Source organism: Eleutherodactylus coqui, chromosome 3 (genome assembly GCF_035609145.1).
Source record: "Eleutherodactylus coqui strain aEleCoq1 chromosome 3, aEleCoq1.hap1, whole genome shotgun sequence".
Classification (NCBI taxonomy): Eukaryota; Metazoa; Chordata; class Amphibia; order Anura; family Eleutherodactylidae; genus Eleutherodactylus; species Eleutherodactylus coqui.
In genome coordinates, this window is record NC_089839.1 from 301,401,785 (window position 1) to 301,690,142 (window position 288,358).

At 44.4% G+C, this 288,358-nt stretch overlaps 5 protein-coding genes across 8 annotated transcripts in view; 2 read left to right on the forward strand and 3 right to left on the reverse strand.

The window, feature by feature from the left end:
* Nucleotides 1-48,452, forward strand: part of LOC136621924 (serine/threonine-protein kinase TNNI3K) — a 328,182-nt gene extending 279,730 nt beyond the window's left edge. Inside the window, exons 26-27 of the mRNA XM_066597788.1 lie at nt 44,229-44,308; nt 47,484-48,452. Coding sequence (XP_066453885.1) covers nt 44,229-44,308; nt 47,484-47,560 — 157 coding nt within the window. The 3' untranslated portion in view covers nt 47,561-48,452. The remainder of the gene's footprint in view (nt 1-44,228; nt 44,309-47,483) is intronic.
* Nucleotides 48,453-107,725: 59,273 nt separating this feature from the next.
* On the reverse strand, nt 107,726-118,843 carry LOC136620319 (mucin-22-like). Its single transcript, XM_066595016.1, has 3 exons — nt 118,675-118,843; nt 111,301-116,246; nt 107,726-108,035 (listed from the first exon to the last, which is right to left on the reverse strand). Exons 1-2 carry the CDS (start codon nt 118,841-118,843, stop codon nt 111,322-111,324), a joined length of 5,094 nt encoding a protein of 1,697 aa, XP_066451113.1. The 3' UTR covers nt 107,726-108,035; nt 111,301-111,321.
* An 8,348-nt stretch (nt 118,844-127,191) lies between these two features.
* Nucleotides 127,192-193,204, reverse strand: ERICH3 (glutamate rich 3). Of its 2 annotated transcripts, none has more exons than XM_066597794.1 (12): nt 192,974-193,204; nt 165,950-166,043; nt 161,192-161,317; nt 155,638-155,709; nt 152,278-152,403; nt 146,937-147,098; nt 144,116-144,319; nt 141,111-141,291; nt 139,269-139,455; nt 137,815-138,032; nt 135,085-135,288; nt 127,192-127,743 (listed from the first exon to the last, which is right to left on the reverse strand). In XM_066597794.1, the coding sequence occupies exons 1-12, from the start codon at nt 192,991-192,993 to the stop codon at nt 127,322-127,324; spliced, it is 2,016 nt and encodes a 671-aa protein (XP_066453891.1). In that variant the 5' UTR covers nt 192,994-193,204; the 3' UTR covers nt 127,192-127,321. The 2 variants fall into 2 exon arrangements, with proteins under 2 accessions (XP_066453891.1, XP_066453890.1); XM_066597793.1 differs by having other exon boundaries at nt 146,937-147,101.
* A 6,295-nt stretch (nt 193,205-199,499) lies between these two features.
* Nucleotides 199,500-209,994, reverse strand: CRYZ (crystallin zeta). Its single transcript, XM_066597789.1, has 9 exons — nt 209,873-209,994; nt 208,179-208,290; nt 205,895-206,047; nt 205,025-205,188; nt 204,832-204,883; nt 202,870-203,019; nt 202,631-202,732; nt 202,190-202,285; nt 199,500-199,717 (listed from the first exon to the last, which is right to left on the reverse strand). Exons 2-9 carry the CDS (start codon nt 208,287-208,289, stop codon nt 199,556-199,558), a joined length of 990 nt encoding a protein of 329 aa, XP_066453886.1. The 5' UTR covers nt 208,290; nt 209,873-209,994; the 3' UTR covers nt 199,500-199,555.
* A 57-nt stretch (nt 209,995-210,051) lies between these two features.
* TYW3 (tRNA-yW synthesizing protein 3 homolog) lies at nt 210,052-221,124 on the forward strand. Of its 3 annotated transcripts, none has more exons than XM_066597791.1 (7): nt 210,052-210,161; nt 210,679-211,177; nt 212,393-212,473; nt 213,911-214,009; nt 214,920-214,991; nt 217,701-217,834; nt 218,421-221,124. In XM_066597791.1, the coding sequence occupies exons 2-7, from the start codon at nt 210,896-210,898 to the stop codon at nt 218,617-218,619; spliced, it is 867 nt and encodes a 288-aa protein (XP_066453888.1). In that variant the 5' UTR covers nt 210,052-210,161; nt 210,679-210,895; the 3' UTR covers nt 218,620-221,124. The 3 variants fall into 3 exon arrangements, with proteins under 3 accessions (XP_066453888.1, XP_066453889.1, XP_066453887.1); XM_066597790.1 differs by having other exon boundaries at nt 210,064-210,260; XM_066597792.1 differs by lacking the exon at nt 214,920-214,991 and having other exon boundaries at nt 210,062-211,177.
* The last annotated feature ends 67,234 nt before the right edge of the window (nt 221,125-288,358 follow it).

Here is a 288,358-nt window from a genome sequence, read left to right on the forward strand (position 1 = left end):
GAAGAGGCACTATAGAACTAATTGTATTATTATATGATGCATACGCTTGACAATACTTTACCTGGGCTTATAAAGAGGCAGAAAAGAGACATTAGCATAGTAATAGCACTCAAGAAGAGAGCTTGAGATAGCCTGGAGGAATGTTAGAGTGCCTTTCATCAACGTCTTTTAAACTTTTCATATTATAAATACCATCTGTAATTTATTGAAACGCTCGGTATTTTTACCGTGAAAGAAAAATATTTAATAGGAGTAGATGTGAAGCATTGTGCCGTCTATTCAAGGCCCTTGCTTCAGTGTTAGTGGTTTGGAAACAAATGTCAAGTGAAGACAGAGGATGGAGGCTACCCTCACTGAATTCTGATCGCTTTGCAGAAGCTTAAAGGGGAACTCCAGCTAAATGTATGTTCTTCTTGGTTGTTCAGCTTCAACGGTATATTAACACTTGGACACCACCCCAGTCAATATTAACTCCAAAGACAAGTACACATTAGCAGAGCCAATACAACAGAGTTGTAGGAGGACCCTGTGAACATAGTCTTAGCCTTGTGTCTAAATACCCTGGACAAGGCTTGTTGGTGCCCCTCTGGCACCCAGCTCCTAGAGCAAATGTATGCTTCTATTCAGTGCCAGCCTTAGGTTAGACGACACCTTGTGAGGAGTTTTTATGGTGCCCCTCCAACTCTCGTGTGTCCTGCTGGGTCTGGATCAACTGCTGTGGAATATAATCCCACTGTCTCTGGTCTCCAGCCAGCATTCCATTCCCTCAACTCAGTGCCCATTGTCCTTTAGGTGTTCCCTATCATCTAGGGTTTTGGTTCCACTTAATTGTTGCAATTTCTCTTTTTTACACAATTTCATATTATTTTGCATTCAGGGTTTATGGCAATCTTTGTTGAGTAATTGATTTTCTATTAAGCATACTGCTCAGCAGGAGTTTAAGAGCAGTATCTCATTGGTTAGTCTATTTTTAAATATTCTTTGCTTCTGCAGTGTGGTGCTGGTTATAGTGCTAGCTGTGTAGGTTTAAATCCAGTATTCCTTATCTTGTACTAGTCTAGCTTGTTCTTGACAGTGCAGTCTTATTCCTATAGTTATGTCTAGCTCAGTCCTTGCTTCATCTGCTTTGTGGTCTTTGTCTGCTCATTTCCTGTTTGTATCTGCCCAGTATTACTTTGTTTGGCTTTTTTTGTCTCTGGGTCTTACAGGTCTCACATTGTTTGTTTTTCAGGGATAGTGTTTCAGATAGGGTTTACAATTAGGTCTATTTGAGGAGTATTCAGGGACAGTAGTGTCTGATGTCAGGGTCAGTGTGATGGATAGATGATAGAGAGACTTAGGGAAGGCTAGAGTTAGGTATTGCCAGGTTTTATTTCTGTTTCTATCAGCCATCTGCTCTGCTCCATTATCTGACTTCATCAACATCTGATTAGCATTACCATTCTGGTCCTGTCATCTATTAGTAAGTGCCTTCTCTTGTCTTTCCTATTTTTGTTGCTAGGTGATTCATACATTTGTTCTTACAACCATCTGACTGTAACACTATTCAGCTCAACCATTAGTCCTGCGGATTTCTGAGTGCTGGAAGACGTTGTTAGCACCCACGTCATGTTCTGCCATTTGTGCCCAGCCAGAATCATTACAGATTATAGGTTAGACCACAAGGTCTGGTCCCTGCCTAAAATCTATTTACAGTAGATCTCCAGCCTCCTGAATACCAGATCTGCTAAATTCTGCCTTTAAATGCAAGAAAGCTAATTCACCGCTTTGGTATCAGAGTGTTATCACTTTTTTAGTTTCATTTTTTTGTCTCCGCCTTCCAAGAGCCAGTTTTTCTATTGACGTAGCCATAAGGGGGCTTGTTTTTTTTTTTGCAGGACAAGTTGTATTTTTTACTGGCACCATTAAATAAACCGTATAATGTATGGAGAAAATAAAGTTTAGTTTTTACAGCATTCACAGTGCAGAAAAATTGTATATGAACTTTGTACGATTACAGGAATACCAAATTTCTATAGTTTTTTAATGTTTTTTAGAGATGAGCGAGCACCGAAATGCTCGGGTGTTCGTTATTCGGCACGAACTTTTCGCGATGCTCGAGGGTTCGTTTCGAGTAACGAACCCCATTGAAGTCAATGGGCGACCCGAGCATTTTTGTATTTCGCCGATGCTCGCTAAGGTTTCCTTGTGTGAAAATCTGGGCAATTCAAGAAAGTGATGGGAACGACACAGCAACGGATAGGGCAGGCGAGGGGCTACATGTTGGGCTGCATCTCAAGTTCACAGGTCCCACTATTAAGCCACAATAGCGGCAAGAGTGGGCCCCCCCCCCTCCCAACAATTTTTACTTCTGAAAAGCCCTCATTAGCATGGCATACCTTTGCTAAGCACCACACTACCTCCAACAAAGCACAATCACTGCCTGCATGACACTCCACTGCCACTTCTCCTGGGTTACATGCTGCCCAACCGCCCCCCCTCCCCCCCACAGCGCACACCAAAGTGTCCCTGCGCAGCCTTCAGCTGCCCTCATGCCACACCACCCTCATGTCTATTTAGAAGTGCGTCTGCCATGACGAGGAACTGCAGGCACACACTGCAGAGGGTTGGCACGGCTAGGCAGCGACCCTCTTTAAAAGGGGCGGGGCGATAGCCCACAATGCTGTACAGAAGCAATGAGAAATAGAATCCTGTGCCACCGCCATCAGGAGCTGCACACGTGGGCATAGCAATGGGGAACCTATGTGCCACACACTATTCATTCTGTCAAGGTGTCTGCATGCCCCAGTCAGACCGCGGTTTTTAATTCATAGACACAGGCAGGTACAACTCCCTATTGTGAAGTCCCTGTGGACCAACAGCAGGGGTGGCTCCCTGGAACCCACCGGCGGTACATAAAAATATCCCATTGCATTGCCCAACACAGCTGAGGTAGTAATGTCGTGCTTAATGCAGGTGGGCTTCGGCCCACACTGCATGCCCCAGTCAGACTGGGGTTCTTTACAAGTGGAAACAGATGCATTTATAATTCCCTGTGGACCCACTGCCTGGGTGGGTGCCAGGAAGCCACCGGCGGTACATAGAAATATCCCATTGCATTGCCCAACACAGCTGAGGTAGTAATGTCGTGCTTAATGCAGGTGGGCTTCGGCCCACACTGCATGCCCCAGTCAGACTGGGGTTCTTTACAAGTGGACAGATGTAGGTTAAACTCCGTGTGCACCTACAGCATGGGTGGCTCCCTGGAACCCACCGGCGATACACAAAAATATCCCATTGCATTGCCCAACACAGCGGATGTAACGTCAGCTGTAATGCAGGTGGGCTAAAAATTTATTTGATTACACTGTAGGCGAGGGCCCCCAAAAATTGCTGTATCAACAGTACTAATGTACATCCAAAAAATTGGCCATGCCCAACCAAGATGGCAGGTGAAACCCATTAATCGCTTTGGTTAATGTGGCTTAAGTGGTAACTAGGCCTGGAGGCAGCCCAGTGTAACGAAAAATTGGTTCAAGTTAAAGTTTCAACGCTTTAATGAGCATTGAAACATATAAAAATTGTTTAGAAAAATTATGAGTGAGCCTTGTGGGCCTAAGAAAAATTGCCCGTTCAGCGTGATTACGTGAGGTTTCAGGAGGAGGAGCAGGAGGAGGAGGAGGAATATTAGACACAGATTGATGAAGCAGAAATGTCCCCGTTTTGGATGGTGAGAGAGAACGTAGCTTCCATCCGCGGGTGCAGCCTACGTATTGCTTACGTATCGCTGCTGTCCGCTGGTGGAGAAGAGAAGTCTGGGGAAATCCAGGCTTTGTTCATCTTGATGAGTGTTAGCCTGTCGGCACTGTCGGTTGACAGGTGGGTACGCTTATCTGTGATGATTCCCCCAGCCACACTAAACACACTCTCTGACAAGACGCTAGCCGCAGGACAAGCAAGCACCTCCAGGGCATACAGCGCGAGTTCAGGCCACGTGTCCAGCTTCGACACCCAGTAGTTGTAGGGGGCAGAGGCGTCACGGAGGACGGTCGTGCGATCGGCTACGTACTCCCTCACCATCCTTTTACAGTGCTCCCGCCGACTCAGCCTTGACTGGGGAGCGGTGACACAGTCTTGCTGGGGAGCCATAAAGCTGGCAAAGGCTTGGAGAATGTTCCCCTGCCTGCGCTGTACATGCTGCCTGATCTCTGCGCCTCCCCTGCTACCTGGCCCTCGGAACTGCGCCTTCTGCCACTAGCGCTGTCGGATGTGAAGTTTACCATCAGTTTGTCCACCAGCGCCCTGTGGTATAGCAACACTCTCGAACCCCTTTCCTCTTCGGGAATGAGAGTGGGAAGGTTCTCCTTATAGCGTGGGTCGAGCAGTGTGTACACCCAGTAATCCGTAGTGGCCAGAATGCGTGTAACGCGAGGGTCACGAGAAAGGCATCCTAACATCAAGTCAGCCATGTGTGCCAGGGTACCTGTACGCAACACATGGCTGTCTTCACTAGGAAGATCACTTTCAGGATCCTCCTCCTCCTCCTCCTCTTCCTCCTCCTCAGGCCATACACGCTGAAAGGATGACAGCCCAGCAGCATGTGTACCCTCACCAGTGGGCCAAGCTGTCTCTTCCCCCTCCTCCTCATCCTCCTCATGCTCCTCCTCCTCCTCAACGCGCTGAGATATAGACAGGCGGGTGCTCTGACTATCCAGCGATATACTGTCTTCCCCCGGCTCTGTTTCCGAGCGCAAAGCGTCTGCCTTTATGCTTTGCAGGGAACTTCTCAAGATGCATAGCAGAGGAATGGTGATGCTAATGATTGCAGCATCGCCGCTCACCACCTGGGTAGACTCCTCAAAGTTTCCAAGGACCTGGCAGATGGCTGCCAACCAGGGCCACTCTTCTGTAAATAATTGAGGAGGCTGACTCCCACTGCGCTGCCCATGTTGGAGTTGGTATTCCACTATAGCTCTACGCTGCTCATAGAGTCTGGCCAACATGTGGAGCGTAGAGTTCCACCGTGTGGGCATGTCGCACAGCAGTCGGTGCACTGGCAGATTAAACCGATGTTGCAGTGTCCGCAGGGTGGCAGCGTGCGTGTGGGATTTGCGGAAATGTGCGCAGAGCTGGCACACCTTTCCGAGCAGGTATGACAAGTGGGGGTAGCTTTTCAGAAAGCGCTGAACCACCAAATTAAAGACATGGGCCAGGCATGGCACATGCGTGAGGCTGCCGAGCTGCAGAGCCGCCACCAGCTTACGGCCGTTGTCACACACGACCATGCCCGGTTGGAGGCTCAGCGGCGCAAGCCAGCGGTCGGTCTGCTCTGTCAGACCCTGCAGCAGTTCGTGGGCCGTGTGCCTCTTCTCTCCTAAGCTGAGTAGTTTCAGCACGGCCTGCTGACGCTTGCCCATCGCTGTGCTGCCACACCGCGCGACACCGACTGCTGGCGACGTGCTGCTGACACATCTTGATTGCGAGACAGAGGTTGCGTTGGAGGAGGAGGAGGCAGGTGCTTTAGTGGAGGAAGAATACACCGCCGCAGATACCACCACCGAGCTGTGGCCCGCAATTCTGGGGGTGGGTAGGACGTGAGCGGTCCCAGGCTCTGACTCTGTCCCAGCCTCCACTAAATTCACCCAATGTGCCGTCAGGGAGATATAGTGGCCCTGCCCGCCTGTGCTTGTCCACGTGTCCGTTGTTAAGTGGACCTTGGCAGTAACCGCGTTGGTGAGGGCGCGTACAATGTTGCGGGAGACGTGGTCGTGCAGGCCTGGGACGGCACATCGGGAAAAGTAGTGGCGACTGGGAACCGAGTAGCGCGGGGCCGCCGCCGCCATCATGCTTTTGAAAGCCTCCGTTTCCACAAGCCTATACGGCAGCATCTCTAGGCTGATCAATTTTGCAATGTGCACGTTTAACGCTTGAGCGTGCGGGTGCGTGGCGGCGTAGTTGCGCTTGCGCTCAAACTGTGGCACTAGCGACGTCTGGACGCTGCGCTGAGAGACATTGCTGGATGGGGCCGAGGACAGCGGAGGTGAGGGTGTGGGTGCAGGCCAGGAGACGGTAGTGCCTGTGTCCTCAGAGGGGGGTTGGATCTCAGTGGCAGGTTGGGGCACAGGGGGAGAGGCAGTGGTGCAAACCGGAGGCGGTGAACGGGCATCGTCCCACCTTGTGGGGTGCTTGGCCATCATATGCCTGCGCATGCTGTTGGTGGTGCCTCCCCAGCTGATCTTGGCGCGACAAAGGTTGCACACCACTGTTCGTCGGTCGTCAGGCGTCTCTGTGAAAAACTGCCACACCGTAGAGCACCTTGACCTCTGCAGGGTGGCATGGCGCGAGGGGGCGCTTTGGGAAACAGTTGGTGGATTATTCGGTCTGGCCCTGCCTCTACCCCTGGCCACCGCACTGGCTCGGCCTGTGCCCACACCCTCACTTGGCCCTCCGCGTCCTCGCCCGCGTCCACGTCCTATAGGCCTACCCCTACCCCTCAGCATGCTGTATTACCAGTGATTTGATTTCCCAGGCAGGAAAGAAATTGGCGCAAGGCTGCACTCAACCGTAGCTGGTTGCGTCTGATTTTTGTACGTTGTACACGCAGCACACACATACCCAGAGCCCTTAGGACTGACACAGGCAGGCCAAATATAATTTTTTTCCTTTTTAGCTTAGGGAGGGCCCCACTGCGGATATTCAATGAACAAGAAGTTTAATATCTGTGGTGTGGCCCTCAAAAAGTGTCACACAACTATAGTGTAGCAGAGTTATTAACTCTAGCAGAGCAGGTATTTGCCAGTCAGGAAAGACAATGGCGCAAGCCTGCAGTAAACCGTAGCTGGTTGCGTCTGATTTTTGTACGTTGTACACGCAGCACACACGTACACGGAGACCTTAGGACTGACACAGGCTGGCCAAATATAATTTTTTTCCTTTTTAGCAAAGGGAAGACCCCACTGCGTGTATTCAATGAATAATAAATGTCTTCTGGCCCTGCCTACACAATTCTATCCCTGTAGTATTAATGCCGGGTGCAATGCTCTGCACAGCCGGTTTTGAGAAAAAAAAAAAATATGCAACACTGCTAACAGCAGCCTGGACAGTACTGCACACGGATAGAAGTGGCCCTAGAAAGGACCGTTGGGGTTCTTGAAGCCTACACTAACTCCTAACACTCTCCCTGCCTAACCCCCACTTCTGTCCCTATTGCTGGGCGCAATGCTCTGCAGATCCAATTTTGGACAAAAAAAAAAATACTGTGCTAACACAGTACTGCACACGGATAGATGTGGCCCTGAGAAGGGCCGTTGGGGTTCTTGAAGCCTACACTAACTCCTAACGCTCTCCCTACAGCAGCACCAGCAGCAGCACTGTCCCTCATCTAACTCACAAGGCATCTGTGGCGAGCCGCGGGAGGGGCCGACTTTTATACTCGGGTGACACCTGATCTCCCCAGCCACTCACAGCAGGGGGGTGGTATAGGGCTTGAACGTCACAGGGGGAAGTTGTAATGCCTTCCCTGTCTTTCAATTGGCCAGAAAAGCGCGCTAACGTCTCAGAGAGGAAACTGAAAGTAACCAGAACACCGCGTGGTGCTCGTTACGAGTAACGAGCATCCCGAACACCCTAATATTCGCATGAATATCAAGCTCGGACGAGTACGTTCGCTCATCTCTAATGTTTTTCTATTTTTAAAAAGTTGATAAAACTTTATTTTAAACAAAAATTGTTTTCCATCACCATATTCTGAGAACCATAACTGTTTTAGTTTTCCATGGATTGTGCCGTATGAGGGCTCATTTTTTGCGTAGTGAGCTGTAGCGTTTAGTATTACCATTTTGGGGTGCACATATCTTTTTGATCGCTTTTTAATCCCATTTTTTGGGAGCCTGTATTCCAAAATATTGCAATTATACCATGATTCAGGTAGCCGGCTCAAGGTTGACTCAGCCTTCCATCCTTCCGAGGTCGGTAAAATGAGAACCCAGCTTGGTGGGGGGAAGTAAATAAAAATTACCTGAAAGTGCTACGGAATACGTTGGCGCTATACAAATACCAAGATTTATTTTGTTTATTCTTTTTACGGCCCTCGGCATGCGGGACAAATATTGTGATATTTTAGCAGGACTTTTACATACACCGTGGCACCAAATAATTTTAATTGATTGATTTTTTTTATAGAAAAAAAAAACGGAAAAAAGGGGGGGGGGGTAAACTTTTGATATTTTCTTGATTCTTTTAATATTAAAAAAAACTTAATCATATATTTTTGTCCCCTCTATTTAGTCCCCACCGAGACTTGAACTTGTGATCATTTGATCACTTGTACTGTAGACTGCAATACTTCAGTATTGCAGTGTATCGCGATTGTTGATGTTGCCTTTCAGGCCATGCTTCGGGCCGGGCATGATAGGCATCTATGCATGGCAGTCAGCCTTCAGTAGGCTCTGCGCTGCCATGCTAGCCCATCAGCACTCTTTAATCACGCTATGGGGGGTGCCAGTGGGTGATTTAGGCACTCAGTCAGCTTTCACTGTGACATTTAAAGAGTAAACTGAGCTAACAGATCTAACTCTGTTGCAGCAGAAATAACTGATAGCCACCGGGTATGGGGAGGACTTGGCTCCGGAGCCCAATCCATATGCACTTCAGGACCACGGGGCTTTTATAGTCATTCGGTGGTCCTGAATAGGTTAAGGAGCCCTCCAGGCAGACTGATGAGCTGAACCTGGGTGCATTTCACAGAGTGATTTCCTCCACACCTATCCTCTTCACATTCCATTGTGAAATCACATTCCGCACAATAGATAGATTCCGTCTATTTGTAAGGATATGAAATTTTCATTACACAGAAAATTAGGCAGAAAATTATGCAGAATAATCGCGCCTCTTCCCATTCTGCACAAACAATTTCTATCAATTTGTCTCATATTATTTCAAATAATCTATTACTTCATGAAAATTCAACTTCTGTCTTGATTGTGATTACACCAGAGGTTTGTCACATTTTAACCATTTCTCTTATTGTTCAGAAATATACCATTAAAGGAGGCTTCTAACCTTTTGGAGGGGCCCAATATTAGCTGCTCCTGCAGAGAAGGAAATAAATGGCCATATACTCACCCCTCAAATACCCCCTGCTTCCGTACCAACACATCTCTGGTCTTGCTGGAGTTTTAATTGGCTATATTGATAATGTGTGCTACTTCACATGTGACTGAGGCCACCAATCGTTGACCACAGGGGTTATGTGAATATGGAGGGCTATGGCCAGTGAATGACTGCTGTGATGTGGAATTGTGGCAGGGAATTGGATAGGTGTGAATGTGGGAATGTGTTATAATAAAAAGATCCAACATGTCCTGGGGATTTCCTAAAGGGGGTGTCCCACTACTAGATGTTTTGCTGCAGGAAGCGGACAGCTCCGTACATTACGCAGTGGCCTGGGCTGGTACTACAGGCTGAGTCCCATTCATTTCAATAGGACAAACCCAACCCAAACCCCTTTAATAAATCTATGACACGAATGGCACATTAGGGACTGCATTACTCCTTTAAAGCATGTCCTCATGTCAGTGATGCTGGCTGTATAGCGTTGCAGCTGTAGCCCCCGCTGACTCCAACTATGTCTTTCTTTTGTTTATACTCACCTCTGTTCCGCCATACGTTCTTACATTTACCTCCTGGTAATGTGAATGTAAGAAGCCGTCCCCACTGTTCATTGGTAATTGGTTATGCAAACCTTCAAAATGACCACCATAACTGGGATGGAGAGCATTCACATAATGCCCACAGGGGCCATGGCAGAGACTGTTATTTGTGTAATGAGGGTATTCACATAATGCCCACAGGGGCCATGGCAGAGACTGTTACTTGTGTAATGAGGGTATTCACATAATGCCCACAGGGGCCATGGCAGAGACTGTTATTTGTGTAATGAGGGTATTCACATAATGCCCACAGGGGCCATGGCAGAGACTGTTACTTGTGTAATGAGGGTATTCACATAATGCCCACAGGGGCCATGGCAGAGACTGTTATTTGTGTAATGAGGGTATTCACATAATGCCCACAGGGGCCATGGCAGAGACTGTTACTTGTGTAATGAGGGTATTCACATAATGCCCACAGGGGCCATGGCAGAGACTGTTATTTGTGTAATGAGGGTATTCACATAATGCCCACAGGGGCCATGGCAGAGACTGTTACTTGTGTAATGAGGGTATTCACATAATGCCCACAGGGGCCATGGCAGAGACTGTTACTTGTGTAATGAGGGTATTCACATAATGCCCACAGGGGCTATGGCAGAGACTGTTACTTGTGTAATGGGGGTATTCACATAATGCCCACAGGGGCCATGGCAGAGACTGTTACCTGTGTATAAGGGGTACATTGGTTGCATTTTATGTTTTAACCTACGTTATTTTAAACATAAACATGTCAGGACACTTTGGAAGAGAGAGGAGTAGTGAGAAACCAGGCGGACGAGCAGAGGAAGCTGCCTCCGTCTCCATCCCCCTTTGTGTGTGAACCAGTGATATCTGCTGGGCACATGTAGTGACGGTATCCTCCGCAGATATCCCGGGTCGAAGCATTGCCCAAGACAAATTGTTCTTGAATCCAACAACAAAGACACACTCTGTTATACAGCGGAGCGCTCCAAGCGGGGGATGAAGAACACAGCTGGAGCGCTGTGTTCTTCATACCCCACCTATGTTCAGAGAGCAAGATACAGCTGAAACAATAGTATCATCTGTATCCCGCTGTGAATTCCTGATAACTGATCGCTGATCTTTCAGCACGCTGAAAGAGAACGATGAGCGACGCCTTAACGAAAACTGCACGATGTCAGTGCAGTTACACGCAACGATTATCGCTCAAAAGACGGCTTTGAGTGATTTTTGAGCGAAAATCGCTGTATCTAAATCAGCCTGAAGTGTTCAATTTCCCTACAGCGCCTCCATAGGGAAAATAAAGTATTACACAGTTCTCATTCAAATCAATAGGTTGAGTATGTAATGAAGGACAGGATGGGCCCTCCAGAGCAAGAGACACTCTTTATAGTCGCTTTCCACTCTGGCCAAGAAATGAGGATCCTGAAGAGGGGCCTCCTCTGTTAATGGGGTCGTTTCACCTCTGAGGGGTCGTTCCACGTTCCTAAGGATAGCAGATTGATGATGGTCTGCTGCCCGGGTTCTATGATGGTCATTTGTTCACCCGGGACAGTGTTTTAGTTTACGGAGATGATTTGCTCTCAGAAGTAGACAGCTCCATACATTGCACAGTGGCTTGTATTGATACTGCAGGCTGAGTCCTACTGAAGTGAATGGGACTCAGCCTGCAAAACCAACTCCGGCCACTAAGCGATGTAAGGAGCTGTTTCCTTCTGGCAGCTCCATACACTGGAATGGCGGTCTGGAGAAAAAGCTGATGGCTGGGAATTCCTGGAGGTGGACCCTACACCGACCTTATATTAATGACATATGCTGAATATAAACACAATGCACAGAGCTGTCCGCTGCCTGCAGCAAAGAAGGGGAGCAACTCAAAATTCTTTATTAGGAGATTTGATAATGAGTAGAGATGAGCGAGCATACTCGTCCGAGCTTGATACTCGTTCGAGTATTAGCGTGTTCAGGATGCTCGTTACTCGTAACGAGTACCACGCGATGTTCGAGTTACTTTCACTTTCATCTCTGAGACATTAGCGCGCTTTTCTGGCCAATAGAAAGACAGGGAAGGCATTACAACTTCCCCCTGCGACGTTCAAGCCCTATACCACCCCCCTGCAGTGAGTGGCTGGCGAGATCAGGTGTCACCCGAGTATAAAAATCGGCCCCTCCCGCGGCTCGCCACAGATGCATTCTGAGATTAGTTCAGGGAAAGTGCTATCGTGTTGGAGCTGCTATAGGGAGAGTGTTAGGAGTATTTTAGGTTTCAAGAACCCCAACGGTCCTTCTTAAGGCCATAAATCTTCTCTATATGCGCTCAATGGGGCCGGCGGCAGCAGCGCCGACCCCATTGAGAACATATAGAAGACAAATCCTTCTTCTCTGCCACAGCTGTAACAGCTGTGGCAGAGAAGAACGATGTTTGCCCATTGAATTCAATGGAGCCGGCAATACAGCAGGTTGCACTGAAAGCAATGGGCTGCCGGCGATCGCGGGATGAATTGTCGGGAAGGGGTTAAATATATAAGCCGTTCCCTGCAATTCATCCAGAAATGTGTTACAATAAAAATATATACCGGCGTATAAGACGACCCCCCAACTGTCACCTTATACGCCGGCAATACAGTGGAGCAAAGAATAAAAATCATTACTTACTTCTTCTGATGTTCTGCGGTGCTCCTGCAGGCTGTCGCTCCCTCCTGGTTCCCGGAAGAGCATTGATTTCTCTACGAAGGGCTTTAAATCCCCGCCTCCAGAAACACACGTGCCTTCAGCCAATCACAGCCAATGACAATGATGTCATTGAATGGCTGTGATTGGCTGTGTTTCTGGAGGCGGGGATTTCAAGCCCTGCGTCCAGAAAGCAATACTCTGCCGTGGACCAGGAGGGAGCAACAGCCTGCAGGAGCGCTGCAGAACACCAGGAGGGAGCTACAGCCTGCAGCAGTACCATGACAGTACCATGCAGCCAGGACGTAAATGTACATCATATGGCATTAAGGTTCAGAATTCTCTGTTAATTAATTACATATCTCTTAAAGGCACTCGGATCTGCTTGACGGTTTTCCTTGAAAGCCATTGACTAGAACAGAAAAAAAAGCAGATATGGAGATTCCGTTAGCATCTTGTCGGGTGGAATGGGGTTGAGGGGGATCCCCGCTTTGCCTGTAGAGCAGACCCCGACCCGTCAGACATTTATGGCGCATGAAAATCCCTTTAAGAGATGTGTAATAATGATCCCGGCACTTTCTGAGCACACGGGATATTTCTTCCTCTGCTTATTGTTGCTTCTCGTTGCTCTTCTACAACAGGTCAGAATGATTTACATTTAGTCAGTGGAAATTAATGAATCTTTAATCTTGTGGAGCAGGAGGGAAGCGGCTTCACACCAAGCCATGGAAGAGCCTGAGAAGGCGAGATAACTACACCGCGTACCTCAGCTGCTTAATAATATACATGCCGGCTTGATTACTGCGTAAACAGAGACCATTAAGGCTTCTTTTAAATTATGTGGGGAAAGCGACAAAGACATTACTCCACCGGACAAAGAAAAATCGGCGCCGTATATTTAGGGCAAAAAAATCAGTAATGACCAAAAGTTGAGCCGGTAATGAAAAAAAAAAACTAGAGAGATGTTTTTTTCTTCTATGTAAGAAAGCAACATATGAACAGTTAACCCCTTATTACATATACACCCTCCAGCGTTGGGATTCGTATGGAGCCAATCCCGCATCATACACGGTGGGTACCGGCTGTCTGACAGCTGACACCCACCGGCAACAAATCAGCGCTCACACTGATCACATGTGTTAACATGTAAAAAAACTGCTGTCAGTCCTGACAGCTGCATTTAAACACCCGATCAGAGTTTGGGGGTCACGAACAGTCCCCCCATGATGGGATTGTGAGGTGCCATTCTGTTGTCATGGCAGACCAGGGCCTTTTTAAAACCCCCAGGGCTGCCATATATTTCTACCTATTAGGACAGGTATATGTCCTGTCCTAATAGAATATCAGCAGAAATAGGATATATTGCAGTACTGAAGTATTGCAGTATATACCCAAAAATAAGACAGTGTCTTATATTAATTTTTTGTTCAAAAAGATTTAACTTTTTTACACGTATAGCTGCCTGGACACTATTTAAATTGACTTTTTAAATTAACTGTTAGCAGGGCTAAATTTTGGAGTAGGGCTTATATTTCAAGCATCCTCAAAAAGCCTGAAAAATCATTTTGCATCCTCAAAAATTCTGGAAAATCATGCTATGTCTTATTTTCAGGGTATGTCTTATTTTCAGGGAAACTGGGTAGCAAAGGCAATCAAGTGATTGCAACTTCAAGTCCCATGTGGAAACTAAAACAAAAAGTAAGAATAAGTGGAAAATAAAGTTTTTTATTATTCTAAAAAAATAAAGAGTACAAAATGTTTAACCCCTTCCCTCCCCTAACATTCCTGTATTCATAATGAAAAACTCGAAATGTATTTGGTACCACCCCAGCCAAGTCCAGGCAATTAAAATATACCAATGAGGGGGCTGGAAACAGCCTGGGACATATTCCCATCTCCTATATAAACCTACCTGGCCATTCTGCAGAGCCGAGAGAGGCGACGTGAGACTCTTCTCCTTAGGGCTACCAACAGGTAAGGCTGGTTTCACACGGCCGAGAAACCCGCGTGAGATTTGTGCGCTGAATGGGGTCATATACACGAGCGATGTTTTCCCGCACCGCCTCGCTTGTGTATATGACTCCATTCAAAAGAAATCTCGGCCCGATATGGCGCTCACCCGTCTGTAGGTAGCCTTAGGGGGTGACTTGCCTACTAGTTCCGTTTTGACAGCGAAAGGTACAGATACACCAAACTGAAGGGAGGAAAACTGCAGCGGTTTGTGTGATCGATGAGGTTAGAGTGTATTCACCCGGATGAGTTTCATGCATGTTAATAACATACTGAAGATCATTTGTCTGTTTATATGAGCCATGTTTTACTCTTAGCAATGCTGCAAGACTGAAAAATCACTGCATGCCCTTTTTTTGGGGTGAATTCTCAAAAGGAATGGCCCATTACGGACTATGGGATCTTTAAGAAAACTGCATTGCCCTCCCATGACACACTATATGCATGTCAGTGCAGTGTTTACCATTGAAATCTATTGGAAGCAATTTTGATCTTTTCCATTATGTGAAAATTGCATCATGCTCTCATCCAGAGTCGTAATATTGGTCCGCGCTCAGCTGCTACGGCAAATGTGGAATGATATGCCACAGCATACAATACGGAAACTGTTTGCCTCCATTCCCCGCTCTAATCAAATCTTGTATCCAATCGAGAGACGATACAACAGGGTGCTAGAGCCTCCATGCCCCCCTTATGATATCTTGCATCACATCTTGCATCCAAACTTGAGGCAGTACAATAGGGTACTAGAGCCTTCATGCTTGCCCGTATCACATCTTGTATCCAAGCTAGAGGTGGTACAACAGGGTACTAGAACCTCCATGCCCCCCATATCACATCTTGTATCCAAGCTAGAGGCGGTACAACAGTGTTCTAGAGTCTCCATAACCACCCGTATCATATTTTGTATTCAACCTAGAGGTGGTACAACAAAGTGCTAGAGCCCCCATGCCCCCCCTATCAAATCTTGTTTTGAAGCTTGAGACAGTACAACAGGGTACTAGAACCTCCATGCCCCCTTATCACATCTTGTATCCAAGCTAGAGGTGGTACAACAGGGTACTAGAGCCTCCATGCCTGCCCGTATCACATCTTGTTTCCAAGCTACAGGCGGTACAACAGGGTACTAGAGCCTTCATGCCTACCTGTATCACATCCTGTATCCAAGCTACAGGTGACCTAACAGAGTACTAGAGCCTCTATGCCCACCAGTATCATATCTTTTATCCAAGCAAAAAGTGGCCCAGAAGGTACTAGAGCCTCCATACTCGCACTTATCACATCTTGTATCCAGGCTAGAGGAGTACAACAGGGTAAAAGAGCCTTCAGGCCTGCCCGTATCACATTTTGTACCCAAGCTAGAGGCGGTACCACAGTGTACTAAAGCCTCCATGCCCACTTGTATCACATCTTGTATCCAAGCTAGAGGCGATACAACAGGGTACTAGAGCCTGCATGTCCACCCATATGACATCTTGCCTCCAAGCTAGAGGTGGTACAACGGGATACTAGAGCCTCCATGCACACCCGTATCACATCTTGTATCCAAGCTAGAGACTGTACTACAGGGTACTAGAGCCTCCATGCCCGCCTGTATCGCATCTTGCGTCCAAGCTAGAGAAGATACAACAGGATACAAGAGCCTCCATGCACCCCATATCACATTGTGTATCCAAGCTAGAGGGAGTATAACAGGGTACTAGAGCCTTCATGCCCTTCCATATCACATCTTGTATCCAAGCTAGAAGCTGTGCAATATGGTACTAGAGCCTCCATCCCCGACTATATCACATCTTTAATCCAAGCTAGAGGCGGTACAACAGGGTACTAGAGCCTCCATGGCCATCTGTATCACATCTTGTATCCAAGCTAGAAGCGATACAACAGGGTACTGGATCCTCCATGGCCATCTGTATCACATCTTGCATCCAAGCTAGAGGCAGTACAACAGGGTACTAGAGCCCCCATGCCCATATCATATCTTGTATTCAAGCTAGAGGCGATACAACAAAGTGCTAGGGCCTCCATGCCCGCCCGTATCACATCTTGCATCCAAGCTAGAGGCGGTACAACAGGGTACTAGAGCCTTCATGCCTACCTGTAACACATGATGCACCCAAGCTAGAGGTGGTACAACAGGGTACTAGAGCCTCAATGCCCGCCCGTATCACATCTTGCATCCAAGCTAGAGGCGGTACAACAGGGTATTAGAGCCTCAATGCCCGCCCGTATCACATCTTGCATCCAAGCTAGAGGTGGTACAACAGGGTACTAGAGCCTCCATGCCTACCTGTAACACATCATGTATTCAAGCTAGAGGAGGTACAACAGGGTACTAGAGCCTCTATGCCTGCCAGTATCATATCTTTTATCCAAGCAATAAGTGGCCCAGAAGGTACTAGAGCCTCCATGCTCGCAATTATCACATCTTGTATCCAGGCTACAGGCAATAAAACAGGGTAATAGAGCTTTCATGCCTGCCCGTATCACATTTTGTACCCAAGGTAGAGATGATACAACAGGGTACTAGAGCCTGCATGTCCACCCGTATGACATCTTGCATCCAAGCTAGAGGCAGTACAACAGGGCACTAGAGCCTCCATGCCCACCCGTATCACATCTTGTATCCAAGCTAGAGGCGGTACAACAGGGCACTAGAGCCTCCATGCCCACCCGTATCACATCTTGTATCCCAGCTAGAGACTGTACTACAGGGTACTAGAGCCTCCATGCCCGCCTGTATCACATCTTGCGTCCAAGTTAGAGGCGGTACAAAAGGATACTAGAGCCTCCATGCCCACCCGTATCACATCTTGCATCCAAGCTAGAGGTGAGACAACAGGGTACCAGAGCCTCCATGCCCACCCATATCACATCTTGCATCCAAGCTAGAGGTGGTACAACAGGGTTCTAGAGCCTCCATGCCCGCCTGTATCACATCTTGCATCCAAGCTAGAGACGATACAACAGGATACAAGAGTCTCCATGCGCCCCATATCACATTGTGTATCCAAGCTAGAGGCAGTATAAGAGGGTACTAGAGCCTTCATGCCCTCCCATATCACATCTTGTATCCAAGCTAGAAGCTGTACAACATGGTACCAGAGCCTCCATGCCCGATTATATCACATCTTGTATCCAAGCTAGAGGCGGTACAACAGGGTACTAGAGCCTCCATGGCCATCTGTATCACATCTTGCATCCAAGCTAGAGGCGGTACAACAGGGTACTAGAGCCTCAATGCCTGCCCATATCACATCTTGTATCCAAGCTAGAGGCGATACAACAGGGTACTACAGCCTCCATGCCCGCCCGTATCACATCTTGTATCCAACCTAGATGCGGTACAACAGGGTACTAGAGCCTCCATGCCCACCCGTATCACATCTTGTATCCAAGCTAGGGCGGTAGAACAGGGTACTAGAGCCTCCATGCCCACCCGTATCACATCTTGTATCCAAGCTACAGGAGGTACAATGGGGTACTAGAGCCTCCCTACAAAGGATCAGCTCTCTACAATAAATAACCCTTTTGCTCTGATATTGTAATCACTTTCTTATATCAACGCTACAATCACACAGAGGAAGTTTCCTTCCATCTTCTTGACAACTTCTAAAGGTGGCGATTGGTGTTGACAACGAGTGTGTGTATACACACACACACATATATAAATACTCCTCGGGAAAGAATGTTACTGACAACGACTGTATATATATATATACAGTCATTGTCAGTAACATACCCACCCTAGAAGTATTCAGATGGAATGATATATATACATATATTGCTTCTAGGGCAGGGATGGCTTTTGACAATGAGTGTAAGCTGTCAGTCTATGGAATGATGAACATATTTGTCCTCCATAGAGTCGCTCTTTGTAGCCGCACTAATATATACCGTGTATACAGTCATTGTCAGTAACATTCTCCCTCTAGAAGTTGTTGGATGGAATGATTATATATATATACACTCCTTCCAGGGCAGGGATGGCTTTTGACAACCAGTGTAAGCAGTGTCTATGGAGTACATGCTGGTCCTCCATAGAGTCGCTCTTCGTAGCCGCACTAATATATACTGTATATACAGTAACATTCTCCCTCTAGAAGTTGTTGGATGGAATGATATATATATATATATACACTATATACACTTCTAGGGCAGGGATGGCGTTTGACAATGAGTGTAAGCAGTGTGTCTGTGGAGTACATGCTGGTCCTCCATGGAGTCGCTCTTCGTATTTGCACCGGTTCCCGGCTTCGCTCATGGAGAGGATCAGTTAATGTATTATTTTATCATGTGGCCATCATTACATCCATTCCCAGAGATCATTGCTTTGCATCCTGCTGTAAATATTAATGTGTCGTCTCGATCGCTGAGCATGGCGTTACTTTGTATAATTTTATTAGAACATCAAGCAGTTTCCCAACTGGCAGATGTGTCATTTTGGATTCTGGCAAAGTCGCGCTTCGGAGCCAGATTGTGCTCTAGATTATTCTAATGTCTCCATGATATCCAGCCAGGCGAAGTTGCCCAGAAGAGGGATGGAGACATTTCTAATACAGACACTTGAATAAATCAACATTTACCGACTGATTATTGAAATAAATGATTGTTTATCACAATGGCCTCGGCTTCTAGGCTGTGCCAGGATGCCGGGATGTATGAGGACGCCGGGCACAATCACTGCCAGAATGTTTTGCAATTCAGCTTCACGTTCATTGCATCATCTTATTCTTTGGCAGAGTGGTAGTGAGATTGTTCCTCACCCAGGGGGTAAAGATTCAGATCGCTGGCCTACAACTAGTGTTTTGGCACCACTTAGCACCTAGGAGGCACATGCCCCACCGGCTCCCCCTAGTGGTGCCATTGCCAGTTTTAGCTTTCTGCCTTTTGTATAATGAAAAGTTCCACAATGTTCTGATATACTTTGTATTTCACTTCCTCACCATATTTAGGATCTCTGTTTGCTTTCAGTGAATGGACAGATTTTAATTTCCATTCAGCGGTCACTTAGGGCAAAAACAGCTGTAGTTTGATGCAAAGTAGCTGTCAAGTCAAAGGAGTTATCAGACAGCAGCTTTAAAGGTGTCGTACAAAGATTGACTTTTAGCAGTTATCCATAGGACAGGTGATAAAAGTTGGATTGGTGGTGCTATTACTGCTGAGACCCCCACCAATCCTGAGAACAGGGGTCCCATGCCTTCCTCTTCTCATCACTGCTTGCTGCAATGAGGAGGAGATTGAGTTGAGTGACGGATGAGCGAGCATGCACGGTGCCGCTTCATTCATTTCAGTAGAAGACCCAGCTATCTCCAGCACTCCCATTGAAGATGAATGAGGCGGTACTATGCATCCGCCACTCCATTCAGTCTTCTTCTCACTGCAAGAGGTACAGTGAGGAGGAGAGGCGGACATGGGACTCCCATTCTTGGGATCAATGGCGGTTGAAGCGGTGGGACCAAAAAGCTGCAGTCAACCAGTCTTGTGACTCTATGCTTTGGTGCCTAGCGAAAGGCTTCCTTTATATATCGGCAGGGGGTATACTGACTGTACAATCCCTTTAAGAGCTATCTACCAGTAATCCAGGGCTGAAGAGAAATTTATGCAACTGCTGTAGATCTTACAGAGCATTGCCAAGATGTTCCTGAGCTTGACGAAGACCAAATTGTAGGTCGAAACGTCGCTGTGCATTTCTTCTTTTGTCATCGGAGAATAAGGTTTGTTTTGGAACTTTCTGCACCTTTTTGATGCGGCCACTTTATTTTCTATTGCTGAAATCTTGGGACCTTGTCCATGTCCCAGTGGCTGCTGCATCACACCTGAGTCCGACCCCTAAGGGGATATTCAAGGTGCTGCTGGCGATACTTTTTGCTGAGCTGTCCGTGTGCAGTCTGATGTCTGCAGACGCCACACGTTACATGGGCTAACCTCATTCATGACAAGAAACAAGAATAAGACGTGCAACGACTTGTGAATAGCCTCACGAACTATTATGTGGCCTTGTGCTATCCGGACAGCATGTGGCCCAAGAATATGGTGGTCTGAATGGGCCCTAAGGCATCATAACCCACCTTGTCCCACAGTTGTCAACATAGGAAGTTGGGCTCCCTGACTTTAGCTGTATGTAAGTAGCTGCCATATATATATATATATTATATATATATACACACAGTATTGTGCTAAAGTTTTGGGCAGATGTGGAAAAGTAAGAACGCTGCTAAAGCAGAAGTGTTAATGGTTTATTTTTGTCAATTAGCAAAATGCAAAGTGACTGAACAAAAGAGAAATGTAAATCACATTAATTTTTGATGTAACCCCCCCCCCCCCCCCCCCCAGCCCCCATTTCGTTTTATAACAGCATCAGTATTTCTGGGGACACTTGCACAATGTCAGGAATTTTGTAGGATTATAGTCAGGTGTATGATTCACCAATTATACCAATCAGGCGATAATGATCAAAATATTCATATGTATCTTGAAATACAGTCATTAACTAAAACAGAAACAGCTGTGTAGGAGGCTTAAGACTGGGTGAGGACCAGACAAACTCTGCTACAAAAGGGAGGTTGTGGAAGACTATCACTCCCAGCAATGCCTCCTGGGATCTGCAGCAGATAAGCGAAGCACCTGACAGTTTCTATGCTGCTCCTTTTCTCATGCAGCAGCGCCTGGCACACAGCTTCACCCCACACTTTGCTGGCTCTCTGTGTCATCTACGGTGTCCTCTGCCCAGCAGCCCACACTCTGCACCGGTCTCCACTGCACAGCAATGCACATTCTGCACCGGTGTCCTCTGCACAGCAGCCCACACTCTGCACTGGTGTCCTCTGCACAGCAGCCCACACTCTGCACCGGTTTCCTCTGCACAGCAGCCCACACTCTGCACCGGTGTCCTCTGCACAGCAGCCCACACTCTGCACCGGTGTCCTCTGCACAGCAGCCCACACTCTGCACCGGTGTCCTCTGCACAGCAGCCCACACTCTGCACCGGTGTCCTCTGCACAGCAGCCCACACTCTGCACCGGTGTCCTCTGCACAGCAGCCCACACTCTGCACCGGTGTCCTCTGCACAGCAGCCCACACTCTGCACCGGTGTCCTCTGCACAGCAGCCCACACTCTGCACCGGTGTCCTCTGCACAGCAGCCCACACTCTGCACCGGTGTCCTCTGCACAGCAGCCCACACTCTGCACCGGTGTCCTCTGCACAGCAGCCCACACTCTCCACCGGTGTCCTCTGCACAGCAGCCCACACTCTGCACCGGTGTCCTCTGCACAGCAGCTCACACTCTGCACCGGTGTCCTCTGCACAGCAGCCCACACTCTGCACCGGTGTCCTCTGCACAGCAGCCCACACTCTGCACCGGTGTCCTCTGCACAGCAGCCCACACTCTGCACCGGTGTCCTCTGCACAGCAGCCCACACTCTGCACCGGTGTCCTCTGCACAGCAGCCCACACTCTGCACCGGTGTCCTCTGCACAGCAGCCCACACTCTGCACCGGTGTCCTCTGCACAGCAGCCCACACTCTGCACCGTTGTCCTCTGCACAGCAGCCCACACTCTGCACCGGTGTCCTCTGCACAGCAGCCCACACTCTGCACTGCATTCCTCTGATGTGAGGGCCCTGTGAGGTGCTTTCGCTCTGCCCAAGACTGCACTGCCCATGTCCTGTGTTGCTGCAATAATCCTCCCTCTCAGTCTGGGGACTAGTCAATCACATCAATGTAAGGCAGTCCATGCGAACATTCATGTGCTCATGCAAATTTGCATGAGTGAACATTTTAGCTTGAATGAAGCCCCGCCCCTCTGACAGTATTTGCTGATCGAACCGCCACCCATCATGAGCTTGTGGCGCATCCCACTGTAGCAATTACAATAGAAACAATCATCAAACAATGATCATTAAAATATGTGACCCCCTCCCCGTGAACATTGCCTTGCTTTAGTTTCCGTAGAGCGAGTGGCAGCAGGTAATGCTCTTCCAGGAACAGCGCCTATAATGTCCTGCAGGCTCGGTATTGCCCTCCCCGGACGAGCCCGCAGTACGGCGCGGTATTTGTCTGCTGGCTCGCTATTGTGCAGTTACGTCCTGAAAACTTATGTTGATTATCCCGGCTTTTTTATTAAAATCTGCAATGAGCGTTAGACAGTAAAACCATGACTAATGCCGCGCCATTCTAAAGCTCCGCAAGGTTAATGTAAGCATTATCGGAAAAGGCAGACGTGAGAAGGAGCTTCATGAGCACAATATTCACATCAGCTTTATGGAGCATTTAAAGTCAATAGCCCTCGCTATCTATCCGTATACGGCCTGATGAATGAGCGAACTGCAGGCTTCTTACGCCGCTTCTTTTACCCCCTAATAAAATCAACTTTCTCGTTTATCGCACTTTTTTTCCCTCTTTTTTGACATTGTGGAAACATTGTGTTTGCAAAAGTATCGAGAGCTTCCGAGTAAAGTGTCCCCCGATGAGCAATCTGCATTAACATAGCGGAACTGTAAATGGGAAAATGCTAATTCCTAGCTGAACGCAAACAATGGCATCGCTCTTCAGTAATGGGAGGCGACGGCGAGGAATGCGGTGTAGAACAAGTGCTCTACACAACAAGCGGAAGGGGTTAAACAGATGAATGGGTTTCTGGAGGTTTTTGCGCATGTAATATGGGACGAAGCATAGCCATTGATTTCAATGGTTTCGTTCTCACAAACGCGTTTCTCACGCACAAATTCTGCGTGCAAGAAAAGATAGGCCTTGCCCTTTCTTAGTCCGTATTACGCAGAAAGCTGCCATAGAAGTCTACGGTAGCTTAACAAAAAGGGAGGGGGAGGGAGTTACCCTGAGTGAAACGGAGGGTAAAGAAGATAGCTTGCCCTAATATGCGTTAAATAGCCATTCAATTTCACGGAAAGGGAGTAACACGGGCGCGTGAACTGGCGCTACAAGCGCGACGATTACAGTAATATGTGCTGGCACGTATCCGTCTGTTTAGGGCCATCTCCAAACCTTCTTCATGCTAACACGTTCCGTTGCGGTGAACATATTTACATGTACGTCTGTCTAATGAAGCCATAACGGCGGCTTCACACGGTTATATGTGCAAAAACGCTCACAATAGCGCAACTTTTTGAGTTATGACGTTCGCGTTGTCGCGTGCGTTTTAGCGCATTTTACTGTACTTTTTGCTCTGCCAGGTATCGTTCGCAGCCTAATTAGTCCCTGGAGTTTTCGATTTTGCTGTCAAATTGCGTAGTTAATTGTGCAATTTCACGGGGATCATGTTCGTAAATTTTCGCACAAATGCACAGAAAAATAGAGCATGGTGCGTTTTGGGTTTTTTTTGCACGTGCACAAAAGCGAAAGTGTGAATGAACGTATTAAAAATGTGAATGTGCATATTTTGCGCATTTAAATATGTGAAGCCGCCCTTAGACAAGGTGTAATACATTAATACGCAGAGTATAGTTCCCATTGATTTCAATGGCTTCATTCACGTTTCCATATTTTGCGCAATATGATGTCCATCTACTCATACACATGAGCGATTTTTTTTCCAGCATCGCATCGTCGATTATCATCCCTGATGGCGCCATATCCTGTGTTTACATGGCGAGGCACGCTGCCGACATTTGTGATTTTTGTTAAGTTGTAGGACCTGTGAGTGTGGGCGGTGCTACAAGTTCTATGCATGTTGAAAGTTGTAGGACCTGTGAGTGTGGGCGGAGCTACAAGTTTTATGCATGTTGGAAGTTGTAGGACCTGTGAGTGTGGGTGGAGCTACAAGTTCTATGCATGTTAGAAGTTGTAGGACCTGTGAGTGTGGGCGGAGCTACAAGTTTTATACATGTTGGAAGTTGTAGGTAATAGTTTGTTGTTGTTTACTGCAGAAGTGATGCATTTAAACACAGCGGCAGACCAGGGGCTGCACCGGATGAAGAAGAGGGTCCAGAGCGGCAGATAAAAGTTGCACGTTGGTGCTACTTGGCTGTACCTTTTAGATTTCAGTATTTTAAGAATTTCCATTTTGTGTCCGGAAAATCCCTTTAGGCTGGGATCACACGAGGCAGATTTGCCACGGAAATTCCACACGCGGCTTCTAATCCAGGGATTAGCCAGCAAAGTGGACACGATTTAGCAAAAATCTCGTCCACACGCTGCGGCCAATCCGTTGTGGACAAATAGTATGGAAACGGACATGCGGCGCAGAAATTAAATACACAGCTTGGCAATTCTTTTTTTTTTCCGGCTGCGGCCTCTCTTCTCTCTATGGGGAGAGATGGCCGCAGCGAAAATGCAGGCGGCGAAGCTGCTCCAAAACCCGCAGCTGCGGTTTTCCAGCGGATTTTTGGTGCGGCCAATCTGCAAGAATTCCGCTGGAAATCCGTCCCACGTGACCCCAGCCTAAGGTGTGAGCACACAGTACAGCCTAAGGCCTCTTTCACACAAACGTCATTTTGATGCAGATTAGGCGTCTCAACAAATCCCATCTAAGAGAATCAATGGTTTCCTATAGGGGTTGTTTGAAGGCACAACACAGGAGCCTCCATAGACTCCTATGGAAGTCTATGGGTGCCGGGCAAAAAAGGGAAGGGGAGGGAATTCAGCAGCAGTGAGCGCTGCTAAACAATGACAGGTACCTCTAGTGAGGCATTTACATTGTTCTGGTGACTGATGGATTTTGGCGCTGCGGCGTCAGTGCACTGCAAGATGCTGCAGCCAGCCATGAAAAATCGCGAAGAATAGCTGCGGCTTGGTCGCGGTTATTCTTTGTTCACGTCACTTTAAGCTCCGATAGTCGCAGCTATCGGAGCGTTAATATAACGTTCGGATGAAAAAGGCCTAAATCATGGAACTTTTACATTATACAGGAAAAATGAAAGGAATTAAAAGTAAGAAGAAAACATTTTCTCATATTTATTAACCCCTTAATGCTACATGATGTACAGTTACATCATAGAGTTTTGAGGTTTGTAGGACGGGGGATCGGGGGATCGATCCCACTCAATACAATTCAGATGCTGACTGTTTCTTAGAGCTGATACCCGCCCGCAACAGCTGTGACCAGCAGTTCCGCTGATCGCAGCTGTTAACTCTTTAAATGCCACCGTCAATTCTGACAGTGGCATTTAAATGCCCCAATTGGGGATCGCCCATCAAGCCATGCCTGTGGGGTGGCTTGATAGATTGCCTGTCGGATTGTGGTATAATGTAATACTATGGTACTACATCATACTGCAGGAGCGATCAAACCATCACAAGTTCATGTTCCCTATGGGGACTAAAAAAATATAAAAATAATATAAAAATCAGTAAAAATAAAAAAGTTATGATTTAAAAAAAACAAATAAGTAAATGGTAATAGAAGTTTTTAAAAAAAACCTTTCCCCATATTTAAAATAAAAGTTACGATTTTCTGAAAGTGGGGAGGAAAACAGAAAAATGAAAAAAAAAGGGGTTTAATGTAAATCCTGCTGATTAATTGAGCCCCATATTAAAATGTCTACAGATAACACAACTGGTGCAAGCAGAATAAACAGGTCTCACCTGCCATGTGCTAGAGGGTTACAGCGGGCATGTTCCCAAAAGTGAGGCAGGAAAAGTAAGCTAACTTATAAGGACGACTTGTGCCGCAGACGTCAGCGGGAGCGCTGCAGGATGCGATGTGCGGCTGCTGTCCCAGCGCCGCTCCTTATGGGGCGAAGCTCCGCTATCTGAGAGGAGATAGGAAGAATCAAGATGAAGGTTTGTCTTACCTGGAAAAAGCTGATAAACTTTCCAGGAGAGCGAGAGAGACGCTTGTGCACCCTCAGGCCGCCCGCCGCACGGGATCTACCTGAGACCTGATAGCCGAGCAGATAATCAAACATTTATAGGAGAGGGACAAAGGCTACACGTGTCTCGGCGCTCATACATATTAAGCAGGACCTACGTGGAAACCCAACGTGTACATCCACACCGTCCAAGGAGAGCCGCTCAGCGGGGACATGCTTCAAGGTCTGCCACGTTCTACCAAAAGTTCTACTTAGTTCTGTTCTATCCGTTCCTGGGAAACAGGGGTGCGGAAATTCTAGGGCCCAACCTGAGAGTGCCGCAAAACTGTACTGCCATTAGTTTGCTTCCAGACCTGAAATTCTGTACTGATTAACCCCTTACAGTCCTTACACACAAAACGCAATATACCGCAATAGCGTTGAGGGATATACCCTTCTGTAAAATATTCGGCCCCAAGAGCCGGACTGCTGCATGCAGATTTCGGTGCGGAATAAAAAATAAATTAATCCTACCAACACTTCGGCGGTTAGCAGTGCGGATTTTGTTGCGGAATTCAGGGATGGCATATTCCGTAACGCTGTTGTGCAATATTACGGCCCGTAAGGATCCTTCCGGATTCGGCTTTTTTAAACCTTATAGAGATCGTCTGATTTTTTTATAACAATGTTATAAAGTTCTAAGGACTTGTATAAAGTGTCAGACATTGACTTGCAGGGATGCTGCCATCCAATAGGTGGCGCTGCAGAGGTAGTGTTCCCTCTCCCTTATTTGCATATATTTCCCAGAGGAGCATGCATGGCCTTATAAGTCTCCTCACACACTTAGGTGCTCTCCTTAAGGAGAGAATATACTGCAGTGTCCGAGGAGCGGCCCACAGCCAACGAGATAGCGGAATAGATTGGGGCCTTGTCACAGGCTCTACCATCTCCTCCCCTGGGGGTAACATGGGACCTGTCCAAGTTACCGCTGGGGAAGTTTCACAGGGTAACCCAAGATGCGGTTTACCATTGGTCATTGTTGTCACTCCTGACGCCACTGTTCAATCTTCTGTGGTGAATCTACACATTGCTAATATACAGTCCACACACAGGAATAACGTTCCAGAGCAGAACCAGGAACGGTCAGTTGAGCTTGTTTACTTGTACCAATGGGTAACAGTCCAAACAATTTACATAAGCCGTCAGGATACTGGTGCAAACAAATTAGTGGTGTGACAGGGAGGAGTGGCAGGATGACAGAGGAGTCCACAGTCCAAGTTATCTGTGGGGCTCTGTTCCCGGCCACTCTCCTTCTCTTTAGCTCTCTACCGGTCAACACTCACATTTAGGGAAGGTCACTCAGCGGTGCATGGCGGCTCCTCTCACTCTCCCAGTCCTCCAGGTCAATAGCAGGAAGGCCTAGGTGAATTGGGCCCAGGGCACACACATGGCAATCGCTCAGCCTCTTCCATCCTGGGGCTCCTCTACAGAGAAGGCACAGTCTCTCCCTCTGAATAAAAGTTCCTAGCCAAGCTAGAATCCTACTGTACACTGGTGAGGGGGAAAACCCCCCAAAACAGCTGTCTGTGTATGGATTCGGGCTTCAATACCCAATCATTTCTCTACAGACCTGTGTAATGGGTCTGACATTGACTTGCAGGAGTGCTGCCATCCAATAGGTGGCGCTGCAGAGGTATTGTTCCATTTTCTTTTTTTGAAAATGACACTTGCCTTTCTTCTTCCCCGCAGGAAACACTACAGCGGGTCGCACGATAATATCAGTCTCTGCTGACAGCGGAAGTCACATCACCGCTGCAGCCAATCACGCTGCAATAGCCGTTCATGGACATACTGTACTAAGTGATTCTCCCGTGTCCATGAGCGGAAATCAGCTGCGATTCTCCACTCGTGGGGGAAAATCGCACCATGTTCTATTTTGCGTGCGGACGGCTTTCATTGCAATCAATGGAATCTGTACGTCCCGCGATTCTTCCGCTGTGAGCACAGTGGAAGTATCACGGGAATACGCATCAGCCCCGGCACGTCATACGCTGCACTGCACATTCGTGCCAGCTTGTCGGGCGGGACTCTTGCGGCGGATCCAGAGAGGTGAGTATGGGGTTTATGGGGCGGCGCCGTGTCGGACTCCATTGTGATATTCCGCTGGCAGAACCCGACACGGCCGTGGGCATGAGGCCTTAAGGAAGTAGTGATTTTTAAAAAAAGTTTTTTCATCTTCGCCCTCTGAAAGCTGTAACACTTAACTCTTCGGTTGAGGTAGTTGTACGAGGACTTCTGTTGTATGCAGGATGAGTTGTAACTAGAGATGAGCGAGCATACTCGCTAAGAACAATTGCTCAATTGAGCATTCTCCTTAGCGAGTACCTGCCCGTTTGGGAGCAAAGATGCGGCTGTCGGCGGGGAGCGGCGGGGCAGAGCGGGGAGGAACGGAGGGGAGATCTCTCTCTCCCCCTCTCCCCCCGCTCCCCCCTGCTCATGGCCACAACTCACCTGTCACCCGCACCGGCAGGCCAACCTTTTCTTCCGAGCGGGCTGGTACTCGCTAAGGGCAATGCTCGCTCATCTCTAGTTGTAACTAATGCCACCACTTTGGGGTACAGATAACTGGATTAACTTCTGCTGTTGTCTGTGTTAATATTTTATTGTAAATCCGTGTTCATCATGTATAAAGATAATTAACAATATTATACTCACATGCTCATATCATTACGGGATGTCGCAGGCTGCTGCAGCCAATCACACAGCTCAGCGCTCAAATGTTGAGGTGTTTTTAAACCACATTATTAAGTGCCTAATGGGGGGGGCTAACTTTTTTCGCTAACATTACGGGTTCTGAAAAGGAGTAAACAGCTAGTTTTTTTCTGCGATTACTTCCTACATACCTGATTATATAGAGGTTAGTACATACAATAGACACTTTATTAGACCCCGTTCCTCTCATGTTCGGCGCTTAACTATATGGAAATTCTCCCCGTGACCCCGGAGTGCGGCATAAAATCACATGACCAGCTTTTCGTAGGTTAGTTTCAGTGTGAATCCACATTAGAAGGGAAAATTAGCTAACTGAGCGACTTCCAATGAGGCCCGGTCTTCGGAGCTCGACTAGCCGGGCCGGGATTTTACGGCCTATCTTGTGGGGATTTCATGTATAATGATGTGGAGAGTATACTGAGAATGGCATGGTCGAGGAAAAACATCCAGTGAAAGGGAATTCTGTGGACAGAATCAACTCGTCACTGAAAGGGGTCGGAAGAGGATGTCAGGAATCATTCTGATGAACAGGTGCTGCACAGTCAAGAGTAGTCAAATTCAATGCTGGTGCCCCAACTAACATTTCCAAACACACAACTTGTCATTTCTGGTCTATAACAGCAGACGACCAGTTCCAGAAACATTGTGTCTAAGAAAAACAGGAAGGCGAGACGCCAGCGGGCAAAAGAGCGCAAAACTTGTATCACTGAGCAACGGAAAACCACCTTCTGGGCAGATGGATCCAGATTTCTGCTGCACTGTGCTTATGGGAGGTCAGAATTTGGCGCAAGCAGCATGAATCGATGACCCCTTCCTATCAGCAGGACAGAACATGTCAGCACCGCCATCTAATCTGTGGCAACTACAAGAAGCTTCCTGTCCGCAGGGGCCGATATTCCTGCAGAACGATTTCATCACCGAGTGGAATCGACCCCACGAGGAACTGCTGCGCTTCTGAAGGCCAAAGAAGGTCCAACGCCCTACTAGATGGGGCTCTAATAAAGTCAGTGTATATCAATGAGCAATGCCCTCCTATACACAGATTGGACCACAGTCGCTAGCGGGGTGCCACAGGGTTCAGTTTTAGGCCCCACTCTGTTCAACATATTTATCAATGACCCGATAGAGGGGCTGCACAGTAAAATATCAATATTTGCCGATGACACAAAATTATACAAGGTAATTAATACAACGGAGGACAATGTGCGGCTACAAACGGACCTGGATAAGCTGGGGGCTTGGGCAGAAAAATGGCAAATGAAGTTCAATGTGGATAAATGTAAGACTATGCACATGGGCAGGAGGAACGGATGTCACCAATATACACTAAATGGGGTACTGCTAGGGAAAAGTGATATGGAAAAAGACCTGGGGGTATTAGTGGACTGTAGACTAAACTGGAGTAACCAATGCCAGTCAGCTGCTGCAAAAGCTAATACAGTCTTGGGGTGCATTAAAAGAGGTATAGGGGCGAGGGACGAGAACATTATCCTCCCACTATATAAGGCACTTGTCAGGCCCCACATGGAATACTGCGTACAATTCTGGTCACCGGTGCTCAGGAAAGATGTCACAGTGCTTGAGGGGGTTCAAAGAAGAGCGACTAAACTAATACATGGAATGAAGGGACTGGAATACCCAGAGAGGCACCAAAACTGGGATTATTAACCCTGGGAAAAAGACGGCTAAGGGGCGATCAAATAACTGTATAAATACATGAGGGGACGATACAAGGATCTCCCCCAGGATCTGTTTATACCCAGGACTGCGACGGTAACAAGAGGACATCCGCTACGTCTAGAAGAAAGCAGGTTTCATCACCAACATAGAAGGGGAGTCTTTACTGTAAGAGCAGTGAGAATGTGGAACTCTCTGCCTGAGGACGTGGTGATGGCAAAATCCATAGAGGAGTTTAAAAGGGGACTTGATGTCTTTCTGGGGGTGAAGGATATTACAGGATATAAATCTTAGGTTAAGTGTCAATCCGGGTTTACAGGCAGGTAGGAAATATTAGGGGTTGATCCAGGGAACAGTCTGATTGCCATAAGGGAGTCGGGAAGGAATTTTTTCCCCAAAAGGGCTAATTGGCTTCTGGCCTTGGGGTTTTTTGCCTTCCTCTGGATCAACAACATAGGAGGATAAGCAGGCTGGACTAGATGGACATTGTCTTCATTCGGCCTTACATACTATGTTACTATGTTACAGATACACACTCAGGCTTCTTTCCCATGAGCGTATATCAGCCGGCTGTGTGAACGGCGGTGGATATATGCTCATGTGAAAGAGACCTAACAATGCTGAAGTGAGGCCTCAATACCCATACCTATATCCATCGCTGTAAAGGGGAATACATCAAGCACCAGCCCTATCGCCGGTGGGAAGGTATCACCGACTAGACCAAATCACCGATCAAAGTAGAACGCGGCGCAGAGAACATGTTTAGATTTGTGAGTGTTTTTTGTAACCTGATTGCAACCAATTAAATCCCCTTGACTGTTTTCTATGATGTGTTCCTTATTATTAGCTCTATGCTCATTATTACAAGTGACTTAGGTTCCTGAGCCTGATTAATTAATCACTAAAGATATTTTAAGACACTCATGTTAATATACTTTCCCTTTGATTTGCAAATAATAAAAACATTTTCCCTTCTGCTGACAGATCCTCGCAGGTTACAGTAATTAGCTCTGCCTTTTATATCTGTGATTGGGACACCAATTATACATTTTCATGAAATGAAAAAAAAGCAAAGTTCAAAGAATAAAGTGAAATCAGAAAGTTAATTCCAACTTTAAAGGGGTTTTCTGGGACTAAGATACTAAGGCCCTGTCCTCAGCATTAGCTCAGGTCATCAATATCAAATCTGAGGGGTCTCAGGGCCCCCAACAATTAGTTGTTTGAAGAGTCCATGGAGCTCAGGTGAGTGCTGCGGCCTCTTCTGAGGCCTGGGATGTCACATGGCCGTCTTCAGTTCAGTTTTGGTGAAGTGCTCTTGCACTGCTATACCGGGCACCGCAGCTATAGAATGTACGGCGCTGTGCCTGGTATGCAGGCGGCTGATCAGCTGGGTTCTGAGCGGTGGACTCCCACCGATTAGATATTGATGACCTTTCCTGAGGAGAGGTCATCAATAACTTAGTTGTGGAAGACCGCTTTAGGCCTTGTTCATACATAGAGGGCCCAATAGAGGCTCGTTATTTGGTGGATTGTGTTGAGTGGACTGAAGTAGTAGAACCCTGTTTCATATCAAAATTTGCTAAAAGTTCAGTTCCGTGAGCACCCAGACCTAAGGTGGTTCGTCCCGATCAAAGCTGCTAAGAAAAGATGATGAAGAAAAAGAAAGAAGTAAGAAAAAGGAACAAGAAGGAAAAAGACGAAAGGCAGAAGAAGAAAGAAAAAGAAGAAAATATTTTTTCTTCTTTTTCCTTCTTTTTTCTTCTTATCCTTCTTTTTTCTCCTACTTCTGCTTCTTCTTTCCCTTCTCTCCATTCCTCTTCTTTTTTCCTCCTTCTCCTAATTTTTCAGCTTCTTCTTTCCTCCTTCTTAGGCCCCCTGCACAGGAGCGGAAATTCTGCGGTGGGATTTTGAAACCGAAATCCTAGGCAGACGGCCGCGATTTGTCCGCGCGAAATAACGTGCAGGAAACATCACGGCACGCTCTATTTCTGTGTTGGGCTCGCAGAGGCCTGCACAGAAATGTCACTCCCCAGCCGCTGGCTCCGCTCTGCGCATGCGCCGGCTGGCCGGCAGCCGGCACATCAAAGAGCCAGAGCCGCGGAAGAAGTGAGTGCCACGCTGGTCCCCGCAGGAGCTCGGGCCGGGTCCCGCTGGAGAATTCTCGCAGCGGGATGGAAACTGCCTGTCTGCAGGCGGCCTTATTCTTTTCTGTTCTTCTTTTTCTTTATTCTATTCTTTTCCCTTCTTGGCCGAATCTGCTAAAAGAAGAAGGAAAAACAAGAAGAAAGAAAAAAAAAGCAAAGGATACTTTTTCCTTTTTCTTCTTTCTTCTCCTTTTCCCTTCTTTTCCTCTTTTATTTTTCTTCTTTTACATTCATTAACTTTGCCTGAAAAACAGCTCAAAGATTATTATAAAAGGCTTTTATAGTGCTGAGACAGTATAATACACCGGTTGTAGGGGGATCGGTGAGGGTTCGGTTCTGTTTTATTTGGTCTGAAATATAATATGCATTGATTGTACCGCACATACACAGCTTGTATCATATAACTCAGGATCAGTACAGGATAAGTAATGTATGTACACAGTGACTCCACCAGCAGAATAGTGAGTGCAGCTCTGGAGTATAATACTGGATGTAACTCTGCATCAGTACAGGATAAGTAATGTATGTACACATTGACTCCACCAGCAGAATAGTGAGTGCAGCTCTGGAGTATAATACAGGATGTAACTCAGGATCAGTACAGGATAAGTAATGTATGTACACAGTGACTCTACCAGCAGAATAGTGAGTGCAGCTCTGGAGTATAATACAGGATGTAACTCAGGGTCAGTACAGGATAAGTAATGTATGTACACAGTGACTCCACCAGCAGAATAGTGAGTGCAGCTCTGCAGTATAATACAGGATATAACTCAGGATCAGTACAGGATAAGTAATGTATGTACACAGTCAAGAAATTTGATAGGTGGCGCTCACTTATTCGGATATCCAAAAGACGTCATATAAGGCTCGTGGTGAGAAGGTGGATGTATACTTCTTTTGGTCTGGCAGATGGTGTTTGTGGCCAAATTAATACAGGCCACTAGTGCACTGCAGAGCAGCTTGAGGAAGCTCCAATCATAGGTATGGTGGAGTAAATGCACAAGAAGAAAAAAGGAAAAAAAGTCCTCAGTGCTCAGAATATGGGTACAATATTGATAGAAGATGGTAAAGAGAAATGGACTTACTTCACGGAGGCGTCCTTGTATAGACGCCCCCAGTCCCAGCAAGCGTAGCAAATTACCGTCGGCAGCAGGATTGGTGGTTCCAATATTTATTAGGAAGTAGACGCATTTCGGCCTTCATCAAGTACATACATAATATACAAAACATACAGTATTTATATAGTAGTAATTACTCTAACACTACTATATAAATACTGTATGTTTTGTATATTATGTATGTACTTGATGAAGGCCGAAATGCGTCTACTTCCTAATAAATATTGGAACCACCAATCCTGCTTCCGACGGTAATTTGCTACGCTTGCTGGGACTGGGGGCGTCTATACAAGGACGCCTCCGTGAAGTAAGTCCATTTCTCGTTACCATCTTCTATCAATATTGTACCCATATTCTGAGCGCTGAGGACTTTTTTCCTTTTTTCTTCTAATGTATGTACACAGTGACTCCACCAGCAGAATAGGGAGTGCAGCTCTGGAGTATCATACAGGATATAACTCAGGATCAGTACAGGATAAGTAATGTATGTACACTGTGACTCCACCAGCAGAATAGTGAGTGCAGCTCTGAAGAATAATACAGGATGTAACTCAGGAGCAGTACAGGATAAGTAATGTATGTACACAGTGACTCCACCAGCAGAATAGTGAGTGCAGCTCTGGAGTATAATACAGGATGTAACTCAGGAGCAGTACAGGATAAGTAATGTATGTATACAGTGACTCCACCAGTAGAATAGTGAGTGCAGCCCTGGAGTATAATACAGGATGTAACTCAGGACCAGTACAGGATAAGTAATGTATGTACACAGTGACTCCACTAGCAGAATAGTGAGTGCAGCTCTGGAGTATAATACAGGATGTAACTCAGGAGCAGTACAGGATAAGTAATGTATGTATACAGTGACTCCACCAGTAGAATAGTGAGTGCAGCCCTGGAGTATAATACAGGATGTAACTCAGGATCAGTACAGGATAAGTAATGTATGTATACAGTGACTCCACCAGCAGAATAGTGAGTGCAGCTCTGGAGTATAATACAGGATGTAACTCAGGATCAGTACAGGATAAGTAATGTATGTATACAGTGACTCCACCAGCAGAATAGTGAGTGCAGCTCTGGAGTATAATACAGGATGTAACTCAGGAGCAGTACAGGATAAGTAATGTTTGTACACAGTGACTCCACCAGCAGAATAGTGAGTGCATCTCTGGAGTAAGGTGTGGTTTGTTGGAGCTCCTCAGAGAACCAGGGTGTGGTTGCAGTCCCAGCTGGAAGTTTGTTTTGGATCCCAGGATCAGTGCACGTAGCTGGGCTTCCTTTTCTATGGAGTCCTGCAACTCCCACCCCCCCCCCCCCCCGGCTTCGGTCGGAGGGGGGAAGTTCTGAGAAGGCAGCATCAACACCATCAGCGACGCTGGCGGCATACGTGGTTTCAGCGGCAACAACCAGGGAAGCCGGAGCAGCTAGTAAAGCTGCAAAGAGAGAGGGTTCGGGTCGCAGGCGCAGTGACATGGCCCAGCAGGTTGGTGCAGCCGCATCTGACAGCGCCAGAAGCGAGATGATGACCCGCAGTCAAACTCGCAGCCAAATGCTCGGCAAAGGAGGTAAGCCGCAGTGGAGTGATCGTCGGAAAGGGGAATCTGTGGTAGAGCTGGCCTCCCATCTGGCCACTAGCATGGCAGACTATGAGCGTGCGGGGAGAGAAATCCTCCTGCAGAAGGAGAAGCTGCGGTCAGCCAGGTCACTGAAGGACCAGACCGCTGCTAAAGAAAAAAGAGATGCAATCAGCAAGTCCATACAGGACTGTAAAAGCTGCATACAAAGGTGCAAGGAAGAGAGGGACAGGATTCTAGAGCAAAGTGGTCCCTTTAAGGAAAAATTACTTAAAGGGGTTGTCCCGCGGCAGCAAGTGGGTCTATACACTTCTGTATGGCCATATTAATGCACTTTGTAATGTACATTGTGCATTAATTATGAGCCATACAGAAGTTATAAGAAGTTTTTCACTTACCTGCTCCATTGCTAGCGTCCTCGTTTTCATGGAGCCGACTAATTTTCGCCGTCTAATGGCCAAATTAGACGCGCTTGCGCAGTCCGGGTCTTCTTCTTTTCTCAATGGGGCCGCTCGTGCAGGATGCCGGCTCCGTGTAGCTCCGCCCCGTCACGTGCCGATTCCATCCAATCAGGAGGCTGGAATCGGCAATGGACCGCACAGAAGCCCTGCGGTCCACCGAGGGAGAGGATCCCGGCGGCCATCTTCAGCAGGTAAGTAAGAAGTCACCGGAGCGCGGGGATTCAGGTAAGCACTCTCCGGTGTTCTTTTTTAACCCCTGCATCGGGGCTGTCTCGCGCCGAACGGGGGGGGGGGGGGGGTTGAAAAAAAAAAAAAAATCGTTTCGGGACAACCCCTTTAATAGTGATAGATTTTCCAAAATGGCATCAGGACACAGCGGTCACAAGGAGGCTGATCACTCCAGCGATGGAGACAGCGGTGGTGACAGTACTGACGAGGATGCCTATGAGGATAGCCTGAGGGAGCAGCTTGTCTGCTCAGGAGAGCAGACCCAGAGTGGCACTAGACCACCAGCAGCCTCCGGCCGGAGCAGGTAGCGCTGCCTGCAACCTCCGGGGATTCGGATCCAGAGGAAGATAAAAGCGATGGGGGCGCTTTGATAATGCAGCAGATACGGCTGTTGGAATCCCCCCCTAATATGAGCGGCCTTCATTTTGGTGGTGATTTACCAGAAGAGGATGTGAAAATCAAGGCGAAAAAAGGAAAAAAAAAAGGATTTGGTGCAGGAAAAGTATGTGTATGTGACGGGGGGCGCTGGTTTGGCTGCAAAGTCGGATCAGGGCACCCCCACCCTGAGAACCCCGGTTTCTGACTCTGCAGTGGGTTTTGAACATGGGAACAGGGATAAAGGAGTTAAACTGGCCAGGTCCTCTGTCCCTGTTTCAGTTAGTGTAGTGACAGAAACAGCCAGCAGGGCGGCCAGCACAGGACAAGGCAAGGTGGCAAAAGAGTTTGGCAGTGGCGGAACTGCCAGCGCCAGTAAGGCCAGTGATGCAGAGGGTGCTGTGGGGTCGGGATCGGGGGTCCCCCGTGCGACAGGTCGGTCTGCAGGGGTCCCTCAGTCTAGGTCCCAGTCTAGGTCCCAGGCACCCAGTGATGTGGAGGCTACTGGCAAAAGTAAAGGAAAAAGCAAAAAAAAAAAATGCTAATAGTGCCGGAATGCAGAGTGCTGACCATGGGGGGGTCATTACGGTGGTTGCAGCTGCGCAAGAGGGGGCAGCAGTGCCACCCCCTAGGTCTACCAAGGCCCAAAATAAAAAAGCTGCTTGTAACCCCAAGTCTGGTCCAGAGGGTCTTGGTATGAAAGGTCTTGGTATGAAAGGGGTGGATGTGTCTGGTGCGGCCCGCGTGTCTGATGCTCCGACGCACTCGGAGGTACGGGCTGAAGCTTCTGTTCCCAGCACAGGGGCACCTACTGTAAATATATAGGCACAGGTTCTGGGGATAGTCAGGGCGTATCACAGGTTCCAGTCGCCCCTCCGGCGGCGACCACAGCTGGTAGGAGTTATGCCAGTGTCGCTGCTGGAGGGGAGGGGTCCTCCTTGTCTCCAGGCTCTAGAGAGGGCGTATTGCAACAGCGCCTCCGGGGGGCTCTACGGAAGGGGGAGAGTTCAATCACAGTTGGAGGAAGAGAGGTGAACCTATCTCTTTGGACAGAGAGACACGGTTTAGGAGCCTTCCGAGAGCAAAGGGGGAAGACCGTATGGTCCCTACCAACACCCGGGCAGGACGCAGGTCGTAGGAATGTGGTCCGTCTTCGTTGGAGGGGCAATGATACATGCCCCCCGTGGGCGAGGGTAGTGGAGCTCCTACTGAAGATGGGCTTTAGGGCGGTTGACAGCTTTGCCCTGATCCATCCCTTCGGCACGTCTGAGTTTGACATCAGTTTCGTTCGCCCAGAGGGTCTAGAACTCTTCTGGGGGAATTACGAGCTGATGAAAAGCGAGCCCGGCTGGCGAGACTTTGCCGTCCAGGTGGTGTCTCGCCAGAACGAAGTCAAGAAGGTGACCGTTTTGACTCGTAACGAGTCGCTTTCTTGTTTTGATATAATGACGTGGCTCGGTCGATATGGAGAGGTGACAGACATGCCCAGAAAGAACAGGGACGAGCACGGCATCTGGTCCGGGGCCTGGACATTCATGGTCAAGCTGAAGCGTTCAGGAAACTCAGTGGCACACATACCATCTGCAGCCTTCCTCGGCAGGGATCGTATCCTGGCCTTTTACCAGGGGCAGCCGAAGCTCTGCCACAGGTGCGGCGACCCCTCACACTTGAGCGCCGCTTGTAAGACCTTGAAGTGCGCTCTGTGTGGGGGTCTGGGTCATCTAGCCACCTCCTGTGCGGAGATTAGGTGTAACCTGTGTGGTGATCTCGGTCACCCATTCAGTCGCTGTCCGCGCTCCTTTGCCAATGTGGTGTCAGCCCCTACGGATGGGGGCCATGGTGTGGCCTCCGGGGGTGAGGGGACTAGCAGAGGTGGAGGAGCTCAGGAGCCAGGGAACAACCAGCAAAAAAAGGCACCTGCTGAGCAGAGGCATCAGGACAAACGCAGACGGAGCAGGGAGCTGACAGGAGCGCCCACAGCAGGTGGGTCAATGGTGGCCCCTGTTCCTGAAGCAAATTTTGCGGCTAAGGGCCTTGAGGGACAGCGAAGTAGATGAAGAGGACAGGAGGATCCAGAGGGAGGAGACCAACTCTGCAGATTCCTCCCACTGTGAAAGTGTGGATGAGGAAGGAAAGAGGTGGTTAGAGAAACGGCGTAAGCTAGGTGCCACTAGGAGAAAGCGAAGGGGGGATTCAAGATCTTCTCCCACCCCGGGCCAAGTACTGGAAGGAGAAGCCTGCTCACCTCCAGTTGGACTTTCCAATAGGTACCGGGCCCTTCAAGACATCTCTTCCTCCTCTGAGGGGAAAGCAAAGGGCAAGGTGCCTGGGGCAAAGAAAGGGTCAACGGGGGCGCTGAGTCGCCTCCTCGTGGAGGCATAGTTCCTTCCGGGGAGGGGGCTACTCTGGAGCCTGGAAACAAGGACGATGGGGTCGGGGGACCCCCTGCTATGGACACATCTGTGTCCAAAAAAAGAAGCAAGGGGCTTTCCTCCGACCCCGAAGAAGCGGGTGTGAGGAAGAAAGCCATCTAATTTAATCACTCATGATGGCGGCACCCACTCCGCTGACTCTGGCATCAATTAACGTTGCCAGCATTAAGTCAGATACGGCTAGATTTGCGGCCTTTGATTTTCTCGGCCGCGTTGAAGCCGACATTTTATTTTTGCAGGAGACCAGGCTGTCTGATTTAGCAGCCGTACATAAGGCAAAAAGGGAGTGGAGGTCAGGCCCTTCCTACTGGTCTCTTGCGGCCGAGCCGTATAGCGGAGTGGCGGTACTTTTTACCGCAGCGGTCGAATGCCGACGAGTAATTGAATTAGAAATGGGAAGGTGTCTGACCTTAGATGTCCTCATGAAGGGACAAGATTTAAGACTTGTCAACATCTACGGTCCCCAGTCAAAAAAGGACAGGAAGAGTCTCTTTATGAGGATCAAGCCCTACCTTTTTACCAGCCGCCAAGTTGTCTTTGGAGGTGACTTTAATACAGTCACAAGAGCCCGCGATAGGGGAGGCTCTGAAGACAGGCGGTTGGCTTTTGATGGCGTCGCACTTAATAGTGTAGCTAGCGAGGCTCGCCTGGTGGATGTCCTCATCAGGCACACCCCAGGCCACGAGGGATTCACCTTTTATAGGGGTCAGAGCAGGTCTAGAATATACAGGTTTTATTAGAAGGAGGAAGCCATCTCTTCACCAGTGTCCGTTGTTGAGGTGGAATTCTCCGTCCACTGTCTGATTTTGTTTTCTCTGAATGTTGTAGAGACCCCCCGGATGGGCAGAGGTTTGTGGAGACTGAATTCATCACTCCTGGAGGAAGCAGAGATAAGACAGTCCTTTGAGGATTTTCTGCAGAGCCAGGTACCATTACTGGATCTCTGTAGCAGTAAGTCAGAGTGGTGGGAGATGTTCAAGAGGAGGGGGGCGAGGTTCTTCTGTTAGCTCTCCAACCTCAGATGCCTGGACAGGTACCGCCTGTACAACGGCCTGAGGAGGAAACTCGAACATCTCGTTTTGACTGGAGGTAGCCGCGAGGAGATCTCCAGAGTGAAATCTTTACTCAAGATGTGCCAGTATGACAGACACGCATCCTTGGTTTTTGAGAGGGATTTCGGGAAGTACCGCTCGCCCGACCCTTACAGAAACTGTAGGATGTCAGTGAATAGTAAAGTGGTCACTGGACTGATTGACAGTACGGGGTCCCTGAATCGATCCAGATCAGGGATTCTGGAGGTCGTCAGATCCTACAACTCGCAACTCTTGGGAAAGAGGGATCTAGATTCGGAAGTGATGTCGGCTTTCCTGGCTGAAACTGTCCCTGAGCTGGGGGTAAACACCTCTCTTGGCGTTTTGACAGAAGAGATCAGAGAAGAGGAAGTTAGACTGGCGATTGATGGGCTCCGGCTCAAAAAGTCGCCAGGTCCGGATGGATTAACATCTGAGTATTATAAGACCTTCAAGGACCTCTTGAGTCCCCTCTTGACGGAGGTATTTAATGAGTGTCTTTCCTCGGGCACTCTGCCAAAGTCAATGAGGAGGTCGGCCTTGATACTTCTGTCAAAGCGTAAAGACTCGAGCCGTATTGAGAACTGGCGTCCCATAGCGCTTCTCAATACGGACAGGAAGGTTCAGGCAAAAGTGCTGTTTAATCGGCTGGTGAAGTTTGCACCCCGGCTCCTCACGGGGGCCCAGCATTGCTCTGTTCCAGGCCGTAGCAGCTTTAGCGCTGTTCTCGGTGTCCGGGAGGCAGTGGAGCAGGGTAGGGCTGGTCACTGGGAGGGGTACTTGCTGTCCTTGGATCAGGCCAAAGCGTTTGATCGGGTTAACCACGAGTACCTCTGGTCTGTTCTTCTGAGGTATGGCCTGCCAGTGGGGTTTGTTGATTGGCTGCGAACATTGTATGCAGGGGCTGAGACTTTCCCGCTGGTGAACGGTTGGCCCGGCCGCCCTTTTGAGGTGGGGTCCGGCGTCCGTCAGGGCTGTCCTCTAAGGCCCCTGTTGTATGCGTTTGCGATAGATCCCTTCCTTAGGAGGGTTGATTGTGGACCTATAGCAGGGGTTGGGATGGACCAGGCAATGCCGGAGGCTACTCTGAGGGCAGTGGTATATGCCGATGATGTGACGCTCTTCGTGTCCTCGAGAGAGAGGAGGTGGAGTTTGTGGTGTCGGAGATGGACCGCTACTCGGAAGCTTCCGGGTCTATGGTCAACTGGGATAAGTGCGAAAGTCTCTGGTTAGGAAGGGGGGATCCTACGTTTGATCTCCCGGACACCCTTTCGGTGCCCCAAACTTCAGCAAAAGTACTTGGCATCAAATTCGGCCAGGGGGATTACCCCATGCAAAATTGGGTGGACAGGCTAGATGGTGCAACTCACAAGGTTAATCAGTGGAAGGGTTGGTCTTTGACCCTTCGGGAAAGAATTAGCCTGATCAAAACTTACCTGCTCCCGTTATTCATCTACCTGGGCAGCGTGTGCATTTTCCAGAGCCTCTCTGGACCCGGGTCTACAACCTGTTCTTCCTAATGTTGTGGGGGAACAGGTTGAACCTGATCAGGAGAGATGTTACATACCGCACGAGGAGACTAGGGGGGTTATCTATGGTCAACCCCGTGGTGTTTCTTGGAAACACCTTTTTTAAGATCAACATAGGCAACTTCTGGCAAGAGAGGGCTCCTCCGTGGGTCTACTGTTGCCGGGGATGGCTTCAGCCTTTCTTCCAGGAATGGGAGACAGGAGGGCGAGTGAAGGACCTTCGCACGCAGCACGGACATCTCCCGGCTTACGCTACCTTGTTTCTGAAGGTGATACGCCGGTGGGGTCTGGGGATGTGGGAGATCAGGACTCTGACGAGGAGGCTCCTCGACAAAAGAGTCCTATTGACCCATTTCCAGAAGCCCCTGGCGCTCAAGGACTGCCCAAGTCGGGACCTGGAGGGAGGGTTACGTTTACTGAATTCAACCTGGGTCCCCTTGAAGTTTTGGGACTTGGCTTGACGCTGCTTTTTACGGGAGACTGTATGTAAGGGGTAACTTGAAGAGCAGGCCTCTGATTGACAGGGGTTGCCCCCGTCAGGAGTGCAGCGACGTGCTGGAAAGCATGGAGCATTTCCTGCTTCAGTGCCCCTTTAATACAGAGGTATACCAACGGGTAGGGGTCTCCATAGGCTGGCGTCAGCTGGCACACCTCTCCTATGCGGAGTGGGCTTATGGAGCCTTCAGAGGTCTTGGTGGCAGGGACCGCTGCACTTTATTTCTAGTTAGCCTAGTGGTCAGGTTCCACATCTGGAGTGCACGGTGTTTAATCTCGACGGAGCTGAAAGTCCTCCCCGTGGATACGGTATGTAGGAACATCCTTGGTGACCTGGTGAAGGTACGTTCTGTGGAGTATGAGAGGCTGGGCACATCTAAGGCTTCTCTCCTATGGAGAGGGCTTGTATTTCGTTAGGGACAGTCTTTTCTTAATTTTCTAGGGGCAGAGTAGGGAGAGAGGAGGGACAGGATAGGGAGAGAGGAGGGATAGGGCAGGGACAGGTTTCCATGAAGGGTCAGACTGAGGGTCAGACTAAGGACAGTCTAGGGCAAATTAGGGAGAGAATAGGGAGACCTTTTTTTAAATTCAAGAGATAGAACATTGTGATGTCTGTGCCCGGCTTATCACCTCCAATCCTGGTGGGGGGCTGTGAGTGCACCATGAAGTTTTTTGTTTTGATTTGGGCAAAATGGAATGAAGTAGGGCTGTAGGAGAGCCGACCTTAGGCTTTCGGGTTATGTATATAGTATATATTAGGTATGTTGGTATTGGAGTGTATTATGGTTTTGTATATATTGTATATTGTATATATTCACATTTTGGGTGGTAGGTAGGTTGGGTGGGGAGTTGGTGGGAGTGGGATTCACGCCTTGAGCCGTAGTCTGGCACGTCCCTAACATTGAACTCTGGGCACGGACTGGTGGAGCGGGCTTGGCCCCCAAGCTGCACTGGGGACCCAAAAAAAAAATATATATATAAAAAAAATAAAGCATATTTTTAGTTAGTTTTTTATGCCAGTTTGGCTCGGTCTTTCTGTTTGAATTTTGTTATTTATGTTGCTATTTCAGTTATTTATGCTGTTTATGTTATTGCTTCCATTTGTTCTGTGTGGGTGCAGTGCGGTACGGCTGGACCTGGAGTTATAGTTTACAGGGTTTTATGTAGTTATAGTTTACACAGTTTTGTATTTTAGGTATATACTTGTATATTGTGTTATATGCTGAGTGTGTATGTGTGTGGGTGTGTACGGCGGGGAGGAAACCCGGATATGGACATTTACTTTGTTTATGGATCATGGACTGTGGGGGAAGGGCCTTATATTGCTTTATATGGTTATTATTGTTACAGTTTGTCTTTGTTGTGTTTTTTTACTTTTATAATAAAAGATCTACAGGATGTAACTCAGGATCAGTACAGGATAAGTAATGTATGTACACAGTGACTCCACCAGCAGAATAGTGAGTGCAGCTCTGGAGTATCATACAGGATATAACTCAGGATCAGTACAGGATAAGTAATGTATGTACACTGTGACTCCACCAGCAGAATAGTGAGTGCAGCTCTGAAGAATAATACAGGATGTAACTCAGGAGCAGTACAGGATAAGTAATGTATGTACACAGTGACTCCACCAGCAGAATAGTGAGTGCAGCTCTGGAGTATAATACAGGATGTAACTCAGGAGCAGTACAGGATAAGTAATGTATGTACACAGTGACTCCACCAGCAGAATAGTGAATGCAGCTCTGAAGTATAATACAGGATGTAACTCTGCATCAGTACAGGATAAGTAATGTATGTACACAGTGACTCCACCAGCAGAATAGTGAGTGCAGCTCTGGAGTATAATACAGGATGTAACTCAGGATCAGTAAAGGATAAGTAATGTATGTACACAGTGACTCTACTAGCAGAATAGTGAGTGCAGCTCTGGAGTATAATACAGGATGTAACTCCGGATCAGTCCAGGATAAGTCATGTATGTAAACAGTGACTCCACCAGCAGAATAGTGAGTACAGCTCTGCAGTATAATACAGGATGTAACTCAGGATCAGTACAGGATAAGTAATAAATGTACGCAGTGACTTTACCAGCAAAATAGTGAGTGCAGCTCAGGTGTATAATGCAGGTTATAATTCAAGATCAGTGCAAGATATATAGTACAATTCGACATTTTATGTACATTATGAGGTTTAAAGATGAACAATTGCTTAAATGAAAATAGTGTTTTAGCTGCTCTTATTTACACTTGGTATTTTGCAGTACGGACGCCGCCCCCGGACACGGTCTCACCTTAGAAGAAATGAGAAAAAGTTTTCAGTACCCACCAATAGACAAGAATGGTAAGTGCCGCGGTCCCTGAACTGTAATAACATAATCACCATGTTGTTCTGCATTGCGAGAGACTGAGAATCTGTACATTTATTTTAAGACAAGTGCAGCGTGTTATTTCTGGCGACGCTTGGACTCTTACCTCCTCAGTTAACCGATTGAAGCAGTCATCCGGAAATTCTGTTTTTAAGACTTAAGAAAGAAGAAATAGATCTACAGTTCATAGCGGTGGAGTCAACGTGGTGAAACTGTTCTCCGCTTCGGATAATAGTCCCTCAAAAAATAATTGTCTGACGAGGCATTTCTCTGCTGAGACCCCGGCAATCACCTAAAATCAGTGGGGATAACACAGCAATAAGTGTTTAGTTGTAATGACCGCACTGGCAGGCGGGGGTGGTGAATCCTGTAGCGGGGATATTCTACTGGTTCGCAAGGTAACGGGACACGGTCCCCTGTACTAGATGATGGGGCAGGAGACATAGGCCTTGGGGGCAGAGGTGCAGGCTCTGAAAGCAGTACCAAAAGTGTCTGCAACCGTGGGCAGGAGAACGGTGAGAAAGCCTTGGCCTGGACAGCTTGAATATCTACCTTCTGAGTAGGAGCACCGGAAACATTACTGGTGGACACCGGTCCGCTCCAAAGTAACTTCTAATTCCCAACGGTGTTCAGCTGGTCATTTCCGGGATACCGAGGGCACGTGGCACGACCAACGCTTTAAACAATGTTAAATACAGACAGTTCCATGAGTGGCTTTCTTCAAGCTTATCTGGTGCAAAATTAGGCTTTAGCAGAATTCACCCCTTAACCGGGGCAAATGTGGCACACAGGTTGTACCTCCTAGTGCAGCAAAGGCAGTCGGACTGGAAGCACACATGTTAGGAAATACCTTACTTGCAGTTGCCAGCACTTGGTTTGCAGAAAAGTCCCAAGATTGGCATTGCAATAGAATGTAGTTCCAGTCACTCGCTGAATGGCCAGAGTCTTCACACCAAAGCCAAATTTCCTTGAGAAGAGGCTATCACATCTTTCTTGCTTGGTACACTAACTTACTTTGAGGATGGAAGCACGTAACACTCCCGGTTGGCCTCCGCAGCTCCACACCTCTGACCAATAGTCAAGATAACAAGATCATGTCTTCGCAGCAGAGACACAGGTTAAAGCATATATTGGGTGAATAGGCAAGAGGAAGTATTTCAAACATTCGACCCACCTTACATAATTTCCTTAGAGTGCCCCCACAGGGAAAATGAAGCATTCCCCAGTTCTCTTTAGAGTCAATGGACCTGCTTCTTCAGATGCTCTTCAGTAAGCTACTCTCTATTGTGGTTGATTGAATAGGGTCCTGAAAGGGGTCACTCCTCTATTAACGCTGAACGACCTGATATGTTATCTTATAAGCCGGATTTATACACCAGACCAAGCCTTCAAAGACATTTTCCTTACAAGAAATGGAAAAACTAAGATATCAATAGGAAAACTGGCTGAGAAAACAGGTTCTTCAGCTATTAGTCTTCCCCATCTTTGATTGAAATGTCTAAAGAGGGGTTCCTACCAGAGATCGACCACATGACGACTATGGAGCCCATGGTGGGAGGGAGCGCAGGACAGAGCTGCACCTCCTGAAACACGGTAATACAATATACTGACTCGCCAAAAGTCCTGGGATAGCAGTATGTAAATAGATGATGACGTGGTGCTACCTCAGGGGACGGCTTGGGAACGCCCACACCTGTATAAGTTGTGAGATGTTATCTTATGAGGTTGAACACTGGCCGGCGCGCTCATGGCAAGGCAACATGAATTACAGGAGTCTGAATTAGACATGACAGTGGGGGACAAACGGATGGGATATGCCATTTCTGAGGTGGTGAGGACATTTAACATTCCCTCATCCACTGTGTCACGTGTGCATCGGGAATACATCATGGAAGGCATTACCACTAACAGCGTAAAGCGCAGTGGCCACCCATGAGGGGTTAATGATCACAGTTGACCACGTCTAGTTAGAATTGTCCGTGAAAAACAGACGAGCAACTCCATATTCAGTGTAGGAGACTCCACACACATATCCCGCAGATCAGTGCAGCGTTGTTTAGCTTCCATGGGATATGGGGGGAAAAAACCCAGGAGAGCACCTGTTATCACCACAGCAAACTCACTTGGGCTCATGAGATAGCTAACTGGAGCCTAGAGGAGTAGCAGCATGTGGTGGTTCAGTGAGTTACGGTACCAGTAGTTTTGGGCTGATGGTAGGTGCCAGTGTGGTGAAGACTCAATGAAACCTTGAACCCCAGTTGCCAACAAGGCACTGTGCAGGTTGGTGGTGGCACCATACTGATGTGGGGTGTTCTGATGGCATGGGTTGGGTCTACTGGTCCGCCTTAACTTGAAATTGACCGATGCCTACTACGTTTCATTGTTGGTGACCATTTGCAGCCCTTCATGGACTTCATGTGGCCCCACAATGATGGGATATTCCAGCTGGATAATGCACCGTGCCATCTGGCCTAAAGTGTCCAGAATTAGTTTAAAGAACATCCTGCAGAGTTCCTATGAATACTGCAGCCTGCACATTCGCCCAACATGAGCCCAAGTGAGCATTCATGGGATGTGGTGGAGAAGTCCACTGAGCTGTGGGCGGCTATGTGGACGGCATGGCTCAACATCCCTCCTGATGTCTTCTGTCCACCTATCGAATGGATGCCATGTTTCAATTTCTGCACTTCGTTGCACTAGAGGGTATCCTGGTCCTACACAATATTAGTTCCTGTCCCATGACTTGTGGCATATCAGTGTATTCACAAACCTATATATATATGACGAAATCCAACTACTGGTTTCACTTTGGACACTGTATTGGTCTGTATGTGCAGTCATGCAACTTATCAATAGTGACACCAATCCAAATCCAATCGGGCAACAGTGTCTTACCTCTTGTCCGCAACCTGGTGCTCAAGCAGGAGGGGAAGGAGAGGAGGGAGATCAATGGAATGTAATTGTTTTTCTTGTAATTTGTTAGAATGCAAACAATTACATTTCCAGTGTTAGTTGATGTTTAATGGCGGTTACGGCTACGCGACTAATCCTCCTTCATGGGAGATCAAGGCTGTCTAACAGAGGACACGTGTCTTGAACGTGACCCATCTCAAAGACAATGCATTTACTTTATTTCTGCTCATTTACCAGGTTATGTGTCTGATCCCATGAGCACCATGAGATTTCATTCTTGCTGCAGGAGCAGCAGTTTCGAAGACAGTAACTGACAGATGGAGCTGTTACTGGCTGTGACGATATCCCGGTAAAAGGGCGAGCACGCCGCCACCTGACAGCCCGGAGGGAAGTGTTTACACGCGACACTCATCTTTTTTTCATTTATGTTGGATAATTCATCTTTTATGGTTTTGTTTTGCTCCTGTTTCATTACAGGATATGGCTGTAAGCTTTTATCAAATGTAACCTGGCAAAAACACTCAAATCTTTTGTATTGTTATCTACCGTGAGCCTGGCGGACTTCCCGCTGAGTTGCTGTTTTCTTAAAGGGAACCTGTCACCAATTATAAGAACCATGAACTAGGCTATGGTGCTTATCGTTTAGCTGATGTGGAGTCCGGGAAGCCTGTTTTCATACTCACCCGGTCCCCCATTCTTGCGGTGTTTCCCGGTCAAGTCAACAGCTTGACTCTATGGAAGGCTGTGCAGGCAGACTGCCATTCATCTCTATGAGGGTGCGCACTACCTTCTGAAAAGAGTCAAGCTTGTTGTGCGCACGCTGACTTCGCAGGAGGACACCGCAGGAACGGGGGGACCGGGTGAGTATGAAAAGAGGCTCCGTGAACTCCATGTTACCTAACTTGGTCTTTATAATTGGTGAGAGATTCCCTTTAAAGTGTAACTATAGCCTAAATTTATTTAAAGCGCCCCTCCGATTTTGGAACAAAATTCTTTCCTTGGATTGGAAAGGGCTATAGTACCTGCAGCTGTTGTTCTCTGCTGTCCCTCCAATCTGCGGGTTCGCAGACCCGTTGTTGGTTGCCCAAGTGCTCGATTCAGTCTTTGGACTGCGTAATCCCCACAATGCATTGGCAGTGTTAGACTACTAATGCACGTTATCTGGTGTCTGATTGGCCAGAGCTACTCATGTGATCAGCACTGGCTAATCAGAGAGCAGTGCACATAAATCTGTTTATGGGAAAGCTGGTGCCAGCCAATATGGCGCCACTTCCACAGAGGTTGTTCCTCTGCTGTCTTAGAGGTGATGGAAACGAGCAGAGGCTCTGGCGCGAACTGGTGGAAGGTGTTGACTTGAAGGAGAGTAAAGTCGATGGTATGGATTAAACGTGTACTTTATTTTGAACCAGCAGGTAACACGTTTCGAGGTTCATAGAGCTCTTCATCAGCTGATACATATATGATTAAATGTCATTTCCTTATGGCATAGGCAGATGTAAACATTGGTGGCCTGCAGGGAGTTTGTGGCCAAGGTAGCAGTGCAAGATTTTACTGTGGACCATGAGGAATTGATGTATAGTATCCAACTGTCTGGTGAAGAGATCTGGGAACCTCGAAATGTGTTACCTACCGGTTCAAAATAAAGTAACCTCTTAATGCATGCCTTCAACTTTACTCTCCTTCAAGTCAACAATAGGTCAAATCAGATCCTCAACTCTTTTCTACCACCTCTAATAACAGCACCCAACGCTCACATGACCTTTGGTTGACCAGCGTACTTGGCTAGAAGCACCTATTCTACATTGCTCTGACATGGTCATCTCGAACACAGTGCATCAATGTGTTCTTCTCACCTTGGGTCTCCCTAAGGCATTGAAAGGCATGCATTTTCGATTTTTCCTTCACACTCGTGAATACGAATTGCGTATTCCGCGAGCAGAAGAAAAATCGCAGCATGCTCTATTTTGGCCCAAAATTCGTGTGAATTCAATGGAGATGTCCGAACCACAACCCATACACGGGTACCACATCATGATTAAGCGACGGTTCCAAAAATACAAAAAAAAAACCGTATTGTGCGTGACCACCTGCAAGCCTCTGCGATCATCCGCACTACAGTTAATGGAGGTATGCAGGAGCACCAGCCGGAATCCACTGCGGAACTATCGCATGTGGAATCCGACTCATTCGTGTGAGCCTGGCCTAAGTGTATGTTTACACATAGTGCATCCAAAACTGAGTCAACATCCGCACCATCAGCACCACTATGGTCTTTCATTCTTATGAATTAGCGCCATGTAATACCACATTCCTCCAGCAGTGGCCACTGCAGTCATTAATAGCTTTCTCTAAGCATAACTACTGTCATTACTGCAATGATCAGCGAATCTCCAACAGATCCTCATTTCCAGGAGACATCCAGAAGTAACAAACTAAAATAAGCCGAATCGAATAAAGTAATAGCCTACTTATGAGTGCAGTTCCTCTTTATACCCAATGAAACCTAAAGGGGTACTTTTTTTCAGTATTTCTGTTCATTAAACTTTTTCAAGTTAAAGTTATACTGTGACTGATAATAATCATTTGTGAGCCGGATACAAATACATTGAATTTAGACCGCCAGCCGACACTTTTAGATGCCAGTGGAGAGCCGTATACATAAATTTCTGTATAAACCAGTATCAAATGCTTGCATGTGATAAATGATGCACCTGCCGGATTTTTCCCTCCATCAGATCAGGTTCTTCCATAGACACTATATTGATGTTACCATAGAGGAATAGACTTACTTTGTTCTAAACATGAAATCCAGTACAAATCATTATGTACTTACTCAACTTCGGGTCGGGACGGCTATGTAAAATAAAAGCAGAACAAGTCTGAAATAAAGAAAAGTAATGATACCATAAACCCTGCCTGGCATCTACATAAAACCATTCCCCAGCCGACGGCGGCCTGATACAAATTATCTCACAGACAATAACACACACTTCAAAGGATTCCTACTTGGTCATGTTAGACACTTTATATTTTACTATGAGAAGAGATAGGAGCGGGCTGACTGCTATCTGATTGTAGGATCTGGAGCTATAAGAAAAAAGTGCCGAAAAGTTGAGCCTCATAGGAACGTGCAAAATGGATCATTCACATATATGGATGAGTGTTGTGGGCATGCTCTGTGACACGCATAAAGGTCCTGGAATGGGAGCTATCATCAATAATTAGTGCATAATTAGGCTTTCTGTTCTGTAGGCTGAAGATTGCTTGCTGCGGTCTCCTGTGTCTTTATACCTTGGCTTAAATGCATTGAAATATTAACAACCCCAGGCACTCAGAGCCAACCCCAGGCCTCACATGCCCCGCCAGCTCTCCCGCAGCTACATCCCTGCCTTGTGTTGAGTCCCCTGGAATCTGCAAAATGGATCACTGACTTATATGGTAGAGTGTTGTGGGCATGCTCTGTGACATCTGCAGAGATCTCAGAGGACGAGCTGAGCGATTGCCATTAGTTAATGCATAACTAGACTATATTTTCCCAAAGCTAAAGATTGTTTGCTGCACTAACCTGTATCTAAATACCTTGGCTTAGATACATTAAAATATTAACAACCCCAGGCACTCAGAGCACATGCCCCGCCAGCTCTCCCGTAGCTACATCACTGCCTATTGTTGAGTTTCCTGGGAACCTGAAAAATACATCACTGACCTATATGGTAGAGTGTTGTGGGCATGCTCTGTGACATCTGCCGAGATCTCAGAGGAGGAGCTGAGCCATCGCCATTAAAGGAGATGTCTCGAGGAAGCAGTGATTTTTTTTTTTGCCCAATCCCCCTAATTAAACATACATTACTAATTACCCCTGTAAATGACTTTCCTAGCTGGTTTGTACTTACCGTTCCAGCGTTTCAGCAACTTATAAAAGTTTCCCCAAGATGGCCGCCGGCTCTTTCCCCGTCGCTCGCTGCAGCCCGACGTGCGCGCTCCCGAGACGCTGCCAGCTGTGTCTCCATGGCAACCGGACGCCCTGCAGCCGCCGACCAGACGCCGCGCAGCCGCCGACCAGACGCCCCGCAGCCGCCGACCAGTCACCCACCGCCAGGCAGCAGGTAACCGGCGCTAGCCCCCGGCTCCCCAGCGCTACGCTCCCGGCTCCCCAGCGCTAGACCCTCAGCCCAGGTGAAGGCCCCGGAGCCCAGCGCTGGGCTCCGGGGCCTTCACCTGTCAGTGAACATCACCCCCGACCCATCACTTACCCCCCTGGCCCAGCGCTAGTTCCCCCCGGCCTAGCGACAGACCCCCCATCGCAGCGACAGACCCCCCATCGCAGCGACAGCCCCCCCCCCCCCGGCCTAGCGACAGCCCCCCCATCGCAGCGACAGCCCCCCCGGCCTAGCGACAGCCCCCCCATCGCAGCGACAGCCCCCCCCGGCCTAGCGACAGACCCCCCATCGCAGCGGCAGCCCCCCTCCGGCGCAGCGGCAGCCCCCCCCTGGCCCATCACTTACCTGGACGGCAGGACAGCTGGACGGCAGGACAGCTGGGCGGCTTCTCCGGACGGCAGCTCCAGTTTCTGCACCTTCCTCTAACAGAGGAAGGTACAGAATGGCCGCTCCAGCGCGCTCCCGAGCAGTGACAGCTCATCTGCGCATGCGCAGAAGAGCTGTAGCGGGGAGCACACTGAAGCGGCTCGTGCTGAAAGGAGAAGACCGGACTGCGCAAGCGCGTCTAAAAAAGCAAGCTGCCAGCGAATTTAGACGGAACCATGGAGACGAGGACGCTAGCAACGGAGCAGGTAAGTGAATAACTTCTGTATGGCTCATATTTAATGCACGATGTACATTACAAAGTGCATTAATATGGCCATACGGAAGTGTATACCCCCACTTGGTTTCGCGAGACCACCCCTTTAATTAGTGCCAAACTAGACTTTCTTTTCCCAGGCTAGAAATTGTTTGCTGCCCTAGACCTGTATTTAAATACCTTGGTTACAATACATTGACTTGTTAACAACCCCAGGCACTCAGAGCACATGCCCCGCCAGCTCTCCCATAGCTTCATCCCTGCCTTTTGTTGAGTCTCCTGGGACCTGCAAAATACATCACTGACTTATATGGTGGAGTCTTGTGGGCATGCTCTGTGACATCTGCAGAGATCTCGGAGGAGGAGCTGAGCTATCGCCATTACTTAAAGGGGTTGTCTCGCGCCGAAACGGGGTTTTTTTTCTTTCCATAGGCCCCGTTTGGCGCAGGACAACCCCAAGGGATGTGTTAAAAAAATATATACATATTACTTACCCGAATCCCCGCTCTGCAACATCTTCCTTCTTCCTACTTCTTCCTTCACCAAGATGGCCGCCGGGATCTTCACCCACGATGCACCGCAGGTCTTCTCCCGTGGTGCACCGTGGGCTCTGTGCGGTCCATTGCCGATTCCAGCCTACTGATTGGCTGGAATCGGCACACGTGACGGGGCGGAGCTACGATGACCAGCTCTCCGGCACGAGTGGCCCCATTCACCAGGAAGAAGACCACACAGTGCAAGTGCGTCTAAAAAAGCAAGAAGACATCAGAATTAGACGGATCCATGGCGACGGGGACGCTAGCAACGGAGCAGGTAAGTGAATAACTTCTGTATGGCTCATATTTAATGCACGATGTATATTACAAAGTTCATTAATATGGCCATACAGAAGTGTATAACCCCACTTGCTGCCGCGAGACAACCCCTTTAATGCATAAGTAGACTTTCTTTTCTCTGGGCTAAAGATTGTTTGCTGCACTAACCTGTATCTAAATACTTTGGCTTAGATACATTAAAATATTAACAACTCCAGGCACTCAGAGCACATGCCCCGCCAGCTCTCCCATAGCTTCATCCCTGCCTATTGTTCATTCTCTGGGACCTGCAAAATGTATCACTGACTTATATGGTAGAGTGCTGTGGGCATGCTTTCTGACCTGTACAAAGGTCTCAGAGGAGGAGACCTTTTTACCAATGCTGGACCTGTTCTCCCTGACCCAACCCCAGGTTTATTCCTTGTGCTGAAGTGTGCCGCTCGCTTTAACCCAGATTATCTGACTAAGCTCCTGTTCACACCCTCAGATAATATGCCTATGCTTAAAGCAGTGGCAGCTGCTACATTACTGGGACCACTTCCTGAGTAATGACCTGGAGACCCTGCAGCAAAGCCCACATCCCAAATGGTGGGGTTAAAGGGTGAATATTGGGCTTACTCAGGTGTCGCCTCCAAATTTGGACCAAAGCCAAACCAGTCTATGGCACAGTGGCTCTGCGTACTCCGATCCTGACAGAAACCAAGACCAGACTAGACAGCCAAAGGAACAGGACCACACTGTTTGGAATAAAGTGGACTAGAACAAACTGCTAGAATTTAAACTAACACAACTAGATTAAACACACATTGTTACTGCTATCACCAGCAACCATACTGCAGGAGCCAGGGCTACTTAAAATGATGCTAGCCATAGTGGTAGCTGCAAGTAAACAGAATTGTATAATTTTACTCATTGACGGTGTGAGGGGCGGAAGTGCCGGTTCCTATGGTGTGTGGCACAGGAATGGCAAAAACAGTTCTACAGTTAGAATACCTTGTCAAACAGCTCTTCATATCTCAGCTGCCTGAACCCCTCTGCATGACATGAGCGGTGCTGGATGCTCTTGGGTTTTGCTGTTCAGCTTCTTTATACACAAGTAACATCATTTGTATCCTGTGTTTTATTTGCTTTCAGGAATCCCACGCCACCGCACAGCTATCTACACAAACAGACGCATTTACAGTAAATTGATTGATTTGCCCATCAAAAACAAACCACGCTGAGTAACATGAAAGCCGCCGCACCAGACGCCCTCAGAATTTAGTTTTTTTCTGTCTCTTATTATCTTTCACATTTAATTAACCAAACGGCTAGACATGTCAGGAAGACAGGAAGGAGCTCCAAGTGTCTCCAATGTCAATGGCGCCCCCTAGACTTCTGAAATGGTGATTCATGCACAAAGAATATTCACAACAATTCCTAATTAAACAAAATTCCACCTAAAACTCATCCAAATAGTATTAAAGAGTCAGAAGGCAGAGCAGCAACCAGCGAGCGCTCATTATGTTCTATCTACTTACAGAGATATTGGTATCTTAACAAAAGATACAACTGGAAGTGCAGCCCAGAGGGAGAGACTGCTGGATAACATCAACTGGTTGTCAGCAGAAACAGATCACTGAATATGTGCGTCAGCTGATGTATACTACTGCACAACCGAGTGTAACAAATAAATAAGAAGCATACACAACGCTATGCCCAACCTGCAGCCACACTAACATAATGAGGCGAGACTGCACTTCTCCTACATGGTCTGGCAGTAACTTCTGGGTTTGCAATTTAGGATTTATTAGTAGCAGTATTATAGTAGTTATATTCTTGTATATAGGGGGCAGTATTATAGTAGTTATATTCTTGTACATAGGGGGCAGTATTATAGTAGCTATATTCTTGTACATAGGGGGCAGTATTATAGTAGTTATATTCTTGTACATAGGGGGCAGTATTATAGTAGTTATATTCTTGTACATAGGGGGCAGTGTTATAGTAGTTATATTCTTGTACATTAGAGGCAGTATTATAGTAGTTATAATCTTGTACATAGGAGTAGTATTATAGTAGTTATATTCTTGTACATAGGAGCAGTATTATAGTAGTTATATTCTTGTACATAGGGGGCAGTATTATAGTAGTTATATTCTTGTACATAGGGGGCAGTATTATAGTAGTTATATTCCTGTACATAGGGAGCAGTATTATAGTAGTTATATTCTTGTACATAGGGGGCAGTATTATAGTAGTTATATCCTTGTACATAGGGGACAGTATTATAGTAGTTATATTCTTGTACATAGGAGCAGTATTATATTCTTGTACATTGGAGGCAGTATTATAGTAGTTATATTCTTGTACATAGGAGGCAGTATTATAGTAGTTATATTCTTGTACATAGGGGGCAGTATTATAGTAGTTATATTCTTGTACATGGGGGCAGTATTATAGTAGTTATATTCTTGTACATAGGGGGCAGTATTATAGTAGTTATATTCTTGTACATAAGGGGCAGTATTATAGTAGTTATATTCTTGTACATAGGGGGCAGTATTATAGTAGTTATATTCTTGTACATAGGGGGCAGTATTATAGTAGTTATATTCTTACACATAGGAGGCAGTATTATAGTAGTTATATTCTTGTACATAGGAGCAGTATTATAGTAGTTATATTCTTGTACATAGGGGGCAGTAGTATAGTAGTTATATTCTTGTACATAGCAGCAGTATTATAGTAGTTATATTCTTGTACATAGGGGGCAGTATTATAGTAGTTATATTCTTGTACATAGGAGGCAGTATTATAGTAGTTATATTCTCGTACATAGCAGCAGTATTATAGTAGTTCTTGTACATAGCAGCAGTATTACAGTAGTTATATTCTTGTGCATAGGAGGCAGTATTATAGTGGTTATATTCTTGTACATAGGGGCAGTATTATAGTGGTCATATTCTTGTACATAGGGGGCAGTATTATAGTAGTTATATTCTTGTACATGGAGGTAGTATTATAGTAGTTATATTCTTGTACATAGAGAGCAGTATTATAGTAGTTTTATTCTTGTACATAGCAGCAGTATTATAGTAGTTATATTCTTGTACATAGGGGCAGTATTATAGTGGTTATATTCTTGTACATAGCAGCAGTATTATAGTAGTTATATTCTTGTACATAGAGAGCAGTATTATAGTAGTTATATTCTTGTACATAGCAGCAGTATTATAGTAGTTATATTCTTGCACATAGGAGGCAGTATTATAGTAGTTATATTCTTGTACATATGAGGCAGTATTATAGTAGTTATATTCTGGTACATAGGGGGCAGTATTATAGTAGTTATATTCTTGTACATAGAGAGCAGTATTATAGTGGTTATATTCTTGTACATAGCAGCAGTATTATAGTAGTTATATTCTTGTACATAGAGAGCAGTATTATAGTAGTTATATTCTTGTACATATGAGGCAGTATTATAGTAGTTATATTCTTGTACATAGGGGCAGTATTATAGTAGTTATATTCTTGTACATAGAGGCAGTATTATAGTAGTTATATTCTTGTACATATGAGGCAGTATTATAGTAGTTATTTTCTTGTACATAGGGGGCAGTATTATAGTAGTTATATTCTTGTACATAGAGAGCAGTATTATAGTAGTTATATTCTTGTACATAGGGAGCAGTATTATAGTAGTTATATTCTTGTACATAGGGGGCAGTATTATGGTAGTTATATTCTTGTACATAGGGGGAGGTATTATAGTAGTTATATTCTTGTACATAGGAGCAGTATTATAGTAGTTATATTCTTGCACATAGGAGGCAGTATTATAGTAGTTATATTCTTCTACATAGGGGCAGTATTATAGTGGTTATATTCTTGTACATAGCAGCAGTATTATAGTAGTTATATTCTTGCACATAGGAGGCAGTATTATAGTAGTTATATTCTTGTACATATGAGGCAGTATTATAGTAGTTATATTCTTGTACATAGGGGGCAGTATTATAGTAGTTATTTTCTTGTACATAGGGGCAGTATTATAGTAGTTATATTCTTGTACATAGGGGGCAGTATTATAGTAGTTATATTCTTGTACATAGAGAACAGTATCATAGTAGTTATATTCTTGTACATAGCAGCAGTATTATAGCAGTTATATTCTTGTACATAGGAGCAGTATTATAGTAGTTATATTCTTGTACATAGGGGTAGTATTATAGTAGTTATATTCTTGTACATAGGGGTAGTATTATAGTAGTTATATTCTTGTACATAGGGGGCAGTATTATAGTAGTTATATTCTTGTACATAGGGATAATATTATAGTAGTTATATTCTTGTACATAGGAGCAGTATTATAGTAGTTATATTCTTGTACATAGGGGGCAGTATTATAGTAGTTATATTCTTGTACATAGGGTGCAGTATTATAGTAGTTATATTCTTGTACATAGAGGCAGTATTATAGTGGTTATATTCTTGTACATAGGAGGCAGTATTATAGTAGTTATATTCTTGTACATAGGAGCAGTATTATAGTAGTTATATTCTTGTACATAGGGGGCAGTATTATAGTCATTATATTCTTGTACATAGGGGCAGTATTATAATAGTTATATTCTTGTATATAGGGGGGCAGTATTATAGTAGTTATATTCTTGTACATAGGAGGCAGTAGTTATATTCATAACTTATTACATAGTAATTTCTTGTCTAGGCATCTAGCTTTTTGTTATCCCACCATTACTATAATTACTAGAATTCTTGGGCTTTCACACAAGGTACCTTATTTTTTTCAGTTTAGTTTTTGGAGAAGACTTAGAAGTGCACAAGATAAAGTTGTATAAATGATGAGATTGCTTTCAAAATTAGCCATGATTATTTGACATTTCTACTGAATGCTACAATATGTTCTCCTACGCTCCCTCCTACACACACATGCCAAAATATATCAAGAAAGAGTAATTAATCAGATACCTTCAGGCTGATAATATGCAAAGAAACAAAACTTCTCAAATATATTGTAGAAAAATAATATTTTTGGACACAGAAATGTAAATAGCCAATATGTTCCAAGCAGATTCCCTCCTCCTTATTGTGGCTCATGCACCCCAGTAAATCAACACTATTTGGTAATAATTATGTTGTTTTTATTACTCATGGTTCAGAAATCACATCTACATGCACTGTCTGGTCTGTTTGTAGCAGCCAATCTGAACAAGTAAAGCTGCAGTATAAAGCATGGTGGAGTAACAGAACAGTTCTAGTGAGAAAAAAAGGTAGATTTAAGTACCACCAAGGATATTCTTGTATACTCAATGTAAACAGCATGTTTTTTTCTGGGATTACTTATATACAGACCTGGTGGTACAGGGGTTACAGACATTTACATGGGCCATACACTGACTGGCTACTTTATTAGAGACCTCTGATCCTTTCATAGTTAGAGCTTCTCTATATGGAAATTGGAACCTTGATGCCAGATATCATCATTTGCTGGCATCACTCAGTAGTTTTTGGCCACAGTGTTATTTTATCCAACACAATCATGTGTTATTACGTTACTATGTATGCATTGTTACTAGATAGAACATAGGAGCGGCTGGAGTCATATTACCATCTCTTGTTCTCTCTTATCTACTGCTCTAGTGTCAGTCTTCACTGCAGTTTTGGAATTATATTCCTGAATCTGAATGTGCAGAGAAAATAGGCACATAGATAAAGAAATAGGTAGTTTGTCTTATGCTTATGTAATGGGGTCCGCAGAACCTTAAAAGAATTTGTGCCTGTTAATTTATTATTTTGTATACCTTACATTTATTTTGTTTGTTTTGTTATAAAGTTCTCTTTAAATGGTAATGTGTCTCCAAATGCCAAGTGGATGGGTAGGGAAATGCAAGGAGGAGAGAATATTGCCCAGTTGTGATGTAACACGAAAGAAGATCTGGTGGTAGTACATAAGAAAGTCTGTTGGACAGAAATAGGGTGATCAGTGAGTGGTGACACTGTATAGATTGTTACTGTACGAGCAGAAGAGAGAAGAAAAAGAGGTTCCTCATGAGCAACGTCAGTGTTGCAGTAATCACTTAATTTAACCTATACTTAGGCTGCATTCACACCAACGTATATCAGCTCAGTTTTCACGCCGAGCCGATATACGTTGTCCTCGTGTGCAGGGGGGGGGGAGGATGGAAGAGCCTGGAGCAAGAACTGAGCTCCCGCCCCCTCTCTGCCTCCTCTCCACCCCTCTGCACTATTTGCAATGGGGAGAGGTGGGACAGGGGTGGGGCTAATTCTCAGAACGTAGCCCCGCCCCCGCCTCACCTCCTTTCATTGCAAATAGTGCAGAGGGGCGGAGAGGAGGCAGGGAGGGGGCGGGAGCTCAGTTCCTGCTCCTGGCTCTTCCATCCTCCTCCCCTGCACACGAGGACAACGTATATTGGCTCGGCGTAAAAACCGAGCCGATATACGTTCGTGTGAATTCACCCTTAAGGGGTATCATAGTAGCCTTATCAATCAGGTATGCCATTATTATATATACAATGCATCGGAGAAGAAAACAATGAGAAACACATAAGTGATGTTTCCAAGCTCTTCTGTTTTTTTGTTCCAATGCAACAGGTTATTGTGTTGCATCCCCCACAAAGTCAACAATTCAAAGTCCATAGCATGTGTAATACTTCTCTCTTAGTAAAACATTACAAAGGTTAATTTTGACAAAGCTGCATGCTCAGCATCTGAGACCCTGTTATTAAAATGTCATCTAGGAGGCGTGTCTTTTGCACATGTACTTTTTGATATGCACATGACCCTACTGCATAAAATATAAATCAAAGCATTCGCACCAATCTATAGTCAGTGGTCGGAAAGAAGAGTGTTCGCCTTCGGGGGAATAACTGGGTGCCAGCGGCATCTGTCTAGAAAAAATTGATGGTGTTGTCCGAGAAGTGAGTCCGAGAAAAAGAATAAAAATCTGGTAATCTAGAGACTGATTTATTTCTGTTTCAGTGTAATAAAAAAGTTTTGTTGGTGAATATGAAAAGAAAATGTCACCCTTTTGGCCCACGATGCATCTGTGCTGCAGAGTACCTGGTAAGACCTGTCATAGGAGACCACAAGGGAGAATCTGTCAGTGCTGCTAAGAGAGGAATGCTAGGACCACAAGATATCGAAGGCGTACTTTACTGGCAACTTATTTCTGAGTCCTACTGACCCCACAACTATATGGGCTTAAAAAAGGAGTCAGTATGACTCAGAAATATGTTGCCAGTAGAGTTCACCTTCCAATATCTTGCAGTCCTATATCAGCTTCACCAACCGATTCTCCACTGTAGTCTACCTGGATTATCTTTCACAACTCATATCTGCCGGTACTCATGTGTAGAATGCTGCAGCCCTGGTTATGAGCACCGCTGACTGTTCTGTGACCAGCGCAACACCAACAGGCGAGTATAATTCTTTACTTATTATATTTACCCCTCACAGGGATTCTGCACATTGGAGTGTTTCTTTTCTTACATTGGTAACGCCTGTGACAGGGCATTTGCTCAGAGGTACACTCTCCCGGCGATGCCACGTCCAGCTGTCCCAGAGGGTTCTGTGGTCTTCCCTGCGGTAGGTTGATACTAAGACTTGTGTGTGGCTTCCTCTTTAGTAGGACCTCACACTTATGGTTTCTTAAAGGGGTTGTCTAAGTTGTATTTTTTCAGCTTAACCCTGTTCCCTATACTATAACATAGCTAACTGGCTTATACCCACCTCTCCCTGTTTCTCGCTGTGTCCCACAGTACTGCAAGGACTCCTTTGTATGCTTACAGACTGCAATGCTGCCCGGTTGACGGGAAGTTGCGGGTGCTACAGTCAATGGCAGAGCTCAGCCATTGAGCGTTAGCTCGAAAGGTTGCAGCACCTATCACGTCCCATAAATGCGCTAAGGCAGCCTGTAAAGGGGAGACCTGGAGTGGCGTCGTGGGACACAGTGGAGAATGGACAGAGGTGAGTATATGCCACTTAGTTATGTTATAGCATGGGCAACAAGATTCTACTGATGAAATACAACTCAAACAGCTCCTCTAATTTCACTCTTCATTTCGACCAACGTCAAGGGGCCTCCACCTTCTTCTTCAGAACATTAGTGGAGTTCTGTATGGTGGCATTATTTGTGCTCTGTATGGTACTGATGTTTTTGAAAGATTATTATAGTGATTGTGCTACTATATTATGTAAGGACCTCCCACATGTTTTGCCCAAGGACTATCAAAGATCTTAATATGACTCTGGTCAAAAATGACCAGGCGCTTAATCCAAATTATGGTGAAGTAATGTCTAGGAGTTTGGGTTATTTAAAAAGTTTGGTGTCTTAAAGGGACATACAGTGCATCTGTAAACCGTCCCTTCAGGCATAATCTCCCTTCAATTGACAGACTCAACTTCACACTGTGCACTAAGGCACTCAGAAGACCCCCAGTGAGTATTGTGCATAGGGCCTATTATTTACAATTTGACTGCTCCACAAATACTTGTCCAGGCTGGGGAGAAGCCGACTAAAGTAAGCTAATTGTGTGGAAGTCAAAATCATCTCTAAGTCCTCACCACTATGCTATCTCCCACATGTTCACTTAAAAGAGCCGTCAAGTCCATTTTCATACATCAGAGGGAATGACATGAGCTGCTAATCTTACAAACGGCAGTTTTCTAGGCTACCAATTCTGATGTACTGTCCCTTTAAGAACTTCATGTACAGATTTTGTTTTCTGCTTATATCTTGTTTTTATTCACTCAGATAGAAAACAATTTGCTGCTTAATAAGTTCTGAAGTATTTTTTGAGCTTTGGATAAAGTAACGGACAGAAGATTGGCCCCAATCCAAGATATATAACAGTGACAGCTGCTAATGAATATGCCGGGGATGGATATCACTTTATATTATTGTATATGTAGTGACAGGACGGCAATTCTAGCAAATGCCTGTTTAATATAATTAAGAAATAAACCATAAGTGTCAAAAGTGTCTTATGTGCTCACAGCACTTGTGTAAAGTCAACCAAGGTCAGCACTGAACTACACACAAGCATCAAATGTCTCATTAAAGAACCGACAGAATGAAACTTCACCGACCAGGGAAGTATGACTGTATAGCAGTTATATTCTTGTATATAGGGGGCAGTATTATAGTAGTTATATTCGTGTATATAGGGGGCAGTATTATAGTAGTTATATTCTTGTATATAGGGGGCAGTATTATAGCAGTTATATTCTTGTACATAGGGAGCAGTATTATAGTAGTTATATTCTTGTACATAGGGGGCAGTATTATAGTAGTTATATTCTTGTACATAGGGGGCAGTATTATAGTAGTTATATTCTTGTATATAGGGGGCAGTATTATAGTAGTTATATTCTTGTATATAGGGGGCAGTATTATAGTAGTTATATTCTTGTATATAGGGGGCAGTATTATAGCAGTTATATTCTTGTACATAGGGAGCAGTATTATAGTAGTTATATTCTTGTACATAGGGGGCAGTATTATAGTAGTTATATTCTTGTATATAGGGGGCAGTATTATAGTAGTTATATTCTTGTATATAGGGGGCAGTATTATAGCAGTTATATTCTTGTACATAGGGAGCAGTATTATAGTAGTTATATTCTTGTACATAGGGGGCAGTATTACAGTAGTTATATTCTTGTACATAGGGGGCAGTATTATAGTAGTTATATTCTTGTACATAGGGGCAGTATTATAGTAGTTATATTCTTGTACATAGGAGCAGTATTATAGTAGTTATATTCTTGAACATAGGGGCAGTGTTATAGTATTCATATTCTTGTACATAAGGAGCAGTATTATAGTAGTTATATTCTTGTACATAGGGGCAGTATTATAGTAGTTATATTCTTGTACATAGGGGGCAGTATTATAGTAGTAATGTTATTGTACATAGGGGGCAGTATTATAGTAGTTATAGTCTTGTACATAGGAGCAGTATTATAGTAGTTATATTCTTGCACATAGGGGGCAGTATTATAGTAGTTATATTCTTGTACATAGGAGGCAGTATTATAGTAGTTATATTCTTGTACATAAGGAGCAGTATTTTAGTAGTTATATTCTTGTACATAGGGGACAGTATTATAGTAGTTATATTCTTGTACATAGGGGGCAGTATTATAGTAGTTATATTCCTGTACATAGGAGGCAGTATTATAGTAGTTATATTCTTGTACATAGGGGGCAGTATTATAGTAGTTATATTCTTGTACATAGGGGGCAGTATTATAGTAGTTATATTCTTGTACATAGGGGGCAGTATTATAGTAGTTATATTCTTGTACATAGGGGGCAGTATTATAGTAGTTATATTCCTGTACATAGGGGGCAGTATTATAGTAGTTATATTCTTGTACGTAGGGGTCAGTATTATAGTAGTTATATTCTTGTACACAGGAGCAGTATTATAGTAGTTATATTCTTGTACATAGGAGGCAGTATTATAGTAGTTATATTCTTGTACATGTGGAGGCAGTATTGTAGTAGTTATATTCTTGTACATAGGAGCAGTATTATAGTGGTTATATTCTTGGACATAGGGGGCAGTATTATAGTAGTTATATTCTTGTACATAGGAGCAGTATTATAGTGGTTATATTCTTGGACATAGGGGGCAGTATTATAGTAGTTATATTCTTGTACATAGGGAGTAGTATTATAGTAGTTATATTCTTGTACACAGGAGCAGTATTATAGTAGTTATATTCTTGTACATAGGGGCAGTATTATAGTAGTTATATTCTTGGACATAGGGGGCAGTATTATAGTAGTTATATTCTTGTACATAAGGGGGCAGTATTATAGTAGTTATATTCTTGTACATAGGGGGCAGTATTATAGTAGTTATATTCTTGTACATAGGGGGCAGTATTATAGTAGTTATATTCTTGTACATAAGGAGCAGTATTATAGTAGTTATATTCTTGTACATAGGGGCAGTATTATAGTAGTTATATTCTTGTACATAGGGGGCAGTATTATAGTAGTAATGTTATTGTACATAGGGGGCAGTATTATAGTAGTTATAGTCTTGTACATAGGAGCAGTATTATAGTAGTTATATTCTTGCACATAGGGGGCAGTATTATAGTAGTTATATTCTTGTACATAGGAGGCAGTATTATAGTAGTTATATTCTTGTACATAAGGAGCAGTATTTTAGTAGTTATATTCTTGTACATAGGGGACAGTATTATAGTAGTTATATTCTTGTACATGGGGGGCAGTATTATAGTAGTTATATTCCTGTACATAGGAGGCAGTATTATAGTAGTTATATTCTTGTACATAGGGGGCAGTATTATAGTAGTTATATTCTTGTACATAGGGGGCAGTATTATAGTAGTTATATTCTTGTACATAGGGGGCAGTATTATAGTAGTTATATTCTTGTACATAGGGGGCAGTATTATAGTAGTTATATTCCTGTACATAGGGGGCAGTATTATAGTAGTTATATTCTTGTACGTAGGGGTCAGTATTATAGTAGTTATATTCTTGTACACAGGAGCAATATTATAGTAGTTATATTCTTGTACATAGGAGGCAGTATTATAGTAGTTATATTCTTGTACATGTGGAGGCAGTATTGTAGTAGTTATATTCTTGTACATAGGAGCAGTATTATAGTGGTTATATTCTTGGACATAGGGGGCAGTATTATAGTAGTTATATTCTTGTACATAGGGAGTAGTATTATAGTAGTTATATTCTTGTACACAGGAGCAGTATTATAGTAGTTATATTCTTGTACATAGGGGCAGTATTATAGTAGTTATATTCTTGGACATAGGGGGCAGTATTATAGTAGTTATATTCTTGTACATAAGGGGGCAGTATTATAGTAGTTATATTCTTGTACATAGGGGGCAGTATTATAGTAGTTATATTCTTGTACATAGGAGGCAGTATTATAGTAGTTATATTCTTGTACATAGGAGCAGTATTATAGTAGTTATATTCTTGTACATAGGGGGCAGTATTATAGTAGTTATATTCTTGTACATAGGGGTAGTATTATAGTAGTTATATTCTTGTACATAGGAGGCAGTATTATAGTAGTTATATTCTTGTACATAGGGGGCAGTATTATAGTAGTTATATTCTTGTACATAGGAGGCAGTATTATAGTAGTTATATTCTTGTACATAGGGGGCAGTATTATAGTAGTTATATTCTTGTACATAGGGGGCAGTATTATAGTAGTTACATACTTGTACATAGAGGACAGTATTATAGCAGTTATATTCTTGTGCATAGGGGGCAGTATTATAGTAGTTGTATTCTTGTACATAGGGGGCAGTATTACAGTAGTTATATTCTTGTACATAGGGAGCAGTATTATAGTAGTTATATTCCTGTACATAGGAGAAGTATTATAGCAGTTATATTCTTGTACATAGGGGGCAGTATTATAGTAGTTATATTCTTGTACATAGGGGGCAGTATTATAGTAGTTACATACTTGTACATAGAGGACAGTATTATAGCAGTTATATTCTTGTGCATAGGGGGCAGTATTATAGTAGTTGTATTCTTGTACATAGGGGGCAGTATTACAGTAGTTATATTCTTGTACATAATGAGCAGTATTATAGTAGTTATATTCTTGTACATAGGGGGCAGTATTATAGTGGTTATATTCTTGTACATAGGGGGCAGTATTGTAGTAGTTATATTCTTGTACATAGGGAGCAGTATAATAGTAGTTATATTCTTGTACATAAGGGGCATTATTATAGTAGTTATATTCTTGTACATAGGGGGCAGTATTATAGTAGTTATATTCTTGTACATAGGGGGCAGTATTATAGTAGTTATATTATTGTACATAGGAGGCAGTATTATAGTAGTTATATTCTTGTACATAGGAGGCAGTATTATAGTAGTTATATTCTTGTACATAGGGGACAGTATTATCGTAGTTACATAGTTGTACATAGAGGACAGTATTATAGCAGTTATATTCTTGTACATTGGGGGGCAGAATTATAGTACTTACATACTTGTACATAGAGGACAGTATTATAGCAGTTATATTCTTGTGCATAGGGGGCAGTATTATAGTAGTTATATTCTTGTACATTGGAGGCAGTATTATAATAGTTATATTCTTCTACATAGGGGGCAGTATTATAGTAGTTATATTCTTTTACATAGGAGGCAGTATTATAGTAGTTATATTCTTGTACATAGGGAGCAGTATTATAGTAGTTATATTCTTCTACATAGGAGGCAGGATTATAGTACTTATATTCTTGTACATAGGGGGCAGTATTATAGTAGTTATATTCTTGTACATAGGAGGCAGTATTATAGTAGTTATATTCTTGTACATAGGAGGCAGTATTATAGTAGTTATATTCTTGTACGTAGGGGGCAGTATTATAGTAGTTATATTCTTGTACATAGGAGGCAGTATTATAGTAGTTATATTCTTGTACATAGGAGGCAGTATTATAGTAGTTATATTCTTGTACGTAGGGGGGCAGTATTATAGTAGTTATATTCTTGTACATAGGGAGCAGTATTATAGTACTTATATTCGTCTACATAGGAGGCAGTATTATACTAGTTATATTCTTGTACATAGGGGCAGTATTATAGTACTTATATTCGTCTACATAGGGGGCAGTAATATAGTAGTTATATAGCCTGTTGGGCTGCTTCTATCTTGGATGCCAGATGTGACACGGGCGGGATTGGAGGCATACAGGTTCCATTTGGTATCCTGCAACAAATCGCTCTACATTTGCTGTAACTGAGCCTCTAGAACCTGCAAACAGGTAGGTTGTGTAATTTGGGGTCATAGATGGTCCCATCCATGTTGTATGGGCAATAATTCTGGTGACCGGGCAGGCCATGGACAGTCTGACAATGTGGTGAAGGCATTCCTATGACCCCCTTGTGTATGCATAACCATGCATGCTGAACATATCGCTGAGCTGTCATTATCCCTCATACCACTACTAGGGGTGACCAACTGCCACATGCGATGGCACCGCAAACCATCACTCCAGCAGGGGGCAGTGTGCCACTCCAGAGCAAAAACAGGATTGAGGTGCTCACCCCTAGTTCTCCAAACACGAACTCGGCTGGCGTCAGTGCCCAAACCAAACCTAGATTCATTGCTGAAGACAACCCGGTTACACTCCGTAGCGTCCAGTTTCGATGTACATTACACCACTACTAACGGGCGCAACGTTGTTTGGGTGTCAAAGGCAGTTCATGTAATGGGAGTCTGGAGACCAAATGTACTTCAGCCAAGCCTCTGAAAATTGTTCCGACAGACAGCGGGGTGTAACGATGGTGCCACCTGTTTCTAGATGGCGGACAACAAAACAGAGCTGCTCATGCTTGTTGGACAATCCGATGAGCCTCTTTACTGGTGGTTAGTCGAGGGCAACCTGAGCCCGGTCACCTTGTGTGCCCTCACACATCCACTGGTCCCAACACCTCCTAACATCCTGGTCAGACGCTCCTCTCTGGTGGTCTGTAGGGGGCGTCCTGAGCCCAGTCACCTTGTGTACCCTCACGCATCTACTGGTCCCAACACCTCCAGTCTAGTCAGAACGGCCCTGATGGAGGGCAATTCATTTAAACGGCCATCCAGATTCTCACATTCCTACAATGCGCCCCTCTCAGACTCTGGTAATGTGGTGAAATCTCTTCTCTGTGTTGTAGAGGCGTCTAGTGGTCAACAAGCTCTACACAAGCGGAAGAAGAGGTCACTACACACAAGGAGCCTTCGATAGCCTCTTCTAGGCTAAGGGGGAACCACTTTTAGGGTCTCTGGTGACAAGATGTTCATCTAATCACCACAACTCTCATTATCTACAGATCTGCCGGAGATGGAACTGCAGCAAAATGACAACTGGATTTTTTTTGACAGTATAAATTAATTAAATATATTTTTTGTTTATATCAATTTAGTAAAAATAAATTCTTCTAACAATAACCATAATATCCATTTAAAGGCTATGCTCACTATTACACTCTTTTTTTCTTTTAATCATTGTTTTTGTAAATGAAGACGTTTTGTAATTGGTTTTCACAAAAAATGTCTGATGGCTTGATTTCTATGCTTGTATTGTTTTCCAAGGCACTGCAGACTGTGGGACTGAAATCTTCGTGAATTCTATTAGAGTAAATATACAGCTCCTCCACTAGCCTGTTCCCCCTATGTACATAAAGATGTATAACAGCCGGGCGCTCCGAGCAGGGAACAGCTGACTGCAAAAGAAAAGCGGGGACAGCTCACTTGTCTTCTGCATCCTCCGCTCCCAGCGCTTGGCTGTATAACAGTCGGGAGCTCCGAGCGGAGAACAGCTCGATGCAGAAGACAAGCGGCCCTGCTTGTCTTCTGCATCCTCCACTCGGAGCGCCGTTCGAGCGATCATCTTACCCTATAAATGACACAACGATTATCACTCAAAAGTCGTTGTGTTAGTGATAATCGTTGTGTCTAAATGGGACTATGAATTGACAGCGGCATTTGAAGGCTCAACAGCTGCGATCAGCGACAGTGATGATCACAACTGTTGCGGACGGTATAAGCTGTAAGGAAGCAGCCGTCACCCGCATTGTATGGAGCAGGATCTACCCCCGATCCCTCTCCATACAAACCCCCAACCGCCATGACATAACTGTACATCATGGAGTGTTAAGGGGTTAAATGCTCAAGAGACAGCAGATCTCCAGAAATCTCTCAAGTAATGTTTTTGTAATTTTTTTGTTTTTGCTTTCAATCCACAAAAACTTGTTTTGTATCAATCCTCTTTGCATCGCTAATAAACAAAAGGCAGCAGAACACGGAATGTGTAATCGGAGAAAACTAATGGCAAGAAAATGGCACGGCACTCAATAATTTATTCTGTACATGCTGTACTAATTGACGCACGCTGAAAGAACGATAACACATGAAAGAGAAAGACGGGGAGAAGCGTTACAATGCAGCAACAACCTTACCGTGAATCCGTAACGACAACACAAAGCCGCTGATTACATAACACTCGAATAGCAATTTATAAACTGTGACAGCGATTTAACCCCGAATATGCCAGTAAGTGACAAATCCTATGCAGCTAAGTAAAGTTGGATATTGACTCAAAGAGTAGCTACCTTTCACTAGATGGCGCTGTGGAGGATTATTCCAACACTCGTTTGCATAGCTTTTTCCCAGAGAGCATTGCATGGCCTTTAGGGCTTTCTGCACCATGCTGTGCACTCTCCTTTCATTCTCTCCATGAGAAGAAACATTGTGGCAATAACATACAACAGTAATATTTAGATACAATGCAAACAGTTTACTAATATTTAACTAATGCTATAACTCGGCCTGTACCCTACACATAGGGTGTACTTAATACTGGGGACACAATAGAGAATTATCAATACTTGGTCGGGGGTAAATAACTTCACAGACGCTGGCTGAAAATAGGAGTCCCCTCTGATGTAACTTCATCTTGCAGGAACTTTGCCTAACCAAATGACTAAATCCGCAAGCTGAAATCTATAGTCACTGCCCTTTGACCAAATTATTAGCAGAGAACCTTTAGGGGGACTGTACAGTGATATAGTCAAAATAATCTGGTCTACTGGTGATGAGTTTAGGTGGTCATACTTACCATTACACACCATCGAAACTAGAATATCCGGATACTGGCTATTGGCCTAGCTGCCATCGCTGGTGCTCTCAGTCCTGTTGATGGTTCAACACTTGCAGTCGGTATTTACAGCTGATATTTTCTTGGATGAATGGCAGATCTCCTTCTGGCACCCGCATTGCAACAGCTGGGTAGCACCAATCCAGAAAACTGAGTTGTTCTCTCTCTCTTTCTCATACAGCAAAACCCAGATCTCTAGTAGCACTGGGGCAACTCACTCCCCACAAGACTCTATGCTCCCTGCAAAAACTGCATAGCCATGGAACAGGACCTGCCTTTCAATCCCAGCCCATCAGAGCTATTTCTATCCTGTGTGACATGAATTTCGCTCAGTGTGCGTGCAGTAGAGATCATACCAGCATTAATTCTCATAGTCATTTCTCGTATGCCATTTCCAGCTATGATCAGAAATTTAATTAACTAGATAATTAAAATAAAGCAAAGCTTAATCACAGAGAAATGCTGATTGTGCAACGTGCAGATTTAGTCGTTGTACATTTGAAATGTAAGAAATGAGGAGACCGGCCCGCAAATTCCAGGTCAATTAGTGAACGCAATCAAAGGTAGATTCTTCCCCCCGGATGTTCTGATCTCAAACCTTTCTTCCTCTGACGGTTCGTCTGTCCTACTCTATGTTCTCTATAGGCAGTCTGGATTTTTTGTGCAGCGGAGTTCATTTCCTCGTCAGCTACGCTATGTTTTCCTATTCAGTATGGAAAATACAATATCAAAGGGAGCTGCCGAATTCAAAGGAAAGAGAATTTATGTAAGGAAAGAAAACTGAACAGTCTGTGAACCCTTCATCATTAGATGTGTCAATACCGAGCCTGGAGAATAGCAATAAATATGATAAAGAGATGCAAATAAGAAAACACAGATATTATACAAATACTAAAGGGATGCTGGGTAGTTTATCACATGATAATGGTCATGGAAATTACCACTATGTTGTATAACCCATCTTCTACCATTCAGTGTATGGTTCCATTCATATAGTCCCAGCATGCTTTACCTTTTTTTCCCATTATCTTGGGCTTGATTTTCCATGGATCGGTTTCAGTGTGAATCCCCATTAGATGGGAAAATCCAGTGATCTGAGTGACTTCCAATGAGGCCGGTCATTGGTGCTAGACTAGCCGGTGCCAAGATTTTACTGCCAACTGCATGGGGTTTTCTCATGTAAGGGTGTGTAGAGTATACCAAGAATGGTGTGATCAAGAAAAAACATCTAGGGAAAGGTGATCCTTTGGAAAAAAACAGCTCGTCACTGAAATGGGTCAGAGGAGGATGTCAGGAATTATAGAATGGTAGAGTTCAAAGGGGCCTTCAGGGTCATCGGGTCCAACCCCCTGCTCAGTGCAGGATTCACTAAATCATCCCAGACAGATATTTGTCCAGCCTTTGTTTGAACACTTCCATTGAAGTAGAACTCACCACTAGAGATGAGCGAGTATACTCGCTAAGGCACATTACTCGAGCGAGTAGTGCCTTAGCCGAGTATCTCCCCGCTCGTCTCTAAAGATTCGGGGGCTGGCGCGGGTGACAGGTGAGTTGCGGCGGGGAGCGGGGGGGGGGGGGGGGGGGGAGAGGGAGAGAGAGATCTTCCCTCCGTTCCCCCCCGCTCTCCCCTGCCACTTGCCGGTCCCCGAATCTTTAGAGACGAGCGGGGAGATACTCGGCTAAGGCACTGCTCGCTCGAGTAATGTACCTTAGCGAGTATACTCGCTCATCTCTACTCACCACCTCCCGTGGCAACCTGTTTCACTCATTGATCACCTTCACTGTCTAATATCTAATCAGTGTTTCTTCCTTTTCAAAATGTGATTGTTCTCAGCAAGAGAAACCAAGTAATCTTGTAGATGTGATACGATGATGTTACAGCGAGCTTTCGAACCTACTCAGGGTCCTTCCTCGGGCATAATCACATTTTGCTCTACTGGCTAACATGGTACCACATTTTTTTCTTCCTCCCTTTCAGTTTCATCCCATTGCTTCTAGTCTTTCCTTGTGCAGATGAGAATAGGGCAGATCCCTCTGCACTGTGACGGCCCTTCAGATATTTGTAGACCGCTATTAAGTCTCCTCTCAGCCTTCTCTTCTGCAAGCTGAACATTCCCAGATCCTTTCACTGTTCCTCATAGGACATGATTTGCAGACCGCTCACCATCTTGGTAACTCTTCTCTGAACTTGCTCCAGTTTGTTGATGTCTTTTTTAAATTGGGGTGCCCAGAACTGGACACAGTATTCAATTCCTCCCATTCTGTATGTACTTTTTTCATTTTTCTTGCCCAGATGTAGGATTTTGCATTTCTCCTTGCTTTATACGAATCTGTTAGTCGCTGCCCACTGTTCAAGCATGTCTAAATCTTTTTAAATCCTCTCCCTCTCTTCTCTAGTGTTATCAATCTCTCCTATCTGTGTGTCATCAGCAAATTTTATCAGTTTCCCATCAAATTCCCTCCTCCAGATCATTTATAAAAATGTTAAACAACACTGGGCCTGGGACAGAGCCATGTGGTGCCCCACTTGATACATTCTTCCACTTGGTTGTGCACCCATTTATGACCACTCTGAGTACGATCACTCAGTCAGTAGTGAATCCACCTAAAAGTTGCCTTGTCAATCCCCTATTTGGTCATCTTTTCAATAAGTATAGTATGAGATACGTTGTCAAATGCTTTACGAAAGTCAAGTAATACTATATATAAAATCACATTTCCCTAATCAACCCAGTCAGTGATTCTCTCATAGAAGGAAATTAGATTAGTCTGGCATTACGTGTTTGTTACAAACCCATGCTTTGCTCTGGTTATTTACTCGATTCTAATCCAAGTACTTCCATAAATGTTGTTTAATGGTTTGTTCAAAGAGCTTCCCGATATAGAAGTCAGGCTCACAGGTCTGTAGTTTCCTGGGTCCAATCTTCTGGGACTTCTCCTGTTCTACAGGAATTTTCAAATAATATGGCGAGTGGTTCAGCAATTACCTCTGCTGCTTTCTTTAGGGTATAATTCATCTGCACCTTGAGACTTGAATTCATGTAAGTTAGCTAAGTGTTCCCTCACTATCTCTCTGCTCATAGATAGCCTGCATTCTTTTATTCCTCCAATAGCACAGGGAAGATCAGTTGCGGTTACGTTTACTTTCTGAGAGAAAACAGATACAAAATCGAATTTAAAAGTTCGTCATTCTCAACATCATTTTTATCCAATTCACAATTTTCACCTTGTAAGCATCCAATAGCATGTTTGACGTTTCTTTTGCCTTTGACAAACCCCTAAAATCCTTTTTCATTGCTTTTGGTCTCTCTTGCAAGCCTCAATTCACTATTGATTTAAGCTTTTCTGATACTTGCCCTACAATTTCTGCAGACCGCATTATATTCCCCTTTAGATATTAAATGTTTCCCATTCTTGCTTCCTTTAGGGATTGTTAACGCTTGTGCTTTGAGAATCTCATTTCGCAGTATTTCCCAACCTTCTTGGACATTTCTGTCTATTCTGACTCAATAACATGGCTGCAAGCGTATCGGTTGAGGTAACTGCTCTTGTAGTTATGGACCAGTACTCACACCAGGTATAGGTTGTCAGACAGCATCCAACTCGACTGCAGAGGCATGTGAGAAGATTCCAGGGTTTATTCAGGTAGAAATCTTGTAGAATGCACATTCAGCAGTAGGTAAAAAGAACGATGATGAGCCAAGGCACAGAGTAGAGACCTAGCACATAGGCTATAGACAGGAAACTCCCTAGCAGGAGGAAAGGGAGGGGTTATGCAACACAGGGGGTACAGAGAAACAGAAGGGACAAACTAAAAAGGCAAACACTTGCAGATACAGTACAGCTTATTCATGTCAATGAATAGAGTCAGGTAGTGAGACATATAAAGGAAAATTCTTTTCGGCAGCACTCACCATAACCCATAAGGGGGGGGGGGGGTTTCTTCCACATGTAGTGTCCTGCACGCCTAACTGGGATTGAATCCTAATCCCATAGATTCAAACAGAGTATCATGAAATGAAGCTTGACAAAGACCATCTATGTAACGGTCGAAACGTCGCTGTATTTCATGATGATGTGATGTTCTGATGGAAATATAAGTCTTTATTGCACCTGAAGATCTGGACTCTGCTGCCTATTTTTCTTTTTTACTCAGGTAGTGAGACATGACACTGTCCTTAAGAACATCCAGCCATTTGGATTCTTCCTATCCTCTTTCTGAGTTCATTGAAATCTGCCTTTCTGAAATCCAACCTTGAGGTCTGAGTTTTCTCAGGTTTTCCCCCTCTTTTTATCCAAAATTCAAGGATCACATGACCACTGCCTCCTAAGGTCCCAGCCACCCTTACTTCTTCAACCATTCCCTCCCTGTTGGTAAGAATCAGGTCCAAGATAGCAGATCCCCTTGTTTTATCTTCCACCTTTTGGAAGATAAAGTTGTCAGCAAGAGCGGATAAGAATGTGTTGGATCCATTACTTTTACCTGAGAGAGATTCCCAACAAATGTCTGGAGAGGTAAAATCTCCCATAATCACTATGTTGGGCTTTTTTGAGAGCTTGGCCATCTGATGTAGAAAGGGTTCATCCATATCTTCTGCTTGTCCAGGCGGCCTATAGTAAATGCCCACAATGGTGTCCTTTCTGTTGTTCTCTCCTTGTATTCTTACCCAAACAGTTTCTACAGAACTCCCAGCTCTGAAGCCTGAATCTCTGTGGAGATGAATGTTTTCCTAACATACAATGTAACACCACCTCCCCTTTTATTAGGTCTGTTTCTTATAAATAACTTGTATCCTTCAAGCCTTGTATTCCCATCATGTGTATCATTCCACCAAGTTTCTGTGATGCCTATGACATCATATTTCTCTTCCTGTGTTCGGAGCTCCAATTCTCCTTGTTTGTTTCCCATGCTCCAGGCATTTGTGTAGAAACATGTTAGTTTGTGATCTTTCTGACCAACAATTGCTGCAAAGTCGAGCAGCTGAATACAAGGCTAGTATTCCAACTAACATGTCTAAATACACAACGTTCCTTAGCACAATTGGGCCATAACAGCAGACGACCAGCTTCGGTGCCATTGTGTCTCAGAGAAACAGAAAGACAAAGCTCTAGAGGGCAAACAATGTATCACCGAGCAGCGGACAAACATCACCTGGTTGGATGAATCCAGATTTCTGTTGCACCGTGCTGATGGGAGGGGCTGAATTTCGAGCAAGCAGAATGAATTAATGAATCTTTCCTGCTAGGCTGGTGGAGTAATGGTGTGTGGAAGATACCTGGTCATTAGTACTAGACTAGCCGGGGCCAAGATTTCACTGTCAACCTTGTGAGGTTTTCTCATATAGCTGTATAAAGAATGGTGTGATTGAAAAAAAAACATCCAGCGAAAGGCGATCCTGTGGATCACTGAGCACTGCAGCGGGAAAACATCACCTGATCAGATGAATCAGGGTTTTCTGCTGATTGGAGGGTCAGAATTTTGCACAAGCAGCATGAATTGATGAACCCTCCCTGTCGGCTGATCAGAACATACTTTGCTAAGTATCTGGACCTCTTGAATCTGAAAATTGACACTTCGAAGATATACTAAGAAATGACTCCGTGTAACTTTCCCTTTTTTATGGTGGCATCAATGCGAAGGTGTATCTAGAAAAATCTGTTTTAGTAATGATAAATTAAACTGTAAGTAAATAAGTAACCTTGTTTATCCTCCTCGTAGTCGCTGTCACAACGCCCGTCCTTTTCATCTTTCTTTCTGTCAGAAGCCTCTGGCGCCGCGTTTGATGGTGCGCCAATCCTCCGTTCCTGGTTTAAATCATCTTTTTCATCATCCGAGGGTGACTTTGACTTTTCATTCACTTGATCATCCACCTGTCCTTCTTCATTACGTCTCTCATCAGATTTCTCATCATAGTCTATGGGAAAAACACACAAGCTGCACTCCGAAAAATATCATATAGTGTAGATGACTTCAGGTTCCTTTCAGTTCAGAGCGGAAGATGGCGACAGCTCCTGCAGGACCGGGAAGAAGGACGGACCGATGGATATGATTGTCTATGACAAATAGTTTACCAAAAGACAGCCTTGTTATCATTCACCTTCTATTGGCACAATTTACTGAAAACACACTAGACCTCATTAATCAACATTACCTGGGGGTGGACTGTAGACTTAGCTGGAGCAATCAATGCCAGTCAGCTGCTGCAAAAGCAAATAAAGTGTTGCGGTTCAATTAAAGAGGTATAGGGGTGAGGGACAAGAACATTATTCTCCCACTATATAAGGCACTTGTCAGGTCTCTCATGGAATACTGCGACAGTTCTGGACACCGGAGCTCAGGGAAGATGTTACAGTGCTGGAGGGGTTCAAAGAAGAGCAACTAAACTAATACATGGAATGAGGGGACTGGAATACCCAGAGAGGCACCAAAACTGGGATTATTCACCCCAGAAAAAAGAAGGCTAAGGGGCGACCAAATAACCATGTATAAGTACATGAGGGGACAATACAAGGATCTCTCCCAGGATCTGTTTACACCCAGGACTGCAACGGTAACAAGAGGACATCTGCTAAGTCTAAAAGAAAGCAGGTTTCATCGCCAACACAGAAAAGGGTTCTTTACTGTAAGAGCAGTGAGACTGTGGAACTCTCTGCCTGAGGACGTGGTGATGGCAAAATCCATAGAGGAGTTTAAAAGGGGACTAGTCAGAAAGGAACTTTTCTCTGAAGAGTGTTGATCCAGGGATTACTCTGACTGCCATTATGGAGTCAGGAAGGAATTCCCGACCCCCACCCCCAAAATGGGGTTAATTGGCTTCTGTCTCATTGTTTTTTTTGCCTTCATCTGAATCAACATGGGTGGGAGAGGGGGGGGGGGGACAGGCTATGTTACTATGTTAATATGAGGTTTCTGCTTACCACGTTCAAACAAAACAAAACTTTTTTTTTTGCCATCAATGTAGCTTTCTAAGAGCGTCTTTTTATATGGCACTATTTAACCCCTTAGTGACAAAGCCTGTTTGTGCCTTAGTGACGGGGACCAAATTTTGGAAATCTGACATAATAACTCCGTAAAAGGTTTTGCATATGCCAGTGATTCTAACATTTTCGCCAGATATTGTACTTCATTTAGGTGGTAAAAATAGACCGATAGAACTTGTGTATATTTATTAAAAGCGCCAAAATTGGGAAGATTTTGAAAAAAATTGTCATTTTTTACAATTTTAATTGCAATATCTCAAATATGTGCAAACATACTGTACACATTTTTGATATATATTTCCAGCTGTTTACTTTATTCTGGACGCACATCGGCAAAACTTTAGTTTTTTTTTAACCATTTAGGAGACGTACAAATTTAACATTGATTAACATTTCAAGGAACATTTTGCATTACACCTGTGCAGGACACCGATGAGACAGCCACTCGGTTCGCTCCCTCATTTGGTAGTCAGCTACCTGCATGGTGAGAGGAGGATGCATCTATATGCACTCCTCAGTCAGTAAGTAACGGCCATTTTCTGTGATTGTTTTTAATTCTTGATTTCCCCTTCTGTGATGTATTTATATTAGTGTAGGGACCCACTACAATGCAAGGAACCGTGAAGTGGTTAGTGGGCTCATGTATCTTGGCCAACATCCAACCAATGCCTTGCATTTATTATCTGTCATTCACATGCAGTGTGGCATTAAGACTCCAGGGGGAGCCCAGGGTGGCAGTACCAATGTGGTTCACTGATGGATATGCAGGGCAACCCACCAAATTATCAAGGTGTCATTAATAGGTTGCTGATCTGCATGGTGAACTACATATATCAGAATGGTCTGGCACCCTGTATCCACTATGTGTGGGAGTTTACACCAAGCATCCATCCCCCTCATTATCAGGAGGCAGTGTGAGTGGCTGTCTCATTGGTGTCCTGCACAGGTGTTATTGGCTCCTCCATTTGGTAGTCAGCTACCTGCATGGTGAGAGGAGGATGCATCTATATGCACTCCCCAGTCAGTAAGTAACGGCCATTTTCTGTGATTGCTTTTATGTTTTTTATATTTCCCCTTCTGTGATGTTAAAATAGAGCACGTTGTGTCTGCAAATAAAATCCGCTTGTGTGCGCAGAGAGAGAATCTCCACACACATCTATGGGCAAATTGAGCAGTGGATCGCCCGCGCCGGTGACAAGCGCGGGATCCGCAATTCAATTTGCCCCGTGTGCATGAGGCCTTAAATGCTGTTTGTTCCGGTATAAACATAGAAACAGACTGACAGCAATATTATTTTTAAACCCCATTGAAAGCAACGGAGGATGAAGCAAGAATGTTTCATTCTGTTCTTCTGCTCCAAAAATGGAACAGAGACAGAATTGTGATGGGAAGCCCTAATGGAAGGTGAATGCAGCAGGAAAAATGGTTAAAATGTATAAAGGTTTTAAAAAGCTGAAAAAACCTTAACCCGTTTTTCACAAAAATGTAAAGAATAAAAAGGTATAATTGGTGTTGCCACTTCCGTAAACTCACAACTATTATCATATCGCCCCATTTATCCCACCTCTAAAATAAAATGTAATGAAAAGTGGTAAAGAGATGTACGAACCCCAGAATGGTGCAAATAAAAACTACAAGCCCTCACATAGGCAGAGGGGTCTTTGTTACTTCTGGACCCCGGTGTGACTACAACCGCTGCACCAAGTACAGCCACGCCGCTGCCTACAGAGATGCTTTCCATCTCCATTTCTGATGAATTTCAGTGCCATGTGTACCACTGCACTGGCTAACAGAGGGGGGCATATAGAGCTTCGTAAGGCCCATAGAGGGTGTATATAACTTTGTTTTATATACAGTGAACCCTCTACTAGCACTGACATCTACTAAGGACGATTTCTAGTGAGGCCTTTTTTTAGCCCAAATTTTGTCTCTAGTAACATTGGTCTAATAACACCGGCGTGTGCGGGCCACGAGACTTTGCTGCTGAACCCACGTAATCTCCTGCTCGGCGTCTCCTCCTTCTCCTGCTGCTAATGTAACCCACTCTTCTCCATCATCGGTGACGGGTAATACACTAGTACAATACTGTACTGTACAATTGTACTCCAATGAACCAACACAGAGAACACAGTGATAACGCTGAGGACAGATGATGATGTCACCTGCAGCCCTATGTAACACCACAGAGAGCACAATGGTAACGGTGAGGACAGATGATGTACTGTAGTACAGCAGTTATCACCTACAGTCCTATAAAACAGCACACAGAAGACAGTGGTAATGGTGAGGACAGATGATGATGTCACCTGCAGTCCTATGAAACACCACAGAGAACACAGTCGTAATGGTGAGGACAGATGATGTACTGTAGTACAGCAGTTATCACCTACAGTCCTATAAAACAGCACACAGAAGACAGTGGTAATGGTGAGGACAGATGATGATGTCACCTGCAGTCCTATGTAACAGCACAGAGAACACAATGATAATGCTGAGGACAGATGATGTAGTAGATGCGACCTGCAGTCCTATGTAACACCACAGATAACACACAGCAACATGTTAAAGGTTCATTTATTCTATAGAGTAGTCTTTTATATACATTTATTAGTGTTTTTGATATTAAAGACCATGTTTATTCTCCATTAAATGTTGTTTGGGGTGTTTTGAAATGTCTAGAACGAATTAATTGGATTTACATTGATTCCTAGGGAATTAATTACCTCGAGTAGCAATGGTTTCAGGTAAAGCTGATTGCTTTCAGACGGATTACCAACATTAGTAGAGGTTTTATTGTATTTTTTATTTTATGCTGTCCCTTTAAGAGTTTTGTGAAATGGGTGACGTGGGCACGGCCCACAGCATACCGGTCTCTCTTGCAAGTAGAGTTGAGCGAACATACTCTGCTGAGCTTGATGCTCATTCGAGCATTAGCATACTCGATGGTGCTCGTTACTCGAACAAGCATCAAGCCGTGTTCGACCCCGCCCCAGTTTTTGGCTCCTCCCCACTGTGACATGCCTGTTTTAGCCCCTCCCTGCCGCAGCGTGTGGAGAGAGAGAGAGAATGAACCTAGGAAAAAAAAAAAAAAAAGCTCGGCACCCGGCGTTCCACATACAAAAATGCTCGAGTCTCCCATTGCAGTCAATGGGGTTCGTTACTCGAGTAGAGCTCTCAAATTTTACGAAAAGCTCGACTCGAATAACGCGGACCCGAGCATTTGGGTGCTCGCTCATCTCTACTTGCAAGGTCGTAGGATTTGATAAGGGGGTAGTGTGGGAATCCTTCCCTTGAGTAGTGTCGGGTCGCAATGGGCCTAATGCTCCAGTGGGCTCTGGCATCTCTTGCCTTGGAAGGCCTGCACAACCAGTCAGTACCTCTGTGATGTATCAGGAAAGGCCCGGACAAGTCCGGATTCTAATTTAAGTCCTGTCCCAAATAGAGACTGTTGCAAAAAAAAAACCCTGTGCCATGTGCCCGCACCCATTGTTGGCTACCGAGTTGAAAAGCTATCCAATTCTACATTAAAGAAGCATGCAGCGGTATTCTGATGTCGTAGGCAAACCCATATTGGGAAATGTATGATCGCATGCATTACTTCCGCCAGCCCCAAGCAGTGTCCATGGAAGGCTGGTACTTACAGAACCCCAATCCAACCCACGGCTTGCTATCAGTAAGTGGATCTACGAGCAAGTATTCGCTCCCCCTGTGCCTATGCCTGAACCAGCAGTCCCATGTAAGACAGCTTGCTAGGGCATGGCACATGACAGATAACAGCCTCTTATACCTCAGAAGGCCCTAATAGGCCCCTCTAATGGGTCTGTCTATAGCAGTTGAGGGAGTTTTCTATATTTATATAGTACTACAATGCCCACCCCTCGCTCGGCCATAAAGGCAGACTGAACAGTATCAATTACTCTTCTTGCAGAGTAAAATGATCATTTCCTCTTTCTGGGGAAATTTAACTTCTGATATATTTGTCGCTTTTCAGAGTTTTGCTGATGGCAAATTGTTTCCGCAGACACCGATGCAGCGGGATCTAATTGAGAGAGAAGATTGATCTTAGAGGGGCAATAACTTCAGGGTAAAGCCTCCCCGGATATTAATGGAACATGCAAGGAATGTTCTGTTTTAAGCATAGCTCCTATTTTTTGTTATTCTGACCAAATGTGTAGAGAGTTTCTTGAATCAACATCTGGTAATACACCGCAATAACTGCAAATACTCCCCTTGGCCACAGCAAGCATTTGCTATTATTTACTGAAACAAGTGGCACATTCACAATCAGGTTTGTTTCTACTTCATGTATTGCAGATCACAGAAATGTATATTGTGTTCTGTGAAAGCGAGAAGGACGAGGCTCTGGGTGTTTGTATGACTAGAAGAGAGGGAGGAGGGAGATGCGGCTTCTGTATCTCTTTAGTTTGTGAGGCTGTGCATGCTGTGGGAGGGGAGGTGGAGGAACAGTTTTAGGGTATGTTCAAGAAACTGTATCAAACTCCATGGCTTTCTGCCAACGGAGATGGCTTGATAGGCAGGCCCCCGGCTGCCATGACACATGCACGTTTCCTCCAATCTCACCGCATGGGGGCCTAGCGGACCCCCGAACATCATTTGGGGGATTTAAAGGGTTAATAGCCGCAATCAGCCACACATCCAATTGCAGCTATTGCCCACAGGTGTCAGCTGTAATAAACAGCTGACGCCCGCGCTGTATGAAGAGAGGTCGCCCCGTGACCTCTCTTCATATATACCCCAAGGCTCCAGGATGTAAATATACGTGCTGGAGCGGTAAGGGGTTAAAGGGGTTGTCCCGCGCCGAAACGGGTTTTTTTTTTTTTTTAACCCCCCCCCCCCCGTTCGGCGCGAGACAACCCCGATGCAGGGGTTAAAAAAACAACCCGCACAGCGCTTACCTGAATCCCGGCGGTCCGGCGTCTTCATACTTACCTGCTGAAGATGGCCGGCGGGATCCTCTGTCTCCGTGGACCGCAGGGCTTCTGTGCGGTCCATTGCCGATTCCAGCCTCCTGATTGGCTGGAATCGGCACGTGACGGGGCGGAGCTACACAGAGCCGGCATCCTGCACGAGCGGCCCCATAGAAGACTGCAGAAGACCCGGACTGCGCAAGCGCGGCTAATTTGGCCATCGGAGGGCGAAAATTAGTCGGCTCCATGGGAACGAGGACGCTAGCAACGGAGCAGGTAAGTATAAAACTTTTTATAACTTCTGTATGGCTCATAATTAATGCACAATGTACATTACAAAGTGCATTATTATGGCCATGCAGAAGTGTATAGACCCACTTGCTGCCGCGGGACAACCCCTTTAATAGGCTGCATTACATGGCAGATGTAGATGTGTAGTGGCCGAGAGTTAACGGGGCCCCTCCATTATGTATGAATGTATTTGTCTCCTGCTAACTCTATTGTTGGTGTCTTTTTATGTTGTATGAATAGCTGCAGCACTGAATGGGTTAACTGTCTAGTATGCAAGGATGTCTGAGAGTTGTATCTTGTTGTTTGTCACATGATCGTGCTTTATGTATGTAAATGCAAGGTGTTTGCATAAGGTGAAGTAGTTGTAGTTGTCTTCCTGTCAGAGGGAGAGACACACAGACACCTTCAGATTTGTGTGGCTGGGAATGGAAGCAGCTAAGAGGTAACCTCAGCCTTCCATGGGGCCGCCGTACCCAGGAGTTATCAGTGGTATCCAACACCACTGACGGAGAGAGAGAAGGAGATAGTAGGATTGCCACTGCAGCGTGAAGTGCCTGCCAACGTGAGTGCCGACCGGTAGAGAGTTGGAGAGGTTGAAAGGAGTTTTTGCCAGGATTAGATCCCTACAGATAACTGGGACTGTGGACTCCTCTGGGCACCTGTGATTTCCTCCTTGTCACAGCACCTTGTGATTTCTGCAGTGTTTTTCCAGCTGTTGTGAAGTCTACTTGTCTGGAACTGTAAATACATTTTGCAAGTAAAGTGGCACTGCCGACCGTTCCCGGCTTTGCTAATTAAACATTCCCTGTGAGTGTGGATGCTTTATTCCATCACCCGAATTTACCGCAGAGGAAGGAACGGTGGCGTCACCCGTAACAACCGACTGCCGAGGTAAACCACGTATTGAGTTACCCTCTTTGCAAAGCCTGCCCTTGGTTACTTGGAGGGATCCTGTGCTACCCTCAGGGTGGTAGAGCCCCATGACAAGGCTCAAACTCTACCCTGCTGTCTCCTAGGCTGACTCCTCTCCTCGCTGTCTCCTCGGACGCTACAGAGGCCTTTGTCGGTGAATCCATTTGTACCTTGCGGGGTGCCGATGGGTGACAGGAGGAGTCCCCTTTCCTTTTCATCTGCTTGCATGCTGTAGTTGCTATTGCCTGTAGCATATAAGGGGTTAAACTGAGGTTTCACCATCCCTGGCTATTAGGGCAGGAGTCTGGCAAGCCCAAAAAAAGATGTACAGGTTTAAAGCCCATGAGTGAGGTCGGTAAAAAGGCATATTGTGGTCACTAAGGGGTTAAAGAACATAAAGAGGCCACAGAAAAGAGCCTAGAACATTGCAATCATTCAGACTTAACAACTCCTTGACTTCACATTTTGGGAACCCATCAGCCTCTCGTCTCAGTAAGAGATGGTCTATTTCCCTGGAATATTCACTTTTTCAATACCAGGAAATGTATCTAATTGTCAGAGTTGTGATACATGTGAACCCGCCGGGGTGCCGACACCAGTAATAACTGACCTCAAGGGTTCCGTTAAATGAACACACATTGGTCCAGTTGTTCTTCCAATGTAAATACAACCGCACAGGCCAGCACATATGGCATTCTGCAGGTAATAATAGCTTTAACCCTATCGTTACTAAGGGCTCATAGGCCCTGGTGCAAATGCAGTGACTGAGGAGCGGGTCACGGCCAAGGAGACAGCGGGGTAGAGTTTGGGCCTAGTCACGGTGGCACGTCCAAGGGCCGAGGGCAGGTTAATAAATGCGAAACCCATGCTGGATTACCTTTAGTTCTGTATTGTGTCTTGCGAGGCCAGTTTCTTCCACAGTGGGGGATTCCTGGCTGGTGGAGTAAATCCTCTCTCACGCAGCTTCCGTGGGGGTATTCCTAGGTGAATAAATCCACATACACACGGGTACAGTTTAAGACACGGTCCTCGGAAATGGACGGGCAACGGTTGTTTTACTTAACGTCGAGAACAGAACAGTTCAGCAGCTTCTTGACAAGTGATGTGATAGGGAGGAATCACATCAGGAGAAACCAGAGCCACGGTTATCTGTAGGTCCTGGCCAGGTACCACACATTTCTCTTTCTCAGTCTCTACCGGTTCACACTCACGGACAGAAACACGCTGCAGAACTTCTGGGAGTAGTAGTCCCCAATATTCAATAGGCCATCCTCTCAGCCTCTTCCATTCTGAACCACAGAGCTTGAAGGTACCTGTGTGGATTTCCTGAAGACCCAGACTCAGACCGTGCAACCACATATATAGACTTAGTCATGTGACAAAACAAACAGATACATTTTCCAGACAGTCAGCACACATACCAGACACAACCCTGCTGCAGGTGTGCAATACACTTCACTCACACAACACAAAATATCCTGACAGTGCAATTTTGAGCATCCACACTTTTTAGGAGGGGCCCCGTTGTACTGGGCCACTACACAAAGCTCAGCCTGTCCCTTTATCTCACAATCCACTGCCACGGCCCTCAAAAACATATACATTAGTCAGCATATCTACAAGACAATAAGTCAATTATTATAACACCACAGACTTAGATGCAGCAACTCAGCTCAGTTATCCACAACATCGTTCCCACCACAAAATAATGCCTCTTCTGTGCCTCACAGTAAAATAGTTCATTCCTCTGTAACCCCACAAAGTGATAGCTGTCCTTTTTGTGATTGTACACAGTAAAAATCTCCCCTCTATATCCCCACAAACTAATGATGCCCTCTCTCTTCCCCACAGTAATACTGCCCCTGGTTCTGCCCTCACACTGTAATAATACCCACTTTGTGCACCAAAGTAGTAGGTCCCCTTTGCGCCCGCCAGTAGTGCCCTCCAAAGTAATAGTGCTTACTCTGTGACCTCACAAAATAATAATGGTGCTCCTTATGTTTCCCCCCACGCAAACACAAAGTAATAGTGCCCCTTCTGTTTCTCCCTTCACAAAATAATGGAGGTCCCCTATGTTCCTCTCCTCACAAATAATGCTGGTCCCCTGTGTCCACCCTCCTACAAAGTAATTGTGGCCTCGTGTGTTTTTTTCCTCCCCGAACACAAAATAACATTGGTCCTCTGAACCCTTCCACCCTCCAAACACACACATCCAAAAGAATGGTGGTCCTCTGCATTTTTTATTCCTCACCCAACAAAGCAATGGTTGTCCTTTGTATTCCCCCCAGTGGTGGTACTCTGCATTTCTACTCCCACCAAAGTAATGGTGGTCATCTCTATTCTCTCCCTTCCAAAGTAACGGTGGTCCTCCGCACACCACAAAATAATGGTGGCCCCCTGTGTTTCTCTCTTCCTCCACACAAAATAACAGTGCCCCCTCCTTCCCACACACAAAATAATGGTAGTCCTCTGCATTTCTTACTCTGCACCCAACAAAGCAATGGTGGTACTCTGTATTTCTTCCCCCTCGATCCCACAAGATAATGGTGTTCCTCTGCATTCATTACCCCCAAAGTAATGGTGGTCCTCTGCATCGTCCCCCCTTCCCAGACACACACACAGACACACACACACACACGCAAAGTAAAGGTGTTTCCCTCTGTATTTCTCTTATCCCTTCTCAAGGTAACTGGCTGTATACCCTGGTTTTTGTACCTTCATATCTTTACAGTAGACCTTTAAATGGCACTCATCACCTCAGAAGTATACTAGCGAAACCAAAGAGGATGGGTGAGGTGGGAGGAGTATGCAGGTTGCACACAGAGCCGTGTGCCAGCGGTGAGGACCACTGTGTGGACTAGTGTAAAGATCTGAAGCTTCTGTACCTGGCAGGGTTAGTGTGGTAAGGGGGACCACTAGATGAGACCGCTGCGACCCCTAAAGGTACACCATTGAACCCGAGGTATAATAGCTCCCATTTTTAGAGCACTTGATTTGACCAGTAACTGACAATAGGAGCCGTGTCCACACTTATAGTCCCCTCTATGGATACAATCATCCCGCCCAACCCTTCTCCTCTTCTCAGAAGTCATGCTTCTTACTAAATGATACTTAATATATTGACATGGATGGAATGAAACTATTGGTTTTCTTCCCACGGACATTTAAACTAATGCAAAGCTCCTGCTGGATAATCAGTGGTATCTGTAACTCATCACATGCCCAGAGTCCAGGCAGCAGGAGCCGTATAATACCTGTAACAAGGAGTAGCCCCCTCAATGTTGACGAATCCAAAATATCAATTTTTGCCCCCGAGCCGCACTCGCTTGCATTGCTTATATTCACAGCAAGAGCTTAGCCGGTCCGCCTGGATCCCATTAATGTAAAAAGTGAGGCTGAATGGAAAACCGCGGTGCCGTCTAGAGACCAAACTGAAGAACTCTGCAACAAACACAAAGTCAGTAACTGCAGATCTACTCAGAGGAGAGTGGTGCCACTTACACAATCCAGAGTTACCTACTGTCCAGTATTGCCACACAAGTCATTGAAAGTCACATGCAGCAAAAGCCTCGGCGCAGAACGGAGGAGGGAAATGCTTGAGTAATAACTGTCTGTACCGAATATCATTTCTTGTCTTCCAGCTGGTACGACTGCTCCTTGAGTCATGGGCAGAGGTTATGGCTATATTATGAAGTCCGTCATATAACCTCTGAGTCTGGAGTCTAGCGATAACCATGTCCATGACTCAAGGAGCAGTCGTACCATGCACAGGTGGAGGAAGAGAGATGATCTTCAGCCGACGGGCCTTGAGTTTGACAGTTGGTTGTGGCAGGTTCATCAGTGGGGCATCATTCATACATCGCACCATATATACGGTATGTAAATTTAAATGTATGTATGTGTATTGTATATGACTGGCTTGAGAAAGGTGCTATGGTTTAAGCACCGAAACGCGTTGTCTTCTACATTAAAGCATCGGATTTTACCTCTGTGAACCTGAGCGTATCTCACTTTTATTTTGGAGTCGGCACTTCAAGGAGGGGGCTTCTGAGCATCATACCACCCTCCTGACCAGTAAGTGTTGTTTCTCTATGTTCACCTCACCTCATGGATAGACGTACATTTTGTTACCACAGTACCGTGTAGCGCAGGGACATTGTTTATATGTTACACATTGTGTCAGACAGAGGTGTCCAACTTATTGACCACTTCTAGAGAGCTTTGCATGGTCTACTGGATGTTAAGTTAGACTTCTTTTCTGCTTACCACCCTCAATTCAATGGACAGGTGGAAGTAATAAGCCAAACTCTGGAGATTACTTACCTCATTCTATCTCCTCTTGTCAAGCTGATTGAGTGTCACTCCTTCCTTGGGCAGAATTCTCCTGTAATAACTACATAGGAAGCTTACAGGAGTTTCTGCACTCTTCGCAGTTTACGGGCGGCAGTGACCAAAGCTCTAATGGAGAAGGCAGTGGTGCATCTGCCACACATGACCACATGAGAAGAAGGTCAGGAATGCAACCATCAAGCAACAAAGGTAGCGAATGGAGCAAGTGTGTAGATGTAAGGGACCACAGGTTGCATTCTCTTCACTTTTCTGGTCATCTGAGTCAGTGCCAGCCCAGGTGGTATAAGACTGGCCGGAGTCGGGAATGGGTGGAGCTGAGATGAGCTCAATTAGGGAGGTTAAAGTCCCTTTGGCCTTATACTATAGGAACTGCCTTAGTAAAGAGTTGTAGCCGGGTTCCGGCCTCACAGGTTCAGGTGAAGACCGGGTTTTAAAACAAGTTCAGCAAGTACCAGAAAAAGGTGAAAGTGTAGTGAACCGAGGTGGGACAGCCATTGCCAGAACACAGGAATAGTTTTATTTGCAACAGTAGAGCAGATGACCAGATTCTGGACCTGTTACCACTGTATGCTTCAATGTCCTCTTCCCATTGAATCAGATAAACACAGTCTGAGAGAGTAAGGACAGGTGCATGGTGCCTGCAATTTAGGCATGAAACACTAACCTGTATCCAAGTCCTGGTAGCTTTGTGTATTACCTTCACGCATCCTCATTTGCCCTATCCTGACAATACGTTATCAATAGTATTTCTGCCTGGAAAACACCTTCAACTTTTTTTTTGCTTTTTTAAAATTCTGTATCCATTATTAGAATGCACAAAAAATGCCGAAAACACAAAACTAGTAATTCAGTTAATAAATGATTAACCAGATTCTATTTTACTGACCGCAGGCCAATCCTCCTCTACAGCTGAACTGTTACCCACTTAATTCGGGTCACTTTACAGGCAGAATCCATTGGACAAATAATAAGACCCAAATGGACATACATAGCAAAAGCTGAGGGCCGGCAGCTGAAACAGGTCAAAAAGGATTCCTCGTTGTACTGAATAGATCCCTTTCATATTCTTGGACCTTGACGTTCCTATTTCTTCTATAGGAAGGCTGCATTACCAGTATGTGGCCACATGGTGTCACACTGTCACTCTCTGCCAAAGAATAGTTCCGGAAATCTTATTCGGCTCATACGGCTGCAGAATTTGTATTCGGTAAATATTGACAAAATTGGCTCTGCTACATCTTCAGCTGTACAGAATGGAGGAATTTGTGTCACATGTTCAGGTTCCTGTATGCAAAAATACATTTACGTCCAAATATGGGATGTTTCTGTACTCAGGAGAGATTGCCTAGTAGATTGTGGAGCGCTTTTAATCCTGTTGCCTCTCTTGAAAATTACAAATTTAGGGATAAACCTTTGTATTTATGAAACAATTGTAAGCTTTTAATCCCATAGCTCAAAGTTAATGAATCTCTAGATAAAGCCGCAGAAAGGCTTCACGCGCCGTAAGTTAATTAGCCTCGGAGCGTCCGATGGGCGGTTTACATCTGCCAGCGGTCTCACTCCCTCTTCTGCTTAAAATACCCCTTCAATGTTGAAGTCTTTCTGCAGCTTTATCTAGAGAAGACAGTCACAGTGCACAGAGGTAATGGTGCTCTACCATTCAGTCGCTCATGTGTCGGTATCTTGAGTTTAATAGGCAAAAATTAGCTGACGGACTTCCTTTAACCCATTAAGGACCAAGCACAGTAAATTTACAGCGCTTGGTCCTGGGCTTTAATCCCAGATGATACTAAAAATATGGGGATTAAAGCCCCTGTGTTACGATCGTGTGGACAGACAAAGCACGGAGGCCCACGCGATCGTACCCAAAGGGACACACACACGGGTTTCTTGCAAACTGACCCTGTGCTACCGGGAGGTTGGCAAGGCCCCAATAAGGGCAGCCCAGCCGTCTTCGGATCTAGCTGATCCTAGGAGCCATGCACCGGAACAGGATGCATTCACATGCCACATGACAGACCCAGAATACACCGCATACAAAATGCAACCACTAGTAACAGATAGGAAGCTGAATATAAATACCAGGTATTAGTTGACATGTTGTACAATATGTGGAAGCTAGCAGGCCACTTCACGGCTCCTGGTTATACTGCCAGTCCCTACACTAACCAGGAGTCCAGCAGAACCGGACAGAGTTCACACAGAACGCTGACACAAAACTGACAGAATTTAAACTTACAAACGGACATAAACCAGATCACACTGCAAACCTCACCAGACAAACATTCATGACTGCTCACCTTAGGGGCCATGCAGAGACTGACCAGGAGCTGGATTTATATATGAGCACAGATCCAGGGGATTGGCTAGCAGGAAGTACCACACCCAGCAAGCTCAATCATTAACCCTGAGAGTGCTGTGCTGCTGGAATCACAATAGTATCAACATGTCTCAGCAGCACACGTAACACCCTGATTTTGCAATCAGAAGCAGGTCAGGTTGTCAGCTGTTAGACACAGCTGATAACATGGAGGAGGGGGGATAAGCGATTTTTAATCCTTTCTGCCTTCTCCTTCTACTAGTACACAGTGTTCACTGAGAGCAATGTACTAAGAAGTGAAAGTGGAAGTGTTTGTTCCACCACGTGAGTCAGCAATCACGTGACTGCTGGCGATCACATGACCACCGGGATCCCCTGGTACAGCAGAGCTACAGGGTCCCAGCAAACCCTGATCAGCTCTGCCAGTGACTATTGCCACTATAGAGGGATGTTTCCCCTGTAACTGGGGCTCCTATGGATGCGGCTTCTATGGATGCCTCAGCTACAGTGGGAAAGTGTCAAATAAAAAAAAAATATGAATGTAAATGACCCCTAGAGGTCTTATATGATGTCATGGGGGACAAAGATAGTAAAAAAAGTTATTACATAAATAAGTAAAACAAAATTACAGAATAAAATAAAAGTACAGTATATACATAAGAAAGAAAATAACCCAAAGCCGACACCAACCAAAACCGTCGCTGTATGCGCCCTGTAAACCAAAACCATACATATTATATATCAAAACGTCCGAAACTAAATGAGCCCATTCCAATACTTCATTTTAGCATAAAAATACTAAATTAAAAGGAAAAAAAACTATAAATGTTAAAAAAAATCATTTCTTTTAGCTTTTTACCCTCAATAAAACTAAAAAATGGGAAAAAAGTCAGTGAAAAAGATATTTTAAAAATCGCCCTATATATCACAGAAAAAAACACAGCAACAATAATTTTGGTAGCTGAAGAAAAAAAAATAGGGCAGTTAAACCACCACAGGGGTAAAATCCCTAAAAAGTGTCTGGTCCTTAAAGGGTTAAAATGTGATTTTTTTTTTTTTTTTAATTTTATCCCCAATTCTTGTGAAACTGCCAAAAAGTTAACAAACTACCTTAATGCACTTTTGAATACTTTAACGGGTGCAGTTTTTAAAATGGGGAAATATATAAGGGATTCTAATAATTAGGCCCTCAAAGTCACTTCAAAACTGAAATGGTCCCTTAAAATAGATTTTTGGAAATATTTTTGAAAATGGGAAAAACTGCTTCTAAATTTATAAATCTCGTAAAGTCTTGAAACAAAGAGGATGCTTACAAAATGATGACAATGGAAAGCGGACGCATAAATATAAAACAATATCGCAATAAAAGTATACATAAATTATAACGTTTTTTTTATTGCAAACATTTAGCATTGGTGCACTCTGTAGTTTCTAATGTATTTTCCCTTATGACCACTAGGGGGCACCAGAGAGATTTAAAAAAATGTATATTCTATAAAAAACTGTATACAACAAGCAAATGGTTTACCTAATAAGTCGGTGCAGGGGCGGGGGGGACGACCCCCGCAATACTGGTTGATGCTATCCGACGGCGCAGTTATAGCATCTCATTACGCCATTCTGGTGATTGGATGGGGAAATGAATCTCTTATTCTATAATGGTGTTTAGATAAATGAGTGTATTAATAATACCTGCGGTGTTGACACTGTGCAATTACACTGAATAACCCATTTATTAGAGCCCCCTGGCCCTTTCACAATTGGCGCTTCTCATTTCAGTGTTAGGGCGCCAACCCACTTGCGTTGCCGATTTTCGTGCGTTTTTCGCGCCTTTTTCGCGCCTTTTCCGTTAATTTCCATTGACATTCATGGGTGCATTAAGAGAAAAATAAGGACACATACAACTGACAGTTCCTATGGGAAAAATTGCAACGGACCGAAAAAAAAACGCAAATGGACAGGAACACATTCTATACTAATTGCTCTTCAGAAAAAACGCAAAACGCAAAGGAAAAAAAATCGCAAGTGGGTGGGCGCCCTTAATCTAAATTTGATGGAAAAATCCAGCGATCTGAGTGACTTCCAATGAGGCCGGGTCATCGGTGCTGGACTAGCCAGGGCCGGGATGTCACCACCAACCACGTCTAACGATGTGGAGAGTATACCAAGGATAGTGTGATTGAGGAAAAAACATCCAATAAAAGGGGATCATGTGGACGGAAACAACGCGTCACCGAAAGGGGTCAGAGGAGGATGTCAGGAATCATCTGATGAGCAGATGCTGCACAGTCAGCAGAATATAATGCTGGAGCTCCAATGAGCATGTCTGAATGTATAGCTCGCCATTCCTTAGCACAGATGGGTATAACAGCAGACGACCAGTTCCAGCGCCATTGTGTCCAAGCGAAACAGAAAAACGAGACTCTGGGGGGCAAAAGAGCGCAAAACTTGTATCACTGAGCAACGGGAAAACACCGCCTGCTCAGATGGATCCAGATCTCTGTTGCTCCCGTACTGATTAGAGACCACCTGTCTGAGGGGCCGACAATAAATACATCATCTGGGCAACACTGAGGAAATCCTGAAAACATGACCCGCTGAGGGGTCGTGAGGACTGGAGTTGGGGAACACTGGGCTACATACTGACATTGGATCGGCGGCGTATCATCTGTATCCATACTAATGTCCTAATTTACAGATTAGGAGGAGTCAGAGCTTCCGAATTCCCCAGACGCCACTTACTGCCACTGTTTGCTCTCATAGGAGCGGGGAGAAGCTTGTCTTTTCTTCAGCCCTCTTGGAGTGATCCCCTGTAACAGAAACTCAGCATTGACTAAAGTATGCTAGCAGGAAAATGAATTTCTGTGAAAATTGCAACTTTTTGGTTTGTACGTGACAAGAGTGCCCCCTAGTGGTTGTATGTGAGATTACATGTATGAAATGCAACTGTATTCCACAGACACACAGCGCTGGTTGTATTCATGGTTATTTCTAATATTCTACCACATTGACTAATTCTGCCTCATATGATAAGTGTAAGACAAGAAGACTATTTAGATACAGGTGAATGTGCAGACTGGTTGCCTGAGGTACAAGGAAGGCGACCGCTCTGCATATTACTAGGAGTAAGGAGATAATAGTAATAAACTTTATTTGTATAGCGCCAACATATTCCGCAGTGCTTACATAGACAGGGGGGATACAGAAAGACAAAAGTACAAACATTACAGAACCGCGGTTACATAGTAATCAGTTGATGGAAACAATAGGGGTGAGGGTCCTGCTCCAACGAGCTTACATACTACAAATAATGGGGTGATACAGAAGGTAAAGGGCTGGAGATGTGCACTGTATGGCGAGGTGGAGAGTGAGGGATGCTATACACACAGACAATGGTCAGACATTTAGCCGTGTGACGGCAGAATCAGTATGACTGCAGAAGCGGTTTATGATGGCTAGCAGGGATTGCAGTCAGTAGGTCAGGGAGCATGTTATCAGGCGGAGTACAGAGGGGTTTGTTTAGGGAATGCGGTATGCCTCCCTGAAGAGGTACGTTTTTAGAGCACGCCTGAAGTTCTGCGAGTCCTGGATTGCCCGGGCAGCTTTTGGTAGTGCGTTCCAGAGGACCGGTGCTGCTCTGGAGAAGTCTTGGAGGCGGGAATGAGAAGTTTGAATTAAAGGGGCGCTCAGTCTGGTTTCGTTAGCAGAGCGGAGAGCCCGGGCTGACTCTTCACATTTGGACTCCCTTATCACTAATAGTCCACAATCCCATCGGCCCCTCATACTATGCTGTTCCTGATTACGTAGACCACTGGTGCTGGGCTGCGCCCCAGACTTGGACCCCTCCCCACTGTGGCTCGGCTGCAGCAAGTCCCCTCATTCTGCACTCAATATCCCAGGATGACAAAGTGACAAGAGAATGGGAGAAATCTTCGTCCATTTCTTTAAAAATTAAAACCTAACATTTTGCACGTTTTCTTCTCTGCAGATCGTCTCCAGCTCTGACAGGCTGGTTGGGGGCCATCTGTGGACAGCCATCTTCAGGCCACTCCAGAGATGTTCTATTGGGTTCAAGTAGCAGCTCTGGTTGGGCCACTCAAGCACATTCACAGACTAAGGCCTTTCTTCAACACAGGTGTTCGGCAAAGTGCCGCGTTTCCGATCACGGCGCTTTGCCGCAATTTACTTGCATTTTTAGCCGCCGTGATGCTGCAGTAGATGCCGGCTCTTAGCATTCCCCATCATTGATGAGGTGTGCTAAATGACAAAAAATAGAACAGACTCCGCTCGGAAATCACGGCACTGGAAAGCGCCACGATCGAGGAAAAAAGTGCATGAATGAGGGAGGTCTTACACTTAAGACTTTATTCCCACGAGCGTATATCGGCCGGCGATATACGCTATCATCTGGGGCGTAGAAGCTTATCAACGGGCGCACAAATCTAATATTTCTGCGCCCGTTCACACGGCATGGGCCCCAAAGTCACCATGTCGTTGCCCCTTACCCCTCCCTGCCCATCGCAGGCTCACCTCTGCTCTCCTTCCTGCTCGTTCTTTGCAATGGGAGGGGACGGGGGCAGAGCGGAGCTAAGCGCCATCCCATCCCGCCTTCTCCCATTGATGGCTATGGACAGGGGGCATGGAGAGGGTGGGAGCTTAGCTCCGCCCATATCCTGACCCTTGTTCCACAGCCAGCAATGGAAGGAGGCAGGACTGGGTGGTGTTTAGCTCCGCTCTGCCCCGCCCCCTCCCATTGTAAAGAACAAGGAGGAGGAGAGCAGAGGTGAGCCTGCACGGGGGGGGGGGGGGGGAGCAGAGGGAAGGAGTTTAACAAGCAGGCGGCTAAACTCCCTCCCACCTCCGGCCGCTGCCATGGGCTCCCATAGGAGCCCATGCAGCAGACGACGTATTTCGGCCCAAAAGATAATTCCAGGTCTTGCTATATCGGCCAGCCGGGTGCATCAGACCACAGCATATATCAGCCAGACATGAAAATCGGCAATATATACGCTCGTGGGAAAGAGCCCTAAGCCTTGTGAGTGGTGACACCTTATATAGACAGCGGGGTCTCTTTTAAAATGATGTCCAATCAACTGGATTTCCCACAGGTGACTCCAATCAAGGTGTAGAAACCTCTCAGAGATGACCAAGTGAAATGAGGAGCCCCAGAGCCCAAGTGTCTTACCAAAGGGTGTGAAGACTTACACAAATGCAGAATGTTAGTTTTTGATTTTAAAAAAATGCACAAACATTTCTACCATTTTGTTGTCACTTTGTCTTTATGGGGTACTGAGTGCAGAATGGGGGGAAACTGGATTTTTTTCAAATTTGCACAAGACCACAAGATAGCAAAGTGTAAAAAAGTGAAAAGGCCTGAAGATTTCGCGGCCCCAATATACATCATGCCTACAATCAATACCTCTGCTCTCTGCCGGACCGGACTCATATACTGGCCCTCCTCTCTCCCAGCTCCTTTTCAGGTTCAGGCAGCACCGCAATGAGTCTCTTTGATGGTGTCAGGAATCATTATGGTGGCGCTGGGCCTGAAGAGGAGTCTGGGGGCTAGGAGAGTAACAATTACCAGCCATTATCCAGAAGATTGCTTCAATAATGGCCACGTTGGGCAGTTAGAGACCCGTCACTGCTCTCTGAACTATGCAATCCAAAATAGCAGCAAATACCGTGTTTCCCCGAAAAGAAGCCCTACTCCGATAATAAGCCCTACCTTGATTTGAAGAGGGGCTTGCAATACAAGTCCTTCCCCCAAAATAGGCCCTAGCTACACTAGATAAAAAGAAAAAAACAGCAATACTCACCTAGCTGGAGGCATCCCGGTCCCTCGCGCTGGTCTCCGGCACTGCGGCAGGTTGCTGTGTCCTCCGTGCTGACAACATTCTTCTCTTGGTAACGGGGCTTTGAATACCCCGCCTCCAGCAACCGAATGCTGTGATTGGATCACGAGCACCGCTGTCTCAGCCAATCTGAGCCGGCACTCAATTATTCACAGACATTCAATGAAAGACATCACTGAATGGCTGTGATTGGTTGATCGAGCGCCGGTTCTGATTGGCTAAGCTAGCGGTGCTCATGATCCAATCACAGCACTCGCTTGCTGGAGGCGGGGTATTCAAAACCCTGTTATTACCAGGAAGAGAATGCTGTCAGCGCAGAGGACATGGTAGCCTGTGGCAGCACCAGAGGCCAGCGCAAGGCACTGGGACGCTGCCGGCTAGATAAGTATAAGACACCCCTGAAAATAAGACTTTGTGCCTCTTTTGGGGCAAAAATTAATATAAGACAGTGTCGTATTTGGGGGGAAACACGGTAGCTATGGCCGATCAGCGCCAAATATTTATCTAGAATTAGCAAGGGTAGTTAATTTGGTTATAATAACATCCCTGGGGTCTACGGCAGTTATGGGGTTAATGGTATCATACCTGGTATTGTAGGGCAGAGAAGGGGACTAAAGGGGTCGCTCGGTGTAAATGATTTTTTGAAGAGTATGTTCACACGTAAGCAAATTTGCACCAAAATCTTCACTGAAAGGCGATGATTTTGGCACAGAATATGTTGCTGATTTGCCCGCTGCCGACAAGTCAACCACATGTGAACAGATCCATATAATCACCTAAGCCATACTCACGCTATTAACATCCCTGTAGCCCTGATCCCCTTCATTTACTTCCGAGTAGCTAATCACATTACATTTAAGCTCATGATGGTATAGTCAATCACTTGACTCAGTGGCATAAATGCTGATGCCAATCATTAGCCGCAACAGTCATCCATTTAGATGGCACATAATCAGCAGTTCGGAAGTAAAATGGAGACTGGAGGGAACATTAAAAGGGTTGTCCCAGCTATTTTTTTTCAAAAAGCAGACAGCTCCGTACATTGTGCAGTGGCCCGGATTGGTACTGCAGGCTGAGTCCCATGCACTTCAAAAAGAGGCCGTTTGCAGTACCAACCCAGACCACTGCGGAATGTACGGAGATGTCTGCTTGCTGTCGTAAAACAGCTAGAAGTTAGATAACCTCTTTAAAAGGGGGAGCATATAGGTTAGTTTAACATTTTGTTCCTTTCCAAGCATTTAAAACTTTTTTTTTGCTTGACAGCTACTTTATCATGTTCCTCCTTTAATTAATATTAAGTTAACTATCCTTGGAGGGCTATGGTAGTAAAGGGGACGCCGCAACACCACTTGGGAGTATTTGTTTTCTTCTATATATTGTGAGACAGTGACCGACAAAGTGCTGGAGGGCCGTTACATTTCGCCTAGGATGCTCTCCTATGCTGCTTTGGGGAGCACTTGGGCAGATACGTGCCACCGAGCAGCCTGGGCTCGGTGGAGGAAGCCGGCAGTATGGTGTCAGTAACATTAAGTTACTGACACGTTGTAGTGTGTAAGTGGCTCCAAGCCACATAGTCCGGGCCGGTTTTTCCTGGAGTGGTCAAAGCGAAGGGTGGGATGGCCACTCCCACGTACCAGGTGGGGCTGGTACCAGAACTGATAAAGCAGCTGGTGCAAGTGAACGTGCAGCAACAGCAGATTAACCAGCAGCTGCAAGAGCAAGTCCTGGCGGTGGCGCAAAGTGTGCAGAGGACGTCTGGTTCACTCCCCGCCACCCGTACCGCGGTACAGGCAGCCTTACAGAAGATGACGCCCACCGATGACATTGAGGCCTATCTCGCGGTCTTTGAGAGAGTGGCCGAGAGGGAGAACTTACCGGCGCCTCAGTGGGCTGAGGTAGTAGCGCCTTTTCTGATGGGAGAACCCCAAAAAGCCTATTTTGACCTCGGTGAGCAGGATGCCAAGGACTATGCTAAACTCAAGGGTGAGATCCTGGCACGCTTGGGCGTGAATACCCATGTGCGGGCCCGACGGGTGCACAACTGGACTTTTGCTGACCACCTGCCAGCTCGCTCCCAGATGTACGACCTGTTCCACCTGGTGAGAAAGTGGCTGCAACCAGAGGAGTCGACCCCGGCAGAGATTGTGCAAAAAGTTGTTTTGGACAAATTCATCCGCTCGTTGCCCCCCGCAATCCAGCGCTGGGTGGGACAAGGGGGTCCTCAGGACGTGGACCAACTTGTAAGCCTCGCCGAGAGGTATAAAGCCACGGAGGACTTATTGCAAGCCGTGCCTCCTGAACGTTCCAACCCCGGGAACAGCAAGTCGGCCGGAGCACCTGGTAAGACTGTTCCGTATGTACGGGGTGTCAAAAGTGTCCCAAAGAGCGGCGGCTCAGAGGGGGATCGTTTGGGACAGAAGAGGAGTCCCAACTGGACAGTCCGGTCCCGGGTAGAACCCCAAGGGGACCATACTGTGTTGGCGCTGTCGTGAGCCCGGGCATATTGCCGCCAACTGTCCACTTACTGTGGAACCAATGGACTGTGACTCTGCCCGGCAGAGGTCGATGTTCGCACGGCCAGTATGTTCTGCAGAGACTGCGTCAGAGACTGATCGACCATTATGTCACATAAAGGTGAATGACTTTGCGGTGACAGCTCTACTGGACTCAGGGAGCTTGGTTACGCTGGTGCATTCCAGCTTGGTCGATCCCACAACCGTCACTGGCCGTCGCATGGGGGTTGTGTGTGTGCATGGGGACACCAAGGAGTATCCTATTGCCCTTGTAAGACTTGAGACTCCGTGTGGACTTGCCACCCATGAGGTGGGCGTCGTAAAATCCTTAATGCACACCGTAATCCTCGGGAGAGACTTTCCCCTATTTTGGGACTTGTGGCGACACCGTGGGTCATCTGCAAATAAGGTTCATGATGATGCAAATGTGTATGATGTGTGTCCAGAACCGTTTGACCCTGGGGGTACGGTTCCAGCAGTAGGGGTGACCCAAGAGAATGGGGATAACTTTCCCTTAACAGTACTGGCGGGTGAGACGGAGGTACAGGACGAAGTGGTTGCTATGCCTGACTTAGAGGTCTCGCGTGCCAATTTCGGAACTGAGCAGCTCCGAGACCCCACCTTAGTAAAAGCCAGGGAAAATGTTAAAGTGATAAATGGGAAGCCTCAATTCCCGGGGGCTGATACTGTGTTTCCACACCTGGCAGTCAACCAAGAATTGTTGTATCAGGTTGACAAGGTCCGTGGGGAGGTTGTGGAACAGCTGGTGGTACCTCAGTCCTATCGTAGGATGGTCTTAGACCTGGCGCTCAAGCATGTGCTGGGAGGTTATCTCGGGAGCGAAAAGACTAAGGAACGCATCCTTCAGTGTTTTTTTGGCCGGGGGTACATGGTGATGTAAAACGTTACTGTGAGTCGTGCCCGGAGTGTCAAATAACAGCTCCTATGCCCCATTACCGGAACCCCTTAGTGCCCTTGCCCATCATAGAGGTGCCGTTCGAGCGGATCGCTATGGACCTAGTTGGGCCCTTGGTAAAGTCTGTCCGGGGTCACCAACATATATTGGTGGTTGTAGACTATGCCACCCGTTACCCCGAAGCCGTTCCTTTACACAATACGTCATCCAAGGATATTGCAAAGGAACTACTTCACATGTTCTCCCGCACGGGCATACCAAAAGAGATCCTGACGGACCAAGGAACCCCCTTTATGTCAAAGGTCATGAAGGAATTGTATAAGCTGCTGAATATTAAGCACTTACGGACGTCGGTGTACCACCCACAGACAGATGGTCTGGTTGAGAGATTTAATAAGACCCTAAAAAGCATGCTCAAAAAGGTAGTCAATAAGGATGGGAAGGACTGGGACTGTCTGCTGCCATATTTAATGTGAAGTCCCACAATCCTCCACTGGGTTCTCTCCCTTTGAATTAGTTTATGGTAGACATCCCCGGGGGCTCCTTGATGTAGCCAAGGAGACCTGGGAGCATGAGTCCACCCCCTACAGGAGTGTTACTGAACACATCTCCCTCATCCAAGATCGAATTGCGGCGGTCATGCCCATTGTTAGAGAACATTTACAGCAGGCTCAAGAAGCCCAAAACCGGGTATATAACAGGTCCGCCAAGGTGAGAACCTTCAACCCTGGGGATCGGGTACTAGTGTTGGTGCCCACCCTAGAAAGTAAATTCCTAGCAAAATGGCAAGGGCCCTATGAAATAATCGAAAAAGTCGGAGAGGTAACCTATAAGGTGTACCAGCCGGGTAGGCGGAAGCCAGAACAGTTGTACCATGTAAATCTAATTAAGCCATGGAAGGACATAGAAGTCCTGACTGCAGTGAGCACCCCCCATGGTGGGGTCCCAGAGGTGTGTATATCAGGGTCCCTGTCCAAATCCCAACAGCAAGAGTCTAGGGAATTTATACGACATAATTCAGATGTGTTCTCTGATATACCAGGGCGTACTGGTGTCATAAAACACGACATTATAACTGAACCAGGGGTAAAGGTTCAGTTGAAACCGTACAGGGTTCCAGAAGCCTGCAGACTAGCCATTTCTAAGGAGGTCAAGAAAATGCTAGACCTCGGGATAATTGAAGAGTCGAAAAGCGAATGGTCCAGCCCTATCGTGCTGATACCAAAACCTGATGGCTCTCTGCGCTTCTGTAACGACTTCCGGAAGCTAAATGACGTGTCAAAATTTGACGCATACCCAATGCCGAGAGTGGACGAGTTAATCGAGAGACTGGGTCATGCCAGGTACTTTTCCACTCTCGACCTTACTAAAGGCTACTGGCAGGTTCCCCTTACAGAGAGCGCGAAAGAAAAGACTGCGTTTGTCACACCAGAAGGGTTGTTTCAGTACATCTGCCTACCCTTCGGTTTGCATGGAGCCCCAGCAACCTTCCAAAGATTGATGGATATCATACTCAAACCCCATCGTCAATATGCGTCAGCATATTTAGATGATATCATCATCTTTAGCGAAGACTGGGACAGCCATCTACCCAAGGTACAGGCAGTACTGAACTCCCTTAGAAAAGCAGGGCTCACAGCAAACCCAAAGAAGTGCGCCATAGGCCTCGAAGAAGCACGATACCTGGGGTATGTAATAGGCAGGGGTATTATAAAACCCCAGATCAATAAAGTTGAAGCCGTTCAGGACTGGCCACAACCCACAACTAAAAAGCAGGTGAGAGCCTTTTTAGGCATTGTAGGGTACTATAGGCGGTTCGTGCAAAACTTTGCCAGCATAGCAGCACCCCTAACAGACTTGACCAAGAACAGTAAGTCAGTCATGGTCAAGTGGAACCCTGACGCAGAAAAGGCGTTCCAAGAGTTAAAACGGGCCCTCTGTAGACGTCCAGTGTTGGTCACACCCAATTTTAAAAGAGAATTTGTCGTTCAAACAGACGCGTCCGACGTGGGACTGGGAGCAGTTCCCAAGAAGTAGAGGGAGAGGAACATCCCGTGATTTATCTAAGCAGGAAGCTCACGCCACCTGAGAAAAATTACAGTATAGTTGAGCGGGAGTGCTTAGCCATCAAATGGGCCCTTGAATCCCTAAAATACTACCTTCTAGGTCGGCACTTCAGGCTGATCACAGACCACTCCCCCTTAACCTTGATGTCACAGGCAAAAGAAAGAAATGCCAGAGTCACTAGGTGGTTCCTGACACTTCAAAACTTCAGTTTCTCTGTTGAACACAGGGCAGGAAAGCTACAGGGCAATGCCGATGCCTTGTCAAGGACGAACAGAGGGGGAGGGTATGTGAGACAGTGACCGGCAAAGTGCTGGAGGGCTGTTACATTTCGCCTAGGATGCTCTCCTATGCGGCTTTAGGGAGCACTTGGGCAGATACGTGCCACCGAGCAGCCTGGGCTCGGTGGAGGAAGCCGGCAGTATGGTGTCAGTAACATTAAGCCACATAGTCCGGGCCGGTTTTTCCTGGAGTGGTCAAAGCGAAGGGTGGGATGGCCACTCCCACGTACCAGGTGAGGCTGGTACCAGGCCTTATAAAGCCTGGGCCTACAGGTCCTGGAGGAAGAGAGCTGAGACCCTTGCAGGTCTGAGAGTCCTGGCTAGCTGTGCGCAGGAACCATTTGTTTACAAGGGTGTAGACAGGGACGCTCCATGTTTAGTAAGTGCTCAGATGAGCAGGATATACTTTATGTTGGCCTGAAGTTAAGGCCTGTATTTTGCTTTGTTTGCACTAAAATAAACCCAGGCGAAGCCTGGACTAAAGACTTTATCCCATGTGTCACTGTCTCTGACTGCTTTATGCCCAGGTTGCTACCGATCCTAAACGCTAATCCTTCACAATATATATGATCCTGCTGTTGAAAAAGGCTGATCCAAGACCAAAACGCGTTGCTTTCACCTGTGATTACACTTCTACTGAATAAACTAAACTTCTGGAATACTCTCGGGTCCGGAGAAAAGTTTCCATTTACTGCTGTGACACAAGCAGGGAGGTTCATGGAGGAATCCCCCCAAACCAGTAAGTGATGTTTTTTTTATATGGGACATCTTGTGCAGAGATGTTTTCCTCATTATGAGCTATGTCCATGGTTGCCACTGGGCACAGCCTTTCTTTTTGCATTATATCCTGGATGGCTGCACACGCCTTCCGGTGCCCGGCCTGACTACTCTCCACCTGGCTGTGGATTCTGGTTACATTGGAACAGCTCATCAGCTGAACTGATTTTTTTGGAGCGCTGTCCCTTCATCTTTGTGCCGCGGTATTGATCGAGCCCACAAGGAAGGATGAGGTTAACTCTTCGTTCGCCAATCCTAATGGCCCATTTAGGTTTCCCACCTTTGGGTTTCCATTGGTTGGCAGAAGTTTGCATTCAGGGGAGGAGGCGGCTCCATGTGACACCAAACATTCACACTTTCTCAGGTGTCCATTTGTTTCACTGGCTTGCACATCCTGGACACTTCACTGAAAGAGCTACATTAACCTCTTCATATCTGACCCTTTTCCACCCATTTTTGTTTTTTACTACATTAACCTCTTCATATCTGACCCTTTTCCCCCCATTTTACTTTTTTTTTAAACTAGATATTTTATCCACATGCCGCGATACATTCAAGCTGGGAGAAAATCAGATTTGCGTAATTTGTAAGAGTTTGAACTTCCTGCTACTTATACCCAGCGGGAGCGACGGGCAAGCGGGAAATCGCATGGAAGCTAGACGTCATTTTTTTTCTCTCTCATAGAAAATAATGAGTGATATCGCCCCAAATTAGGGCATGCTGGGGAGAAGAGAAGAATTGCCCATATAAGTTAACCCACATTTTTACACGCCAATTGTTTTTTTTTTTTAACCCTTTAACTACCAATAATTTTTTGGGTTTTGGTTTTCATCCCTGTTCATCCTCCGCGTTCCAAGAGCTGTAACTTTCTTCCCGTTGGTTTTTGCAGGGCGATTCGTATATAGTCATGATACTATTTCACGCACCATATAATGGATTGGAGGTTTTTTTTAAATTTTTAGATGGAGTGAATGTAAATGCGCTAGGTTTCAGCAAGTTTTTCTTTTGCGGCGTTCATGGTGAGGCAGAAAGGACGTTACTTTCCTTCTGAGGGTCAGTACCATTCTGATGAATACGATGCTTATTCTTTTTTTAGGTTTTACTAGTTTAAAAAAACTTAAAACCCTTTTATTTAAAAAAAAAAAAAGCTTTTTGTAGCCGTATTCCAAGCCCCACAAATTTTGCGCACACAAAATGCTGCACAAATACGTTCGTGTGGCACAGGCCTTACGGATTTTTCCTGTAATTCTCTTGCATTTTTGCGGGGTTTTTTTCCCCATACAGTTTATATCAAAATTATATCCGTATTTCACATGCTTAAAAAATAGAAAAAACGACAAAAATGTCAAAAATGCTCAGGGTCTACACTTCCTGGTTCTCTTCGTTTTTTTATGGTAACCATGCTAGCAGGCGTTGAAATGGCTCAAAATCACATCAAATCAGTGCAATACTTTCTTAACACAGCCCTTGAGTTGAATGGGCAATTTTTCATTAGCAGATTGGACCAAATAGGATATTTACTGTCCGGCCGAGTAACATCCGTGTGTTCTATTTCAGTCTGAAAATCGCACAGAAAAACCTCCTTTTTGTTTTTTTGTAACAAAACTGCCATGCATCACTTCGGGGAAGTAGCGATCCTCGCCGTGGCTTATCAGCTGCGATGGAAGATGACAGAACGTCTCCCATTGTTTTCAGTGAGAGACCTCGCAGCGCAGTGTGGACCTGCCACGTGGTGCGATGCCGCCACCGGCCCCGTTGAAAACAATGGGGATGTGATGCGAGGACGCTGTGATACACTCATGTGTATGACCCCATTCAAAAGAATGGGGTTCATATTCGTGTCAGATTTGTGTCTCTCGTAAACGTACAAATTTTTCACGACTTTCTCGCCCGCGTGAAGCCGGCCTCCGAGTATATCTTACCAGGTATATTTATTCATCCAATCTTCAAACCCCCAAAAAAATTCTTACGGAAATAAAGAACAGCATTTAAAATGGTTCTGTTCACATGGGGGGTTCAGACAGGCCTGTGCGAGGAGATGCGGCGGCAATGTGAGACGTTCCGACCGCTGCTCATCCAATTACCTGCACGGGGATGAGCTACGGGCAATGTCAGGCAGGCTGTGCCTCCTCCTGCTGCCCTTCTGTCCCCAGACCAATACTGAGGAAGGGGCGCTCCAGCCCCAAAACGCGTCTGTTTACGCTGGATAATAATAAAACAGAGCAGTTAAGGTAATAATTTCACGTATTCGCGCTTCTCTGAAAAGGTCTCTCCTATATCTAATTCTAATTGCTAATTGGCTTTACTACATAAACATCCTCCTTGTAGGCGGAGACAGTACTTGGGTTGGCTGCACCTGTTAGAAGAACTGTAACACTACCAGGGAAGCAAAGATAGTTCTGGCCAGAGGATTTCCCACCTCTTCTCGGGTTGCTCCACCCCACCTTTTCCCCCGCGGTCCTCTTTTTCCGTGTAAACGCGGATGCGCTGCCAATATTGCTGAGGCTATAAGAGGATGGATCCAACAATAGAGCCTTATGGAGGCCGGGCAGATGGGCGCCGATCTGGTTGGCTGTTTCCTCAAATCACAAGTGGCTAGTCGAGGCTTTAGGGTATATTCACATCTGCATTGGAGGTTCCATTTTTAGCCTGAGGCATGACGTCCCGGTGGAAGTAGTGCATATAGTCAATGGCCGGGTATGTCTAGCACCGTTTGGGTCCGGCGTACTCCGGATGTAGCAGTTACAGTATTTTTGGCGTGGATTCATGGTGGTTTCACCACAGAATTTCCTGTCTTCCCCCACACAGGAGGTGACTCAGATGACGCATGGTTAAATGTTACCACACTACCGACTAATAATGCCATGTTGGCTAAAGAGCATATGCTGCCAACTAATAAGTCAATTAAATTGGCATATTCTTAACATTTAAAAAAAAATATAGGGCCACTCTCGCACCTCCCTCTTATCTCTGGAGGTCTCCTCTGTGTATTGCAGGCACTTTCTGTGCAGTACAGCCCCCTGTCTGTGGCTTATCAGGAACCATTTTGAGTGTTAGGAATTTTAGTTTCACCTTCAAATGTATCCCATGATGCATAAGTGAGGCTATACCATTTCTGCCTGCTGGGAGCACAGTTATCATTACCTTCTATAGTCACTTAAATAATCTACAGACCATAAATATACAGTCAGGAGGATGAGCTGTGATCTCCTCTATTATACCTGTGGGACAGGAGCTGTGACAGGAGAGCCTGTAACTCGCTGTAAGCAGTTACAGTGGTAAATCCATGTAACAGCATCACACAGACTGAGAATGTGACTAGAAAATGAACACATAACCCCAAGTAGATCTGAGATCACATGACCATCAGAGGAGTAAGAGGCCGGGAGATTCAGGCAGAAAGGAATAACTGACTAAGATAAGATCACTAATACACACTGGGGGATAACTACATAACGAGTCAATAAAACAAACCCCCCAGACTCTGGACCCCACGCTTGTGGACTGTGTCATTACAAGTTTCGCACAAAACAATTTTCTGGCAGTGCGTGAATTTGATGAATATAAACACCTGATACGGGATAGAGTAGGAAAGGAAACTTTCATTCATGACTGCGCCACCTGCTGGCTGAGAAGCTGTGTTGCACACTTTTTCAGTGAAAGCATTTCCAAGATCTTCGGGGCCTTTTACATAGGATGGAATTCCACCTCAGGACGCAGCCAAATCCATAGCTGTGGAATTCCACATCAAAAGGTGCATCTGGACTTTGATGTGGAATTGCAGGACGGTTTTAAGCAATTTTGCATTAAAATCTGCAGATAGCTAATGGATTTTGGTGCAGAATTTACTGTGATTTGCAGTGCGTTCTATTCCGTCTAGTGCAAAAGGTCCCATAACCCCTTTAGTGGCACGCCCAGAAAATCTCCGAGGCTTGCTGTACTGACCATGCAGTTAAACCCCGGAAGATTTCCATGGACAGCTCTAGTGCTGAAATGTGCAGAGCACTGAGCTGTCATCTGAAATCTTCTGAGGTTTTTACCTGCATTGTTGACTCATTTACAAAACCTGCTCCGTGAGGCATGAGATGGTAATAATAAACCTGCCACTGAAGGGGTTAAAGGGATTGTCCAGGATGTTTATTATTGATGACATATCCTCAGGATTGGTCAGTATTTCCCAACAGGTCATGATGAGGATATCCTATAGAGAGAACCCCCTTGGAACGTCTGAGGCGCTGTGAGGACTGGAATTTAGGAAACACTGGGTTGATTAGCAGGGATCGCCGCTCGGGATATCTGTCAATCAGCTGATCGCCAGGCCAGCTGTCAGTATGGACAGCGCAGGAAGCAGATAGCGTTATCAACATAGCAGCAGCCCAGTTTGCTACTACAGGTACAGCCACCACTGAATTCAGTGGAAGCTGTGCCTGCAGTACCAAAGCGGACCAATGCAATGTGGACAGCGCTATCTGCTTCCAACGTTGTCTGTACCGACAGATGGCCTGGCGGTCAGCTGATTAGCGTGAATTCCAAGAGGCAGACCCTCGCTGATTAACTATTGATGACCTATTCTGATAGGTTGTAATGGTAATAATCCTGCACTGTCCACTAACTGACTTCCATGAGTGATAGCCTAGGAACAGCTAAGCATGCAAAGCACATCTCCAGACTCCTCTGGACTTATCCTATGACCACCATGGCTTCGTTTTTGGTGCTCATAGTTAAAGGGGTTGTCCCGTGCCGAAACGGGGTTTTTTTTTATTCAATAGGCCCCCCGTTCGGCGCGAGACAAACCCAATGCATGGGTTAAAAAAAAAAATGTTTATTACTTACCAGAATCCCCGCGCTGCGGCGACTTCTTCCTTACCTTACGAAGATGGCCGTCGGGATCTTCACCCACGATGCACCGCGGGTCTTCTCCCATGATGCACCGTGGGCTCTGTGCGGTCCATTGCCGATTCCAGCCTCCTGATTGGCTGGAATCGGCACACGTGACGGGGCGGAGCTACGAGGACCAGCTCTCCGGCACGAGCGGCCCCATTCACCAGGGAGAAGACCGGACTGCGCAAGCGCGTCTAATCGGGCGATTAGACGCTGAAATTAGACGGCACCATGGCGACGGGGACGCCAGCAACGGAGCAGGTAAGTGAATAACTTCTGTATGGCTCATAATTAATGCACGATGTACATTACAAAGTGCATTAATATGGCCATACAGAAGTGTATAACCCCACTTGCTTTCGCGGGACAACCCCTTTAATGACTGGCAGTGTCGAACTGGGTTGCCTAGGGCCCACCAGTAAAATTCCTTCTGGGGGTCCAATGTACAGGTATAGTACATGCAAATATTATCTGATGCCCGGCCCGGTCTCCACCGAAATATATGGAGAATGTGCTGGGCGGGAATTGGTGGATTCCTGTTCACCTGATTGGTGCCGATCCCAGAGGTGGCATTTATGGCATATGCTGTAATGGCCACAACATGGGCAAAAAGTACCCTGCAGGAACCTGAAGACCTGCAGCTGTTGTGGCATGCTGGGAGTTATAGTTCACTATGAGGATGGGGGGCCCCACAGCATTGTTGAGAAGGTTAGGCCCAGGAAGGGAGGATACACCCCGAAGTGCAACTACACTTACATGTCATCTTAGCCGGCTTATGCCTCTATATAAACAGGATGGATACAATACTATAAGCTATCTATATATGTACAGTATATAATATACTCTGTCATATGCCACCCATGGGGAGGTGGGAGCCCAATCCTGGCCAGGGCCCTCGGGGGATCCACCTGTTTCCTCATGGACCGGTCCAAGCCTGATGACAGGTTTCCTTTAAGGTAGGTGATAGGTGGCGGCTGACTGATAAGTCATCTGACGGTGCAGGGATTCTCTAATGGAATGTTCGTCTTCTCCAGTGATACAAGCAGAACATGGATGTAATATATGGATAATATTTATTAAATACTGTTGTCAATTAATTCATTTATTCTTATTTTAATATTTGACCCTGATAAAGACTCAATATAGAAAACCAGAAGGATCTGTAAACATGTAGAAAGGGTTCTCATACAAAGACAGCTGACTGGTAATATATAATCTCTGCTGTTACATTATTACATGTGTCCCCGATAGAAGAGCAATCTAGAAATATATAGGAAAAATAGAGATTTTCTTGATTGTGCTTCCCGCTCTTTCTAGTTTATCCTGTTTCCAATAATAACCCAGAATCCTCTGCTCGCCTCCATTTTCCTCCATTTCGTTTTGCTTTTGAAACTGCAAAGAAAGAAATGAAAAACATTTTTAGGGTGTGCTCACTTGTAGCGCTTTTGTTTTTTGGTGTGGATTTTGATGCAGTTTTTGTCTCGAATCCACAGCAGATTTCACTTGTGAAAGTAGTCAGGTGATTTCTGTGTTACACTTGTTTTCCTGACTGAGCTGTGCTTGTAGTTGGGGTTTGAGTGTTTCCTGAAGACCATATTTAGTCATTGTATTCTTTTCTACAGTAAGCAACACGTGACATTATGTATTCACTCGTCAGAAAGTAGCAATAAAAGAATTAAGAAGTCTAACACTAACACGTTGTCTACTGTGATTGGACGCTATACATTTCTTTGTTCTATTTATGCTATTAATAAAGCTAACACTGGGCTGGTCCCCTCAGAAAGAGCACAGTGGTGACTTCACACAGTTGATGTATCTTGTACTTTCTCCAATGATCATCGTTAATTAATTTGGACACAAGAGAGAACTCAGATCTCGAATTTTAATATAAAGGAGTACGTTCAAATGAAGGGGTGAGTTCTGCTGTGAATTCGGGGCAAAAACCGTGTTAAAATTTGCACCAATGGTGTGGATTTTTGACACTGATTTTGATGTGTTGCAGAATTGGTGCAGGTTTTCCGCAGTACAAAATCTGCAATAATATTGCAACGTGTGGATGCACCCTAAGGCCTCATGTCCACGGGGAAAATCAGGCCCGCTACGGATTCTCCATGTAGAATCCGGAGCGGGTCCCTCCTGCCCCGCGGACATGAGCGCTGAAAATGAGAATAAATAAGAATAAACTCACCACCCATCCGCTCCGTTTCTTCTCTGCGTCGCGGCCGGATCTTCTTTCTTCGGCTCGGCAGATGCGCATGATGACGTCGGTGACGTGCCCCGCGCATGCGCCGTCCCGAAGAAAAAAGATCCGGCCGCGACGGAGAGAAGATGGCGCCGCCGCGAAGAGAAGAAACGGAGCGTGTGAGTAAATTCCTATTTTAGGTCTCCCGCGGATCTGGACGGCTTCCATAGGCTTCAATAGAAGCCCGCGGGAGCCGTCCCCGCGGGAGACCCGCATGAAAATGGAGCATGGTCCAGATTTTTCCATGCTCCATTTTTTTTAAAATCACTTTTATTGACGATCCGCGGGTATTTATCTACCCGCGGGTGGTCAATGCATCCCTATGGGGTGCGGATCCGCGGGCAGGAGAAGAGCTAAAATCCGCTGCGGATTTTAATTCTTATTTTGCCCGTGGACATGAGCCCTAAGGGTATGTTCACACGTAGTGGAAATGCTGTGGAATTTTTGTAGCAAAAAATTTCGCCACAAGTTCCGCATCCAAAACAGAGCCAAAATCTGCACCATTGGTCTAAATGGCATGCACCGAGTTTATTAAAGCCGCGTGACTATTTTTTATTATTTACACCTGGTCACGTTATTATACTTTTAGCCTAAATTTAAGGGGGTAAATTTACTAAGCATTTCCCGTGCCGGGCTTCATAAGATTTCCCCCAGCAAACGCTGCGCTAAATGGATGGAGAGGTGCCCGCCTCTTCATTCATTCAGCGCACCCTGAAGCTCCATGCGCCTTCACAGAATTATACGCTTGGTCCCGACCAGGAATACATTTCCCGCATAGCCTATGCCTGTTTGTAGTGCAAACAGTACATAAATCTCTCGGTCTGTGGCTGTCACGCTGCCCTTCCAACAAGCCTCTCCTACTTCGCAGAAGGCTGAAAAATCTCAAATCGTTTGCTCAAACTGGTCTTGCTCAAAATTGTGTGACTTTTCAACACCAGAAAACTGGCATAAAGTTTCTTAAATGTCCACCTAAGGAAGGTATCACACGGACGTGTTTGCACAGGTATTTGCGCATGCAAAATCTGCATGCACTGAACACAGAGAATTGAGCCCGTTGATTTTAATGGGTTTCTTCCTATAAGCGTGTTTTACGGGCGCACTTCATGCGTACGCAAAATATGAGGTCCTGCTCTATTTTTCTGCATTTTGCACAGCAAAAGTGCCATAAAATGTTTATGGCAGGTGCTGTAATCCGCCTGTCTGCTCTATTTTCGTGTGTTTCCACATTTTTTTAAGACGCCTGATCACCCATTGTTATGATGGGGTGCATTAAAAAACATTGTCAAACACTATTGAACGCGGTTGAAAATGCGTTAAAACACAGCGTTTTAACAGATGCCTGTGTGAGAGCGGCCTTATATATAAAGACTTGCTCTATCTGTACTAGTTATCTGCATCATTTTCTTTAGTCTTCATTTTGTATTACATTTTGGAGCTTCGGAACCAGTTACCAGTTTTCCTTAGAGTTTTGGTTTCATCATACTACACTGTCAGCATTCAGCGGCCATCCTGGAACCGATTACTATTGTATATTGATGATAACATTGTGGCTGTCTGTAGCCGCCCATAGAGGGAACATAAATGTGCAAAACGAATAAAAAAGGCTCGACGCTCAGGCAGGAAAATAACCCGATGTACTACTACAGATCAAAGTTAATGATCTTTAATGTCATAACACACTTCATACAACGCGTTCGGAACATAGGAGTTTACTGCATACTGGGTTATTATGGAATTCATTGTATATAAAGTATGCAGTAAACTCTTAAGCTCCCTCTAGTGGTGGATACAGATAGCAAAGTTTTACCATTTGCCTTTTTTTTGCAGGGTAATAGTTGAATGTCTTTCTTCAGCCTTCCATACTATGGTACTTTGTTGCTTTTTACAGGGGATTTCAACTCTGAAAAAATGGAGCTGCAAACACTATACAGATAATTTAAATAGCTTTTCTGGTTTTCCAGGAAAATAGTATTGATGACCTTATGATAGGCCATCAATAGCTGATCAGTGGGGTCTGCTGCTCAGGACCACTGTTGATGGAGAACCCGCTATAATACGCAGGGGTTGAAGTTGAAGTTGCTGCTCCAACCGCTGTCAGTGGCCAACGCTTGTAATTGCAGGTGCAGCTCTTATTAAAATTAATGACAGCTTTTTCTTCTGTCCAAAAAAATGGAAATGACAGAATGCAGCTTTCCGCTTTTTGTATACATTGTACTTAATGCGGGACGGACTAAAAAACTGAAACGATTCCGTTTGTATCCATTCGGCTTTCGTTTCACAGATCCATTAAATTACAACCTGCTTGTAATAGTTGAAAGGGCTGCATGCAAGCAAGAAACAATGGTCCCCCTAGACAGAACATCCTAACACAAGACTTGATATGGTAAATTCCTAAATACTCACAGTTCTTCTTACCTTGGTGTCTTCTCCAGGCTTTTAGTATCCCTTGGTTTGTTCCAAGTCTTTCATTTCTCCTCCAGCTCTAGCCAGAACTTGAAGCATTTCCATGCCACGAGTCGTAGATTCTTGCACCACATCATCATTACTTTTGTCAGTCTCATTTTTTAATGTCTCGGCTGGCTCCATTGGGATGAGGAGTGGATGTTCCTCAGCTTTATCTATCCTTTCCTGTTGAGGTAGACCATGCATCTTATCATCTTTGGCTTCATCACTAGATGTTCTCAAATCCAGACCTTCAGCAGAGTCTTTCTTAGTTCTGTGTTCTTCAATATCTGTAGATTTTTGACCTGCCTCCTTATTTTTCAGTTCATCTTCAGACCTGTTATTTGATTTTGCATCATCATCTTCATTACTTACAGGTTGCACTAAAGTGGCCGAGCGCTCAACATCTACTGCACTCGGTTTAATATTAGTTTCTGCAGTCTGAACACCAGGCGCATCAGATTCTCTACCTTTAACACTTTTAGAAGTATCTTCATTCTCAGCATTCACTTTAACTGAAGGGCTTGGGTGACCATTCGAAGCGTCTCCTACCTTCATACTTATTACATCAGGTGTTCCATCACCTTCAGGCCTAGTTAGATCTGTATTCCCCATAGCTGTAGAACTTTTATGGTTTAGTCCACCAGGAACATCTTTATTTTCACTATTCATAACATTTGGTGCCTCTTCTTTTGTAACTTCTCCATCAACTTTTGCAACTTCATTCATGTCTATGTGGATCGCATTGTCCTTACTTACAACAGTCAATGCATCTTCATGGGCTTGGATAGACTCATGAAGTTCTTCATTCTTGGCATTTACTTTGAGGAGTTCTTGATTCTCTCCAGTAGAGTTATGATTTACAGCATGTTCCTCAATTGCTTTGTCCGTCAAAGTCACATTTCCAGATGACTCTTCTTTCCCAGCAGTCACATCACCAGTTGGTTCTTCAATCTCAGCAGTCACATCACCAGTTGGTTCTTCAATCTCAGCAGTCACATCACCAGTTGGTTCTTTATTCCCAGCAGTCACATCACCAGTTGGTTCTTTATTCCCAGCAGTCACATCACCAGTTGGTTTTTTATTCCCAGCAGTCACATCACCAGTTGGTTCTTTATTCTCAGCAGTCACATCACCAATTGGTTCTTTATTTCCAGCAGTCACATCAGCAGTTGGTTCTTTATTCCCAGCAGTCACATCACCAGTTGGTTCTTTATTCCCAGCAGTCACATTACCAGTTGGTTCTTTATTCCCAGCAGTCACACGGCCAGTTGGTTCTTTATTCCCAGCAGTCACACGACCAGTTGGTTCTTTATTCCCAGCAGTCACATGACCAATTGGTTCTTTATTCCCAGCAGTCACATCACCAGTTGGTTCTTTATTTCCAGCAGTCACATCACAATGTGGTTCTTTATTCCTAGCAGTCACATCACCAGTTGGCTCTTTATTTTTTTCAGCAGTCACATCAGCAGTTGGTTGCTCATTCCCAGCAGTCACATTACCAGTTGCCTCTCCAGATGTCTCTTTCCAAATCATCGCATGACCAAGTCTATCTCTGTTCTCCACAGAGTCTTCAAAAGGGACATCTTTGTTTTTAACACTTTTAACCCCTGGTGAATCTCCATTTCCAGTGGCCCCATCACCAGATACTTCTCTGTTCTCAGCAGTTCCATCACCATTCTTAGAAGTCATATCAATGGATTCTTTATTCCTAGCATTTTCATCCGCTGGTGCATCTTCATTCTTAGCAGTCACACCACTAGGTAGATCTACATTTTTAGCTTCTGCATCAACAGTCGCATCTTCATTACTCACAGTGACATTGCTAGATGTATCTTCATTTTTGGCAGCCACATTAACTGGTTGATCTTCATTCTTAGCACTTACATGACTAGCTACATCTTCATTCCTAACAGCCCCATCACCAGACACATCTTTGCTCTCAGCAGTCTTATCACCAGATGCATCTTCCATCCCAACAGTCACGTTACCAGACGTACCTTTAACATTCACATTTCCAGTTGTATCTTCACTCTTAGGAGTTCCATCACAAGGTGTATCTTTATTCTCAAGGGTCATGGCACCAGTTCCGTTTTTCTTCTCAGCATTTCCTTCACCAGATTCATCTTCATGATCAGCACTGATCTTAGTGGGTCCATCTTTACACTCTGCTTTATTCTCAAACGTTGTACCAAGACTTACTACTTCATTCTCACCAGTTCCATCACCAGTTACCTCTTCATTCTCAGCAGTCACACCAGCCGGTGGATCCTCATTTACAGCAGTCCCTTCTTTATTCCCAGTGCTCACATCTCCTGGTACAGCTTTATTCTGAACAATCACCTGACCATGAACATCTTCATTCTTAGACACCTCGATTCTCCCATCAACATGTACACCTTCATTTTCATCAGTCCCATCAGCGTTCTCAGCGGTCACCACGATAGTTGCACTTTTATTCTTAGCCGTCACATCACCAGATGCATGTTCATTCTTAGCAGTCACATCAATTGATGCATCTTCATTCTTAGCAGTCACATCACCAGTTGGATCTTCATACTTCTCAGTCTCAACCCCAGGTGCGTGTTCAGTTTCAGCAGTCACCTTACCAGTTACATTTTTGCTCATATCAGTCACATCACTGTTTGCATCTTCATTCTTAGCAGTCACATCACCATGTGCATGTTCATTCTTAGCAGTCACATCACTAGTTGCATCTTCATTCTTAGCAGTCACATCACTGTGTGCATGTTCATTCTTAGCAGTCACATGAGTTGTTACATTTTTCTTAGCAGTCACATCACCAGTTGGATCTTCATTCTTAGCAGTCACATCACTAGTTGCATCTTCATTCTTTGCAGCCACATCACCAGATGCATGCTCATTCTTCTCAGTCACATCCCCACTTGCATCTTCATTCTTAGCAGTCACATTAGCATGTATGGTTTCATTCTTAGCAGTCACATCACCAGGTACATCTTCATTCTTAGCAGTCACATCACCAGGTGCATGTTCATTCTTAGCAGTCACATCACCAGTTGCATGTTCATTCTTCTCAGTCACATCCCCACTTACAACTTCATTCTTAGCAGTCACATCACTTAGTGTGGCTTCATTCTTACCAGTCACATTAGCATGTATGGTTTCATTCTTAGCAGTCACATCACCAGTTGCATGTTCATTCTCAGCAGTCACCTTACCATTTACAATTTTGTTATTATCAGTCACATCACTAATTGCATTTTTCTTAGCAGTCACATCACCAGGTGCATGTTCATTCTTAGTAGTCTCATCGCCAGTTATATCTTCATTCGTAGCAGCCACATCACCCATTGGATCCTTATTCTTAGCGGTCACATCACCAGATGCCTGTTCATTCTTAGCAGTCACATCAGCTTGTGTGGTTTCATTCTTACCAGTTACATCAGCATGTGTGGTTTCATTCTCAGCAGTCACATCACTTACTGTGGTTTCATTCTCAGCAGTCACATCACTTACTGTGGTTTCATTCTCAGCAGTCACATCACTTACTGTGGTTTCATTCTCAGCAGTCACATCACTTACTGTGGTTTCATTCTTAGCAGTCACATCAGCTAGTTTGGTTTCATTCTTAGCAGTCACATCACTTACTGTGTTTTCATTCTTAGCAGTCACATCAGCTAGTGTGGCTTCATTCTCAGCAGTCACATCAGCTTGTGTGGTTTCATTCTTAGCAGTCACATCAGCTAGTGTGGCTTCATTCTCAGCAGTCACATCAGCATGTGTGGTTTCATTCTTAGCAGTCACATCAGCAGGTGCATCTTCATTCTTAGCAGTCACATCAGCTAGTGTGGCTTCATTCTCAGCAGTCACATCAGCTTGTATGGTTTCATTCTTAGCAGTCACATCAGCAGGTGCATCTTCATTCTTAGCAGTCACATCAGCTAGTTTGGTTTCATTCTTAGCAGTCACATTAGCTTGTGTGGTTTCATTCTTAGCAGTCACATCAGCTAGTTTGGTTTCATTCTCAGCAGTCACATTAGCTTGTGTGGTTTCATTCTTAGCAGTCACATCAGCAGGTGCATCTTCATTCTTAGCCGTCACAACAGCTTGTATGGTTTCATTCTTAGCAGTCACATCAGCTTGTATGGTTTCATTCTTTGCAGTCACATCAGCAGGTGCATCTTCATTCTTAGCAGTCACATCAGCTAGTTTGGTTTCATTCTTAGCAGTCACAACAGCTTGTGTGGTTTCATTCTTAGCAGTCACATCACTTACTGTGTTTTCATTCTTAGCAGTCACATCAGCTTGTGTGGTTTCATTCTTAGCAGTCACATCACTTACTGTGGTTTCATTCTTAGCAGTCACATCAGCTAGTTTGGTTTCATTCTTAGCAGTCACATCAGCTAGTTTGGTTTCATTCTTAGCAGTCACATCACCTTGTGTGGTTTCATTCTTAGCAGTCACATCAGCATGTGTGGTTTCATTCTTAGCAGTCACATCAGCAGGTACATCTTCATTCTTAGCAGTCACATGACCTTGAATGGTTTCAATCTTAGCATTCATATCACCGATTACATTTTTCTCCTCAACAGTCACATCAGCATGTTCATTCTTTTTGGTTACCTCACTAGTTGCGTGTTCATTCTCAGCAGCCCCATCAACACATGCACCTTCATTCCCAGCAGCTGTACCGTCATGTTCACACCTCTCCTTAGCAATCACATGAGATGACTCCTCTGAACTCCTAACGTTCTTTTCTTCAGGTGCGGTTTTAGGGTTCACATTTTCCATCCTCTGAGATCCACTAATCTTCAGCATCTCTTCAGGTTTCAGGATAATCCTCTGTTCTGAGTCATCTCCCAGTTTTACTGCTTCATCATGATGACCTTCGGGGAAAGTTCTGCTAGGAGGCTCTTGTAATGGAAAGTTCACCAAGTCTGTGAAATACACATCATATCGTTACTGTAGATATCAGTAAGGAAACTCCGGTCTGCTTCATTTCAGTATAATTATTGCCCTGTAGCACATCAATGCCCCCTTTTTTTGAGGCCCCCAAGAACTAGAGTCCTAGAAGAAATTCGAGGGTCCTTCATTGTGCCATGCCACCACAAACCACTTTATTATTTAACGGTTATGGAGGGCTATTTTCTTTTCAATGAAATGCATGTATTTTGGCCTGACAATCATTTCTTGCAATGAAGTTTCTTTAAAAAAAAAAAATTAAAAAAAAAATAAAATTAAAAAAATTTAAAAAAAAAATATATAAAAAAATAAAAATATTTTAAAAAAATAAAAATAAATATATTGCATTGTTTCACCCTATCTTGGGTCTACTCCCGGAGGAGCGGGCTTGTGGGTGCTTAGTCAGAAGGGGAAAGCTACTGGGTGAGATGGAGAAAAATATAGCTATTACTGACCATATATGAAAGTTCAAGCGGAGGCCCAAGATGGCGCTATCCCACCCTAACACAGATAGACCTCCCTGCTTGTTTTAATAGAGGTTAAGTTGATCAAGTTTATCTGTAATACGGGGACCTCCGATGGTAGAGTTTAGAGATGAGCGAACGTGTTCTTAACGAACACTTACGCACCCAGACACCGGCTTATCCGAGGACTTCAGTGTCCGCGCGTAAGTATTCGGCCGGCGCCGGGCGGCGGGGGGAGGTGCGGCGGCGCGGGCGGCAGCAGCGGGGAACAGGGGGGAGCCCTCTCTCTCTCCCTCTCCCCCCCACTCCCCGCCGCACCCCCCCGCGCTGCCACGGCGACCCCCGAACTTTTTTCGCCCGAGCACGGAATTGCTCGCAAAGTTCGGTGCTCGGGTGAAAAGGGGCGGAGCCGAACACGTTCGCTCATCTCTAGTAGAGTTCTTTCTTCTGAGAGACCGCTAAAATAAAAGACTGCAATGATCGATCTAGAGGATTCCTTGCCTTGTCCCACCTATTTACTACTGTTGAAATAGCCATATTGAGTAAGACTCAAGACTGCCCTTCCCTACCCTCTACCCTGCCCAATCCCCTTCATCTTTGTTAATGCGAACATGTAATGTTGGAAAATGTTTAATAAAACTATTTTTAAACCTAAAAAATTGCTTTGTTTCTCTTCTGCAGCTTCTACATATCACTGTATGCAGAAACTGCAGTCTAAGTCTCCGTAGGAGATCCGTCAGTGAGGCTGAAGCGGTGGCTTAGTTTCCCTCCACTCTCTCCTCTTCTGCACCTTCTTATTAGCTAATTTATGACCGCAGCAAAATCTATCTTCGTTGTGGTCATAAATTAGCTGATAAAAAGGACCGAAGATAAGAGAAAAGGGCTGAAAACCGCGCAGTCAGTCCAGCACACTGATGGATCTCCTATCGAGACAGCAGTACCTTTATACAGTGATATGTGGAAGCTGCAGAGGAAAACGGTGGAAAACTTTAATTCAAACCCTATTGCAAATAATTGTCAACCCAAAATACATGCATGTAAGTGGAAAAGTAAATGGCCCTACAAAGGTGTCCATAAGCTTTTTCATCTTGTATGGGAATATTGAGTGGGAGATATATGGCAGGGTTATATGGACGCTGTATGACATTAAGATGTAGATATTGAATGGAAGTATGGGACCATCTCTCTCTCGCGCGCGCGCGCGCATGGTGCTCACTCGAGTAACGAGTACTTTCGAGTATACTAATTCTCAATCGACCATCAAGCTCGGACGAGCCTGCTCGTTCATCTCTATTTCTCACTTATCTATAGGGTAGATGATAAAATCTAATCGGTGGAGTTCTCACTGCTGAGCCCCCAACCAATCTCAAGAATTGGGTCCCGTGTCCCCTTCCTCCTCCTTGTGGCATTGCTACACCCACCGCAGTGAAGGGGTGATTAAGTGGAGCAGCATTCACACATACACTGTGTCACTCCATTCACCTTCAATGGGGTTAACGGAAAAAAAACAGCACTTATAGTTGGCTACTTACATCACCCCATTGAGATGCGTACAGTACCATCGCGCATGCGCAACTGCCGCTCAATTCAGTCTTGTCTTACTGCGGATTGGTGCAGCGAACCCACAGTGACAAGAAGACTGTGACGGGATTGTGGGGGTGTCGGGGGTAAGATCAGAGTTTTATTACCTATCTTATGGACAGTCTATTTCGGTATAACCCCCGTAGGAAATGATGGGTGGGAAAAAGAGCAGCGGGAGGTAATGGAGGTAAGGCCAAGGCACATAAGAACAAGGACCATCTTCAGGCTCCCATTTCTTGACCTCTGTTGATGTTGGTCATTGAGGACTGGAACCCCATTTAAAGGTTTGCTATTAGGCGTCTTAGTAACTTGTCACCACTGGGTCAAGACTGTTAATGTAATAAACACTTGATCTTACGTTGAAATCTGCCTTTAAAACTGTCCTCTTCATCTGTACTGGAGTCGCTGGGCTCGGGCTCAGAATCCAGACTTGTCTTACTGTCAATGGCCTCTGCTATCTTTTCCTGGACTGATTTGCAGTCTTTAAGAAAAATAGCAAATTTCACAGGAGGTAAAGGATGAGACATGGTTGGTCAAGGTAAACGCACTTACTGCACTCAGCGAGAAGCAGAGAAGCAGCGCTGCGGGTCAATGTTACATCCATGCAGGACAGGAGGCAAAAGCAAAGTCATGCTCAAACCATGCACTGATATCTATGGGGTCATCGCCCCCTCATACGATTGGTTATAAGCATCATAATAGCATTTGGCGTAAAGTTTAGGAATACGCACCTCCTATGGTGTTTTCCTGGAGGGAACTGTAAAGAGGAAGTCAATTTAATAGTCCTTTTATTGAAGGCGTATGCTTGAAGAGGTTGTCTGCATCTTGGCCAGAAAATAAGCTGATGACATGTAAACTGACTCGGAGGACCCCTGTGATCACCTGTGGGGGATCCTGGCAGCAAGCATTCAATTCCCTTACACTGCCCCCATTGAAATCAATGGGCTGCCCATATAATGCACAGAAATGTCAAGTTCTATGTAATCTGTGATTCTGCAAAATGAAGTAGCTTCGTTAGGGTATGTTCACATGGCGGATATTTGCCCCAGAAATTGATGCGGAGTCCATGCCAATTCCTTGTCAAATTCTGCAGAAAATCCGCATCCCATGACACTCAATGGGGAGTGATTGGTGCTGTAGTCTGTAACACGCGGATTTCAAATCCACACGTGGAAAAAAGGAAGTGACATGTCGCCACTTGACGTGGACTCTATGCTGTTTTCATGCGGAACCTGCATCGGGGTTCTATACTTGGATCTGCCCCTTGAAATGGGTAAATCTGCTTGCGTAGCCGAGGCCAATTATTTGCATAGCCACAGCAGAAATCCACGGCTCAGATGCATATTTCTGGAGCGGTTTTGGGAGGTGGAATCCATGCAGAATAATCTGTGTCGGATTCTGCCGGCCAACCCTTAACGGCATTGGTTAAACATCTTGTGCCCATTTGCAGATCTACGCGTTCCACTGGTGATAAACTACAAAGCCAACGTAGTCTGATCCTCCAGTCCCTCTGCCTCAACTTCTTCCTAAACCACAGCTAGATGACACACAACCGTATTATAGGCGCATATTATGGATGAGTGTCCCTACCTGACCGTAGTTCTATTGACCTGAGCTCACTGAATCACAGATCCCTATGATGCCGTGAGTTCAGGTCAGTTGACCCGCGATCAGGCCAGGATGCTCATCCATATACAAAGCCTAAAATGCACCCATAAAATGGTTGTGTGATTGCGGCCTTAAGGTACCTGTACAAGAGACAACTGTCCGGCGCATAAATGCCCAACAGTCTTTCTAACAAATATAACTTCTCTGCTTTCACAGATAGTCGTTCAGTGATTGGATGAGGATCGGCCGGGCATTTCTTCTGGCCGCCCATTCACTATGAACAGGCAGTCGCTCAAGGATTGAATGGCTCCTGTTTACACTGAGCGAGAACTCACTCACTAATCGCTTCATTAAAGTGAGTTGAAGCGACTAATTAGCGATTTCTTGCTCAGTGCCCTCTTGGTGGCTGCGTGAACGTGCCAAAACTAAGGCCAAAAAACGTTGTTTCAAGCAATTTTACGGACAATAATCTCTCCGTGTAAAGGCACCTTAACACATGATTCAGGATCGGATTGCTAACAGGGTTTGTAGTCTATAGCCATGGAGACACATAAGCCTGCATACCCTGTTTCCCTGAAAATAAGACATACCCTGAAAATAAGACATAGCATGATTTTCCAGAAATTTTGAGGATGCAAAATGATTTTTCAGGCTTTTTGAGGATGCTTGAAATATAAGCCCTACTCCAAATTTAAGCCCTGCTAACTGTTAATTTAAAAAGTCAATTTAAATAGTGTCCAGGCAGCTATACGTGTAAAAAAGTTAAACCTTTTTGAACAAGAATTAATATAAGACACGGTCTTATTTTTGGGGAAACACAATAGTAGCTGTAGGCACAAAATGATAAGATTTGTATAGTTCAAATTTTTGCTTTAGATACATTGGATCAATATAAAAATGGTTGCAAAAGTGTTCATACCCTTTACAAGTACATTTCTGTAAAACTGGTGCTGCTAACTGATACTTGGTGCATCTCCCAGCCGTAATATCACAAGAAGCTGGAAACCCTCATTTAAGGTTGTCATTACATTGACCTTTCAGTATTCCGGGGTGCGTGCCGACGATGTCACCAAATTGTTGCTCAGGTTGTACCCACTATCCTTCTCCAACATAAGCGGTTAAGTCGTCTCCTTCGCTAAAGCCTTTCCTGTAAGTTGGGATAAGTCCTTGGCTTTGTGATCTTCATTTGTTTTCACATCAGCAGAAGTCATCATTTGAAAGCTCAATCTTGGAAATGCTATGTGGGCAAGTTTTGGCAATATCCCATATGTTATTCTTATGTTACTCAAGTTTGAAGACAACATGGTGGAGGCTGAAGCAGATTTCACTGTGAAGGAAAGCAGAGCAGTGATGAAGTTCCTGTTTCCGAAAGGGATGTCGGCCAAAGACCTTCATGGTGATATTGGACAAACATCAGGTGAAAAATTGCGCTGCCAAATTTCAAATCTGTCACTTCAAGACCGATGATGAAGACCATTCCGGGAGACCTCCATTGGTCACCGTTCCAGAAATCATAGATGGCATCCATGACCCGCAAATTTCTGCAAAGACGATAGCCAAGACACTGAACATTATGGGTCCATAATTCACAATCATCTGGACACGAGGAAGGTGTTGGCCACGTGGGTCCCAAAATGTTTGTCAGCAGATCAAAAGCATGCCTCCCAAGGAATTCTGCAGGATGTTACTGATTTCCTGTCTCGATTGGCGATGATGGATGAGATGTGGATTTTTATTTATGATCCTGAGTCAAAAGAGCAGTCAAAAGAAAGGAGACACAGTGGTGCCCCATGTCCAAAGACGTTCACAGTGCAGAAGTCATCATCCAAGATGATGGCTTCTGTCTTCTGGGATAAAGATGGGCTACTACTTGTCGACTACCATCCAAAGGGGTCTACTATCATGGCTGTGTATTACAAAACACATCAGGCTAACTTAAAGTAGGCAATTAAGTCAAAAAGATGCAGAAAGTTGACCTAGGGCGCAGTATCCTTGCATGGCCATGCCTCGTCCCACACAGAGCAAACTGGCAGACCTGGGCTTCGAGGGGCTGGATCATCCTCCTTATGTGTCTGATCTGGCATCCTCGGACTATCATCTGTTTTCTACTTTGAAGTAACACTTCAAGGGAACCAACTTTGCCTCCATTTGTGATGCAGTTGCAGCGGCTGATTCCTGCTTTGCCACCAAACGAGAGGTGTTCAGTCTGGATGGGTTGAAGAAGTTTCAACACCGAAGTCAGAACTGCATTGATATCCGAGGAGACCATGTAGAATAACTCCGAATTTCATTATTCTATGTCAATTTTTGTGGTCAAAGTCAAGGACTTATCAGCACTCCCTCAGTGTCAGACCCTACTTATCCATAATCATGCTTATTACATACCAGAAATTGGAAAGAGATAAGCAGCTATCAGGCACCAAGGAAATACTTACCGCTGTTAGAATAAAGTATTCTAATGAAATCAAGTCTGTTGAATGCTTAGCTGCAGATAAAGATATTATAGTATATTTCGGCAGTGTCTGTGCTTAGCGTTACAGATGTAGCAAAGTTTAACTTGACCATGATACAAGTTATCTCATCTTAAGCTAAGCTATTGAAAAGCTCTTATCTCAACACAACGAAAGACATTAAAAAGCTATTTAAAGGGCAAATAAACAGTAGCATAGATAGTTATAATGTGTTGATAGTCAAGTTAAACTTTGCTAGATCTGTGCAAAAGACTGCAGACAAAGCTACTGAGTCAAGAATTGAATACTTGAAAACACACTGCTGGGACCAAAAGAGGGGTTTGCAAATTTGGGGCTGATCTGGGAGACACCCCTGCATTCACATAACACTATAACAGGAAATTGCTAATTAATAGAGATGAGCGAACGTACTCGTTTAGGGCGATTTCGCAATCAAGCACCGCTTTTTTTGAGTAACTGACTACTTGGGCGAAAAGATTTGGGGGGCGCCGGGGGTGAGCGGGGGGTTGCAGAGGGGAGTGGGGGGAGAGAGCTCCCCCCATTCCCCACTGCTACCCCCCGCTCCACCCCGCCGCCCCCTGGCGCCCCCCCGAATCTTTTCGCCCGAGTAGTTAGATGCTCAAAAAAAGTGGTGCTTGATTGCGAAATCGCCCTAAACGAGTACATTTGCTCATCTCTAGTGTGTCAGTTTTTGCAACCAATGTATCTTGGGAAACAGTCTTGGTTGCAAAATGTCCAACTCTTCTGTGTCCCCAGCTCCTATGCAGGTTGATAGTTCTCCATGGTTACAGACTACAAACAAACTTGCATGCAGTCAGATCCTGCAGTCATGTGATCATCACATGACCAAGACAGATTTTCATTCCTCAGGGCTTCTACTAATTAAGCAAGTTTACATTTGTTGGTGTGGCATAAAGCTGGCATCAATAAAATAGAGGCAGTAACAGGACAAATACGGCACACAAAATGTCACTTTGGGGTATTTGTGCTGTAAAAGACAATAAATGTGTAAAAGAAAACTCCACAAAACAATTCAGTACATTTGTAAAAAATGAATATTTTTCTTTTTGTCCTTTTTCAACAATTTTGCAAAACTTTAATCCCTGTAACAAGAGCCATGACAGGTCAACTTTCTTATTCTCTATTGAATCCCACAATTGGTTTACAGGATATTTCAGGCTTCTTCTGTTTGCTGCGTCTTTTCTAGGTTTATTCAGTTGGTTAATTTCACAATTTCTAAGTGTCTTAGGGCGCCCACCCACTGGCGTTTTTTTTTCCCTGCGAAATTCGCAGCATTTTTTTTTCTCCTGGGGTCTATGGGACTTGTAATGTTAAAATCGCGATCGCGCAAAATCACAATTTACCGCGATTCGCGGTAAATTGCGATTTTGCGCATCGCGATCGCGATTTTAACATTACAAGTCCCATAGACCCCAGGAGAAAAAAAAATGCTGCGAATTTCGCAGGGAAAAAAAAACGCCAGTGGGTGGGCGCCCTTAAGGGGAATATTTCACCTGTATATTTAATTAAATCCACATAATGAAACATTTTCCATTTTTTGAATCTGTTTTTATTTTCTGATTTTTTTATCCTCTTGTCTGTACATGACTATGGGGGCAGGGTTGCAGTGAACAGTACTAAGAAATATTCCTTTTTTTCCAGCAGCCTCATGGGCCATAGATACAATGGACAGGAGGGAACCAGTTGACTTCTATGGAGGAGTGTTGTGGGTAATTTCTGTGCCCTGTGCAGGGGGGAGGGGAGGAGGTGAGCTGTGACATAACCTATTGTGATTGGGGGATTCCATGTCATCTGTATATAGGTGACACCCCTCATAGTAATCCTGGCTCTGATGATAATGGGATGATGGATGAGAAGTTTTCTCTACAGAGAAGGAAGTGTCAGACTATTATTAGACTAGGGGCCCCTTTTACACGGGCCAATTAATCATTCAGATTTCCGTTGGATCCTGATTACTGTTCAGTGTAAATGCTGAACTGAATGATGAACGAGAATTCTTTCTCTTCTCGTTCGACATTCAGTTTCTGTATGCAGAAAACTGAACGAGGGATCGGCCCGTGTAAACAGGCAGTCGTTGATTCATGAACGACTGCCTGTTCATTGTGAATACAGGCAGGTCGTAACGATTATCACTGAGACGCCCTATTGGGCATCTGCGCCCGACAGGTCATTCCATGTAAAAGGGCCCATAGTTGTAAGCATGAAAACTGCAGGATTTTAGTTTTTTTTTTAAAAAAAGATCATGACATTGAAGATAAAAAAGTCAAACATTTTTTGAAAAATATATTTAATATTAAATCTTGACTTACACAATAGGTCATTTTCTGTTGACACATTGGAGGAATCAATCACAAGACTTCAGGTTTAACGATGGAGGAGTTAGGTGAAGAATCACTCCGCTTTGTGATGTAACTTACCCTTATGGGTGTTGTCCACTTGAAAACTATTGATGACCATCCATAGTAGATCAGCAGCATCCCCACTGATCAGCTATTCTGTTGGTCAGTTTGCTCGTGCATTCAGCTGATTACTGCAGTAAGCAGACAGCGCCGTTCTTACAGTGGTGGCCAGGCTTGGTATTACACATAAAGCTCCCATTGAAGGGAATAAGACCTTTGCGTGTAATACCAAGCCTGGCCACTATAGTAAGAACTGAGCTGTCCGCTTCCTGTAGAAATCAGCTCAGCGTAAGAATGCATTGGCCCAGTAAACAGATGATCGGTAGGGATTCTGGGCGGCATACCCCCAAGTGATCTACTATTTATTGCCATAAAAACCCCTATAAACATTTTTTATCATATTCACATTTTTTTATACTCAAGGTATAGCGGATCTTCATAAATCCCAGAAGCAATGTTTTCCAATTTTTTGCATCTTTTAAATTTTTTAAATTAAAAAAAAAAACAAAAAAAAACTTTTTAACCCATGAAAACCTTTTTAAAATGTTCTCAGCATAGCTAATAAACAAAGGGAAGGCAGAACCTGGAATGCGTAATCTGAAAAACTGACGGCACGCCACTCAATTTATTCTGTACATGCTGTACTAATTCAAACACGCCGGAAGAACAATAAGACACAAAAGAGCAAAGAAAGCGAAAAGCGTAACAATGCAGCAATGTTATCGTGAATCGGTAACGACAACACAAAGGCGCTGATTACACAGCATTTGCATAGCAATTTATAAGCTGATTTATAAATTTAACCCCTGAATATACTTAGAAGTGACAAACTCTGTTAGGGGAGAAAATAAAAACATTTTTAAAGGGGTTTTATGACAAATTATGGCCAATCATTCCCTGTCCGCAGTGAGGGTGAATAAATGGGGGGATGGTCACACATGCACATCACTGCACTATCTTCAGCAGTCCCTTTTAAATAACTGGAGCTGCAGTGCGCACATGCAACCACTAGGCTATTAATTCGGGGACACTCTGGAGCCTCGGTCTCCGGATCAGTGGAGATCCCAGCAGTCAGACCCCCACGATCAGCAAGTCATCCCCCGTCCTGTGGATAGGGAATAACTTCTTTTCTTGGTAAAACCACTTAATGACGGCCCTACATTTTGCCATATGGACCAATCCATTTGCAAGAGCCATAACTCGTTGACATAGTTGGATATGGGCTTTTTTGGGAAAAGTTCTATTTTTAAATGTTATAATTAGAGATGAGCGAGTATACTCGCTAAGGCACATTACTCGAGTGAGTAGTGCCTTAGCCAAGTATCTCCCCGCTCGTCTCTAAAGATTCGGGGGCCGGCGGGGAGCGGCGGGGGAGAGCCGGCAGCCAAATCTTTACAGACAAGTGGGAGTATACTCGGCTAAGGCACTACCCGCCTAGTAGCCTTATTGAGTATATTTGCTCATCTCTAGTTATAATGCTTTGGGGGGATGAAGATAGAAAAAAAAAAAGAAATTCCAAATTGGTTTTGGGTTTTGTTTTTGTGGCCTTCACCATTCGGTAAAAATAACGTTCAGTTTTTTAACAATTTTTACTGCTTTTTTACAATGAAAACATGTTTTTAAAGAAAATCAATCTGCATTGTTGCATTATAAGACCAATTCAAATTTTATTTTTCAGGGGGCGGAGCTCTGTGAGGGCTTGCTTTTTTACGGGAGGTGTTTGGAGGTGCATGTGACTTTTGGATGGCTTTTTATTGTGTTTTTGGGAGGTAAACAGTAAAATAGTAATTGTGCCATTAGTTTATAAAATTATTTTTACAGCGTTCACCATGCAAGATAAATACTAAATATTTTCATTGTCTGGGTCACTCTGATTGCTATAATATCACCATGCAAGATAAATACTAAATATTTTCATTGTCTGGGTCACTCTGATTGCTATAATATCTATTTTGTGCTGATTTTTCAAAAAATTTTGGGGTATTTTATCAAGTTAAAAAGGGTTTTTGTAATGAAAAATGTGTCTTTATTTAAAATTGATTTTTCCTTTAAATTAAACGTCGTTGAACTTCTTTTGATTCTATTTTTTAGTCACTGAAGGGGACTTGAAGATGCGATCATTCGATTGTTAGGATAGTACACTGCATTACTTAGGTAGTGCATTCTACTAAACCTATGATAACAACCTATTAAACTCTGTGGAGGCGGGGTCTAATAGGCTGAGTTACATGGTAGACATGAAGACCTTTGTCAGACATGCGGCTGCCAGGGAAACCCCTTGCAATCGCACTGTGGGGTGTCCGTGGGTCACAGGAGGAGGCTCTAGTAGGAAAACAGGTTTTCTAAACTAAACATCACCTTGAAGGACAATATATGTTTCCATTTTACAGAGTTTTTCATTTATTGAAAATCAGAGCTTGAATTAAACTGTGCATGCTTCATTGGGTAAACACACTGGTAACACAGCACAGGTGGCATGCAGGAGCTCGGAGGTGCACGCCACAGATCATGGCCTATACTCACCACCCTCCTCATCACTGCTGTGTTTACGCTCTAAGTCCTCTTCTGCATTAGACTTGCCATCCTCATCCATGTGACCCAGAGTTTTACTATCATTTACACACTCTGTTTTCCTGTCCTCTTCCCGCCTGTTGGACAGAGATCCAACTACATTATGATGGTTCTCATTAACAATAATATCACGTTCCTCAAGATGTGTCTTCGTCAACTTTTTGTCTGCTTCTTCTGGTTCTTCCACCTCAAGATCCTTGCCATGGTTGTCCAGTTCTAGACTAGTTTCCGTCTCCTTGTCGCTTTCTGACTCATAGTCACCATCTCTTTCTTTATCGTCATCATGCTCGGAGCCATCGTCATTTGAGGAACTATCTACTGTACTGGTAGATGAAAAGGATTCTCTGCGTTTCCTATCTACAATGGGGGGAAAAAATATGAAATCTTAATGTGCACTCATGACCAAAAAACCAAAGCCTGTCACAGATTTGTACCATGGGACCTCTCAGACTACCATCTACATGATCATTTCCAATGTAGGTCCAAGTTGAATGTCGCCTTAATCCATCAGTGTTTCTTGTCAACCATTTCTATGCCATTTTCTACCTCAAAAGAGATTTTGTCACATCTTATTGGGCCTCATGTATCAAAACTGATCATGAATACAAGAGGTTTCATAAGTCACATCAACCCCTCTGTAGTTTACATTTTGTAAATGGACCTTCAACAAAGAGCACCATGTATATCCCAGCTACTTTTGATACATGAAGCATACTGAAATCTTCAACACGAATGTAATGACTGCATATTGAAGTGACTATTAACCAAAATCATAAATGGAATTGTCCAGTTTGAAGAACTTTTAGTTTTCCTGAAGTAGAACTCACATGCCAGTGCTCATTTATAGCAACCCTCAAGTCTTGGGGCAAAATCCGGTTCCTGGACTGAAGGAGGTAGTTATGCTACCTGTTGTTGGTGATCTGTGTAATGCCTCTCTGATCCATGAGTTCTGGGTCCCATTTTCAGCCATCCAAATATGACTGATGCAATCTTCAGACTACCTGATCCCCACAGGGCATTGGTAGTGATTTAGCAGAGCACAGTGTGCATTAGGTAGCTAGAAATCTGCAGCTGCCATCTTGGACAGCTGAAAAGAGGATCCTACAGCAGCAGATTAGAGGAACATTGGCAGAGAAGAAATACATCAGGCATATACCCTTTAAGAAGTGGAAAAAAAAGCTCGAAACAGGAATCAGTCTTACTTCCTTTTATTTGTAAAAAAAAAAAACAGCAATATGCATGTTATGGGGCATAACGCCTTCCTCGGTGACATGGTTGCACAACCCAGAAGACAGTGTGGGACCAGTAACTGCAGAGGCCGGGAAAAGAGACAGAGAGACAAGCTGTCACTGGGAAAAGTTGTGATGGTGCTCTGGACTGAATAGAGAAGAAAAGGGAAAGTGAACAACCCCAGTCATAAGGGATGTCTCCTGTGATCACTGGAGCAAACTCAAGTCTTCTTGGTGTTGGGGGAGTGTACCCCCCAGTATTACTGAAGAAGCGTGTCTATTGCTGGTTTCCTAAGATTGGGCAGTCCTAATTAGTAAACGTCAATCTGTTACCTCTGATAGGGTGTTTGAAAGGGGAAGATTGATGACAAATCCAACCCTTGTCATGGAAATACTTTAAGAGCTCTCCACTGTAATTTACCTGAAACCATCAATCAGAAACTGATGTCAAGGAAGATTATGGGCATCATCAGAGCCATTTCTATCCCGTGTGACATGAATTTCGCTCAGTGTGCGTGCAGTAGAGATCATACCAGTATTAATTCTCATAGTCATTTCTCGTATGCTATTTCCAGCTATGATCAGAAATTTAATTAACTAGATAATTAAAATAAAGCAAGGCTTAATCACAGAGAAATGCTGATTGTGGAACGTGCAGATTTAGTCATCTTAGATTAGACCGGCCTGCAAATTCCAGGTCAATTAGTGAACGCAATCAAAGGTAGATTCTTCCCCCCGGATGTTCTGATCTCAAACCTTTCTTCCTCTGACGGTTCATCTGTCCTACTCTATGTTCTCTATAGGCAGTCTGGATTTTTTGTGCAGCGGAGTTCATTTCCTCGTCAGCTACGCTATGTTTTCCTATTCAGTATGGAAAATACAATATCAAAGGGAGCTGCCGAGTTCAAAGGAAAGAGAATTTATGTAAGGAAAGAAAACTGAACAGTCTGTGAACCCTTCATCATTAGATGTGTCAATACCGAGCCTGGAGAATAGCAATAAATATGATAAAGAGATGCAAATAAGAAAACACAGATATTATACAAATACTAAAGGGATGCTGGGTAGTTTATCACATGATAATGGACATGGAAATTACCACTATGTTGTATAACCCATCTTCTACCATTCAATGTATGGTTCCATTCATATAGTCCCAGCATGCTTTGGTTTACTTATCTCATTGCTATCTTGAGCTACATCACAGATGGAGCAGCAAGTTGGGCTCTATTTCATGTCTTCCATCAATGGGTTTGGCTAGTTAAGACAATCACTTTTCGTTACCAGTTCTTACTATGCAACCCCTTTAATTTAATTTGAAATTAAAGGGGTTGCCAGGGTTAGAAAAAATGGCTGCATGCTTCCAAAGAAAGTGTCAGAGTTGTAGGGTTGTGTGTGGTATTGTAGCTTAGCTCAATTGAAGGGAATGAGAGCTGAGCTGCAAAACCAGGCAGAACTCATGGACAAGGGTGGAGCTGTGTTTGGAAGAAAGCAGCCATATTTCTTAACCCTGGATAATCCCTTTATTGAGGCATCTGTGTAATGCATCGATACACCTCGTCCTCCAAAATAAGAGCATCTCTTTATAGCAGTATCTCCATACCGGCTATTAAAGGGTTTGCATAATAAAGACTTTCTGGCCTATTTGCACCTTAATGACCAATATCGTTATATATTAAAAGCACCACAACTATAAACATTTTTGTCAACATAGAGATTGTTTTCTGTGGGATGAGTTGTATTCCTTAACCCCTTCCCGCTCCAGGACATACCGGTACGTCCTGGGGATAGCGCGAGATCACATAAGATCCCGCGCTATCCCGCAGCGGGAGCCGGCTCTCAGTCACAGCCGGCGTCCCGCTGCAACAGCGGGGGGACATCGGAGATCTACTAAGATCGCGGCAGGGAAAGAGTTCACAGAGGGATCGCGCTCCCTCTGTGTCTCCGGCCGGCTCTCGCGATGTCATCGCGAGAGCCCGGCCTGTCACCATGGCAACAGGACGCCAGACACTGGCGTCCTGTATTGCCTATGCCTATAATCGCTGTACAAGCCATAAGGCATGGCAGAGCAGTAGCTCTGCCATGCCTTATAACAGCAATCATCGGTACAGTGATGTAAGTCCCTCAGAAGGACTCAAATAGTATAAAAAAAGAAAAGAAAAGTGTAAAAAAAAGAAAAATGTAAAAAAAATGTAAAAAACCCCCTTTTTTATGCTTTTTCTAATATTAGCATAAAAAATGGGGAAAAAATTAAAACTCCACATATTGGGTATTGACGCGTCCGTAACAACGTGTACAAAAAGTTGAACATGCTTTTTATTTTGTACGACAAAAAGCGTAAAAAAACCGCTAAAAAACAGAGGCAAAATGCTAATTTTTAGCATTTTGCCTCCCAAAAAATGCAATAAAAGTGATCAAAAAAGCCGCACATTGCCCAAAATGGTACCAATAAAAATTACAGCTCGTCTCGCAAAAAATAAGCCCTTATAGAGCTCCGTACATAGAAAAATAAAAAAGTTACAGAACTTTGAATGCAGCTATAGAGAAAAAAAAAAGATTTCCAAAAAAAAAAGATTTCCAAAAAAAAGGGGGTTTTATTGCAAAAAAGTGTAAAAACCTAAAAAAAATATAACAATTTTGGTATGGTTGTTACCGTACCAACCCACAGAAAAAATTTAGTGTGTCATTTATGCTGCATGATTAACGCTGTAAAAAAAAGAAAAAAGAAATCTTTGTCAGAATTGATGCGTTTTCTCTCCCTGTTATCATAAAAAAAAAAAATTTTACGATATAGTCTATGTACCCAAAAGTGGCACCGATAAAAACTACAGCTCGCCACGCAAAAAACAAGCCCTTATACGGCCACGTCCATGGAAAAATAAAAAAGTTATGGCTTTTGAAAGATGGAGATGCAAAAATACCAAAAAATCGCTTAGTCCTCAACGCCAAAATAGGCCGAGTCATTAATAGCACCATTTTGAGGTACGTATAATGTCTTGTAAAACTTTATTAAATTCCACCATTGTTTTTTGAGTTTTGTTTTATTAGCATGCGGTGGAAATAAAAAACATGACAAAGTTATTTTCTGAATCAGCACAATAAGGGCTCCCACCCACTAGCGTTTTTTTCTCCACTGCGCTGCGAGAGTAAGTGAAAACTCTCGCAGAGCAGTGCGAGAAAATCGCAGCGATATCGCTGCGACAGTCTTTTCAATGGGGCCAGCGGCAGCAGCACTAGCCCCATTGAAAAGTTATGGAGAATGCAGCGGACTTCTGCCACAGCTATGACAGCTGTCACAGCTGTGGCAGGAGTTTCCTTCCTCCCCGCGGGGACCGCGGGGATGAAGGAACCCTCTGTCACAACTGTGACAGCTGTCACAGCTGTGGCAGAAGTCAGCGGCATGCTATCCCATTGCTTTCAATGGGTTCAGCACTGCTGCTGATCCCATTAAAGCAGTGGTTTCTGACAAGCCCTGCAGAATGATTATCGGAGAAGGGCTTGAAATATAAGCCCTTCCCCGATAATCATAAAAAAGTGGTTAAAAAAAATAATTAAAAAGTTACTCACCTCTCCAGCTGTCAGCCGCATCCTCCGGCTGGCTCCCCGGCACTGCTACTGAGCTCTTTCAGCAGACGGGGATTTAAAAATGAATGAATAGCTAAGAGCTATCTGTCATTGGCTGAGCGCTCAGCCAATAGCTAAGCAGTAGCTGCTATTGGCTGAGCCCTCAGCCAATCTGCACAGCCCTTTGAAGAGGTGAGGATTTTTAAATCCCCGTCTGCTGAAAGAGCTCAGTAGCAGTGCCGGGGAGCCAGCTGGAGGACGTGGCTGACAGCAGGAGAGGTGAGTAACTTTTTTATTATTTTTTTAACCACTTTTTTATGATTATCGGGGAAGGGCTTATATTTCAAGCCCTTCTCCGATAATCATTCTGCGGGGCTTGTCAGAAACCACTGCTTTCAATGGGAGCGGCAGCAGTGCTGATCCCATTGAAAGCAATGGGATAGCATGCCGCTGACTTCTGCCACAGCTGTGACAGCTGTCACAGCTGTGACAGAGGATTCCTTTATCCCCGCGGTCCCTGCGGGGAGGAAACTCCTGCCACAGCTGTCACAGCTGTGACAGAAGTCAGCGGCATTCTCCATATCTTTTCAATGGGGCTAGCGCTGCTGCCGCTGGCCCCATTGAAAAGACTGGCAATGTCGCAGCGATATCCCAGCGATTTTGGGATATCTGCCTGCGTTTTTCTCGCACTGCGATGCGAGACTTTAACTTTAGAATCGCATCGCAGTGGAGAAAAAAACGCCAGTGGGTGGGAGCCCTAAGAGCAATACCGGGTTTATATAATTTTTTTAGTGTTACTACTTTTGCACACTTAAAACATGGAGACTACCGTATTTTCCGGCGTATAAGACGACCTTTTAACCCAGGAGAATCTTCTCCAAAGTCGGGGGTCGTCTTATAGGCCGGGTATAAGCTGTAGAAAAAAAAATAATAATGCTCACCTCCCACGGCATTCTGCGGCGCTGCTGCAGGCTTTCGCTTCCACCTCCTCGCCGACAGAGCATTGCTTTCTGGATGCAGGGCTTGAATGCCCCACCTCCAGAAAGCTAATGCTCTGATTGGCTAACTCAGCGCGGCGTCAGCCAATGAAAGCTGGGACTGCGTTAGCCAATCACAGCCATTCAATGATGTCATTGAATGGCTGTGATTGGCTAACGCAGCGCTGGCGTATTCCCGCCGTATAAGTCAACAGCTGGGGGGGTCGTCTTATACGCCGGAAAATAAGGTAATAGCAAATTGTTTCTCTGTCGCTGCATTACAAGACTCAGAACATGTTTAATTTTTCATCGGAAGAGCCTTATAAGGGTGGATTCACAGGAGCGTGTTTATGTGCGTACAATTGTGTACATTGGTTCCCTATACTGTGTTCACATGTCCCTGTTTTACAGGCATGCAATTACACGTACCTGCAAAACATAGGACATGCGTGCACCATTGGTCAGTGGTGCCCGTCAATATTCCACAGCAGGGAGTTTCCTTGTCATTGAACACTGTGACAGCACTGTCACAGTGATCAGTGCCAAGGGGACTCCCTGCGGGGAGTAAAGAATCCCCTGCCACAGCTGTCACAGCTGTGGCAGAGGATTTCTTTATCTCTGCAGGGAGTAAAGAATCCCCTGACTGGCCAAGAACTGCCTGTGATTGGCTGAGTGCTGTGACCAATCACAGGCAGCACTCAGCTGTTTTTCAATGAACGGCTGAGCGCTTCCTGTGATTGGCTGAGCGCTCAGCCAATCAGATACAGCCCTTTCAGCAGGCGGGGATTTTAAATCCCCACCTGCTGAAAGAGCTTCAGAGCAGTGCAGGGAGAAGACAGGCTAGACGTGCCTGAGCCCCGGCAGCTGAGGAGAGGTGAGTATAATTTTTTAAAATTTTTAACACATTCTAGGGATGATTTTTCAGGGAAGGGCTTATATTTAAAGCTCTTCCCCAAAAATCACTGCAGGGCTTGCCAGCAGCCCATTGCTTTCAATGGGACTGCAGAAGTATCGGTCCCATTGAAAGCAATGGGAGAACATTGCGATCCTCTGCCACAGCTGTGGCAGGGGATTCATTACTCCTCGCAGGGATGAAGAAATCCTCTGCTACAGGTGTGGAAGGGGATTCTTTACTCCCCACTGTGACAGTGTGGTCACAGTGTTCAGTGATAAGGGGACTCCAAATGGTGAATATTTACACGGCAGAGGTGAGTGTGTATGTGTATGTATGTATATATATATATATATATATATATATATATATATATACATACACACACACACATTTTTTTTTTTACACAAACAATGATGATTTTCAGGGAAGATCTTATATTTAAAGTACTACCCTACTACCCCGAAAATTCCTGCAGGACATGCTGGCAGCCCATTGCTTCCAATGGGGCCGCTGGGAGCAACAGCCATGGCCCAAGTGAAGGCAATGGACACGGACCGGCATTCACGTGTGTTTGTGCACGTACGTGGGTGCGCGGTTTTTTGCGCCCCTATGTACGGCACACACTCGTGTGAATGCACCCAAAGGACTTCTATTTTTGTAGGACCGTCTCAACAGCCTAATAAGTCGCCGGTGTTAGTAATTAACACCGCAAAATCGCGCACTTATGCATGTAATTTTGTGCTCCCGGGCGCACATTCGCGCACCCCCATGAGCCTCCATTGCGCAAATGCTCACACAAATAGAGCATGTCACGTATTTTTCCGCCTGACGAAAATGAGGGTACAAGGACGCTCCATGTGAGGGAACCCATTGAAACCCATTAATGGTTGCAGTTTTCGTGGCCGTTTATCTGCGAGTATAACCATGCGCAAAGCCGCCCATCTGCGGAAGCCCGAGTTTCTCGTACCGATATCGCGCCCCCCCCCACCCCCCGTGTGATTGCACCCTTATTAATGATTAACTTAATAGTAACCTCGTTTATCCTCCTCGAAGTCGCTGTCATAACGCCCGTCCTTTCCATCTTTCTTCCCGTCAGAAGCCTCTGGCGCCGCGTTTAATGGTGCGCCAATCCTCCGTTCCTGGTTGAAGTCATCTTTTTCATTATCCGAGGGTGACTTTGACTTTTCGCTCACTTCATCATCCACCTGTCCTTCTTCATTACGTCTCTCATCATAGTCTATAGGAAAAACACACAAGCTGCACTCTAAAAAATATCATATAGTGTATACAAAAGGCGCCGGCAGCTCCTACAGGACCGGGAAGAAGGACCGATGGAGATGGCGCCATTGTTGGGATATCTCCATATTACATGGTCTTTATGGTTTGGCTCCAACCCACTGAAAACACAGTGGGCCTCATGTATCCGGGCTGTCAGTGAGACGGCCTTGTTGCCCATAGCAACCAATCAGAGCTCAGCTTTCATTTTATCTCAGCAGTTTGAGACATAAAAGCTGAGCTATGATTGGTTCTCTCGCGTTAATACTGCAAGCAAGAAAAGATACCTATTGTGGACAGTTTGGGGTATCGGTACTCAAGAAGGACATGTCAGAGCTTGAGTGGGTACAAAAGGAGTAACTAAAGTAATGAATGGAATTAGTGGACTACAATACCCAGAGAGACTTGGGATTGGGATTATTTCATTGTGAAAAAAGAGGGCTGAGGGGCGACCTAATAACTATGTATAATATATCAGGGGTCAATACAGAGATCTCTCCCATCATCTATTATACATCAGGACTGTAACAAGGGGGCGCTCTAATAACTATGTATAATATATCAGGGGTCAGTACAGAGATCTCCCATCATCTATTTACATCCAGGACTGTAACAAGGGGGAGCTCTAATAACTATGTATAGATATATCAGGGGTCAGTACAGAGATCTCTCCCATCATCTATTTATACCCAGGACTGTAACAAGGGGGCGCTCTAATAGCCATGTATAGATATATCAGGGGACAATACAGAGCTCTCCCCCATCATCCATTATATGCAGGACTGTAACAAGGAGGTGCTTAAATAACTATGTCTAGATATATCAGGGGTCAGTACAGAGATCTCTTTCATCTATATATATGCAGGACAGTAACAAGGGGGTGCTCTAATAACTATGCATAGATATATCAGCAGTCAGTACAGAGATCTCTCTCATCATCTATATATATATATGCAGGACTGTAACAAGGTGGCGTATATGTATAGATATACCAGAGTGTCTCGATTCGAACCTGGGACCTGCTGTGCTCAGGATGGTGGCTCTTCCTAGTGAGCTATCCAGCTACCAAATCTGGCCTTGTTCTATGTCCCTGTTAGCCTAGTTCCTGCCTCCCTGTCCTGGCCCCCTCCTGTTTCTGAATGGGACTTCCTTTGTAAGCCTGGCCCTTCTCCCAGCTCCTTGGGAGATTTTTGTGCTTTAGCTGTGATCAAGCGCCTCTACTCCTCCTCCTCCATTGTACTGTGCACCTGAGACCACCTGATACCGACCTCTGGCTTCCACCTGACTACTCTCTGGACCTGCACTGAAACTACACCAATAGCTCCATACATATTCAGTGCCGGTAGATGTTATACAGAGGACAATACAGAGATCTTTCCCATCATCTATTTGTACGCAGGACTGTGACTGTGACTGTAACAAGGGGCCGTTTTCTATGTCTAGTGGAAAGAAGGTTTCATCATCAACACAGAAGGGGGTTCTTTACTGTAAGAGTAGTGAGACTGTAGAACTCTCTGCCAGAGGACATGGTGATGATGAACTCACTAACAGTGTATAAGAGGGGCTGTATACCTTTCTTGAATGTTACAATATTACATGTTATATCACGGATTACTCAGAAGGGTCGGTGAGTCGGGGATTATTCCGATTGCCAGATTGGAGTCAGGAAGGAATTATTTTCCCCCCAAAATGTGGAATAGTGATTTCTACCTCATTGGGGATTTTTTCCTTTCTCTGGATCAACATTGAGGGGTAAGAGGCTGAACTGAATGGACAAATGTTTTTTTTTTCAGCTTTACACACTAGGTTACATATATTAACCCTTTCCAATCCACTGTCTGACGTCTGAAGACATTATGATTTAAGGCTGCACAGCTCTGATGTTGGTAGACGTCCGTCAGGGTTCTCTTACTGTATGTTGCCAGCCTCTCTGCTATCGGAGCCTATCCAACGTGTCATTTCATGCAGTACTGGCTTTAGCCAGCATATAGCGCCATTGTATAACAGCAGAAAAAGAGTAAGCCCCCTAGGAAAACCAGAATACAAATTGGATTGGAAAGGGTTAATAAAAATGTCTTTGGGACACACAAACAACATATAGTAGTTACATGAAATAGACCCATGCGAAGCCGCGTAACTCTGCTAGTTCAATAATATATTCCACGAAGTGTCCACCCCAGGCTGTTTTTGTAGCTCTGGGCCCTAAAAGCATGCTGTAATAGGAGGTCTTGTATCAATGACTTTTCTTACAGATTACAATGGACATTCCCTCATTCTGGAGAATCCTGACTTCTGAGGGAAATTTTGCTGATAACACATCTTTTCCACAGACATCAAATAGAGACAAAATATTGATTTTTAAGGACCGATAACCTAATGTAACCAGCAAGAAGAGACTCACACCATGTTCTGCCCTTACGTAGAGCTGCTATTTTGTGTCATTGCCTTACTAAAGGGATGACAACATTTCATAGGCTGCGGAATTTACCATCTTTTGCTTCGTCATCAGCTTCAGGTTCATCTCTTGTGTCGTCCTTATTCTGACAGTCCATAGGTGATTTATCCTCATCATCATCATCATCATCGGCATTACTAAGTAATTTGCCATTGACTTCACCATTGGAGCTCTTATTATTGTTCCCATCCTTGTCCTTGGTCTTAATCTTTGGTGGAGGAGATGGCTTTTTAGCCGGGCCCATGATGCACCTAAAAAGGGAAACATCATGGCAACATTGTAACTCAATTGTCTATGCATGAGCTTCAGAGGAGCACATGGGTCGTTCTACAAGAAGCAACTAAAGTTTCATTACACTTAGGATGCTGTAATCTCTTTTTTACTTGACTACTTCTGGACACCCACCAGCAGACCAAGCACTACCCCACGCAGTCGGAGGTAGTTATCTGAGGAGTGGTCGTACATGGCTGTCGCAGGAGGAGGAGTTTGCTCTTTATAAAGTCATTGGAGGGGACACTTGGACTCTCGCTGTTATGGGGACCCTGCGGCTGTGCTTATTATGGGCACCCTGGGACTGTGGCGGTAAACAGGGGCTCTTTCTACTGCAGCATTATAGCAGTTGTTATGGGGAACTGTGACTGTCTTATGAGGCAATGTGCTGTGTCTGTCATTATTATGGGGCACTGTAAATGTTATGGGGGCATGTGCCTGTCATTTCGGACAAATGTCTGTGATGTGGGAGCACAGCGGCTGTAAATGTTACGGGGGCACAGCGGATGTAATCGTGCGGCACCAGGACTATAATTGTTTTGAGGTTCACACTGCTTGTAAATATTATGGGGCATACTATTGGAGCTACTATGGAGGGTACTTTTGCTACTGGGGCCACCAATATAGGGAGCACTCACTACTGAGGCCACTATGTGGGGTACAATTATTACTGGGGCCACTATGGAGATCACTATTACTAGGGTCACTCACTAGGGAGGTACTATTACTACTGGGAACACTATGGGTGACACTATTACTACTGGAACCAATATGGAGGTCACTATTACTATTGGACCACTATTACCACTTGGGCCACTATGGAGATCGCTATTACTACTAGGGTCACTATTACTACTAGGGTCACAATTAGGGTCACTATTACTACTTGGGCCACTATGGGGGTCACTATTACTACTGGGGCCACTATTAACACTGCACCACTATGAGGGCCACCATTACTATACAGTCTTACAATTACAATTGGTCCTTTGAAGGCAACCATGAGGCTGATGTGGCTCTCGGTGTAAATAAGTTTGATACCTCATTACCTATAGGATCCTAATCCCAATTGTCAGTGGGGTCTCACAAACAAGATGTAGACAGAGAGGAAAACACGGTCAGTACATTGAAAATAATGCAAAGCTCCTGCTGGATAATCAGTGGTATCTGTAACTCATCACATGCCCAGAGTCCAGGCAGCAGGAGCCGTATAATACCTGTAACAAGGAGAAGCCCCCTCAATGTTGATGAATCCAAAATATCCATTTTTGCCCCCGAGCCGCACTCGCTTGCATTGCTTATATTCACAGCAAGAGCTTAGCCGGTCCGCCTGGATCCCATTAATGTAAAAAGTGAGGCTGAATGGAAAACCGCGGTGCCGTCTAGAGACCAAACTGAAGAACTCTGCAACAAACACAAAGTCAGTAACTGCAGATCTACTCAGAGGAGAGTGGTGCCACTTACACATTTCCAGAGGTACCTACTGTACAGTATTGCCACACAAGTCATTGAAAGTCACAGGCAGCAAAAGCCTCGGCGCAGAACGGAGGAGGGAAATGCTTGAGTAATAATTGTTTAATGTATTGTGCATCGTTCATATGTCACACCAGGAGTGATAAATCCCCCCCAATGTTATCACCAGTTGCACCCTTTAGCTGTGAGGGAGCTGAGATAACTTGCTCTTTACAGGGCTGCAGAGAAACTGCAGGAAATTCTTCTTTTGCCTCTGTTATCCTTTCTGACTGCAGTCTTTGCAGCCAACGCATGTCATTTTTATCATAGGCAATGTGATGGATGAACAGGACACATTGTATCCAGAAGTATAACATGGGTGGCTAGAGTCTAAGATCAGACAAGGATTATGAGGTGACCAGAGATGTAGCAGCACTGCTAACTTCAAATAAAAAATAGGGCGTAACTATAGTAGATGCAGAGGTTAAAGCTGCATGTGAGCCTTGCTGCCTGATGGGGTCTAATATAGTAGGCCTTATCATATGATTAACCCTTTCCAATCCACTGTCTGACGTCTAAAGACATTCTGATTGAAGGCTGTACAGCTCCGATGTCAGAAGACGTCCAGCAGGGTATTCTTTATGTATATTACTAGTCGCTCTGTTGTTGGGGGCCTCTCCAGCATGTCTTATAGCACTGTACTAGCTCTAGCCAGCAGATGGCGCCATTGTATAATGGCAGAAAGAGAAAGCCCCCTAGGAAAAACCCTGAATCCAAAATTGGATTGCAAAGGGTTAATAGGGGTACCACTAAACGTCTTGCAGCAGGGCCAGAATCATTAAAGATGGCGTTATTTTTCCATTAAAAAAACGGAAACCCAGCGAGGCAAAAGCAAACGGTTTGCCTTCCATTTTAAAAACCCCATTTAAATCAATGGCAGTAAAAACAGGTCCGTTCAATTCCGTCGCTCCAAAAACGGCACACAGAGAAGGAACGCCAAAATAGAAATTAATCGCTAGTGTGAACCGGCCCTAAGGCTACTTTCAATTGAAAAGTCGCATCCGAGATTAGACAGCATAAAGACCCCATCCGTGTGCTGTCCGATGTGCGGGACACCGCACATTTATACATGCTATTCCCCTCCGAAAATTAAACAAGAATAGGTAAACTGCAACTTTATACTCCGATTTATAATCCAAGTTAAAAAAACAAACATGTGCACTCATTCAAATACATGGGGTCTTTTTCCATCTGATTTTTGGACCGATTTTTCAGTCCCAAAATTGGATGGAAATATCGTTAGTGTGAAAGCGGCCTAGGGGTACACACACACGAACGCTTCTTCCAACTGCATTTCTGTCCAGAAATTGGAAAAAAAAATAAGACCCATTTATTTGAATGGGTGTATGTACATAGGCTTATTTTTTACTCTGAAGAACATACCAGATTGGACAGCACATGGTTGGGATGTCCAATACGAGTTGTGCAGGTGAAACTTGGTCCCAACCTTTTCAGCATCCATGTGCATGCACCCTACGTTGCATCCTAGTGGAGCAGCCAACGGTGCAGGCAGTAGAGCTGAAGACCACCACTGCCCCTCTGCTTACCTCCTTCCAGGAGTCTTCCCTTATAGACGCAGAGGTTCTCACCCCCGCAGTGTTGCTGGTAGACTTTTATCTCGTCTCGGTAGTCGCTATCATCGTGTGATAAGTGCACGTTTTTCCCCAGGTAGACCATGACAATCTTCACGTTACTCTGCAAGGACGTTTTATGGAATTTTCCGGTGTTCTAGAAAGAACAAGGGACAAATCAGTTTGTTCCAAAAGTAAATCACCGCAGTGGTGGGCAGCGCCGTATAACATGTGATAAGCGGAATTATCAGTGTGTGACGGGATTGGGCTGAGTTCACCAAAACCATCGGGAATCGGGATGGATTCCTACTCCCATAAAAGTCAATTGGAGTAAAAATTGGTTTCACTACTTTGCCCTCCAGAAGGTCGCCAATGCAGCGAATGCCCCCCAAATTGTATGGGAATGCAGTTGTTAACGCAATGGAGCGCTACAGGTATATTCTTGGGCTCCGAATTCAAAAAGGATTGAGTTCGAACTGCTCGAATAATCGTAGACTTATCAGTTGATTACAGAAAGCATTTTGTGTAATCACCTAATGAGCTCTTTAAATCTATAAATTCTCTAATGATTTAAAACAAAGGATGAGGTTAGGCGACGCCTTACTTATGAATATATATAGCTTATTATATAGCCAGCATGGGTTTGTAACAAACAAGTCATGCCAGATGAATCTAATTTCCTCCTATAATGGTATCACCGACTGGGTTGATCAGGGAAATGCGGTGGATATAGTATATCTTGACTTTAGTAAAGCATTTGACAAAGTATCTCATATCATACTTATTGAAAAAATGACCAAATATGGGATTGACAAGGCAACTGTTAGGTGGATTCACAGCTGGCTGAGTGATTGTACTCAAAGAGTGGTCATAAATGGCTGCACATCCAAGTGGAGGAATGTATCAAGTGGGGAACCACAAGGCTCTGTCCTAGGCCCAGTGTTGGTCAACATTTTTATAAATGATCTGGAGGAGGGAATTGATGGGAAACTGATCAAATTTGCAGACGACACAAAGCTAGGAGGGATAGCTAACAGTAGGGAAGAGAGAGAGAGGATTCAAAAAGATCTAGAAAAGCTTACACAGTGGGCAGCGACTAACAGAATGGTATTTAACAAGGAGAAATGCAAAGTCCTGCATCTGGGCAAGAAAAATGAAGAAAGCATATACAGAATGGGAGGAATTGGGCTAAGCAGCAGCACATGTGAAAAAGACTTGGGTATACTAATAGATCATAGACTGAACATGAGTCAACAATGTGATGCAGCAGCCAAAAAGGCAAACACAATTCTGGGATGTATTAAGAGAAGCATAGAGTTTAGATCACGTGAGGTAATTATCAACCTCTACTCTTCCTTAGTCAGACCTCATCTGGAATACTGTGTCCAGTTCTGGGCACCCCACTTTATAAAAGACATCGACAAACTGGAGCAAGTTCAGAGAAGAGTTACCAAGACGGTGAGCGGTCTGCAAATCATGTCCTATGAGGAACGGTTAAAGGATCTGGGAATGTTTAGCTTGCAGAAGAGAAGGCTGAGAGGAGACTTAATAGCGGTCTACAAATATCTGAAGGGCTGTCACAGTGCAGAGGGATCAGCCCTATTCTCATCTGCACAAGGAAAGACTAGAAGCAATGGGAGGAAACTGAAAGGGAGGAGACACAGATTAGATATTAGACAGTGAGGATGATCAAGGAGTGGAACAGGTTACCACGGTAGGTGGGGAGTTCTCCTTCAATGGAAGTGTTCAAACAAAGGCTGGACAGACATTGGATGATTTAGTGATCCTGCACTGAGCAGGGGGTTGGACCCGATGACCCTGGAGTTCCCTTCCAACTCTACCATTCTATGATTCTATTACAATTCACTCATTGGTTATTAAACTCAGCAAGAGCAACACCATCAATCTTTAGGAATTCTTCCTAGGTCACACCCTGTCTGCATCTGTTAGCTAGTGTAAGTATACGTATTTTCTGATTATTTGCAATTTATACATAGTTATTAGAGCGCCCCCTTGTTACAGTCCAGGGTATAAACAGATAATGGGAGAGATCTCTGTACTGACCTCTGATATATTTATACAAAGTTATTAGAGCGCCCCCCTGTTACAGTCCGGGGTATAATAGATGATGGGAGAGATCTCTGTACTGACCTATGATATATTTATACATAGTTATTAGAGCGCCCCCTTGTTGCAGTCCTGGGTATAATAGATGATGGGAGATCTCTGTACTGACCCCTGATATATCTATACATAGTTATTAGAGCGCCCCCTTGTTACAGTCCTGGGTATAATAGATGATGGGAGATCTCTGTACTGACCCCTGATATATCTATACATAGTTATTAGAGCGCCCCCTTGTTACAGTCCTGGGTATAAATAGATGATGGGAGATCTCTGTATTGTCCCCTGATATATTATACATAGTTATTAGGTCGCCCCTCAGCCCTCTTTTTTCTAAACTAAATAATCCCAATTTTGATGAGCTCTCTGGTTATTGTAGTCCGCCCATTCCATATATTACTTTAGTTGCCCATCTTTGTACGCCCTCAAGCTCTGATATGTCCTTCTTGGTACCCCACTAGTAACGGTGATCCAACCGTGGTATTAATAACCCCCTCTGCTTTCTATACCGGATGACCCGCTCCGCTTTGGCTACACCATCCAGGACTGCCATCATCCAGGAGGATAAGGACAAGACGCTGGTTCTTTTCAATGACATAGCCCTTAGCCTGCTCCCTGTTCTATTGAACTGCTCTCTGACCAGCCGCTCCGGTCGCTAGGATCAGACAGCAGATGGAACAGGCGGAGAGACATCCATCTTGTCTATGTGGCTCCATGGGAGACTCAGAGATACATGGCGTCTGAGCAGAGGATACTACGGGCTGCGTCTGTGGACCCCAAACCCTATAATACCCAATGACAAAATCACCTCTGCTACATCTTCATCTGGAATCATCTCTGTGTTCTTTCCTTCTTACCTTTGCAGGGGCATCAGGTTCATTTGTGGCCGTGGTGGGGTGATAGCGCCTCCCTCTGGTCGATGTGCTCACTGTCTGTCTAGGGTGCTTCTGGGGAGGAGGCGGAACGGGCATTACGAAATTGTTAATGATAGGAAGCCGATAAGGTGATATCCCGGCGGAGTGGTGCGCGGTGTGCATGATCCTCAGGATCTCCTTGTCTGTCTGCAAAAATGATGGAAGAAAACAGTCATTTGTGTATTTAGCCAACATATAATGTACGCGGCGGGACAGACCCTCTGAGACCACCAGCAAGCTGCTCTTCTACAATGAGTGCATCTGAAGCATTGCATAGATAAGGTATATCTGCTGCAAGTTGTGTAACAGTCCTCGGTGGTGGACCTGACCAGAGGCGTAGCTACAGGCCCGGATGCAAAACTTCAGTATGGGGGCCTTCCACAACGTTCCTCTGCATTGTTGGGCCTCCTAAGAAGACCATCGATGCAACATTAGCAGACTGGGCATTGCTAGAATGTAGGGGGCCCCAATGCAAAATCTGGGCCCCCAATCATCTATGTGCCATTTATAATACTGTTTTCCTATATGATAGAGGCGTTTTGGGCCCCCTAAGTCTCTAGAGCCCGTTAGCGACTGCTACGGCTGCAGAACGCCCCTAAAGAACGCCCCTGGTTCTGACACTATGGAGACATTGGTCCTTGTTCTCTCCGCTACTTGGCTTGAGCAAGGGCAACCCCAGTCTGAAATGTTACCATGTTCTTGTCAGAACCACCATTGAAGACTATTGCATGATTTGCAGTAAATATACCTTGTGTGTGCGGTCCTCTGGCAACCATATGCAGATCACACGGCCATACACACGCAATAAAATCGGTTCATTTTTCAGCTGTTTTGGGGTTCTCGCCCCTCATCAGTGCACAGTAGGGTTCTGCTTGGCTGGATGAGAAGCCATCAGCGTACGTCTAGGGGAGATACTGTTTCTCCTTGTGGAGAACACCAGAAAGGTATTAGGAGTCTGATAGGCCATGCAATGCTTCCTGGGAAAAAAATATGCAAATCAATGATGGAATAATCCTTTACAGCGCCACCTATTAGAAGGTAGCCCCAAACACTGATATTGAGAGCTTCACACCTACTCAACCAGAACCCTACTGTGCACTAATGAGGGGCAAGAACCCCAAAGACGCTGCCTGTACATGGGTACTCTGGTTTGGCTTGTATCCAGTCATGGTCTGTTAAAGGGAATCTGTCAGCAGCTTTGAGCCCCATAGGCTATGCTATGGGGCTCAAAGGAGAGGGGAGTCCGGAGAGCTGTGTTTGATAATCACTGGGTGTCCCGTTCCTGAACCGTGTCCTTGTGAGGTTGGCGTGCTCCAAATAGCGGGACTCTTTTCAGACGGCTCTGTGTGCAAGCCTGCCCATAGAAATGAATGTCTGAAAAGAGACGCGCTGTTTGCGTTCACCAACCTCACAAGGACACGGTTCAGGAACTGGGCACCCCGTGACTATGAAGCACCGTTCCCGGATTCCCCATTCTCTCACCTTTGAGCCCCATAACATAGTTTAGGTTCCTTTCAAAAGCTTGGATATTTTCTCATAGGGAAGCTACTTTCCTATAGGTGGCGCTGTGGAGAATTATTCCATCCCTCATTTGCATAGCTTTTCCCAGGGAGCATTGCATGACTCATAAGACTCCCTACACACTTGTGGTGCTCTCCATAAGGAGGAACATTCCCCCTGGACTCCAGTAGAAAGCAGGTTAGAGTTACGCCCCCCTACTTTCCAGCGGATGTGTATTTGCATGTACCTGCAATTTGCGCTATGAATATGTCTTTTTTGCACGCGCATCAGTGTATTGCACTATACATTTTGCACCTGTAAGGCATGTTAATTTGCGCACGGCAAACAAAGATGCACCAGTTGAAATGGCTAATTAGTCTAATGAGTTCCAGGTGTTTTCTTCTTCCAGTGCAACTACACGGTGTTTCACGCATCTCCTCGCATTTGCGCCATTGGCTTCTATGGGGACTCTGAGTGCGCAAATGCGCAGGAAAATACAGCACGCTCCTTTTTTTGTACACAACCGAAATGTACAGGCAAAACGCATGCATGTGAACGAAGCCATTGTGATAAATGGGCTCTATTCTCTGCGTACTGGATGCGCAAATTTTGGAAGATCTCTTATTTTGGGACTCCATGATGTCCCATTATGAGCCACTATGCAAATGTTCTCTTCCTCATTACGTCCGTACCGCGGCTTACATGGACGGCTCATTGATTCAGCGGACATACAGCAATAACTAGTCCAATATAATAAAATCCATCGGAAAACTACTGCTTATATCATGTCTGCGCCAAATGACAAACTCAGATCTGCTACATCAATGTTTGTATTTTTTACATTGTGATTTAGTCTACATTCACACAGGAGAGCGCGATATCAGGCCGAGAAGCTCGGGGCAATATATGATTTTTACGGTGATGCGATGCGTTTTTGATTAAAAATCGCATCGCTTCTGTGAAATTGCAGTTTTCACGTGTGACAGGATTGCAAGGTCCCATAGGAAACAATGGGCGGCTCCTCCTGCGGGAACGCCCAAAAATAGAGCATGCTGCGATTTTTCTCCTTGCAGCATCACAGCGATGAAAAGTCGCTCCTGTGAATAATTCAAGGCATCGCGCAAAACTCGTGCGAGTTTCGCATTCGCATGAATAAGCCCTTCCACAGACGCTACAGACCAACCACAGATCTGTCGCACTACACCGCCCAGCAATTCCTGCAGCCTCGCTGGCCGTTACGCCGCATACATCGTATTCCTCTTACCATGCTGGTGAACCGCGGCTCTTCCTCTTCAGCTGACGGTTTCGGTGGGGAAACTGTAGGTATTTTTGGTACATTACCAGATGAGGAAAATACCGGCAGCGGCTGTAGACGGACCGGGCGCTGCATGTTACCGGGGGCCGTGTTGGGGCGAAGCGATGAAGCCTGCTAAATAAACAGAAATACCAATTATATCATTTATTTCCTGCATTAAGTGTAGATACATAAAATAAGATTGTTTTCACATGCACTGTAAGTGCTAAATCTTTTCCATCCAATGTATTTTCCATTATGACCACTAGGGGGCACAAGAGAAAACTGCTTTTTTTTGTAACTTTTTATTCTATAGAAATATGCTCTTTGACTAAATAAAACCATTCGGCCCCAAAGAAGTTGACATTTTGATGTAAACTCATCCTGCAGTTCCATCCCAGGCAGATCTGTAAATGATGAGAGGGCACACAAGGTGACCGGGCTCAGGACGCCCCCTTCAGACCACCAGTAGAGAGGAGCATCTGACCAGACTGTTAGGAGGTGTTGGGACCAGTGGATGTGTGAGGGCACACAAGGTGACCGGGCTCAGGACGCCCCCTACAGACCACCAGTAGAGAGGAGCGTCTGACCAGACTGTTAGGAGGTGTTGGGACCAGTGGATGTGTGAGGGCACACAAGGTGACCGGGCTCAGGACGCCCCCTACAGACCACCAGTAGAGAGGAGCATCTGACCAGACTGTTAGGAGGTGTTGGGACCAGTGGATGTGTGAGGGCACACAAGGTGACCGGGCTCAGGACGCCCCCTACAGACCACCAGTAGAGAGGAGCGTCTGACCAGACTGTTAGGAGGTGTTGGGACCAGTGGATGTGTGAGGGCACACAAGGTGACCAGGCTCAGGATGCCCCCTACAGACCACCAGTATAGAGGAGCGTCTGACTAGACACTAAGGCCTCCCTCACACAGGGCGTTTGCAGAAACACAGCGTTTTTCAACACTACGTTACTGCAGATTCCGCCCCGTTTCAGCATCGCTGGCATACTTTATGCCAGCGTTTTGGCTGCGTTTTCAGCTCGGCTGAAAACGCAGCCAAGAATGCTGAAAAGAAAAAAAAAAAGCAATGCTCACCTAGCCGCTGCAGTCCGGGTCGCGGCCGCTGGTCTCTGCTGCTGATCCGGGCTTCCCCTGCATTCACAAGTCTATTGCCGTAGGCGTTTGAGAACCCCGGCTCCGGCAATACAGTGCTGTGATTGGTTGTCGGTGCTTGCTCGATGCCCAATCACAGCCCTTCATTGACTGTCTCAGCCAATCAGAGCTTGCCGGCGCTGATTGGCTTAGACAGTCAATGAAGGGCTGTGATTGGGCATCGAGCGTGCCGACAACCAATCACAGCACTCTATTGCCGCAGGCGGGGTTCTCAAACCTGGCCTCCGGCAATAGACTTGGGAGCGCAGGGGAAGCCTGGATCAGCGGCAGAGAGCAGCGGCCGCGACCCGGACTGCAGCGGCTAGGTGAGTATTTACTTTCTTTATTTCTACCTAGCCTAGCTGAGACTGTTTTTTGGGGTAGGGCTTCTATTTACAAGCCCTCACCCCGAAAATCGGCGAGCAGTTAACGCTGCCAAAAAAGCGGCACCAAGTGTTGCCGCATTTTCAGCAGTGCTGAGATTGCTGCCCATTAATTTCAATGGGCGACGCAGGGCTGAAAACGCCCCAGAATAGAACATGCATCGCTGTCAAAGTGCAGCGTTGGGAGGCGCTACGTTTTCAGCCCTGTGTGAGCAGCCCCATTGAAATGAATGGCAGTGTTGTACAGCGTTTAGCGCTGGGCTGAAAAGGCAGCGCTAAACGCTGTATAAAACGCCGTGTGTGAGGGAGGCCTAAGGAGGTGTTGGGACCAGTGGATGTGTAAGGACACACAAGCTGACAGGGCTCTGGACGCCCCCGACAGACCACCATCGTCTGATCATCCGACAAGCAACTCCAACTATTTCATTGTCCGCCATCCAGAGAGAGGCAGCGCCATTGTTACATCATTGTGTCTGTCGGACATTTGGTCTCATGGCTCCCATGACATGTTCTGCCTTGGACACCCTCCGACCATCAACTCTTTTTGCAATGAAACTGGGCGCCATGAAGTGGAATCGGGTTGTCTTCAGTGATGGTACTAGAGCCTCCATGCCCACCTGTATCACATCTTGTATCCAAGCTAGAGGCGGTACAACAGGGTACTAGAGCCTCCATGCCTCCCGTATCACATCTTGTATCCAAGCTAGAGGTGGTACAACAGAGTACTAGAGCCTCCATGCCCGCCCATATCACATCTTGTATCCAAGCTAGAGGCGGTACAACAGGGTACTAGAGCCTCCATGCCCGCCCATATCACATCTTGTATCCAAGCTAGAGGCGGTACAACAGGGTACTAGAGCCTCCATGCCTGCCTGTATCACATCTTGTGTCCAAGCTAGAGGCAGTACAACAGGGTACTAGAGCCTCCATGCCCACCTGTATCACATCTTGTATCCAAGCTAGAGGCGGTACAACAGGGTACTAGAGCCTCCATGCCTCCCGTATCACATCTTGTATCCAAGCTAGAGGTGGTACAACAGAGTACTAGAGCCTCCATGCCCGCCCATATCACATCTTGTATCCAAGCTAGAGGCGGTACAACAGGGTACTAGAGCCTCCATGCCCGCCCATATCACATCTTGTATCCAAGCTAGAGGCGGTACAACAGGGTACTAGAGCCTCCATGCCTGCCTGTATCACATCTTGTGTCCAAGCTAGAGGCGGTACAACAGGGTACTAGAGCCTCCATGCCCGCCCATATCACATCTTGTATCCAAGCTAGAGGCGGTACAACAGGGTACTAGAGCCTCCATGCCTGCCTGTATCACATCTTGTGTCCAAGCTAGAGGCGGTACAACAGGGTACTAGAGCCTCCATGCCTGCCTGTATCACATCTTGTATCAAAGCTAGAGGCGGTACAACAGGGTACTAGAGCCTCCATGCCTGCCTGTATCACATCTTGTATCAAAGCTAGAGGCGGTACAACAGGGTACTAGAGCCTCCATGCTCACCTGTATCACATCTTGTGTCCAAGCTAGAGGCGGTACAACAGGGTACTAGAGCCTCCATGCCTGCCTGTATCACATCTTGTATCAAAGCTAGATGCGGTACAACAGGGTACTAGAGCCTCCATGCCTCCCGTATCACATCTTGTATCAAAGCTAGAGGCGGTACAACAGGGTACTAGAGCTTCCCTACAAGGGGTCAGTTCTGCACAATGAATGGTCCTTTTGCTCTGATATTGTAATCACTTATAACAACATTACAATCGCACAGAGAAAGTTTCAATGAATTCTGACAACTTCTAGGGGAGGGATGTTACTGACAGTGAGTGTAATATATATATATATATATATATATATATATACTCCTTCTAGGGGAGGGGTGTTACTGACAATGAGTGTAATATATATATACTCCTTCTAGGGGAGGGGTGTTACTGACAGTGAGTGTAATATATATATATACTCCTTCTAGGGGAGGGGTGTTACTGACAGTGAGTGTAATATATATATATACTCCTTCTAGGGGAGGGATGTTACTGACAATGAGTGTAATATATATATACTCCTTCTAGGGGAGGGGTGTTACTGACAATGAGTGTAATATATATATATACTCCTTCTAGGGGAGGGATGTTACTGACAATGAGTGTAATATATATATACTCCTTCTAGGGGAGGGGTGTTACTGACAATGAGTGTAATATACATATATACTCCTTCTAGGGGAGGGGTGTTACTGACAATGTGTGGAATATATATATATATATATATATATATATATATATATACTCCTTCTAGGGGAGGGGTGTTACTGACAGTGAGTGTAATATATATATATACTCCTTCTAGGGGAGGGGTGTTACTGACAATGAGTGTAATATATATACTCCTTCTAGGGGAGGGGTGTTACTGACAATGAGTGTAATATATATATACTCCTTCTAGGGGAGGGGTGTTACTGACAGTGAGTGTAATATATATATATACTCCTTCTAGGGGAGGGGTGTTACTGACAATGAGTGTAATATATATACTCCTTCTAGGGGAGGGATGTTACTGACAATGAGTGTAATATATATATACTCCTTCTAGGGGTGGGGTGTTACTGACAGTGAGTGTAATATATATATACTCCTTCTAGGGGTGGGGTGTTACTGACAGTGAGTGTAATATATATATATACTCCTTCTAGAGGAGGGGTGTTACTGACAGTGAGTGTAATATATATATATACTCCTTCTAGGGGAGGGGTGTTACTGACAATGAGTGTAATATATATACTCCTTCTAGGGGAGGGATGTTACTGACAATGAGTGTAATATATATATACTCCTTCTAGGGGTGGGGTGTTACTGACAGTGAGTGTAATATATATATACTCCTTCTAGGGGTGGGGTGTTACTGACAGTGAGTGTAATATATATATATACTCCTTCTAGAGGAGGGGTGTTACTGACAGTGAGTGTAATATATATATACTCCTTCTAGGGGAGGGGTGTTACTGACAATGAGTGTAATATATATATACTCCTTCTAGGGGAGGGGTGTTACTGACAGTGAGAGCACACAACATGCCAAGTGTTATCCACCATATCAGTACACGGTGTGCGGGTGGGGATGACCTCTGTAATACCGGATTATGTATCCAACAACACAGTTATCTCATTAGCTCATTATGGCGGTTGGGCAGGGAAGTGAGTATCTGTCATTCTGCAGTATAATGGTGTTTGTATCATTCGGTGGATTTGCAATATCTGTGCTGTTGACATTTTGCAATTATTACTATTATATTGCGGAGACGTCACGGTACGTTCCATTCATAGAGCGGCACAAATATTTGTGTGGTTATTGTTATCAGTGTGGGCAGAGCAAAGCCAGGGGAATTAGAGCAAGGAAGAGGCCACGACACGGGGATTAGCCTGTTTGTAAAGTATTTTAGCACTGAGTAATAAACTGGCGCAGCCTGACTCCATCACCAATGGTGCAAAATTAGTGCAAAGGACATTAAAGGGGTTTTCCAGCACAATATTTCTGATGACCTATTCTTAGGATAGGTCATCAATAGTTGATCAGTGGGGGTTCGCCGCTCGGGATCCCCGACTATCAGCTGATTGAAGTGACGGCGATGCTTGGGTAAGCGCCGCAGCAGCTTCAGACACAGCGCTGTACATTGTATAGTGGCTGTGCCTGGTATGACACTCAAACCCAAGGTGAAGATGTGCTATGTACACACATTGGATCGGCATAACATCTGCATCCATACTAATGTCTGCACTTACAGATTCAGAGGAGTCGGAGCGATCCTGATTCCCAGGACGCCTGTTGCTGCCACTTTTAGGTCCTGTAGGAGGGTGCGGGGACAAGGCTGGAAGGGTTTCATCTTCAGCCCTCTTGGAGGGATCCCCCTGTAACAGAAACCCAGTATTGACTAAAGTATTTGTCAGTAAAACTAAATTCTGTAAAAAAAAATTTTATTTTTTTTGGTTTCCACGTGACAAGAGTGCCCCCTGGTGGTTGTATGTAGTATTACATACCTGTAACGCAATCGCATTTCACAGACACACAATTGAATTTATTAGTGATGAGCAAACTTTGGAAAACTCCGGTTCAACCAGTTTACCAAACTTTTCAAAAAGTTCAGTTTGGTCCGAATTAGTTTGAACGGAAGCAGAAGTTCACTACAACTCCTAAAACTGGTGTATAACGCTGTCTAGGAGATATAAAGGCCCTATATAATACTCTGTTATACAGGGCTTTTATGGCTATTACAGTGTTATGTTTGCTAAATGCTTGGCTTGGGTTCGTGCCTAATTACACTTTTAGTAAAGTTCGACCCAAAACGGGGTTCTACCGCTTTGGTTCACTCAACACTAGTATTTCTTCTCATTCCTATGAAGCCATGTTGACTAATTCTGCCTCATATAAGACTTTTTAAATTAAATTAGTTTATGAAGTTTTGCTAATTTGAGAAAAATAAGAGATTTTGATCATTTGGCCATCAGGTGTCTATATATATGGCCAGGATGTACATTTCCTATTGTCATATGGACTAAATGAGATGACTGTTTTCATATTTGGACTCCCTTATTACTAATAGTTCCAAAATCCCATAAGGTCCTAATAATAAGCGTTTCCTTGTGTGAGTCTGGGAGGATAATGGTTCTCCTTGTGGAAAGCATCGCAAGGTGTAGGGAGTCTTATGCAAAGGTTCTCTGGGAAAAAGCTAAGCAAATGGGTGATGGACTAATTCCTGCACAGCGCCACCTTTTGGAAGGTAGCTACAGTATGAGTCATTATTCACCTTTTTAACAAGTCTTGTCACATGACTTGGGATGTAAGCCAAACCAGAATATTCATGTTCATGCAGCACTTTCATGGTGCTCTTTCCTCATACGGCTCGTCATGGTACCCCAACACCCCATCCTCGGTACCCCCACACCCCATTGATGGCCTCTGCCCACTCCCCCCACCCCCCTGAACCCCTACCATGCATTGATGAAGGGAAGAACCCTGAACCAGCTGTCTATACGCAGTACAGACTCACATCCCCAGTCATCATACAACGCCTGTTAATAGGTTGGGTACTCATGTGCATCCGAGGTTCAATAGGAGACTGTGTGTGCAAAACCACACAGGTAACTGCGCAGTGTTAATTACTAGCACCGGAGATTAATTAGGCTGCTTAGCTGGTTCAAAGCCAACATGGGTGTCTCCCACACCGATCACATTCTTTCTGTATGTATATACTCTCTCCTACCGAAAGTAATTGGACCCCTGAGCGAGAATCACTAGTAGTCATTATTCCCATATATTAATACTTCCTGGGGCCCCTTTGGCCCTAATGACATCGGATGCTCTCCATGGTATACCTTGTACAGGGTGGAGCGCGGTAATTTGCTAATTTGGGAGTGAAATAAAAAAATAATGAACTTGTAAAAACTTTATTTTATATTTTATTTACATTGAACAGCAGTGGAATTTACAAATTATTTGGTTTTAAATATTGTATCTGGCAAATGTTGCCCTTCGCTATCCACACACTGCTGCATACGTTTTCTGAAGTTCTCATGCACTCTTTCAAGCATGTCGACTGGTATTCTGGCAATCTCAGCGTCAATATTGTTCCTTAGGTCTTCCAGGGTGTTGGGACGGTTGCAATACACCTTAGACTTCAGGTAACCCCAAAGGAAAAAATCGCATGGGGCTAAGTCTGGTGAGCGTGCCGGCCAGTTAAGATCACCCCTCAGAGAGATAAGCCGTTCAGGAAACGTTTGCCTCAAAAAATTCCTGGTAATTCTCGCTGTGTGTGCAGTGGCACCATCTTGTTGAAACCATGTATCCTCTAATTGCATTGCCTCATGTGCTGGCTGGAAAAAATCCTGCAGCATAGTTAAGTAACGTTCGGAATTCACAGTTGCCGGAAAAAAGTAAGGCCAATGATGCCTACTGGTGATAAGGCGCAGCACACAGGGACGCGGTCCGAATGCAGAGGTCTCTGGTGAACTTCTCTGGGGTTTGTATCGCTCCAGTACCGCATGTTTTGTTGTTTACACACCCACTGAGGTGAAAATGTGCCTCATCAGAAAAGAACACAATTGCGTCACGAGGTATGGATGCAAGCATGTCTTCACAAGATGTTCGTCGTGTAACATAATCCCGTGCTGACAATTGTTGGACCACGCACATTTTATACGGGTGAAAATTCAGTTCACTATGAAGAATCCGGTGGAGACAACGTCTTGAAATTCCACTACTGTTCAATGTAAATAAAATATAAAATAACGTTTTTACAAGTTCATTATTTTTTTATTTCACTCCCAAATTAGCAAATTACCGCGCTCCACCCTGTACTAACATCTGACACACTTCAGCTGGTATTTCCCTCCATTCATCCTGCAAACATAAGGCAAGTTCTCTCAAAGAATACGGACGCTGTTCATAATTTCTGACCCGATGTTCCAGATATGTTCAGTAGGTTCAGGTCGGGACTCTGTGCAGCCGGTCCAATCATGGAACATCCGTATCTTCAAACGAATGTAAATCAGTGTTGGATTTGTATCAAGGTGCGTCGTCTTGTTGGAAGTATGGCCGACCATTCCCAGAGTATTGCCACATTGTCGGCAGCACATTATTGTCTAGAATTTCAGGGTTCACCTGCATGTTGACGGTTCTTCCACTACAACCAACGGGCCGAGACCATGCCACGTACAAAAACCCCAGACCTTACCTGTTTTACCTGTTGGCACAACACACTCAGGCAAGAGTCGTTTCCCATGATCCTCCCCACCCAGGTACTGCCATCTGATGTGAAGATGGAGTAGCATGATTCTTCACTCTATAGAACGTTCTTCCATTGCTCAACTGTCCAATGACGACGCTCCTTGTAGCATTGTAGACGGGTTGATACATTTGATGCCCTTTGTAAAGGACGGCTCATGTGCAGCGGCATAACCCGTATATCCAAAAGCATGAAGTTCCCGTCACAAACTAAGGTGACACCTCCGAGGGTCTGCAGCTTATGTAGCATGGCTTAGGACACGTGACATGCTAATAAGACACAATCCATACTATTGATGGGTGCCCTAATGCGTTTGGCAGGATGGTGTATACATAGTGTAGGGTACAACGCAGAATATTACCTTAAGTCTCTGCACTCGGGTTTTCCTGGTGAACGTTTCCAGTTCTCTCTTAATGTCAATTTGGTGACGTCGCTGGGAGGAAAAAGAGACATCGATAATGTCAGTATGAGGAGTGTAACTACCGGGCAGGAGGGGTAGTGTCAACCATGGGGGCAGCTGGTGCTCATGTTCACCCACAGTGATAACTAACTACGGATGATGGAAGGCGAGAGTCAGAAGATGAATGCCTATTAGAGATGAGCGAGTAGTGCCTTATCCGAGTATCTCCCCTCTCGTCTCTAAAGATTCGGGGAGCAGCGGGGGGGCGGGGGAGAGCAGGGAGGAACAGAGGGGAGATCTCTCTCTCCCTCGCTCCCCCCCTCGCTCCCCCCTGCACCCCGCCACAACTCACCTGTCACCCACGCCGGCCCCCGAATCTTTAGAGACGAGCGGGGAGATACTCGGCTAAGGCACTACTCGCTCATCTCTAATGTCCATCACCAGGAGGACCAAACGTTGGGAGATTTATTAAGAATGTCTTACATTTAGACAGTGTAAGACTAGATGAATCAGGTAGAAGCTGCGCAGAATTATAGCGGCTCACGCTGTGTGATAGATTTGGCGCATCCTGATAGGCATGTCAGACACTTCTCTCTGCCCAATACCAACTCTCGGTTGTTGTACTTTACACTGCAATAATGGTGCATGCCGCTAATATATTTGGTGCATCTAAGGGCGGTCCAGATAGGGGCGATTTGCCGCAGAATTTCTGTGCGGACCCTCTGCACGGAAATTCCGCTGCATTTACAGTAGCAGCAAAGTGGATAGGACTTTGAAAATATTGTCTGCAGGCTGCAGGAATGATCTGCTTCACTGGCGTAACTATAGAGGGTGCAGGGGATGCGGTTGCACCCGGGCCCGGGAGCCTTGGGGGGGCCATAAGGCCTAACTTCTCCATATAGGGAGCCCAGTACTATGAATAAAGCATTATAGTTGGGGGCTCTGTTACAGGTTTTGCATTTGGGCCCAGGAGCTTTAAGTTACGCCTCTGATCCGCACAAAACCCGCTTAGAAATGGACATGTGGCGCAGAACTTCATTTCGCACCATGTCAATTTTTCATCACCATTTCCGCTGTGTAATTCACCTCTTCTCAGCGAGGGGGTAAATTCTGCACAGAAATACATGAGAAATTCCGCTTTAAATTTTGCACCAAATGGTGCGGGCTTTGAGGTCGGTTTTCCATTGCTGATCTGCAGCAGACCGCCCATTGTTAAAATTCTGCCGCAAATCAGCCCCCCGTGTATACCGCATAGTTCCATTTAGCCACGTCTCCTATTTCTAGCTAGTTTTTCAATCCCCTAATACTACATTTTCCCTGTTATGAGAGCTAGAGAGGAAATTTAAGGCTGATCGTGGCTTACATTACCAGCCTTAGGTCAGACGGCACCCTGTGTGACAATTTTCCTGACTTGTGGAGAAAGTCTGTAGATATAAGCATACTCCCAACATACCAGCTCAGTGAATAAATACTGTCCCAGAACTAAATTCACAACATAAATACAGTACCAGAACCAGTATATAGATACAGCGGCAGAAGCAAGCTCATAGCATAAATACAACAGAAGAACCAAATTCATAAGATAAATACAGCCCCAGAACCAAGCTTGGTACATACATACAGCCCCAGAACCAAGCTTGGTACATAAATGCAGCACTAGAACCAAACTCATTATGTAAATACAACACCAGATCTAAGCTCGCAACATAAATACAGCTACAGAACTGAGTTCATAACATAAATACAACACCAGAATTAAGATCATAACATTGATACAGCACCAGAAACGAGCTCATATCATAAAGACAATGACAGAACTAAGCTCAATGTATAAATACAAAACCATAAATACAATACTAAAACAGACCTTAGTAGGTAAATACAACACCAGAACCCAGTTTATAACATAAATACAGCATTAGAACCAAGCTCAGTATATAAATTCAACACCAGTACTACGTACAGTACATAAATACAGCTCAAACCAAACTTGGTTCATAGATACAATACCAGAACCAAGTTCAAAACATAAATACAGCTACAGAACCAAGCTCATAACAAATACAGAACAAAATAACCTTAGTACATAGATACAATACCAGAACCAAACTCATTACATAAATACAGTAACATAACTAAGCAGTTGTGTTGTGGGGTTGCTGATGGTCTGACAGCTTGGAACATCAGATGGGAGAAGACCTAACCAAGAGGAAAATCATTCATGTAGCTCCACAAGATGCTGCCGCACGTGGGAAGATCATCTGACCAGGCAGACCTAAGGAGGTACAAGGCGCATTTAGCTACAGTCCACCATGACAACTTCTCCTGGCAGAATCAGCTATTTGCCAGGGGTATTCATAGTAGAACTTGGGGCGATCAACTGATTTTGGCAGGACCCCTTTAGGTAAATTATAGATATAGAATTATTTTGAGATGTAAATCAGATATGGCGAGATCATATAGAAGAAGCGGAGTGATGGTTTACACCAATGTATTATTCACTAGAGTCCAATAATAGGCGTCTGTGAGGAAACCGAGATCCCATTCAAGGGAAGAACAAACAGGTGGTGACAGGCCGTGTCAGTGATGCTTCTCTCTGAGCGTTCCATGACAGCGGAGTAAAGTTACGCTTCATTCCTGTCTCACATCACAAGCTGCTATTTCTCCGGCCTGGGGGAGTGAAGCGCGACAAATATACCATGTGGATGAGCGCCCATGTCTATATCTACAGCGTTGTTGTATTTGCATCATTTGTCCCACTCTGGTTTTTACTTGGGCTAGTGTAGAAGTGGCCCATGCGGAGGCACAGGAGAATATTCCCTCATTCATGCAAACACATCCCTGCCCTCTCCCTACCGCTAAGCACGGGAATTTCTGGTACCCTACAAGGGGCATACAGAAGGGCTGGAGCAGCAGTGCGTGTGGGTGGTTCAGCAGAACATGTCTTGTGTGGCAGATGCAACAGTAAAGTAGGGCCGTGGGGTTTGTGGCAGCAGCCAGTGAGTGTGGGGACTCTAGTGCTGCCCCCATGCTAAAGGAAGACAGCGCTCAAGAGATGACCGGAATCACCCTGATGACCTGGGGGCCAAGACAGACCTCATGGAAAGAAAGGGAGTCTCCTGTCCCCCAGGGGACTCGGTCCCTGAAAGCTGCTAACAGCACCGTAGTCCTGAGAAAAGTAGGGCAGTAGAGTGTGTGGCAGTGGCAAGTGAGTGTGAGGCCCCTAGTGCTACCTCCATTTTTGGGGAAGCCAACGCTCAAGAGATGACAGAAATCCCCCTGATGACCCAGGGGCCAAGACAGACCACACGGATGGAGGAGTCTCCTTTCCCGCAGGGAACTCGGTCTCTGCTGACAGCACCGTGGACCTGAGAATAGCGAGAGCTGCAAGAATGACCGGTCCAACGTGACAGTCAGTGGACGCACAGTAAATAGTAGGCAGTACGATGTTGCCGTATTACTACTACGATGTGAGTCACTGAATAGTACAACGTGCCTTGTCCTGCAGAAGAGATCCCTATACATATACTGTGCATGGTGGTGAGAGACACTTATGGAAATGAGAGAGTTGCCTGCCACGGAGCTCTGCGAACGTGGGACGGAGATAACTGTTATTGGTGTGTGACTTCTGGATGCGGTTGGACCCCGGGCCCAGGAGCCTTAGGGGGCCCATAAGGCCTCTCTTCTCCATATAGGGAACCCAGTACTACGAATAAACCATTATAGTTGGTGGCCCCGTTCCAGGTTTTGCATTTGGGCCCAGGAGCTTCAAGTTACGCCTCTGACTGGGGTCCCAGTAGAGTAGGCACCCACTAAAAATAGGTCACCATGAAGTGGCTAGCAATTTGATCAAAATGCAACAAAGAACACGAAATGTTGCAATTTGATCAAAATGTAACAATGTTTATAAACATTGGTGAGATCACTCCTCCGGTGTATAATATGTGAATGTGCGTCCATGTCTGCTTTCTACAACATACTTGACAGTGAAGTAAAGTGAGGCTGCTTTCACATCTGCTTTGGGGGTTCCGTTTTGCAGCTCCGTTCGGGGTGCAGGAAAGGGGAATCCCCTAGCAATGTGGATCCCTCTTATGACAGAACCGAGCAGTTCCGGACGGACCCCATTGACTATAATGAGGTCAGTTTGGTTTTTCCATCAGCTGTCTGGATCCAGCGCAGATGTGAAGGTAGCTTAACGCTTCATTCGTGTCTCACATTACAAGCTGCCGGGGGAGTGAAGTGCAACCAAAAGCACAATGTGGGGCGGCACTCAGAATCCAATAGCAGATCCTTATTTATTATAAATGGATAAAAACACATAAAACAGCAATAACAACAAGAATGCTTCACCGCGAAAATGGAAGAGCCGGCACACAATGAGATCCAGGCTTCAGCGGGAAACTCTGTGCAGCTGATTGCACGGCTCCTACTGGGAATTCACTTCCTAAAATAGAGCGTCCCTCGAAGACTAATAGCAGATACGAGTCAGATGGCTGATAACTCAGAGGCAAATACGAGCAGCATGCTACCATATATATTTTATATTCCACAGAATGCAGATAGTGCAAGAGAATCAGCAGGCCTGGTGTTACTGGAGCATAGGGGGCAGCCGCTTGACCAATCAGATCAGTACGTAGGATCTTAGACTACCGATCCATGCTATACACAGTGTGCATCAGGCAGTCGGAGAAGCAGGGTGGCGATCTCTATTTGTACAGCCCAGAGGGTCACTTTAAATTAGGGATGCACAGCAATTAAGGATGAACGGACAAGTAATGTGTAGCCATGTCCGGGTCCTCTATATATGAGGAGAATAAAGTCTCTTCACCCGTTTGGCCCTCCAGAAATATATATAGTATATATATACTCAGAGTATATGAGTTAGAGGCATCGTATGTGCATGCAGCATTCTCCGATGTAGGTTATAGGACGTATGAAAGGCTATGGCATTACCTCGACATCCATCATCTACAATGGAGGAAGCCACATACATTGTCTCCTGATGTCTGGAGTGCTGATTGGCTGGGAGAAGGTGGCCCCCATTCTCCCAATAGGTAGGAATCCTGGAAGTGGAACTTACTACGATTTATTATGGCATATACTTAGGATCCAACATAAATGTCTCAGATGGGAACACCAATGCGGCCTTTGGAAGTCTTCAGTATGGCAATATGGCCCTCAGACAAGAGAAAGTTGTGCACCTTAAGACACATAAGACACATGAGGCATAAATAGGGTGTCTTATGTGGCTGAAGAGCCTTCCCATCCACCAAGACCGGGGGTGCAACTGCTACCTCTACACCCCCCCATTGCCCCGTCTTTGTGTATAGACAAGTAGGCCCAGCATCATCATAAAGTCAAAGGCAGAACAACCTACTGGCTAATAGACTGTGTAAAGCTGGCCATAAACAAGATGATACAACATTACTGGCTGAGGATACATAATGTACATGGTGAGTCTACTATAAGGTCAGACCCCAAGGCTGCTATGGGACTCATAAGGTGAAGTACTTACCTCCATATCTATGACCTTTTGAAATATTGCCTGGGCCAGACATTCTCTGATGTATTTCTGGTGGTCTCTTCTCATGGCATTGATTCTGTACTCCTTTTCAGTCAGTATTCTCCCACTTCTTGTGATCTGGAATAGAAGTTCAGACTCAAACAACACTAAAGTTATATAGTTTATAGGAAGCGTGTGACTGACATTAGGTGACCCCGCCAAAACAGAAAAGAGCTCCTAAATTCATCTGCAGGCTCATGGAGCGACAGTCCGGCCACCGATCTCTCTTGTGCCCTACATCATTATACTCCCTGGTTCTTCTCCCTTTCCCCCTCTTGTCCAGTGTCAATACCCTGCTGTTGTGGACCACTTCCTGGTTCCTATTGGAGGTGCTATGGTACATTAAGGTCGTATTCACACGCCTGATATTCTCGCACAAGTTCTGTCCGTGTCTTACATAGAGAGCTCGCTGTAACATCATGTATCTTTGTTAGCCATCAAAAGGTCTCATATCTGCAGGATTACTTGGTGTGAGAACAATCACACCCCAAACCAAGGAATACAGGAGATAGCACAGCAGCACATATACATATGGGGATGTATTCCCCTACCACATGCCTTGGACAGGAGATATGAAGAGTTCATTCAAATTTTTAACAAACACTATAAGAAGAGCCTTACAGTAACTCCTCCCCCTTGTCTATTTTTATTGAGCTACTTATTGTAGATGGACCGGTGGCTCTTCTCTGCCGGCGTTATTTTATTCCCTTCTAGTTTGGATGAGATTTTTTCTTGCGCAGGTATTTATGAAGGTGATTTTCTCTCAAGACCTCATTCAGATGAGCATTATTGTGACGCTCAGGCCGGTTTCACACGGCGAGAAAATCAAGCGATTTCCGCACAATGTGAGACTGAGTGAAAACGCAGAATTATGAAAGCAATGATTTTCAATGTTTTCCTTTACATTTGCAATGTTGTTACTCGTGCAATGTTGCGAGAAAAAAAAATTGCGGCATGTTCTATCTTTTTGCGATATTGCCCATTGTTCTCAATGGGGCCAGCGTCAGCAATGGGAGAACTTTACGATCCTCTGCCATGGCTGTGACAGCTGCGGTGGGGAAATCCCTTCAGCAGCAGCTAGGTAAATCCCTTGAGCCATGGCTTGGGGAATCCTTTGAGCCATGGCTGAGGAAATCCCTTGAGCCACAGCCGGGGGAATCCCTTGAGCCACGGCTGGGGGAATCCCTTGAGCCACGGCTGGGGGAATCCTTCGAGCTATGGCTAGGGGAATCCTTTGAGCCGCGGCTGGGGAAATCCTTTGAGCCGCGGCTGGGGAAATCCTTTGAGCCGCGGCTGGGAAAAACTTTGAGCTGCGGCTGGGGAAATCCCTTGAGCCGCGGCTGGGGAAATACCTTCAGCAGCAGCTGGGGTAATTCCTTGCGCTGTGGTTAGGGAAATCTCCACAGTAATGTGAGGCTATTTTCACATGAAAACTCACATCTACAGGGCTTTCACATGAGTAAAGTGCGATATCGAGCCGTGAATCACAGCCTGATATCGCCCTCGCTAGTGTGAAACAAGCCTATGTATTCGCAAAAAAAAAATCACGTCCATTAGAACCAATGGTCTCCTATGGATTACTGCAGACGAATGATTTTTTTGATGCGCCAAAAACAATTGCACCACAATATATAGGACAAAAGTGTGTTATCTCCTTGTGCACTAAAAGATGGTCTTGTCCTATCTTTGGACTGCACAACACAGGAGGCTCCATAGACTCCTATGGAAGTCTATGGAAGTCATCCAAAAACGGGAGGGAGAGGAAGTTCAGCAGCGGCAAGCGTTGCTAAAGACTGACTGGTGCCTCTAGTTGAGGCATTTAAAAGTCATTAAAGGGGTTGTCCCGCGCCGAAACGGTTTTTTTTTTTTTCAATAGCCCCCCCGTTCGGCGCGAGACAAACCCGATGCAGGGGTTTAAAATAAAAACCGGATAGTACTTACCCGAATCCCCGCGCTCCGGTGACTTCTTACTTACCTTGCGAAGATGGCCGCCGGGATCTTCACCCACGGTGGACCGCAGGTCTTCTGTGCGGTCCATTGCCGATTCCAGCCTCCTGATTGGCTGGAATCGGCACACGTGACGGGGCGGAGCTACGAGGAGCCGCTCTCCAGCACGAGCGGCCCCATTCAGAAGGAAGAAGACCGAACTGCGCAAGCGCGTCTAATCGGGCGATTAGACGCTGAAAATTAGACGGCACCATGGAGACGAGGACGCTAGCAACGGAACAGGTAAGTGAATAACTTCTGTATGGCTCATAATTAATGCACAATGTACATTACAAAGTGCATTAATATGGCCATACAGAAGTGTATACCCCCACTTGCTGCCGCGGGACAACCCCTTCCTGTCATCCAGTTTTTACTATCCGATCCATGATAAACCTTCCTGATCACTAATTACTTCTGCACTCCGTTACAATCTGCCTTTGAAGTTTTCCTGCGCCGTATTCTAATGAAGAGAAGTCAGATTATGCAGAAAATAATAAAAAGCTAAGGTAAGTTTCAGGCTAAACAGCCTGTGATGAAGGGGTTCATAATGGCCAATCAGAGACTGCAGACACCTAAAGTCAGCCTTTTCCCAAAATTGGATTTCCCTTTGGTCTTGGTGAAGCTGTGTGAGTACTGCGGCGAACCTTTACAGGAAGCAGACTTGCTATGTACGTCATGGAGGTTCGGGGTTTGCATGGAAAGTGATCGTGCACTGATCCCGCTCCAGACAATGCAGGTGCCGGCGGTCTTGGACAGCTAACACCCGCCTACAACAGCCGTGATCAGAGCTCATGCTGAGCGCAGCTGTTAACCCTTTAAATGCAGTTGTCAATACTGCTGTGTTTAAATCGAACATTGCAGATCGGAGCAATCCATACCTGTGATGGGGCTTAATAAACTGCCTGTCAGATCGTAGTATAATGTACTGCTACATCCCCATGTGTATATGTGCTGCTGTCTAGGACGTAGGGATAATGCTACATCCCCATGTGTATATGTTCTACTATGTAGGGAGTAGGGATAGTACTACACCCCCATGTGTATATGTGCTGCTTGTTTGGGACATAGGGATAGTGCTACATCCCCATGTATATATGAGCTGCTGTCTGGTACATAGGGATAGTGCTACATCCCCATGTGTATATGTGCTGCTTGTCTGGGACATAGGGATAGTGCTACATCCCCATGTGTATATGTTCTACTATGTAGGGAGTAGGGATAGTGCTACACCCCCATGTGTATATGTGCTGCTGTCTGGTACATAGGGATAGTGCGACATCCTCATGTGTATATGTGCCGAAGTGTAGGATGTAGGGATAGTGCTACATCCCCATGTGTATATGTGCTGCTGTGTAGAACATAGGGATAGTGCTACATCCCCATGTGTATATGTTCTACTATGTAGGGAGTAGGGATAGTGCTACATCCCCATGTATATATGTGCTGCTGTCTAGGACCTAGGAATAGTGCTACACCCCCATGTGTATATGTGCTGCTTGTCTGGGACATAGGGATAGTGCGACATCCTCATGTGTATATGTGCCGAAGTGTAGGATGTAGGAATAGTGGGTATTAGTGTATCTTGACGCCACCTGAAGTGTGGGTGGTGTCAAGATACTTGCTGCTTGACAGGGGGTTGACGCCCCCTGTTCCTGATGGGCTGTTATTAGTCACCCTCACAGCAGGTCCTGGAAGTCAGCAATGCACAGTGGTCTCCTCAAGTGGGTATACCGCGTGTGCTGCTGGCCCCGCTGTGACTGTAGGCGGCGGCCGCCTCCAGCCAGCAGAGCTGCATCGGCGGTGTCGGTGGCTTACCCCAGGCGGCGGCTTCTTCCTCTGACTCTTCCTGCCAGCACAGTACCTGGCGTCGCTTGCGGCCTCCCCGGCAGCAGCGGTAAAGTGATAGTGGAATGCGCTGCATCGGGGGTGGCTTCTTCTTAATGTGAGTGTTCCCAGCGGTGTCTGCGGCAGCGGGCTACCGGTTGCAGTGCTACAGTGGCTGTGGCCAGTGCTGCACTGGCGGCACTGTGCCCCCGGTGGCTTCCCTCTGTTACTCTTCCCGCTGTGACTGTCCCCTGCGTCGGCACCATGGCTCTCTACAGCACGGCTGCACTGACCTCTGCCCTCCCCTTACCGGGGCCCGTGGGAGTGTCCCCGTCGGCTCCAGTTTTAACATAATGGGTGAACAGCGGCGGTGGATGCAGGTATTACTGTATCTTGTACGCCTAGCATGGACTAAACATTGTGCTGCTAGGACCTTTGACAACTAGCCAATCGGGAAGTTGGGGTGTGACAGGGGCTTGCCTGCATCCAAGTCCTCTCAAACCCCTAACTTCCTGGTGGCGTCAAGATACTCTAATACCGGGATAGTGCTACATCCCCATGTGTATATGTGCCACTATGTAGGATGTAGGGATGTGCCACTATGTAGGATGTAGGCATGTGCCACTATGTAGGATGCAGTAAGAACTGCACATCCCAAATGTCCCATGTGACAGTGGTCAGACATTTATCCTCTATTCTGTTAATATAGAATAATATCATTAGAGGGAAAACTGTGTTAACTATATTGGAACAATTTCTTAGGATAACATGCTAATAACTTCTATAAGCCTCAAAAGCCTCTTGGAACAGAGATCCCTGCAGGCTATCAGCAATACATCTGCTTCTACTTGCTCTGTCAGAATGCTTTTAGAAGTAGCGTTTCTCCAGGTCTCTTACCAGTCCTGCTCTCTGCAGATGTTTCCTTATCCTCGTGTTGTTGAAATATCCTGTTAGGTGTTTATCTGTGAGGCTGTTATAAGCCGACAGCGGTCTGTAATACAAAAACAGAGAAAACCTATATACACAACACAAAACATCAAGAACATCACAAATCCCTAGATCGTGTACATAGGGGGCAGTATTATAGTAGTTATATTCTTGTACATAGGAGGCAGTATTATAGTAGTTATATTCTTGTACATAGGGGGCAGTATTATAGTAGTTATATGCTTGTACATAGGGGGCAGTATTATAGTAGTTATATTCTTGTACATAGGAGGCAGTATTCTAGTAGTTATATTCTTGTACATAGGAGGCAGTATTCTAGTAGTTATATTCTTGTATATAGGGGACAGTATTATAGTAGTTATATTCTTGTACATAGGGGGCAGTATTATAGTAGTTATATTCTTGTACATAGGAGGCAGTATTATAGTAGTTATATTGTGTTAAATATGTGGTAGTATTATAGTAGCTGCTTTCTCTTACATATCAAAATACGGATGCAGATATATTGTATCTCACATTTCCAACAAATATACTCTTTTCCTCTGTCAAAGAAGCAACATAGAGGCTTCACCTTTCTGTAAGGATTTCATCCCCATGGGTATCCCTCCTGTGTTTTGCACTTATGCACGCCGCCTCCTTATTAAATTGTTCTGTACACAGGCATTCTTCCTCGTTAGTATTCTTAGAATATTATTTTTTTTCATGATAAAAGTCATCATCTCCATCAGAGAATCGTGAGTGAGGAGTGTGGAGGTGGGATATTATCTGCCTTGTTATCATCTCTACCACTTACTGACGTAATAAAGTTATTTTAGGAAGTCACGATTTCTGGAAAGGTAGAGGACTTGAGATTTGCTGATAATGAATGAGATGAATATTAAAAATTCAAGCTACAGCATGACGGATAACAATATGTCTCAGATACATGCGCCCTCTGTGCACTCGGATCGCTCCGCTCTGTATACTGGTGTCAGTACAACATGACATTTCCACAGAGACTCAATTATTTTCTTCTCTTGCTGTGACAGTGACCTCCTAGGATGGATCCTGGCTGGGGTTGGCACCCCGAGTGCCGGTGACCTTACACTGCCCTATAATAATGCGCAGTGTTTGCTCTGCATTGTTTGCACATTGCTCAGACACTATAGCAACAGCATGGAGTCTCCTTGGTGCCTGCTTGCAGGTTGCCAGGAATTGTCCGCTGTTTATAATGTATCTGATTGAGCAGGACACAATTCTAGGAATGTATGGCTTTAAACCTCTATATGGAGATTTAGGGATAAGAGTGCATAGATAATCCCGTCATTGATGGCACATCATCGCCCTTTGTGCTAAGAGTGGTTAGGACTTAGAAATCGCCAAGTGCTTGACCTTTACAACTTATGAGTAAATGTACTGTGGAAGTAGAAACTAAAACACTGTATTATGTACTAGGCTAAAAATATTTTGTATCATGCGGTAGTAGTCATATTGTTTTACTTAGGGGTCAGTATTATAGTAGTTATATTCTTGTACACAGGGGGCAGTATTATAGTAGTTATATTCTTGTACATAGGGGCAGTATTACAGAAGTTATATTCTTGTACATAGGGATAGTATTATAGTAGTTATATTCTTGTACATAGGGATAGTATTATAGTAGTTATATTCTTGAACATAGGGGGCAGTATTATAGTAGTTATATTCTTGTACATAGGGGGCAGTATTATAGTAGATATATTCTTGTACATAGGGAGCAGTATTATAGTAGTTATATTCTTGTACATAGGGAGCAGTATTATAGTAGTTATATTCTTGTACATAGGGATAGTATTATAGTAGTTATATTCTTGAACATAGGGGGCAGTATTATAGTAGTTATATTCTTGTACATAGGGGGCAGTATTATAGTAGTTATATTCTTGTACATAGGGGGAGTATTATAGTAGTTATATTCTTGTACATAGGAGCAGTATTATAGTAGATATATTCTTGTACATAGGGGACAGTATTATAGTAGTTATATTCCTGTACATAGGGGGGCAGTATTATAGTAGTTATATGCTTGTACATAGGGGGCAGTAATATAGTATTTATATTCTTGTACAGAGGGACAGTATTATAGTAGTTATATTCTTGTACATAGGGGGCAGTATTATAGTATTTATATTCTTGTACAGAGGGACAGTATTATAGTAGTTATATTCTTGTACATAGGGGGCAGTATTATAGTAGTTATATTCTTGTACATAGGGGGCAGTATTATAGTAGTTATATTCTTGTACATAGGGGGCAGTATTATAGTAGTTATATTCTTGTACATAGGGGGCAGTATTATAGTAATTATATTCTTGTACATAGGGTGCAGTATTATAGTAGTTATATTCTTGTACATAGGAGCAGTATTATAGTAGTTATATTCTTGTACATAGGGGGCAGTATTATAGTAGTTATATTCTTGTACATAGGAGCAGTATTATAGTAGTTATATTCTTGTACATAGGAGCAGTATTATAGTAGTTATATTTTTGTACGTAGGGAAAAGTATTATAGTAGTTATATTCTTGTACATAGGAGCAGTATTATAGTAGTTATATTTTTGTACGTAGGGAAAAGTATTATAGTAGTTATATTCTTGTACATAGGGGGCAGTATTATAGTAGTTATATTCTTGTACATAGGGGGCAGTATTATAGTAGTTATATTCTTGTACATAGGAGGCAGTAATATAGTAGTTATATTCTTGTACATAGGAGCAGTATTATAGTAGTTATATTCTTGTACATAGGGGGCAGTATTATAGTAGTTATATTCTTGTACATAGGGGCAGTATTATAGTAGTTATATTCTTGTACATAGAGGCAGTATTTTAGTAGTTATATTCTTGTACATAGGAGCAGTTTTATAGTAGATATATTCTTGTACATAGGGAGCAGTATTATAGTAGTTATATTCTTGTACATAGGAGCAGTTTTATAGTAGATATATTCTTGTACATAGGGAGCAGTATTATAGTAGTTATATTCTTGTACATAGGAGGCAGTATTATAGTAGTTATATTCTTGTACACAGGGGTCAGTATTATAGTAGTTATATTCTTGTACATAAGGGGCAGTATTATAGTAGTTATATTCTTGTACAGAGGGGGCAGTATTATAGTAGTTATAGTCTGGTACATAGGGGGCAGTATTATAGTAGTTATATTCTTGTACATAGGAGCAGTTTTATAGTAGATATATTCTTGTACATAGGAGGAGTATTATAGTAGTTATATACTTGTACAGAGGGGGCAGTATTATAGTAGTTATAGTCTAGTACATAGGGGCAGTATTATAGTAGTTATATTCTTGTACATAGGAGCAGTATTATAGTAGTTATATTCTTGTACAGAGGGGGCAGTATTATAGTAGTTATATTCTTGTACATAGGGGGCAGTATTATAGCAGTTATATTCTTGTACATAGGGGGCAGTATTACAGTAGTTATATTCTTGTACGAAGGGGCAGTATTATAGTAGTTATATTCTTGTACATAGGGGGCAGTATTATAGTAGTTATATTTTTGTACATAGGGAAAAGTATTATAGTAGTCATATTGTTTTACTTAGGGGTCAGTATTATAGTAGTTATATTCTTGTACATAGGGGCAGTATTATAGTAGTTATATTCTTATACATAGGGGGCAGTATTATAGTAGTTATATTCTTATACATAGGGGGCAGTATTATAGTAGTTATATTCTTGTACATAGGGGCAGTATTATAGTAGTTATATTCTTGTACATAGGGAGCAGTATTATAGTAGTTATATTCTTGTACATAAAAGAAAGTATTATAGTAGTTATATTCGTGTACATAGGGAACAGTATTATAATAGTTATATTCTTGTACATAGGAGCAGTATTATAGTAGTTATATTATTGTACACAGGGGGCAGTATTATAGTAGTTATATTTTTGTATATAGGGAACAGTATTTTAGTAGTTATATTCTTGTACATAGGAGGCAGTATTATAGTAGTTATATTCTTGTACATAGGGGGCAGTATTATAGTAGTTATATTTTTGTACATAGGGAACAGTATTATAGTAGTTATATTCTTGTACATAGGAGCAGTATTATAGGAGTTATATTCTTGTACATAGGGGGTAGTATTATAGTAGTTATATTCTTGTACAGAGGAGCCAGTATTATAGTAGTTATATTCTTGTACATAGGGGGCAGTATTACAGTAGTTATATTCTTGTACATAGGGGGCAGTATTATAATAGTTATATTCTTGTACATAGGGGGCAGTATTATAGTAGTTATATTCTTGTACATAGGGGCAGTATTATAGTAGTTATATTCTTGTACATAGGAGACAGTATTATAGTAGTTATATTCTTGTACATAGGAGGCAGTATTATAGTAGTTATATTCTTGTACATAGGAGGCAGTATTATAGTAGTTATATTCTTGTACATAGGAGGCAGTATTATAGTAGTTATATTCTTGTACATAGGGGCAGTATTATAGTAGTTATATTCTTGTACATAGGAGGCAGTATTATAGTCGTTATATTCTTGTACATAGGGGACAGTATTATAGTAGTTATATTCTTGTACTTAGGGGGCAATATTATAGTAGTTATATTCTTGTACATAGGGGCAGTATTATAGTTGTAATATTCTTATACATAGGAGGCAGTATTATAGTAGTTATATTCTTGTACATAGGGGGCAATATTATAGTAGTTATATTCTTGTACATAGGGGCAGTATTATAGTAATTATATTCTTGTACATAGGAGGCAGTATTATAGTAGTTATATTCTTGTACATAGGGGGCAGTATTATAGTAATTATATTCTTGTACATAGGAGGCAGTATTATAGTAGTTATATTCTTGTACAGAGGTATGCAGTATTAATTTTGTCATATGCTTGTACATAGGAGGTTGTGTCTGTAATACCAACCCAGACCACTGGACTCTGATCATCTTTTTTTCCTTTCCTTTGCTAACTGCAGTGAAAGGGACCCCTGGGAATCAGCTGATTGGCAGGCATCTGAAGGCCCATTTACACGCAATAATTATCACTAATAATTCGTTCAAGTGGGTGAAAGTGAGCAATAATCGTTACATGTAAATGCGCGGCCATCATGCACTCTTCCTTCACTTGTTATTTATAATTTAGTTTCAGCCTGCATAAAATTAGTTGTTAGATGGTTCGCTTCTCGTTTAGTTTAAACGGCATTCATTAGCCACTCGAAAGACTGAAATAATTGACAGGAGGGCTGATTATTTGCTCTGCTAAGCACAATGACTGCTCATGTACTCATGCCTGCAGAAGACAATGGCTTTTATTAACACTAATTAAAATGCTGCTGGCCAGAGTTTTCCTAGCATAAACACACGCCCGCCTGAGCAAACAACATAGACAGTGTTTGCTTTAGCTAATGAGGAAAATGGAGACGATTATCTGTACATTTAAATGTTCAGCATTTTATGCAAAAAAAGTCATTAATTCACTTAGTCGTTCAAAGGATCGTTGCATGTAAAAGGGCCTGGAGTGGCAGCTTCCCTCTGATCATCTATTGATGGTCTGTTGGTCATCAACAAAAACGATTTAAATACTGCCCTGGAATACCTCTTTAAGCTCTTTTTATGTATGCGTTTTCCTACATGAATGTAAGTACTATTATAATGCCTCCATGTAGAAAATCATCAGCTAATGCAGTGGCTGAACAACTCTAAGAAATAGTAGCAACTAATAAAAATAATTACCGCTAACCACTTCCCTGCAGAACATATAATAAATAATACGTATTGAGTTACGGAACAGTTGCACCTACCACAGTATACATGGTAAATGACCCATCAAGCCGTTTTTGAGTATGTTCCAGGCATCAATGCAATCATTGTTCTATAGTATATAAGGCAGACGGCCTCCTTGGAGGTTTCGGTGACTTAGCAGGAGGCAATTTTTATATATAATATTAATCAAGAATACAATAGAACAATAGAGGCACTGGCCATCCATTCACGCAATACCTCTGCGGTTACGGGAGTGAGCTGGAGGGGTAGAGAGAGTAAAGTTGGTCTATATGCAGATGATATGGTTCTTTTCCTCCCTAACCCAGAGCATTCCTTCTCACAAGGCCTTTAGATAATAAACTCTTTTACTCAACATTCTGGACTCTATATAAACTGGTCCAAATCGGCAATAATGTATACAGCCCAAAACGCGACCACAATTTCTGATGTGTCAGCCTGTGGTCTATTGGAAGTAACCAAATTCAAGTATTTGGGAATTAATATAGTGCAAGACCATAAAAATACTAAAGCTGAAACTATAAGCCCGCTGTAAAACCTAATACAAACCAAACTAAAGGCCTGGTCGAAATTACCTCTATCCGTGGCAGGCCGTATAAACCTTATTAAGATGGTATTCCAACCCAAATGTTTCTATTCGTTACAACATATGTCGGGTTAAGTTCCAGAAAGTTTCTTCCAAACCCTAAACTCTCTTGTTATTAGATTTGTTTGGGACCCGTCTCGCTCCAAACTTAAAGGGGTTGTCCCGCGAATCAAAGTTGGGGTATACACTCTGTATGGCCATATTAATGCACTTTGTAATGTACATTGTGCATTAATTATGAGCCATACAGAAGTTATTCACTTACCTGCTCCGTTGCTAGCGTCCTCGTCTCCATGGTGCCGTCTAATTTTCAGCGTCTAATCGCCCGATTAGACGCGCTTGCGCACTCCGGTCTTCTTTCTTCTGAATGGGGCCGCTCGTGCCGGAGAGCGGCTCCTCGTAGCTCCGCCCTGTCACGTGTGCCGATTCCAGCCAATCAGGAGGCTGGAATCGGCAATGGACCGCACAGAAGACCTGCGGTCCACCGAGGGTGAAGATCCCGGCGGCCATCTTCGCAAGGTAAGTAAGAAGTCACCGGAGCGCGGGGATTCAGGTAAGTACTATCCGTTTGTTTTTTTTAAACCCCTGCATCGGGTTTGTCTCGCGCTGAACGGGGGGGCTATTGAAAAAAAAAAAACCCGTTTCGGCGCGGGACAACCCCTTTAAACTCACTACACTACGACGACCTAAAAACCAAGCTGAAATGGCATTATCCGACTTTAAAGTGTATTACATAGCGGGGCACTTAGGGATTGGTTCACTGGGGAAGAGATGCCAATCACAGATCATTACCTAGCCGATGGGGTAGAGAGGCGGAATCTAATTGAGGTTTTGGAACATCCAGAGTTTACAAAATCATCAAGACTCATACCCATGCATAAAATAGGCTTGTCTGTGTGGCGCGCAGCAAAGCGTATCCAACAATACGCAGATACAATGACTGACACTCCTTTATGGAATAACCCTACTCTGCCCTAACTAAAGATGATGCAGGATGTTGGATACTGGGTTAAACTAGGGATACATGCTCTAGGAGATATATACAAGGATTATAGACTGACGTCCTATATACAATTACGAGAGAATCTAAAAGTACCTAGACTTCAGCTTTTCAGGTACTTTCAGTTGAGACATGCTTTAATTGCAGAGTTTCCACCGAATTCTACCAAAATCTCCAAATACCAAAAAATAGGTATTCCTAAATCACAGGGACCAGAGGCGTAACTTGAAGCTTCAGGGCCCCAATGCAAAACCTGTAACAGGGCCCCCAACTATAATGCTTTATTCATAGGATTGGGCTTCCTATATGGAGAAGAAAGCCCTTATGGGCCCCCGAAGGCTCCTGGGCCCGGGTGCAACCGCATCCCCTGCATCGCTTATAGCTACACCTATGACAGGGACCTAGAGGACTAATATCAGCACTTTACACACACTTGCTGTCGGCCAAGATAAGCCGTGACCCATTCTCTATTTATGATATGTGGAAAACAAGCATACCCACATTAACATTAGAAGACTGGCAGGAGATAATGGAATCACACCTATGGGTGTCACCAGCAATTAATAACAAACTTATAGAATTGTATATCATACACCAGGCATATCTCACGCCAGTCTGACTGCAAAAGATGGGTAAAACTGACACCTCCACATGTCACAGATGTTACCAGCTGGATGCCGATTTTTGGCATCTGATCTGGGGTTGCCCCTATGTTGGAGAATTTTGGAATGAGGTGTTTATCTTCCTGTCCCCACTTTTACCGGTCCCTCTAGCCCTAGACCCTAAAGTGGCATTATTTGGACTGTTGGATGAGGAGGCGTGGACGCATCATGACAAAATATTTATTAGACAGGTACTATTCCTGGCCAGAAAAACTCTAGCCATGAGGTGGATGGCAGCGAGATCGCCTTCCATTTCATATTGGATAAGATTAGTCGACACAATCATTCCCTACGAAAAAGCAGTATATCCGCATCGTGGGCGTCCCGATAACTTCACAAAAGTTTGGGGCCTATGGATAAACTCGCACTCCACAATTAAGGCAATATAAACATAGCAAGAAAGAAATGAAAATAAACACATAGCAAACCAAGCATGTTAGAAAAAAAAATGGAGGGAAAAAAAGTCTTTAATTTCTTTTAATTTTTTTTTTTATTACCTTATTTTTAATTGTTTATTGTATATTAAAAAATATTACTGTATTGACGGAAATTTGCTTATATTGCTTCGTGATTTTTCTAATAAAACGAAGTTAAAAAAAAAGAATACAATAGAACAATAGCAAAGTCCCATGTATTAGGATTGACGTCAGGACTAAAATCCACTAGACGGCCACACTGTATTGTAAGTGAAGACTAATTAAAATTAGTCAAAATTAGAGATGAGTGAGCGTACTCGGAAAAGCACTACTCGCTCGAGTAATGTGCTTTATCCGAGTATCGCTGTGCTCGTCCCTGAAGATTCGGGTGCCGCTGCGGCTGACAGGTGAGTCGCAGCGGGGAGCAGGGGAGAGCGGGCGGGAGAGAGGGAGAGAAAGATCTCCCCTCCGTTCCTCCCCGCTCTCCCCTGCAGCTCCCCGCTCCGTGTCGGCACCCGAATCTTCAGGGACGAGCACAGCGATACTCAGATAAAGCAAATTACTCGAGCGAGTAGTGCTTTTCCGAGTACGCTCGCTCATCTCTAGTCAAAATATATGGCTGACCCTACAGACAACATGTGAGCAGTCTAGCTGTATAGCTAGCTCTAACCTAACCAAATATGGCCAATAACTGGGTAATCTGGTGCTAACGGTGCGGTCTGCTCCATCTTCAGGATGCTCCTCTATATACAGCTTACTCTCTCTGGCATGTCTACTTGTTAGTTATTTCCACGCGACGGCCATGTTCAGACAGCGGAATGCAACATGGATTTATCTGTATGGATATTGTCTCTGCAGCAGAAGTCCAAGTCCTTAATTTCTGCATTGTATTTTGCCGCAGATTCAGCTCTGTCAGTGGCCAAAGTCCGCCAGCAAAACCTCCAGTACAGTTCCTTCTGGATCCACGTGAAGAAGTAAAGAGCCTATAGCCAATTCAGGGTGCATTCACCAGCGTGTGCATACGCACACACAAAAACATGCGTCTATTATAACCACTGCATTCCCTATGGTGTGTTCACATGTCCGTGTTTTACAGGCATGTGCCTGTAAAGATGGGACATGCGTGCACCATAGGGAATGCACGCATTGTCTTCAATGGAGCCGCGACTGTTGCCGCCACCCTTTAATTGTTTTTCAGGGAAGAGCTTTAAATATAAACCCTTCCCTGAATAACAACCATTTCAGTGTAAAAAAAAAAGAATTATATATGCTTACCTCTCCGCTGCTGCCGTGTCCCCCGCTGGGATGAAGAACACATCTGCCACATGCGGCAGATGTTTTCTTCATCCTCACTGGGAATAAGGAATTCCCTGCTGCACCTGTCACAGATGACAGCTGTGGTAGAGGATCCAGCTGCCGGCACCCCTTAATTGTTTTTCAGGGAAGGGCTTTAAATATAAGCCCTTCCCTGAAAAACGAGGCAAACTAGTGTAAAAAATTTAAAAAACCACATACTCACCTTTCTTCAGCTGCCGGGGCTCAGCCGTGTGCTCTCTGTGCTGTCCCCGGCTCTGCAAAGAAGTTCTTTTGCCTGCTGAAAGAGCTGCTTCTGATTGGCTGAGGCGCTCGGCCAATCACAGGCAGCTCTCGCCTGTTATACAGCCTCTCCATTGAATATAATGTGCAGCTGCATACACGTGTGTTTTTGCACGTACAGGGGTGCGCACATATGAACGCACCTATGTTCGCACAAGCCACCCTCATAGGCGGACTCTATTCAGTCATGTAATAGGAGTTAGGCCTCCGGCACACTTGCGTTTTTTTCATCCATGTGGAGTCCTTTAAAAAAACGGACTAGATATAGACAGAATATGGACGCATATTACCCAATATGGCAACCCCCGCTAGCAGGCTTTTTCACACAGACACGGGCTGCGTGAATAAACTCATCACATGCGCTAATCTGATCTGTTTGAGGCCTTAGGCCTTAGTCAGACGGGCGTTTTTTCGCGCGATTTGCGGATCGCATGACGGATGCGCATCCGCAAATCGCGTGACCGGTGCGCGCAAGTCGCCCGCAAATCGCCCGAAAATCTGCTCCTAGCCGCGTTTCATTAGAAACGGGCCGGAGCTGTCCAGCGCATTGCATTCAATGGAGACGGCAATACAGCCGTCTCCATTGAAAGCAATGCGCTGCGGGCGAGCCCGGGATGAATTGTCGGTAAGGGCTTAAATATATAAGCCCTTCCCTGCAATTCATCCTAAAATGTGTAAAAATAAAAAATATATATGTAGTTACCTTCTCCCGGCAGCTGGAGCTCCCGTCCTGCAGTGGGTGTGAAGGGGGTGTGAGTCAGACCTGCCCCCTGATTGGCTCAGCGCTGAGCCAATCAGAGGCATGCCTCACTCACACCCATTCATGAATTCATGAATGGATGTGAGTCAGACCTGCCCCTGATTGGCTCAGCGCTGAGAGGCAGCAGTCACTCACCCATTCATAAATTCATGAATGGGTGTGTGAGTGAAACTGGCCTCTGATTGGTCAGGCTGTGACCAATCAGAGGCAGATCATTCAGCAGGCGGGGATTTTAAAGCCCCGCCGGCTGAATAGTGCCGAGAAGCAGTTCAGGAGAACTGACAGCGGCCGCGGCTGGACTCCGGCTGCAGCGGAAAGGTTAGTATAGAATTTTTTTTTATTTTAACACATTTTAGGATGAATTGCAGGGAAGGGTTTATATATTTAACCCCTTCCCGACAATTCATCCCGCGCACGCCGGCAGCCCATTGCTTTCAATGGAGTGGCTGTATTGCCGCTCCATTGAATTCAATGGGCAAACATCGTTCTTCTCTGCCACAGCTGTTACAGCTGTGGCAGAGAAGAATGATTTGTCTTCTATATGTTCTCAATGGGGTCGGCGCTGCTGCCGCCGGCCCCATTGAGCGCATATACAGAAGAGAACAGGAATCGCAGATCGCAGATAAGTGCCATCTGCGATTTTTTGTTCTATAATTTATCGGACGAGCGCATAAAAAGCGCTCATGTGTCCGATACCATTGCAAAGCAATGGTTTTAAAAAAATCGCCGGACGCATGCGCATGCGCAAATCGCGGCAATAAACGCCCGTGTGACTGAGCCCTTACGGACGAGACTTACCCTTTCAAGTCAATTGGCAGAGAGAAAAAAAAAACAGTACTCCGATGGCATCCGTTACGTATTTTTTAACAGAAGCATAATAACTGAATTTGGCTTGTTTCACGTTATTTTTGATTTGGGTCATACACCAAATGTTTCAATGTTCTACCGTATCCCATCGCACAGCGATGCAATGCGGGAAGCAAATCGCAGCACGTCCCATCTTTGGGCATGCCCTCACATCGCCCATTGTTTTTAATGAGCCCGGTGGCAGCATCGCATGACGTGTAAGGTGCACGTGGTGCGATGTGAGATCATTGAATACAATGTGTGACAATCCGCGACCCTCGGCTGTGGCTGTCAGCCATGGCAGAGAATCACTACTTCCCCGAAGTGATGCAAGGCGGCTTTGATTTTTTTTAAAAAACGCCTCGTATCCACTGCAAAATTGCATGCTGGCGAGCGCGATATTTTCTAACGATGACTTTTTTTTCAAGTGGGTACCTAGCCTACCCTGTTTCCCTGAAAATAAGACATACCCTGAAAATAAGACATAGCATGATTTTCCAGAATGTTTGAGGATGCAAAATGATTTTTCAGCCTTTTTGAGGATGCTTGAAATATAAGCCCTACTCCAAAATTAAGCCCTGCTAACAGTTATACATGTAAAAAAGTTAAACCTTTTGGAACAAAAATTAATATAAGACACTGTCTTATTTTCGGGGAAACACTGTAATAAAAGTAACAGGTCCAACAACGGCAACTTGTTGGCGGCTTCCGAGTAACCACTGAAGTTTCTATTTGTGGATACAGAGTTAAAATAAACTAAAGTCGAAACAGCAGAAGAAGTAATGAAGAAATAGTAGAAAATGCCGGATTTTATGGAGCTTGTGTATCTGAGAGCCGGAGCGTCATTACCGGAGCGTCATTACCGGAGCGTCATTACTGGAGCATCATTACCGGAGCGTCATTACCGGAGCGGCGCAGGCACGATTTTTTCCCCATTATCTCTGAATTGCAAATATTTATGTAAATAGGAACCTTTGAGGGAAAAAACTCATCAAAGCGTCCGTCCCCCTTCTATTGTAGCCTTTCTGCTGGATACAATGAGCGCGTCCTTTGTATACTTATATCAGCCGTTGCTTCCTGCGCTAGAACTTTAATGAACCTGCTGGAAGGCATTCAAGAGCCATTTGTGAAAAGAGCGTATAATTAAAATCCCGATGACACCGGCATCGCCTTTCTGTTTAATAGGTTGATCAAGTGTCCCCGGGCGATTGTTCCTCGTCAGCCGAGTGCGGATTTCCAGGTAGTTGTGTTCACGGCTGTGTTACATTCAGTCTAGAGTAACCCTTATGCATGCTCGGACTGGCCCATATGGAAACAGGTGAATCCCCCGGTGGGCCCTCAGCCAAAGTGGCCCCTAGCCCAGCGCCCCCTGCATGGGCTGTGCCACAGGATCTGCACTTATTGGGTATATGGGAGTCCACCAATCTCCGTCTGCTGCATTCTCCATATACTTCAGTGGAAACAGGACCGCATACAAGCGCAGCCACCTTTCTATCGAAGTATATGCAGAATGCAGCGGGAAGGAATCTCTGAATGGGGATATGGTAATATTTGCATATAGCTGTACAGGGGGGCCTTAGAATTAATTTTACTGGTGGGCACTAGGAGCCCCTATTCCGACACCGTCTTTATGTATTATTATAGGACGATAAAGCAGATATCAAGTTGTGGGTCCAATTCCTATATGACGATCTATCTATAGGTGATGCTTACTGTCTTCTTCTCTTCATTGTCCCCTGACTATCCATTGGCGTACAGCTATGACCGGTCACTTTAACGGTACTGACCAATGAGAGTATCATATAGTCTAGCGCCACCGCTATCTCATAGTGACTCGGTGACTTCCGTTATACTGCAGCTCATCGCCGGCCATAGCTATATGTGAGCTGTGTAGGTCACACAGGGCGCCCGTCACCAGCTTGTAGTGGCAGAACCAGGTGGATGTAGACCAGGGGTGATCGACCCTCTTAAGTCACCAGGGCAGATAACCTTCGTTTGTACAGCAATGTCTTGTGGGGCTACATGAATCATCGTCCCCCGGACTCTGATGTTCCAAGGTACCGCTGTTACCCCACTGGTGCCCCCGTTACACATTTCCTTAATTCTACTGTGGTATTTAGGTTATGAATTTAATTCTGGTGCTGTATTTATGTTATGAGCTTTGTTCTGGTATTGTATCTGTGTACTGAGGTTGCTTTGAGATGTACTTATGTTATGGGTTTGATTCTTGTGCTGTATATGTGTACTGAGCTTTATTCTGGTGCTGTATTCATGGTATGAGCATAGTCCTGGTATTGTATTTATGTACTGGTGTTGGTTTGTGCTGTATTTATGTTATAGGTTGGTTCTTGTGCTGTATACATGTTATGGGTTGGTTCTTGTACTGTATCTATGTACTGAGGTTGGTTTGTGCTGTATTTATGTTATAGGTTGGTTCTTGTGCTGTATCTATGTACCGAGGTTGGTTCTGGTGCTGTATACATGTTATGGGTTGGTTCTTGTACTGTATCTATGTACCGAGGTTGGTTCTGGGGCTATATTTATGTTATGAGTTTGATTCTAATGCTGTATTCATGTAATGGATTTGGTTCTTATGCTGTATCTATGTACTGAGGTTGGTTCTGGTGCTGTATACATGTTATGGGTTGGTTCTTGTACTGTATCTATCTACTGAGGTTGGTTCTGGTGCTGTATACATGTTATGGGTTGGTTCTTGCACTGTATCTATGTACTGAGGTTGGTTCTGGTGCTGTATACATGTTATGGGTTGGTTCTTGTTCTGTATCTATGTAATGAGGTTGGTTCTGGTGCTGTATACATGTTATGGGTTGGTTCTTGTACTGTATCTATGTACTGAGGTTGGTTCTGGTGCTGTATACATGTTATGGGTTGGTTCTTGTACTGTATCTGTACTGAGGTTGGTTCTGGTGCTGTATACATGTTATGGGTTGGTTCTTGTACTGTATCTGTACTGAGGTTGGTCCTGGTGCTGCATACATGTTATGGGTTGGTTCTTGTACTGTATCTATGTACTGAGGTTGGTTTGCGCTCTATTTATGTTATAGGTTGTGTGGGAGAATTAGCTCACGTTGCAATGAGAGGGTTGCAATGTGAGCGGCAGTCAGAGGCCACAACAGCATATAAAGTCCATACAGGCTTCCAGCATCTAGTTGCACCCGGCCTCTTCCCTATCTGCATTGCTGCAGACTTTATGGACTGGGTTAACTACCCAGCCTTTACACCTGGGGAGCTTGCCTCCCCCTAATAAGACCTGGAGTGGAGGGGATGGAATGGACAGCCCCACTATCAAGCCTGCCATCCATTCCAAAAAAACAGGCCCAAACATGTTTTAAAACATCTCCAGCAACTACTCTTGCTGGAGATCATATTGCATTCTGGTTTTTCCTCGTGTCCCATACAATGAGACATGGACTCCCTTCATATCCAGTGTGCGTAACATATGAATCGAGGTGGAAAATACTAACTGTCCATTATTAACCCCATCAGTGTCTCACAGTTGGTTCTTGTGCTTTATCTATGTATTGAGCTTGATTCTGGTGCTATGTTTATGTTATGGATTTGGTTCTTATGCTGTATCTATGTACTGAGGTTGGTTCTGGTGCTGTATTTATGTTATGAGTTTGGTTCGGGTGTATTTATGTCATGGATTTGGTTCTTGTGCTGTATCTATGTACTGAGGTTGGTTCTGGTGCTGTATTTATGTTATGAGCTTGATTCTGGTGCTGTGTTCATGTTATGGATTTGGTTCTTGTGCTGTATCTATATACTGAGGTTGGTTCTCAGTAGACTCTGCTGTATTTATGTTATAGGTTGGTTCTTGTGCTGTATCATTATGCACATGTAGATCGTGCGTGTAATACGCAATGGATGGAGTCAATGAAAGTAAATGGCTATGAAGAATTAGTACAGGTCACCATAGACATTTAAATTAAGAGACTCTCACTAAATATTAGATTTATTTTCCAAATGTACAAACCTCCAGCTGTTTACAAAAAACAATCAAACAAGAACAATTTAAATAGCTCAACACAACTAATAGAACGAGCGGTTCCTCTGAATTCCCCACAAAATGCCACTGTAATGGCAGTAATGAGTTTACTGAATAGAATTTCTCATAGGAGCCCACATTTGCAAGTGTTGTTTTAATCACACCTGATGCAACTCATCAAGGGCTTCATTAGTTACATCAGGTGTGCTTAAGATAAAAACACATCAAATACCAGAACTGGTGAGGGCTTTGTTAACTTTGCATGTTAGAAATATGGACAATGGCCCTTATACACGGATGATTATCATTCAGAATCTTTCAAGCTCTAGCGGGAATTGAAGATAAGCGTTGCCTGTAAACACATGCAGCAACTGAATGAGAATTGTCCAGTCCTTCAGAAAAATGAGCGGCATGCTGTTCGGTTTAAATAGCTGTCAGTCACTTCGAAACGCCTGCTTGCTGTGAACGGAGGTGGGTGGTGGAAGAACGCTCCATCGACTGCTCCGTCTCCATGCCAGCAAGGCTGTGAGCGATGCCAACGATACTCGCTTCTGTGTAAAAGCACAGGAGCGAGCATCACTGGGATGAGTGTTGGGCATCGTTTGCCCGTCAGCTTGTCCCGTCTAAGGGGACTTTAAGTCAAGAGATTGGTGCAAAGAGTTACAAGAAGCGCTCATTGCCTTCTACACACCAGGAAAAGGATACAAAAGATGGCAAAGGCCCTGAGAGTTCCTGGAGATGCATTTGGAACAAAATCCTGGAAGTTTCAAAATTACAGGAACACTGGCTAAACAACCTAAACTTGGTAGAAAGAGGGCGCTATCACAGGCTGCCACTAGATTCCTGAGGAGGCAGCTGGTCAGTAACCTTTGAGGGACTGCAAAAGCCCTCTAGCTGGTTCAGAGGTCTCAATTTGTACAGTAAGGTTCATACCAAATGCCCGAATATGTGTGTGCTGTATAAATGAGTAATAACATGATAATTCACCGATCCCTATGTTTCCAGTGTGTTGGTCGGTGCGGATGAACTGGACTGACCTGTCCACCAACAGCTTTTGGGTGAGTTGTAATGTCAGCAGTTAGCAAGGTCTTATCAGCCAACATCAGTGTCCAACCTCAACCCTAGGGGCGCCTTTATACCTCATGGGGCCCTAACCTTTCTAGGCCACCTCATAAGACATCAGTATTATAAATCACACATAATAGGTGAGAACGCAGAGAGTTTGCACTGGGGGTTTATCTTATACCTCTGTATAACGTCAAAAGTAGATTGGAGCTCTAGAACTCCCGTTTATTCAGTATAGCATGCCAATAGGAGATGGAAAAGTAGCTCCACAGCGCCACCTATTGGAAGGTAGCTTCCCCAGCGTCTTAAAACATGACTACGGATATAAACCAAACCAAAGTCTTCAGAATGAAGAGACCCCCATCTACAGACAGGCTGTTCTAGGGCATTTGCCCTTCCTCCGAGCGGGGTGCTGGTGGGCTGGGTGTGAGGTCTTTGATATGGGTCTGGGGGAATAAAGTTCCTCCTTGTGGAGAATGCCAAATTGGCAGAGGGAAACTTATACGGTATAGACCATGCAATGCTCCCTGGAAAAAAGGTATAGGAGAATAGGGGATACTACTTTGCAACAGATGGTGCTGTGAAGGTTCTTTTCCATACCCTATTGGCACACTTTTTTTTACCAGGCAGCATTGCATGGCCTATGCAGTATATGATGCCCTAGGCTAACTTGGCATTCTCTAAAGGAGGACCTTTTATTCCCCCAGACCCATATCAAAGGCCTCACACCCAGCCAACCAGTGCCCTACTTTGCACTGAGTTGGGGCAAATGCCCCAAAACAAACTATTTGTTAATGGGGGTCTTCCCCTTCTGAAGACTCCCCCATTCATCTGCATTGGAGAGCATGCACACAACCGACTGAAGAGTAATGCTGCGTGCCGACTTCACGGCAGTGCAGGAACGGGAAGCCCAGTGAGTATCAAACACCGCTCCCCGGGCTCCCTGTTCTCTCAACTTTGAGCCTGAAAACACAGTTTATGGGGCTCAAAGGTAACATAGTAACATGGTTCGTAAGGCTGAATGAAGACCATGTCCATCTAGTCCAGCCTGTCTATCCTCCTATGTTGATCCAGAGGAAGGCAAAAAACCCCAAGAACAGAAGCCAATTAGCCCTTTTTGGGGAAAAAAATCCTTCCCGACTCCCTAATGGCAATCAGACTAATCCCTGGAACAACCCCTAATAGTTCCTACCTGCCTGTAAACCCGGATTAACAAAAAACCTAAGATTTATAACCTATAATATCCTTCCTCTCCAGAAAGACATCAAGTCCCCTTTTAAACTCCTCTATGGATTTTGCCATCACCACTTCCTTAGGCAGAGAGTTCCACAGTCTCACTGCTCTTACAGTAAAGAACCCTTTTCTATGTTGGTGATAAAACCTGCTTTCCTCTGGTGGTGACAGGTTCCCTTTAAGGACAACTGGATAGTAAATAGCAAAAAATATAATTAAAGAATATGTAATAAAATGTGAATGTTATTGCTCCCATTACAACAAGTTCTAGAAGAAAATTGGCAACGATAATCTCCAGTCCCGTCCTCATCCCACTCAGGTGTCCAGTAAATTTATGTTCTGCAGAGAGACGCCTTATGTAACCCGTCTACACGTCTGTGTCCCCAGCAAGACTCATTATATGGCATGTCACCGCCGCTGCTCTAAGGACATTGTGCAAGCAGCAGAAAATTGATGACTCAGAACAAGCGGGGAGATGCAGGCTTCGATCTCATTCAAAAACATAGAGAAGCGCGGGTGCCAGGACGGTTATATAATAGTGTAGAACAGCAATGATCAGGACCAGGTGGAAGATCCTGGGCCCTGGTGCAAGTGTGGATGTGGTACCCCTCTACCAACCTCACCCGTAATACCCATAAACATACCACTTCATGAGCTGCCATATGTAATGCAGCAAAGTGGTATATGACAGCATCACTCATGGCAGACACATACTACTTGGGTGGAAGCTTTGGCTATGCTTTTGCTGCACCATTAATGGAAGCTCACAGTTCTCTGGAACATCAGGGTGGGCTACAGAATTAAAGGAGTTCTCCAAGATTACAAAAACATGGCTGCTTTCTTCCCAATACAGGGTCAGACTTGTCCTTGGGTTGAGTTTGATATTGCCTTGTGTGGAGCAGAGTGTTAATAATAATAAACTTTATTTGTATAGCGCCAACATATTCCGCAGCGCTTACATAGACGGGGAATACAGAAAGACAAAAGTACACAAATTACAGAACCACGGTTACATAGTAATCAATTGATGGAAACAATAGGGGTGCGGGTCCTGCTCCAATGAGCTTACATACTACGAATAGTGGGGTGATACAGAAGGTAAAGGGGCTGGAGATGTGCACGGTATGGCGGGGTGGAGATGTGCACGGTATGGCGGGGTGGAGATGTGCATGGCATGGTGGGCTGGAGATGTGCACGGTATGGCGAGGTGGAGAGTGAGGGGTGATATACACATAGACAATGGTCAGACATTTAGCCGTGTGACGGCAGAAACAGTATGACTGCAGGAGCGGTTTATGATGGCTAGCAGGGATTGCAGTCAGTAGGTCAGGGAGCATGTTATCAGGCGGAGTACAGAGGGGTTTGTTTAGGGTATGCGGTATGCCTCCCTGAAGAGGTGCGTTTTTAGAGCACGCCTGAAGTTCTGCGAGTCCTGGATTGCTCGGGTAGGCATTGGTAGTTCGTTCCAGAGGACCGGTGCTGCTCTGGAGAAGTCTTGGAGGCGGGAATGAGAAGTTCGAATTAAAGGGGCGCTCAGTCTGGTTTCGTTAGCAGAGCGGAGAGCCCGGGCTGGGTGATGGATTGTGATGAGGGAGGCAATATAGGGGGGCGCTGCACTGTGGAGGGCTTTGTGGATGAAGGTGGCGAGTTTAAATTGAATTCTGTATTTAACGGGCATCCAGTGCAGTGACTGGCACAGGGCAGAGGCGTCCGAGTAGCGGCTGGACAGGAAGATGAGCCTGGCTGCCGCATTCAGGATGGATTGGAGAGGGTAGAGTCTGTTGCAGGGGAGGCCGATCAGCAACGAATTGCAATAATCGAGCCGGGAGTGGATGAGGGCAACAGTGAGCGTTTTTATCGTGTCCACAGTGAGAAAAGAGCGGATTCTTGGGAATGAAGCAGCAGTATGCAGTTCTAAGCTCTTGCTCATGACCCGAAAGTTGTGGGTTCAATTCCTGCATGGTTGAGGTAGCCGGCTCAAGGTTGACTCATCCTTCCGAGGTTGGTAAAATGAGTACCCAGCTTACTGGGAAGGTAATAAATAAATTACCTGAAAGCACTGTGGAATAAGTTGAAGCTATGCAAATAACAAGTCCCTCCCATTTGTACTTAAGCCACATTCACTTCAATGGAGTTGAGCTCCAATACCAGGCACAGGTGTGGTCGCAACAGTTTTTTTGTTTTTTTTTCCAAAGCAATATGACTATTACAGAGCCTGTAAAAGTCAGAAATGGTAGCTCCCATTCCACTAGGTGGCACTGTGAAGAATTATTCCATTATTCCATAGCTTTCTCCCAGGAAGCATTGCATGGCTTGTAAGACTCTACACCCTTGTGGTGCTCTCCATAAGGCAAAATATTACCCCTGGACTTTAGAAGAAAGCAGTCATCGTTTTCTAGTCCTCTATTATCTCTTTAAGGGGTTGTCTGGTTTAGAAAATACTTTTTTTAATATCCTTTTAGGAAACCTTGAGTTAATAGAGGGAAGTTTTGGGACACCATCCATTAAAGGGGTTGAACTAAGATTTCAAGTTATCCCTTATCCTGAGTCCGCCTTTGCTAGTCACTGCAGGGGTAACTTCACTTCCACAATGACCTCAGAATCAATGGAGCGCTAAACAGGCATGCAGGGTCGTCACCCCATGCATTTAAATGGGGCTGATTGAAATCCCATTGAAAGTGACCAGAGCTCCATTTAGTCTTCTCCTTCCTAGGGGTGGGGGGGTGCAGTGATCCCACAGTAAAGAGAACTGGGAACAGGGAACTCCCATTCTCGAGATCGGCAGGGGTCTCAGTGGTGAGACCTCAACCATCAGCAGGTTATCCCCTATCCTATGGATGAGGAATAACTTGAAATTCTTGTACAACTCCTTTAACTGGTGTGCAGAGACACTGTAAAACGTTTCTTTCTATGAGGAACTGATACATCCATACATTCCATGGACAGCTCATCGATTTCAATAGGCACTATGTAATGCTTCATTTCTCCTGTGGGGGTGCTGCAGGAAAGTTGAACACTTACTGGGGAAAATTGGCTTCTACCTCATTGGGGTTTTTATTGGGGAAGGGGGGGGTAATAGGCTGAACTGGATGGACATATGTCTTTTTTCAGCCTTACATACTATGTTACTGCATGTTTCTCCTATTGATTGCTGGGGGAAGTCCTAGTATGAGGACACTCTTTGATTTACTTATTTTTTTAGGTCCCTTCTAATATGGTGAACAGCCTAAGCCAATTATTTCTATTCCTCCAGACTTTACAATTATACTTCACTTATTCAGGCAGGTAGTCTTCTTTTGGCCTGAGGTTGCCTGGACATAGTGCATGGGCCCACATGTTTTGATCAATATATGCACTAAGAAGCGTACACCTTTATATACTTAGTATATCTAACAGTTATGAATTTTATTCAGATATTAAAGGCTGAGGCTCATGTTTCTTGCAGCCATGGCTTACGTGCATCTACGCTGTTAATGTATTTGTTGGAAGTGCTGACTGGATTGGTTTGTTGGCTGTTTCCATTCATCCACATTTAGCCAGGCCAAGAGTAATGGGGGCCCAGAATTAAAGAACGGTGCAGGTCCCATTGGTTGGACCCATGTTTATCAGGCTTTCATGTGGCTAGGCTATGCCTGTCCCAGGTGAGACCCCTTTACCTTTACAATACAGGTGAGATATGTATAGATGTTTCTACCTGTAACTTCTTATCAGTAATCCTCTTCCATTGTTGGAAAGGTTTAATTCTCCCCAGAGCCGGCTATAACAACCATCTCCGGGGATACTAATCCTTCGTAATCCGGAGACACAAAACAATATTTAATCTGGATACACAGATTATTATCTCTGATCTCCTGTTAAATATCAGTAAATCATCTGCACGCCCTGGATATTATCTCGGTAACATTCCTACTCAACCAGTCCAAATAAACATCCAACAAAAGGGTCAACCCTAAAACTGTCCTTATACAAGGTCTAGTTATAACTGGACGGAATCGGTGCACATTTTTTGATTCCAACATTTCTAGTTATTTGCTCCAAGTGTTTTCTAATGCTGCCCCTCCAGCTGCTCCGACCATTGAACTGAATGGAAACCCTACTGGGGGGATATGGGATTATTAGTTCCTAGCAAGCAGGTAGACTCTCATGTGGTTCTTCCTCGCTATTAGTAGAAGTGCCGTCCCTTGGGTACCCACAAGGCCCAAAGGAGTGACTGCAGGAATAATGTACTGTGGTATGAGAGGCAAGGCTTGAGGAGGCAAGGAGGAGAAAGGTGTATGAATTGAAGAGTAGCCAAACTTTAGGCTAACTTTTTACATGTTAAAGTATTGATTAGTGTGGGGGGCGCGCTGTAGAGACCCACGCTGATCGCTAGAACAAGGGGGCTGCAGCCAGCGCTCAGAGATCAGTAGTGGGACCCCCATTGATCAATAGTTTTGAAATGTCTCTATTACATGTAAGGAGTAATCAGAAGGTCCTGTTCCAAAGCTTCCAAGATGGCTGACAATGGTTGAAACAACCATTGAATCTACCAGATTAAGTCTCCCATGGCCCTGAGCTGGATGAAGACTGTGGGCTCCCCGTGAGGCTAAAGTTTTAAGATGATTTGACACTTACAACAGATGTACAGTACCAGAACCAAATACACTGCATAGATACGGTACCAGAACCAAATACACTGTATAGATACGGTACAAGAACCAAAAAGACTGCATAGATACGGTAATAGAACCAGATAGACTGTATAGATACAGTACCAGAACCAAAAAGACTGCATAGATACGGTACTAGAACCAGATAGACTGCATAGATACGGTACCTGAATCAGATAGACTGTATATATATGGTACCAGAACCAAATAGACAACATAGATACGGTACCAGAACCAAATAGACTACATAGATACGGTACCAGAACCAAATAGACTACATAGATACGGTACCAGAACCAAATAGACAACATAGATACGGTACCAGAACCAAATAGACTACATTGATGTAATACTAGAAGCAAGGAAATACGAAAGAAAAATACCATTTATACTAACTACAAATAACATATCCATATACAGTATAATGGTATAGTAGATGCCTGCACAGATCCATTAACACCACGATGAAATAAATACTACCGCAGGCCATGTTTTCTGGGGTTTTTGGTAATATTTACTGTATCCCATACATATTTATTGATAGTTTGGGAGTCTCAGCATGAATTGGTATGTATTTTATGCTGTCCTGTGATTGGCTGCAGTGTTATCACCTCCTAACATACGGACACTACCAGTGGTTTTAGTTACGGTTTTTGTGCGCTCTCTAATAAGACATATTGTCCTTCTTTTCTTTATGTCTGGCGGCTCTTTATGTATTACGTTGTTTTTTTTTCTTTTGTGAGGGCTTATTCACACAGGCAATACTCAATGAATAGAACCCATTGATTTCAGTTGGTTTGTTCACACGAGCGCATTATGGGTGCGCATTTCATTTGTGCAAAAAAAAAAAAACAGCATCTTCTATTTTTGTGCATAAAGTGAACTAATTTAACTTAATTGCCCATTGAAATCAATGCGCATGCAAATTCCCCCCCAAAAACACACGCTCTATCGCAGCAATACGCAGCACAAATGCAGGCGTAAATGCGCTTGCGCCCGTGTGAAGCCGGCTTTAGTATTGACTATCCTATATGACGCATAAAGGGTCCTTTAGACGGGCGTATTTGCATGCGCAATATGCAGAGAATAGAAATGATTGATGTGATTGGGATCATTCTCATTTTCTGTATTTTGCGTGTGCATTTCTTGCGCGTGCAAAAAAAAAATAGGACCTGCTCTGTTTGGTGTGTATTTGCATACAATAGGACCCCATAGAAGTCCATTCAAGTTTCGCACGCAATTTGAATAATTATTCGCAATTCCATGAAAAGAACAATACATCCTGATCTCATTAGGCTAATTAGCCATTTAAATCGGGGCGGGGGTGCATTGCATGCGTGTCTGAACTTGCCCTGTGTGCACAAAAAGTACAGTAAAATGTGCAGATGCGCAAATTCAGCTTGTTCATAGCGCAAATAGGTTGCGCTAAAGCGCGTCCTTTTATCTTTCATACTTTTACATATACACACAGTGACATCTTACAGACATAAGTATACATTTACATGCATAGATCTCACATACACAGACATACTTGTACTCAACTAAGTTCGCACATGACTTGCGCAAAATACGCGTGCAAGAAAATCTGCAGCATGTCCTATCTGGGCGCATATTACACGAGCATACAAGATAATAGATGGCCATGAGCGGCACACAGTATGTACGCAATGCCATTGTATATTGACTGTGCGTCGCACGCGTTTACCCCGCAGCCTGCCCGTTGCGAGATACACCCAGGCTTATACTGTATGGTGAACGCTGTAAAAAAAAGTCTAAGAACAATGCAAAATTGGTGTGATCTCTTCATCTTTTCAAGTTATAGAATACCTTAGAAGTACCCCAAAATGGAGCCGTTAAAAAAATACAACTCTTACTGCAGAAAAGGAGACCTTGTACACCTCTGTAAACGGGAAAATAAAGAAGGTACAGCTTTTGAAATGCGGAGAGAAGAAACCAAAAAATTGCCTAGTCAGCATCTTTAAAAAGGACGAGTTGTGTGCTCAGGCCGGGGTCGGCTGCATAGCTTTGCAAACTTGTTTCCACTGACTCCACTCACATCATCCATTGATATTCAGCGGAGGAGACCAATCACCGCGCCGGGAGCTGAATCTAACGGGACTTGGTACCATGGAGAAGGGGTGGTAAGGAGAAAACAGGGGCCACTATAGAGTTAATGGGGCTGTGGGAGCAAAGAGAACGCACATATGAAAACCCCAAGACTTCTAGACCGCCATCATGTAACTCACCACAGAACTATAATCATAGAGGAATGGATGGGATTTCTCTTACATGACGTACATCGCATAAACCGCCTGTGCTTCCCCCAATCCCGGCTCGCTCCCCTCGGCGGTAGTATGACCCTGGCGTAAACTTTATCTGATACATTTGCAAACTTTTATTTATTTATTAGCCGTCACACAAGGCCGTGTTACACGGGCGATCGATATCCACAAGATATTCGAGACGCCACAAGTGGATCCGTTCAGCTGAAATCCGTTGACTGCAATAGCCCTTCCATTATGAAATAGAAGTCGAGAACGCCCAACGTGCTGAACTGAAACTTTTGGTAAAGTTCGGCCTCAATTACTACTTCTGAAGTCAATGACCTCCACCAATGGCTGGGCAGCATCGGCCATTCCAATCGTCGGCTTGGTCAAAGTTGTATCAGAGAGTCGGAGCTCATGCATAAGGCATTATTACGGCTTCTTTTGGTACGGAGGTGTAATATGGCTGCCACAGAGGTGCCGGGGCCTCTACTGTACCTCCAGATGCCATCTATACAGAGGCATAAAGAGGCTTTTTGTGTTGCCTCCCTTATGAATGTATGTGTGGAGATATAAGGAAGCATTGCTTCTAGGGGAGAACTTCTCTGTAGGAGTCCAATGGAGCCTTTACAGCAGATCATGGCCGCCGCACGGCTCTGTACTAAGGACCCCCTTAAAGGTTATAAAAAGGGGATGCAGGTATTGTGCTACTTGGGGTGCGAGGGTGGTGGGTCCTTGCACAGCTTCTATAGGTCTCCATAGAGATGCATCGGCCCACATGTACTAAGGGCCCCCATACACGTGAGACTTGTGTCATTCGAATCCACCATTGGGCTGGGACAACTCTCTAATGTGTATGGTGGCGATTCAACTGCCCCACGACCAATGAGGTTGGGGCAAAGAATGTTGGATTTCAATGCCCAACTTTTATGCTCCAAGAGATAATTGGGCGGCAGGACTGGCTGTAGCTTACCTTCCTAAATGCAGGAATGGTCAGCCGCACCACATGTTCATGTGTATGGGGCAGCCGGGAAAACAGCTCTCATACGAATGATCGTTCGTCCAACAGTTGTTGAATGTGTACGGGCATCTTAGTTCACACGGGCACATTTCATTCTGTGTCCTGTCCCAGTCTACAATTATAGGCGCAATACTCCGTGAATAGAACCCATTGAGGTCAATGGGTTCGTTCACATTTATGAACTTCGCACGCATATTTCGTGCACGCGCAATAAAATAGAACACGCTTCATTTTCATGCATATTTGCGCATGAAAGGGCCCCATAGAAGTCTACGGGATGTGTGCAGACATGCAATACACTGGGCAGTTTTGTGAAAAAAGAACTCATCTGGACCTCATTGGGCGAAACAGCCTTTTAAATCATGGCGGGGGGGGGGGGGGTTCTGCACCCATGTGAACAGGTCTTGCGTGCGTAAAAAAAATTACAGTAAGATCCGCCAATACACGCACAAAGGAGACTCGTTCACTGCGCAAATTCGTGACGCTGAAACATGCGCATTTGTACATACGCCCCTCTGAACTTGCTTCAGTGCGACGTACATGTACGCCCGTGTACAGCAGCCCTCGGGGTTTGTGCATGCAAATATTTTATTTCCGACTTTTTTACTTTGATGTGGATCCGTTTCTTTCCGACCCTCCCCAAAAAAGGGCAACACAAAAACTTTTTAACCAAAGATGGTAACAACTGGCACAATGCGATACATCTAGTGCTACAAAGTTGCCAACTAGCTGTCGTTTAAAGGAACAGTCCAGTAAAGCCACTTCATGTAAGCTCCCACATATGCTGCCCTTATTCTCCGCAGGTCATCCGTGGGTTCCCTCGCTCGAGCCGCCGTCCAGCACAAACTTTGAGAACAGTTCAGTCTACTTTACTTGCAAACCCCTTTAAATGCAAATCTAGAACTGCATCTTCGCCGCAGGATAGACTATTCTCCAAGGACCTGATGGGTGTTGTAGTTCCTCGAAAGTGTCCTTGGAATAATATTTGCCTGCAGTTAAATGGTTAAATCACACGCAACTTGATAAAGTAGGAGTTTTCGGGAGGATGACCCCCATCTTCTGAAGCCTCACTTACCCTATGTAGGGGTGACTCATGTCCGCAGCGGTCTAGAGCGCAGCAGCCTCCTTGCAGGATTCCCCTCGCACGGCTCCTTCTCTCTGGACGGATGGCACCCTGGTTGCTAGGATGAGGCACATCATGATGCTTTTGCACAAGGTGGGCAGGAGATGGCACAACCAATGGCAGAGTAAACCAGCCTCTCCCTGCAGTCATTGTGTCTGTGCCCAATGAGCAGCCATGTCCCCGGCGCTGGGCTGAGCTGCTGTGTCATTCATCTGTATCCTAGGAGCCGTCACACAACAAGCTGCAACTCTACACCCTACTGCGGGCTGAGGAGCTTGCAATCCAATTCATGCACCCTATTAGGGAATGTGGAGTTGGTAAAGGAGGTCATCAGGGTCCTCGCCTCTTGGCCAGCATGGACGGCGGTTATAAAGGGGGTCTCTCCCGTTCTGCATTACACAGACAACCCATTGATAGGAATGGGCGCTGTATAAGTCCCCCTTCACACGGGAGAACGCGTATTTGCAGACTTCAGATGGACGGATTTGCGCCGCGCATTGCGTATGCAGAATTGGGCGCGCACGATATGCAGAGAGTAGAACCCATTGATGTAAACCGACCGCGAATGTTTATGCAGCCGCCCGCCCTTCAGACTGGCATATACATTTTTGCGCATGCCTCGGCGTGACGGATTTGTATTACGAACGAGACCCTTTTTGCGCACATATCGACGCATTTTACTGTAGGATGCGTTCATTTGCACAAAGCAGATAACATCCTAATTTAAATGGCGCAGCATATTGTGCATTTGTGTATGCATTGGGGACCTTTGGCGCACACCATAGAGCAGGTCCGTTTTATTTTTTGTGCATACGGGAAATGCACGCAAAAAAAACGAAACATAAAATGCGTACAAACCCATTGATATCACTGCGCAAAAACTCTGCACAAATACGCCTAATAACGTCCTCACATCGGCGAATGTGCGTGCGAAATACACTGAAAATATAAACCCTGATTTCAATGGGTTTGTTCGCATTTCCGTATTTTGTATGCGCTTTTCGGTTAGACAAAAAGTTAAAAAATAAAATAAAATTTCGAACATGCCCTGTTTTTCTGTGTACTTGTGTACTTGAGGCCCCATAGAAGTCAACGGTGGGTGTATAAACGCACGCACAGAAAAAGAACACATCCGGAACTAATTAGCCATTTCAATCAGTGCGTCTTGTTTGCGCCAATGAACATGTACTGGTGGCGCAAAAAGTGAAGTAAAATATGCCAAAGCGTGCGCAAAAAAGCATGATTCATTCTTCAAAAATACAGCATTCAGGCGCGCAAACACGCTTACGCCCGTGTGAAGGGAGCCTAAAAAGGCTCGTCATCAGCTGCAGCTCCGCTTCTGTATACGGTGATGTGTAGCTGACCAATTTCATCTGCATGGGAACGAGAGTAGTGACAATCCTTCGTCCGCAGGCGAATGATCATCTGCCCATATAAAACCATGTTAGCGGCACAATTAACGCGCCGTTATGGTCAGTCACAGACAGAATAGCTGCTCGGATAAAACCACCTGTAGCCTCGGTGGTCACATCAGCATTTCTATATGTTATACTGTCCTCAGAGCACCAATAAGGACATCGTATGCAGTTGGCTCCCCCTAGTGGTGGCAGCAAGTGGCCAGTATGTTACCATTTAAATGGGTTGTCTGTGAAGAAAAAATAGCCGAGTAACAAGTGTGATGTTTAAAAGAAAAAAAGATAACCAATGAACCCTTACTTACCTGTTAACCCCCGATGAGGCCGACATAGAGTCGGGTGTAGATTCGACGGTGAATTCTTCATAGATATGTGTTTGCAGATGGGATGCTCTATCTCATGAGAGGATGGTGAGATACGAGACGGGCATCCCATCGGTCATTCACTATCTAGAATATTTCTTGTTTGCGGGCCCGCAAGCTAAGTCGGACTGCACGTTTTTGTTATCTACGTTTTGTAGGTTGATGGGTCTCCTGGGCATCCCGCTATCGGAAGAAAAAAACTGTGGAGCCGGTGACGTGCCTAGTGTTCTTGGGCATCAAAATAGATATGGTCAAAATGGTTTTTCGCCTCCCAGTGGAGAAAGTTGTGCGCCTGCGACAAACGATAGCGGAGGTGGTCACGCTCCACCAGATGCAGGTGTTGCTGGGCTTACTAAACTTTGCGTGCAAGGTAATACCAATGGGTCGGGCTTTCGCTCGCCATCTATCCTTGGCAACGGCGGAGTACAATCAGCACACCATTTTATAAGAATCACGCGGTCCATGCGAGATGACCTCCATATGTGGCAGGTTTTTCTGCATTCCTTCACCAGGCAGGTTATTTGCCCAATGGAGGAAGAGACGATGGAGGCACTCAACCTTTTTTTGGACGCAGCGGGAAAGGTCGGGTTTGGTGTGATTTTTGGGGATTACTGGTGCAGGGCCAACTGGCCGGCAGAGTGGGAGGAGTGAGGATGGATTAAGAACATTAGGTTGCTTGAGTTCTTCCCTATCGCAGTAGCTTTGGAAATACGGGGTGAGGTGTTGGAAAATAGGAGGATTTGCTGGTGGTCAGACAACGAGGCAGTGGTGCATGTGATCAACCGGCAAACCTCCTCTTCTCCCCCGGTTTTGGCGGTGCTTCGGCATGTGATTTTACGATGTTTACAGTTGAACGTGTGTCTGAGAGCAAAGCATATTCCAGGTTTGGAGAATGAAGTTGCTGACGCCTTGTCTCGTTTTCAGATGGAGGTTTTCAGGGAACTTCACCTGACGGCAGACACCAAGGGCGTACGTTGCCCTATTTTCTTATGGAGCGTGGCAGAGGAGACATGTGGAGACTAGTGAGAACGTCGGTGGCTGAGGCCACGTGGAGAAGTTGTAATGGGGTGTGGAAATGGTGGTTGAGATATACGGGAGGAAGTTTGCCTAAAAGAGAAGCTGCAAGGTCGGCAGTGTTGGTGGATCTGCGTAAGAAAGGCGCAGCGGTGGGGGTAGCTAAGAGACACCTAGCTGGGATAGCCTTCCTTCTCAAATTGCACGGCGAGGTCGACATAACAAAAGCCTTTGTTTTTGGACAGATTCTAAAAAGATGGAAAAAGGAGCAGGGGCGAGTAGACAGTCGCCACCCAATCACCTTTTTGGTTTTGGTGTCAATGATAGAAGCGCTGGAAGGGTTTGCATGGATGCGGCAGAGACGCTGCTTTTTAGAACAGGTTTTTCTTTAGCTTTTTTGGCCCTTAGAATCGGCGAGTTAGTCCCAGTGAGCAAGCGTAAGCCGGGCGGCCTGCACAGAGCGGATGTTGTGGTGGAGTCGTCGACGGTTCAAGTATGTATCAGAAGGTCAAAAACAGACCCGAACAGCCGTGGAGACTGGGTCTCCATAAAGGCACTGGGTTCGTGTTGGTGCCCTGCGGCTTTGGTGAAACAATAGGTTTTACAGGCAGTAATAGCAGACCATTTTCTGGCCCATGCATCGGGCTCCCCCTGACGCGTTTCCAATTTGCGTCAGAATTGCGTTCGGCTTTGGGTAGAACGGGCCTCAGGCCAATGGAGTTCGGCACGCACTCGTTCCGCGTTGGTGCGACTATGGCTTAGGACTGCGGGGTTAGTGTAGAAGACATTAAGCAAATGGGGAGATGGAAGTCGGACACATATAAGTCGTACAGTAGGCCGGATTTAAAAGTAGGGGCAAGCGGTATTTAATATGCGACTAGGCAGGGGTAAACCGAAAAAGGGGGTTTTGTTGCACGCAGTTAGAATCTTGCGGCAGTTGCATTTTATTGGTTATTTGTTTCAGCGGAAGAACCTTGGCAAATTTGGATTGTTGGACATTCATATAGACATTGGGCAGAGAGATGGGCACTGATTCGACCAGTCAGGGGAGGACTGGGTCTTAAGGGGGCATCAGTGCACTGGCTTGGTATTCGAGGACTTCGTTGGTATAGCTTGCTTCCAGAGGTAATTCGGATTAGCAGACACGCACAACGCCGGGTCATCCTGCTGATACATACAAGAGGGAACGACTTGGGCCACGTGAAGATGAATGAATTACTGGTAATGGTGAAGCAGGATTTGCTCCGTTTTTGGGAATGCTTCGAAGAAAAGCGGTTCGTGTGGTCGGACATGGTTAAAAGACGGGTATAGAGAGGAGCAAGGCGACCTGAGGCGATAGACAGAGTCTGAAAAGTTGTATACACAAAACTTTCAAAGTTTGTGTAGTAACGTGGCGGGATCGCCTTACGTCACTGAGAGCTGGAAGATTTGGAATGGAGTGCGCTGAGGGAGGACGGCGTCCATTTGGCTGATGTAGGATTGGACATTTTCATTTCCAGGATGGGTTAGAGGCAGCAATAGAGGGGGGTAGTAGGGTGGGATGTGTCATAGGTGGTAGAACGCATCCCTAGTGGCGAAAGAACTTCCCATGTCAGAGGAGCAAGGCGGTTTATAGCCCGACTTATTGGGTACGTGTGGGTACTCAGTGAGAAGGTGCTGAGATACATGGGAAGGGTGTCGTTTCTAGAAGTTAAGTTTTCAAATTGTTCATAACTTTTATTTAATAAAGCTGTGGCCATCCCACTAAAAAGCCAGAAGGAGTTGAGTGTCTTGGGGGAGGGAATATTTCTGCTGTTGGCAACATACATAGCAGGAAAGCAGACAGACCAACTGCACTTTGGTGCGGGGGATACTGCCGTTCTTTTTTTGGCCTTAGACATCATTAAAAGTCATCAGTCCGGCCACTATGAATTATTTGCAAACCTTACACAGCTAGCAGTGGGGCTTGTAAATTCAATTATGCTGAACCCAACAGGGGCCGTCGCCAATATACGGTATACGTCGGTCCATCTGTTCTCAGGTATGGTGCCTCCAGGGATTGCCCCCCATGACAGCTTCCACTGATTACGGCACACGCTGGCGAGGTTTACTCACATCTAACTGAGCATAGCAATATTACAAGGTACTGTTTATTTGCCATGGCACGTTAACATAGTACGCTAGGCCGACTGAAGACAACGTCCATCTAGTGCAGCCTGTATGTTAGGGACTTTTCGAAGCCCCCCAGGTCCGCCGGCGGTACATCTTCGTAGGATGTCTGCAAAAGTTCACTATAATACGGTTGGAGAAGCGACCAAAGAATCTGGCATTTTCATTGTAAGCGCTGCAAAAACATCCCACACCAAAATGGTGAGACTGCGTTTTTCCCACCCCACTTAATTTTTCAAAGGGAATCACTCACTTCCTTTGAGGGAGGGGTTACACAGGCGAGAAAATAGTGCGGGTTCGGGTGTTGCAAGGCACATGGAGAGAATTCATGAATGGGTGTGAGTGAGACCTGCCTCTGATTGGCTCAGACTGAGCCAATCAGGGGCAGCTTTGAGTCGCACCCCCTTCACACCCACTGCAGGCCGGCCGCACTGAACTCCGGCTGCCGGGACAAGGTGAGTATATATATATTTTTTATTTTTACACATTTCTGGATGAATTGCAGGGAAGGGCTTATATATTTAAGCCCTTCCCGACAATTCATCCAGCGCTCGCCCGCAGCGCATTGCTTTCAATGGAGCCGGCTGTATTGCCGGCTCCATTGAATGCAATGCGCTGGACAGCTCCGGCCCGTTTCTAATGAAACGCGGCTAGGAGCAGATTTTCGGGCGATTTTTGGGCATCGGTCACGCGATTTGCGGATGCGCATCAGTCATGCAATCCGCAAATCGCGCGAAAAACCGCCTGTGTGACTAAGGCCTTAGCCCTATAAGAAGGGGTTAATCGTTGAACAACGAAGACTTCCGCAACCCCCTAAGACATTTTGTTGTTTCAAAATTTCACAGTCTTCAAGATCTCCGTTTGCAGTCAGTGAACTGGAACATTCTTGTGTAGAACCAGAGGTGCAAACACTGATGTGTTGTTCTAAGTCATTGTTACAGTGGGCACAGCAATGATAGATGCAGGGATGCCACGTTGGCACAAAGGCCATTTACCCTGGTATGGCATATAGGCAGCATTTATACATTGGGGCAGTGCTAGATGCTCACATTTAATGGCGGCCGCAGATACCTGCACAGCTTCCCCCCAGGGTGCATTTATAAGCACAATATTGGAAAACTGGACTGATATCACATTTATAATATTGGGATTCTGGATGAGAGCAGAATGTGGTTTTGCATCGCAGCTCTGGACTCGCCCAGTTCTTCCAATAGTTTTCAAATGGTAAAAATTGCATCGCACTCGCATGCAGGTCACATGGCATCCAAGTGAGAGGCGATTTTTCACTTTTTTTTTTTAAAGCTCCCATAGGAAGTAATGGTGACTTCTTGCAAGGACTCGCCGTGCCAATTGAAATCAAGGCGTTCTTTTCATGTGCAAATTCCATCCATATCATTACTGGACAGAACTCGCACATGAAATTCGCCCATGTGAATGCCCCCTCATGCCGCCATCAGGATGACGTGAAGTAATCAGCAGCTTCAGGCCATTAGTGCAGCTAAATGCGATCACATACTGATGGATGCCCCGACACAGATGACGAGTTTAGAAGTGACGTTTATTGTTGCAGTGGTCGGGCACACGGGGCTCTAGAATCACAGTACAAAGATCATCTTGCCGGTGGCGCCGCTGTTCTGCAGGATATCTTCGTGAGCCTGCGGCGCCTTCTCCAGTGGATACTCGGGGCCAATCAGTGGTTTTAGCCATCCGCTCTCCATGCCCCCATAGAGGGCCGCTGTGGCCTCCTTCCAATCCTCCTACAACAGAGAAGATGGTCATTATAAATACACACGTGTACGCGGACTCTGATACAAAACGTGACACGGATTGTAGTGCGGCCTGGAAGACCCGAGTTCTCCGCAGTCTCCCTTCCTGTTCCTCAATAGCCTACGGGTCCATTTATGGCAGCTATTTAGTTGGCTGACAGCGGGGTGCAGGAACTAGTTCTTAGACTCCCTCCTGAAGCTAGAGGAGAATGCCAGACCCACTCAATGATTACTTGTCGCTATGCAGTCCTGAGAGCAGGAGGCAGCACTATCTGTGCCGACATAACTTACAAAGACAGCAGGAAGGGAAGGTCTTCTAGAGCACATTCTGACCTCTGTTAGGGCTCGGTCTGTTCAACTTTTGGAGCAGACAAACAGATAGGCGCTTCCATTGATTTCAAGGGCAAAAAAAAAAAAATTTTTTAAAAATCTAACAGAATGCAAGCAAACAAAAATTCAATTTTTTTGAAAACCCACTGAAATCAGTGGAGAGAAGAACTGGAAACATTTATTTCAGTTTTATTTCTGTTTCTATACTCCAAATAAAGAACATGGGCAGAAAGCCCTAACAGAGGTGAACAAGCCCTTCCAGGGAGAGACAGGGAGCCAGTACCAGCTGTACCGCCCTCACTTATGGGAGGAGGCGCCAGTACCAGCTGTACCGCCCTCACTTACGGGAGGAGGCGCCAGTACCAGCTGTACCGCCATCACTTACGGGAGGAGGCGCCAGTACCAGCTGTACCGCCATCACTTACGGGAGGAGGCGCCAGTACCAGCTGTACCGCCATCACTTACGGGAGGAGGCGCCAGTACCAGCTGTACCGCCATCACTTACGGGAGGAGGCGCCAGTACCATCTGTACCGCCATCACTTACAGGAGGCGCCAGTACCAGCTGTACCGCCATCACTTACAGGAGGCGCCAGTACCAGCTGTACCGCCATCACTTACAGGAGGAGCCAGTACCAGCTGTACCGCCATCACTTACAGGAGGAGCCAGTACCAGCTGTACCGCCATCACTTACAGGAGGAGCCAGTACCAGCTGTACCACCATCGTTTACAGGAGGCGCCAGTACCAGCTGTACCGCCATCACTTACAGGAGGCGCCAGTACCAGCTGTACCGCCATCACTTACAGGAGGCGCCAGTACCAGCTGTACCGCCATCACTTACAGGAGGCGCCAGTACCAGCTGTACCGCCATCACTTACAGGAGGCGCCAGTACCAGCTGTACCGCCATCACTTACAGGAGGCGCCAGTACCAGCTGTACCGCCATCACTTACAGGAGGCGCCAGTACCAGCTGTACCGCCATCACTTACAGGAGGCGCCAGTACCAGCTGTACCGCCATCACTTACAGGAGGCGCCAGTACCAGCTGTACCGCCATCACTTACAGGAGGCGCCAGTACCAGCTGTACCGCCATCACTTACAGGAGGCGCCAGTACCAGCTGTACCGCCATCACTTACAGGAGGCGCCAGTACCAGCTGTACCGCCATCACTTACAGGAGGAGCCAGTACCAGCTGTACCGCCATCACTTACAGGAGGAGCCAGTACCAGCTGTACCGCCATCACTTCAAATTCATTGAAGCCATACAAGGTACACAAATCATTTTGCTGGTAACACTGGGGGAAACTCTCCAACCGGGCTCAAAGATGCGCTCTCCAGCAGGATGCGGACCCTTCATCCAGATAATAACTGTAAAGATCCTTTTCAAAGTCGGAGCAGCATATGGGGTGCAGATACAAAACGTCTCCAAAGATACTTTCCTTATTCAAAGCATATTCCTTTATTGTGACTTGACAAAGACCATGGACTGCGGTTGAAACGTTGTCAGTCTCTTATGAAAGATAAAGAAATATGCTTTGAATAAGGAAAGTATCTTTGGAGAAGTTTTGTATCTGCACCCCGTATGCTGCTCCGGCTTTGAAAAGGATCTTTACAGTTATTATCTGGATGAAGGGTCCGCATCCTGCTGGAGAGCGCATCTTTGAGCCCGGTTGGAGAGTTTCCCCCAGCGTTACCAGCTGGGTTGCTTGGAGTGCTGCCATCTCACTTACTTTTGGGATACAAGGCACACAATACTTTTTCAAGGGGTGCTCCACGACTGTTTTTTCTGCACCATATTTATCCAGCACTTACAGGGAGAGACAGGTGGGGGGGTGGGGGAAACTAGCTGTGCCTGCAGCACTTACAGGGAGAGGGGGGGGGGGGGGGGGGGGGAATATTAGCTGTGCCTGCAGCACTTACAGGGAGAGGGGGGGGGGGGGAATATTAGCTGTGTCTGCAGCACTTACAGGGAGAGGGGGGGGGGGGAATATTAGCTGTGTCTGCAGCACTTACAGGGAGAGACAAAAGTGATTTCAAAAGTGAAGGTGGAGCAATACATGTGTGCGATACAAGAACAGACCTGCAGACGGCATTGCATACAACTTTCTGATATGGATTGCTTTTCTCTATTACCTTAGTCGAGCTGAAGAGTGAAACGCCGATGATACTGGACTCCTTGGCCATCGTGTCTCGCGGGTTTATTTCTATAGAACCTCGGCAGCCAATGATCTGGAATAAAAGAACAGAGTCCAGTAATAGAGGAAGCTCAAAATAGAAATATCTGGTTTTCTGGTTTCGTGCCGCTTGCCAACCCTGGTGCATTGCATGGCTGCAGCCCGCGCCCCCAGCAGGTCACACTGCACTCCATTGGAGATCCGGCAGCGCTATGGTCAGTCCTGGCCATTGGACCCATGAATGGCGCTTTTCTTTTCAAGCAGCGATATCTGGCTCAGGACTTTAGGTCTTAATGGTAGTTTTAAAACTAGGAAAATCAGGAGGCTGGGTAACAGAAGAGGGAGTTACGAGGGGTAGGACCGGCACTATAAGAGCGGCCCACCAGAGAAGGCTACTTACAACCACTCGGCCACCAGAGGAGAGCAGTTTCAGGTCATTGCTGAGGTTAACATTGGACAACATCTCCAAGATGACGTTAACGCCTTCTCCTCCTGCAGCCTCCTAGATAACACAAAGCACAACATTCATCATAATATCCTGTTCCCGTATGGGACAATAAGTACAGTATACAGGGAGACCATCACAGAAGTCAGGGAGATGCTGGAGGACTTTGGGATGGATACCGTATGGACACTTACCTGGATCTTCTCGATATAATTCTTCTCCTTGTGGTTGAACACTTTGTGGGCTCCGTTTTTTAACACCAGATTTAACCCCTCGGAGCTGCCAGCAGTTCCATATACCTTGAATCCATAAGCCCTGGCAATCTGGCAAGCCGCTATGCCCACCTATAAGTTAATGAAAAGGAGGTAAGCTGGGCATGCAAACCATGCCAACGTGTGCCACTGTCTACATGTTGAAAGTGCCTCACTGTAGGTGTAATAAACCTGTATACATAGCAGGTAAAGCATATTGGCAAGGACTTGCTCCTTATAGAGTCAGTGCCCCCTCCCCTCCGAAAAGCATGTAGCTTCCCCAGTACTCTAGTTCAGTGTTCCCCAACTCCAGTCCTCAGGGACCACCAGCAGGTCAGGTTTTCAGGATCTCCTCAGTGTTGCACAGGTGATGTAATTATGGTCGGGGCCTCAGACATTGCCACAGGTGTTCTTACCATAGGAAATTCTGAAAACATGACCTGTTGGTGGTCCCTGAGGACTGGAGTTGGGGACCCCTGCTCTAGTTGATCAGGAAAGCATTAAAACAGTTGTCCCATAACACAACCCGTCCATATACCTCCACTCAGGACCCTCTCCTATGAGCCAGAATGGGCAGCTCTTTTGGTGGACTTCACTATTCCATATGTTGCATGAACAGGCATTGGATTGAATAGTCACACTGTAATACTACATTTTACCTGCAGGGGCTGCTAAAAGAGAAATGCCTGGCTAGCTGCAGATTTTCATTGTAAAACCTTGTTGTTTGCTGGAGGTGCAAGGAGCGAGACCTGTGGCACCAACATTTCCACCTCTTGACTACTCTAGATCAGAGATCTAGATCCCCTTCACTACCCCAGACATCAACCCCTACAGTGCAGTAGGCCATCAGTAAGTTAATTACCCCCACTGACCAGCTTTCCTGATGGCCTTCCTAGGATAGTGGAAGTGTTTAGTCCAACTTCATGGTTGGTATAAAGTAGTTAGACTAACAGGACATTTTGTATAATCACGCCCTCTACCCTAGTCCAAGGAAAAGAGTATTAATCCCTCCACTACTCTAGAGAGCCAGGAAAGTTAGTACTATCCTAGATTACTGGGGAAGCGACATTAGTATTAACATCTATACTTCCCTAGACCATTAACCCCTTGAGTGGCATGCCCGGAAATTTTCCGGGACGAGCTCCACTGCTCATAGCCCGGAAGATTTCCGGGCTATGTATCACTATGGGAGCTGCAGAGCACAATGCCACAAGCTGTGACAGTGTGCTCTGCCTGCACCGACCCCCACAGAGCAGTGCAAGGGCTTTGAAAAACCAGCAGAAGATATTGCTGATATGCCGGCAATCTCCTGCTTCTAAGTCCTGCTTTGTTTACAGGTTGCCATAGAGACCATCGGCTTGTCAGAAGCAAGCCGATGGTCTCTGTGGCAGGTAGAGCTTGGTGCTTGGCTGTCAGAGGACAGCTAGGTACTAGCTCTTACAGCAGAGATCAGAGAAAACCTCCGATCTCTGCTGTGTTAACCCTTTACATGCTGCAGTCTATGTGACTGCAGCATGTAAAGGGCTGTCACCGTGGGACCCCCCCCAGAATGTGATCAGGGAGTCCTGATGGGTCTCTGTGGAAGTCCCCTAAAGGGACAAAAATAAAAAAAAAAAAGTAAAAAATTATTTTAAAAAATTAAATGAATAAAATTAAAAAACACTACAATTATCCGCCACCCCTCAATGTCCTCCTCCCTACAATTGGATGTGGCTTATAGTCCATAAAATATGCTAGTCCAAAACCCTAAGAAAGCTGGACCACCCATGCAGGAGCTGCAATCACAGGTTATACTTTTCAAGAACGGAGTGAAAAAAAAAAAAAAAGACACGACAATAAAATATTATGTATCCTGATAGAGACGGCTCGTGTTGACTGGTTAGATGGAGAGATGCCATTACTTACCCCCCCGCTCGCGCCGTGTACGAGGACCACCTCCCCTGCTCTCCCGTGTGCTCTATGGAACAGAGATAAGAGGCGTAATGCTCTGCAGACTGGTTGTCCGATAGATTAGAAAGCTGCAGAACGTTTCATCATCCAATGATTATACGGTATTTGATGAGCATGCGGCCATTCCATATATACCCCCACAGCTTACTTTTGAAATAGCGCCCTGTAGGCGGTGAAGTAAGGGACAGATATGGCCGCTCCTTCCTTGAAGCTCAACTGCTCGGGAAGTTGGCAAACTGTATCCTGAGAGGCGAGCGTATATTCTGCGTATCCCCCTGTGATTGTAGAGGTGGTGAAGACGCGGTCTCCTTTCTGTACAATACATGAAGGAAGAACATATATTAAGACGGCCTCGTTGTGCCCACCACTCTGCCAGCGTATATACCTCAGAGAAGGATGAACGGGACAGAGCTGCAGCAGGCATAGCCGGGGAAGCCCCTTAAAGGGGTGTCCCATGACAGCAAGTTATTCCCTATCCGAAGGATATGAGAACCTGCTGATCGGATCGGGTCTGACTGCTGGGACCCCACTGACCCTGAGAACAGGTGAAAGCAGCACTGGTTGCACATGCACACCACCACCGATCAATGGGACCAAAGAGAGTCAAGTTTAAAGTCCTTCTAGCATATTGCACCAATCATTCACATGGAAAGTATACCAAGTATGACTGATGAATAACAGTGCCACCTAGTGGCCAAACAGCAAAAAAAAAAAAAAAGTTCTTGTTCAGTTTAGAAAAAACATTTTAATGGGCGTAGATGAAAAAGGGTTGTACCCCAGCTGGGGGCACTTTATGGTGAGCCTATTGTTAAAGGGAGTCTGTCACGTTTTATCCCCTTTAGCAGGAACACCGGGGGAACAGGGAAGGCAAGTACAGCATTTACCTCCCTGAACTCCACGGGTCGCTACATAAGCTTGACTCATAAGGCTAAAAGTAGGTGACAGATTCCTTTTAAGGGACCCTTCTAACAAGTAGGGATTGTCCACAACCTCTAGGGAAGTTCTCCAGTTACTGTACCTTAAACGCCGTCACATTTCTGCCAACATCCTCCACGACTCCCGATATGTCGGACCCGGGCGTGTAGGGCAAGCTTGGTTTCCGGGCATAGACCCCAGCTCGGATGTAGGTGTCCACGGGGTTAATCCCACAAGCCAACACTCGGATTAAGACCTTACATGAAATAAAGAGACGAGGCGATCACTGATCCGATCCCGCCAGGGAGGACCGGTGCACCGCCCATGGCTCTCCACCGCATCTGAGGACTGCTGGTCACACATAGTAGCATCGTATGTCAGGCTGAATGAAGACAATGTCCATCCAGTTCAGCCTGCTGTAAGACCCGGATCAACAACCCGCCGTCACCTAAGACTTATATCCTGTAATATCATAGCGCTCTAGACAGACATCAAGTTCCTCTTAAACTCCTCCATGGGTTTTGGCCTCATCACACCGGAGATCACAGGAGCCGGTCTCCATCCAGCTGTAACACAACAAACGGCACTTCTCTTACCAGCAGATGGCGATATGAACTTGTGATGGTTTGATCGCTCCTGAAGATGATGTAGTACCATAGCATTACGGTACATTATAGCGCCATCTGACAGGCAGTCTATTAAGTCACACTACTGGCATGGCTTGATAAGCAATCTGCAATAGCAGCCCTCTGTGCCTGCAGAAGGCCCCCAGCTGCCATGGCAACTGAATGGCACCCTGTGATGTCATCAGAAGGGCCAGTCAGGACCCCAGCACTCCGATCAGGACATTTAAATAACGCTGTCGGAATTGGTAGTGGCTTTTAAATGGTTAACAGCCACGATCAGTGGTGGGGCTGATCAGAGCTGTTGGTGGTGGGTAACAGCTGTAAGAAACAGCCGGCACCCGCATTGTATGGAGTGGGATCGACCCGCGATCTCTGCATACATACCCTGAACCTCCCCGATGTAATTTGGTTAGTGTCCCTTTAAATGCAGAGTGCATGCCCAGATCCCTTCTATTAGGGTAGGTTCACCTATAGCAGAACCTACCTGATGAAGGGCGCTGCCCACGGAACGCTACACCACAGAGCGGCGGGATTTACTGAAGTCCCATTCACAGGGTGTGAATAAATCTGCAGCACAAGTGGCCCCGCAGGGCGGATCCTGGCCCCGCAGCAAGTCAGTTCATGCCGCCCGCCGCGGATGTCATCCACTGAGGTCCCTAACAACGCCGACATCTGCCAGTTGTTTGGAATTTTGCTGCAGATTAACCAAAAATTTGCAGGAAACCCCTCCAAGGGCCGAGGGGCGCATTTGTTCTATAGCTTTAAATGAATTCAAATGGAATCCATTGGGTCCTGAAAAGCATAGCTCCGCCTTCTGGGCGTGTTTACACGAGAGAAGATCGGACGCCGTTTTCACAGCTGGTATTCGCTACCATCTGAGCTGTCTACCGTCTTTCCACCTCTCTATTCCCCTTCATCTGTTTGCAATGGGCGGGCCGGAGCTAAGCTCCACCCCTCCCACTGCTGGCTATGAACAAGGGGTGGGGAGGGAGCTTAGCTCCGCCCCTCCTGCTGTTTGCAAAGGGAGGGGACAGGAGGCACGCCAGTGAGGAAGACTGCTCAGACAGTAGCGTATATCGGCCGGCTGTGAACACGGTGTAAATAAGCTCTATGGGTGTGAAGATTTTTTTTTTTTTTTTTTTGGGGGGGGGGGGGGGGGGGGGGGGCGGATTTTCAGCGACACTTTTCAAAAGCCGTAACGTATTTTTCTGCCCCCGCGGGATGTTTTGGCGCGGCGCGCTGCAGTTTTATCGGTACCATTTTTGGACATATGATGTATTGTAGAACTTTTTTTCTGTCCGCACTCCATAACAATCACCACACGAGTTCTGCAATGTTTTGCGCTTATTTTTACCGCGTTGACCATTCAGCATCAGCAGCGGTACGTTTTTCCTGCTCGTGGGTTCGATTAGGACGATACAAAAAGTAGATATTTAAGGTTTTGGCACAATGAACTTTTAGATTTTATTTTTTTTCTTTGCATCGCCGCATACAACGTCCCAACGAGGGCCGCAGCGCCCCGCCTCCTCGCACGGCATTGACCACCGCAGCCTCTCATTGGCTGCAGCAGTCTGGTGGTAGCCAATCCAAAACAAAGCCGGAGAGAAACGCACGGCGGCGAGAACTGAGAGATTTGTTAGTCTAACCTGCGCAGAGTCACACAGTATCCGGACAAGCGCTTTAAGTGGCGATTTCCTGAGTGGAGTTGCACTCTCCGCTATGCTCTAAACTGCAGCTTCACTTGCCGCACGCCGTCTGTACCTGGTTCTCCGCTGGCGACGGCACCGGGACATCCGTCAGCAGCTTCAGCACCTCAGGCTTCCCGAACTCAGAGACCCGAATGGCTTGCATGAAGCGTCCCACCGAAGCCATCCTAGGAGACAAAGACCGGACATGTGACCGCGCCGACGTATCACAGCAGACGCAGATCGTGCGAACCGCGAGTCAGCCAACCGTCTATACAGCGCCAATCCACGGGAGCCGGCCAGCCGCGGCGAGTTATGTCACATGGAGGACAGCAACGATGTATCCCTTATTACCCGAATGGATGATCCTTGGTCACATGATGAGTTCTGCTACTTTTGAACATACTTTGTGTTTGACCGCCCCCCGCCCCTCCAATTCCGCTATCTCTGCTTGCTTTCAGTAAAGTCCTCTTCGCACAGCTGCCGTTTGTTGCGCCGGCACTCAGGACACGTTCACGCGGCGGATTCTGTTGCAGAATCTTCCAGGAAGCCTCCTGTGAAACCGTGGCAAAACCACTGCTATTTGGCCGCAAATCGCTCTGTGAACCGGCACCGTCTGCGTATAGAAACGCCCGTCCCTCCACGGATCCGCAAGAAAACGCATTGTAAATGTCGCATGCAGATTTTGCGCACAGACAGGGCTGAAGCCGCGTGCAGCGCGGCGGCAGAACAGACGCAGATTTCTACTGCGGTTTTACAGGTGGATTCTGTGTGAAAATAGCGCAAGATGGGGCCGGCAAAGCATAGCGCCGCGTGCGAGGTACACACGAGCGTGATGCGAGGTTTCCCAATTCATAGGATTTTAACGCCGTTTTTTGCCGTGGATTTCGCCTGCTAAACTGAAGGGGTTAAGTCCGTCGCTGCGCCGCGTGTAAACGTACGCGCAAAGGGCCCAGGGACGCAGCGGAATGTTCTGGCGGCCATGACGAGCGGTGGGGATGGGGGAGCAGGCTGACCTCTATGCACCCGTGGGCCTTCAGCTGCACCCCTGATGACATCCGTATAGCGCCCCCTAGTGAGCCGCTGAGGACAATGCGAGGGGAGTGCAGAGCACATGACCAACTCAGCTCTGCTACATCGTAGTCCACACAAGGCAAGTAGTCCAGCAATCAGTAACTCAGCGCTGCGCAGAAACCGCGAGGTATTTGTAGACACAACCTTTGCTCGCCGCCCGCGATGCCGCTTGTGTACCCAGTGAACTATGGTAGACAGGGGCTGCGTTCCAGCGGTGCGCCCAACGGTGGCAGCTCAGATGTACGGCGGGGCTCATTCACATGATGGAGCGCACTCACCCCGGGCAGCCAACCGCGCTTCACACGGTCCGACAATATGGGGTGGGGGGGGGGGGGGGAATGCACATTCTATTCCGGTCCGATTTCTCAGCTTTCGGTCGCCCATTTAACAATTGCGCAAAAAAAACCCCAAAAAACAGTTTTGTATTTTCACACATCGCTGATTCGCTGTGAATCTAATGGCGGCTCTGCAGCTAGCTCCACCCACTACTGAACGCAAACTGAAGCCGCAAAATCCACCGCAGAACCACTGCAAATCAGCGACATGTGAACATCCGTAAACAGCAACCACTGCCTGAGGCACACTGAAACTTGTAGTTCCACAGGTCACCTATAGATGTCTGCAAACAGTTGCATGATTGCACGAGGAGAAACACAAGTCTCAGCCAGCAGCGCTAGCTCAGCAGCCGAGTCTTACTTGTCCCCGCAGCCGCTCTCAGCAGTCCGTCCAGCTGTTAGCAGCCTTTCACCCTTATGTATCAAGGGGGCGTGTCCTCTACTGACACGTGACGAGCAGACCGGTAGCCATTCTTGTTTAGGGAAATCTAGCCTCAGCGTACAGTACTGCGCATGAGCGTCTCTCCTATAGGCTTCCAGCGGCTTGTCAGCGCTGCGCGGAATTCTGATTCTTGTCCCGCCGGGGCTTCCGTACCTGACATGGCGCCCTCCAGAGTGTAATGTAACGGCGTGAGTGCCTGAGAGAGGAGGTGTGACCGGCTGACATCCCGCAGTCCACCCACCACATGACTTACCTGCAGTCTGGAGCCCCCCCCAACACCCAGGAGAAGAGCTCCCATAGACACGGGGTATTATCTGCAGTCTGCTGCCCTCCATAGTCCCAGAGAATTACCTACACCGCAGTGTCCACCAACATCTGGGGCGCCGCCTGCAACCTAGGACCCCCGTCTGACAATTTACCTTAAACCTCCTGCCCCCCAAAGTCTGTGCCATAATCTGGTGCCCCCCAATGTCTTGGAGCGTAATCTGCCATCTGGGGTGTCCCCAACACCACCACCCACCCCAACGCTGGGGACGTACCAAGCCGCCTGGTGCCCCCGACACCCAAACACTCTGGTCGTAATCTGCGGCATGGTGCCCACAGCGTCGGGCATGTAGCCTGGTGCCCACAGCGTTGGGCACGTCTCCTGGTGCCCCTTGAATCCACCACCACCAACATTTAGGAAGTTGCCTTGAACTGATTTGTCTCACTTTGTTGCCCCCCAGATTCAGGACCTCCTAATCTTGATGCCCCCCGTTCTGCTGCCCCCTCAGCCGCTGCTCCCCAACATCCCGGAAGGCTCCCACCGGGGGTGACGCTCTCCGACTACTGATCCATCGCCCCGCTGACCTCCCTCTCCTGTCTGTAGGATCTCCTTCCTCTTGTGAGGGTGAAGCAGTCGGAGGGGCCACGGAGCCGCCATCAGTCTGACCTTCCTGAATCATGGAGACCACCGGTTCTTCTCTCACGGCATCCTGTAATCCGGCGGACCGCGTGGAGGACGCCAACTGTCACGTCGGGCCCTCTGACCGCTGCTTTACGTCCCCCACATCCGAGTCTCTAGGATGCTTTGCGCGCTGGAAGCTCCAGGCCTCCCGCAAGACCGACCTCAGTAAGAAGGGCAGCGTGGACGAGGACATCAAGGGGATCGTGAGGGACATCAACCGGCAGGACGCCTACTTCACCACCAGCTCCTGCTCCGGGAGGGTGGTGCTGCTAGATGAGGTGACCGCTGGGTGCTGGGGTCCATGTAAAGCGATAGGATGGTATACGTTACGCCACATTACCCATCAACGTACCCAGCGCCGTATGTAACTAGGTTGGCACGGTGGGTGTGCCCGGCCTGTTCCAGTCTCCGCAGTCTTCAGTGTTATCCAGCTCCCGTCGCCATTCTCATCGTCTACGTCGTGCAAGGGTTAATGTAGGCGCCAATGTACCGGAAGTCAGAACCGGACCGGCACATCCGCAGAGGAGCCCAGTGAGTCTTGTCCTGCGCCGGTCCCACTTCAACCTTCAGGTCATCGGCGTCTACGCTGGCCTGGGAATGACGTAGGGGACACCATCCACGTCCCTGGGAGGCGGGCGGTCTGGGTGCGCCCACCGGACCGGGCATACTTAATTTGCATATGGTGTGAGATATTTTTCTATGCAGTTGCGGTTCGCGAGAACATCACAGCGCAGAACGTGCGGTTTTTCTTTCACGTGAAAACCGCATGTTTCAATAGGAAAAGTAAAAACCGCGCGTACTTACGAGCGCGGTGGGATCTTTAACTCGTCCGCAGCAAATAATGGGCAGTTTCTGTCAAATCGCAGAAAAATCTCAGCATGTTCTATCTCGTCGCATCGCTGTGAGGGAATACCGCACGTCGGGGGGCTTCTTGAAAACAATGGCGTCTATAACCGTGTGAGTATCGGTCATCTCGCAAAACGGGAAACTCGCCCGGGTAAAACACCCTTACAGTTCACACCCGTCTCCGCCAATCCCAGCTGACTCCGGTAGTCTCACTGCTCGTACTGAAGAGAACCCTTCCAAGCTGAAGATGAAATCTTCTGCCATTTATATGTTTTTGGGCAATAAATCCCCCCACGTGGCGACCGCTCTCCGGTAGGAGGGTCTTTCGCATGACAGTGGCTCTCGCATGCCGTCCGCTCACTGGTGGCAGGGGCTCTCTGATATGGGCAGTGCTCGCTTGCCAGGCGCGCTCTTGTAGGAGTAGATCTTACGTGTCGGCCGCTCGCTGATTGCTGATTCTTGCCTTGTGATTGACCGTTATGTGAGCGCGGATCATATGGTGACAAGATGACCCCCCTTCCTGCCACTGACCCCCCCCCCCCCCCCCGCTGTCACATGCTGAATGAGGTCATATAAATTGGCGCACGCTTCTGGCTTATTATAATCTGTACATTATACTGACCGGATGTCTCTCTGTTTCCCCTCAGAGTCCTGATGTGTCCGCGGTGCAGAAACAGAACTGCTTGTGGCTTTTTGTAACTCATGGACTTTGCACAAAAGATGATGTGGTGAGTATGTGCCGCGGGCCAGGGGGCCGGTGTGTGCGGCGGGCCAGGGGGCCGGTGTGTGCGGCGGGCCAGGGGGCCGGTGTGTGCGGCGGGCCAGGGGGCCGGTGTGTGCGGCGGGCCAGGGGGCCGGTGTGTGCGGCGGGCCAGGGGGCCGGTGTGTGCGGCGGGCCAGGGGGCCGGTGTGTGCGGCGGGCCAGGGGGCCGGTGTGTGCGGCGGGCCTGGGGGCCGGTGTGTGCGGCGGGCCTGGGGGCCGGTGTGTGCGGCGGGCCTGGGGGCCGGTGTGTGCGGCGGGCCTGGGGGCCGGTGTGTGCGGCGGGCCTGGGGGCCGGTGTGTGCGGCGGGCCTGGGGGCCGGTGTGTGCGGCGGGCCAGGGGGCCGGTGTGTGCGGCGGGCCTGGGGGCCGGTGTGTGCGGCGGGCCTGGGGGCCGGTGTGTGCGGCGGGCCTGGGGGCCGGTGTGTGCGGCGGGCCTGGGGGGCCGGTGTGTGCGGCGGGCCTGGGGGCCGGTGTGTGTGCGGCGGGCCAGGGGGCCGGTGTGTGTGCGGCGGGCCAGGGGGCCGGTGTGTGTGCGGCGGGCCAGGGGGCCGGTGTGTGTGCGGCGGGCCAGGGGGCCGGTGTGTGTGCGGCGGGCCAGGGGGCCGGTGTGTGTGCGGCGGGCCAGGGGGCCGGTGTGTGTGCGGCGGGCCAGGGGGCCGGTGTGTGTGCGGCGGGCCAGGGGGCCGGTGTGTGTGCGGCGGGCCAGGGGGCCGGTGTGTGTGCGGCGGGCCAGGGGGCCGGTGTGTGTGCGGCGGGCCAGGGGGCCGGTGTGTGTGCGGCGGGCCAGGGGGCCGGTGTGTGTGCGGCGGGCCAGGGGGCCGGTGTGTGTGCGGCGGGCCAGGGGGCCGGTGTGTGTGCGGCGGGCCAGGGGGCCGGTGTGTGTGCGGCGGGCCAGGGGGCCGGTGTGTGTGCGGCGGGCCAGGGGGCCGGTGTGTGTGCGGCGGGCCAGGGGGCCGGTGTGTGTGCGGCGGGCCAGGGGGCCGGTGTGTGTGCGGCGGGCCTGGGGGCCGGTGTGTGTGCGGCGGGCCTGGGGGATGTTTTCCCTGTAATGGGGGCTCCCATGGATGTCTCAGCTACAGGGGGAAACTATGAAATAATAATGGGGCTCATCTGCATGCAGATCTACAGCATCATATAATTAAAAAAACCCTCAGAAATCTGCGTTGGCGTGCGCGGCGCATACATGAGATGCGCAAAAGTCACACCGGAAAAGAACCCAGGGTTTTAAACAGATGCATTTAGACGTGCAATTTTTTTTTGCGCTCGCAGCGCGGTGTGAAGTGATGATGCGAGAAAAAAATAGCTGAAGATCACTCGCCGCCTGCGGTCACAGACTGTGGAACGCTGCGCCGTTCTCTGCCATCTTTGGCTGTTCTGTATGTTCATCCCCATTTGTCTTCAGTTTTCAGGCCTCCAGAAAGCCTCCGGGGACGCCGTGCTGAAGTTTGAACCCTTCGTCCTCCACGTTCAGTGCCGCACACTGCAGGACGCACAGCTGCTGGTAAGGAGGAACGTCACAATCAGACGGGACGCCAGTCGGGTAACCGACTGCATGAGCGCCGATGTCACCGCTAGGGCCGTTGGCACTCATGCAGAGTGTTTGGACAGGCCTCACCCCTGGATCGGGGGCTTAGATGCTTCTGCATGTCCTGATGCAGCGGAGATGAATTTGTCATGGCACACAGGTCGTTGAGACTCTACCGTGTTTTTGGATTTCCAGCGGTCTTCACGTTGGAACAGGGGTGGAGGGCAACTCCTTTACCCCCAGTGATGTCTAGTATGTAAGAACTGAGGTGTCGGGTTCTACACGGAGCTGGTTCAGGAGCGTCGGGCTAAACGCAAGCATATTCATCATTGCACTGTGAGCATGCTTGGGGTGCACTCTGCCTATTCATCATTGTATCGAGCGTCTCTGGAGCGCATGTTCAGGCCATTCCGCATTGCCGGCTCACACTCGACTATGGAAACTGGGAGGTGTTTACTGCGCTCCAGAGATTTTCAGCTTTGAAGGAAGATCACAAACATGGCCGTCTCCAAGTTATCACTGATGAAGCTACAGAGCTGTGAATGTTGGCGCTGCTCACCTATCCGCTGGAGCGCAGGTCACCCGTCTGACGTCACATGCCTTGCTCACTCATACTTGGGGGTAACTGCAGGGTGCAATGATGAATACACCTAGAGTCTGGGGTGCCGCTGCGCTCTTCCTGCTGCTGCGTTCTACCTGGTTCATTCTAGGGATCATTGAATGGTTCCAGGAGTCGGAGCCGTCACGGATTGTCCTATCAATATGCCATCTGTGAGTTGTGACATACTCGGCTCTGCTGCATCTGTGCGGTAGCTTCATGGAGCATTAGAGCAGCATGATCATGGTGACAGGTTCCCTATAACGCTGTATCTCTTCTACCCTACAGCACGGCGTCGCCATTAGTTCCGGTTTCAGAAATTCTGGAATAACGGTCGGCAAGAAGGGGAAAATTATTATGGTGCGTATCCGAGTCCCTGCAGCAATGTCAACCGGGAAGCAGCAGGTTTCAATTCTATGTATTGCAGTTTTTTTTTTAAGTTATCCTCAGGGCAGATAAGTCATCAATAGTTGATCGTCGGGGTTCTGCTGCCTCGGGCGCCAGCTGACCAGGTATTTGCCAATTGCTGTCATGCCGTATGGAAGCAGTTCGCTCTAGACTTCTGTGCATTCACTTCAGTACAAGCTCTGCCTGCAATACCACACTGAACCACTGCACAGTGTATGGAGCTGTCTGTTTCCTGCTTAGTACAAAACAATAGCAGCCTAGCAAACAGCTGGTTGGCCATTGGCCTGAGCAGCAGACCCTCTGCCGTTGGCCCGAGCGGCGCACCCTCTGCCGTTGGCCCGAGCGGCGCACCCTCTGCCGTTGGCCCGAGCGGCGCACCCTCTGCCGTTGGCCCGAGCGGCGCACCCTCTGCCGTTGGCCCGAGCGGCGCACCCTCTGCCGTTGGCCCGAGCGGCGCACCCTCTGCCGTTGGCCCGAGCGGCGCACCCTCTGCCGTTGGCCCGAGCGGCGCACCCTCTGCCGTTGGCCCGAGCGGCGCACCCTCTGCCGTTGGCCCGAGCGGCGCACCCTCTGCCGTTGGCCCGAGCGGCGGACCCCCTGCCGTTGGCCCGAGCGGCGGACCCCCTGCCATCGGCATTTGATCATGTATCCTGTAGATGACTCATCAGTTTTTATGAGTTGGATAAAAACGTTTAATTTAGTGTTGGATGCATAACCCCCTGGCGGGGTGTGCGTATGCACAGGGTTTGTATGGGGCAGACTTGGGATTCAAGCCTGGTCCGTACACAGCCGATGTTAACTGACTCGGATAGCTGACTGCAGCAGTCTCGATCGGACTTCACTCCAGTCACTGCTGTTAACTATTAAAGTGCCGCTATCAATTAGCTTGTGCTCCGACCCCTGCGTATGGTGGTAGTTGACAGTGGGCCCCCGATCAGCTGGGGTACTGAGCGATGACCCCCACTATTGGGGACTATCCTAAAGAGGAAAGGTAATGAATAGTTTTTGCGTGGGAAACCTCTTTAAAATCGCGCATTATTTATTTCGCACGGTGAATCTTGTCCGAAAAAAATAGAAACGCCAAGAAAAACGTCTCCAAGAAAAAAGTAATTCAAGCAGTCGGATGGACTCTTAAAGGAGATGTCCCGAGGCAGCAAGTGGGTCTATACACTTCTGTATGGCCATATTAATGCACTTTGTAATGTACATTGTGCATTAATTATGAGCCATACAGAAGTTATAAAAAGTTTTATACTTACCTGCTCCGTTGCTAGCGTCCTCGTCTCCATGGTGCCGACTAATTTTTGGCCTCCGATGGCCAAATTAGCCGCGCTTGCGCAGTCCGGGTCTTCAGCTTTCTTCTATGGAGCCGCTCGTGCCAGAGAGCGGCTCCGTGTAGCTCCGCCCCGTCACGTGCCGATTCCAGCCAATCAGGAGGCTGGAATCGGCAATGGACCGCACAGAAGAGCTGCGGTCCACGAAGGTAGAAGATCCCGGCGGCCATCTTCAGCGGTAAGTATTGAAGTCACCGGACCGCCGGGATTCAGGTAAGCGCTGTGCGGGTGGTTTTTTTAACCCCTGCATCGGGGTTGTCTCGCGCCGAACGGGGGGGGGGGGTTAAAAAAAAAAAAACCCGTTTCGGCGCGGGACATCTCCTTTAAATGGTAACAGTAGAGACCGAGGGCCGTCTTCACGCAGGGGCATTGATGGGAAAATGAAAAAGCCATGGCGGCAAAATATTCTTTAAAGATATTTTACTTTTTATAGTGGCACAAAAAAAAGAAAACCTTTGTAGCGCCATAACTGTACTGCTGTAGAGGATGGGCTCAGAGGGACGAACAATGTGCAATCGTCCCGACCCACAGAATAACGGAAGGTCGTTTTTGCCCTGTATGTGCGTTAAAAAGAAGACCTGCAAAAAATGACGCAAGGGTGTTTTTTCTTTTTTTTTCATTTTCATGCCACTTATGTATATAATAGTTTTCCAGTACATTATATTGTGGAACCAATGAAAAATACAACTCGTCCAGCAAAATTATATATATATACAGCGGTGCATTGAAATACGAGTTTAATCCGTTTAATTCGTTCCGAGCCAAAAAGCTCGTATGTCAAAGCACTTTTCCCCATTGAAATGCATTGAAACGCCATTAATGCGTTCCAATGCATTTCAATGGGGAAACTAACTGCAAGTAAAAAAAAATTAATACTCACCTCCCGCTGGCATTCCCCGATGATCTGCAGCGCTGCTGCAGGCTGTCGCTCCCTCCTTCACACCGACAAAGCATTGCTTTCTGGGTGCGGGGCTTGAATGTCCCGCCTCCAGCAAGCTAATGGTCTGATTGGTTAACTCAGTGCCACGTCAGCCAATGAAAGCCGACGCTGGGTTAACCAATCACAGCCATTCAATTATGTCAATGCTCTGTGTCGGCATGGAGAAGGGAGCGACAGCCTACAGTAGCGCCGCAGACCATCACGAGGATGAAACGCTGCCGACAGGTGAGTATAGATCCCCCCTCTTCCCTGAGCCTCACCTTGCGAGGTTTTTGACTTGTACCTCGTATACATACATACACCGGTATATCACCTAGTAGGATATAATACGATTTGACTGTACTAATAAGACGTACGTGCCGGTTCTGAGCTCTCCTTGTGTTGCAGGCAGTACGGAGCACGCATTGTCTGGAGGTGCCGCTGAGCCACAAGGCCAAGTGTCTGGTGAGCGAGGAATATATCGGCTTCTTAGTGCAAACCGCAAATCAGAAGATGGAGGAGAACAAGAGGAGGATCTGCCGGTAGGTGCAGCGGGGGATGGGCTTTATCCATCAGCGATCCGATGATTGCAGCAGCGGGCCGGGGTCTGACTCGCCATGCAGCACTGGCGTCCTGGGATCATATCGGATCATCTGCCCCGTGGTTGCAATAGTGGATCTACCGGTTGGCAGTAAAATCCCGTCCCCGGCTAGTCCAGCCCCGATGACCGGCCTTGTTGGAAGTCGCTCCGATCGCTGGATTTTCCCATCTAATGTGGATTCACATTGAAACTGATCCACCGAAAACGTATCATGTGACCTTATGCCGCCCTCCGGGGTCACGGGGGGAATTACCGTACAGGAAAGCGCCAATCATGTTAGGGCCGTAATATAAGGGCCACTCTTGTAGTCGGTGGTCCCCCAACAAGAACGGCTGATTGCGGGGGGTTGTCCCAGTGCTGCCAGAGTTTCCAATCCTGGAGAGAATATGGGTCCTCAGTACATTTTCTGTGGTCTGGGGGGCTTTGAGTTCTGTTCCAGCTTTAATGCTGATGTCTGGCTACTTGCGCAGTATGATGTAACCCTTTGTAATCCATTAATATCAATGCGCCATCTTGTATCTCTGCAGATTTTACAGTTGCCTTCAGAGTGCTTTACACAAGCAAAACCACATAAAGGACACGGACCGCGAACAGAAGCCCGTGCGGCCAGTATATACCCGCCGGAGGAAGAGGAGGCAAGAAGGGAGAAGAGACGGTGACCAGTGTGAGGACTCTGTGGACCATGACGAGACCAATATCTCATTATTTCATGATATGACCCTATAGTATAAAGAGCGTACATTACAGCAATCTGGGCAAACCCCAGCAGGTGGCGCTGTGCTACAGGATAATGCAAAGCTGAAGTATTGCAGGTATAGAGGACATCACTGCTACGTATATACAGGTATAGCAGAGCTGAACTTGTCTCTGGGGTAGAAGTTATCCCACTATGACTGGTGGGTGCCATGTCCTCTTCTCAGGCAGGTAATATCACATTCATCAGTCACATGGCCATCACAAGTGAATGGGACGGAGCTGCTATGCCAGGCACCGATGCTACGAACCGTACGGCACTGTGCCTGGCATGCAGCGATGTGGCTTTGGTTCTGTGATCACTGCAGTCAGCTGATGGACGAGGGTCCCGAGCGGCGGACTCCCACTGATCGGATATTGCTGACCTATCATGATTATCCAAAGTTCTGGAAAACTCCTAATCTTATCAGACCGTGTCATGAACTACATAGGATGCGACCAGCAGCGGGACTGTATCCCCTTCTGTACAAATAAATATTCTATTTCTATAAACAGTCTGAATATTTTGGTATAAATCCTGTTCATTTCTGTTTTACTTCAGAGATGAGGATTCTAAAGGTGGCTGGTAGCCGCTCATACCCCTTATGCCCATGTAACTGTACTGGAGGCTGGTCAGGTACGGGCATGATCGCACATCGTGGGTAAATCCGCACCAGAACCCTCATGTAGATGTCGGTGCAGAAGTCCCTCCTTGTGTTGCAGTGAATGAAACCCCAATATATTTAGATGGGATTCATTATTCCCACTGATTAGGATTTATGAACATCCAGAGCTGCATTCACAATTCTTCCAGATGATGCACCAATAAGTCCTGGTGCCATCTCTTCCCAGGTAAGTAGCACACATGCATCCGGCCGTCCATGTGATGTAGAACATGATTCATCGGACCAGGTGACCTTCTTTCATCGCTCTATGGTCCAGTTTTGATGCTCACTTGCCCATTGTGGGCATTTTCAATTCTGCACAGTGGTCAGCATGGGTAATCTGCCCAGTCTGCAGTTACGCTGCCCTCTATATAGTGAGCTGCGATGCCCGGGGTGATCTGCCACCTTTCTATCATCACCATCTGTACTTTTTCCTACAGTCACTCCTGTTAGATTGGATAGGCTTCACCCTCCCCACACACATCAGTGAGGCTTGGACGTCCATCACCACCCTGTCCCAGGTTGTCCTTCCTTGGACTACTTTTGGTAGGCACTGATCACTACATACCAGGAACACCCCATACGTCCATCTGTTCGGGAGATGCTCTGACCCAGTGATCTACACATCGCAGTTTGGCCCTGGTCACAGTCGCCCACATCCTTGTGCTTGCTCATGATTCCTGCTTCCAACACATCCCTTTATAGTCGGCTTTGGCGCTTGTTACACGTATATTAAATTACTTTGGTGTTTACCTTGAAAATCCTTTGAACTTGCTCTGTAACTCTTTCCGTACACAAGGGCACCGGCGGGCCTCCTCCTTCTGGCGGGCGTTGAGCGGCGTTGTACTTGGTGGGACGGCAGCGAAGGCCGTATTCTTCATCCTCCTCTACGGTCGCGTCCTTTGTCCCAATCTCCAATGATCTGCTAATCGTATCCGCCTGTTTATGTCCAACTGATGGAAATCTTAATCAAGTTAGAGGATGGTAATGCCAGGGGTGCACTTACTTTTTCTAACCAAGCTAATTGCATTTGAGTTGAATGAATAATTGCAGGATGCATTGTGGGTCACCTTAATCTACTGATTGCACCGAGATGAGGATCAGATCTATACGGTTAAACCCATTAGGAGTGACGAGCTGCTCCTCTCATCACTCCACCAAGAATACAAGAACACAGGATGACATTCACCGACCACCGCAAGTCTTGTCGATAAACCAATACAGTGCAGCCGCTGTCCTTGCCAGTCAATGTATGAGGATGACGTCACTTAAAGGGGTTCTTACTATTGATGATCTCTACGTAGGACAGGTCATCAACAATTCATCAGCGGGGGGCTGCCGTTCAAGATTCCCGTTAATCAGCGGGACCGCTGGAAGGAGATAGCACTGTCCATATTGTAGTAGCCCCGTTTAGTACCACATTGAATCCAATGGCTGCTGTGCCTGTAGTACCAAACCAGGCCACTGCAATGTTGACAGCGCCTTCTGCTTCCGGCTCCAACCACACTGACTGCGGTGCCAGGAACCAGCTGACCCGCAAGGATCCCAACAGATCAACTATTGATGGCCTATCCTGAATTTAAGTTATCAATAGTAAAAGTCTTGGAGAATACTTTTTAACCCCTTAATGACGCGGCACTTTTATTTTTTTAATTTTTGTGTTTTTTGTTTTTTTTCCCCCACCACTTTCAAAGAAAATCTCTTTCATTTAGCCATTCATGTAGCGGTCTGAGGGCTTGTTTGTTGCAGGACAAGTTGTATTTTTCAATGGTACTATGTAATGTACAGTGTAAAATACTGAAAAACGTTAAAAGAAAAAAAAAAAAAATTTTAAGTGGAGTGAAATAATAAAGAAAAAAAAAAGAAATTCCGCCATCTTTGGGCTGGAGGCTTGTTTTTACTGGCATACACACGGCGGCAAATTTGTTCTTTGCGTCCGACCGGTCACAACAATGCCAAATTTATATAGTTTTATTTTCGCTGTACTACTTTTAAAGAGTAAAATCTCTGTGAATTAGTTTCTTCCGGCAGCCAGAACCTTCGTATTTTTCCATTGATATGGTTGTGTGAGGGCTCGGTTTTTGCGGGACGACCTTTGAAGTGCATACAACTTTTTTGATCACCTTTTCTTGGAGACGGGTGACCAATAAGTGCAATTCTGGTGGTGTTGTTTTTTTTATTTTTTATGACGACGTTCACCGTGCGAGGTAAATAATGTTACGTTGTTAGATCGGACTTTTACAAACGCAGCAATACCAAATATATTTTTGTGTTTTTTTTTTTTTTATTATTATAAATCTGGGAAAAGATTTTTAAAAACTTTTTCTAATAATAAAGCTTTTTTTTTTTTTTACTTATTGTTACATTTCTGTTTAGTACCCACAGGGGGCTTGAACTTTTGATAGTTTGCTCACTCATACAGTATAATGCAATACCATAGCATTACATTATACCACGATCTGACAGGCAGTCTATCAAGACATGCCACAGGCCATCTATAAAGGAGGCCGGGGATCTTTTAGAAGGCCCGACGCTGCTATGGCAACCGAACAGCGCCTTACAATTTCATCACAGTGGGGCTGGTCGCAGCTGTTGTGGGTGGGAAACAGCTGTCAAGAACAGCCATCACCTGCCGGAGTGGGGTTGGGATTGACTTCTGATCGGACTCCATACAAGCCCCATGTGCCCAGGACATAAATATACATCCTGGGGCATAAAGGGGTTGTATCAAGAAAGAAGGTTCTCCCTTCTTTTTTTTTTTTTTTCTACACCCCCACCCCCACCCCCATTCCATTGTACGGCACCACCTGCATTCACAGCACCAAGGTGTAAAAAATGGAAATAAAAAATAATTGACATAGTAGTATAAGGGTGCATTCCCACGAACGTATATCGGCTCGGTTTTCACGCCAAGCCGATATACGTTGTCCTCGTGTGCAGGGGGGGGGGGGTGGAAGAGCCAGGAGCAGGAACTGAGCTCCCGCCCCCTCTCTGCCTCCTCTCCGCCCCTCTGCAGTATTTGCAATGGGGAGGGGCGGGGCTAATTCTCAACACTTAGCCCCGTCCCGCCTCTCCCCATTGCAAATAGTGCAGAGGGGCGGAGAGGAGGCAGAGAGGGGGCGGGAGCTCAGTTCCTGCTCCTGGCTCTTCCATCCCCCCCCCCCCCCCCCCCCGCCTGCACACGAGGACAACGTATATCGGCTCGGAGTGAAAACCGAGCCGATATACGTTTGTCTGAATGCAGCCTAAGGGCTTGTTTGTGTTTTGCATTGCAAGCTGTATTTTTTTAATGGTGACATTTTGGGTAATATAATGTATAACTTTTTTTTTGGACCGTATCCATTCTGCCATTCCTTTCTATTTTGAAAAGCGTCATTATGTGGTATAAGTGATAAAACTTTTCTTCTGCGGGTTGGTAACATTACAACAATGCCAAAATTATATTTTTTAGGTTTTTCCACTTTTGCATAACAAAAACCTTTTTTTTGTTTGTTTTGGGTTTTTTTTTAGAAAATGTATAATTTTCTTACCTTGCATTGCTACAATTAAGGACGCATAACCTTTTTTTCAATGGACAGAGCTGTGTCAGAGATTGTTTTCTGCATGACATGCTATAGCTTTTATTGGTACCATTTTGGACTTTTACAATTCCTTTTGATGCATTTTTCTGGGAGGTGAAATGCTAAAAAAATTATATTTTAGCTTTTTTTTTTTTTTGCATGATTTTAATAGTGTTTGCCATACAGAATAAAAAGACAGTTTAATTTATTCTTTACATAGTATCGCATTTGTAACAATCAAAAACACTGTTTTTACATAACTTTTTGGCCTTTTTTTTGCATTTTTTTTTGTGTCCTGTAAGGGACTTGAACCTGCGATCTCGACATCACTCAAATAATATACTGAAGTACTTCTTTACTGCAGTGTGTTATAACTGTTTCCTCTTGTCACAAACCATGGCAAACTCGGACGCCATTGATTGGCATCCATTTGCCATGACAACTCGTTAGCCCTCCACGATTTCCTGGTGGAAGGCCGATGATGTCACAGAGGTAGTGCACTCTGTTAACGGGGTCTTCCTAGTTATTTATTTCATATAGGTTGGGGCTCTATCGTGCCCCAAAACTATATAAAATATACTCCCTACAGCTTGGTGAAAAGGAGTTTAATCAGCAATTAAGGGTGTTTTCCCATTAAAGACCTTTTTACTTTTCCACAAGTTAAGGGATAAATGTCCAATCGTTGGAGGTCTAACCCCCAGCATATTGGAATATGGGGCACATTAATGATCCATGTGAATGAAGCAGTGGTGCGAATGTGTTATCACCGCTCCATTCACTTTAATGGGACAGAAGGAGATTGCTGAGCGCATCGATCTCCATCTATCTCATAGAAGTGATAGGAGCTCCCCAAAAAGCCCAACATAGGGATCATGGGAGATTGTACCTATCAGACATTTGTTGGGAATCTCAGGTAAAAGTAATGGATCCAACAAATTCTTATCCGCTCCTGCTGACAACTTTATCTTCCAAAAGGTACAAGAGTAAACAAGGGGATCTGCTATCTTGGACCTAATTCTTACCAACAGGGAGGCAATGGTTGAGGAAGTAAGGCTGGCTGGGACCTTAGGAGGCAGTGATCATGATATCCTTGGATGTTGGATAACAAGTGGAGGAAGACCTGATAAAACTCAGACCTCAAGGTTGGATTTCAGAAAGGCTGATTTCAATGAACTCAGAAAGAGGATGGGAGGAATCCAATGGCTGGATGTTCGTAAGGACAGAAATGTCCAAGAAGGTTGGGAAATATTGTGAAATGAGATTCTCAAAGCACAATCGTTACCAATCTCTAAGAGAAGGAAGAATGGGAAGCATTTAAAGAGACCAGGATGGATGAACACAGAACTTGTACACATGTTAAACAGGAAGAAAAATATGTTTATCAAATGGAAAGAGGGGGGAATATCTAAAGAAGAATATAATGGGGTCTGCAGAAACTGAAGTGCAAGAGTCAGGAAAGATAAAGCTGATAATGAATTGAGGCTAGCAACAGAGGGGAAAAGCAATAAAAAAAGATTTGGGGGTATGTCAAAACCAAAAGAAAAGCCAAAGATGCTATCGGATGCTTACAAGATGAAAATGGTGAGAATGGAGTAATTATCCAGAGGCAGCATGGGTTTATAATAAACAAGTCATGCCAGACTAATCTAATTTCCTCCTATAATGGTATCACCGACTGGGTTGATCAGGGAAATGCGGCGGATATAGTATATCTTGACTTTAGTAAAGCATTTGACAAAGTATCTCATACCATACTTATTGAAAAAATGACCAAATATGGGATTGGCAAGGCAACTGGCTGAGTGATCGTACTCAAAGAGTGGTCATAAATGGCTGCACATCCAAGTGGAAGAATGTATCAAGTGGGGAACCACAAGGCTCTGTCCTAGGCCCAGTGTTGTTCAACATTTTTATAAATGATCTGGAGGAGGGAATTGATGAGAAACTGATCAAATTTGCAGATGACACAAAGCTAGGAGGGATAGCTAACACTATAGAAGAGAGAGAGGATTCAAAAAGATCTAGAAAAGCTTACACAGTGGGCGGCGGGTAACAGAATGGTATTTAACAAGGAGAAATGCAAAGTCCTACATCTGGGCAAGAAAAATGAAGAAAGCAAATAAAGAATGGGAGGAATTGGGCTAAGCAGCAGCACATGTGAAAAAGACTTGGGTATACTAATAGATCACAGACTGAACATGAGTCAACAATGTGATGCAGCAGCATGAAAGGCAAACACAATTCTGTGATGTATTAAGAGAAGCATAGAGTCTAGATCACGTGAGGTCATTATCTCCTACTCTTCCTTAGTCAGACCTTATCTGGAATAGTGTGTCCAGTTTTGGGCACCCCACTTTAAAAAAGACATAGACAAACTGGAGCAAGTTCAGAGAAGAGTTACCAAGATGGTGAGCGGTCTGCAAATCATGTCCTATGGGGAACGGTTAAAGGATCTGGGAATGTTTAGCAGAAGAGAAGGCTGAGAGGAGACTTAATAACTGTCTACAAATATCTGAAGGGCGGTCACAGTGCAGAGGGATCAGCCCTATTCTCATCTGCACAAGGAAAGACTAGAAGCAATGGGATGAAACTAAAAGGGAGGAAACACAGATTAGATATTAGACAGTGAGGGGGATCAGTAAGTGAAACGGGTTGCCACGGGAGGTGGGGAGTTCTCCTTTAATGGAAGTGTTCAAACAAAGGCTGGACAGGCATCTGTCTGGGATGATTTAGTGAATCCTGCACTGAGCAGGGGGTTGGACCTGATGACCCTGGAGGTCCCTTCCAGCTCTACCATTCTATGGAGTTGCAGTTGAGCATATGCATCTCTGCTTCATTCACATGGGACATTCAGATGTGCCGGTCTTGCTGGGGGTCCCGGTAGTCGGACCTTAAACGATCAGATATTTATCCCCTTTCCTGTGGATAGCAAATTAATGGATTTAAGGATTGAAAGGAAACCTGTTAGTTCCTATGAGTCCCTAAACTAAAGTTTTGTACTCGCGTGTCTCCCTGCTCCCCCATCTGTCTTCCCACAGCGCCACCACTCAAGGACAATGTCTGCATGCTTTCGAGGAGTCCACTGCATGTACCGAGCGGTGGCTTTACAGGTAGATCGTAGAGGAACAAGGAGGCAGGTGAGTATAAAAATCAGACTCCCGGAATCGGCGCCCCTGCCCTACAAACCTGTAACTTTAATTTCTAAGGCTTTTCGGAGCGGACAGGTTCCCTTCGAGCTCACAATGTTTCTTATACCCGACAGTTCACCTGAGTTCAAAAGCAAAAGTAGCCACAGCGATTACAGCCCTCAGCGACAGGTTTTATAGTTGCTTTCTCCACCTACGCTACAACCAAGATGTGAAACCGCTGTGTAATTGCCTGCATGACTCCTGAAGTCTAGTTTCTTAGGGCACTAATATGGCCTTGCTTTAGACTTCATATTGCTTCAGACACGGGCAAGGAGGACGTTGAACATGTGCCGCTGAGGCTCTGGAAATAGCTCTGCTCTAGCCTTATTTGCAGTCAATGAATGGTACAGGCGCATTGCAAAAGAAATCCAGTATCTGGCCACTAGCAATGAGCGAACTTTTTGAAAAGTTTGGTTCATCCGGCTCACCAAATTTTGGGGAAAAAAAGCTGAGTTTGGTCCACATTAGTTCAAACCGAAACAAAACTTCAACATTATGCTTAGAACTGGTGTATAACGCTAAGGCCTCATGTCCACGGGGAAAATAAGAATTAAAATCCGAAGCGTTTTTCCCGCACGCGGATCCGCGCCCCATAGGAATGCATTGATCACCCGCGGGTAGATAAATACCCGCGGATGGTAATTAAAAAGTTTCTGGAGCATGAAAAAAAATGGACATGCTCCATTTAGGTGCGGATCAGGCGTGCGGGAGCTCATAGAGCACATAGCTCAACTGATCTCCCGCATGAAAAATAAAAGACAATTACAGTGCATCCGCAGCCCAAATTCGCGTTACAAATCCGCTGCGGATCTGATTTTCCCCGTGGACATGAGGCCTAAGGCCTCATGTCCACGGGGTTAAAATCCGCAGCATTTTCCCAGCACGCGGATCTGCGCCCCATAGGGAGGCATAGGACACCCGCAGGTAGTTAAATACCTGCGGATATAATTTTTCCTGTCAGGCGCGGATCCGCGTGCGGGAAAAAATTCGGGCATCCTCCATTTTAGTGCAGGTCTCCAGCGAGGACAGCTCCCACAGGCTTCTATTAAAGCCTATGGAAGCCGTCCGGATCCGCGAGAGACCCGTACCAGAATCAAAACTCACCTGCTCCGGACGATGCGGTTCTTCCCTTCTTCACGGCTGGATCTTCTTTCTTCAGCATGCGGCACGCTGCCGGTGTGCCGAGCACATCCACCGGGCCGAAGAAAGAAGATCCGGCCGCGAAGAAGGGAAGATCCGCATCGTCCGGAGCAGGTGAGTTTATTCTTCTTTTTAGGCCTCATGTCCGCGGGGCAGGAGGGACCCGCTACGGATTGTACATGAAGAATCCGCGGCGGGCCTGATTTTCCCCATGGACATGAGGCCTAAGAGTCATAAAAGCCCTGTATAACACCCTTAGGTCACCAAGGAGTATATTGAAGTGTATCCATTTATCCTTCTTTTTCCTTTTCTTATTTCTTCTCCCTTTTTCCCTTCTCCTGCTTTCAGCGGGTTCAACCGTGACGAACCTCTTGAGGTTCGGGTTCTCCCCGAACGTTTAGCAAAGTTCAACCCAAAGCAGGGTTCAACTATTTCAGTTTGCTCAACACTACTAGCTACCATTGCTGTCAACCAAGCCCTAGAGAACCCGCCGGTTGGGGAACCACTGGTCTAATAAAAAAGTTCAAAAACACAATCTGAAGTTCCATAGTCTGCCACTAGGTGGCACAGTATAACATCTTTTCAGCCTCCGGCTGCAATTAACCGTTGCTGTTGTGTTCATTTGCCGCTCGTAATAAACGTTTAATGGGAGTCTTGATTGTATTGTGGCGTGTACTGATGAAATTAAAGATTCGGAATCCATATACAAGCTTGCAGTGTCTAGTTACAGAGGAAAAGTGTTTAACTTTAAATATAGCCAGCCATGTTTTCTGAGGATCTAAGTGATAGCCCAGGAATGCAAGTGCCATATGGACGCATGGACCTAATCATATACATCACGTGTGTTCCTCTATGGATGTCTGCGGAGAGAGGGTCCCGTCCTGACCCTTCTGAAGTGGAACTTATGAAATCTAATAACTCAACATTTGATTAACATGTTCAATTAGCGTTGGCCGTAATCTGCTGTCGGAACACAAAGACTACGGTTACTTTAAGGCCATGTAATAAGTTGCATGTGTGTTTGGATACTCCTGCAGTTGACGTCCCAAAAATATGCATCAGTCGATTTCCTCCTCGGCGGTATCTGGAACCACTAAAGGCAGCCCGTATAGATTGTGTATATATCTATATTTTTCTGTTTAGCAGCCGTTTTCGTACCATAAATTCCCAGAACACTAACATTTATTTAGTGTTTGCAGATTAGTTTCGTGGTCTGTTCAACTTGTTTATTTTGCTTCGTCTTTCTCAGTTTAGCTAAGGGCTCCCTGGTTAACGTAGGGGTTTTTTTTTTTCTTCGCTGGTTGCAACCTCCTCCTGGCTGAAGAATCGGGACCCTGCCAGGTTTGGGAAGCTTAGATAGGTCCATTAAGTAAAAATAATACATAAAAAGGTAACGAAGCAAGAAATACATTAGGAGAAGTGGGAGAGCTGGGCCGGCCGAGGGGGAGGGGCTAGATAGATGTCCATGATTGTTCTTGTTCACTTTTAGGAGGAAACATTTGCTGACAACTTTGTCTGGACGGCGATTTGTCAAATAATTGGGGGTTTAACCCTTTGCAATCCAATTTTGGATTCAGGGTTTCCTAGAGGGCTTTCTCTTTCTGCCATTTTACAATGACGCCATCTGCTGGCTAGAGCCAGTACTGCAGTATGTGACATGCTGGAGAGGCCCTGTCAACAGAGCGGCTGGCAATATACAGTAAGAATACCCTGCCGGACGTCTTCTGACATCGAAACTGTACAGGCTTCAATCAGAATGTTGGAAGATGTCAGGCAGTGGATTGGAAAGGGTTAATACCTCCAAATGACATTTTTGTCATTCTATTATGTGTTAATTGTTGCTAGTCCAGCGTATTCTATATCATGTATCCTCTAGCACACACTCTGGGTATGGCTTTGTAATATTACCCTTATGATGTCGGTCCTCGGGGGCGGTGCTTCAGGAGCTGTTCACTGATTAGAAAGTTGTTATTGGAACTGATCCAATTGACTGCCAGTCTTAGGTTAGATGGCACCCTTTTGTAAAAAAAAGTTTTGCCCCCCCCCCCCCCACAATAAGAAAACAATATATATGGCAGTCTGCTTGTTTATGGCTCGTGCAGAAAACAGCAGGATAGCAACTAGAACAGCTCAGTGAATAAATATTGTACCAGAACCAAGTTCCTACCATAAGTACAATAGTAGAACAGAGCTTACAACATAAATTCAGCACTAGAACCAAGCTCAGTACATAGATGCAATACAGAACCAAGCTCATATCATAAATACAGCCCCAGAACCAGGCTCATACAGAAGCAGGACTAAGCGATTATATGGTGTGGTTGCCGACAGCAGTGCCTCAGAACATCAGAGGATGATTCGTGTAGCTCCACAAGATGCTGCCGCACTGAGGAAGAAGATCATCTGGCTGGGTAGACCTAAGGAGGTGATTGTCCCCATCTTACATCAGCCTGATGTCCCTTTTAGAAGCCGATGGCCAATGCCCAGTGTGACCTCATGAAGGCCGGCCATGATTCCATTACCTGTGGGAGTCCATAATTCCCACAAGGCCACCAGGGAATTTTAAATTTACCTAACTTTCCCTGAGAATACATTGGAGATCCAGCCTATAGATGATCATACAATATAATAACTGCTAACTGGGAGAAGGAAAGTCAAGACGGACCGTAATAGATCTGAAGAATGTTGTCAAAAAGGGAAAGGTTTTTAAAGGGGTTTTCCAAGACTCAATAAAAAAATTTGACTCCAGTTGAAAAAAGGCATTTTTGTCTCCTTCAGCAGCTCCCCATCCAGAGCTGGAGCCCTACTTCCCAGCACTCCAGTCCCTGAAGAAGCTACATTATAACATGCCACTCATTGTGCATATGCCTTCGCAGCCAATCACAGGCCTTAGGGGTGGTTCTATCATGGCCACCGAAGCCTGTGATTGGATGAGTGATTACGTCCACAATGTATCGCATGTGACTGGCTGCCGGCTTCTTCTGGGTTCCAAGCCGCGGGCATTGGGGTTCCATGTGTTGGGTGGGAAGCCTCCAAAATAGGTGCGGATTATTTTTTAAAATTTATTTTACACCCTCTCAAGCTTGTCATTTTTTTTACAGTCCAGAAAAAATCCTTAACCAATTTCTGTTGATAGATTTTTTACTTACTGTGAAAAAATACTGTTTTTATTTTTTTCCGAAAAGTACTTCCAAAGGGGGCTGTACTTCAAACCTGCTCTTTCAAAATTAAAAGCAAAAACAAAAAAATTTAGATTCCCCCCCCCCCCCCCCATCACCTTCAGTTTCCTTCCCAAAATGAAGCCACCCTTGACCCAACAGTACCTTGCAATGTTTCCCCTTTCTAATCTACTGGCACACCGCACCTGTACTGTATCCGTCTCTGATCTATACTTGATTGACTCTTTCATTACTGATACGTTTTGTCATGTACAACAGTTTAAGCATCTACCCTGTTTCCCTAAAAATAAGACATAGCATGATTTTCCAGAATTTTTGAGGATGCAAAATGATTTTTCAGGCTTTTTGAGGATGCTTGAAATATAAGCCCTACTCCAAAATTAAGCCCTGCTAACAGTTAATTAAAAAAGTCAATTTCAATAGTGTCCAGGCAGCTATACATGTAAAAAAGTTAAACCTTTTTGAACAAAAATCAATACAAGACGCTGTCTTATTTTGGGGGAAACATGATACATTAGTTTTGCATGAATCGACTCCATTCTAAGTCTCGCTGCGAGAAAGGACTAAACTGAGCGAATCCATTCATCAGGGCTGAGATTAGAATAAGAACGTATTCAGATGCAGCAGATTGGTTCCGGTTATTTCTGCGACCGTCCCACTCCTGTGAATGTAGCCTGATCCCGGCACATGCTGCAGAAACTTCTGGAACAAATCTGCCACATATGGATACAGATGTAGCCGTCGTTAACATGATTCTTGCATTGTGACAACTCGTTAAATGTCAAGTTAACGTTTGCTACAATGGTATATCCTCGTTGAGTGCCATAGATCATCTACGTCATAAGTGACAGGGATGACTTAAAGGGTTAATAATCACTAATAAGGATATTAAAAGCGATCCTTACAAATGACTCAAATATTTTTACATTGTACTACTCTATAGGAAAATAACTTAACCCCTAAAATACTGAATCAGTCTGGTTCAATTTCTAGAGCTCATTATTCTATATTTTTAATTATTATTTTTCCTGAGCTTTTAGGGGTTAACAGCACGAGGCACCGAGATCTCAAAGTAAGAAAAAAAAATCTGCAAAAAAAAAGTGAAATTGGGTTATCTCTAAGCTGGTCTCCAGCTGAGCGCTGGGATTTTAAGCAGGTCCTTCACAAGTTTCAATTGGGAAGTATCTTAAATATATAGATATATGTATAAGAGAGCGCAAGGAAAGCGATATATATCATCTCCCTGCTGTCCCTGCCGTGCGCTGATCTCCTAGAACAGCCCGGGGGAGAGGCTCTGCCCTACAGCTACCAAAAAAAGGCTCTTCCTTATAATGGCAATGGATGGGCTGCAGCGTTCCATACAATATTTTTAGGTTTTTCTTGTTTTTTTTTTAGACTTTAGCTGAATTTTACAAGCTTTTCGTTTTTGGGACCGACGGCTCCTCAGGTAGGTGGAATCTATTTTATTTTTAAGAATTGATAGCGGTCTTCTATACAGAAACCTAATGCTGCAAATCAGCGGGATAAACATATGCGCCATGTTTGAATTTTTTAATTCAAGATGCTAGAATGCAAATTATGCAAATGTAATTTATGCAAATTAATTGAACTAATTCCTAAAGGTTTTTTTATTTTTTTGTACAAAACACTTGTATTGCAAATTCGTTTCTGCCTGCGTTGAATAATCTAAATGAAATGGAAAATATTATTGTGCAAGAAAACTGACGTTTCTGATTTTTTTTTTTACCTTTTTTTTGCTTTTTTGCTGCTTGTTCTTCTGTAAATCAGTTCGATTTCAGGGTTTAGTCTTAAATGTAACATCTGCCGGAGCGTCCAAACGATTGAAAGTTCGATTTGTATTCAAAACTTTAGCAATATGGACTTAGAATAATCTTTTTATGTAGTCAGAAGAACGATTTAAGCCATGAAATGTGCGATTTATGATTATTATGTACTAGATTATAATTTTATGCAAGTTTTATAATTTAACAAAACTGAAAAATTTAAGATCATTTTCAAAGCATTGCACCAAAACCACCAAAAATGTTAACCTTAGGCACCCCATGGTTTATCGATCAGCGTTAGAACACCACAACATGCTTTATCAGCCTCTTACTGGCTCTGAGCACTCTGCAGGTTTCCCAATATGTCAGACTTAATCAAAATTGCTAAAAATGTTTTTTAGGATGCAATTTATTATACCTAATTACATTTTTAGTTTTTTTTTTTTAACCGTTCCACTATTTATAGTTTTCAATCCAGCCACCGTTTCAGCCCTGCAGTCCCCGGCATATCGCTAGCACATTGGGTTATTACAGACCATTTAAAGCATTTAGGATAAATACTGGGAGTCTGTCTATTCCTGGTCGAGCCGATGAGCTGTCGCTGTTTACACAATTTATTTGTCACCAGCGTTTAACGGCTGCACTTAATTTCAGCCTGGTCTGATTAGTGACAGTCTGCGCTCTCGGCTGCTGCATGTATTTAGTGCGGTTACTTTCTTTGCCTCATCCAATTTACGATTGAGCGTCTAAAACGTGTGATGACAAAACACTGGGGGATAGCGCCGTAAAATAATATAATATAACACAAAAACAAGCATCCCGATACATTCACCCTCTTAGAGTATTGGCTTTGTGTTTCTCGTCAGCGCTGGTAATAAATGTTAGAAAAATGTTTTTGAAAAAAATATTTTTTTTTCTAATTACGGCAAAACGTCCCATTTTGAAATTCATCTTATTGGAGTGGATTGAGGTTTGTTGAAACTTTACTGTAAATGCAGGAATATTATTTTTTCAATTCTTCTACTAGACTATTATAATAAATACATTATTATTCTAATTTCTTAGGAAGTGACTTTCTATTTTTTTTTTTTTTTTTTTTTAATTTTCTCCAATTTGACCTCTAATTGGGCAAATCCTTTAGAGAAGAGGGTCACAATTTAACACATAAATCTTGAAAAAAAATGGTTGTGTTATTTTCAGGTGTTCACAAAGCAAATCTGTTCTCTAGAAACATAGGAAAAAAAGCCTGATTGTCCAACATAACCTTAAGGTGATTTAACCTCTTTCAAAGAGCTCAGGAGAACCCTCCCCCCCCCCCCTATGAGTTAGGGCAGAGAGTTGTTGAGCACGAGTGGCTCTCGTTGACCATTTGTTTGAACGGCCGGCTTGTAATACCATATTTCCCCAGTAATGGCCGCTGCAGCAGATACATATGGCTGAATAAAGTTTCCCCTCTTGATAACAGCTGTTCACTGGAGGTGCCACGTTCCAGGCGCCGTGGCAATCAGCTGATCACTAGGGCGGCAGTCTGTAGTGAAGAGGTTGTCCACCGTTTTAGCGACACTGTATGTCAAATAGTTGTAGTGGGTTTTATGCTTCAGCAGTTAGTTTTAGGCAAAAGTCCTATTTCAATTATGAGGATTTATTCCAATATACCCAATATCCCTTTTGGAGGGGAGGTTGCTGTTGTTTTCTGACTATGACCCAGCCAAGTCATTGAGGTTGTATTCTAAATCATATTGGTTTAGCTAATGAACTGGCTGTGTCTTGTGTACTGGCATCCGAGACCCTGGATATTCCTGTTACTGTAATAATAGGATTTAGGGGTTTTATGAAGGTTAGTGATATTTATACTTGCATCCCACCAAAACCCAAATGCTGTTTATTGATATGTTAGGAAAGAGCTGCCATTCAAAAATTCGATCAATGTTCCTTGAGCTATGGAGTCAAAAACATTCTTCATGACCAATGGAAACTATTCCACTGGTCAGAAAATGTAAGGAACGTGTGCAAGCATGTGCTTTATAGACATGATTAGAGATGAGCGAGTATACTCACTAAGGCACATTACTCGAGTGAGTAGCGCCTTAGCCGAGTATCTCCCCGCTCATCTCTAAAGATTCGGGGGTCGGCGGGGAGCGGGGAGCAGCGGGGGGGGAGAGGGGAGGAATGGAGGGCAGATCTTTCTTTCCCTTTCTCCCCCCCTGCCCCGCTCCCTGCCGCAACTCACCTGTCACCCGCACGGCCCCCGAATCTTTAGAGACGAGCGGGGAGATACTCGACTAAGGCACTACTCGCTCGAGTAATGTGCCTTAGCGAGTATACTCGCTCATCTCTAGCCATTATAGCTCTACTTTAGTACAGTTGCCCACTTTGGATAATCCCTTTTTACTAGATGGGCCCCTTAAAAAATAAGGTGACCGCTGGGTATTTTGTTGGGACCCTCAGTGAAATACATTGTGCCCATGGAAATCATTGGGTTTTTGTATAATGCATTGTGGCTCATGTCCTCCAGAGAGACGCTTTTGCATCGGTTCTTTGCTCCGTCTTATTGATAAAGGCTACAGATGAGTGACCTCCACTATTAATTCAGAGTGTTCCTTAAGGGGATCTAAAAATGGGTTTTCCCAACTACTCCCGTCCTTTAACAATAAGTAGCTGAAAGGTGAACGATGCATGGGCTCGAACATTTTAGTTTTGGCTACTAATTGTTCAGATGATGGCAAAATCTTAATGCTTGTAAAGCTTTAGGGTTATAGTCCTGTACGAATAAAACGTGGGCATCCTAGAACAAGGAGGCAAGCCGTCAGAGTCCGAAATTATGTGTACGTATTCTAGAACAATGGTTTACCAGCGCTTGCTTTCCTTCACCACCACCAATGTATATTGTCTTCTGGAACAACGACACATTGATAATTCTAGAGCAAACCTAGACGGAAGCTTGATGTTTTAGAACAATGACACACTCAGGGTTGGTGGTTTGGAGCAGTTGGCCATGAGTACTTGATGTTTTAGAACAGGGGCTCATTTACAGGTGATGTTCTAGATCCATTATATAATGGTACTTCATGTTCTAGAACAAATAACACACGGCCACTTGGCATTCCAGAATGGGGAGATACCGATGCAGGGCTGGATAAACATTGGTCGGTGGAGGTTCCTTTGCAAAACATTTTTTATTGGCCCCTCTTTTTTATTGTAGAGGGGCCTCTTCCCATTTTTTGAAAGAACGATAACTAATGTGGGTCAAGGTGATGCTGATGCACATTGGACCCTTTCCCAAGGGGATACAGCTAGTGATTGTGCTTAGGATGAAATCTTGGCGCTGTGACTAATTTGAACAAACTAAAGTATAATAATCCTGCAACTGTTTTGATCAATAATGTTTTTTTCCTTAAATGATCCTTCGGCCGGCTGCGGTCACGCAGCAAATATGCAATGATATTGCACAATAACTGCAGGCCGCATATTACACATGCTCTATCTTGGCATGTATGCATGTGTAATATGCGCCAGGTTAGAACATGCTGCAAGATTTTTTTTATTGCTTTCATTTTTCGCACATAATGTATGATCGGCAGCATGGGAGCCTGTGGCCGATCAATCGAGCATATTCCTCATTCCTAGATGTGGGATGGGGGAGACAGCCTCAGGCCATCAGGTGATGGAAGCCCCAGGACATCCTCTGACTGCTTAGTGGTCTGAACCAAAAATGAATGGTTGAAAGGCTTTGATAAAGTCTAACTCCAGCAATATAAATATTCATAGATTTAGCAGAGGAAATGAAGCTTTTACTAATAGAATAAGCTGTATATTTTTCAGTTCATACACAAAGCAGAGCTGTATGCACTGAGCCTGTACACAGCGCATATGGGCTGTACCGCTCCTTAGTCTGGGCCTGTACACAGCGCACATGGGCTGTACCGCTCCTTAGTCTGGGCCTGTACACAGCGCACATGGGCTGTACCGCTGCTTAGTCTGGGCCTGTACACAGCGCACATGGGCTGTACCGCTGCTTAGTCTGGGCCTGTACACAGCGCACATGGGCTGTACCGCTCCTTAGTCTGGGCCTGTACACAGCGCACATGGGCTGTACCACTCCTTAGTCTGGGCCTGTACACAGCGCACATGGGCTGTACCGCTCCTTAGTCTGGGCCTGTACACAGCGCACATGGGCTGTACCGCTCCTTAGTCTGGGCCTGTACACAGCGCACATGGGCTGTACCGCTGCTTAGTCTGGGCCTGTACACAGCGCACATGGGCTGTACCGCTCCTTAGTCTGGGCCTGTACACAGCGCACATGGGCTGTACCACTCCTTAGTCTGGGCCTGTACACAGCGCACATGGGCTGTACCGCTCCTTAGTGTGGGCCTGTGCAGCCTGCAATCACTGCTGTACAACCTATATACATACATGTTGCATGCAGGTTAATACACTCCTCTAGAAGTAATGCCTCTTTATATCTCCGTACATACGGATGATGGAACACACTAAAAACCTCCACGTGGAATTAGAGGCATACAGAGTTACAATAGAGACCTCAAGCAACTCTATAGCCGCCCCTTTTAATGCAACTCTCCAGTTTCCTGAGAAAATTCTGTTCTGGGACAGGAGGGGGGTAAATTACTTACAGTTAGTCTTCTCTGTTGCCCCTCCAATCCACTGGTTCCGAGCCACGTTCTCAGTCATCCACGATGTCCGCAGCAGTGAACTACCTAAAGCACACAATGCACTACTCTCTGATTGGTCTCTGTTGATCACGTGAATAGCTCTGAACAATCAGAGAGCAAGTTTACGGCATTCATAATCTAAACCTACCAATGTGCTGTGGAGATTAGGTAGCCTGAAGAGTGTGTTGGCCATCATAGATGGCTGAAAACAGGACCTGGAACGAATGGAGCAGAGGCACGGCAGAGAAGAACAACTGCAGGTAATATACCACCTGCTCCCTCCAGTCCTGGGACAGAGTTTGGTCCTGAAACTAGAGGGTCCCTTTAAAACTCCACAAGAGACTGTTATATGGCCATGTGCCCCAAAGACGGGAGTTCCATTCTCATTGTTTGGAGCTCTAATGCCCCATCGGGCCTCAGCTGTTAACTAGAGGAAGTCTGATGGCCTGCTGCCACATCTGGGGAGAGATGTATTATCAGCCAGGGTTGATATCCTGTATGGTGGGTCACCACCCATCTATGGCTGGCATCTTTGGTATCGTTCACATGTGCAGGCTATTAGTATATGCAGTCACTCCTCCCCAATCTGGGCTGGGTTGAGTGGGTGACTGCATATTAGCCTGCCAGGAACAAGCTGCTCCTCCACATTATTGTCTGGCTGACTGCATATCTCCAGGGCTTACGGCCATTGCGCCTGCCCTACGGCGATTGTGCCTGCCTTATGGCGATCGTGCCTATGGTGACCGTGTCTGCTTTGCAGACCTTCAGGTATTGTATTTTTGGCTTTTTCTGTGAATAATGTCTTTGTTTTTTCCCTCACCTCTGTGATTTCACATCTGGGGAAGAGGGATCCATATTTATACCCATAGACATCAACAGGAGTTGCAAGTATAAACTACATGTACCCCCGGTGCTCCCTCCCGCGTTCACTCCTTTCACCTATAATAAACTTTGGATTTATCCTCTAAACATTTCGCTCAACTAAATATATAACTATATAAAATCTTTAGGCTCATAAGAATGTATGTATAAAATATATAGATTTGCAATTCTCTTCTCTTGTTATTGAATATACAAGTAATATATATATGTATAATTATACAAAAAAATTAACCCTTTCCAACCCACTGTCTGACGTCTGAAGACATCCTGATTGAAGGCTGTACAGCTCCGATGTCGGAAGATGTCTGGCAGGGTATTCTTACTGTATATTACTGGCCGCTCTGTTGTCGGCGGCGTCTCCAGCATGTCACATACCGCAGTACTGGCTCTAGCCAGCAGATGGCGCCATTGTATAATGGCAGAAAGAGAAAGCCCCCTAGGAAGCACTGAATCCAAAATTGGATTGCAAAGGGTTGAAATGTAAAATCTGAAATCTAAAATGTGAATACCTATGATGCTCCTCTCATAAGCTAAACTGTAAAAATACATGTAAGTCCCTGTTTTTACATATAAATTGGGAAATGGACTGTTTGTTTTATTGTACTTGACAAAGTCGCGCTGGTTGCGACGAAACGTGTTGTACTAGACCTTTTTACGGAATGTACGAATTGTTTACGGAATAAAAAGACCATTATCGTTAAGCCTAGGATCCCACTGGTTTTCCCCTGCTGGAGCGCCGAGCCTCTTTTTTGCCTTTTTTCCCATTCATCTTGTACGGCCCCCCTTGGGTGGGGGTACTATTGGCCAGGCAGCCCTCCTGTTTCATCTTGTCAGGATACAAGGGAAGGACCTGTAGATACATCCATTTGTGGATTGATTTATTATACACTGACCAGGATGTGGAGGGGTCAGTGGGGGACCTGTAGCCCAGGTATCCCACTGACGCCGGGTAAGTCCTGCTTGTTTTATTGTACACTTATTTGTCGGGAAGGCTGGAGCGCTGTCCCTTATATAGGATTTCTTATAAGTAGGGAGCTTCCTTACTCATTTTACAACTTTGTCAGTCAACGTACGTTTCACTGATTGTCCCCACTGTTCACGATTTGCCAGCCCTAGAAGGGACAGCTATTCTCTTAAAATCTGCAAAAACAAATCTCTAAATGGCAAATTAATGGGGTTTCCTGTAAATTAAAAAAAAATGATTTAAGGCTCCTGTCAGACCTGCATTGGGGTCAGTTCAGGGTTTCCCTCTCTCTCTGCTCCATTTTTGGAGGAGAGGAACTGAAATGAAACTTAAAAAAAAATGGATCAATTTTTTCCCCATTGATTTCCATGGGGTTTCATAAAAACCGAAAGGCTTCAGTTTGCTTCCATTTTTTTCATATTTCCCTTTGTTTTTTGGATGGAAACATAACAAAGCCTAACTAGGAAATGTGATGAAATTAAAAAAAAACTTGCCTTGTAAATCCCCCGCCATTCCAGCATCGATGTGCTAGTAGTTCCCTCAAGTTTTTTTAAAGACGTGCCGCACATTCAAGTGATGACTGCAGCCAATCACTGGCCTCGGGGGTCTTGTGCCATGTACGTAAGCATCACCATTGAGGCCATGTACAACATGTCTTACTTTTTTCTTTTAATTCATCACATTTCTTATTGTTAGGCTTGGTTTTATACTTACAATAAAAAGCGTTGGACTAATGAATCCTAATGGCTGCCAAAGAGTGAATCACTGGAAATAGTAGCTTAGCTCCATTCTGCAATATTTCCATGCTGCTAATTAATTGATGCTACTTCTAGTCCTTCATGTTTACAAAGTGTATAAAATGACATCACATCATGTGACTTGACTCCATTGGCCAAATAAGACCTTACAGGCAACCCCTTTAGATGATAGGTGAACTGTTATTCATTAACCCTTTCCAATCCACTGTCTGACCTCTGAAGACATTATGATTTAAGGCTGTGCAGCTTCGATGTTGGAAGATGTCCGTCGGGGTTCTCTTACTGTATATTGCCAGCCTCTCTGCTGTCAGAGCTTATCCAACGTGTCATCTCATGCAGTACTGGCTTTAGCCAGCAGATAGCACTGTTGTATAATGGCAGAAAAAGAGTAAGCCCCCTAGGAAAACCAGGATACAAATTGGATTGGAAAGGGTTAAAGGGGTTGTCTGATAACATCGGCCCATTTCCATTTGCCCTTTTAGGCACATGGAGGCCATAGAGGGGAGTCCCTGCTTGGCACCCTTCTATGCGAACCTGAGTAAGGAGCCTCTAGGCAGAAATGGTTCCCACTCTTAGGCTACCCAGACATTGTACTTTTGGTTATTCCTTCTTGTAAATGACAACAGCTGAGCTGATTTTTTTTATTGATTTATTTAATTATATTAATTGCAAATGTTTTTCCTGTTTTTTTTTCTCCTTTTCATTTTTTATAAATTTACTAAGCAGGTCTTATTTTTGAATGTTTTTTATGTTTTATATTAATAGATTTTACATATTAGTAACCAGTAAAAAACTTACTAGTAAAAAACAATCTATTTAAATAAAAGTGTTTAATGATTTGATGCAGGTTTTTTTCTATCTATTTTTTGTTTTCTTTTAACTAAATGTTCCTTCTAAGTGGTCCTGGCACAAATATATAAAGGAACTGAAGGAAGGTCAAAGGCCGAGACACACCAACGAGGTCACACAAGGCTTCCTAATAATTATCTCATCTCTACGGCTTCCTTTACTTAACCCCCAAAAAGAAAAAACATAAAAATGTTGGTTCAATCAAATGGAAAAAAAACAAAAAGTGCTGAATTTTGTAATATACCTTTTTAAGCGGCTCATTCATAAAGTGCATGGAAGGAACATACCGTAGATTTTTATTACACTGATCTCTTTTTTAACATATGTGTATCCGTTCAGGGATCATTTATAATGCATGCTTATATATTGCTAAGAGTTGTCAAAGCAGAAAAAAATGACAATCAAAATGAAAAAGTCAAATACTATGATATGGAACAAAACAATACAGTATATGGATTCACTTAAGAATCAGCAATTTTTATTTTTTATTAACATTTTTAATTTTCATACTTCTATTGTTTTCAAGAAACAAAGGTAAAGTGATATATTATTGGTTACATCAAAGCAACTTCTACTGCTAGGTCCCATTTTACCGAGAACATACTATACAGATTCGTACCAGCAGAACCTCAGCTAAAATTATAGATTTGACTAATATTTGCCAAAAGAGATGCTGACCGAAGAACCTTCCTTCCTTTCTCATATTTACAGTACCTCTCTCATATCTATCTGTCTCATATCTATCTATCTATCTATCTATCTATCTATCTATCTATCTATCTCATATCTCTATCCATCTATCTATCTATCTATCTATCTATCTATCTATCTATCTATCTATCTATCTATCTATCTATCTATCTCATATCTATCTCTCTGTCTATCTCATATCTATCTATCTATCTCATATCTCTATCTATCTCATATCTATCTATCTATCTATCTATCTATCTATCTATCTATCTATCTCATATCTATCTATCTATCTATCTGTCTATCTCATATCTATCTATCTATCTATCTATCTCATATCTATCTATCTATCTATCTCATATCTATCTCTCTATCTATCTGTCTATCTCATATCTATCTATCTATCTCATATCTCTATCTATCTATCTATCTATCTATCTCATATCTATCTATCTCATATCTATCTATCCATCTATCTGTCTATCTCATATCTATCTATCCATCTATCTGTCTATCTCATATCTCTATCTATCTATCTATCTCATATCTATCTATCTATCTATCTATCTATCTATCTCTCTATCTATCTGTTTATCTCATATCTATCTATCTATCTATCTCATATCTCTATCTATCTATCGATCTCATATCTATCTATCTATCTCATATCTATCTATCCATCTATCTGTCTATCTCATATCTCTATCTATCTATCTATCTCATATCTATCTCTCTATCTATCTGTCTATCTCATATCTATCTATCTATCTATCTCATATCTCTATCTATCTATCTATCTATCTATCTCATATCTATCTATCCATCTATCTGTCTATCTCATATCTCTATCTATCTATCTATCTCATATCTATCTATCTATCTCATATCTATCTATCTATCTCATATCTCTATCTATCTCATATCTATCTATCTATCTATCTATCTATCTATCTATCTATCTATCTCATATCTATCTATCTATCTATCTGTCTATCTCATATCTATCTATCTATCTATCTATCTCATATCTATCTATCTATCTATCTCATATCTATCTCTCTATCTATCTGTCTATCTCATATCTATCTATCTATCTCATATCTCTATCTATCTATCTATCTATCTATCTCATATCTATCTATCTCATATCTATCTATCCATCTATCTGTCTATCTCATATCTATCTATCCATCTATCTGTCTATCTCATATCTCTATCTATCTATCTATCTCATATCTATCTATCTATCTATCTATCTATCTATCTCTCTATCTATCTGTTTATCTCATATCTATCTATCTATCTATCTCATATCTCTATCTATCTATCGATCTCATATCTATCTATCTATCTCATATCTATCTATCCATCTATCTGTCTATCTCATATCTCTATCTATCTATCTATCTCATATCTATCTCTCTATCTATCTGTCTATCTCATATCTATCTATCTATCTATCTCATATCTCTATCTATCTATCTATCTATCTATCTCATATCTATCTATCCATCTATCTGTCTATCTCATATCTCTATCTATCTATCTATCTCATATCTATCTATCTATCTCATATCTATCTGTCTATCTCATATCTATCTATCTATCTATCTATCTATCTATCTCATATCTATCTATCTATCTCATATCTATCTGTCTATCTCATATCTATCTATCTATCTATCTATCTATCTATCTATCTATCTATCTATCTATCTATCTATCTATCTCATATCTATCTGTCTATCTCATATCTATCTATCTATCTCATATCTATCTATCTCATATCTATCTATCTATCTATCTCATATCTATCTATCTATCTCATATCTATCTATCCATCTATCTGTCTATCTCATATCTCTATCTATCTATCTATCTATCTATCTATCTATCTATCTCCTATCTTTCTATCTAGCTCATATCTATCTATCTATCTCTAAAAGATAGATATTTGAAGAATGAGATTGCAGAATAATCTAAATTGTTATAGTCATTTCCCCTGAAAAAACATAAACTATAGATTTTTAAGCAACCACTAAAAACATAATAAAACACTAATTTTTTGAAAATAGAATAACAGTGCTAGATGTAAAATGAGTGCAGATATTTAATTATGAATATCAGGTGAAAATTACACATTACACAAAATACGTTTTACATACTATGCTTTTTTTCTAGATTATATTTTTAAAAAAATTCCTAATTTTGTCTTTTTATTACCGGCATCTACCTGAATTTCAGTTTAATATGCCATGATATAAAAAAATTAAGGTCGCCGGTATGTGAAGGAATAAGGAGAGAAATGCCTCACAAGCAGAAACGGCTTCTCTCTGCCCCATAAAATAATAACCATTTGCTAAATTGTTGGGAAGTTGTTATAATTCCTTCTTCAAATTATTACTCGCCCTTCAGATTAGAAATGGGGCCAAGGTTAGCAATCAGCCTTCAATGGTAGGATTTTTAAAGTAAGAATCACTTGTCTGATTGTGAAGTGGAGGCCATTATAGTCTTGATTGTGTCTTTTTTTAGCCGGGGCTTGATTTGCAGTCGAAAGAACATATTCACTACTGTATTCTAAGCAATCAGCGATTTCCTCACTATTTCTCCTACTTAACGATTTAGGGTCCACTACTTAGTTTTGCAGCTGCCACCTTTCAACTCCTATCATTAAATACATTTTTAAAAGGTGGCCTTTGTTTTCTTTATGGAGCAATATGCGTTCGAATTCGCCACGCTGAATATTGATGAATTAACTATGGCAAATGAAATGTAGATATCGGCTGGGTAATTGCCTTCCCGCAGAGGGGTGACTGATGCTTGGGGGGGAGGTCTGTGTTCTTTTTATTTGTTTGCCTTGATACATAGTAACCCTGTTTATGGATCGCTCACTTTAAGGCATCCGGTAACATAACTAATTGTGCAAACTATTGAAATATTGGAGCTTAATTAGAATTCTAATAGATTACATCATTTATAAATGATTCGTATTTCTTAATTACTGTATCCAATTATATCTATACACAACTTAGATAACGAAGAAATGCATATGCAGTATTTGTTTTACATGATTTCATTTTTTTACTAAATACTATGTATTGTTTACATGATGTTACACTTAATTTGCAACTTAATAGAACAATGAAATGTAACAGAATTAATCATTTTATAGCATGGCTAAATTATCATGGAGTTTATTTTAATTAATCGTATTCATTATTCTTAAGTGGTCGTTCGCAACACATTTTAGCCATCCATCAAGACTTCCTAAAAAACAAATTAAAACCTATTGCTGGACGTACCAGTAGACTGTAAGTGGGCAACATAGTCCGTAGTTTTGTACCTTTTGACCTCCCTTACGATTGTGTGTGTTTTATCTGTGGGATGTAAAAGTCTAGTAAACCACACTTTTCTGTCCAGCACACAAATGCATGCTCGGAGTATATGTTTATGCTTCTTTGTTTGTTTGTTTTTTTTACAATCAGTAGTAAACTTAGAAAAATGTAAACTTTACATCTTAGTATGTTTAATGTCTTTTTTTTTTGTTTTCATATGCTTAAAAAGAAAAAAAAAAGGGTTCAACTACAAAACTTTATTAAAAAGAAAGGCTTTGCTCTGAAAACCGGACACAAATGTACGGAAACGCATGGCTACATGTTGAACAAATACACTTAAAAAAATAAATAAATACAGTACATGTATGGTGGACTTAACTCTTTACAATCCAATTTCGGATTCAGGGTTTCCTAGGGGGCTTTCTCTTTCTGCCATTATACAATGGCGCCATCTGCTGGCTAGAGCCAGTACTGCAGTATGTGACATGCCCGAGAGGCCCCCCGACAACAGAGCAGCCAGTAATCTACAGTAAGAATACCCTAAAGGACGTCTACCGATGTCTGAGCTGTACAACCTTCAATTAGAATGTCTTTAGACGTCAGGCAGTGGATTGGAAAGGGTTAAAATTGTATACGTGTGTTTACGCTTTTTGTTGACGCGTACGTTCAGCTGCTCTCAGCTATAGCTAATGTGCTGCGGAAAGAAACAGCAAATCCGCATCACTTGGTTGAAAAGACGAAATCCACAGCAAAATCCATGACAAAATCCGCAATAAATGCTGCAGATTTTGCTATGGATTTCCTGCAGGTAGTTTTAGCTTCCACAGTAAGTCAGTGCGAACACGCTCAGCGCACGTTAAAAACGGGACGTCAACTGTCCTTAACTTGCAGCATATTTTTAAATTTTTTTTTTTAATGTAATGAATGATTCTATAGAATCTGTAAATAAATATTTGGGACTTTTACTTGTATAGATACAATATCAAAAATATTTAACATGATTTAAAAAAAAAAATAAAAAAGTTTGCGCGATCCGACATGGGATAAAAACAATTGTTTTCTACTTACAAAATAAGGGGGGGGGGGGTAACTTTTTTTTTTTACGGCTTTTTATGCATTTTATGTTGAAGATGTGATCTTCTTATTAGGTAAATCAAGAAAATGATAACAGTGATAAGGCGGCATGGGAAGAGATACTATGTAATCTGGGAGGACTCATTTGCATAACTTTTTGAGAGCATGGTTCCTGTCACTTTTTGATTTCAATTACTCGGCGTAATTTGAATACAGAATGCAAGGAAATGGGTGTCACGGGGTTAAGCATCTACATTACAGAGCAGTAATTGCCAAGGTGTAGATGAAGTGAGCGGCTGATGATACAGAGCCTCGGGGTTTTTTTTAATAATGTCGTAAAGAGTAAAACCAGTAAGGAGGATATATTCTATTTGTGAAGTAAACAGTGGTGTTAATGACTTTCTCTCATCTCTATCCATGGAGGTGATACATGTAGAATAAAAACTAATAGATTCTTAATATTAAAGGATGCGGACTATCGATGGGCCTATTCTCAAGATAGGCTATCAATATTAGAATTATGGGCTGGGCCACCCAGGATCTCCCGATGATCAGCTGTTTTCTGGGCTGCTGTGCTCGTACACTGAGCTGATTTCTGCAGACAGCTCCATTCCTACTGCAGTGGCCAGGCATGGTATTACAGGCAAAGCTACTGTTTACTTCAATGGCTACTTGATCTCTGATACCAGACTTGGGCACTGCAGTGGGAAAGGAGCTCAGAGCACAAGCATACTGGTCCGCAAAACAGGAGACTGATAGAGTTTCCAGGTGGCGGACCCCAGCTGATCTACTGTTGAAGGCTCATCCTGCAGATAGGTCTGTCAATATTTTGCTACTGGACTACCCAATACACTGGACTCCTTTATCAAAACTGTCTAAAAGAAAAGCGGTCCTTGTTGCCCAGAGCAACCAATCATAGCGCAGATTTAATTTTAGCACAACAGTTTAAGAAATGAAAGCTGAACTGTGATTGGTTGTTATGAACAACAGACAGTTTTTTTTTACTCAAGTCTGATAAATGAGGCCCATTGTGCTTCTCAGAAATCTAACACGAGGAACATGTGAGAACTATCAAACCATGAGACATCGGATCTTGTTTCCTATAGCAACCAAAATGCCGGTTATAAGGGGTTGTGTCAAGTTATAAAGATATCCCTATCCACGGCATGGGGGATAACTTTATGATTGGTGGGGGTTCTACCGCTGGGATCCTCAATGATCTCAGGAATAGGGGTCCGGTCGGTCCCTCGGTGAGTGGAGCACAGGTCGCACAGGCGCACCGAAATGCAAGGACAGTGCCAAGGCGCTTGAACTTGGTAATCTCTGGCGCTGTCATTTAAGTGAATGGAGAGGCGCTGCGCCTGTGAGACCTCCGCTTCATTCACTCTTGGACAGGTCGGAGCCTTATTCTTGGGTTCACCAATTATAAAGTTAAACCCTTTCTTGTGGATAGTGGATAGCTTTATAACTTGGCACAACCACTTTAGGTAATGAGAGCTGAGCTTTGATTGATTGGTCTTGTTAGACAGTTTTGATAAATGAGGCCCATCTCTCAAATATGCCTCTATTCACATTGGGCTTGCAGCGTACGTTAACCCTTTCCAATCCAATTTCTATTCTGGTTTTCCTAGGGGGCTTACTCTTTTTTTTGCCGTTATACAACGGCGCTATCTGCTGGCTAAAGCCAGTACTGCATGAGGTGACGCGTTGGATAGGCTAAAACAGCAGAGAGGTTGGCAATATACAGTAAGAGAACCCCGACGGACGTCTTCCAACATCGGAGCTGTACAGCCTTAAATCATAATGTCTTCAGAGGTCAGACGGTGGATTGGAAAGGGTTAAATGTATAGACCGGAAAATACTCCTCAATGCCTTACTTCTCATACAGTATACAACCGTATCACATGGACACCCATTATAAAAGGTGCAAATATGTTTATTGCTGGATATCTCTGTATTGAATAGCATAGTCAGTGTAAGAAGGTACGGTGGGGCACACCGCCATGACGTATGTTAAAAGGACACTTTTTTGGCATATTTGCAGGAGAAGGAACTGAAAAAATAAGGAAACCAGAAATCAGAAGTGTGGCTTAAAGTTATAACATAATATTCCAGCAGTGGAAGTAACTTACTTCTGATAGGGGGTAACGGAATAGACGCTACTACCACCTTCCTGGTGGACTCCAAGCAATCTAGTTCCATGAGTTGCAAACAGCCACAGGACGTGTTGACCGTTTATTTGCATGCAACTGTTTACATAGACTTCACTGGATTATTTTTGAGTCTATCAGGCAGGGGCAGTATGGGATTTTCCCGCTACCCCTCTGACAGGTAATGACCCTTTTACATGGGCCAACAGTCGGGTATACGACTGTACGAGTGCTGACATCACCACTAAGGTCGTTAGCGCTCGTGCAGAGTGTTTACACTGACAGACTTCAGCACTTTCTACGTGAAGCGCTGAGCGAGAGCGTTTACACAGGCGGACAAGCCTGCCATCTAGCGGTGATAAAAACCGGTGAACGAAAAGTGAGCGATTTTTGTGCACCTACACTGCACGATTTTTGAACGATGATCGTCTCATGTAAATGTCCCGGGGGCCGGCGCGGGAGACAGGTGAGTTGCGGCAGGGAGCGGGGGGGCAGAGAGGGAGACAGAGATCTCCGCTCCTCCCCGCCCCCCACCGGCCCCCGAATCTTTAGAGACGAGCGGGGTGATACTCGGCTAAGGCGCTACTCGCTCGAGTAATGTGCCTTAGCGAGTATACTCGCTCATCTCTAGTTATTTCCACTGATGGTAAACGGTGTTATCGTAATTTTGAGCCATACTCCTGAGAGCTGATTTCCTTTTTTCTTGTTTCTCCCTTAAATAAGGCACAAAGACTGAGGGTCTTTGGGAGCAAAGCCTGCACCACCCTATGGATGTCTGGAACGAATGAGGGTCCTTTGGTCACAATCTACTTTGGGCTTAATTTGTAGCATCTCTGGCCTCTAGAGATGTTGTTGTGTCTTATAAAGTGTACTTTTTTGGTCAGTGGAACCCTGTGGCATATTCAGCATATACATCATGATCATTTCCCGGCTCGTATGACCAACATACACTCAAACCCATTGTGAACAGAACTTAAAGGGGTTTTCCTATCTTGGCTTTTCATGGCTGAAATGTGAAAATCCGGCCCAATGTTTTTTGACTGTGTCAGAACCAGCCGAGTGCTTCAGCCCAGGTCTGTTTGCGTAGCTATTAGAGACGTCAACGAGAGCTATGGAAACTGCGTACCACAGCGCGCTACACTGTTTCTGTAGCTCCCATTCACTTTAGTAGGAGTTACGGGAACATTGCTGGACTGAAGCACTCAACTGTGTTCGTAGATACTGACCAGGTGGCTGGTAACTATAACAGTGGTTTCCCATCTCGCTTGTGAAAAGCTAAAATGGGAATTCCCCTTTAAGTTAAAGAATTTTTAATGTAGTCTCTCTTTGTAGCAGAATGTATTTACCCATGTTGATGGGATTATTGGAATTTGCTTTAGGGGAATGTTCGTTCGGCCAACAACTCTTTCCCCTGACTCCACCATGTACGGGAATGCTTTGCTTGGTGGAGTTTTCATTTTTAGGTCAATAACAACTGGGAAATAAACTTCTGGCAGACTCCTCTGAAGTGAGCTTATCTCCCACGGGATGCAAGGATAAGATATGTTGAAATGAGCATGCTCAGCACTTCCTTCTCCCTCCACATCCATAGTCAGGGGGGATGATCGAGAGCCAATCCCTTCCCTCCCTACAACCTCCGACTTCTGTATATGGCCAGTTTTAGGCAGTTATAGACTAGACCCAATTCAGAAGAAGCTAATTCTCATATTACAATTATTTTGGGCTAAATGGAAAGAAACTCATGGCTTTCTTGTTACAAGGCCTTATTGCTAACCACTATGCCACCAGACCACATAACCGGGAACTGATTTGAAGTAGTTCTCCATTTTATAGTATTTTTTAAATAAAATATTTAAGGTATGGGGCCACATTTATCACCAACAAATACTAAGCAGATAAAAGAGGGTGTAATTTTGGGGTCATGGGTTCACACAAAGGCATTTTATTATCGAATATCAATTGTATTTATGGTAGAAAAAAAGAATGAATCGCCTATATTTTTTTTCACTAGTTAAAACTAGATGGTGAAAAGTTTTTCATTTTTCTAATCTGTTTTTATTTTCTGATTTGTAGATTTTGTTTATCCTGTTGTCTCTAGTTGATCATGGGGGCCAGCATCTTGCCTAAGCCACAGTTAACAGTATTTAGATATATGCCTTAGAGCAGCCTCGTGGGCCATAGACGCAATGTACAGAGGGATCCATTGGCTTTTATGAGAAAGTGTTGTGGGCATGCTCTGTGACCTGTGCAAGGAGGGGGAGGAGGTGAGTTGTGACCATCGCTTATAGATTTCCATAGGAGAGTGTTGTGGGCATTCTCTCTGACCCGTACAGAGACTGGATATGTTGTAAGCTGTGACAGTCCCCTTTTGTGAATGCAGGATTGTGTGTTCTTTATATAGAGATGTCACTTTTCATTGTAATCTTGTCTGTGATGATAATGAGAAGACTATGGAAATGTTTTCTCTACAGAACAGGAAGTTTTGGACTATTATGAGGCTATTGGGATTCACTTGAATGACAATCGTGCCTACGATACCATTCTGGGCTGCTGCACAGTCTACGGAGCTATGTGTTTCAGGTACAATCCAGGTTTGGACACTAACAACAGTACCAGCGATCAGCTGATCTACTAATGATCCATCCTGACCATATGGTAGGTCATCAATAGTTTAAACCTGGAAAACCGTTTTAAGGGGTCAATGCTAACATCCTTGGTGGTCTAGTGTTTGGCCGAAGTCAAAATCCCTGGTGGTCAGTCATTTGTAGAGTAGGGATTAAAGTCAGTAAAAATATAATACTGGCAACAACCCTCCGGCATCAATTACCAGGCAGATCATGTGTTTACCGTCCGATTGGCAACTTTATATATGACGGAAGCCTATCACATGCTAGACCATTCCCTCAGCACCAACATCACAACCAAGCAAACGGACATATTTGGTTCACCTCCAGCTGCGAAGTAACCAAATATAGGTTCTACCAGATGTACTAGGATTTATCTCCCAGTCTACTGTTGTCTTTCACTGAAGTATTGTACATATATCACCTTATAGATACGACGTCTAGGACATGGCTCTCCTGCATCTCCTCCGCTGCACCCCTTCACTTACTAAATCTGAAGTGTTGTTGCAGCAGAATGACATCCGTGTGCGTTTTAGAAGGTTGCACCTTTTATTGTCTGTAGGGTAGATATTATGAAACTATAGGATGCTACATTCATAACGGTCTATGACAATAGATAGATAGATGTGAGATAGATAGATACAGCGTTATCCAATGGGTTACTAGACAGTACGGAAGTACAATAGGGCTGGGTTATTTTTTAAGGAATAACCTTAGCATCGACCATACCAAATTATTTTTAATATAGATGCAGCTGAAATTGTCCTCATATCTTGGCGTTCTAGGTTGTGCTTCGTTGGGACATGTTCACATCTGCATTGGAGACTCCGGTGTAGATTCTGTCACATTTGATGGAAAACATAGTCCTGATTTTATTTTTTTTTTGGGCAAATCGGTGAACCCAACAAACCCATTATAGCTTATTGGGGTGCATCAGGCGCCATTGGTAACCATTGGTGGATCCAACACTGCCTCGTGGCTTCTTTTACAAACAGAGACCATGAACATTGGTGCATTGCAGGCAGCCATGACCCCTTTATTCTGAGCATCGATGACAGACCCAACTCCTGGTCTCTCCTGTAATGCTAATTTCTGACACATCTCAATGACTTTTCAGAGGTAAGAAAGCCCTTTACTACATAGTAACATAGTTCGTTAGGCCGAATGAAGACAATGTCCATCTAGTCCAGCCGATCTATCCTCCTGTGTTGATCCAGAGGAAGGCAAAAAACCCCAAGAGCAGAAGCCAATTAGCCCTTTTTGGGGAAAAAATTCCTTCCCGACTCCCTAACTGCAATCAGACTAATCCCTGGATCAACCCCTAATAGTTACCTACCTGCCTGTAAACCCAGATTAACAATGTGTTCTACTGGATGAATACTTCATGTAGATAAAGTCTGTGGTGTTGGAATTAATGGTCCCGATATAATTTAGGGCAGCAATTCCTAACCTTTTTTTCTTCAACATAGAAAATCCCCTTAGAAAACTTGACCCATCCTGAGGAACGTCTACAACACCATTGCCTATCCTTACTTCGAAGGTTTCTTCTTCTCCTAGTGCTATCTTCTTGAAACCCGGAGTGGGAAACCCGAATTTAGGGCATTTTTTAATGTGTTTATCTTTTAAACTATTTTAACTAACATTACAGATAAGTTGACATCTTGTGTAACGACTATCTAAGACGTCTGCGGCCTATACAGGTCGTTATGCCGGGACAAGAGTCCATTTCACAAGCATGGGTCTAAGCCTCGCCTTGCACACATGCTATCAATGTGGCTCTCGCATACCTGTCTGAGGAGCGATGGTGATCTCACCCGCAGCTACACATGAGGGAATGTTTTCAGAAAACGAATCCTAGACTTAAGGAGGAAAAAAAAATAATTGTGTTGACTTATTTTGACAGTTGGACTGTGTGGTTCTAGTCACAAAAGTACCGTGTACAGTAAATATCTTAAAACATGTCAATCATTGTGGAAAGGACTAGAAATCAACAACAGCTGCTCTGTAAATGCTGACTTTCAGACTAGACCTACGACAGCGCTGTGATTTCCTCTAGAACTTCAGGCCACATGTCGTTAGGCCCATAAGGTGATTACTAGCATCATATATATTTATAGATTTATATATGTGTATATATATATATATATATATATATATATATATATAGTATTCACCTTATGGGCATTATGGCATGCGGCCTAAAGTACAGTTATTTATTTCTCATATATAGACAGAATCTATTTATCTACTTATCAATTGGTAGATAGTAAGATATGAGATAAATATATATGAGATAGAGAGATGATATATAGAGAGATGAGAGATAGAGATATAGAAAGATATGAGATAGAGGAATATATGAGAGAGAGACATTAGAGATGAGCGAGCACCCAAATGCTCGGGTCCGCGTTATTCGAGTCGAGCTTTTCGTAAAATTCGAGAGCTCTACTCGAGTAACAAACCCCATTGACTACAATGGGAGACTCGAGCATTTTTGTATGTGGAACGCATGGTCCCGAGCTTTATTTTTTTTTCTTGGTTCGTGTTTCTCTCCCTCTCCCTCTTCCTCTCCTTCTCCCTCTTCCCCTTCCCCTCCTTGCCAGACCAAAAATTTTCAAATTACGCACGCTGCATCGTGGCAGGGAGGGGCCAAAAGCTAGGGCGGGGTCGAACGCGATTTGATGCTCGTTCGAGTAATGAGCACCATCGAGTACGCTAATACTCGAACGAGCATCAAGCTCAGCAGAGTATGTTCGCTCAACTCTGATAGACATATATATATATATATATATATATATATATATATGTCTATGAGATAGAGAGAGATGAGATAGAGAAAGATTAGAGAGGAGATAGAGAGATATGAGAGACAGATATATAGATATGAGATAGATATATAAATATGAGAGAGAGCGAGAGATAGATAGATATGAGCTAGAGAGATAAATATGAGAGAGAGAGAGAGATGAGCGAGAGAGATATGAGACAGAGGCCTCGTTCAGACGAGTGCTGTTTTCGCGCTGCAATAGTCCTGAAAAAAAAAGCATGAACAGGTGAATTCAGTCTCCGTGAAGTGGCCCGTTCACATGATCCGAGGCACATGCTACGTGCTTTCAAGGCTCCCATAGGAGCCTATGCAAATGCATGCGTGCACCTCGGAGCCGATATGCGAGTTTGCACTAGCATGTCCTATCCTTGTTAGATGCGCTGATTCAGCGTTTCTAACAATAGTTTATGTAAACGCCTCTATAGGAACCTATTGGTTCCTATAGTATCGCTAAAAACATGCTTGTCTGAACGAGCCCAGATAGATAGATAAATCTATATATATAAAGGCGAAAGCTCTCACTGACTGACTGACTCGCCACTAATTCTCTAACTTCCCAGTGTCATACAAACTGGAAATTTGGCACAACCATTCTTTAGGTCCTAAATAGGAAAAGTAAAGAGGTCACAACTCAATTATTCAATGCGAATTGCAAAAGTAAGTGAACCCCTATGTTATGTAATTTCCCGATGTACAAGCATGAAATTTGGCATGACCATTCTTTAGGTCCTACATAGGAAAAGTTAAGGTGTTGCAACCTGATTACTCAATGCTAAGTGCGAAAGTAACGGACCCCCTGTGTAATATACCTAATAACACACATCTGAACTGCACAAACATGAAATTTGCCACAACCAATCTCTACATCCTAATAGAAAAAGGAAAAGCGGTTGCAACTGCAATATTCAATTATAAGCATGAAAAACTGAAACTCTGCTGTACATGAGATAGTTCTTTTCTGAGAAACCATAAAGCCTAGGGAAATTATTTGTATACTGAGGAGAATCTACCTCACCTCTATGTGTATATACTGAGGAGAATCTACCTAACCTCTATGTGTATATACTGAGGAGAATCTACCTCATCTCTATGTGTATATACTGAGGAGAATCTACCTCACCTCTGTGTGTATGTACAGAGGAGAATCTACCTTACCTCTATGTGTATATACTAAGGAGAATCTACCTCACCTCTATGTGTATATACTGAGGAGAATCTAACTAACCTCTATGTGTATATACTGAGAAAAATCTACCCTCCCTCTCTGTGTGTATATACTGAGGAGAATCTACCTCACCTCTATGTGTATATACTGAGCAGAATCTACCTCACCTCTATGTGTATATACTGAGCAGAATCTACCTCACCTCTATGTGTATATACTGAGGAGAATCTACCTCACCTCTATGTGTATATACTGAGAGGAATCTACCTCACCTCTATGTGTATATACTGAGGAGAATCTACCTCACCTCTATGTGTATATACTGAGCAGAATCTACCTCACCTCTATGTGTATATACTGAGCAGAATCTACCTCACCTCTATGTGTATATACTGAGCAGAATCTACCTCACCTCTATGTGTATATACTGAGCAGAATCTACCTCACCTCTATGTGTATATACTGAGGAGAATCTACCTCACCTCTATGTGTATATACTGAGGAGAATGTACCTCACCTCTATGTGTATATACTGAGGAGAATCTACCTCCCCTCTCTGTGTATATACTGAGAAAAATCTACCTCACCTCTATGTGTATATACTGAGGAGAATCTACCTCGTCTCTCTGTGTATATATGGAGGAGAATCTCCCTCACCTCTATGTGTATATACTGAGGATAATCTACCTCACCTCTATGTGTATATACTGAGGATAATCTACCTTACCTCTGTGTATATATACTGAGGAGAATGTAACTGACCTCTATGTGTATGTACTAAGGAGAATCTACCTCACCTCTATGTGTATATACTGAGGAGAATCTACCTCAGTTCTCTGTGTATATACTGAGGAGAATCTACCTCACCACTATGTGTATATACGGAGCAGAATCTACCTCACCACTATGTGTACATACTGAGGAGAATCTATCTCACCTCTATGTGTATATACTGAGGAGAATCTACATCACCTCTATGTGTATATACTAAGGAGAATCTACATCACCTCTATGTGTATATACTGAGGAGAATCTACCTCACCACTATGTGTATATACGGAGCAGAATCTACCTCACCACTAAGTGTATATACGGAGCAGAATGTAACTGACCTCTGTATGTATATACTAAGGAGAATCTAACTGACCTCTGTGTGCATACACTGAAAGGCTGTAAAGTACATAAGTAAGCGGCCATGGTCTACAGGGATGGAGCATGCCTTTAAGGCTAAGAAGGGGCTGCAACCTCCAGTCTGGGTGTAAATTTGAATAAAAATGGGCGTTACCTTTAAGAGCAAAGTCAGATGAGCATTTTCTTGTACACGCCTATGTGCTGGAAAAAAAGTGTATCTGATAGAACCATTGGATTCCTATGGTGTGTTCATATTTTGCACCTTTACAGGTGCAAAATACTCGCACCTGCAAAAGATAGAACATGCGTGTGCCAGGAAGGTCTGTGCTGCGTGGAAAGATTCCCCGTGGGGAGTCCCCTCATCACTGAACACTGTGACAGCACTGTCACAGTGTTCAGTGACAAGGGGATTCCCTGCGGGAATGAAGGAATACCCTGCCACAGCTATAGCAAAGCACAGTGAAGCCATCCCATTGCTTTCAATGAATAGCTGAGCGTTGGTTATGATTGGCTGAGCGCTCAGCCAATCAGACATAACCCTTTCAGGAGACGGGGATTTTTAAATTCCCGGCAAGAGAAGAAGCTGCAGAAGATTGCTGGGGAAGCCAGCGAAAAGACACGCCGGAGCCCCAACGGCGGCGGAGAGGTGATGTATTTTTTTTATTTTTTCTTTAAAGCAGCTAAGGATGATTTTCAGGGAAGGGCTTATATTTCAAGCCCTTCCTTGAAAATCACTGCAGGAGTTACCTGCATCCCATTGCTTTCAATGGGGCTGGCTGCAGTAGTGCACGGAGCTTCGGTCACACGCATCTTTAACATGTGTGCAGCGGGGGTTTTTTGCGCATATAAGTGTGCAAAAAAGATTGCTCATCTTGCTGAGCCCTAAGGTGCAAAGTGAGGAAAGTGGAAGAGGTGGTACATTCTGCAGAGGGACATCGGTACATGCAGTCTGAGGAGAATCTAACCCTCCTCTATGTGTATACATATTTTATTCCTCTGTTCCTCTGAAGTAACCTTGACTTCATAAAATTTTCTGTGTGAACAACACATAAACGCCTGGACCAAATTAACTTGGGTGAAGTCGGGTATATCAGCTAGTAATAGATATGAGATAGATGCATAGATAGATAATTAGATAGTTGTTAGTTTAGATATGAGCTCAACAGCTGTATGATTTATCTCAGCACAGTGGATAATCCTTGGCCATGTAGACTGATTGCTGACGTCTACAATCTTTTAACAGTATTACGAGCCTCGTCTGGCGCAGAGTGTAAGCTCTCGCCTATGACCTGAAGGTTGCAAGTTCGATCCCTGCATGATTCAGGTAGCCGGCTTAAGGTTGACTCAGCCTTCCATCCTTCTGAGGTCGGTGAAATGAGAACCCAGCTTGGTGGGGGGTAATAAGTAATAATTACCTGAAAGCACTGCGGAATAAGTTGGTGCTATACAAAAACCAAGATTTATTTATGTGTAGACTTATATGATCCTGATTCTTCACTTTCTTCCAAGCACATTGCCACACATGCCCATAGGTTTGATATATTGCAGTTCAACCATTTTTACTACAATGGAGCTGAGCTACAATAGCAGATAGAATGAGGTATTGCATGGCGCCCGTTTAAACCAATGTAATACATGGTCCTGCAGGATGGGAGGTGCTCTTTGCTTTGCTCTTCTTGGCAGGTTTTCTGGCATAAACTATTGATGACCTATTCTCGGGGGACCCAATACACGAGATCCCTCACAATCACCTGACCACCGGGCCACTGTCACTGCAGCGGGTCAGGACGTGGGTCATAGGAGATGGGACTAGAAGTGCCCTAGCTGGCTTCAGTCTCATTGAAATCATTGGGAGCTCAAGCAGCTATCACATCGGGTCGGCAGCGGAAGTGTAAGGAGCCTTTCACACTGGCATATGATCACCCGTTGAATGCACAGGTTTTTAGTCCAAAAAATAGACAAAAATGGAGGGCTTCACAGATCCGTAGGCTATAATGGTTTAAATGTCGTCGAACTATACATACATTTAGCCTAATATACATTTCTGTGCGTGTTTATTCTGGGACTGACAAGCGTAGCCGACTACATTTTTTCTGACCCACAAAAAATTATTGAAACTTGTAATTTTTTTTTTTTAACATTGTAGTCAATGAAAAAAAGTTTAAAAAAGTACGGCTGTACATTTCCATATGCATAACGTATACGTTTTTTTTTGTGATTGGGGTAATAAAACAATGTTGAACAACAACAACTTTATTAGAAATAAGAGTTTACAGTGACAAAGTATAACTTGCATACGATTTTAAAAATGTTAACATATGCTTAAGACGTTCATGAAAGTTCCAGTGTTAACAGGCTGGTAAAAGCTCCCATTGATTTCAGTGGGAGTGAAACCTGCTAAGCCACTTCCAGCCCCATCTCCTGTGACGCACATCTGGCCCGCTGCATTGACAGTGGGCTGGGCTATCAGCTGATGCCTGGAGATCCCATGCAGCGGGTCCCCAGCGATTGACTATTGATGACCTATCCTGGGGATAGAGGATACCGTATATACTCAAGTATAAGCTGACTTTTTCGGCACATTTTTTTATGCTGAAAAAGCCCCCCTCAGCTTATACTTGAGTGAGGGTCCTGAAAAATAAAACAAAATCTATACTTACCTCTCTGCCGCTGCTGAGGGCTCGGCGCGTCTAGCCGCTTGGGTCCCATCACTGTAATAAAGTTCTTTCAGAGGGTGGGGACCTGTTGAAACAGCTGCGTCTGATTCGCTGAGTGCTCAGCCAATCACTGGCAGTGCTCAACTATTCATTGAGTGACAGCTAAGCCCTGCCTATGATTGGTCTCAGTGCTCAGCCAATCACAGGCAGTACTCAGCTGTCCATCAATGAATGGCTGAGCACTGCCTCTGTTTGGCTGAGCATTTAGCCAATCAGACGCAGCCCTTTCAGCAGGTCCCCGCCTGCTGAAAAAAATTTATGACAGTGATGGGACCCAAGCAGCTAGACACGCGAAGCCCCAGGCAGTGGTGAAGGGGTAAGTATAGATTTTTTTTACATTCTTTACAACAACTAGGGATGATTTTCAGGAAAAGGCTTATGTTTAAAGCCCTTCCCCGAAAATCACTGCAGGGGATGCTGGCTTATACTCGAGGCACCTAAGTTTTCTCGCCTCCGTATCGTGCTCGCCTTTGTGTAGGTAGCCTTACATGGAAGATCAGCGGACGTAACCGTGGGAGACTTCCACTTAATTCAGCCCATTCTGTACTGTAAGTAGCTATATACATTTTGACACACAAACTACAGCAGTTCTAATTTGTAGACAGTAAACGACACGGCCGCCGATTCCAAATTGTTTTTAGTAAATTGTTTATAGAGAATGTGCTTGTAATTGTCCCATACCGGCGATATCCACCGTACACGCCGTATGTATATTTATCTTCATTTCTAGAGCCTTAACACTTCACTGAGCAGATGGGGGAGCCGCCCGCTGCCAAGAACAATACGGTGCTCACATGTTGTGGATGAGGTAGGGCCACATCACAGAGCCGCGCTCGGACTTCATAGACTCGGACCATTTATTATCTTTCATTGCTTTGATACTTTGTAAACTTTTTGCAGCTTGAAAAAAAAAAACTTTGGGCTCCAGAACAGAATGAGATTTTGGTCCTCGGTTTATTTGTGAAATTTATAAATAATTGAATCAAATCTGAGTCAGGATTTATCCGCACAGCGTAAATATTTAGCATATATAATGCGGAATCTAAAGTGTGTAATAGTAATGGGAGATAAAGTAACGCGATCCATCTACTGCGCCTGATAGCTGTTAGGATATATCTGTGGACTCAAAAGACTTACGTATTGTTTTACAGACAACTCCAGCTGGCCATGAATATTCACTGTATGTTCTTGGACATAGGGGGCAGTATTATAGTAGTTATATTCTTCTACATAGGGGGCAGTATTATAGTAGTTATATTCTTGTACATAGGAGCAGTATTATAGTAGTTATATTCTTGTATATAGGAGGCAGTATTATAGTAGTTATATTCTTGTACATAGGGGGCAGTATTATAGTAGTTATATTCTTGTACATAGGGGGCAGTATTATAGTAGTTATATTCTTCTACATAGGGGGCAGTATTATAGTAGTTATATTCTTGTATATAGGGAGCAGTATTATAGTAGCTATATTCTTGTACATAGGAGGCAGTATTATAGTAGTTATATTCTTGTACATAGGAGCAGTATTATAGTAGTTATATTCTTGTACATAGGAGCAGTATTATAGTAGTTATATTCTTGTACATAGGGGGCAGTATTATAGTAGTTATATTCTTGTACATAGAAGGCAATATTATAGTAGTTATATTCTTGTACATAGGAGGCAATATTATAGTAGTTATATTCTTGTACATAGGGGGCAGTATTATAGTAGTTATATTCTTGTATATAGGGAGCAGTATTATAGTAGCTATATTCTTGTATATAGGGAGCAGTATTATAGTAGCTATATTCTTGTACATAGGGGGCAGTATTATAGTAGTTATATTCTTGTACATAGGGGGCAGTATTATAGTAGTTATATTCTTGTACATAGGGAGCAGTATTATAGTAGCTATATTCTTGTACATAGGGGGCAGTATTATAGTAGTTATATTCTTGTACATAGGGGGCAGTATTCTAGTAGTTATATTCTTGTACATAGGGAGCAGTATTATAGTAGTTATATTCTTGTACATAGGAGGCAATATTATAGTAGTTATATTCTTGTACATAGGGGCAGTATTATAGTAGTTATATTCTTGTATATAGGGAGCAGTATTATAGTAGCTATATTCTTGTATATAGGGAGCAGTATTATAGTAGCTATATTCTTGTACATAGGGGGCAGTATTATAGTAGTTATATTCTTGTACATAGGGGGCAGTATTATAGTAGTTATATTCTTGTACATAGGGAGCAGTATTATAGTAGCTATATTCTTGTACATAGGGGGCAGTATTATAGTAGTTATATTCTTGTACATAGGGGGCAGTATTATAGTAGTTATATTCTTGTATATAGGGAGCAGTATTATAGTAGCTATATTCTTGTACATAGGGGGCAGTATTATAGTAGTTATATTCTTGTACATAGGAGCAGTATTATAGTAGTTATATTCTTGTACATAGGAGCAGTATTATAGTAGTTATATTCTTGTACATAGGGGGCAGTATTATAGTAGTTATATTCTTGTACATAGAAGGCAATATTATAGTAGTTATATTCTTGTACATAGGAGGCAATATTATAGTAGTTATATTCTTGTACATAGGGGGCAGTATTATAGTAGTTATATTCTTGTATATAGGGAGCAGTATTATAGTAGCTATATTCTTGTATATAGGGAGCAGTATTATAGTAGCTATATTCTTGTACATAGGGGGCAGTATTATAGTAGTTATATTCTTGTACATAGGGGGCAGTATTATAGTAGTTATATTCTTGTACATAGGGAGCAGTATTATAGTAGCTATATTCTTGTACATAGGGGGCAGTATTATAGTAGTTATATTCTTGTACATAGGGGGCAGTATTCTAGTAGTTATATTCTTGTACATAGGGAGCAGTATTATAGTAGTTATATTCTTGTACATAGGAGGCAATATTATAGTAGTTATATTCTTGTACATAGGGGCAGTATTATAGTAGTTATATTCTTGTATATAGGGAGCAGTATTATAGTAGCTATATTCTTGTATATAGGGAGCAGTATTATAGTAGCTATATTCTTGTACATAGGGGGCAGTATTATAGTAGTTATATTCTTGTACATAGGGGGCAGTATTATAGTAGTTATATTCTTGTACATAGGGAGCAGTATTATAGTAGCTATATTCTTGTACATAGGGGGCAGTATTATAGTAGTTATATTCTTGTACATAGGGGGCAGTATTCTAGTAGTTATATTCTTGTACATAGGGAGCAGTATTATAGTAGTTATATTCTTGTACATAGGAGGCAATATTATAGTAGTTATATTCTTGTACATAGGGGCAGTATTATAGTAGTTATATTCTTGTATATAGGGAGCAGTATTATAGTAGCTATATTCTTGTATATAGGGAGCAGTATTATAGTAGCTATATTCTTGTACATAGGGAGCAGTATTATAGTAGTTATATTCTTCTACATAGAGGGCAGTATTATAGTAGTTATATTCTTCTACATAGGGGGCAGTATTATAGTAGTTATATTCTTCTACATAGGGGGCAGTATTATAGTAGTTATATTCTTCTACATAGGGGGCAGTATTATAGTAGATATATTCTTGTACATAGGAGGCAGTATTATAGTAGTTATATTCTTGTACATGGGGGGCAGTATTATAGTAGTTATATTCTTGTACATAGGGGGCAGTATTATAGTAGTTATATTCTTGTACATAGGAGACAGTATTATAGTAGTTATATTCTTGCACATAGGAGCAGTATTATAGTAGTTATATTCTTGTACATAGGGGGCAGTATTATAGTAGTTATATTCTTGTACATAGGGGGCAGTATTATAGTAGTTATATTCTTGTATATAGGGAGCAGTATTATAGTAGCTATATTCTTGTACATAGGGGGCAGTATTATAGTAGTTATATTCTTGTACATAGGAGCAGTATTATAGTAGTTATATTCTTGTACATAGGAGCAGTATTCTAGTAGTTATATTCTTGTACATAGGGGGCAGTATTATAGTAGCTATATTCTTGTACATAGGAGGCAATATTATAGTAGTTATATTCTTGTACATAGGAGGCAATATTATAGTAGTTATATTCTTGTACATAGGAGGCAATATTATAGTAGTTATATTCTTGTACAGAGGGGCAGTATTATAGTAGTTATATTCTTGTATATAGGGAGCAGTATTATAGTAGTTATATTCTTGTATATAGGGAGCAGTATTATAGTAGCTATATTCTTGTACATAGGGAGCAGTATTATAGTAGTTATATTCTTCTACATAGGGGGCAGTATTATAGTAGTTATATTCTTCTACATAGGGGGCAGTATCATAGTAGTTATATTCTTCTACATAGGGGGCAGTATTATAGTAGTTATATTCTTCTACATAGGGGGCAGTATTACAGTAGATATATTCTTGTACATAGGAAGCAGAATTATAGTAGTTATATTCTTGCACATAGGAGCAGTATTATAGTAGTTATATTCTTGTACATAGGGGGCAGTATTATAGTAGTTATATTCTTGTATATAGGGAGCAGTATTATAGTAGCTATATTCTTGTATATAGGGAGCAGTATTAGAGTAGCTATATTCTTGTACATAGGGGCAGTATTATAGTAGCTATATTCTTGTACATAGGGGGCAGTATTATAGTAGTTATATTCTTGTACATAGGAGCAGTATTATAGTACTTATATTCTTGTACATAGGAGGCAGTATTATAGTAGTTATATTCTTGTACATAGGGGCAGTATTATAGTAGTTATATTCTTGTACATGGGGGCAGTATTATAGTAGTTATATTCTTGTACATAGGAGCAGTATTATAGTAGTAATATTCTTGTACACAGGAGGCAGTATTATAGTAGTTATATTCTTGTACATAGGAGGCAGTATTTTAGTAGTTATATTCTTGGACATAAGGGGCAGTATTATAGTAGTTATATTCTTCTACATAGGGGGCAGTATTATAGTAGTTATATTCTTCTACATAGGGGGCAGTATTATAGTAGTTATATTCTTGTATATAGGGAGCAGTATTATAGTAGCTATATTCTTGTATATAGGGAGCAGTATTATAGTAGCTATATTCTTGTACATAGGGAGCACTATTATAGTAGTTATATTCTTCTACATAGGGGGCAGTATTATAGTAGTTATATTCTTCTACATAGGGGGCAGTATTATAGTAGTTATATTCTTCTACATAGGGGGCAGTATTATAGTAGTTATAGTCTTCTACATAGGGGGCAGTATTATAGTAGATATATTCTTGTACATAGGAAGCAGAATTATAGTAGTTATATTCTTGCACATAGGAGCAGTATTATAGTAGTTATATTCTTGTACATAGGGGGCAGTATTATAGTAGTTATATTCTTGTACATAGGGGGCAGTATTATAGTAGTTATATTCTTGTATATAGGGAGCAGTATTATAGTAGCTATATTCTTGTACATAGGGGGCAGTATTATAGTAGTTATATTCTTGTACATAGGAGCAGTATTATAGTAGTTATATTCTTGTACATAGGAGCAGTATTATAGTAGTTATATTCTTGTACATAGGGGGCAGTATTATAGTAGCTATATTCTTGTACATAGGAGGCAATATTATAGTAGTTATATTCTTGTACATAGGAGGCAATATTATAGTAGTTATATTCTTGTACATAGGAGGCAATATTATAGTAGTTATATTCTTGTACATAGGGGGCAGTATTATAGTAGTTATATTCTTGTATATAGGGAGCAGTATTATAGTAGCTATAGTCTTGTACATAGGGGGCAGTATTATAGTAGTTATATTCTTGTACATAGGAGCAGTATTATAGTAGTTATATTCTTGTACATAGGAGCAGTATTATATTAGTTATATTCTTGTACATAGGGGGCAGTATTATAGTAGTTATATTCTTGTACATAGGGGCAGTATTATAGTAGTTATATTCTTGTATATAGGGAGCAGTATTATAGTAGCTATATTCTTGTATATAGGGAGCAGTATTATAGTAGCTATATTCTTGTACATAGGGAGCAGTATTATAGTAGTTATATTCTTCTACATAGGGGGCAGTATTATAGTAGTTATATTCTTCTACATAGGGGGCAGTATCATAGTAGTTATGTTCTTCTACATAGGGGGCAGTATTATAGTAGTTATATTCTTCTACATAGGGGGCAGTATTATAGTAGATATATTCTTGTACATAGGAAGCAGAATTATAGTAGTTATATTCTTGCACATAGGAGCAGTATTATAGTAGTTATATTCTTGTACATAGGGGGCAGTATTATAGTAGTTATATTCTTGTATATAGGGAGCAGTATTATAGTAGCTATATTCTTGTATATAGGGAGCAGTATTATAGTAGCTATATTCTTGTACATAGGGGGCAGTATTATAGTAGCTATATTCTTGTACATAGGGGGCAGTATTATAGTAGTTATATTCTTGTACATAGGAGCAGTATTATAGTACTTGTATTCCTGTACATAGGAGGCAGTATTATAGTAGTTATATTCTTGTACATAGGGGCAGTATTAAAGTAGTTATATTCTTGTACATAGGGGCAGTATTATAGTAGTTATATTCTTGTACATAGGAGCAGTATTATAGTAGTAATATTCTTGTACACAGGAGGCAGTATTATAGTAGTTATATTCTTGTACATAGGAGGCAGTATTTTAGTAGTTATATTCTTGGACATAAGGGGCAGTATTATAGTAGTTATATTCTTCTACATAGGGGGCAGTATTATAGTAGTTATATTCTTCTACATAGGGGGCAGTATTATAGTAGTTATATTCTTCTACATAGGGGGCAGTATTATAGTAGTTATATTCTTCTACATAGGAGCAGTATTATAGTAGTTATATTCTTGTACATAGGGGCAGTATTATAGTAGTTATATTCTTCTACATAGGGGGCAGTATTATAGTAGTTATATTCTTCTACATAGGGGGAAGTATTATAGTAGATATATTCTTGTACATAGGAGCAGTATTATAGTAGTTATATTCTTGTACATAGAGGGCAGTAATATAGTAGTTATATTCTTGTACATAGGGGGCAGTATTATAGTAGTTATATTCTTGTACATAGGGAGCAGTATTATAGTAGCTATATTCTGGTACATAGGGGGCAGTATTATAGTAGCTATATTCTTGTACATAGGGGGCAGTATTATAGTAGTTATATTCTTGTACATAGGAGCAGTATTATAGTACTTATATTCTTGTACATAGGAGGCAGTATTATAGTAGTTATATTATTGTACATAGGGGGCAGTATTATAGTAGTTATATTCTTGTACATAGGAGGCAGTATTATAGTAGTTATATTCTTGTATATAGGGAGCAGTATTATAGTAGCTATATTCTTGTACATAGGGGGCAGCATTATAGTAGTTATATTCTTGTACATAGGAGCAGTATTATAGTACTTATATTCTTGTACATAGGAGGCAGTATTATAGTAGTTATATTCTTGTATATAGGGAGCAGTATTATAGTAGCTATATTCTTGTACATAGGGGGCAGTATTATAGTAGCTATATTCTTGTACATAGGGGGCAGTATTATAGTAGTTATATTCTTGTACATAGGAGCAGTATTATAGTAGTTATATACTTTTACATAGGAGGCAGTATTATAGTAATTATATTCTTGTACATAGGAGGCAGTATTAGAGTAGTTATATTCTTGTACATAGGAGGCAGTATTATAGTAGTTATATTCTTGTACATAGAGAGCAGTATTATAGTAGTTATATTCTTGTACATAGGGAGCAGTATTATAGTAGTTATATTCTTGTACATAGGAGCAGTATTATAGTAGTTATATACTTTTACATAGGAGGCAGTATTATAGTAATTATATTCTTGTACATAGGGAGCAGTATTCTAGTAGTTATATTCTTGTACATAGGGGGCAGTATTAGGGCTTAGGGCTTAGTCAGACGGGCGTTTTTTGCCGCGATTTGCGCATGCGCATGCGTCCGGCGATTTTTTAAAACCATTGCTTCGCAATGGTATCGGACACATGAGCGCTTTTTATGCGCTCGTCCGAAAAATTATAGAACAAAAAATCGCAGATCGCACCTATCTGCGATCTGCGATTCCTGTTCGCTTCTGTATATGCGCTCAATGGGGCCGGCGGCAGCAGCGCCGACCCCATTGAGAACATATAGAAGACAAATCATTCTTCTCTGCCACAGCTGTAACAGCTGTGGCAGAGAAGAACGATGTTTGCCCATTGAATTCAATGGAGCGGCAATACAGCCGCTCCATTGAAAGCAATGGGCTGCCGGCGTGCGTGGGGTTAATTGTCGGGAAGGGGTTAAATATATAAACCCTTCCCTGCAATTCATGCTAAAATGTGTTAAAATAAAAAAAAATTGTATACTCACCTTTCCGCTGCAGCCGGAGTCCAGCCGCGGCCGCTGTCAGTTCTCCTGAACTGCTTCTCGGCACTATTCAGCCGGCGGGGCTTTAAAATCCCCGCCTGCTGAATGATCTGCTCTGATTGGTCACAGCCTGACCAATCAGAGGCCGGTTTCACTCACACACCCATTCATGAATTCATGAATGGGTGAGTGACTGCTGCCTCTCAGCGCTGAGCCAATCAGGGGCAGGTCTGACTCACATCCATTCATGAATTCATGAATGGGTGTGAGTGAGGCATGCCTCTGATTGGCTCAGCGCTGAGCCAATCAGGGGGCAGGTCTGACTCACACCCCCTTCACACCCACTGCAGGACGGCTGCCCGGAGCTGCAGGCAGAAGGTGAGAATGCAATTTTTTTTTATTTTAACACATTTTAGGATGGATTGCAGGTAAGGGCTTATATATTTAAGCCCTTACCGACAATTCATCCCGGGCTCGCCCGCAGCGCATTGCTTTCAATGGAGACGGCTGTATTGCCGTCTCCATTGAATGCAATGCGCTGGACAGCTCCGGCCCGTTTCTAATGAAACGCGGCTAGGAGCAGATTTTCGGGCGATTTGCGGGCGACTTGCGCGCACCGGTCACGCGATTTGCGGATGCGCATCCGTCATGCGATCCGCAAATCGCGGCAAAAAACGCCCGTCTGACTAAGGCCTTAGTCAGACGGGCGTTTTTTGCCGCGATTTGCGCATGCGCATGCGTCCGGCGATTTTTTAAAACCATTGCTTCGCAATGGTATCGGACACATGAGCGCTTTTTATGCGCTCGTCCGAAAAATTATAGAACAAAAAATCGCAGATCGCACCTATCTGCGATCTGCGATTCCTGTTCGCTTCTGTATATGCGCTCAATGGGGCCGGCGGCAGCAGCGCCGACCCCATTGAGAACATATAGAAGACAAATCATTCTTCTCTGCAACAGCTGTAACAGCTGTGGCAGAGAAGAACGATGTTTGCCCTCTGAATTCAATGGAGCGGCAATACAGCCGCTCCATTGAAAGCAATGGGCTGCCGGCGTGCGCGGGGTTAATTGTCGGGAAGGGGTTAAATATATAAACCCTTCCCTGCAATTCATGCTAAAATGTGTTAAAATAAAAAAAAATTGTATACTCACCTTTCCGCTGCAGCCGAGTCCAGCCGCGGCCGCTGTCAGTTCTCCTGAACTGCTTCTCGGCACTATTCAGCCGGCGGGGCTTTAAAATCCCCGCCTGCTGAATGATCTGCTCTGATTGGTCACAGCCTGACCAATCAGAGGCCGGTTTCACTCACACACCCATTCATGAATTCATGAATGGGTGAGTGACTGCTGCCTCTCAGCGCTGAGCCAATCAGGGGCAGGTCTGACTCACATCCATTCATGAATTCATGAATGGGTGTGAGTGAGGCATGCCTCTGATTGGCTCAGCGCTGAGCCAATCAGGGGGCAGGTCTGACTCACACCCCCTTCACACCCACTGCAGGACGGCTGCCCGGAGCTGCAGGCAGAAGGTGAGAATGCAATTTTTTTTTATTTTAACACATTTTAGGATGGATTGCAGGTAAGGGCTTATATATTTAAGCCCTTACCGACAATTCATCCCGGGCTCGCCCGCAGCGCATTGCTTTCAATGGAGACGGCTGTATTGCCGTCTCCATTGAATGCAATGCGCTGGACAGCTCCGGCCCGTTTCTAATGAAACGCGGCTAGGAGCAGATTTTCGGGCGATTTGCGGGCGACTTGCGCGCACCGGTCACGCGATTTGCGGATGCGCATCCGTCATGCGATCCGCAAATCGCGGCAAAAAACGCCCGTCTGACTAAGGCCTTATAGTAGTTATATTATTGTACATGGGGAGCAGTATTATAGTAGTTATATTCTTGTACATAGGAGCAGTATTATAGTAGTTATATTCTTGTACATAGGGAGCAGTATTCTAGTAGTTATATTCTTGTACACAGGGGGCAGTATTATAGTAGTTATATTATTGTACATAGGAGGCAGTATTATAGTAGTTATATTCTTGTACATAGGAGGCAGTATTAGAGTAGTTATATTCTTGTACATAGGAGGCAGTATTAGAGTAGTTATATTCTTGTACATAGGGGGCAGTATTATAGTAGTTATATTCTTGTATATAGGGAGCAGTATTATAGTAGCTATATTCTTGTATATAGGGAGCAGTATTATAGTAGCTATATTCTTGTACATAGGGGGCAGTATTATAGTAGTTATATTCTTGTACATAGGGGGCAGTATTATAGTAGTTATATTCTTGTACATAGGGAGCAGTATTATAGTAGCTATATTCTTGTACATAGGGGGCAGTATTATAGTAGTTATATTCTTGTACATAGGGGGCAGTATTCTAGTAGTTATATTCTTGTACATAGGGAGCAGTATTATAGTAGTTATATTCTTGTACATAGGAGGCAATATTATAGTAGTTATATTCTTGTACATAGGGGCAGTATTATAGTAGTTATATTCTTGTATATAGGGAGCAGTATTATAGTAGCTATATTCTTGTATATAGGGAGCAGTATTATAGTAGCTATATTCTTGTACATAGGGGGCAGTATTATAGTAGTTATATTCTTGTACATAGGGGGCAGTATTATAGTAGTTATATTCTTGTACATAGGGAGCAGTATTATAGTAGCTATATTCTTGTACATAGGGGGCAGTATTATAGTAGGTTTATTCTTGTACATAGGGGGCAGTATTCTAGTAGTTATATTCTTGTACATAGGGAGCAGTATTATAGTAGTTATATTCTTGTACATAGGAGGCAATATTATAGTAGTTATATTCTTGTACATAGGGGCAGTATTATAGTAGTTATATTCTTGTATATAGGGAGCAGTATTATAGTAGCTATATTCTTGTATATAGGGAGCAGTATTATAGTAGCTATATTCTTGTACATAGGGAGCAGTATTATAGTAGTTATATTCTTCTACATAGGGGGCAGTATTATAGTAGTTATATTCTTCTACATAGGGGGCAGTATTATAGTAGTTATATTCTTCTACATAGGGGGCAGTATTATAGTAGTTATATTCTTCTACATAGGGGGCAGTATTATAGTAGATATATTCTTGTACATAGGAGGCAGTATTATAGTAGTTATATTCTTGTACATGGGGGGCAGTATTATAGTAGTTATATTCTTGTACATAGGGGGCAGTATTATAGTAGTTATATTCTTGTACATAGGAGACAGTATTATAGTAGTTATATTCTTGCACATAGGAGCAGTATTATAGTAGTTATATTCTTGTACATAGGGGGCAGTATTATAGTAGTTATATTCTTGTACATAGGGGGCAGTATTATAGTAGTTATATTCTTGTATATAGGGAGCAGTATTATAGTAGCTATATTCTTGTACATAGGGGGCAGTATTATAGTAGTTATATTCTTGTACATAGGAGCAGTATTATAGTAGTTATATTCTTGTACATAGGAGCAGTATTCTAGTAGTTATATTCTTGTACATAGGGGGCAGTATTATAGTAGCTATATTCTTGTACATAGGAGGCAATATTATAGTAGTTATATTCTTGTACATAGGAGGCAATATTATAGTAGTTATATTCTTGTACATAGGAGGCAATATTATAGTAGTTATATTCTTGTACAGAGGGGCAGTATTATAGTAGTTATATTCTTGTATATAGGGAGCAGTATTATAGTAGCTATATTCTTGTATATAGGGAGCAGTATTATAGTAGCTATATTCTTGTACATAGGGAGCAGTATTATAGTAGTTATATTCTTCTACATAGGGGGCAGTATTATAGTAGTTATATTCTTCTACATAGGGGGCAGTATCATAGTAGTTATATTCTTCTACATAGGGGGCAGTATTATAGTAGTTATATTCTTCTACATAGGGGGCAGTATTACAGTAGATATATTCTTGTACATAGGAAGCAGAATTATAGTAGTTATATTCTTGCACATAGGAGCAGTATTATAGTAGTTATATTCTTGTACATAGGGGGCAGTATTATAGTAGTTATATTCTTGTATATAGGGAGCAGTATTATAGTAGCTATATTCTTGTATATAGGGAGCAGTATTAGAGTAGCTATATTCTTGTACATAGGGGCAGTATTATAGTAGCTATATTCTTGTACATAGGGGGCAGTATTATAGTAGTTATATTCTTGTACATAGGAGCAGTATTATAGTACTTATATTCTTGTACATAGGAGGCAGTATTATAGTAGTTATATTCTTGTACATAGGGGCAGTATTATAGTAGTTATATTCTTGTACATGGGGGCAGTATTATAGTAGTTATATTCTTGTACATAGGAGCAGTATTATAGTAGTAATATTCTTGTACACAGGAGGCAGTATTATAGTAGTTATATTCTTGTACATAGGAGGCAGTATTTTAGTAGTTATATTCTTGGACATAAGGGGCAGTATTATAGTAGTTATATTCTTCTACATAGGGGGCAGTATTATAGTAGTTATATTCTTCTACATAGGGGGCAGTATTATAGTAGTTCTATTCTTGTACATAGGAAGCAGAATTATAGTAGTTATATTCTTGCACATAGGAGCAGTATTATAGTAGTTATATTCTTGTACATAGGGGGCAGTATTATAGTAGTTATATTCTTGTACATAGGGGGCAGTATTATAGTAGTTATATTCTTGTATATAGGGAGCAGTATTATAGTAGCTATATTCTTGTACATAGGGGGCAGTATTATAGTAGTTATATTCTTGTACATAGGAGCAGTATTATAGTAGTTATATTCTTGTACATAGGAGCAGTATTATATTAGTTATATTCTTGTACATAGGAGGCAGTATTATAGTAGTTATATTCTTGTACATAGGGGGCAGTATTATAGTAGTTATATTCTTGTATATAGGGAGCAGTATTATAGTAGTTATATTCTTGTACATAGGAGGCAATATTATAGTAGTTATATTCTTGTACATAGGAGGCAATATTATAGTAGTTATATTCTTGTACATAGGGGGCAGTATTATAGTAGTTATATTCTTGTATACAGGGAGCAGTATTATAGTAGCTATATTCTTGTATATAGGGAGCAGTATTATAGTAGCTATATTCTTGTACATAGGAGCAGTATTATAGTAGTTATATTCTTGTATATAGGGAGCAGTATTATAGTAGCTATATTCTTGTACATAGGGGGCAGTATTATAGTAGTTATATTCTTGTACATAGGGGGCAGTATCATAGTAGTTATATTCTTGTACATAGGAGGCAGTATTATAGTAGTTATATTCTTGTACATAGGGGGCAGTATTATAGTAGTTATATTCTTGTACATAGAAGGCAGTATTTTAGTAGTTATATTCTTGGACATAAGGGGCAGTATTATAGTAGTTATATTCTTCTACATAGGGGGCAGTATTATAGTAGTTATATTCTTCTACATAGGGGGCAGTATTATAGTAGTTATATTCTTCTACATAGGGGGCAGTATTATAGTAGTTATATTCTTCTACATAGGAGCAGTATTATAGTAGTTATATTCTTGTACATAGGGGCAGTATTATAGTAGTTATATTCTTCTACATAGGGGGCAGTATTATAGTAGTTATATTCTTCTACATAGGGGGAAGTATTATAGTAGATATATTCTTGTACATAGGAGCAGTATTATAGTAGTTATATTCTTGTACATAGAGGGCAGTAATATAGTAGTTATATTCTTGTACATAGGGGGCAGTATTATAGTAGTTATATTCTTGTACATAGGGAGCAGTATTATAGTAGCTATATTCTGGTACATAGGGGGCAGTATTATAGTAGCTATATTCTTGTACATAGGGGGCAGTATTATAGTAGTTATATTCTTGTACATAGGAGCAGTATTATAGTACTTATATTCTTGTACATAGGAGGCAGTATTATAGTAGTTATATTATTGTACATAGGGGGCAGTATTATAGTAGTTATATTCTTGTACATAGGAGGCAGTATTATAGTAGTTATATTCTTGTATATAGGGAGCAGTATTATAGTAGCTATATTCTTGTACATAGGGGGCAGCATTATAGTAGTTATATTCTTGTACATAGGAGCAGTATTATAGTACTTATATTCTTGTACATAGGAGGCAGTATTATAGTAGTTATATTATTGTACATAGGGGGCAGTATTATAGTAGTTATATTCTTGTATATAGGGAGCAGTATTATAGTAGCTATATTCTTGTACATAGGGGGCAGTATTATAGTAGCTATATTCTTGTACATAGGGGGCAGTATTATAGTAGTTATATTCTTGTACATAGGAGCAGTATTATAGTAGTTATATACTTTTACATAGGAGGCAGTATTATAGTAATTATATTCTTGTACATAGGAGGCAGTATTAGAGTAGTTATATTCTTGTACATAGGAGGCAGTATTATAGTAGTTATATTCTTGTACATAGAGAGCAGTATTATAGTAGTTATATTCTTGTACATAGGGAGCAGTATTATAGTAGTTATATTCTTGTACATAGGAGCAGTATTATAGTAGTTATATTCTTGTACATAGGGAGCAGTATTCTAGTAGTTATATTCTTGTACATAGGGGGCAGTATTAGGGCTTAGTCAGACGGGCGTTTTTTGCCGCGATTTGCGCATGCGCATGCGTCCGGCGATTTTTTAAAACCATTGCTTCGCAATGGTATCGGACACATGAGCGCTTTTTATGCGCTCGTCCGAAAAATTATAGAACAAAAAATCGCAGATCGCACCTATCTGCGATCTGCGATTCCTGTTCGCTTCTGTATATGCGCTCAATGGGGCCGGCGGCAGCAGCGCCGACCCCATTGAGAACATATAGAAGACAAATCATTCTTCTCTGCAACAGCTGTAACAGCTGTGGCAGAGAAGAACGATGTTTGCCCTCTGAATTCAATGGAGCGGCAATACAGCCGCTCCATTGAAAGCAATGGGCTGCCGGCGTGCGCGGGGTTAATTGTCGGGAAGGGGTTAAATATATAAACCCTTCCCTGCAATTCATGCTAAAATGTGTTAAAATAAAAAAAAATTGTATACTCACCTTTCCGCTGCAGCCGAGTCCAGCCGCGGCCGCTGTCAGTTCTCCTGAACTGCTTCTCGGCACTATTCAGCCGGCGGGGCTTTAAAATCCCCGCCTGCTGAATGATCTGCTCTGATTGGTCACAGCCTGACCAATCAGAGGCCGGTTTCACTCACACACCCATTCATGAATTCATGAATGGGTGAGTGACTGCTGCCTCTCAGCGCTGAGCCAATCAGGGGCAGGTCTGACTCACATCCATTCATGAATTCATGAATGGGTGTGAGTGAGGCATGCCTCTGATTGGCTCAGCGCTGAGCCAATCAGGGGGCAGGTCTGACTCACACCCCCTTCACACCCACTGCAGGACGGCTGCCCGGAGCTGCAGGCAGAAGGTGAGAATGCAATTTTTTTTTATTTTAACACATTTTAGGATGGATTGCAGGTAAGGGCTTATATATTTAAGCCCTTACCGACAATTCATCCCGGGCTCGCCCGCAGCGCATTGCTTTCAATGGAGACGGCTGTATTGCCGTCTCCATTGAATGCAATGCGCTGGACAGCTCCGGCCCGTTTCTAATGAAACGCGGCTAGGAGCAGATTTTCGGGCGATTTGCGGGCGACTTGCGCGCACCGGTCACGCGATTTGCGGATGCGCATCCGTCATGCGATCCGCAAATCGCGGCAAAAAACGCCCGTCTGACTAAGGCCTTATAGTAGTTATATTATTGTACATGGGGAGCAGTATTATAGTAGTTATATTCTTGTACATAGGAGCAGTATTATAGTAGTTATATTCTTGTACATAGGGAGCAGTATTCTAGTAGTTATATTCTTGTACACAGGGGGCAGTATTATAGTAGTTATATTATTGTACATAGGAGGCAGTATTATAGTAGTTATATTCTTGTACATAGGAGGCAGTATTAGAGTAGTTATATTCTTGTACATAGGAGGCAGTATTAGAGTAGTTATATTCTTGTACATAGGGGGCAGTATTATAGTAGTTATATTCTTGTATATAGGGAGCAGTATTATAGTAGCTATATTCTTGTATATAGGGAGCAGTATTATAGTAGCTATATTCTTGTACATAGGGGGCAGTATTATAGTAGTTATATTCTTGTACATAGGGGGCAGTATTATAGTAGTTATATTCTTGTACATAGGGAGCAGTATTATAGTAGCTATATTCTTGTACATAGGGGGCAGTATTATAGTAGTTATATTCTTGTACATAGGGGGCAGTATTCTAGTAGTTATATTCTTGTACATAGGGAGCAGTATTATAGTAGTTATATTCTTGTACATAGGAGGCAATATTATAGTAGTTATATTCTTGTACATAGGGGCAGTATTATAGTAGTTATATTCTTGTATATAGGGAGCAGTATTATAGTAGCTATATTCTTGTATATAGGGAGCAGTATTATAGTAGCTATATTCTTGTACATAGGGGGCAGTATTATAGTAGTTATATTCTTGTACATAGGGGGCAGTATTATAGTAGTTATATTCTTGTACATAGGGAGCAGTATTATAGTAGCTATATTCTTGTACATAGGGGGCAGTATTATAGTAGTTATATTCTTGTACATAGGGGGCAGTATTCTAGTAGTTATATTCTTGTACATAGGGAGCAGTATTATAGTAGTTATATTCTTGTACATAGGAGGCAATATTATAGTAGTTATATTCTTGTACATAGGGGCAGTATTATAGTAGTTATATTCTTGTATATAGGGAGCAGTATTATAGTAGCTATATTCTTGTATATAGGGAGCAGTATTATAGTAGCTATATTCTTGTACATAGGGAGCAGTATTATAGTAGTTATATTCTTCTACATAGGGGGCAGTATTATAGTAGTTATATTCTTCTACATAGGGGGCAGTATTATAGTAGTTATATTCTTCTACATAGGGGGCAGTATTATAGTAGTTATATTCTTCTACATAGGGGGCAGTATTATAGTAGATATATTCTTGTACATAGGAGGCAGTATTATAGTAGTTATATTCTTGTACATGGGGGGCAGTATTATAGTAGTTATATTCTTGTACATAGGGGGCAGTATTATAGTAGTTATATTCTTGTACATAGGAGACAGTATTATAGTAGTTATATTCTTGCACATAGGAGCAGTATTATAGTAGTTATATTCTTGTACATAGGGGGCAGTATTATAGTAGTTATATTCTTGTACATAGGGGGCAGTATTATAGTAGTTATATTCTTGTATATAGTGAGCAGTATTATAGTAGCTATATTCTTGTACATAGGGGGCAGTATTATAGTAGTTATATTCTTGTACATAGGAGCAGTATTATAGTAGTTATATTCTTGTACATAGGAGCAGTATTCTAGTAGTTATATTCTTGTACATAGGGGGCAGTATTATAGTAGCTATATTCTTGTACATAGGAGGCAATATTATAGTAGTTATATTCTTGTACATAGGAGGCAATATTATAGTAGTTATATTCTTGTACATAGGAGGCAATATTATAGTAGTTATATTCTTGTACAGAGGGGCAGTATTATAGTAGTTATATTCTTGTATATAGGGAGCAGTATTATAGTAGCTATATTCTTGTATATAGGGAGCAGTATTATAGTAGCTATATTCTTGTACATAGGGAGCAGTATTATAGTAGTTATATTCTTCTACATAGGGGGCAGTATTATAGTAGTTATATTCTTCTACATAGGGGGCAGTATCATAGTAGTTATATTCTTCTACATAGGGGGCAGTATTATAGTAGTTATATTCTTCTACATAGGGGGCAGTATTACAGTAGATATATTCTTGTACATAGGAAGCAGAATTATAGTAGTTATATTCTTGCACATAGGAGCAGTATTATAGTAGTTATATTCTTGTACATAGGGGGCAGTATTATAGTAGTTATATTCTTGTATATAGGGAGCAGTATTATAGTAGCTATATTCTTGTATATAGGGAGCAGTATTAGAGTAGCTATATTCTTGTACATAGGGGCAGTATTATAGTAGCTATATTCTTGTACATAGGGGGCAGTATTATAGTAGTTATATTCTTGTACATAGGAGCAGTATTATAGTACTTATATTCTTGTACATAGGAGGCAGTATTATAGTAGTTATATTCTTGTACATAGGGGCAGTATTATAGTAGTTATATTCTTGTACATGGGGGCAGTATTATAGTAGTTATATTCTTGTACATAGGAGCAGTATTATAGTAGTAATATTCTTGTACACAGGAGGCAGGATTATAGTAGTTATATTCTTGTACATAGGAGGCAGTATTTTAGTAGTTATATTCTTGGACATAAGGGGCAGTATTATAGTAGTTATATTCTTCTACATAGGGGGCAGTATTATAGTAGTTATATTCTTCTACATAGGGGGCAGTATTATAGTAGTTATATTCTTGTACATAGGAAGCAGAATTATAGTAGTTATATTCTTACACATAGGAGCAGTATTATAGTAGTTATATTCTTGTACATAGGGGGCAGTATTATAGTAGTTATATTCTTGTACATAGGGGGCAGTATTATAGTAGTTATATTCTTGTATATACGGAGCAGTATTATAGTAGCTATATTCTTGTACATAGGGGGCAGTATTATAGTAGTTATATTCTTGTACATAGGAGCAGTATTATAGTAGTTATATTCTTGTACATAGGAGCAGTATTATATTAGTTATATTCTTGTACATAGGGGGCAGTATTATAGTAGTTATATTCTTGTACATAGGGGCAGTATTATAGTAGTTATATTCTTGTATATAGGGAGCAGTATTATAGTAGTTATATTCTTGTACATAGGGGGCAGTATTATAGTAGTTATATTCTTGTACATAGAAGGCAATATTATAGTAGTTATATTCTTGTACATAGGAGGCAATATTATAGTAGTTATATTCTTGTACATAGGAGGCAATATTATAGTAGTTATATTCTTGTACATAGGGGGCAGTATTATAGTAGTTATATTCTTGTATACAGGGAGCAGTATTATAGTAGCTATATTCTTGTATATAGGGAGCAGTATTATAGTAGCTATATTCTTGTACATAGGAGCAGTATTATAGTAGTTATATTCTTGTATATAGGGAGCAGTATTATAGTAGCTATATTCTTGTACATAGGGGGCAGTATTATAGTAGTTATATTCTTGTACATAGGGGGCAGTATCATAGTAGTTATATTCTTGTACATAGGAGGCAGTATTATAGTAGTTATATTCTTGTACATAGGGGGCAGTATTATAGTAGTTATATTCTTGTACATAGAAGGCAGTATTATAGTAGTTCTATTCTTGTACATAGGAGGCAATATTATAGTAGTTATATTCTTGTACATAGGAGGCAATATTATAGTAGTTATATTCTTGTACATAGGGGCAGTATTATAGTAGTTATATTCTTGTATATAGGGAGCAGTATTATAGTAGCTATATTCTTGTATATAGGGAGCAGTATTATAGTAGCTATATTCTTGTACATAGGGAGCACTATTATAGTAGTTATATTCTTCTACATAGGGGGCAGTATTATAGTAGTTATATTCTTCTACATAGGGGGCAGTATTATAGTAGTTATATTCTTCTACATAGGGGGCAGTATTATAGTAGTTATAGTCTTCTACATAGGGGGCAGTATTATAGTAGATATATTCTTGTACATAGGAAGCAGAATTATAGTAGTTATATTCTTGCACATAGGAGCAGTATTATAGTAGTTATATTCTTGTACATAGGGGGCAGTATTATAGTAGTTATATTCTTGTACATAGGGGGCAGTATTATAGTAGTTATATTCTTGTATATAGGGAGCAGTATTATAGTAGCTATATTCTTGTACATAGGGGGCAGTATTATAGTAGTTATATTCTTGTACATAGGAGCAGTATTATAGTAGTTATATTCTTGTACATAGGAGCAGTATTATAGTAGTTATATTCTTGTACATAGGGGGCAGTATTATAGTAGCTATATTCTTGTACATAGGAGGCAATATTATAGTAGTTATATTCTTGTACATAGGAGGCAATATTATAGTAGTTATATTCTTGTACATAGGAGGCAATATTATAGTAGTTATATTCTTGTACATAGGGGGCAGTATTATAGTAGTTATATTCTTGTATATAGGGAGCAGTATTATAGTAGCTATAGTCTTGTACATAGGGGGCAGTATTATAGTAGTTATATTCTTGTACATAGGAGCAGTATTATAGTAGTTATATTCTTGTACATAGGAGCAGTATTATATTAGTTATATTCTTGTACATAGGGGGCAGTATTATAGTAGTTATATTCTTGTACATAGGGGCAGTATTATAGTAGTTATATTCTTGTATATAGGGAGCAGTATTATAGTAGCTATATTCTTGTATATAGGGAGCAGTATTATAGTAGCTATATTCTTGTACATAGGGAGCAGTATTATAGTAGTTATATTCTTCTACATAGGGGGCAGTATTATAGTAGTTATATTCTTCTACATAGGGGGCAGTATCATAGTAGTTATGTTCTTCTACATAGGGGGCAGTATTATAGTAGTTATATTCTTCTACATAGGGGGCAGTATTATAGTAGATATATTCTTGTACATAGGAAGCAGAATTATAGTAGTTATATTCTTGCACATAGGAGCAGTATTATAGTATTTATATTCTTGTACATAGGGGGCAGTATTATAGTAGTTATATTCTTGTATATAGGGAGCAGTATTATAGTAGCTATATTCTTGTATATAGGGAGCAGTATTATAGTAGCTATATTCTTGTACATAGGGGGCAGTATTATAGTAGCTATATTCTTGTACATAGGGGGCAGTATTATAGTAGTTATATTCTTGTACATAGGAGCAGTATTATAGTACTTGTATTCCTGTACATAGGAGGCAGTATTATAGTAGTTATATTCTTGTACATAGGGGCAGTATTAAAGTAGTTATATTCTTGTACATAGGGGCAGTATTATAGTAGTTATATTCTTGTACATAGGAGCAGTATTATAGTAGTAATATTCTTGTACACAGGAGGCAGTATTATAGTAGTTATATTCTTGTACATAGGAGGCAGTATTTTAGTAGTTATATTCTTGGACATAAGGGGCAGTATTATAGTAGTTATATTCTTCTACATAGGGGGCAGTATTATAGTAGTTATATTCTTCTACATAGGGGGCAGTATTATAGTAGTTATATTCTTCTACATAGGGGGCAGTATTATAGTAGTTATATTCTTCTACATAGGAGCAGTATTATAGTAGTTATATTCTTGTACATAGGGGCAGTATTATAGTAGTTATATTCTTCTACATAGGGGGCAGTATTATAGTAGTTATATTCTTCTACATAGGGGGCAGTATTATAGTAGATATATTCTTGTACATAGGAGCAGTATTATAGTAGTTATATTCTTGTACATAGAGGGCAGTAATATAGTAGTTATATTCTTGTACATAGGGGGCAGTATTATAGTAGTTATATTCTTGTACATAGGGAGCAGTATTATAGTAGCTATATTCTGGTACATAGGGGGCAGTATTATAGTAGCTATATTCTTGTACATAGGGGGCAGTATTATAGTAGTTATATTCTTGTACATAGGAGCAGTATTATAGTACTTATATTCTTGTACATAGGAGGCAGTATTATAGTAGTTATATTATTGTACATAGGGGGCAGTATTATAGTAGTTATATTCTTGTACATAGGAGGCAGTATTATAGTAGTTATATTCTTGTATATAGGGAGCAGTATTATAGTAGCTATATTCTTGTACATAGGGGGCAGCATTATAGTAGTTATATTCTTGTACATAGGAGCAGTATTATAGTACTTATATTCTTGTACATAGGAGGCAGTATTATAGTAGTTATATTATTGTACATAGGGGGCAGTATTATAGTAGTTATATTCTTGTATATAGGGAGCAGTATTATAGTAGCTATATTCTTGTACATAGGGGGCAGTATTATAGTAGCTATATTCTTGTACATAGGGGGCAGTATTATAGTAGTTATATTCTTGTACATAGGAGCAGTATTATAGTAGTTATATACTTTTACGTAGGAGGCAGTATTATAGTAATTATATTCTTGTACATAGGAGGCAGTATTAGAGTAGTTATATTCTTGTACATAGGAGGCAGTATTATAGTAGTTATATTCTTGTACATAGGGAGCAGTATTATAGTAGTTATATTCTTGTACATAGGAGCAGTATTATAGTAGTTATATTCTTGTACATAGGGAGCAGTATTCTAGTAGTTATATTCTTGTACATAGGGGGCAGTATTAGGGCTTAGTCAGACGGGCGTTTTTTGCCGCGATTTGCGCATGCGCATGCGTCCGGCGATTTTTTAAAACCATTGCTTCGCAATGGTATCGGACACATGAGCGCTTTTTATGCGCTCGTCCGAAAAATTATAGAACAAAAAATCGCAGATCGCACCTATCTGCGATCTGCGATTCCTGTTCGCTTCTGTATATGCGCTCAATGGGGCCGGCGGCAGCAGCGCCGACCCCATTGAGAACATATAGAAGACAAATCATTCTTCTCTGCAACAGCTGTAACAGCTGTGGCAGAGAAGAACGATGTTTGCCCTCTGAATTCAATGGAGCGGCAATACAGCCGCTCCATTGAAAGCAATGGGCTGCCGGCGTGCGCGGGGTTAATTGTCGGGAAGGGGTTAAATATATAAACCCTTCCCTGCAATTCATGCTAAAATGTGTTAAAATAAAAAAAAATTGTATACTCACCTTTCCGCTGCAGCCGAGTCCAGCCGCGGCCGCTGTCAGTTCTCCTGAACTGCTTCTCGGCACTATTCAGCCGGCGGGGCTTTAAAATCCCCGCCTGCTGAATGATCTGCTCTGATTGGTCACAGCCTGACCAATCAGAGGCCGGTTTCACTCACACACCCATTCATGAATTCATGAATGGGTGAGTGACTGCTGCCTCTCAGCGCTGAGCCAATCAGGGGCAGGTCTGACTCACATCCATTCATGAATTCATGAATGGGTGTGAGTGAGGCATGCCTCTGATTGGCTCAGCGCTGAGCCAATCAGGGGGCAGGTCTGACTCACACCCCCTTCACACCCACTGCAGGACGGCTGCCCGGAGCTGCAGGCAGAAGGTGAGAATGCAATTTTTTTTTATTTTAACACATTTTAGGATGGATTGCAGGTAAGGGCTTATATATTTAAGCCCTTACCGACAATTCATCCCGGGCTCGCCCGCAGCGCATTGCTTTCAATGGAGACGGCTGTATTGCCGTCTCCATTGAATGCAATGCGCTGGACAGCTCCGGCCCGTTTCTAATGAAACGCGGCTAGGAGCAGATTTTCGGGCGATTTGCGGGCGACTTGCGCGCACCGGTCACGCGATTTGCGGATGCGCATCCGTCATGCGATCCGCAAATCGCGGCAAAAAACGCCCGTCTGACTAAGGCCTTATAGTAGTTATATTATTGTACATAGGGGAGCAGTATTATAGTAGTTATATTCTTGTACATAGGAGCAGTATTATAGTAGTTATATTCTTGTACATAGGGAGCAGTATTATAGTAGTTATATTCTTGTACATAGGGGCAGTATTATAGTGGTTATATTCTTGTACATAGGGGGCAGTATTATAGTAGTTATATTCTTGTACATAGGAGCAGTATTATAGTAGTTATATTCTTGTACATAGGAGCAGTATTATAGTAGTTATATTCTTGTACACAGGGGGCAGTATTATAGTAGTTATATTATTGTACATAGGAGGCAGTATTATAGTAGTTATATTCTTGTACATAGGAGGCAGTATTAGAGTAGTTATATTCTTGTACATAGGAGGCAGTATTATAGTAATTATATTTTAGTACATAGGGGGCAGTATTATAGTAATTATATTTTAGTACATAGGGGGCATTATCATAGTAGTTATATTCTCTTCTGCAGTATAGTAGCAGCATTATGCATGTGTTACTATCCATAGGTGGCAGTATTATGCTAGTTATAATTCTTGGGCATCTTGGGAATCTTTAAATAAAATCTCTTTTAAAAAACATCCTTTTCTGCAGACTCATGTGTGTCTATGATTACAGAGTAGTGTGTAGCTTGAGTCTGCTGTTATATGTTGCTCTTCTTCTGGTTCCCCCCTTTCTTGGTAACCTATAGACAATAGTAGACTGAGTCAAGTCACTGCAGCATCTGACTACATACTATTTTCATGTAGTCTGTAACCATGTGGACACACAGTTCTGCAGAGGTGCTGAATGCACGATAGGAGATCGTAAATGTAAACTATATGCAAAATTCCTTCATTGTTAGTTTTAGATACATTGGATCGACTCTCTTCTCCCAAGGAATATAAACCCTCTTTCTGCGTATGACTGATTTTTTTTTTTATTAATTACCGCAGTGACAATATAGACTGAACATGGAAGCAAATGTCCCTTATGTGGATATTTACAATATCAGTCTTCTGCAATAAGGTGATCATGAGGCGTATATTTCCTCTTAGCAGATGACAACCCTTCACCTTTACCTTTGTTGCCACTTACAATTATCGCTGAGATCAAGTGCAGTATTAGCCAATCTTGTGACCGGCAGCATTTCCTGCAGCTACAGGGGTGGCAGCGTGTCACCAGGTGAGTAACAGGGAAGGATAGCCATCTCTGACATATAGGAATTGATTACATAAGTGTCCAGCGGTGGTCCTTTCATCCGCCCCTCCCCCATTTTTTTTAGGTTACTGTAATTCCCCCCACATCAGTTTACAATTAGGACAATAATAAGTGAAATCTGCTTTCATCTGTACACACAATTACAATGAGCTACATGCTTTAATAGGATTGTAAGGAATCCAAGTTTGACCCGTACGGAAAAAACGTAAACATTCGCATTCTGGATACTATATCATTATCACAACAAAGCAGAACTGCTGAAATCCGAGGATTTCACCATCTGGAGAATGTTAATCACTCCAAAATGACGGATGTTTTTTATTTCGGCCTGTGACAGACGCACTCCTTTCCTAGATAGATGATTATTTGTATAAATGACATCATGGAGCGTGTGGAGAGCGGTATATAAAGGTATGTACAATGTAATGCGCTGCGCAGCACTCTGACTATATAGAGTTACACAGCTTCTATCTTTTTTTTCCTGTTTAGTGAGCTGCCGGTGTGTCAGTTTTCACTGCGTTTCTGGCATTATATTCATAAAACAGCAGGGTCAGGATAAGCAGAGCTGCAAAATAAACACAGAATATAGAGTGTTTGCAACTGTACTGCAGTGTGCATGGAAGTGTGGCAAGGAGGCACTGATTTACCTATAGGCATATAGGTGGTCGCACAGGGCACTGGCACCAGCTGGATATGGACTGGGGATGATCACTCTCCTCTTAGGTTTGCACGGTCAAATTATGTGTTTCCTCTATATAACAGCATGTCGTGACGCTATGTGAATCATCCTGCTCCTGGCTCTGTCTCCATCCCTCTGACGTTTTGAGGCACCACTGTCAGCCAATCGGCACTCCCGCAACAAAATTGCTTAGCTCTGCTATACTGCTGTATTTATGCTAGGGGCTTAGTTCTGGGCTGTTTTTATGTTATAAGCTTTATTTTTAGTATTGCATCTATGCACTGAGATTGGTTGTGGTACTGTATTTATGTTATGAGCTTGGTTCCTGTATTGTATCTATATACTGAGGCTGGTTTGTGCTATATGTAATAAGCTTGGTTCTGGTAGTTTACTTATGCTATGAGCTTGGTTCCTGTATTGTATCTATGTACTAAAGTTGGTTCATGCTGTTTTTATGTAGTGAACTTGGTTCTAGCGCTGTATGTATGTACTAAGTTTGGTTCTGGTACTTTATTTATGTGCCAAACAATTAAATTGCTTAGCTCTGCTACTGTATGTTAGAAGATTGGTTCTGGGGCTGTATTTATGTTGTAAGCTTTGTTCAAATATTGCATATAATGAGGTTGGTTGTGGTATTATATTTATGTTATGAGCTGTATTGTGTCTATGTACAAGGTTAGTTCATTATATTTTTTTGTTACTGAGCTTGGTTCTGGTGCTGTGTTTATGTTATGAGCTGGGTTCTGGTGCCGTATTTGTTATTAGCTTGATTCTGGGGCTCTGTTTATGTACTGAGCTTGGTTCTGCTACAGTATTTATGCAGGGTTCGGCAGAGTGTGCCGCTGGAAACCAAAGCCCCTGGTAGCTGGCCTTGTGGGGGTGAGGAGGCCTAGTGGAACTCACTAGTGGGAGAGAATAGTCCATACATTTTATCAGTAATGGGTCCCACCATATGGGGCACATAGAGTGGGGTAGAAGTACGATGTGGCCACATCATCAGTCTCTTATGCTGCAAACAACGTATTATTGAACCGACACGTAATAAAGCAAACAGTTGTTTAGGCTTACAGCGTGGCGGGGTCCAGGCAGGTGTATATGATAAAGGACAGTATGCAAATGGCAGCGAGATCCAGGATCTTTCTGGTACTTGAACGTCAGTATCGAGTGGCGCTCCCAAGGAAAGGGTTCGGTGTGGACAGAATACAACATCGGTGCCAAAGTGAAGACAAATCTCTTCTTCATAGAATCTTCTTAGTTTTCTTTTTTCTTCATCCGGTATTTGCAGCCCGAACTGCAACGGAACCTCCAGCTGTAGCTTCCAACGCAGATGTGAAACCGCCCTTACTCCCTCCTTCAAGAGGACAAAGTGGAACACAGCGGCACTAACCACTCTGCTTCTCACCAGCCATGGGGTCACCTGAGGTTCCTACCTGCTCCCCAAATTCCAGTGATCTGTCACCAAGTCTGATAGTTGCTGAAGGAGTGAATCTGCTGGTGCCCTGGAGGAGCTGAAGCAAAGAGGGTGAAAGTGAGGTGAGTAGACGGGATCAGGTGAGTATGGCGCCATCCCCCTCTCCACACCTCATCCCCTTCCCACCTCTTGGGCCTATCCCTCCTTTCGGGTCCTACCCATCCCCTCCGTTGGGTATTCTCAGCTGTATTCCCTAGTACCCTTCTAGACTCGCCCACCATGGTCGCTTCTCCACGCACCTTGCTGGTAGCCTGCGTTCTCCCTTCAGTCCTGCGCCGGCATCTTCAATTGGGCCAGCATTCACTCACAGGCTGAGGTCAGGATCTGGCCCTTATATAGGCTTTGGTGGGGTGGAGCCCTAAATGCAACACTAGGAACCAAAAATTATGCAAATATGGAGGGATTTTTTGCATATACTAAGCCAATGAATATGAGATATAAAGTTAGACAAGACAATTCAACAGCTTTGTCCTTCAGCAGTCACTGGGATATACTGCTGCATTTTAAGACTGTCTGTTCCAAGTTTGCACCTTCTAACTATTAGACGGGATTCGTAAATCTGCCCCATAATTTCCATTCAGACGACTTCCATCTGCGGTGTACGGCGTATGTTCCTGATTTTAAGCCTGCAACCAAACTTTTCCTAATCTTATGATTTGACTTTCCAGACTGAAAAGTTGGTGCACTGAAGAGAAGAGGCGAGATTGCCAGACGGGCACAAGTGGCTGCTTTTTGCAGAGCATTTTAGGAAGCGGCTGCCTGTTTTTTAGCAGGGCTGTGAGTAGTGGCGTGCTTTCTAATACCGCCTGCTAGACCCGCTGCAATTTAGTTGATATAGTGCAATTTCCTTGTACGCTTTGAGCTGATCTGCAGCCTGACCTTAGATAATTTGTCTTCTTTCTGGGAGCAATGTCATGCAAAAGGAAACTATTAAGTCAAGCAGGCGATCCTGCGAGGCCGGTCCGCTGTGTAAACAGAGCTTGACCCGCACTCATTTATTTCTGGTCCTTTACAAAAGACACTTTACAGATCTGGCTGCTTCTAAATCTCCTGCCCACATTCTACCTCCACTTTTTCAAGTGCTCACAGAGGGTTTCCTGTTTTTGCAGTGTCGGCAGAAGTCACAGTCAAGTCTGAGGGTTTTCTTAAGCAAAGACCATGGGTCTAGGCTGCAGGAGAAGAAAAGCAAACTGCGCCCGGTGCTGCGGGAGTGATTAACAGTTGTTAGGCTTCACTCGGTAAATCAGCGCTGTTCACACCGGTTTTCATCCCCTTAGTGACGGCCAATACGCCTTTTATGTTCAAAGGATTTTTATTGAAACTTTCCGGGTTATACAAGAAATATGAATGCCTTAGAACATCAAACATGTGACAAATAAATTGTGTAACTTGTCATATTGTCCTTTCCTCCATAACAATTTAATCACATTTCCATATAGACATAAGGTCTATTTAGACACATTGATAATCACTTAAAATTCGCTCAAAAGCCATCTTTTGAGCGATAATCGTTGCGTGTAAATGTGCCCATCTTTCACTTTTCTGCCGAATTATGGATTTCAGTTCGGCATGAAATCCATCGATCAGCAGAACAGCTGATAAGAAGGACCGCTCACTGTGTTCTGCCCGGGGAGCGCTGATTACATTGTCTCAGCTGTCAGCCCTGTGGCAGAACAAAGGGTTTTTATTCAGAGAACAGCGGGTGGTCTGTTATCTGAATACAGCTCCCAGTGGCTCATATGCTACTAATTGGTACTAATAGGCATTAGTAGCAAGTAGTAGTTTTATGCAAAATGATCACTCAAAAGCCATCTTTTGAGCGATCATCTTTGTGTCTAAATGCACCTTTAGGAGGAGTAATTTTGTTGGTGACATATGCCTCCTCTCCATATATCCCTCTCAAGAATGAATATACCTGAGGTCCTGGTTATGATAACCGGCAAGGGATCCACATATTGTGTTATTCTCCCGTTACTTAAGTTGCATCCATTCCAAACATAAATTAAAGTAAGAAACCAAGTAATATAGCGGGGGACCTAGGAATGGGGAAGATGGAGAGTAGAGAAGCAGAAAAGAAGGATGGAAAGAAGGAGAAGAAGGAAGAAGCAGCTCTGAAGATGTGGACGGCGCGTCATAAACAGGGATAGTCTATTGGGTAGTTAAATAGATAGAGTATCCCTTCTTACTATACAATCCCGCTTGCTAGCCTGCTAGAGAAAGATGGGGAGTCTCGAAAGGCTATCCATACCGCCCAGGTGGAGTAGAAATCTGTGTATTCCTCTTCAAGATCCGAGCACCTTAGTTCCTCCATATCCTTTATGGCATCAATGCCTTCTATCCATGCTATTCTCGGGATCACATTGCTTTGTTTCCAGTATCTGGGGATGATTTGTCGCATCGCCATGATAAGATGTCTTAACAAACCTATTTTAAATATTGATCCTGGGAACACGGACAAAAGCGCCATCTCTGGGGTGATATCAACTGAGGTTCTACATACCGCCCTATAATACCTAGAGATGTCCTGTTGTAAGGGAGCTATAAGGGACACTCCCACCAAATGTGCAACATTGAACCAGAGTCTGACAAGCATCTCCAGCGTTGGTCCGATACAGAGGAACACATTTTGTGTAGTTTGGTTGGGGTTCTGTACCGTTGCGAGACTATTTTAAAGTTGAGCTCTTGTAGCTTACTTGATACAGTCATCTTATAAGTCAGTATGTTGGATTTAGACCAGATCTCTCCAGAGAAAGACCTACCCAATGCTCTCTCCCACTTCCCCATCCAGCTAGGTTCGAAGCTGTTAGTCTGTTCATATAGTAGCAGCCCACCAATACGCCTTTTATTGACCTCAAGTTTTAAACCTGCATATACATCTTTTTGAGTGTTGGCTCGGCTGACTACTGACAGCAAGGCTCCTGCTCCAACTGCCAGGAAAGAAGAAACCTCAGAGCCTAGTAGTTTAAGTCCTTACATGCCACAATCAATAGCAACTGAAGCATGTAATCAGATGAAAGGGGGAGGGAACACTTTATGTCACCCATCAGCACCCTGCAATGGGATCACAAGATACCAATGGGTTTCCATGGCAGGTGGA

Coding starts and splice junctions, on each gene's coding strand:
- TYW3 (XM_066597791.1), top strand. CDS start 210,896: ATGGAGACCACCGGTTCTTCTCTCACGGCATCCTGTAATCCGGCGGAC. Junction 214,010..214,919: donor TGCAGGACGCACAGCTGCTG/GTAAGGAGGAAC, acceptor TCTACCCTACAG/CACGGCGTCGCCATTAGTTC. Junction 214,992..217,700: donor AGAAGGGGAAAATTATTATG/GTGCGTATCCGA, acceptor CTTGTGTTGCAG/GCAGTACGGAGCACGCATTG.
- CRYZ (XM_066597789.1), bottom strand. CDS start 208,289: ATGGCTTCGGTGGGACGCTTCATGCAAGCCATTCGGGTCTCTGAGTTC. Junction 206,048..208,178: donor CGTCGCCAGCGGAGAACCAG/GTACAGACGGCG, acceptor ATTTCATGTAAG/GTCTTAATCCGAGTGTTGGC. Junction 202,286..202,630: donor CCTCTGGTGGCCGAGTGGTT/GTAAGTAGCCTT, acceptor CTTTTATTCCAG/ATCATTGGCTGCCGAGGTTC.
- LOC136620319 (XM_066595016.1), bottom strand. CDS start 118,843: ATGTCTCATCCTTTACCTCCTGTGAAATTTGCTATTTTTCTTAAAGAC. Junction 116,247..118,674: donor TTTTAAAGGCAGATTTCAAC/GTAAGATCAAGT, acceptor TGTATTTCACAG/ACTTGGTGAACTTTCCATTA.
- ERICH3 (XM_066597793.1), bottom strand. CDS start 192,993: ATGAGTCACCCCTACATAGG. Junction 155,710..161,191: donor AAAAGGTCATAGATATGGAG/GTAAGTACTTCA, acceptor TTTTCCTCCCAG/CGACGTCACCAAATTGACAT. Junction 144,320..146,936: donor AGCCGCGGTTCACCAGCATG/GTAAGAGGAATA, acceptor TCATTTTTGCAG/ACAGACAAGGAGATCCTGAG.